Source organism: Ammospiza nelsoni, chromosome 5, assembly GCF_027579445.1.
Source record: "Ammospiza nelsoni isolate bAmmNel1 chromosome 5, bAmmNel1.pri, whole genome shotgun sequence".
In the NCBI taxonomy this organism is placed as follows: Eukaryota; Metazoa; Chordata; class Aves; order Passeriformes; family Passerellidae; genus Ammospiza; species Ammospiza nelsoni.
In genome coordinates this window covers 34,609,491-34,881,862 of record NC_080637.1, presented here as the reverse complement: position 1 = coordinate 34,881,862, position 272,372 = coordinate 34,609,491, and the positions used below count along the sequence as shown (strand labels likewise).

At 40.0% G+C, this 272,372-nt stretch overlaps 7 protein-coding genes across 17 annotated transcripts; 1 reads left to right on the top strand and 6 right to left on the bottom strand.

The window, feature by feature from the left end:
• Window positions 1-16,154: 16,154 nt before the first annotated feature.
• YEATS4 (YEATS domain containing 4) lies at window positions 16,155-21,485 on the bottom strand. 3 transcript variants are annotated; one of them, XM_059472158.1, is made up of 8 exons: window positions 21,391-21,485; window positions 21,180-21,299; window positions 20,547-20,613; window positions 20,362-20,456; window positions 18,865-18,957; window positions 18,700-18,787; window positions 17,888-17,959; window positions 16,155-16,735 (listed from the first exon to the last, which is right to left on the bottom strand). In XM_059472158.1, the coding sequence occupies exons 1-7, from the start codon at window positions 21,439-21,441 to the stop codon at window positions 17,913-17,915; spliced, it is 561 nt and encodes a 186-aa protein (XP_059328141.1). In that variant the 5' UTR covers window positions 21,442-21,485; the 3' UTR covers window positions 16,155-16,735; window positions 17,888-17,912. The 3 variants fall into 3 exon arrangements, with proteins under 3 accessions (XP_059328141.1, XP_059328139.1, XP_059328140.1); XM_059472156.1 differs by lacking the exon at window positions 17,888-17,959; XM_059472157.1 differs by lacking the exons at window positions 17,888-17,959; window positions 21,391-21,485 and having other exon boundaries at window positions 21,038-21,251.
• A 9,266-nt stretch (window positions 21,486-30,751) lies between these two features.
• CPSF6 (cleavage and polyadenylation specific factor 6) lies at window positions 30,752-62,595 on the bottom strand. Of its 4 annotated transcripts, none has more exons than XM_059471507.1 (11): window positions 62,486-62,595; window positions 51,781-51,990; window positions 50,524-50,627; window positions 49,641-49,786; window positions 48,819-48,992; window positions 47,217-47,721; window positions 45,925-46,017; window positions 44,811-44,926; window positions 44,345-44,498; window positions 43,560-43,754; window positions 30,752-36,082 (listed from the first exon to the last, which is right to left on the bottom strand). In XM_059471507.1, exons 1-10 carry the CDS (start codon window positions 62,543-62,545, stop codon window positions 43,565-43,567), a joined length of 1,752 nt encoding a protein of 583 aa, XP_059327490.1. In that variant the 5' UTR covers window positions 62,546-62,595; the 3' UTR covers window positions 30,752-36,082; window positions 43,560-43,564. The 4 variants fall into 4 exon arrangements, with proteins under 4 accessions (XP_059327490.1, XP_059327491.1, XP_059327492.1 ...); XM_059471508.1 differs by having other exon boundaries at window positions 43,560-43,751; XM_059471509.1 differs by lacking the exon at window positions 45,925-46,017.
• Window positions 62,596-98,330: 35,735 nt separating this feature from the next.
• Window positions 98,331-128,585, top strand: CPM (carboxypeptidase M). Its single transcript, XM_059473085.1, has 9 exons — window positions 98,331-98,419; window positions 98,566-98,722; window positions 113,716-113,813; window positions 121,032-121,204; window positions 122,674-122,858; window positions 123,110-123,280; window positions 124,093-124,245; window positions 125,304-125,452; window positions 126,123-128,585. Exons 1-9 carry the CDS (start codon window positions 98,402-98,404, stop codon window positions 126,360-126,362), a joined length of 1,344 nt encoding a protein of 447 aa, XP_059329068.1. The 5' UTR covers window positions 98,331-98,401; the 3' UTR covers window positions 126,363-128,585.
• Window positions 128,025-147,205, bottom strand: MDM2 (MDM2 proto-oncogene). 4 transcript variants are annotated; one of them, XM_059473082.1, is made up of 11 exons: window positions 147,188-147,205; window positions 144,457-144,526; window positions 142,090-142,164; window positions 141,597-141,730; window positions 141,386-141,435; window positions 140,076-140,143; window positions 139,832-139,925; window positions 137,114-137,274; window positions 135,975-136,130; window positions 134,593-134,670; window positions 128,025-133,181 (listed from the first exon to the last, which is right to left on the bottom strand). In XM_059473082.1, the coding sequence occupies exons 2-11, from the start codon at window positions 144,520-144,522 to the stop codon at window positions 132,612-132,614; spliced, it is 1,452 nt and encodes a 483-aa protein (XP_059329065.1). In that variant the 5' UTR covers window positions 144,523-144,526; window positions 147,188-147,205; the 3' UTR covers window positions 128,025-132,611. The 4 variants fall into 4 exon arrangements, with proteins under 4 accessions (XP_059329065.1, XP_059329064.1, XP_059329066.1 ...); XM_059473081.1 differs by lacking the exon at window positions 147,188-147,205 and adding an exon at window positions 145,055-145,177; XM_059473083.1 differs by lacking the exon at window positions 147,188-147,205 and having other exon boundaries at window positions 144,331-144,490.
• A 13,385-nt stretch (window positions 147,206-160,590) lies between these two features.
• SLC35E3 (solute carrier family 35 member E3) lies at window positions 160,591-166,838 on the bottom strand. The gene is made up of 5 exons (XM_059472750.1): window positions 166,390-166,838; window positions 166,192-166,302; window positions 164,499-164,657; window positions 163,490-163,572; window positions 160,591-163,091 (listed from the first exon to the last, which is right to left on the bottom strand). The coding sequence occupies exons 1-5, from the start codon at window positions 166,777-166,779 to the stop codon at window positions 162,905-162,907; spliced, it is 930 nt and encodes a 309-aa protein (XP_059328733.1). The 5' UTR covers window positions 166,780-166,838; the 3' UTR covers window positions 160,591-162,904.
• Window positions 166,839-167,635: 797 nt separating this feature from the next.
• On the bottom strand, window positions 167,636-189,332 carry NUP107 (nucleoporin 107). Its single transcript, XM_059472038.1, has 28 exons — window positions 189,244-189,332; window positions 188,436-188,521; window positions 187,357-187,446; window positions 186,506-186,621; window positions 185,524-185,659; window positions 184,892-184,995; window positions 184,272-184,399; window positions 183,872-183,920; window positions 182,569-182,640; window positions 182,001-182,089; window positions 181,136-181,214; window positions 180,066-180,179; window positions 179,095-179,185; window positions 177,876-177,952; window positions 177,320-177,379; window positions 176,838-176,983; window positions 176,677-176,725; window positions 175,511-175,580; window positions 174,948-175,066; window positions 173,282-173,320; window positions 172,701-172,851; window positions 171,596-171,702; window positions 170,559-170,661; window positions 170,220-170,380; window positions 169,902-170,027; window positions 169,128-169,241; window positions 168,677-168,844; window positions 167,636-167,985 (listed from the first exon to the last, which is right to left on the bottom strand). Exons 1-28 carry the CDS (start codon window positions 189,249-189,251, stop codon window positions 167,878-167,880), a joined length of 2,760 nt encoding a protein of 919 aa, XP_059328021.1. The 5' UTR covers window positions 189,252-189,332; the 3' UTR covers window positions 167,636-167,877.
• Window positions 189,333-191,817: 2,485 nt separating this feature from the next.
• On the bottom strand, window positions 191,818-226,038 carry RAP1B (RAP1B, member of RAS oncogene family). Of its 3 annotated transcripts, none has more exons than XM_059471766.1 (8): window positions 225,901-226,038; window positions 206,903-206,987; window positions 205,474-205,542; window positions 202,620-202,676; window positions 201,394-201,534; window positions 199,549-199,692; window positions 197,684-197,799; window positions 191,818-196,239 (listed from the first exon to the last, which is right to left on the bottom strand). In XM_059471766.1, the coding sequence occupies exons 2-7, from the start codon at window positions 206,957-206,959 to the stop codon at window positions 197,713-197,715; spliced, it is 555 nt and encodes a 184-aa protein (XP_059327749.1). In that variant the 5' UTR covers window positions 206,960-206,987; window positions 225,901-226,038; the 3' UTR covers window positions 191,818-196,239; window positions 197,684-197,712. The 3 variants fall into 3 exon arrangements, with proteins under 3 accessions (XP_059327749.1, XP_059327750.1, XP_059327751.1); XM_059471767.1 differs by lacking the exon at window positions 225,901-226,038 and adding an exon at window positions 216,033-216,052; XM_059471768.1 differs by lacking the exons at window positions 205,474-205,542; window positions 206,903-206,987; window positions 225,901-226,038 and adding an exon at window positions 204,045-204,104.
• Between the last annotated feature and the right edge of the window lie 46,334 nt (window positions 226,039-272,372).

Below are 272,372 nucleotides of genomic sequence, written 5' to 3'. Positions count from 1 at the left end.
CATTAAAGCTGTAATTGCACGCAGAGCTCTGGGAAGAGTCGGCTCGGTTTGCCCTGACTGTTGTAGCACTCGGTGTCACGCTGTTACTTTGGGCACTGCCGCGGTGCCTCCTCACCTGCAGCCGTCGGAGCTGGGCTGCGTTAGTAGGGTTGCACTGCATGCCACTGAACGCAAAGGCTGGCGCTGTGCACATCAAATCAAAGATACGGCACAATTGATGCGGGAAACAGGAACCAGCGGAGGTGCCACACTTGTGCAGGTTTGTGGAAACGCTTAACACTCCTATCAGCCAGTGCAGAAAAACCCACACGTTTGTTGGTGCTCTCGCTACCTCCGTGTCACCGTGTCTGTTCCCTCTTTACAGCCCGATGCGTGCGACAGGTCTTGGACCAGAAGACACCGTGACCTACAATGAATCTTGAATGTGTAGGTTTTGTCCCAACATACACAGAAACGCGCTGCTCGCAGTCAGAGCAGCCAGCAGCCTGCATGAAATTCAGCTTTGTCTCTTCTTGCTCTCCACCTCCTTTGGCCGTAATCGAACTTCTGAACTCTTCACCAAGCAATGCCTTGCTCCGAGTTGCTTCACAGAACAGTTCCATCTATGTCTCTGACTTTCTCAGGAGTTGTGCACCTTCACTTTTGACTCTGTTTCAGTCAGCTCATGATAAGGAGAGTAGAAAGTGTTGCTCTCATAGTTGCTCACTTTCTTCCCTTCCCTGGACAGTTACTGCTTTGTGGAAGACATGTTGAAAGTAAATGGATCACAGTACTCCACCATCCTAAGATTCATTTAATCTGTAGGTTGTGTGAGAGCTGAAAAAGCTGAAGTCCATGCAGAAATTTTCTTCAGATGGACATGCTAGAAAGGTGATATAGTATACATAATACCTAGAAGGAAAAGGGTGGAGAGAGCACAACTGTGGTTTAGCATTTGTACCAATGCATCTGTTGGCTCCTGTGCACGTGAGTCAGGGCCCAGAGGATGAGATGGATAAAGCAGAGAAAATAGGATTTTCCTATATCTGAGTCATATCTATAATAGGTGAAGTCATGTAGCAAACACTGTCATCTAACACACAGTATGTGCTCATATGCCATGAACATAATATACAATGGGCTGCAAAGCAATAGGCTGTTCTTAAACATCTGCAGGATTCCTTGTGACCTTCAGGTCACAGGACTTGCCTTAAGGTCTGTTCAGATGCACTTGTTGATCCCTATCTGTGAGTGCACATTCAGCTAAGTATTGTGCCTTGCATTTAATCCTTAGTCTTTTCAGCAGTGTCTGGATGAGCAAGGAACAAAGTTTTGATGTGTCTCTTCTTCTGGGTCATTTATTTATTTTCTCCTCTCTCTAGCCTTCACCACAGCTTCACCAGTTCATTTAAATTGCTGCACTTAAATTGTGTCAGGATTTGTATTAAATTAGGATAGCACAGTGTCTCTTTGACAGTCAAGTTCAACATCTTCATCAAAGGTGAAGTGCTGTGTTTGTTCATGTGTGCAATTGGTCATCCTTACTGTTTACCTGAGTGTTACTTTACCTAGCTCACTCAGATTTACTGACAGAGCAATTCAGTATTTTGATACTGGCGCTGCACTTTGTGGCTGTTCTAGATCTTTCTCCAGGGCATTTTCTTGCTTCTTGAGACCTTGCTGTGTTGCATTCTTGGTGGGAATTTTTGTTCTGTTGTTGCTCCTTCTCATTCTCACTACATAGATGTTTTGGATCCATGACATGTTTGTTGCTGCTGCTATCTAGAATCATTTCTATCATCCCAAAATGAGATTATTGCAGCTCTGTCCAGATGCTGCATCAATTACAAGTCTTTCAAAGATTAGATAGCTGCTTCCAGACTTTTGTAAATTATGAATTTTTATTGCTTTAAGTCCTTTGATAACATCTTCATTTCTATTAGATCTTGCTAATCTTTCTTTATGTCAGCTTTGAAGTCAAAAGCCCTCTGTGTTGTTTCACAATAGCTCACATTCTCTCTTTTTAAAAATTAGGTGCTTCTACCATCTTTAAAGCTTTTCCATAAATATTTCATCTGTAGATAAAATTTGTAAAATTATTATTTGGTAACTAAACCTTTCAAATTGTTTGCTTCAGCATTTCTTTATATGGTATTATACAGCTACTATAGGGTGTGCTAAATGCATGGCTTTTCTGAGGCAACAGAATTTTAAAATTAGGTTATATAAGTATTTTTGAAAGATTCTTAGTCTTTTAAGAGGAAATAAATTTGAAGTGCATCAAATATAAGATAAATTGTATATCCAGAAGTTCTTATTGCACTGTCCTAATGTATTTCAGTGTTGATTCAGTGAGACCATTCTTGTTCCAGATCCTGAATTCTTACAAGATGATACCTGACATGTTTTGGTGCCTTTTATGATGAAGTTTGGACTCTGCAGAGCAAGTGCTTTTGCCCTTGGCCTGTGTTGATTTAGGCAGTATTCAATTCTGTAGGCAGAACCACAGTCCAGTCACATACATTTTAACAACAGGCTTTTTCCCCTGCACTGGTGAGGCCTTGCCTTGAGTCCTGTGCCTGTTCTGGGCCCCTGACTGCAAGAAAGGCATTGAGGTGCTGGAGTGTGTCCAGAGAAGGGCAGCAGAGCTGGGGAATGCTCCAGAGGGTAAGTCATATGAGAGGGAGCTGAGGGTGTTTAGCCTGGAAAAAAGGGGACTCAGGAGAGACTTTATTGTTCTCCACAGCTACCTGAAAAGAGGCTGTAGTAAGGTGGGGGTCATCCTCTTTCCCCATGCAGCTGGCAGCAGGACAAGAGGAAATGGCCTCAAGCTCCACCAGGGGAGGTTCAGGTTGGACATCAGGAGGAATTTTTTCATGGAAAGTGTTGCTAACCATTGGAATGGGCCAGCCAGGGAAGGTGGTGGAGTCACCAATGCTGGAGGTGTTCAAGAAGCATCTGCTCTTTGTGCTGTTGACAAGGTGGTGATTGGCTACAGGTTGGACTCAGTGATCCTAGGGGTCTTTTCCAACCTAATTGAGTCTGTGATTTATCTGATTAAAATAGTGTTTTCCTATTTATTTTGTATTCTTTCTTAATATCTGTACCTGACAAAGAGAGGACTCTTAGGGAATGGAATGCCAGATTCTGCATACTCTTTCTGCAGTTTCCTTTCACATGCTGTTCAGAGATTCATGGCAACAAACTTCTCAAAGCCATGAAGTGGAGACTGATATCTCTTTTTTCCAAGAACTTTGGAACTTTTTGCATTTCATGTGTAGTTTGTCTTATCCTCAGGGAAGTCTTTTTCTGACCAGTATGAGACATGTCTATACCAGCACAAAGCCTGGATGTGTTTTTGGAGATGAATATGGACTCAGATCCTTAATTTTCAACTATAATTTCTACTCTTGCAGTGAACATAGGAGAGTATACAGTTTCGCTTAAAAATAAAATCATAGCAATTAGCTTGCTGGAAGGTACATGTGAAAGTGGTCAGAGATATTTTGGGAACATTACCAAAGAAAGAATTTATGGAATGCAAGCACCTTCATAGCTGGAAAACAACTGAGTGAGAATTTTTGAGACAGTCACTTCAGATTTAAGGAACATAAGTGTTCGTTTTCAGCATCTGAGCCCTCTTGTTGGAATAGTCAGCAGGAGTTGTCTCAGGTCATACAAGCTCACCACTGACAGAGAGGTGGGGTGAGGCTTTAGCATACAGACAAATACGTCAGACTGTGGAAAAGTCAACATGGGTTTTCGTAGATAGAGGAGCTTTGTCATAATTATGAAGTGCTTTGACAAAAACGACAAACTGATAAACCAGGGTGATACATTCATTGTAGTGATTTCAAAAGAGCCTCTGGCACCGTCTCTCAGCCGTGCTGCTAAGGAGTACTAGCTGTCACAGGCTAGGAAGGAAGCCTCTCCTGTGAATTAGTAACTACCTGAAAGAGAAGGGTTAACAAGGTAGCAATAAATAGTCATTTTTTACAATGTGGGAGAGTAGATTGTACTCCCACAGGGATTCATGCCGGGACCTGTGCTAGTTAGCATACTCAGAAATGGTCTTGGAAAGAGACTCGAGTAAAAGCAGCAGCACAGTTTGCCGCTGATGCAAAATGCTGTGCAGTAGTCCACTACAAAGCTGACAGCAAGGAACTTCAAAAGGATCTCCTTCTGCTGAACAGCATGGGTGTTGGACTAGAAGTGGAAATTTGGTCTCTAAATGTAAAGTAATGCAAGCAAAACAGATAAAGGAAATAAAAGCAAAGCAGTGCATTAGCAGCTAGTAAAATGAATGGAATACAGTGGCCTTTGGTTCTGGTTTTCCCTAGCCAATGATTTACAAAAAGCTGAATATGTATCAAAAATGATTGTGCTGTGCTTGACCTGTTCTCTCTACCCTTCACTGTTTAGTCCTGGTCATTAAGTCCAGAAGTGATACTTGTGTAGCCTGATGCAGTATGGCCATTTGGCAGCTAATATAGGACAGACACACTGAGATGGCCAGAGGGCTGGGGAAATGGTGTATTGCTTCAAGGAGGCAGCTGCAGGAAGAACTTACTGCTGTTGCCCTCATGGAAAAATGTGCCAGATTCTTCTCAGAGGTGCACAGTGATAAGCTTAACATCCTCCTAAGTTCTGCTGAGATTCAGAGATTTATTTATTTCTCTTTATTGTTCTCTTTCTCCCTTTCAGTCTCTCTATCTCTCTTTGTCTTTTTTTCTATCCTGAAGGTGGTCAAATATCGTAAGATGTTGCCAAGAGAGGCATGTGATCTCCTTGCAGAGAGATACCAGAGTCTGACTAGACATGTTCCTGAGCAGTCTGGGCTGGCTGGCCCCACTTTGGGCAGTAGCATGTCCTAAGTGGCCTCCAGAGGCCCATTGCAACCTCTGGCTTCTGGCTTCTTAAGGTGGGTTCTTACCACGTGCTTGTGCCCTAACTATACATTATTTCAGATGGCATATTCATGACAGAAGTGCAATGTATTTGCTCTAGGTTAACAACTACATATTAAAACTCAATTCAAGAACACTGTGGGGCTAAGACCCTTTGGATTTGGCATGAACAAAGCAAGAGTGAGCTGTGGTGCTTTCTGTCTAGTGGCTTGACAAAATATTAAAGTACTTTGTAAAATGTCAACAAGAGGAATTGATTGTCAGGGTGCAGCTATAGCAGGAGTCAATAAGTGGTACTGTTGTTTGTCCATTCTTAAGGTTTTTACTTCCAATGTCTTCTTTAAACAAATGACATAATTCATTTGTCAGACACTGAGTGATGGGGAAGAGTTAACCTGGCATAGCACGTGCTGCCATGTGACACAATGTGCTTGTATAGGTACACATTCTCTGGATCAAACCTGTCTCCAGCAAGAGAGTCAGTAAAAAGATGTTCTTTACCCTGATATGTCTAACTGGGATCAGTGCTTCTTAGTACTTGGGCTAAGATCTTTGAAAGGTGAGATAATGCTGTTTGTGGCTGACTGCTTCTGTTCAACACCTGGAACGCGTGGCATGAACAAACAATTCAGACTACAGCAACAGCCAAAACTGCCCATCACTGTTTTCTCCTGTGATAAGAACTTTTATTTCTAAGCTGAAGATCCTGCCACAGCTCAGCAACTTAACAACTGTGTATTCATCAGTAATACTTATGGAATAAGCTGAGTCCTATAGTTTTAAAGAACAAATGTACTTCAACTTAATTACAGTTAGGCTTGAATAAAAATTAAAGGGTTTGCATGTTTGTTAGTCTGTATGTGGGTAGAAAGGCAGTGAGGTTAAGATAATAGTCTCAAAAATGTATTCTCAGAAAACATTTAAAACCACAGCAGGGTGTGATTGTATGCAAATAAGTATTTTTGCAATAGCAGATTAAACACCTTATGGAATTTGTATGGAAAACTGCATGCTTGTACTTGATGTGAAGTATGATTAAGCACCAGTGTGTGGAGTTTTTGCCTTTGGTCAAAAATTAAGGCAGATTTAAATCAATCAATGTTTTTTTCAGTCTTTTCACAGTGTATAAGTAATGAATGGTGTCTACTAGAGAGAAAACACAACTTTCTCCTTGGGTCTGCATTGTTACAAGAATATATCCTGCTATGGTTTCCAATCAGTAAATGCAGGGCAGTAGCAGAAAGTCTGGTGATAACATGGCAACATGGCAACAGGATCTGAGACAGTGAGGGAAGAAAACTGGCAAATGGATGTAAACTTTTATCTTATTGTATGTTTTTTTGCATCAGCTTACAGACAGCTTTTCATGAATGGGTGAATGAAGCATTTCAGGTTCCAGGACTACATTTAAATAAACATTTTTCATGTTCAAAGATTGTTAAAATGACCCTCAGGCAACCCAGTGCCTTTAGGGACAGCAGGTAACTTCTCAAAAAGCTATCCTTAGCAGTAGTGGAAAGACCTGCATTGTCACAGGTAGATCATCCCTGCTCTACTTGGTCATTTGCATAGCTAAGGGACATTAAAATAGGCTTCAGTGTTAACTTCTAATCTACATTACATACCAGAGTTGTGTATCTGCCTTCCTGAAACTCCTTTCTCTTACACACAAATTAGCTGCAATGCAATGAGAGTGATACCATGGCTTTTCCTAGAAAATTGCCTTTTGCTATGCTCAGGAAGAAGTTTAAAGGAACATTTAAAATTGCAACCTGAATTTTGTTCTCCTAGAAGTGATAGAACTGATTTAGCAAAATCAGATACGATGGTGATTGTTTTAATCCTGTTTTTCCCATCTTAGTAGAAAAACTAAAATTCATTACTTCAAATTAACTTTTATATAAATAGTGACATAAATTGGACTCACTGCAGTTTCTCTGGGATGGATATAGTACTTCAGGAAAAACATAAAAGCTTCTCTGAAGAAGTCAAATTATCATGTTGAGAAACAGTAAAACACACTCTCTCTTTTCCACAACAATTCTGCCTACTAAGCAGTAAATCTACAGAGGGAACCCAAGCTCACACTGGCAGGATTAGCTTCTGCCTCTTAATCATAATTTGTTAGTGAAAGCAGTGGTCAAAGGAAGTGCAAGGTCAGCTGTTCTGAGCACTGGTAGAGCAGGCTTCACTCTCCCTCATGCATGTGCCGTTATCCCACAGGCTCCAAAATCACATCTGGACAGGAGTAGATGAGTAGATAACTAAGCATTGTGATTTTTACAGACAGGTGAACACTGGAGCACTGAAAGGTATCACCTACCCTCCCCTGGAAGGGTGTCTCACCCCTGCTTAGGGAAAGGCTCGGTTTTTGAAGCTGTTGCTGAAGTACTGGTCATACCCCGATGCTTTAAGAGAAGAAAAGCATAAATGGCAGGGTTTTTTTAATTTCTCCCCATCATATTAGGAGTGGGCTTCTTCAGGAAAAAAAGAAACTTATTACCATGTGGGCAGAAACCACCAAATGAAGGTAATGGGCCATCCAAAGTGATGAACCACTCCGAGCCCTTCAAAAAACAACTTGTAAGTTAGAGTTGAGACAGCCAGTGTAAAAGTCTGTGGAAATAACTTTGGGCATGTTCCCTCAGAAGAGGCATAGAAGAAAAAAAGGTGACTTGTGGCAAAGCAGAATTATTGGTAATGAAATGTAAAGCTGTTTTTACATTGCCTCATTTTGCAGCCAGCATATTATTTCTCTTTTAGGACTGCCTAAGTTCACACATAAGCCAGTGGAAGCAAACTACATAATTGCTTGAAACAAAGGAAATAAAAGCAGACTTGTTAATGTAATGATATTTTAAGCAATAATTATTTCAAGCAGAAATAATTAGATTTCCCTTCAGTAGCATATAATAGCTTACATTTTAAGGCAATTTAGGGACAAAATCAAAATATATACCAACATTATTTCCTCATGCAGAAACAAGTACGGGGAAGAGTCTGAAGGATAGAGACCGAGGAAGCCTTGCTCATAAGATTTTTCCTAAAGCAGTTTGGTTCAGGTGGGACTAACTAACTCTATTAATAGAGATTTGCCCAGTTGTGTTTGTTATTCCCCACTGCTTCACTGCTTGCAGGAGGAGGGAATAATGACAGAACAGTTTTTGCTTTAATAAAGCATTTTTTTAAAAAGTTTTGTGTTTGCATCAAAGAACCCCAAAGAAACAGGCCTTCAAGATGAAGTGAAAAGGTGAAGAACTTCCTGCCTCTTGGGGAAGTTCATTGCACTGCTAAGGGAATTTCTGCCCCTTGTGATAGAGAGCTTCATTATGTCAGGAGAGCCAAACTGGTAACTGTGGGCCATAGATGCTCTTTGAATGGGCTTTTCCTTCTCTCTCTGCCACACTCTTGGCCTTTCCTGAGATGTTCAATTAGTTGCTCTTTGTGTCAGAGCTCAGGGTAGACTGCATATCCTGGTTTTAAATGAAACCCACTCGTCAGTGCAGACCATTGTGAAGCAGCCTGAAGTATTTGGGGTTTTTGTTCTGCTTTCAAAATTGGTGGGTATGGAAATTTTGGCAAAGTATGAAGCAAGATGCTTAGAGTTTTTGTTCTTAAGGTTTTTTTTTCCTCAAGGCTACTTAGTTCTGTAGCAAACGTGCACCCACTTCAACCCTGAAACATCCTTTTTGCCACAAATTGCAAATTTTCAGAATATTTTTGTTCTTTTTCAATCTCTCCTTTTTTAAAGCCATAGCAACATTTTTCATGCAAGTGACTTCCTGGAATACTACTTCTTTTAAAATAAAAATAAGTCTGATTTGTTAAAGATGGTGAATTCATAGACAGCAGTTGCTTCTCTTACCCACTATAGTCAGACTGGGTTGTGCTGCCACAGGATGAGAACTGTACTGTACTGAATGCTTCTTCAGATCAAAGTGGATGAAGGGTATAATTTTAGAGCTGAAAGACATTGCTTACATTTTGAGTAAAGAAGTGCAATTTATCATACCACCCATCCTCTATTGCCCATTCAGATTGCAGGCCTTCAGGCCTGGAACTCTGCCTGTGCATTTTACATGTGCAGTATTCTCAGGATACAATATAAATAATAATATATCATCAGTGAAGGGAATAGCCCAGTGGAGCAATCCACAACTGAGTCAACCTTTCAGATATTGTGGAACAACGCCAGCATTACTTCAAAAACATGTCTTTTTTCACAAAGTCAGTCAAATGCCTAAATTAAAATCCCACTCAATTGCTTTGGTCTTATCAGATAAAGTATCTATGTGTTCATTTAATATGCCTCTCATGCATTTTATCTTTGTGCTTCATTTAAATATGAGAAGCAAACACATTTTATATAGTTGTTATTCTCCAATTACTACAAAAGCTTCTAGTAATCTTTGATCATGAGAATGTTATTTCAAATCCAGTTCTGCTTCACAATTACGAAGTGTCTTCACTGAAGTTAGTTTGGATGCAGTTCTAACTGCAGTAGAGTAAACCACAGTCAGTCCTCAAAAATACAGGTATGACTATGGAGCAGTAAAGAGATCAGAATGAACCCAAATAACTGAGTTGATTTATGTGGTGGTGGGGTTTTTTTAGACAGAAATTCCAACCAAAGCTGTAATGGTAACAAGAATCTGATGTGAAACACCAATGATTTAGCATTACATGGCATTTACAAAACATTATTATTAAAATACAGTAGATCAGCAAATTTTATTTTTTTGGTATCATGGATACTAGGATAGAAGTTCAGCCCCAGAGTTTTGGTTTCTTAGGGGTATTTTTACACAAGGCCAGAGACACGTGATGCAGGTATATAATGGCTGCTAACCAAATTCAACAGCCTGGAGTGTGCACATCTATTCAATGATCACAATGTGTTCAGAGCTGTCACACAAACTGTCTCTAGATTTAAGTGAGACTGAAGCTAGCACTGTACAGCATCAGTGTCAGATGAAGCTCAGGAAGCAACAGCAGCAGCAGCAGCAAAACAAATTACACTGCTTTTGTCTTACAGATTGTTTCTCAGTTTTTATTGAGTGGTGAAGTAGCTGTAGCATAGAACTGAGGATGGAACTTACAGATGGCAAATCTTTTAGCAAATGTGTAAAATACAATGCAAAAACTATTTTTACTGCAAAGTCAACAATAGGGCATGCAGTAGCAATGGCTAGGTGACAAACTGACAAGTGTTTTGTTTAAATTTGTGTTTAAATTTGTGCATAGCGCGTCTTCAGATTTCCAAAAGCCTTAGCTTAATACCTGTAAAGTCTTAATTATCATGAAATATAAAATGTTACTAAAGTGTCCTTTCTACTATTAAAATGAGGCTTTTTCATTTACTGATTTATTACCTTCATTCACCAGAGGTCCAATTGAAATTCAATCACTTCACAGGGATCGAAGGTCAGGTTTATTTAGTGAAGGACCAAGCATTTCCATCTCCAAACACAGAGGCACAGCAATTGCAAGTGTTTAGTACCATATGGAGTCAGATTAAACTGTGAACAAACTATTTTCAGACAGTGAATCCATGAAGAGTTTTACTGCTTTTCCATTTTAAAATACGCATGCTCTGTCAGCCAGTTCCAAAAAGTAATGATTTTGTTTCTCTCTTTTATTCATTCCCCTGAGGGAAAAATGAATACTAGAAAGAATTCACAGCCTTAGAAAAGTATCTTCTTTGTTCTCAGCAAAATGCACAAGGACTAGGACTAATTTCTTATTTACTAACAAAAACCAAGCAAAACTCCCAACACAGTTTAGTTTAAATTCAGCCAGACTGTGTTTGATATTTGAAGTTGTAGACTCCCGACTACTAAACAATGTCAAGCAAATCTCTCAGGATGCAGCACTAGCAGACCCATCAGTGGTGGGACACTCCAGGAGTACAAAGCACCACCCAAGAGGAGCAGCCCTGTGGCTGGTGACTTGCAGGCCTGGCAGCTGAGCACACACCAAATCAGCCGTGCCCTCTGACAGGGCCCACGATTTTCTGTCCTGGTCCCAGGCAATGCCCATCATTGATCTTCATCCAACACTGCACCTCCTGGCTGCTGCTGCTAAGGACTATGCAAAGAAGATTCAGAGCAGCCACAAAGCTTTGCAAAGCAGCAGATGCTTGGTTCATTTTAAAAAATATGCAGTGGGTGCTGGAGTTCGGTCTGTCTAGTTTAGTCCTGTGTCTTTCTTCACCATGCAAACATACTTAACCTGTAGCAAGAAGGAAAAGAAAAACCAGTTCCAGTTGTCCAATATATGTATATATACACATATTTATTCTACAATCACTAAAAGGTTCTATAACTTCCAAAGGTAACAGGAAAATAATTCCATCTAATTTAGACTTATGTATTTACTAAGGATTCTTCTCTTTCCTGAGATGATTTTTTTTTTCAGCTTGAAAAAAACCATTCCATTTGTTTCCTCTAATGCCCTAACCACTACATGAGGTTATGCTTTTTCTTGCCTGTTCCCTGCCCAGTCTCAGAGAAGTCCTGCAGGGCTGACTGTCCACAGCTCACTGAGGGAGCAGCACGGCAGAGTACTCTCATGATCTCATGGTGAAGGACTAAAACTGAGTGCTGCAGTTTTCCTCAGGAATATTTAGCCTACCAAGTAAATGCTTCACCTACTACATAATCTTCCATAAAGAAACCAGGAAATAACATCAAAAGTTAACTGCAAGCTCCTCAAACATAACTTCTCAACACTCTCCTTTTTACCTGCTCAAAGTTCAGGTGGATTGAGACCTGAACAGAGCTTTAGGTGGAACACAGTTATCACTCTACTCAGGACAGTAATTAAAACAAAAATAACCTGGATTAATTCTTATTTTAAAAACATAGAGATGCTTCTTTAACATTCTAGATCAGAGGTTAAATAAAATGTTCAATTTGAAAAATGCTGGTTTGTAGACTGAAAAAAAAGTGAGATTTGCCTGACATTGCAGAATTAAGATATTAAGAAGAAAATAAGATATTGGTCTCTTCAGATGAAAACTTTTGCCAAGTAGAAGTCAGTAGTAGATCAGATAAAATTGGTTTTCTGTCCTAAAGTACAGAATTCCCCACAAGGGTGGGGGAATGAACACCTAATATAACAACTGAACACCTTAAAAATACAGTCATTATTAGGGGCAGAGTATGTCAAATACTGTATATTGCAATATTAATGAAGTTATTTTTGTGGCCTAATCACTGACATTCAAGAGATTTTTTCCAATGAAAATCAAGATGTAAATTTTAATTCTGGATATGTATTAGCTATTTGCGTGGGCAAGACTGTTTCACTAGAAACTTACATGACTTCATGTGCTAGCTTAAAACATTTTTAAATGAAATAGTAGGAATGTATCTTAAGCAAATGTTACATAAATCCCAACTAAATATATATAACATTAATTTCTCGTTGCTGCTATTCTTTTCTGCCATCCCAATTCTCTTTTTTTCCCCCTCTTGAGTGAAACTGTTCTTCCCTGCACTATGCAGGAAAATTAAAGTTCCAACATACTTGGAAGCCAAAGGTGCATTTGTAGTATTCATTAAGCAGTAAGCAGTCAAAGAAGTGTATTAACTTTATCAACATTAACTTGATAAAACAACAAAAGTAATTACTTTTACTGGTGTAAAATCCTGCAATTGAGTGCAAGCAAAGCATGCAGTCCAGTAGAGTGCCTGAGTTGTTTCATGCACTCATATTGTCACACAATCTTGGCCTGAAAAAGAAAAAAAAAAAAAAAAAAAAAAAAAAAAAAAGAGAACAACTAAAAGCAACCCCAGAGATTTGTATTTTGAAAGCTCCTTCCCTTCCCAAATGGAGAAAAATTCTAAACACTCATGCTTTATTTTGTGCTTCCTGGCACGGCACACTTGATTTGTTGGCAAGGCTGCTGAACAGTTCTTTAACATGCAAGAGATCATTTGGTCACCTCTACAGAAACAAATACAGGCGTTCTCATCAGATAACCAAGTCTCAAAGCAAATGAGATTAACCAAAGATTTCACAGATCTACTAAAATCCCAGTAATTAAACTGTTGTAGAGACTGGATAATATTTTGGGCATACCTGCCACCTGGTGTTTGGAAAACATCATGTCTGAAAACAACCTGAAATGCTCTTAAATCTGTATTCTCATTAAGACACAAACACACATTGATGTATTTTATATGGATGAAATGCATAAGCAGCAAAAGGTTGGTGTAATTACCAGCAGAAAGAAAATGAAGACAGTGCTTTAATGTTTCTTCCAGTTCCATCTCTACAAAAATTCTTTAACTGGATCTACACATCTCCTGTCAGATAATGGCACTCTGGTGAGAAACATCCTGGGCAACAGCCTTACAGTACTTCACAGTCTGACTGTAAACTACAGCATGCCAAACCCAAAGAACTGACTTAGATGAGATGGAGCTAGGTAGGAAAAGGGCTAGTGATATATAGTACTGGGTACTGAGTAATGAATCATTGTCTGAAATTACTGTGATGAGTATTAATTTGTCTTACCTAAAACATTTAAAATGCCTAAGTCTTCATAGTGGAAGTGGCAATGACATTAATAGTTTTGTATACTTGATATTGATGCTCACTGGTAAAACTCAAAACATTAAGCATGTAAACTGAGATAAGCCATGTTTATCTTTACCCAGCAAAAGGTTACTTCAAGTGGTGGCTAAAGCTTTAGTGCAGGCAACTGAACAAATCCCTGTGCAATTCAGTGACATCAAACTGTACTTATAGCACATTGAGATTTTTGTCTCCTCCTCTGCAAAGCAAGATGTAAACACAACTGTGTTTCCCAATGGTAACTCAGGATGAAGCCACAGTCTAAGGTCAGTCTCAGCAATATAAACAGCATTTAAGTTTGCACCCTGGCAAGCACAAATTGGAACTATTTTTCTGGAATCACATCTTCGTAGGGCTGCAAAAATGAAGCCAAGTGTAGCATTTGGGTTTGTCTTTTTCTTCAAGGCAATGGAGGTCAAATGCAACTGTGTCCTGAGGCGCCCCACTCCATCTCAGTTCTAATGACTTTGAAAATGATACACACTAGAAGATCAACATTGTAAATTTACTGTGTACACACACACTCCTGGCTGTTTGCATCAATAACTTTCAGCTGCAGAGCACATGGGAACAAACATAACCTCTCAACTAGCTGGGATCCATGCAGCTCTTGAGGATGGCTGTGCATGGCCAGGAGCTGGATTCAATCCCTGTGGGTTCCATCCAACTCAGGAGAGTCTGTGACTGAGTCTATGATTAATTGTCATTAACTTCTCCCAGAATTTAGTTACTGTCTAATACAGGGCTCAGTTGCTTTCTCAGCACCTGAAAAAAGTGTTTTCTAATGAAAACATAGACCCTAACACAGAACTTTGTAAAGCAGAAGGTGCTCTTCCTGTTGTCTATTGACTGACTACTCAGCAGACAGCTGTGTTAGCAAATTAGAACTATTTTCTTATTTTTGAGAGAGGAGTCTAATGACTCTTCTAGGATCTTTGCAGAGAGTGCAAAGGAGAAGAAAAAAAAATTACAAAAAGTTGAAAGAAAAACTGAAGAAAAAAAGACCACTAACTCCAAGCAGAAATTACATCAGTGGTGTAGTATGCTGATGGCTACTAGCAGTGGAGCCAAGATCATTGCTCCTGTATCCTAGGAAACTAGGCTGTTTATTGGATGTAAACAAAAAAAAAATATTTCAGGCTCCCACAAAGAGTTGGATTCCAAAGGTACATCTCCATTATTTTTTGGTCAGTTCAAGTCTGTTTGAGCAGACCTGTTCATGTTAGTCACAGCTTCTGCAGAACCTCCTTAATATTCCATTTGAGTTGGTCATCATTACTATTATTTTAACTGACAAATATGAAAATAATAATGTTGTATACACCAAAAATTGTGCTTTCCATTCCCATTTTTATTTCAGCATGCACAACATACTGTGGCTCATGCAAGTCTTATTCTCAGTGCACAGCTCTGAACATGGCATTCTTCTTCAGTGGCTGCTTAAAAGGAAACTGGCTACTGAATAAAGAAACCAAAGCACTTAGGTAGCCAAAAATTGACAAATTTGGATATTCTACACTGCTAGGAAGGATCTGTCTGGATACCACAGTACAAGCTGCTCCTCAACCTATGTGTATGCATAATACCATAAACCAAGAATGCCAAGTAGCTGTTCTTAATGAAAACCCTAAGTCTACATACTGAGTGATGAAACTTTCACTTTACCAAGCCATGTAAAAGCCCATCAATCATCAGTTGTTTCAAATATGAAGAAAGAAGTGCTTTGTCCTTACAGGATTGATGAGATAAGGTAGATTTTTCAGGGAAACTCTTCCAAGTGACTTAAGAATTATGTGGCAAGGCTTTGGTAGCGAGGGGGCTGTAGGGGTGGCTTCTGTGAGTAGCTGCCAGGAGCTTCCCTGTGTCCACCACAGCCAATGCCAGACGGCTCCAGGATGGACCTGCCACTGGCCAAGGCTGAGCCCAAGAGGTTACTTGATTTAAAAAGGGGAAACAAAACCTGCTTGAGCAGGGGGAACAGGAACAGAGAGAGTGAGAATGTGTGAGGAACAGCCCTGCAGGCACCATGGACAGTGAGAAAGGAGATGCTCCAGGTGCTGGAGCAGAGATCCACCTGCAGCCTGCCAAGAGCTCACTACCAGAGCAAAGGGATGCCCAAAGGAGACTGTGATCCCGGGGAAAGCCTGCATTGGACCGGCTCCTGGGGCCCCTTGGAAAGGAGCCCACACTGGAACAGGTTTGCTGGCAGGACTTGTGACCCCATGAGGGGCTTGATGCTTTGTGAAGAAATGTAGCCTGTGAGCAGCTCTCCAATTGGAGGAATTAATGGCAGACTGCCTCTTGTGGGAGGGACACCAGGCTGGAACAGGGAAGAGTGAGAGGAGGAAGTGGCAGAGACAATATCTGATGAAGTGAGTGTAGTAGAGTACAAATGCAAAACAGTACTGAAATAATTTGCTGCTTCTGAGCATAGTCTGTAGCATTGGTACATTTGTATGTGTTAAAGCAGCTTTGGGGCTAGAAACTCTTACCTGTGGATATTTAAAATCCTGTTTTCAGAAAGTGTTTTCATTGTGCTGGTAACAGAGAGACATGCCAAAAATCTCTGTAACCAGACTTAAAAAACTTGCATACCTTTTTATTTCAACCTCTGCCTGAAATCAGAGTATGCTACTTACAGTAGCTTCCTTACAGATGTTGAAGCCCACAGCTGGACAAAAACCATTAAAATAAAAAACTGCATATTTTATTTTTAGCTTTAAAGATGCATGTCTAAACAATCAGTAGAAAAAAAAGTAAAAAAAGTAAACACCAGCATTTTGTAAAATCACATTGAACTAATACGAGACTTAATACAAAGTTTTCATACACGACTCAAATGCAGTTTTCAAAGAAAAAGTAGTCTGGTCTTCAAGACCACTTCCACTTGAAAAAAATTGTTAAGTACCCACAGATTTTAACTATAAAACAAGGATACATTCTTTCTTTTTTCTTCCATTTATGGAGTTGATTGCCACAAACTTCAATCATTTGTCAGTGAAATTCTCATAGTCTCAGTTACAGAACTGAAGAGAACGCATACAATTCCATGACTGAAGTCTTTCCATTTTCAGTACACACTCAAGTCAGCACCTGTCACATATCCTTAGACTGATCATCTTCTTCAAGTTTTCTGATTTCATTCTTTAAACAGTTGATGGTTTCACGACTTGCTTTTAGTCTTTCTTTAAGCTCAGCAATTTCAAAACTAGTCTTCTTTTTGGCAGCTTCAAGCTTCTCCCTGGTTTTTACTTCAAGATCTGCAACTGTGGCAGTGATAAAGAAAAAAAGTATATTTTAAGTGCCATGAAATTTGCCTTTTTTTTTTTTTTTAACTGAAACAGTAATTTGGATAGCATTTGTCCGGAAAGAAAAAAATCTGATTCTGTTAGCTTTAGAAATTCAATGCTTGTAATCAAAATGGTATCCACATAAGAATCTGGATTTAAAAAAAAAAAAAAAGTTCGTTTTGCAGCCTCATTCATCCCTCAGCCCATCAGTTTTGCAGAGAGCTATACAATTAATAAAATAATTTTCTACATTTTTTTTTAAAGATTAGGTGAAGAAAATAAAATCTGACATGATGACAGCAAATACATGGGAAATTATAGAGAACTATGAATACGTGGTGCCCAGTGACAGCACGCAAAGCCACAGGCACAAACAAACATGGGAGGTTCCCTGTGAACATCAGGAAAATTTTCCTGTGAAAGTGACCAAGTGGTGGCACAGATTGCCCAGAAAGGTTGTGGAATCCCCATCACTGGACACATTTAGAAGGCATCTGGATACAGTCCTGTAGGTGGCCCTGCTAGGGCAGGGGAGGGACACGATGCACCCAGAGGTCCTTTCAAGCCTCCACCATTATGGGTTTCCTTCTCCATGTAACTGTAATCATTTTCTATCTCTCACTGGACTTTAATTCAACAGATCTGAAAGTTTCAGTTATGCTGCCCTGCTTTAATGAATATCTGACATCAAGTACCTATTTTTTACTATTTTTACATTCACAAGTTTTAGGACAAAGATGGTAAAGCCAACAAGTCTATGAAGGCTGTGGATTTCACTCATATCCCATACACTACATAGCTGTAGGCAGTGGTAAATATTATCTGCTTCATTAGTACATCTTAAGGAAGTATTTATACAAAGAAACCACACAAAGTTTCTACCTACTGTCTGGAGAAATATAAAAAAAAATTTAAATTAAGAAAGTTTAAATTTGGATGTTTTTATCCATCATATTATTAAACATTTTCTAAACAAAAACTGTATCATGTAACAATAACAAAAAGCCACCTCAAGTCTGGCTGAACTGAAGCAGGAAATACAAGTAGCTCACATATCCACAGAGCTAAGCAGACATAAGGCAAATAGCAACCCTAACTTTGAAGAGCTTCAAATTCATAATCACTCACCATTCTTAGCTCTGCTGGCCAAAAACTACATGACATTTGTTGGTGGGTGAACAGAAGGCCAGGTGGGGTGGACTGCAATGGATTAATGTTTGTAATCAATAGGGCAGGATTTTGGCTCAATAAATACTACATCTTCTACTCTCAGAAAGCAAATAACAGATGAAATATAGAAGATCAGAACAGAAATAATCACTAAATGCATTACAACTTATGAACCAATGGATCTTTAATTTAGTTTCCTTCGTTCCCTTAATATTTTTGCTTATATTTGGAAACAAAATGGATAAAAAGGACACAAAAACCATTACGCTGTACTTAAGGAGTATGTCTGAAATTACCTACATACATAGTTAAAGAGGTAGAAGGGAAAAAAGAGCTTTCAGACACTACTCTTTATTCACAAACAGTTGCTGCTTTGACTGAAACATCACTAACTGTTCTGTACTTTAGGCCTTCAAGTGTGACCTTTGCTTGCAGTGCTGAACAGAACTGTACCATAAGGTGGCCTTCATTTATCCTCTGTTTTAATTCATTTCAAAGATGTCAGACTAGGTGTAGTTCATGTCATCACTCTTCATACCAAGTAATTCCTAATTCCATTTTTTTTAGAGCCATAGGGATAAGAAAATCTTTAAGTTTTCAGGTAGGTATTACTACCCTTGCAAAAGCTGAAGTTAAATTTAACGCAAAATCACCACCTTCTTGCAGCATCCAAATCCATCGTACTGTTACGGCCCCCACAAAAAATACATTAAAAGCGAATCAAACTATTGTTATTTCTAAAGTTTAAAATATTTTAATTTTCAACTTACACTCTGTTTCATGTTTATAAGCACCTAGTGTTAGCTGACGAGACGTTGTTAACAGCTGCTGCATCATTGCAGTAGGATCTTGAAATATCTAATGAAGGAGAAAAATACATGGTATCACTAATACTCTTCAAAATAAAGTGAGGATTACATCAGAAATGTTCATACCATTTCATCATAGAATTCAGAAACTACAGTTTTCTTCCCCAGGATGGCATTGGTATCCGACTGAAAAAGCTTCAGCAAGTGATATAAAGTTACCTATTCAAAAGACAGAATTTTATTAGCTTAAAAATTGTAGCGAAATAAAAAACTTGTTCTACATATCAACAAGTAATATTTGTTCTTACAAAATAATTGTATAAGACTTTAAAATGTTTTAGGAATGCAAATATAAATGTCATATAACTTCAGCAGAATTGCTTTGAATTTAATGTTAACTTTTAAAACATGCCAACTATCTAAAGGCCTCTTGAGACTTTAAAAATGTCTGGGAAAGTGGTTTAGGACTGGTATATAAAAAATACTAATACCACCATTTCCAAATAGGTGATTTAATTCAAACTGACTTTCTCAATTAATCAGTTAGAAAGTGCTTTCTGTGACCTTATCCTCTATTCTTGAGAAAATGAAGCACCAGGGAGGCTGTGAATCGCCTTTCACTGAAATCTCTCTTTCTGGGGTTACTCTTGCATCCTTGCCCTGCAAATGACAGGGTGGGGCGAGGACTGGAACCCTCTGTGCAGCCCTGAGGAGCCACTGACCACCTGGCCTGGGAAGGGCACACACAGCCCACGCTTGTCCCCTTCCACAAACAGGCCCAGGAGCCGTGGTGGAACAGAGCAGTACCCGACTCCCCTTGGGACCTCCGGGAAAGGAAGGACGTGACAGGCTCCCAAACAGCCTTCCAAGAACAGCAGCAAAGAAAAACACCCAACCGACCTTAGGACAGCTTGGTCACGCTGTGAATGGAATTAATAAAAGTCAGGGTGCTACCGAGCCCAACAGCACGGGAAACCCGTTGTTACCAATCACCACACATTCCAGAAAAACATGAAATTCAGTTCCACTCTCATTCAGCAAAAAATGGCCTAAAAAAAGGATTGTTCATGTGACAGAAGGAACTCAATCCTTCCCGAAATAAACATCCTTTTCCCTAAAACAGAGTAATCAACTTTCCTACTAGATCTGAATAAACAAACCTACAAGATATGACTAAAACACAGGAATGAAAGAAAGAAATTAATTCCAGCACTTTACACAACTACAGAGTTTTTTAACCTGGTCTTAGGCAGAGATTTATGCTAGCACAGTAGCCCTGCTGCTTTTTCAACTGATTTTGATCTGACAGAAAAAAAAAATTAAAATACTTTAATCCTAGAACTTGGAAGCTCTGTGGAAGAGAAATCCTCAGTGTGTGCTCAACCCAGGTAATGTGCAATAAGTGGAAACATGTTAGTAAATGTCAGAGAAGCCAAGCACAGGAAAAGCAGCCATGAATACCAGGAGTGTAGCATAGAAAGAAGAAAATGTGACCAATCCTTAAATTATCTTCTAGAAGAAGAGACTTTTATTACAATGAGACTTATTTTGTCCAGCAATTTCCTAGAGCTGTTGGCCACCATAATTAATTATTTAAGCTTTTTAAAACTTCAATGTACTTACAGGTCTTTCATTTGGATCAATGAAAAATATCTTAATGATTATTTCAAATTCACCCCAGCCTGTTTCGGTGATTTCATATGGTGGTTTGGTAACAACTGCAATAGGCAACACAGAGGTATTAACACCACGATAATGTCGGAACAAAAGCCCATATCTAGGAACAACTGCTGAAATGCAAAACCCACCTCTTAAAGGATTACCGTAGCTTTCATGCAACTTGAATTGAATTTTTTTCACATATGCAGACATGTCCTAAAACAGAAACATTGTTATTTCTGATTATTATTTCAGCACACCAAGCTACTATTCAGTCATCTATCCTATGCGCCTACATTCTTTCTGATTTTAAATAGTATTTCTTCTGACTTTAAGCACAGAAGGAAAGCAAAGCAGTAAATCTAAAAATTGGTTCTTGCACACAGTTCTCTTTTAGTGTTTCATCCCCATGAATGTTCTCCAGTCTTCCCCTACACTGGAAAGATCACTCCAAAAAACATAAGTGGAAGCACGCCTTTCCCATGGTTTTCCTTTTTGGAAACCCACCAGCCTCTGTGCTTTTTCAGCTTACAGCCAAAGACCCTCCTGCCCTCTCCTCTAATCCCGGCTTTTCAAACCCCCACGTCCCGGTGCTGCTCGGCAGGGAAAGATCTCTAACATCCCGGAGCGCAACCCTTACCCCAAGGCCATCACCACTAAGGCACGGCCCAGGTGCCACATCCACAGGCGTTTTGCACATTTCCGTGGATGGCAGCTCCCGCTTTCCCAGCCCGCCTGTTCCAAAGCCGGAGCAGGCTTTCGGGGAAGCGGCTCTGCCGTACCTCGTTCCGGTACGGCTTCACGTACACCGTCCACTGGTGAGTGTGGCCATCCTCCTCTCTCTTCTTCCCAAAATACCGCGCGACGTTGCCGTACACGATCGGCTTCACGATGGTAACGCCCTAAAGAAAGGAGCACAAGCGGACAGGGCGCGTTGAGAGGCGCTGCCGTACCGCGCCGCCCCCCGCGGCCCGAGCCCCGCCGGGGCCGCACCTTCACCCTGCCGCCGGAGTCAGGCCCGAACTCTGCCATTCTCTTGAACATATTGCCCGGGGGCGCCGCCCGCCGCCGCCGCCGCCCGCGCCCGCCCCGCCCGGCCCCGCCGCCGCTCCCGCCGCCGCCCCGCGACCGCCATCCCCCGCGGCTTCCGGGGCGGGGCCGCGCCGCTGCCGCCGCCGGCCGGGGCGGAACGGAGCGCCCAGGAGCGGCCCGGCCTGCTCCGCGGGAAAGGCACGCGTCCCTGGACGGGACCCCAAAGGCGCCCCGGTTCCACGCCCTGCACAGGGACACCTTCCGCTACACCGGGGGCTCAAAGCCTCATCCAGCCTGGCTTAGGAACGCTGCCAGTGATGGGGCATCCACGGCTACCCCAGGGATTCTTTCTCACAGGGAAGAATTTCTTCCCAGTATCAATTTAAAATCTGTCCTCTTTCAGTTTTAAAGTCATTCCCCTCGGCCTGCCACTACATGCCTTTGCAAAAAGTCCCCCTCCAGCTCTCTCACAGGCCCCCGTAGGTAGTGGAAGTTTGCTCCGAGGCCTCCTCCAGGCTGACCGCAGCTCTCTGAGGAGATGACTCTTTGTTGTTTCTTTGTGGAGCTGCTCCGTGCCTCAACTGCACCCTCTGGTCAGCACAGCTCTGTCTGTCCCCGTGATGGACTGGAGAGCTCGCTGGACTCTTCTGGGGAGCAGCAGCCAGACCCTGCCTGCAAACCATCTTCCAGAGCATCCCCCCGCCCCTCCCGTGGCCATCCAATGCCTGTGACATGCTGGGACTCCTGGTAGACAAGAACACAGTGAACATCATGCTTAGCCCTCTCCCAGAAGGTAAAATTTCCTACCCTCTTGCTTGTATGAACTAGATTGTGTGAACAGCACTGCTCAGCTCTGAAATGTTACAGCTGTTTTCATTAAAGCAAGTTGGCAAGACTGGCAGCTGGGCCAGTCTTTTACAAGTGCTCAAGCTCTGTCTTCAAAGAAAAATTTTCTGAGGTTAATCTAACTTCTAATTGGCTTCTGTGGAAGACTCTTTATTCCAATAACAAGATGAACAAGAAGGGGAATGGTGCAGTTCCTGATCTAAAGAAACCTTTTCCTCTCGACCATTTCTGCTTTAGTTTTTAAGGACAGAGGAGTAACCAACCTTTGTTAATGTGTCAGAAAGAGAATGGGATTTAAGAGCATCAAAAACTCCATCAGAAGCTATCATATAAACTCTGTTAAGTCCCCATCTGGAAAAGAGTGCACTTTTCTGTTACAAGTCTATACTAACATGGGTTGGGTTGGGAGGAGCCTTAAAGACCATGTCAGTCTTGCCCTCGCCCCTGCTGTGGGCAGGGACACCTTCCACCAGAGCAGCCTACTCAGAGTCCCACGCATCTTGGCCTTGAACACTTCCAGGGCTGGGGCATCCAGAACTTCTCTGGGTAACCCATTCCAGTACCTTACCACCCTCATAGCAGAAAATTTCTTAATACCTAGTGTTTCATCTCATCTGATAGGAAAAAAAAAAAACCTGGAAGGCTAACACACAAGAACAGGGCAAATTGGTGTCAACACCATGTGCCCTAAAGAAGGCTAGAGCCTCCTTAAACAAATTTGTCAAAATAAAGGTAGAGAAAATATTAACTAGCTGTTGCAAATGCCTTAGGGGGTTGGGGGTTAAGTAATATGGGAAGGGAAATAACAAGAGGCTGAGTAGTATCAACACAAAAATGAGATTAATATAAACTAACCAAGAAACAACTCAGGCAGCAATTTGCTTTTGTAACCCCTGGAGCATGGGAGGAGCAGGATACTCATCCTGCAAGAAGTGCAGGAGCAAACACCCCAGACAGACCCTATGAGATTTTAAGATAAAGCAAGGAAGAACTTAAATGATGCAGATGCCTGCCCCAGGACAAGACTGAGCTTCATATCTCAGGCAGCATTTTCCAGTCTTTCTTGCTATTTTGCTTTCTTGTGTGGCCTTGCAATGGAAGGCTAAAACACACCCACACCATTCCCAACCTATTTTTACTCTAAGTATGGCCAATCGTAGAGATATAGGTTGATTGAAATAATTAAATTCCTTTTTTAAACCTGATACAAAGGTTTGTTCACCAAAAGAATGGTTAATGGATTTATTATCTAAACATTCACAGGCCTGAATGTTATTACCAAGATGGAAGCACATTTAAGAAACGAAGTGGCAGAACTGGAGAAACTGGCACTGGACATGTACCCTGTGGCAACTGAAATAAAGGAAATCATCTCAAATGCAGAAAGTTTCAACACACTTACTGAATTTCAGAGTCAGATTGTGACTGTGGAGGAAAACTTTTGTTAGAACATGTGGAATGAGAAGAATCTGCATAACAAGATGACATAGGAAAGACTGGAGATGGATGGGATTGTTTGAACTAGGCCACGTTAAACAGGGTCCCGGCTGTAGCAAAGGGCTGCAGCACCCTGAAGAATCTAAGTGCTGAAATCTGCTTCTAGCAAGCTGGTTTTGGGAGCTGCTGTACATGATGTGCCTCCATGCTGTAACTGTTGAGCCCAGCCTGTGTCCAAGCGTGCGGCTTAGGTGAAGTTTGTTCATATGCTACTGGTGTGAAAGGAAAGAGCCACATACTGGGAGCTGGCTGCTCCTCAAAACTGAGCCCTTTACCTGCCAGCTGTCCTTAGATGGCACACACAACACTGTGATACTGGCATACACAACAAATAAATAAAGAACAACTTCCAACTCCAGATTCTCAGCAAAATTACCAGGTTCCTCAGCATCTTTACCCAGGTCAGGTCATTCCAAGATTTAATTCCAAAATTCTGAGGTTTAATTTTCCTCTTTTTTTTTTCTTTTTTTTTTCAAGTTCAAAAGAGTTGGTTATATTTTTATTCTTTGTAAGGGGATTACACACAATCTCATAGGAGTTGACCTTGCAGACGTGTCACGTGAGGCTTTCCTCAAACTTCTTCCAATCCTGGGAAGGACAAACTGTGTGGGCAAAGAGACCACCTGTCCCAAGGATCAAGTGCTGCTGGAGGGAGCACCTGGCTACAAACCTGGCTATAGCAAGGAATGGTATACCATCATCTCTCTCACTAACCCTGTTTTAACAGACTATTAATTTAATTTGATGGTAACGTGGTTTTGGCAAGTTGCTACTTTATCCCCTAAATAAAGTTGCATTTTTAGGAACCTTCCCTTCTTCAGTAATGTACCCAAGTGCCCCTCAATTAAAAATCTGAACTAGCTATTGCTGTAATTATAACCAAAAAAAAGGAGATTATATAGTAGGGGTTAAAATTTTATTTCTAAATTATTTTTGAGTAAAAGGCATAAAACTAATTTTAAAATATGATAAATTACATAACTAAATGGAACAGGCTGGGGATAACTAGGAATTAAGAGGAGAGGCACAGTAGGAATCTGACATGAGAAGTTTATTTTCTGAAGTATCATACTGTTAGCACTGTGAAATTAACACCAGGAAAATTTTCCTGGACTCCTGCTGAGATGGAAGCCAGCAAGCAGATAGCTTTAATCTTATAGAGAATTTACTCTTACATAGAGAGGCTCAAAATGCAGCTTTTAAGAGCTGTTGATAAAACACTGGCCTCTTTGAGTACTTTATGTACTCAAAAAAAGAACCCACCAAACACCTTAGACATTATTTTTAACAGTATCTTCTGCAGGGTTCTGTTAGCCATTCTACACTATTCACCATTTTCAATACCCTTACACTACAGGTCTTGGAGAAAGTAGGGGCTATGCTTCATCTTGCAAAGAATCCAGCCTAAATCACTTTCAGGAAAGTGAGAACTGCAGTTTTAGTTACATAAAGGCTCCAATTAACTTTTTGAGGCGGGAGACAAGTTCCTTACAACTTGACCCATGAAGAAGGATTCTGTTTGGCATGAATGGTCTCCTTTTCTATCCCCTCCCACCAGTGAGGAGCTATAACACATCCAAGCAGAGCCATATATTTTTTAAGAGAAGCACAGGCTGCAGATTGTAAAAGGTGGCAAAGGTAGCTGCCTGTCAAAAGAAGTAAATGGCTACAGGGAAATGGGACACCAGCAAGCCTCAGAAATCAGATTTAAGTATAAGGGTAACCATTCTGAAATGCAGCAGCTCCATAGAGGTCACTGCTCCTTCAGAGGCAAATGCTGCCTGCTCCACAGGGGAACCCACCCTTCTTCAGAAGGGTTTTAGAGATGCATTCCACTACAGGCAACATTTTATCTCCCTGTGTGGACAGTATCTTTTCCCAGTGTCTTAGCACCAAATAAAGGTTTCTAAACCTTAAAGTATTTCAGTAGCAGTGCATCATATAGGGAAACACACACAGGAAATTTAAAAACAGTGCACTCAAAAGGCATTCAGACAACAAACAGGGATTTGGATTTTTTTATGAGATGTCAAGGCAAGGAAAATAGAGATTGTTTATTTTGTGGAAAAGCAGAGTAAAAAGTGACTGCTATCTTCTTAATTTTAGGACAGTTGAGGATTACTACACCTCGTTCTGCTGACAATGCAGACACAATTAATGAGATTATTAATTAGGTGAATAAAGTGGGGGTTTTGTTGCCACTAGATGGCAGAAAGAGCCCTTTTACACCCTTTGATCACATCTACACCATTTTGAACATACCCTTACAGGACACCTAGGGGCCTATCTTCACCACTAAGATGCCGAATAAAAGAAAAAATCTACTCAATGATTGCCAGTGCTAAGTAGATTAAATAGTTTTGGAAAAAATGCTCAGCAATATATAATTTTAAAAACCATCTGTTTACACTGGGTCCTTTCTGTAAAGCTGAGAAGCCTTGTTTGCAAAGAAATTAATTTTACTTCCCACTTACACCAAGTGCACAGGATTTACAAGACTTCCAGCAGTACGATGGGAAGCAAAGTGCTAAAAATTTTCTGCAAATTGTTCACAAGAGATGCATAAACAGGTTCAGATTGAATTAATTGAAAAGAATAGCAATCTTCTATCTGCAGCAAAGAGCTCTGTTTCTACTGGGCTGCATTTGTTTTTCACACTCTCTCAAGGAACAGAAAGAATGGAGAAAAAAGCTAGCATATTTTTGATCAGTTCCTTGAACACCATACACTTTTATGCTTCAGCATTAAGAGCATGAGCTGATCTGCATCTGTTTTCTATAATATTACACATTATGTTACACTGTGTCACTTCTCTGATTCACTTCAGGCTCAAACTTAGTCATTAAAAATCTGTCCAGCAGAAGAGCTGAACAGAAGAGCCCTACACCCTCACTCATCCCAAGGACAGCACCGCATCTCTCAAGCTTGCAACATCCTTGACAAATGTGCTTCATTCCCCAGCTGTCACTCCACAGCACAGCTTCTGCACCTTTCACAAAACCCTCCTTTCTCCCCCAGGCTAAGAAGGAAATATATTCCCACCTTGCTCTCACTTTGGTCTCTGTTGTCTCTTTTGTACATCTCCCACCAAGTTACTTTTCCTGGATGCACAGCAGGCTTATCATCTCCCCATTCCCAGCCATTTACTTACATTTTATAGAAGCCATCACTTGTTTTTGTATCTTCCAAGAGATAAAATAGCTAAAAAATCAATGTGACAGGTAAGTTTTCCTTTTTATGCAGTTCCAGTTCATCTGTCCATCTATTGTGTAACGAAGTCTCCTGAGCAGCTGCAGCCTTACCTATACTCATAGAACATGAATGTGCATTAAGTAATAAATTCTTCACTATGTCTGGAGTAATCTCTGTTGTTAGTCAAGATACATGCAGAAAGTAGTATCATGCTTTAAGAACTTTAGGATGTGCTAAAGCCGTTCTCAGAAGTGTTGAGTGTGCAGACTATATTCCTTTAACACATGTGTGATGCTGACCAGGAGGTTATCTTTACAAAAATGCTAACTGGGCAAAACTTTCTCAATTGACTACTTTATATCGAGGACCATGATACTGCAGGCCTTCCAGGGGACTCAGCTAAATCCCAATGCAAAACAGAGGTCCTGGCCCCTAAATTATTAAACCAGTTTTTCCTCACCTTGCGTGTTGTGATTTGTTTTAGTCGTCCAGAATTTTGGGGTACAGACACTCGGGTGCCTGCACCCGAACTTCATGTAATAATGTTTGTAAAAAAGGCATCTTTGTGATCATGAACTACACACATACCTCTGTCTTCCTTTACTCAGTCTGCACTGGACAAACGTACCTTTTCTAGCTTCATAGACCGCTCTGTTTATTTGGGTGTCTGATTTGCTTTCTGCTGCTCCTCTCTTTTGCAGCTTACCATTTTCCTGGACAAGCTGCAGTATTATTAAACTGTCTGAATGATGAACCAGGAGAAAATTAACACAGAGAACAGCACTAATACTCCAAACCTGAGCATCTCTTTCCAGCCAAAACAAGGGTTAAAAAAGACACTTCCAACTCCTTGCTCAGTGCCTGTTTCCCTGAAGGTGCTCAATATGTCTCACTTCCATAGAGACAAGTTTTTAAAACTAAAGCCTCTCTCTGATCAGTAACTCCTGTACTGACAGTAAACAAAGCAAAATGCCAGCTTTGCAAGAGAAGAAACTTCAGTAGTGCTTTCAGTGAGGCTGGTGCAGAAGAGTTGCAGCAGCAAAAGGGAAGACTTCTTTCTGTAAAAACATCTGTAGAACTGCCTGGGATGCAAAACCCTTAGCAGGAATGCACAGGAACTGCAGAGCTTCCTCACAGAAAAAGTTTCTACAATCCAGTAGTCTCCCTTCGAATGCTGTTAGTGTAACAACAGAGGGCTCACAGAACTATTTTAGGCTCCCCTGCCAAACCTCACAAATGCCTTCCACCTCCCTCTCCTCCCACATAACTAACAGTCAATGTAAGGGCCACACAGTGAGGTTACTCTGCTAACTGCTGCCATGTTCAGGAACAGGTTTATCCTGGTGCGGGTGATTTTGGGTTTTTGGTATTTTTATTTTGCTTCCAACTGTCAGAGGATGTAACAGATGGGAAGAATTAACTCTCTTTGCTGAGGTGGCAAAGAGGAGGCTTCTGCACCAGATTCCACATTGCTAAGCATTGGGGACTCTCCAGTCAGAGAGAAACAAGCAAGGACAATAATCTGAAGCCTGGATTCCACCAGGATCTCTCCCACCAGCTCATCTAGGTCTCTGGGACTTTCAATCTGCAGCAGTTATTAAGAAGATCCTGAAAGAAGTTGGAGGGAAGCTTCTTACAAGCAGAATTAAGCAAGAACATTTTCCTAGTCAGCATAATCAAATTATTTCTATGTCTACAACTCAAAGGATATTTTCCCTAGAGAACTCTCATGGAAGAAAACAAACCCCATACTAGTTACATTACTTTCCCCATTCTCCAATACCATTTCAAAGCATACCTTGATGGTCCCGCGTCCTGGTTAGCTGACCTACGCTTGAACACCTCCACAGTGAACTCATCCACGTACTACTGAATCCTCACTGTGTTTATCTTAGAGTATACATCCCATGTTTTGGGGGACAGGATGCTTTACACTTGTGTCACGTTTCAGCAATAGGAACTGCTGAACACCCTAACTATGGAGAGCCTGGTTCAAACATGGCTTAAAGAAGAGGCCATGAAAGTATACAGCTGATGGAAAAGTAAAAGGCAGTTGTAAAGCAGCAGTTCCCAGGCTTGATTTTGTAAATAACTAGGTTCTCAGGCACCTTTTCTATAAACAGCAGGATTCTCAGACAGTCTTCTCATAACAGTCCTTGGCTGCTCTGGGAACAGATATGAAGGTTTTGAGAACTTTTCATATCACAGTGAGAACACTAATTTTGGTTTCAATAAACAACCACGGGTATTGTAAACAAAAGGAGGGGTTAGAGTTTTCTCTGTAACCTATCGTGAGCTCGGATTTTGCAATATGCATGAAGTTAATTAACACTATTATAAAAGGTGACTGATTTGATCAATAAATCGGAGACGATGCTGATCAACAAAGATGGGTCGTCTCCCTTCACTTCAACACCTAACCTGGAGGAAAATTGCAGGAAGATACTTTCAGAATCAAGAGTTCACAATGATTTCCCCCTCTGCTCTTAACCCAGAGGAAAGCCTGGAGTCCCCTAACCCCACCAGCCACAGCCCAACACCACTTCCATCTCTGTCCAAATTTTCACATGGTTGTCGAAACCAGGCTACAACACATAATCACATTAAGAACTCAGGTTGTTACAGTGAATTCTGACACAGTACAGTAAACTCAGTGGCCAAGCTGGCTTTGCTATCCTATGGTTTGCTATTTGGACAAATAATGTCTGAGCCCTTTAGAGCAAGTGAATGCTCTTTCCATTACTGTCAGTTTGGAGTGATGCCCCAAGAAATTCAGGTTAATTTTCTAATGAACATTTTGTTTTCTCTAAAGAGACCTGTACAGTTCCACATTGGGTTTAAACACAGTCATGAATGTTTGTTCTTCCAAGCCAATTAGATTAAATTTTTTACCTTTTTTTTTTGAAACTCTGATTTTTTTCTGACAGGAACACCAGCGTTCTCACATAATCTTACCACTGTCAAATGGCAGAGGCTCATCACATGCCAAAGGTGGAGCCAACAGCATAGAAAATGATACCAGTAATCTAAGATGGTACAATGGATCTAGCTTGTTTTGTGCCAGAGTGAATGAACTTTGACAAGTATTATGAATATGGAAGTTCACCACTAGAATGGCACAGTACAGCAATCAAGTGGCTTTGTGTTTGTAACACAGTGATGTGTTTTATGTAACACAATGTTCTGCTTTAACAGTTAAAATATTTGCCCATGTAACCCCAGTATCAAGAGTAGTTTTAAATCATCAGAGGATGGTTACTGTCACTAGTACCAAACCAGTATTTGGCACAAAATGAGCTGACAGCAATTCAACCCGCCATACAGCTGTTTTACAGCCGCTGTTTAACACTCACATGCTCTGCAATGATTAACATTTGCCAGGTAAAGTCAAAGCAAAAAGAGAAAGTCCACAGCTCCAAACATTACTATACTGATGTTGGAGTCTGAAAATGTAATTTTAAGAGACTGAAATTGCTTTATGTACATGCTTATTTTATTCCCTTTAGTTAAAAGACTTCATGTGGGGGCACTGTATTTTACAGAAAAATAAGGTTAGCTTAAAAAAAGTCTGCACTACTCACTGGTTGTAAACTCTAAAAAGTCCAGATAAGGATAAGAGCTAGTATAAACTATTTCTAGATTCAGAAGTAATTACAGCACAGAATCTAGCTGTAAGTATCTTAGAATGTCCACCCTCCAAGTTTTAATGTCTGAAAATTTGAGAAGTCTGGCAATAATGAGAATTGCGAAGAAATTAGACAAGCTGAAATGAAGACAGACAAAAGTATTTTTTAATATAAAAATGGTCTTTATTTCTTCAATACAAGGTAAACTACTATTGCAGTTTAAGACCAACACAAAAGTTGGACAGCAAATTGCTTAACAGTCTCCTAAAGGCTGAAAAAAAGAAACCTATGAAAGCTAAAAGTTGTGCAATATTTCAAGTATAACATCTAAAAAAATGTAATTATCCCTAAATTTACAGATTATTTAAGTACCTCTGCTGAAAATGTATTGAAATCCACATTTGCTAGGATACCATCTTACCTTGCAGAGAAATAGAGGTCTCCAAAAACTGCAGTATTCAACAGACTCTTTGGCCTGCCAGCATCAGGGAACTGTTTACTATATATATAAAATCCTTTGGAGTCAGGCATTCTGACAGGCATCCATTTCCTTATATTTTGCAATGCAATTCTGCATTCCACCTTGGACAACCCCCTCCTGTATTTCAAACCATTTCTTGAATATTTACTCATATATCCTTGTGCAAAGCAGGAACCAGGAAATGGAATGGTACAGGAAGACAATACAGCCTTTTGTTTAGAAAGTCAGCAGTGCTGGTAATCATCATAAAAATGTTAGAGTATACCAAATAGGAATGTATTTCACCTTCAAAACACTTGGCTTTTTTTTTTTTCCTTTCTTTATTATTTTAAAAAAGGACAACTGCAGTAGTAAGGAATATGAATTTGCAACCACTTATATTTATAAAAGCACACACATTCCTCATTTTCTTACATATGAAGATCAAAGGAATGTCTGTTTCATAATGTGATAATAATATGCACAGTTTAAAATATTTTCTATTACAAAATACTGTGTACAAGAGGGTGAGGCTGAAGTCTATTGAATATACTCTAAATTACTGAAATTATGTAAAAATCACATTACATGGTACGAATAGATAGGAATTTTTACAACTTAAATGCTCCACTCCATCAGGATCAAAAGTATATGTTTACTATTTTCAAGAGACTTCTGTAAAATTAGTGTATTTTGAAGATTTAAGCACAGGCATATGCATCATCCCAGAACCCACTGCAATCACTGGGGCTACAGAAAGGGTTCATGAATTAACAAACGTATTATATATAAATGGAATAAGGAGCTTTATTGCATTTTGTCCAACATGGGGGAAAACAAATCCCACACGAACATCAAACTGATAAGCTTCTATACCCCAAACTGCTCCTTAGTAAATTTATCCTCTATAGCTAAATGGAAATCTAAAAATACATGGGATGTCAGACCTTAATAGGGTATGGGGAAGAAAGGGGAGGAAGGCAAAACAAGTACAAAACCAAGAAAACCCCAACTCAACACCCCCATCCACCCCAAGCTAGTCCGAAGTATTAATTGCAAAGCATCATAATTGCAAGAGACAGTATTTCTGCATAAACATCATGATTCATCAGCATGCTGCAACCATTATGTTCAAGACCTGTGCAGTTAATTACCAAAATAATTTGAATCTCAACTGAATCCACATTGTTTCTTTTCTATATTACAATCCTTATTTTAGAAAGAATTCAAATTAATTCATATTTTTATATAGACACTGGCCTGCACTTTCCTTCTCTAAAATCTTGAAGAGTTTCAATGCAGAAGCAATTTAGTGTCTCAGATCTCTGAAGAGTACCAGTCCTAAATGTGCATGTTTTATATTTAAATCTACATGACTGACAGTATCTTAATGAGCATTGTATCAGGAAATTTAAGGCTGTATCTCAGTTCACACAAGAACCAAAGACAATTTTAACAGGCTATGTATAAAATTCTATAAATAAAAATGGGAGCAATGTCTGTTTAACCTGTACACAAAGAGCAAGTGGATAAGGAAAGAAAATCAGGAATTAGGTATTTCTACAAAGAATGCCATGTATTTTACTAGAAACACAGATGACAAGTATATACAACATTTAAATCTCCAATTATCCACATACAACTAGGAAAAAAAAACATTTACAAGGGTTTGTGTATGCAACTAAACAATCAGGTAAAAAAATACAGTTAAAAAAACTAAGCCTCACCAATTTCAAAGGAACAAAACAAGAAAGTACTCAGTCCATAAAGAAAAAAGCTAATGTCTAAACTTAATAAAAATATCTTGTTTAACACAAAAAACAACAGCTATCCTAGCTTATAAGCCACACTGTAAATAAAAATCTGAAGTTCTGACAAACATTTTCCAAAATGCCATCAGAACAAAAAATATTGGCACAGAAAGCAAAAAAGGAATGAGGGAAAAAAGAAAGACTGCACAGTTTCCAAAATGCTATGTTGTTCTTCTTAAGTACTTTGACCTGTCAAAATGCATAATCCTGTAAAAATTTTACTTTAAAAAAACCACCCTCTACTTCTAAAAAATAAACCATCAAAACAAAATCTGTTGGTAAAGCACCACCACCCCTAAGTCACTACTTGTTAGTTTTGTCTTTCAAGATAAAGGACATAGCCTTTAGATAATATTTTCAATGTTACTTATAAACTCAATATTTGAAAAAAATTAAGTATTTCCTCAGAGATGATTTCATCCTTTCATCAGCAAAAGGAGATGAAATACAACTGAATGAATATTAAACAGCAGTAGCCATCACGGCATCACCACCATTCAGCAACTTTCCAAACTGCCATTTCCTGCACGTGTACAGAAAATTGCAGGAACCTTTAGTAAACCAAGACTTGGTAAAAATTCTACTACAGATCCAGTTACACATGATGTACATTAGGCATATTCCTTTTTGGTGTTTATCAGGGTCTTTGGATTTTTTCTGTACACTTTTTTGTTTTATAAAAAAAAAATCTAACAAAGGAAGCTCACTACAACAAGAGAGTATTACCTAAAATGCAACACAGTACATTTATCTGTTAAAACTAAGAATCTGGAGAATAGGCAGAAATAATGGGCTTCATACAGGGATCTCATCTCTCAGGTCACAATGGTCATTCTGTTTAACTTACATTATTTACCCCCTGCTATTCTCTCCCTGCTATTTCCATTGCCAGCAATGGAAATATGTGAGTGAGAAATGACAATCTATGTAAAAAGAGCAACAGTCTCAAATCTATTTCAATGTGGACTAAAATATCAGCTCCTACATAAAATGCTTGTAAACGTTACTTTTATTTTAAAATTTCATATATCTACGCAATGGAACACTACTTACCTGCTGCTTTTCCAGTATTAGCTATTCCCCATTTAACTGCTACAGGCAGGTAATTTCTTCCTTAAAGTTATTACACACGGTAGTAAACAATGTTTTTAAGTAAAGAAAACGAAGTTACAACAGTACTGTTTGTAACCAATACCTATTCACAAAAAAAGCAAGAAGTGATTCATGACTTGCTTGATACAACTTTCAGTTTTACAAAATATTTAAAGGCAGTTTTCATTTTCAAACAGGATTAAACAAAGACGTGAAATATCTTCTCAGAAGCAAATAGTTCAATTAACACCAGTGATCCCATGCGTGAGGAACTGAGGTACACAGTTTAAGAAAAAAAGAAAAAGGGGCGAGTCTGAAGCTGTAGCCAAGTGCAACAGCATCAACCTGGCTGCAGGAAACCTGGTTCAATAGTAGGTGCCAAAAATATTAGAGCATTTCAGGCTTATGCAAAACTTTAGCAGTTGCAGAAGCTACTGGCCCCAACTCAGTAAAGCATAAAAATCACTCACATATGCAAATACAACACTTAAAGCATATGTTTACATTTCTTGAAATCTATGAAATATAAGCACATGCTTTATACGCTCTGGAAAACCAAACAGATTTAAATGCTTTCCTGAACAGGGTAACATTTTAAGTCAGCTGTAAAATCTTCAAAATTGGTAAAAAAGAAATCAAGAGGCTTCTAAGAGTTGCCTCTTAAAGCCATCTGAGGTCTTGAAACTTAACTTAAAACATTAAGTGCAGCTATTTGAACGAGTGACAACTCCAAGAGTGTGTCTGTTACATAACATTTTACAATAGACTAAACGCGAGCCTTTGTGCAAGGCTGACTGAAATGAATCTTTTGCAGCTTTTATGAAATTTGCTTGCATTTGACACTTGATGAAATTTAAAACAAATTCTTTAATTTGACGCCTACTTTCACTGAGTGCTCCATTAATTTGTTTTTAGGTAAATTTACAAAACCTCATCTGACAAATTTAATCAGTGCCATTTTTTGCTAAAGACATTTTAAATATTGCCCACTGGTGAACAAGGACATACAAATGTACCTTCTCTTTTATATGCACGTGTGAATAAACCCCAAAGTATTAAGAAAATACCAAACCCATGAAGTCATAAAAATGGTAACATCTTGTTTCTTCTGGCACATTTCTATGTATACAACTATGTACAGACTGCTACGGCCTTGGGGGTGGACAGGGAACACACACAAGCACTATTACTATAAAACTGTAAACAACTGCAGGATTTGGGGTGTTTTAAACCTAACCTTTCTACCCCTTATTATGGGCAGTTTAAGTTCATATGAACAGTTTAAGTTTATATTAACTCTAGTGTCAATCAGGATCAAGGCTGTATAAGAGATAAAAATTTCAGTGTGCTAAAAATCACAGACCTGGGACTATTTCACCTCAGAACAACCAACTACAGAGAGCTGCAGTTTTTACAGTTTTATAAGTCAATTAGCAAATTCACAAGCCACCTAGGTAAACACTGCTAAAAAGCAAAACAGAATTAAAGGTTTCACTTAACCACCTATTTTTGTATCAAAATTGAGTGGGAGAGCGCAACATTAGTATGTTTAACTCGCTGAATCCAAGATTAGGCTGAGGCATAGGCAAGAACTATTGCGATGTTTCTGAAGACAGCATCAATGTTTTCATTGTAACATTATCTTTAAATATTGCTGAACACATGACTTTCCCTGAGGTGTAAACATCAAATAACTTGAACAGCTTTACACATCAGCCCCATTAAACAGTTTATTACAACACTACATCTACTGTAATCAGTGGTGCTGTGTACAGACATTATATGAACAGTTTAACATGAACAAACTACTATAAAAACAAGCATTTACTTGACTTTTTTCAATTGCTTGCACATTATAATTGCCAAATGTATATAACCAGTAATAAAGTTGCAAAAGCTATAAGGTTTAAATCACACAGGTTTCCCTCAAATAAAACAGTTAAGCAACATAAAAAAGTAAAAGAGCTACTGGTTACCATGTATGCAGATTTGCTTTATTCAGATCTATTCCTGTTCATATTATCCATGAATCCTTACAGGCTCAGTTCAATCACATGAAGCAAACTGCTGGACAAGCATCTTTCCTTGAAGAATGTATCTTGTCTTGCATGCTGTTCCTCTTCCTTCAGCTGTAATGTGTCAAAATTTGTGATGTAGATTTTGCTACTCCCCAAAACACACAGAAAATTGTTGGCTTATCTATACATACACAACTCGTGCATCTACTTCACCGTGATGTTAACTAACATAAAACACCCAGAAGCAGTAGCTACTCATTTGAAGTTGTTTTCTAATACAGTAATTAAAAATAAGATTAATGCTGTTGAACAATGAAGTTGAAAGAATATAAACTTCACAGTTAAAGTATTGATGATAAAGAAATAACTACTGCTTCTGTGTCTGACTGCCAAATTTATATAGAACACTTGCTAAAGTATGCACTCTGCAAGAGTAACTGAACAAGAATTTAAAGTAATTTTACCACAATTAGATTTTTACATTTTTACCTGCCCACTTACATAAGTTTTAATATGGTTTGACATTTAAGTAATTAATTGATTATATAATGAAGTGGATGGCTCACAGCTCAGTAACATTTAAAAGCACACAGAATCCGACACCAGTACTTCAAAAGACTAGTGGCAAGCTGGATGGGGTTCACATCTAAAAATACACACTTGCAGTTATGCACAAGAACCCACTTCTCAATTAATACAATGTAGATTTGCAGGTTTCCTCACCTCCTTGCCCTTGAAAAAACCCCAAGCCCTACTTCCTGTTCTCATCTATTTTGGCAAATCAAGGAACCACACAATTCAAAGTTAATTACTGTAAGAGTTCACAAAATACTTGGGATAGTATAATTTCATACACTGGATTTCAGTTGAATTCCATTACAAAACAATTAGCTACCTTAATTTCATTAATAATTCACAATTTCAACACTCAATTTCAAAATAGTTTCAATCAAGGTCTTTTAAAAACCCAACACATTAAATTATTCATTTGAAAACCAAGGCATTTAGAGAAGCAATTTCATGAACATGCAACAGTACACAGCTGTCAAATATTCTTCTATTAGTACAATATTTTCAAAGCTGGGAAAACTAAGTATGCAATTTTTCTTCATTTCCTCAAAATGACTGTTAACAATAACTTTTAAAAATTCCAAAGTATAACCAAGTATATCCTATACACTATAGTATGCACATAAACTAATCCCGATCAGTAAGTGAAATGTCTTCTCTTATTCACAGATTTTGTTCCCAGGTCCTGAATGCATCAACAACTACTTCTGGGGAAGTTCCTTCCCCAGAGGCCAGTGTTTCCATGGGAGTTATGTATTTCTGAAATTAATTAGTAGCAAAGCGACAAGGTGCTACCTCCACAAGAAAAACACGTTGGGAGCTGTGAGCTAAGTTAGCACAAACAGACAGGAGAGAATCTCAGTTTTCTAGTGGAGAAAGTCAGTACTTGACAGCTGTGAGACTGCACATCAGAATTTGCTGCTCTCATCATACAATTGCTGCAGCTAGAATTATGGATCTTGATTATGTCTACGGCAACAGTTAACAGATCCAAAGTGCCCTATATAGGATTTAATACTACCATAAGAAAGCTTCAGTTCCTGGGAATAATTTGCTATATCTGTAAAGGTACTTATGGATCTACAGGAACTTTAAAGAATGCACAATAAAGTGAATTTAGGATTAATGCTTTTTGGTATAGGGCTTTTAAGATGGTCAGCGCCACACTGAGCCTTTATTTTTAAAAACATGACCAACTAAAATCCAAAGTAGTGTACATTTCAGTTCCAAGTATTCTGCCACTGTATCTTGGCAAAACTGGAAACTCCTGTGGTTCCAAAAATAAATAAATCTGTATGGATTATACCTGCATGCTCAGCCTTTTTCAGTATTCTACAAGCAAGTAGAATATTGAAGAAACAAAAAACATTTAAAAAAATTAAATCTCTAGTCAGTATTTCTTGGCATCTTTTCCATCTGCCTCAAGCTCATACATAAGCTATCTGTCCCAAGCATGTGTTAGATTTGTACAATTTAACACCAGACAGCAATCAGTTTCTCAGCATTTCTAGCAAAATTTACCAACTCTAACCAAATTTCAGACTTCAGTGTTGAATGGAAATTTTGTGGTTTAAAAGTTAGGGGTTTATGCCAGAACATTGCACAAATGAAATCCCAGAACTTGAGTGATCAAACATTTCTATATTTATGCAAGATGCAACTTGAGCACTTTTTTACCCACAAAAACACATTCTTACAACAAAACCCCAGTAATTTCTTATATATATATATATATATATATATATCAAAAGCATCTTGCAATAGCAGCTCTAATTTTTCCCTTTAATTCAAATTATCCAAACATTCACATAAAAACTTTAAACAGCCTTTAAAAGTTTGAAAATTCTACAGCAATTTTAAAGCTGTATATACATACAACCCTCAAATTTTATTATAGTAGTTTATTTTCAGAGATTGGATTTCAATCTCACATGTTCACATTTCAGTAAAATGCACAAGATACATTTGTTATTATATCCTAGACGCTCCTATGAATTACTTAATGTAATTCTCCTTTATTTTATTCTATACATGAAGAAAAAGAAATACACAAACAAAAAAATCCCAGAGAAAATACCAGCTTAAAAGCCAAAAATTTCTTTTTACTTTAACCTACATGCCAGAACATCACAAAATACCCCAGATATTCTGATGCTTTAGCTGTAACATAGCGAGCAAGAAGGAATTTCAAGCTTGACTTTCTATTTGTCTTTCAGCATGTAAGCACAGATACTCATGTGGTTCTGTTCACTGTACACATACAGACTATTTAATCAGCACTAGCATCTTCTCACATTTGTTGCCTGTTACCCCCTCTTATTTTGAGTGTACTTACCTGCTGTCTTTGCTCAGTCTTAGTGTATAATTTAAGATCAACACAACAACAATTTCATGACTGTATATCAATAATTTTACATGGGGGAAAATCCTCCTAAACTAACTTGTCAGGTATCTTTCTTCTATTATCCCAGCCTATCTATTCATCAAAACTAACTGATTAAGAGAGAGGTGCGTTCAGGAAATGCAATCTTTAGTTTACAGGTTAAAAAGATATTAATTATTAGCAAGTATTTTTCATATTCATATATGAGGGAGAGACAAAAAGGTAGATCAAGCTGCCACATGTGTCTCTTCTTTTTTTTTGGTAAAAAGAAATCTTAGTTCTCAAACCACAATGAGCAAAAGTAAAAAAGTTTTTTTTTTTCATTCTTTGAAGAACATTGGCAAACCAACATTTTCACTACTGTATTTCATATGCGTAAAAGTTTCTTGGGGAACTTTTCACACAGATCAAATTTGTCAAAACTAATGAATTCACAAATAAAGAAGCCCAGGATATGAGGAAAAAAAATATAAGTGTGTCTACAGACACCTCAGAAGTCAGTAAAATTACAGCAACATATTTATGGAAAAAAGTAATAAAAGTTATTCATTTGAAAATAAGTGGCATAAGATATTATGTTCATTTTTGAAATCCTCTTTTCACCGTCAAGAAAATCAATTCATCACTGAACATTAATAGACAAACTCTGTATTTCTGGAAAGCACCAGAGTAATAGTTAAAACAGATTTTAAGAAGCACATAAACCAGGGGCACTGCTTGCCCCTATTCATGTTATGCTGGATTGCAAATACTGAATCAGATGCACAAAGCATCATTTCTCTGGTGAATGCTAAATACAGAAGAATAGTGCCAGCCCCAAATAAAACACACAGTTAAGAAAAAAAGAAAGAAATTAGGTAAACAATATTAATAATAGTTCAACACTGAGACCTGATATAATTCTAGACAGGTATATATACCCAGGTCTTGAACAATGTTACCACATGATTCGCTTAATATTAACTAGAACCTTATTATTAAAATAGCCTATTAAAAGCAAGCATTTGCCAATTCATTCCAAGTTTTCTTAAAAGGCTAATTTCATACTTCACTTGATGTTTAAGTGGTTATTACCACAGTTACAGAACCGTTCCAACTTAGAGAAGCAAAAATATAATGAATACTATGTACTATGTAAGCCATCAGTACCACTTCCCCTCCTACTAACACAAAAACATCTAACCATGTTATTTCTTCAATCACTCTAAAGCTGAAAGTAATTTCAGAGTGATCTGAGAGCAGAAGAAGCATACAAGCCTCAAACTTCAAATTATTTTGCTTACAGTGGTTTGAGAGCAGAAAAATCAGAGAATAAACATGAAATATGGAGTACAAAGTCTACATACATATCAACTGTTACAATGCTGTGGTTTTGTCTTTGCAATTCAATCCAAATTCAGTTTAAATAGGAAATAATCAATCAACCCAGTAACAAAAACATAAAATGAAAAACTTAACATTCAGCAGTTATAGAAATCCAGACAGATTAAGATTGGGACAACGTATCAGCTAGAAATACATTATTGATTCTCAGTTAAAAAAAAATTCTGCCTAACAAGTCAGGACTCATGCTGATGAAGTTACATTACTATTCTGTTTGTACACATTAATTCTGCTAAATATCGTTCTATTGGGTTCTCAGTTTTTTTGATTTATACAGGTTAGACACTTGTCTTAAATCCATTGTTCTCTTTTATTATTTAAAACAATAATATCTTTTATAATTATATTTGCTTTCTATGAGCAAAGGCAAGATGTTCCAAAGAAGCATTCAGTTTATAGTAATTCAGGAGAATGGGTTGTCAATGTACATGAAGTTTTACTCAAGTGAAGGCACAAAAATCTTGCAACAATTTGATTTTAAATCATGAAGTGTACAAACAGAAGTGTAAATAAATACCTGATATGGTACAACTAAACTTTTAAAAGTTTTGCTGTTATAAACATATTTTGTAAGTTATTCCAATTTAAGCCATCTCTATAAATGTAATACAGAACAAACAGAATTTCACTGTTCACAAAAGTTTTCACAATGGACCCTCAGAATCCTTCTGAACTAGACGTGTAACATTTTGGAAAAAATGCCAGTACAGTATCACAGTCATGACTATAGGTACACAATAAAGGAGAAATATAAGTGCCATTCATAGGGTGCAGGCACAGAGGCAACTTCATGTTTTCTGGCAAAACACAGTAATATGGGGAAAAACTCGTTTCAGCACTGTTGATATTTATAAATGACTGAGTGTTAAATCAGTTTATGAATATTATTCAATGTAAAAAATGAAACAAAAAATGTATGGGAACATACATCTTAGTGAAAATGAAACATACAAACCAGGAGATAACTGTATTTCTTTTATATGTGCGTGCGTGTGTATAAATATATAAAAACAAAACTACAATAAAGCTCTTCTTCATTAAGACAGAAACAAGACAAACTGTTTACAATTTAACTTAAAAAAATTCCAAATGCTTTACTTTACATGTAGGATACTAAATTTGGCATTTAAATCAAGTTCTTAGGACCTATTTTCTTTGCACAAGGGAATCTTACCAAGTCCCCCTTTTGAAAGAAAAGAGAAATCCCAGCACACAACAAAGCTGAAGGATCTTGCAAATATAAAGCCCACCTGAACTGAGACTGAAATCACAGCCTCAGTGCAAATTATGCTTCAGAAATTATAAAATGCAACCTAATGCTGTTTGACATATATTCTTGGGGTAAGAGTAGGAAATCTGTACTTGGCACAGTAAATCTGGATCTATGTGCATAACACTAAATACACAAAAATCAAAGCTAGATCAGTAAATTATGCCAAGGGTTAAAAAAAAATTATCTTTCATTTTTCATTCCAGGCTATTAGCCATTTTTAGTATGCTTTACTCATCTCCACCAGAAGGAAAACACTCTGGAAACGTATCCATTACTCAGCTCAATGGTTACCTCTATTAGTAACAACTATTTGCAAATATCAAAAATATGCAGCTACTATAAAAGGCAAAAACCCAGTTCAACAAAAGAAATTACATTTACTTTTGTTATACCTGTATTTTTACATTCTCTTATTTTACAATTAAGAACCAGAGTTGATATTTTTACTAAATTCCAGAAATATTTCTACCAATCCATTTTTAATGGCAAAAAGTAGCACTAACAGAAATATACTGCCAACTTTATTTCAGCTGCCACGTTTCACCTTCCTATTTAAGCCTTTGATTCCCCTTCTTTAGGTCTGTTATTTCTTTTTGTGTCCCCTGCTCGTACATGAATCTGAGACAACATCCCACTTAATTCTCAACACACTTAGAGCATTTACTACCATAATTTGTTCTCTCCCAGAGGAGTGGCAGTGACACAAAAAGCCTGACTGAAAGACTAACATTTAACACATACAGAACTGTATTTTCACTTAGGACTATACTACATTTTATTTGACTTTTGTAAGTTTTGCTCTGTAACATCTATAAATGAACTCCCATGAATAAAAAATACATGCAAATCTGGAAACTAAATCTGAAGTTAAATGTAAGACATGGAAGCTGGGCAGACAGGCATGTCTACAAAATTCAATTTCAGTGCAGATGTAGTGGAAGTTCTTTCAAGAAGAGAAAAGGCCACTGGAGAGCCACTACTATGGTTGGTTGGTTTTTTTTCAATTGTCAAATATAAGGAATCATGGGAATTAGGAATCAACCCTAAAAATGGTACATTATATAATGTCAACATTTCTATGTATTTTAAAGCAGTGCACTGAAAAAAATCATTGTTTAGTGTGCTACTCTAGCTGTCTAGACATTTGATGCATACAAGACTTCAGATACATGAAACAAAAGAGCGTGTTAGTTTGTGAACAACCAGAAAAGAATTCCAGTGTTACATATTTGTTTACTAGTCTTCAGAAAATGACTTTACTACCAGAAGGGGGACGGACTGAAAAATCAGGGTGGTGGGCAGCAACTTGTAATAAATTTTACTGAAGGTTAATACCTGGATTTAGCTAGAAAGCAGAAGATACTGACAGGTCACATTTCATAACATAAAGAGCAAAATGTGGTTATATTTCCTGAATTTGACTAAAACTCACCAAGAAAAAAAATAAAATAAAAGCAACACAAAACAAAACAACAAAACCCACAAAATCACCACCGCACTTGTGCAAGGACAACTGTATGGACACTGAAATAATCCACACACAATCTATGAAGGGCTAAGTGCTACAGTCTTTACAGAAGTATAATTTAAAATACAAAATTAGTATTTTTAAATACAATTAAGAAATGAAACTGTAAAACTCATAGAATCTTTCAAGATTAAAAAGAGAACAGTCTGACTTATTGCCTTTTTAAGAAGTGGTTCAATCACGTTTCATAAAAACTGAGAACACTATTATCAGCCAAAATAAGAGAAATGGCATGCAGAATGTAGAAGATAATTGCAAAAATACCTGCTCCCTCTCAAGATGAGTTAATTACCTGTTATTACTTACCTATGCTCATGTCAGGTGCTGCAAGAAGAAAGTGATTCAGTACATACTGAAGGATATTTAAATCCAGACATGAATGGTATAAATAAATTTAGAGTGTTTTTTTTAGTAAGTTGGTGAAGCTCAAGAAGACAAAAGAAATGCTCACCTTCTTTAACGGTGACGATATTCTCTCTCTCTGTCCCGTTCTCTGTCACGATCTCTGTCACGATCGCGGTGCCTCTCCCTCTCCCGGCTCCTTTCCCGGTAATAGTCATCGTGACGGTCTCTACTACGTGATTTGTGCCGCCTACTTTTTTCTCGTGACCTACTGTGGTCCCTCTCTCTGGATCGCTCACGTCTTCTAAAAGAAATTACTTCATTAATTTTTTTCTTCAAAATATTTGCCATCCCCATGCCGGTTTTGTACTCTGCTTACGAGTAAGAATTTGATCAAAAATAGGTATAAGGGTAGGATCTGTTCATTGTGACGCAGGTATGTTTTTGTATATAACATTAAAGATGCCTGGTACAAACAGTGGTGGCTAAGAACTCAGTTACAGGTAGTAAGGGGCTCCCACTTTCTAATGTAGCAAGGAGAAGTCAAAGTACATACTCAGAATGGAGGATGACTGAAATCAGCTAGGGGAAATGCACCACATATCAAACAATCACTACAACATGGCTGCTAATCTGCATTTGGAAAATAGGGGCCAAAACCACTAAATAAAACTAAGAGCTAAATTGAAGCTAGTCAGATCAATTTTGAAAAGAGGGTAATGAAAAGGCAGCTTTCCTAGGTTCAGGAAATCTTTATTTGGTTCCTTCACACATTTCCTGTGCAACTCAGCAAATCACTGACTTCTTACAAGCCTTAGTTTCTTCTCTGTAAACTAGTCCTGCACCACACCTTCTCTTTTCTAAGTAAGAGCAGATGGAAGAGGAAAGTTTTACCTGGATCCAGAACCATAAGACTTGGACTCAATTCCATGAAGGCAGTCCTGAAGAGAGCTAATAAGTACTTTGCAGCGATCATCTGCAGATACTTTGGACTGTTTGATTAAGGAAATCGCAGTTACCAAGGTCTCTATAGCACTTCCATAGTCCCCTGAAAATGATGTAAGATCAAGATCAGAAAATTATGCAAATTAAAACAGATTTTTATCTGTAACAGTATTACCATTTTGCACCTAGACAATTTACTCTAACACCAAATATTAAAATACTGTCCTGATCAGTACTCAGAAGGTTTTCCTAGAAACTAACAGAAGCACAGTACAAAATCAGTCATAAGTTGTATCTACATTCAGCATTCTATCAGGAAAATGTGGCTTCAGCTCTTTCAGATTCCTAATTTTTAAAAAATCCTATAAATTCTTTTCAGTTGGGTAGAATAACAAACACATTGAGTTTTACTAACCAGCACTGGCATCTGATACAGCTCTTGAAATGGCACTGCTTGAGATTGCCCTATTTCTATTCATGATTTCTTCAAATTCTGCTTCACTTAAAGGTGTCCTCGCAGCATCCATTTCTCTGCAAGCAATAAAACTAGTATTTAAAATGTTAAGGAGAACTTCAGAAGCTATCATTGCAATTTCAACAATCCAAGTTTGCAATTTTAAGCAGTGACAAACAGAAAAGAAAGCAGGATCTGGGTTTGGTTTTTGTTAAGGACCATCGTTACAATACAAAATCCTGAAAGCTTAAAAAAAAAACAAAACCAAAAATACCCCAACAAACCAACCAAACAAAAAACCCCAAAGAAACAATTAAGACATTGCTGTATAAATAGACTTTTTTTTTTTGTTCATCCCATCTATTTCAAACATTTGGCAGCACTTAATATTGTGCTTGACAAATATTTACAATTTTCACAAAATCCTTGAAGGTACATAAATAGATATTCCCAACTGAATGGATGTGGAAATACATGTACATAGGCAATGCAGCTTTGAGCAAAATTAGAGAAAATTTTCATAACAGTACTGGAATCAGAACTATATGATCCTGTTTCCCAGATCTTAACTAAGACCAGAATGCTGTAACTTTTGAAAAACATATACAGTTAATCATCTTTAAAACACTCAATTTTCTGAATGATAGGTCAGCATTTTACAGCAATTTTTTTTCTTAAATTTCTGGTCAAGTTTAAGGTACTCCAATTTAATCTCCCTACTAGTCACAGTAAGGAGGAAGCAATAAAGCAGAATCCTTGTGCTCATTACACTTCAATTATCAGCTACCTATACAGGGTTTGCAAAGTAACAGAAGTAAACCTAAATTTTCCCAAAAGTTTTGCAGTGTCCTATTAGCCAGTCTCTGTGTCACATAGAAAATTTGGAGAAATGTGTTAAGAGATAAATGCTGAGACTGTCAAACTGGCCCACTGCTTGATATTTCTAGAACAGTGTTAGTTCTTCTGGTAGAAAGAAAATGCAGAATAATAAGCAATGCTATCCTCTTAATTGCAAGAAGTGGAACAAGATCCTATAGCCAGTTTAGCATAAGAGGAAATGTCTAAAAATTCATACCTCCCTGAGTTTTGAGTATTATTTTTCGTGTGCCTCCCATAGAATGGAATATGTAATTTTTCTCTTATGGACATGTTATTTCCAGTGAAACGCCTATGATATATAATTAATGACAATTTAAATAGTTATGGATGATAGCTTCAACATTATTAATGAAAATACTGGACAGTAAGTTATACTGTCCTATTCCCACTCCTTCCCTCCCCAGACATTCTATAAACTGCAGACAACCTTGATTTAGTCCATCAAAAAACACCCAACACCTTATATATTTTAGGCAATTAAGCCAAATGCTTGGATTTCTATAGGGTTTTTTTGTATGAACATCACATGTACACAAATGCTTGGGGGTTTTAAACTTTGTGGTAAAAAAAGAATCAAAGCACAGTATCTTTGCAGGAAACATTTTAAGCCAGAAAAGTGTCTCATGCTAGCAGTAAGATTATTACTGAAAAATTCAAATCTAACTATGTAAAATCGTCTCTTAGAATTTATGCCAAAATTTTTGACAAATACAAATATGGTGAAAATCAAGAAACAGCAGCAAGACAGAGATGCTTGAAACCACAGATGAAAAAGATGTTTCAAACAAGATGTGAAAAACTTGACAAGTCAAGTCAGGGACTTAAGAACTCTGTCACAGACAGGGTTAACCACAGGAAAAGCCACTGCTACAAACACAGCAAGATTGCACCAAATGAGCAGAAACATCTTGATAGGAAAGGAAGGTAAAAGTCTTGCAGTAAATTCACACCTGGCTTTTAAGACAAACACTAAATTTTAATTAAATTCTGAAGAAAAAAGGGACAAACAACACTGCTGAAAGATGAAAATGGTATGACCTCAACATATGCACATATTCAAAAAGGAAAACTCCAGAGCATTCTTAAAAGGCAGCCTGCAAAGCACCATGATACAGGTAAAAGTCAGAATTTCAAGTTAAGACAGAAGCACAACCAGAAGCTGCTGCATAAGAAATGATATATAAGTTTACATGTAGAACACATGGAATGATGACACTGCCAAATACAGCGAAGACAAACAGTTCAGAGCTGAAAAGGGAAGTGAGATTACTGGTGTTGCATTTCAGGATTTTCCTCCTGCTGCAAATATGTTTCTCAGATTTAATCCCTTGGAGAAGTTAAAAGGGGCAAACTACAAGATCTGTGGGATCCTTTCTGGCCCTACTTATAATTGTTCCTAACATTTGCATTAAAAGGGAAAAAAATCAAATGCTTCCAACAAGAGGAGTAAAATCTGCTACCCAAACACATTAGACAAAAAGAACTCACCTTCCAGGTGGCCCATAGTCACCTCTGTCATATGGTGGAGGTCGGCCATATGGGTCTGTCGGAGGCGGGCCCCGGCTGTCTGAAGTGGGTATGCCACTATTGGCAGGTGGGGGGAAGAAAGCTGGATTCACATGTGGTGCTGGTGGTGGAGCACCTGGCGGTGGCCCAGGGAGATGTGGAGGAGGAGCAAGAGTCAGGGGTGGCCCAAGAGGGCCAGGTGGACGAGGGGGAAATGGACCCGGAGGTGGAGGTGGACCCTGCTGAGGTGGTGGTGGACCTGGTGGTGGCCCATAGCCTGGAACTGGTGGTGGAGGGCCTGGAGGAAGTGGCCCAAGTGGAGGCTGACCAAAAGGCTGTCCTGGAAACAGAACTGGTGGTGGTGGACGATCACCACGATTAGGAGGTCCAGCTAATGGAGGTGGGAGGACCTGACCAGGTGGTGGAGGGCCTGGTGGGCCTGGTGGGCCAGGAGGACCTAAGGGTGGACGTGGGGGAGTTTGTCCAGCTAAAATAAAAACAAACAAAAAACAACAAACAAATAAAATCGAGTGAATAAATACAAAGAAATAAAATTCTTCAGTTTGTTTTTTTTTTTTTTTTTTTCCCAAAAAACAATTACAAAAAAGAAACCAACCCTTCCTCCCTGAACACTGTGCGACATGTCCAAGACATGCATACTCCTGCTTTGGGTCCAGTAGTTTAGAAAATTTTTAGCTTATTACAGATGTTCTGTATCTATTGAAACTAAACATCCAGAGATATCTAAAAAGAACAACATTAACTTGTACACTGACAACTCCCCTCCTCAAATCACTTAATCACCTGCTGCTGTTTCCAAAACCCCCAAGATGATTACGAAAGCAAGAAAACATTACATCTTACTGCAGCTAGTCATTCATGTAGGGCTTAAGATAAAATATATAGTAAAAATATGGGAGAAGCTGTATTGGAGAAAGTAATGTAATTGCAGTATCCAAACATTCCTTTAGATTCTCAGCTGTTTTTTCAATTTGACTATGTCCCTTGGACTGTTGGTAGACAATCTATTACTGAATGACATTTACTAAAAAGCATGTCAGCTGAAAAACGAACTTCATGGCAGTGCAAACCTAACTGTTGAACGTATTTCTTCTATATCAGATTCCTAACTAAACATGAAGATCTCCTCTTCAAATTTCTGATGTTTCGAGTGCCTACTAACTGACCACTCAGTGGGCATGAATCAAAGCTGAATTTCTGATCATATGCAAACTTGTACTACAATAAGGAAATCAGTTACTTTACACTCCTCAACACAGGCAATTCTGAGCACATATAGCAAATCACAAAACTCAACTACCCTACACTGAAGCCAAATCTACTTGCTACTGTATATTGACATAGTATAAATAATGTATCTAAAAAAGCTCTTGCCTTGCTACCAAATTTACTAGGTCCAACTTCCTCTTGAATATCAACAAATGAACAGTCAAGTCCCACAATCTGGCTGTAAACACTGATTATGGCTCACTAGTGAATTGCCTTGATCTTAATCATTTCCCAAATAAGTATGCCATATTGAAACACATGTAAGACTGGAACTCCATATATGCATAACTCTACCTGGGAAAGGTGGTGGTGGCCCTCCTGGCCCTGCCGGTCCAGGGAATCTGTCTCCACCTGGAATGGCACCTGGAAAGCGGCCCCGACCTCTGTTACTAGGTGGAAATGCTGCTCGTGAGCTTCCTCCCGGGGGACCAGCTTTACCTTCCCCAGACATCTGGCCAGACTGTGTGGCTGCAATGGCAAAGCAAAAGTGTCATTACATCGACCAAAATAGGGTGAAGTATTTCAACCCTTGACCTGAAGTTTTATGCAGTGCTAAAGCATGACCCCTTATGAGCACCAACTTGCTCCCTGTACCCAAACCCAATGCATTTGGGAAGGAAAACATTCTTTGCTAAAATACTAAGCCTCATACTAAAGGAAGAGGATTGGAGAGACTGCCAGTCCTTCCTTCCATGAAGCCCAACACCACACTGAGCAACACAAGACATGGTGCTAAAGTACAGCATGGAACCTCTCTTCCCCATTCTATCATAAATACAGACCGTCCACACATTAGAATTTAGTCCAGTTTGTCTACAAATGTTCAATTTCTAAATGCTCTTGAGCTTTTTTTTAAAATAATTATGTCCACAGGAAATTGAGAAAACATCCACAGCTGTTAAGACAAGAGTTGCACGAAGCTGCAACCCTCTGTCAGAATGCAGCAGCTCTTCAGTGTATGAAGTGATTTCTTTAAACAAAGATAGAAGTTCATTTACCTGGACTCTAAGTATTTTATGGCTATTTTAAACTGTGTAGAAATTACAAGATGCTGGGCTAAAAACCTGCCATTCTACTTTTTCTGCTTTTCCAAGACAGCACTTAAGAAAAGCTTACTTTTCCTTGACTGCATTTCAAATTGACTCAGAAACTGTTTATTACACGGAGTTACAACAGGATTCTGCCCATGCAATTCTCTTTTAGGCAACAAATCCATCAGCTTTTTGGAGGATGCTTCCGATCCCACACCCACAAGGGCAAACCTGAAAGGAAACAAAAACAGTTACACCACAATTTGTTCACCTTCTGACATCCTGACATCTCATGAAAAAGATTACACACAGTAAGCAAAGGAATACTTGACAACTAGACACCAACACAGGTCTTAGTCCAGTTTTCAGAACAGATAAAATAATTTATTCTAGGACATAAAAGAAGGAAACAAAACAGCAAGTACAGGATGCATCAAAGTTTATCCCAACAAAGGCAGCTTTTTGGCAGAGAATCAACAGACTACATAATGAATTCATACGATGAAGTTATTAAGCATACACTCATACACTGTGCTCATTGCTGCCAAAGATGCAGAAAGGCACATTCATGCAGTGAAATTTAGGTTGCCAGTGAAAAATGGGCTCAAGCAATTACTTTAAATAGCAAATAGAAAATAAAGATGTAAAGAAAGATTGAATAAGGAAGGCTGGGGGAACAGCATTTACACTGAGGAAAAACAAACATCACCACCACACCAAAAAAAACCATTTAGAAATAGTCTTATATGAAGATTATCAATGAGCTTCAACTCACAAAATAATGAGACACACAGTACCATCACAAAAATTTATACCTGAAACTTAAGTCATTAGTATGAAATTGCATGGCAAATCATTTCTGGATCAATAAGCTAAGATGAGCAGTTCAAAGATTGACAATTATGAAAATTGAGGACTCCTTCTTCTACCAAACTTCAGTCCACATATAGAAAAAACCAAGTTCTTACCCTTTCGATTGGCCATTAGCACGATTTTCAAAAAATTTTATCTCCAAAATGTCATTTACCCCCAGTGAATGAACTGCTTCAGTTAAGTCTTCATCTGTTGTCCACTGAAAAATATTTTTAATATTCAACTATGAGAGCTTATCTAAAACACCAGGCAAAGGGCAACTAAATTTTCCATGGATTTTTGAGTGGGTGTGGGTGTGGGTGTGTGTGTGTAATTGATCCAGAGGAATATTTTATTCATGCTGTCAATATATTCTGACTCTTGGAGCAGTCATTTTCATCTTACAATTCAACAATTAGTTCAGCTAATTCACGCACATTTTGCTGATTCCATTCATGTACTTCAAAATGGGACAACTTAAGTCAACAGTCAGGTCCTTTACTTACCTATTAGCTCCTGAAGTACTGTAATAACTAATGAAAAAAACACCCACAGTAAGAAATTATCAGAAATGAAAAATAATTAATTTTTAAATTTATCTTTTAAAATAGAATTTTGCATATGTGGGCCCTGAAGAACTTGATTTCATGTAACCAGATAAAAGCTCAACTTAATTCAGCACTGACCAGTCCTTGCACTGTTTGCTTTACTGCAATTGATTTTAAAGTACTTTCATTCTAATAAAAGTAATTTTCCTAAGGGCACCTACAGTTCAGTGAGTTATCATAAACCTGTTCTTCTTGGACAGAGAAATAAGCCTCAAGACAAATACCTGAAAACAGTTATGCTGAAAGAGTCACTGCGGATGGAAATGGCCTGGAAAAATGTGAAAAGTAATTTCAAGAAAATCCCAGAGCAACCTCCTTTTAAAATAAGACCTTCAGCAAGAGTTTAGGAAAAATTTGGCCTGTTTAGTAACCTTGAAATGTTTACAGGCATGAAGTATTTAACAGTTTAAAATAGTTTTCTTCTTTCATTTGGTTCTCTGAAAACCTTAAGAGCACGGTAGCACAAATATGCTTTCATAACACTTTAAATGTGACAGAAACTCTCAAGTTTATATTTACTGAAGACTTTCAGGATTTTTAAGACATCACAACAACTCCAGACAGGCTCTCTGAATTTCAGGTAAAAGGAAAAATGATCTCACAACCACAAATGAAAATGGAAGAAAATCAAACCAACAACAAAAACAACTGGGTTGTGATACACATAATATTTCAAATAAAACATTTTAAAGCAAAAAATTTTACAAGTAGTTACACCCATAATTAAAATCCCTGTCTACAACTACACAGCAGTAAGATACTTACCCAAGTGAGATTTCCAATGTACAAGGCAATTCTCTTTCCAGTATAGGTATAGACAACATTTGGTGCAGCTCCTTTACCTACATCATCCCCAACAGATGGCGGAAGAGAATCCATGTAATCACGATCCTCTGGAGCATCTCCATTATTTGCAGATGGAGAAATTACATCATCATATAAATCAATCTGATCATGCCCACCATATTCAGCCTCCTAAAATAAAAAAGACATCTTGATTATAACTAATATTACTTTTAAAACTTATTGAAGCAAAAGTTGTGATAACTGCCATGTTCCAGAGACACAGTAAGTCTGATCAACCACCTACAGAACATCCCTGTTGAAAAGCTAAGCACCAGTTTCCTCTACAGCAAAACATATAAAATTCTTATGACACTTACTACATTCTAAACCTATGTGGAAAAAAATTACTTCTGGCCACTGTTTTCCATGCCAATACTTTTGCCCTTGTAATATAAGCAGAAATCAAAAAATCTACAAACCCTACTACCAGAATTGTACACATTAGAATGCAGACGTTTCATGCTTTAATCCCAGATTGCAACTAAGTACCACACAATTGCTTACTCACTTCTCCCTCCCCAAACACTCCATGGGACAGATGAGAAAAATCAGAAAAAAATAAAATGCGTGGGATAAGAAAAAAGTTTCAAAACTGAAATAAACTGCCTGTCCCTGAGCAGTGATCAGCCTCTTCCACCCAACTCCCACCAGTTTATGTACTGGGCATGGTGCTCTTCCACCTGATGCACTCCTATAATATAGCAGGACCCATCAATAAACTAGGTACATTGCATCTCATTTTGTGGTAGTTTATTATATAATGGGGTCCCTCAGCACGTGTTATCTCCTCCTCTGGTGACATTCTGACATCTTTGTCTTTTAGACAGTCCATGATAATTTCCAAGATTCTTGGGCAACTGGGATATCCTATTTGAGCTCATTATATGGTCCCTGCAACCCATTTATTTCATGTAGCACCAGCTGCACGATGTGAAGACCACCTCCTTTTGAACATGCAGCCCAGCCCTGGCAGTCACTGGGGAGCTGGAGGAGCTGTGCTTCAGCACCAATCTCTTCCAAAGCAGCTCCTTGATTGGACTCCAGTATCTCTTTCAGCAGGAGTATAGGAGGCTCCAGATAGTCAGTCTCCCCAGGTCCATAACAGAGGGCTGGACATGGCCTGGAGTCTCTCCTGGTGCTTTCTGTCAGACACTGCAGGTAGGGCCATTTGCCCTGGCTGCAGTATAGAGCACTTTTTTACATCTTGCCCTGCCCAGACTGGCCTGGGGGCTGCTGCATGAACTATGTAACATTTAATTTGTTTAAAAGCTTTTGGTTGCTCAGGGCCTCATTTGAAATCATTCTTCTTCCCGATCGTTTGACAGAGAGGGCTTACTTACAATTAGACTGCAATCTGGAATATGTGCACTCTCCAAAAACCCACAACACCTAAGAAAGCTTGGATTTGATTCTTACTAGTTGGTGGAGACATTGCTGCTGTTTTGTTGATCACATCCACTGGCATCTGACAACATACATCTTGCCATTTTATTCCTAGAAACTCAATATCCCATGCAGGTCCCTCGACATTACTATGTTTTATGGTAAAAACAGCTTTTAGAATAATTTGGACTATTTTCTTCCCTTTCTCAAAAACTACCGCTGCTGTATGGGCCCACATGATGATATTATCAGTGCATTGCAGGTGTTCCAAAGCTTCACCCTGTTCTAATGCAGTCTGGATCAGTCCATAGAATTTTGCAGCGCTGTGTTTCCACCCCTGGGGCACTGGATTCCAGGTCTACTGGACATTCCCTTAAGTGTAAGTAAATTGTGGCCTCTCAAAGCTATTGAGGCACATAAGCAATGTCAGCTGTGGCAAACCACTTGGCAGCTTTTGACTGCAGCTCATATGGGAGTTCCAGCATGCCCAGTACAGCAGCACTCAGCCACAGTGTGACTTCATTCAGGCCACCATAGCTTACTGTGGTTCCCTGTTATCCAGGCCATATGGTCCTGCTGATCACTGCTTGATTCTCCAGCTGATAAATCAGCTTGTGAATGGGAATCATGGAGTCTCATTGGTGCAATGCTGCTGCTGGTGCACGCCATGGTGTAGCGACCAGCACCTGTTCTCTGACCTTCAGCAAGCCCAACAGAAGGGTCCTCTAAGAGAACAGGCAAGGCAGGCAGCTGCTTAACTTCCTCCACTTCCAAAGCAGTGGTACTGAACTGGGCCCTTTTTCTGGGTCCTTGAAATACCCTCTCCTAAGTGGAGAGGGTCCAGTCTGTGCCAGGGACGCACAGAACCTTCGGGTCAGACACAGACACTGCTTCTGCCACACGTTCCTGGTCTGGCTCACTTCAGCCTCCAGTTTAGTCAGCTCTTGGGTTCCCCTCTCTCTCCAGAAACAGAAATAGGTTCTGCCCCTGCAGAGCTGGATGGCATTGGGGTACCCTGTGCACTAGAGCCTTCCACTCTTGTGGGCCTGATGTGCCAGGCCACAGGATCCCTACACTCCTGCAAACCCAGCATGAAAACAGCATGCTCAGACAAGTTGCCACAAGGATCACAGGCACTGGAATTCTTCTGGGTCTGTGGGTGACTGCACACTGTCTGGGTCATAACAAAGGTACTGGATAACTCTGTGGTGGCCCTGGGTGACAGGGAGCATCTTCCCTGAAGGGATGTCTTTCCTTCACACTCCACAGGAGTCACCTCCTGAAGGCTGAGGCCCTTTGCCAATCACCTTGTCAATGCCCCCTTCCTTACAAGGTGATCCCAGCTGCCTGATTTCCCTACCCTGATTCCAAGCTACCAGCCCTGTTCCCCAGCATCCCAGCAGTCAGGTGATCACCTGGGTGATGGCTGAAATCTCTTTGCATATCCCACAGCTCTCTCAGGGACAGGGACTGAGTGGTTCCCTCTTGTTCCACCTCTTCCTCCTGCTCTTGTGAGGGCCCTGCTCTGTTCTCCTTTGCTAAACAAACTCTCTTGTGTCCATTTCTCCTGGTGGGAAGGGGTGACTGATACCAGCAGGGCTGGTGCTCTGGGGCAGCTGCATCACCCACTGCAAGGGTCTGAGCACCTGCAGCACCTGCCACAAAGGCCTGAGTAGCCACAGTGCCTGTCACAGGGTTTGAGTAGCTGTAAAGAGTTGTCTAACCCTAACCAAGACCTGGCACACAATCATGATTCCTGGCAATAGAGCCACGTTTCAACCTCCCAAGGATATTCAAAATTTTCAAGAGCTACTGTCATTAGTCTGGCAGAGAAGGAGAATATGTAGGATCATGACTCCCCCACAGGTTAAGTCTCAGAGGATGAAAGGTAAAAGGTGTAATCATTAATAGTTTACACACTAGATAGATCACTCACAAAGTACAAAGATGACAGCAGAGCTGAATACAAGTAACAGATTACTTTCACAACCAGCAATTCTGTAGTATCATATGCTAGTGCTCACAAGATCATCAAATGCCTTTGGTTAGAAGAAACCTTAAAAATCATCTAGTTACAAGTCTGTTGCTGGACTATCTTGGGCAGGAATATCTTCCACTAGACCAGACTGCTCATGTTAAAACACAACACAACAACATCAGACCAGTTCCCACAGGTGAAAAACAACACAACAGGGAGCACACAGTGGAAGTAAGGAGTTAAAGGATGGAGCTCTGATAATAAGCAGAATAACTGCTTGACAGTTGAGAGCATAAAATCAACATTGTGTCCAACAACTATTAAACTAATTAAGAAATGCTTAAAGCAATTTTGTTCTAGCATGTTCTGGTCAGATTTGTTGTTTTCTCAACCTGTCAAGCCCCATGATGGGTGATCAAAAAAGGGCTATTGTGCTTTAACTCCAGCTGGTAACTAAGTACCACACAGGCATTCGCTCACTCCACCCCCCAAACTCTGTGGAATAGGGGAAGAGAATCTGTGAAAAGGTAAAACCCATGGGTTGAGACTGGAACAGTTTAATAACTGAAATAAAGTGAAATGTAAAAACAGTAATGGCAATGATGAAAAAGACAACAAAAAGGGATGAAATAATGCACAAGCCAGTCAAGTGATGCATAACCACTGATGCTCACCACACGCTGACCAATGCCCAGTCCATCCACAAGCAGCAACTGCCCCTCTGAGCCAACTTCCATGAGCTCCCTGTGCTCTCATACCTTGCTGCAGAACAGAAACTGCCTCCGCCAGGTTTTGGTATCAGAGATATTTCAGCACCCACTATGAATTTGTATCCAGAAACTCACAGAAGCATCCTGGACAGAATAGTTCAAGGTACCATATATGGCAGCTAGAGATAACCAAACTGGACTCCACGAAACACAGGCCACAAAGGTGGAAATGCTTGCTATAAACCCAAGATATGCACAACCATGATGAGGATAACCACTGTCTCAAAAATATAAAAATATTATCAACTACTGCTCATACAGGGAAAGTGTAACTAAAACAAATAATATAATTGAAAACAGGTAAACTGAATTTTGGCATTGTGAATCAAGTGCATTTAATCCTCAGTAAACTGCATTGTCCCAATAAACTTCAATAGAAAAATCTCTCTCTAAAGGTAAGCTTATCACAATTAAATTAAGGGTTTCATATTTCACCTAGTCTATCCAGTTCTCAGTTTGATTCCTCCTACCATCATAGCTAATGAAATCAGGTACACAGAACTGCCTGAGACAGGCCCAAACATGACATCTTACAGCTAGATTAAGGTTGATGTCACAGAGCAATTAAGGAAATCCTCTGCTAAATGTACAGTAACTCTAGTCATCTATGTAAATGAATGATTACTTCAGGGAAGTAGAACTTAGTCTTGGTAGACAGATGCAAAAACACAATTACCAAACACAGCAGATGTATGCACACTAACCTGTCTCTCTGAGGTCAACACTGCCAAAACACCAGAGTGGGCAGCAGTCCACAGCTCTGCTGCAACAAGAAAGTCCTTTGAAACAGATCATTTGTATCACACAGGCTTTCAGGTCTCCGTCAGTGGAGAGAGAATTATTAAGGCAGCAGAGTCTGCATGTAATTGAGAGGGGGCAGGGCAGGCCCAATAGCACCAGTGTCTTAATTTAAATAAATAAGGACACAAGAGAAAACCTGATGTTGTTCACTAGAATTTCTTCTCACATCATACTGGTTTTGCATCCAGCATGGAATTCATTCACTTACCAATCTGTCAGAGAAGTGTGTGCTTTGATGATTAAGAATGATCTGAACCAGCAACTCCAAGTGTAAACAGAAGAGAGCTGCCCTAGTGGATGTTGCACAAGATGCAACAACCCTTTCTCTTTCATACCTGTTCTGTGAAACTTACCTAAACACACCCTTCCTTCCCAAATGCAAAAGAGGGAAAAAAGGCAGGAAGTGTTACTTCCCTAGTCTCAGCTATTTAAACAAATACTCTGCCTGTATCAGGAACCAGTTCTGACCTCTTCCAACTTTCTTAGTTACAAGAAGAACATCAAGCATGAAGAGAAATTATTTCTTCTTCATTACTGTAACTCACCATCTTGCAGATAAACATGCTAAGAAACAAAGTGAGCACTGCTGTTCTGGTCCCCTCTAAAACCAAATCAGACAGCAATGCATTTCCAAAGCCTATGTTTTAACTAGACCACAGTCTGAAATACTTCATCATAAAATCAGGACTGAATTCCACATTCTGTGCTAATAGGTGGTATTGGGTGAAACATTCCCATATGAAAGCCATGAACACAATGAACTTCACTGTCCAGAAGGGACAAACTTAACATGTTATTTCTTATTAGGAACTTAGTGGTCATGCTTCCCTGAGCTGCAGAGAACCACTTACTTCCTTTACAAGTGCTGTTTTGGAAATGGCTTTTGTTGTTATGTAAAATTTCTTTAAGCAGTCCATACATCTGTTAGACTTGCCTTTTCTGCAGAACTTTGTCTAATTTAAGCATTAAACACTAACTGACACCTCCAAAAACACATTTAAAAATCAGCGAGGTAAATAAAGTTTCATTAAAAATATTTACTGTTGCTTCTGGGGAAAAAAAACCCTAAACTATCCAGCTTTCCCCTTACTGTTTTTTTTCACTCAAGTTAGCATATTTGTGGTCAAAAACTCTTTAAAGTTAGTATCCTCACTTTAAAAAAATAAATTTGTAAGTCCTGAAGAATAACAAGTTAAACACATAAAAATCTTTCTGGTCTTGATTAACTGCCTGAACACAGAAACTGGAACATTAACAAAAAAGGAGGTCTTTGATACATCTAAGATAGCAAACTGCCTATGGCAGAAGTGGACAAGTTTGTTAGACCACAGGATTCACATTTACTGCACAGGCCCAAATGCTCTTGGCCCCACAAACGACACAGCACTAAAATTGAAGCAACCTGATCCCTTGTAACTAAAAATTACAGAGTAATTACAGAGTTACAAAGAATAACTAAACAGCCAAAAGTAGTCAAAAATACAAACAAAACATACGTAGTATCACTGTTCACATTAAAACAAAGTGAAGAGGTGTCAGATAAGAAGGTCTGAAGTTTTTCTGCAGTTTGATATTTACCAATATACAGAAGTTACATCTTCCCAGGGCCCCTTTCAGCAGAACTGACAAAACGCATATGCCATCACACATTGTGGACATATTTTATAAGACATGCAGATCTGCCAGCTTATGTTTTTTTCTGACCAGGACAGCCCTACTGAGCAGACATTTATTATACCACAAGGTGTCCATCCCCTCTCACGATAAGACACCTGTCTTTCTGATATAAAGGCTGTTCTTAATAACTGGCTTTAACTGGCCACTAAATGCCAGCTTTTATTAATTATCACACACAAAAATATTCCTTTGTGTTACAGATCTGAAGATGGTAACTAACACATTCCTAAGACACTGTAGTTCTCAGATAATTACCCTCTTAACCGCTATTCCATCTAAATCAGTTTTATTATCCAGTTACAAAATACAAAGGGAAGTCTTTCATCTCTAATTTGTTAGCATTTAAATATCAAAATAGAACACTAGAGGCATGTTTAGACATATCCACAATGCAACTACCCAGGTTTACTCACTAAGAGTATAAACCAAGCAAGTACCTTTTCCACAGCACTAAAATATGATATGCTTAAATTCTTTTGTATCCTCTTTCTGATCAGAAAGATTTTTACATGTGTACAATAAAAGCTTTTACTGTTTAACTACATACATGGAAAGGACAAGGACATGTGGGAAAAAGCCCTCCAAGCATGAAAATGCAAAGCTGATCAGAGCATCAGGGAACTTGCTAACACATGGTCAAATTTTCATGACCATAAAAAAGCAACTCAGTTTGTTGGGCAAACTGGCAGGCAGCCTCAAGTCAGACCCAAATTGGCCTCCTACACAGGCTCCTTATTACCTCTGCACCACACAGCAATATTCTCGGGTTTTGTGTATAAAACCACACCCTCATGTTTCCTAAAGCATCCCAAACTTACTGAGGGTGCTCTGCCCTTGAGAGAAGGCCATCCCCAGCTATTGGTGTGCAGGTAACAGCTGTAACCAGCATCACAGACCTCCCTCTCCTGCAGGGCAAGATGTGCAACATGGAGGGAGATGCTTAAGGTAAAACAGTCCATGCAATACCTATTTCTAACAGGGCACAAGCAATGCATGCACTAAGTACTGCATTTATGAGGCTGTCATCTCAAAATGAGATTTTAAATAAATAGATAAGACTGCTGGATGGAGAAGTCAGCTTAGAAGAAAAAAATGAAAAATTACCCAACCAAGTTCTCCAAGAAAAAGAGAAAAAAAAGGAAACCGCAATTTAAACAAAAAATGTATTTGGTCAGAGCCAAATTGATTAAAGCTGTTAGCCCAAGGACAAAAAATAATATATTGATGAACAGTAAGTTAATAAATGAGTAAGAGGCAACAATGACAGACAATTGAGCTTCAGCTGGAATACGAAAGATGCATTTTCACTCAAAACATCCAATACCAAGTTAGTCAGCTCACTGCAATCAACACTAAATACAACCCAAGACAATTTACAGCTGTCATGCATCTTAGCCAGCCTGCAAATCCATGGCTCTGTGGTCTTTATAACCTATGGTTCATTTAGCACTAATCAAGCAGAAACTTATCTTCCACCTGCTTGGAAAAAAGACATTTAAAAAATCCCAGAATAGCCTCAAGGATGAGCACCTTGAGGTGTAGAACAAGACAAAACAAACAAGGGAGGTTTATCCAGTCACAAGTCCTAAATGAAGGGTTAACTCCAGATGCAAACACAAGTCTTGTCCCAGCTTGGGTATAAATAGAGTTATGTACTGCATACATAAGAACAGCAAGCTTCACAGTACATTTTTCAGTCCCTGTTACTGCCAAAACCAGTGGAAAGGGTTCTATACAGCAATTTAAAAATTATTATTAAGTCGCATTAGTGTAGAGCAACAAAATCCAAAAACAAATTCATTTAAGAGATAAAGGCAGTTTATTTTACAAATATGGTGTTTGTAAAATGCTCTCTACATAACCAAATTAATAATGCAAATTACTTTCTCCCTTTTTTTATTTGTCATCTTCACACATCCACAGAATTATGTTCCATCTTATAAATTTAAGCTGTCAGCTTCAAATCAGGAACAGCATTTCATGAATAAAAGTTTCTATGCACCTTTTCTCAATTATGTCAGAACTAAGAGGCAGTAACTAATACAACTTGCCTTCTTTTATATATGGCAGAAGGAAATGGGAGAGTGCAGAGGCATCGATCTCTTACAGTAGAACTTTTATATTGTCTCAAGACTTGCTCAGTTCAACAATATTACTTTAAATAGAAAGTCACAGAAATGAAATTTGGAAAAGAACAAACAGCAGTTTTGGGGGGTGTGTGACAGAGAAAAAAACACAGAAGAAAACCCCCTAAAACAAACAAACCAACCCCTCAAATTCAAGCTGATGGAAAAAGGGCCCTAGCCTCTTCTCACCTTTCTGCCCTATATTTTGCAAGATTTATGAACTGGAACAACAGACTGCAGAAATGCAAACCCAAGAGGGAATCAAAGGGGGTGAGTACAGTGAAAAAAGCAAAAGGTTTCCCTGCCTGCTGGATTAAGCTAAACTAAATTATAACAAGACTCTCTTCACCCATACCACCATGGTTATAGAGAATACCAACAGTAATTATGACCTGAGTAGAGTAGGACCGAGTGAGTGAAACAGATCATCCCCATCACTTTTGTTCCAGCACTATCTCTTTACACTATATTTACAGCACATAACTATTCTACTCTGAGGGCTTCTGCACACACGAAATTACACAAACAATACCAGATTCAAATGAGGGGTTTTTTCCCTGAAAAATCTGCTTTGTTATCGGTTTTATCTAGAATCGACTAAAACAAATTCAAGTTATCACAGAATCTCAAAAAACGAACTCTTCTGCTGAATGATGTCTGTCCTAGAGTTCATTCCTGTTTAAACTCATACAGTGGGTCTTCAACTCTAAGGGAGAAACCTTCACATGCAGACAAGCTAAGAGCAAATCAGCACTTTCCATCATCTCCTTTTAGCATGGCATTCTTTCATAGTATACATTTATGAGATTATTAATACTTAGAATTACTGTATTAATCGATATCTGAAGAAATAATCTGCTGAGAAAGCTACAAGTTGCTAAGAAAGTTACATACTACCTGTGAATTCCAAAGCCATTATTTATTTCCCAGTTTTCTGCAGGGCATACAGCTGGGTCCCGTAGGTACGTGAAAGTGCAGTTGTTCACGGTTATTTATGTTCTGGGGCAGGAACAAAGCAATCTGGGGCAACTCAACCTGGAGAAGTGCAGCACTGGCTAACAGGACAGATGGTATGCAAAACTGATACAAACACCGCGTTTCGGTAAGACAAGTTGGCACACGGCTATTTGGTAAAGATATGGGGCAAAAAAAAAGAGAAAAAACTAGAAAAGTGGAAAAACTAGAAAACTACTTATAATCCAGTGAAGTTGTTTATTTCATCTATATTTCCTCAACAAATATGAATTCGTCCTCTAAAAAAGGCTTGCGCCACTTTTTAAAATGGACGACAATAACAAGCAAGAAGAACAAACAGACAAAAAATAAAATATAAGAAGCTGGATAGTTTCTCCAGCGATGCAGAATAAAGCCGCACGAGTTCCGCCTCCCCCGCAAGCGCGGCCGAGAAGCAGCCGCCGCTCGGCGGCTTTTGATTCATCTGCGAACAATGGCAGCGCTTCCCCTCGGCCGCCGGCGGGAAGGGGCCGCTCTCCCCGCCGCATCCGGGAGGGTCCCGTCCGCCGAGCGGGCACGGGAGAGCCCTCTGGGGCGGCCCCGAGAAGGGAAGGCCGAGAGGGAGGAAGGCTGGTAAGGACCAAAAAGCGAGGGAAGGAAGGAAGGAAGGCGCTCGGCCCCCCCGCCGGCAGCGGCCGCCTCTCAGCGCCAGGCGCGCTCTCCGCCCAGCCGGGCCCGCCGCCGGCACCCGCGGCCCGGGCGTGAGGCCGCGCCCGCCCCGGCCCCGCGCAGCCCCGCGCTCGGCGGCGGCGGGAGCGCCCGAACAATGGCGGCGGCGCGGCCGCCGCGCTGAGGGCCCTGCAGGCGGCGCGGCTGCGAAGGCGGGCGAGGGCGGGGAGCGCGGCGGAGAGGCCGCGCCCGCCGGCCGCGCGTACCTGGTTGAACTCCTCGCCCACATCGGCGTAGATGTCGATATGGTCCACGCCGTCCGCCATGGTCCCACCCGGGGCCGCCGCCAGCCGCGCCCGGCTCCCGAGCCGCCGCCGGGAGGGGGAGGGAGGGAGGGGGGAGGCGGAGCGTGGCGTCACTTCCGCGGCGGCGCAGCGCGGCTTCCGCCGCCGGCGGGCAGCGGGCCGCTCCTCCCGCCCCGCTCCGCCCGCCCCGCTCCGCCCGCCGGGGCCGCCTCACGCCTCGGCCCGGCCCGGCCCGGCCCTGCTCTACTCTACTCTACTCTGTGCCGTGCCCTGCTCTGTGCCGTGCCGTGCCGTGCCGCGCTGCGCTTTGCGGTCCGTGCCGGCGCTGCGGAGCACAGGCTCCTGTGCCGCGCACAGTCCCAGCGCGCTGGGTGCTCAGCAGCCAAGGACCGAAATTAGCGGCTGTAACATGAGCACCGCGCTGCGCCTTCAAAGAGGGCAGCGCTGGGCTCCGGAGCGCAGTAAAATGAGCGGAAAGAACACAGAACAGGCGCACGCCGAACTGCATTTAGCCAGGGCTATACTGTGCCGCTGCAGAGCTCTCTTTTTAACAACACAAAGTGAAGATAATTAGTGTTAAATCAAGCGGTGTTCTTTTTTCGGTGTTGCGTTTTTTGTTTGTTTGTTTTTGTTGTGCATTCAGAGCTGTTAGGGTTCCAAGACAGCTTCAAATTAATTTTGAATGAATGCTTTGTTACCCAGATCTATGTTCAAGCTCCAGGTGATTTTTAGAAACAACATCTCCTGGTATATGAAGCGCAGTGCACATAATGCTCTACATAATAGGTTATGTTCTGCTTTGTACATTATGTTCCACATCCAAAAATAAACCTGCTTTTTATACTTTATCACAAGCTGACTATAAGAAGCCTGTGCTTCTCAGACTGAATCAAAATAATGTTAAAACATCATTGCAATGAATAAAAGTGTTATTTTTAGCTTGACTCAAGTTTCTTGTTTCATGACTGTAAATGCTTCACAGTGTGTGGATCAGCATCCAAAGTGTACTGGCTTCGTCTTGGGTCCTGGGCCTGTGTGCAGATCATCTCTGCCTATCTTGCAATCCCATACTGCTGTGCCCATGGAAAAGAAATATGAACAGACAAAAAATAGCTCAAAAATTAGAGATCCAAAACAAAGGATGTATTGTGGAGCACACCTGCTGACAGTCTAGATATATTTCAGGTATGGAGAAGCTTGGGTTGTTCCTGGTGTTCTTATCCAACTCATGACATGATGAATTTATTAACTGCAGATCTTGTGTCATTCCTGCTGTAAATTCCATAAGACAGAAATACTATATTTAAGGGGTTATTTTATTGGATTTTCTAGGTTAAACAAACTAGCAGGTTGTGAGCTCTTTGGTGAAGTCCAGTGTCACCTGAAAAAAAATATTTTAGAGGTGGTAGTTAAGAACAAAAAAACAAGACATATTTAATTGAACTTCTACTGTTAGTTGCAGTTATGATTGATACTACTACATTTGATCACAGGTTAGAAGTACATCTTCACATGTATGAATGCACAAGTTGCTGATGAATGAAATGATTGATTGGTTTTGCAAGGAGAATCCACTCTTCTGGATTTCTCACAGTCCATGCAGATACTGTTAAAGTATTGAGATCTGATTGGGTTCACATACTTGCCTAGTGGTGAACTGATTTAGTGACTAGTCTTCTAGAGAATAAAGTGAAGCACTGTGACAGTTACCACTTCTGGACATGCTAAATAAAGTTGCTGAAATCAAGAAGTGCCTTGCTGTCCTAATGATCAGATTAAAAAATAACAGCAGATAGTAGGTCATATGCAATGGAATGTTTTGTATGCTCCTGAGAATTACCCATAGATAGTTTAAATGGGCAAGGAAATGAAATGTGAATGAAAAAGTCATCATCATCACCTCAGAACCACCTCAAGGATTACCACTGGCATTTGAATGATCCCATCTGGGGCCTTTGAAGAGGCAGAAGACATCAGAAACTGCTGTGCTCGTTGTGATAATGAAGGATGATCAGTGAAGCCCATGGACTCCCCTATGCTGTTTCATCCTCAGGGAGCTTATCCATTTTAGAGCGTTCTTAAATAGTTTGACTTGCTAGATTTATTGTCCACAGTCATTTACAGAGTATATTTTGATAATTTTTATTCTTGTATGTGTATTACTGAGCAAATCCTGTAGGCAGTGTAGGAGACTAAATATTATGCAAGCTGTTCTATTTATTTTCTGTTGTGTTTTCATTCTTTCCATGAGTAGACTTACTAAATATGTCTTCCTGTTTCTTGTGGTCATCAATAGCTTCTTTGTGAATTACTGTGCCTCAAGGGAGCAACTTCAGAGTTGATCTACTCCAGTGAAAATATTAATGCTTTATGTATTGTACACATTTAAATTATTTAGACAAAATGTTGCTGTCCTTCACCCCGTAAAATTCAGGAGGCTGAGGTGAAGCGTGGCTGGAAACAGAAATGTGATCATGAGAGAAAGAATTTTTCGCAGTGCAGCATGGTCTTGGAGAAGTGCCCTCATAAGTTTTGTTGGGGGCAGCAGGAGCCCCCATGAAATACTCATGAAGTAATTGCACACCGTCCAAAGCCTCAGCCCACCACGGGAACAAATGGCAGCAGATGAACTGGTGTCTTCCTTCAGTTCTTCTTTCACACCGTGGGATGTTCTGTCACTTGATGATGACAGCTGGAGCTCCCTTAATAGCAAAAGAAGGGGGAAAAGGGACTGTAACAGTTCTACATAAGAAAGTAGCCTACATGTCCCTCTTTCTCATGGATACACGAAGGTCTATTTATTTGTATATTGTTCCTTTGGTCTCTTGTGCTGTTAATGATGCAAATTCAGAAATAATCCTCATGTTGAACATAAAAGCAGCAGCTGGTTCTCTGAGGACCTTGTGACACGCATCTTGTTAGCTAAGAGAACTCTCCATACCTTCCTCTTCAAAGCATTTCAGACCATTTTCTATTAGGATGTTCCTGTTGCAAGACCAAGGGGAGGAGAGCTATTTTCCCAGCCTTTTTGTTGTATGTGATTGTCTCAAAACTATTTAAATGTATTACTTTAGCTAAGAGTGGCAGAACCAGTTTCAATATAACAGTGCTTTTTAAACCTTAACCTATTTTTGCCAATATCAACATGGCAAAAATATATATTTGTATTTTGAAAAATAAATTTATGTAGAATTCACCTGAGGAATCAAGACTGAGAATGGTGCAGGAACTTTCAAATGGCCTTTCATTTCAATATCAGCATAAACTGTTCCTGCAGTAATGTTATAGGCAACAAAGTGAAAATCTAAGTTATTTAAAAGGGCTGTGTTAATCAGGATAGTACTCAAAATCGGAGGAGACCTCAGCTTAGTTGAGAAATGTAATGTATGTTTTGTTATATAAACTTATGTCCTAGCTATGTCAGTCCAACTGCAATGAATATGTTTTGTTTCTTTACTTGTAGTCCTGAAAGCTTTGATCTTTCCAAATCCTCTTGGAGGCACTCTACAGGCCCTTTTATTGTTTTTCTCCCAGTAAAATATCTAAATGGTGAATGTCTGTACACTCTAAGCTATAAGAAATTGGGTTTTTTCCACTGAAATGCTTTCATATATAAAATTCCACAGACAGAAAGTGGGAAAAATTGTTATATTCTAAATGAGATGGCAAATAGGCACCAATCTGCATATTTGCTTTTAGAGGCCAAAATTTCAGGTTTTGTTAACTCTTGTGTAACTGCAGGCTGACATGAAAAGAGACAATTGTGTTCCCAACAAAGGCAGCAACAGGCTGTGCTGGGAAAGAGGGAATATTACCTCATCTTTTGGTTGCAGCTCACAGTTAGATTGGATTAAGTGTAATATAAAACTGCATCCAAAGGGCATCTACAAGAACTCCTACTGACAGAGCTATTGTAGGAAAATAGCTGGCATTATTCATTGCTTGCTCAGAGTTGTCTTTTTATAGGTATTCAATTGTTTTGGGATCATACATGTGAGCATTGTGCTCCATCTTTTTTCCCCTCTGTAAGTGTCTGTCAGCCTGCTGATTCTCTTGGTTCAACTGTTCACTCCCTGGTTCAGAGCCAGGTTGAAAATTATTGTTAATCAGGATATGATTTGCAAATGGTATGCATATTCTAACCCTCAAGGCAGAAAAGTTTATTAGAGAAGGTAAGTACAGTGCAAAAGGTGATAATAAATTCAATTGCCTCATTTGAATCCACTTTCATATGAGCTGCTAATCAGAGGGCTCAGTTACCTCCAGAAAAGGTATGAAATTGAATTTCCAGCTTAATATCACATCCTATTTTTTGAGAGCTTCACATTCCCTTGTTTAAAAACCTGTCTCTAAAATTTCATTTCTACCCTTAAGATTGTCACTAATCTATTTTTCCCTTCTGCACTTCAGCTCCTCTTCTAAATTGCTTGAAACCTCCTAAACTTGTTAATGGCATTAAACACATCTTTCTTTCTCTGAATTGGCTGTATGCATATACAAATAAAGGAACAGCGCCACGAAGACCACTTTAGGATGTTCTTTGATATTTCAAAGAATTTAAGCTCAAGGATAACTTTGTTACATAGTTTCTGTTTACTTCTGATACCAGGAGTCACTCTGAATTTGGATAAAATCTTCACTGTTCACTCATGCATTGTGCATGTCTTGGTGCTTTGAGCACAGGCTGGCACAAGTCTGTTCTCCAGGCTTCCTCTTTGTCAAGCTGAGCTATTTAGAGATAGAGTTTCAGAGAAGAGAACCCTACTCCATAATATTAGGTTTGGTCTTTTTTAAACTTGAACACTTCCAGATTTCAGGAGGGGTAGTATCTGTCATTACTGTGCTTTAAATAAGCAGAATGAGTCTGGAACTGGAATTATTCAAAGGGCAGGCCAACATTGTCACTCTGGCCCTGATCCACGTCCCTGCAGCTCTGCTGAGCCATGTTCACATGAGCACTTGGCAAGGGTGACAGAGGACATGCCCCTGCCTGTGCCCTCTGTGAGCTCCTGCTGCAGGGACAGGATAGCAGGTCCCAGCCCCTATCCCACTGCTGGATTGCACCAGAAAAGCTGAGTGTCTCATTTGTGGCACCAAGATTTTGAGAGAGGCGGTCCCATTTGTGCCACTGACATTTCCAGGAGTGGCTGTGCTGGGGTGTGGCAGGGAGGTGCCGTGGGGTGGGATGGGCTGTGCCAGGTACCTTTGCAGAAGCACTACAAGGAGCAGGGATCACTCTCATCTGCAGCTTTCATAGGGACCATCCTGCCTGCAGAGGCAGCAGAGAGGAACAGAGGGTCGGGTTTTCCTTCCAACAATCCCTAAGAGTGCCAGGAACGTGAGGCTGCACAGGTAGCAAGGGGTTTGGTCTTGAGGATACTGCAGAGTAAATAACCATTGTAAATCCCATGGCAGCTTCTTTCTGCTCTACAAATCAGGGACTCACCCCAGAGGAGGAGCCATCACCATAAAACAATTGTGTGTGTATTGATTGCAGTTGTTACAGAACAGAAGTTTAGATTTAAACACCACAAAGGGAAGCAAAAAAGCAGAATATTAATTGATGAAAGCCATGTGCACTGTTGGGCTGATACCACCAGGCTTACTGTCAGAATAATTGGGTGTCACAGCAAAGTTATGGTTTCCCAGGCCATTCTCAAGGACTGCTTCAGCATTTTTTCATGGATCTGAATAGAACATCCTTTTGCCGTTAACAGCTTAGTGGCAGAAAAGTATTCCTTATTCTCAACAAGGTTAGTTCTTTAGGAATTTTAAGAGTGTCTTAGGAATAAAAAATTTGCATATGTAATAATTAACTTCTGGCATAGAAGGTCTCATTCTGAATTAGCACAAGTTCATTTTGAGTTACAGAAAATACACAAAATACTCATAAATACTTAGCATTTTCCCAACACTTTAAATCTGAACTAATGATATAATTTACAAGTGCTATGATTTATTCATTAACTCTCTCTCTGTAAGTTAATGACACTTATTTTAATCAAAAGGAGACATTTGAGCTCAAATTTCCAAAGTACTTATTGAACTTGTGAGAATCAGACATCTAGAATGTCAGTCATTGCAGTAGCAGCAGTAGTCAGGAAACACTGGTGAAGTTTAGCATCTTTTTATACTTGAGTTGCTCAAAATCAATGGACATTTTAAAAAATATTGTTTTTCTCTTCCTGCAGGTGTGAGGTCACAAGATATCATTAATAAAGAAAAAAAAAACTAGAAAATTTCAGAATTAGTGGAAGAACACCTCAATCAATGAAAACATTCACCCAAAAAAATCTAATTTGACTAATTTAAAATGCAAGTAACTAAATATAAACTCCTGGTTTCTGCCTGGAATCCATTTGGGATAACTGAAGAGGAGCAAACTAGGAGAACAGTTGGGAATCTATTAGAAGAAAGATCTCATCCTAATATTAATTTGATACTTTATTGCAAGAGAAAAAAACAGTTACTATAATTGTGATCTTGTTTCATATGTGTCTTTATTCCTTTTCTTTATTTTCAAGTAGAAGTATATAATTTTATTATGAATTGAGCACATATATATTAGGAGAAATGGAGAAATTCACAGACAAAAATAAAAGAAATTGTATCTGTGTTTCAGGTAGGAGTTATGTCTATGTCAGACATTTTGCATTGAATTAAAAATCAGACATGAAAAGATTAAAAAAAGAGGAAAAAAAGCAAGACATATCAGAAAATATGGGATTTGTCAGCTAGATATAAAGTGGCTCTAATGCTGGTGTCTATGGCAACTAAAAATGAATGGCTCTGAAGATAAACTCAGTAATACTTTTTAGCAGAGGCAGTAACGTTGCTGTCTACTGCCACACACCCCAAATAATATTCTCTGCCCCAAGGTTGAACACGTAAAGATTCAGTATCACCAACATATAATTTCACGCAGATGAACTGCAGCAGCTTTTATTTGGCAGGATTTCATCCATGGTAGAGACTCAATTGCTCTGCCCTGAGCAATAAACAGAGCCCTGGTTTACTGAAACTAGGTGATTTATTTTCTGAACCGATGCTCACCAGTGCTCACCCATCTTTTACATTTCCCAAAGCCAGCTCAGCAGTTTTTAACTCCTTGGAATGACGTACCCTTTCTTTAATGTGAGTTTATTACACATCATTGCTGTGGGATTCACAGCACCCTTCCAAGAGTGCTCCAAGCGCTCAAGTGGAGACTGCCACTGGAGGAAGGGGAGCTGGCCTTCTGCAACCCCTCCTCCTCTGCCTGCACCTTCCCTGTGTGCAGTGGCTGGCTCATGACACAGTTTAATCCTGAGCACCCCTGACTGGGTGGGAGAGATAAAACTTTGTTAATTCTGGGTCCTTCTATCCTATTATCAAGGCCCTCCCTGGCTGTGGTATCGCAGAGTGTGCCACACATGCTCACTGTTTCATGCAATAGAAAACCTCTCCTGGGAAGCTGCAAGGTGGCCATCCCATTCTTTCAGACTCTTTGAACTGAGGAAAAGCAGACAAAAGAGCAAATATGACTTGGAGCCACAGTGGTGCTATGTGTGAACTGTTCAAGGGCCAGGGATTTGTGGGGAGGAAGGAGACGTTCTCCAGAGGGGACCAGCTGTAAAGAAAGCAGCTGCAAGTCCCCCTGCACTGCTTGGCACTCTCTTAATTAGCAGTAAAGTCCTGGCTTGTGCTGACTGTGGTGAACTGGGTCACAGCAGTGATCTGACTCAAAATGGTGAAAAGAATAAAGCTGACATGAGGCTTTGGGATCCTTTGTGTGACTAGGTGGGAGTGGTGGGGGCTGCACACACAAGGGTCTGGGAAGGGCAGGGTGACTTCTCTCAGTGGTGATTCTGGTTTATGGTTCCAAACAATAGTGAAAATAAGGCCTTGCTTAGCACCTTAGCTTGTCTGTTTTGTTGAAGTTTTGTTGGGCTTTTTTCCCTCAGAAGTTCTGGTGAACTGGCTATAGCCAGTGAAAAATTATTTTTCTTTTTCCTTTGGGTGCATGTGCTATAAACACGTTGAACAGAGGACTTTCAAACAGGAGTGCCTTCAAGCAGTAACATATTTCACACCAGCTTACTAAAAAGCCCAATGTCAAACCAGCTGATATGGAATTAAATACTCAGGGGAAGCCCCATTTGAGACACAACCAACTTGCATCAGTCTTTATATGAGATGACCTTTCTGTGAACTACAGCACCATGTGTTTTATTAAGGTCTGTTTTCCATTGCTCAGTAAAACTTCCAACATCTACGTTCACAATACAAGTGAAAAGGAGCAGGGTGCACAACGCAGTTCACTGGAAAGAGGGAATTAACCAGCTGTAAATCTCTGCAGCCTTTGCAGTGCCACTATCAGCTGCCAAAAGCTCTGAGGAATCAGCAGGAAGGGCAGGCTGGTTTGGAGAAGTAGAGAACAAAGAGAAGGGAGCCCCATCAGTCTAAGACACAAAGCAGTATAGTCTTGCATTGAATTTGATGTTTGGTGATGCAACCAGGTGCATTTTGGATGTGAATTCTCCTGACTTTATTTGGAAGCAGAGGTGTTGAGAAAATATGAAATACCATTTGGCTGCAGGTTCAGTAAATTAGTAGATGTGGTCTAGAGTATGAACAGAAATCATTAAAATTATGATTATCATACAAAACCTCACTTTTCAGGGTCATAGTTTCTTTCTTTGCATCTAGAAAACTAAAGCCTGATACAGAAATAGTGCTAGCACCTTTTATTTCATTCTAGTATTTACACATTTGCATGAGAGTCTCTGGAACATAATTACCTCTGATTTAATAAACATGTAGCAAAATTAGATGATTGCATATCATTGATTACTCTGCAGGGCTGTCCAGACTACGGCAGCACAATGAACATGGGCAGCAAAATCTGAGCCGTGTGTGTACTGCACCAGTCCTAAGGGCTGGTTATGTCCCAGTCATGATACCAACATGCCTGAAAGATCTCTGAAAGCTGCTTTCTCTCTGCCTTTATCTTGCTTGAATCAGAGGAACTGTCTCTGACTGACATCTGTCCTTTCAGTGTGTTCCAGTTATCTACAAGGTTTCCATGCCCAGTTCTGTCTTTGAGATTGCAATGTGAATGTACTGGGATATTTCATGTATGCTCATTGTATGAAGCACTGGGATTCCTGTGTATGGAAATCTACAGCTTTGTATTCCTGCTCTGGCAGATGGGGCACAAAATTCGACTTTGTGGTCTCTCTTTTGAGAGAGATTAGCAGAAAGTACATTCAGTGGAGTACAGAAAAAAGCCTTCTGTTTGGCCATCCTGAGCTCTGAAGCAAGATTTACACACCCTCAAAAATCTTCATTGTAGTTTATATGTCTGTCCTAACACTGTATTCTAACTTTTCTGTTTTAACTCTGAATGTCCTTCCATTTATATTCATATATGATATGACTTTGAGTGCTTGTAAACGCATAGATTGATTTGATTACAGTTCCAGTGGAAAAAAAATGAGAAATAAGCTCAGGAGAGGGAAAGTTTAGAATAGATCTGGACTCTCTGTGTCCATTACTACAGTAGATGGCACTGTAACTTAAGTCAAATGAGTAAGTCATGTGGACTGGGGATCTCACAAACCTCTAAATAGTATTCTTTAGGCAATTTTAAAGAGCACTCCAACATGGAGTAAGGATCAGGCTTTTGGCATGTATCTGTGTTGTGGCTGAATTCTGGTTTTAGATTTTTCAGGTCAAATTGTTTCCTTAGGAAAACTCTGAATCATGCATTTACATAACAGTTTTTTCCATCTGCTTGCATTTCTCAACTCAGACAGTTTTTTTGTTACTTTTAATATGTCACTTGAAAACACATGCATCTTGTTTTCTTTATTAACTTTTGTTACAATTTTGGGCTGTTACCAACAACATACCACATGATGATCTAAACTTGCTATCTTGTCATGTCTTGCTGGAAATTGTGAGGATAACATCCTGGAAAGATACTGCAAGCACTTGGCATTTACACATTAATAGGACTTATCTGATCTAGAATTGTATATCTGACTCTATATCCCTGATACTGGATCCCAAATTTGTTTACTGATTGGGCTCTCATAATATCCCAGGAGGTAGGAGAGCAATTTTATTTATATTTATTTATTTATATTTCTAAATAGAAAATGAAAGAAGAGACCAGGTAACTTCACCTCATTCACACAGGGACTGTGTTAGAGAGGAGACTTGCATTATACATGGAATGTATCTTAGATATACATAGAGCATATTTTGCTTCTGCATATCCTGTTTGAAGAAAACTGTGCACTTTCCTCTACACTATTATTTTGGTTATTCAGATGTTTTACAGAATGAAGGCTTGGTGTAAAGTGATTGTTGCTGTTAAGCCATATATACTTTGGAAATGCCTTAATGTTTGATATCCAAAATAAAGATTGTTAGACCAACCTAAGGCATTTGTAGCTGTTACTAAATCTCTTTCTTGTTACTGATCTTTTTTTCTGGTGTATTGAGAAAAATCATAGAGCTGTAAATAAATCAATTCTCTAGCTTGATAATATATTTAAAAGACAAGCTGAATCTCTCCAAGGGGCAGAGGAGGAATTCCACAAGAAAGCGTAAGAGATGTAAATCTTCCCGTGATGTATCATTTTATTGTCCAGTGTATACAGAAATACAGCTGTGGCAGCTACTGCATTCCATCAGGGTCATCACTTTCTTCAAGATAATTTTAGTTTTCTATGGCCCTTTGTTTCTTCACTAATACAGAGCCAAGATAAAACCAGATCTTGAGGTGTAAGTTTTTTTCCTAGTGTTCAAAACGAAATGCAGAAAGGACTCCAGTATGTTTTACCATATTTAGATGGCGTCTGTATGTCTGTGTCCATCAAACAATTATGCTGCTGATAGTATTTCCTATAATGCAAGGACATGGTTTTTTCTAGTATAACAAAACGAATTTTAAGACAACAACAGCTAAATCTGAAAGTCAGGGAGAACAAGATATTGCTGTCTTAGGAGTACTATTAATTTGGCAAAGACTCACAAAGCCTTTCCAAAAGCTGAATCTTCTGTGATTCATTTGCGCTGGGGTACACCAGATTGCCAGAAAGAAAGCGGAGAGCCCGCTTCCATGAGGAGAAGGAAAATCCTCAGAACTGTTACTCATAATGTATTTTTTGCTGAAGACTGATTTATTTTTTCCTACCTCAACACATAAACAATCACAAAGGAAACCTCAAATGAACCACTATTCATAATTGAGACATAATTTGACACAGTAAACAACAGGGGCTGGATAAGATAAATACTTGAAACAGTAAAAGAATTAATTTAGATAAGTGCAAACTGCAGGCATGGATTTTGTTCCAAAAAGAGCAGTTACCAAGGACTATTTTAAAATAAAAGATTGCAATGAAAATCCTGCAGGAAAATATGTCCACTGTAGTTTCACAGGTGTCATATACTTCATATTTAAAATCTTTGCATAATTATTGGTAGTAGGCTTCCAAGAAAGATTAAGTTAATTAACCTTCAGAGGAGCCTTACTCACTCCATTGACAGGGGGCTCCTGAAATAGATGCTTTAATTCAAACAGTGTGAATGTTCTTCTTGGGTTGCTATAATTTTTAAAATATATTTCATTTAAACATCACATATGTAACTTGTTTATCAGATGGTAGAGTTACATCACTAAACTACAAAGATTTAATAAAAGTTTAAAAATCCTTAGCTCCAGGGTACTGCTTTAACTCCAAATGTTTATAGTTTATTCTAAGCCATTAATATACATAATTGAAAGAATAATCTTGAAAATATATTTTTATAATAGTGGTTGTATTAATTTCATAGTCAGAATTATCCTTTTCATCTGACCATAACAGATTTACAAACTCAAACAAGCTTGCCATGTATGTACTGAATCTCTGTTTGATTCTACTGTGCCAGAACTTATATCAAGTTTTTTATTTCTTCCACAAGTCCTGAGAGGTTATGAAAAGACTTGTAAAAGAATTCTTCAATACCAGCTCCATATGGGTAGACAGTGTAACTCTCTGCTTTTGATCCCTTGAAGATTCTGCGGTGACTCAGACTAACAATTCTGCTTATGGAAAAATTAATTTTAAATTGAATTTTAATTGATCACATTTTAAACACATTATTTGCACGTATCTTTTCTAGCCCCTCAAAACTTGCATTACAGTTTACTTCTTAAACAAGAAATTAATGGAGAGAGTGCCTATCCCTGCTCTTAGGTCTTCAGCTTTCTCTTCATTTGATGCTGGAAAAAATGTGTCCTTTATACTTCTTTTGCAGGAATGGAACACCTATGCAAAACTGGAATATAATTGAAGCCTTATCTTTTAAAATGTTTCCTAAGAGATTTGTGTACTGAGCTGCTGTACATTCTGGCTCAGTTATAATCTGATAATTAGTGAAATTTTTTACCTATATGATCAAGGAAACATGGCCAACAGACCAAAACGATAATTCTTTGCTTTCCTATTATGGGGAACACATTTTCATATACAGTCATGTTCATATACAGTCCATATATATATTTCTTAATCTAGGATTTTTATTTTTCTTTTGTAAAGTAGGAGAAATTCTAAATGTTTTACATTGCGTTTAGTGCCCTTACCATAAATAGTAGTTTTATAATAATTCTTTGATTTCACATATTACCTGATATGTGACCACATTGACCATGACTCACAAGGGATTTACGGGTGTTTTTTATTAATTTTCCTTTAATTTTTATGGGAAATTCAACATTTACGTATTCAGTAAGTTACTGTTTTCTTGTGGGCATGTTTATATTACACCTGCTATGATGAATTTAAGAGCCATATGCCAAATTAAGCACATTCACTTAACAGAAAAGCTTAAGGAAGTAGGAGGGAAGACTTCAATGTAACACTTTCATTTGGAGATGGCAGTAATGGGTAATCACATGGGGGTTTTGCTTTTGTAATGCTTGGTGCTGTGCCAAAACTATCAGAGTTTTCAACTGGTTTTTTACCCAATTTCTCAAGCATCTTCCAAGCCCTCAGCAAACTCTTTATCCTTAATTGAAAACAACTCATTGCCTGTAATTTCTGAAAGGAGATAAAATATCAAAATATTTATCTTAGAAACAAAATATTGGATCAAACTGTGTCCTGTAGATAATTTGTTGGGACAAAAGGAAACTTGGCTGGAAAAGGGGGGTGATTATGTAAAAAAGATTTATGACTTATACAGTTCTCTGCACTGGAGTCAAATCTCCAAGTAAATGAACATTTCTTCAGGTTCTATCTTATATTGTGTCATTTTAGTGTCTGTGTGGATGAAAGTGGGAGGAACATCAGGGATGAATATCCTGAAGAAACAGCAGACCTTTCTGTTTGCTTTCAGATATTTTAGGAAATGCTTTACCAACATAAAAAATAGGTGTCAGCTTTTAATTGTTAGCTGGATCTCAGAATAGGCTAAGCATGAGATAAACAGATAGGGAGTCTAAAAAACCCCTAGAAACGAATATAATCCTTCTGGTGGTTCAGCAGCAGCTTTCGAAATTCATGCAAACCTCAGGGAACAAAAGATGATAGACACAAATGGTTGATTAAATCTAACAGGGGAGTAAAAAGGCCACTTGTGCAGAAGATAGGCAATACCTCTCCCACTTGGAACAGAGTGCTTGAGTTTCTCAAATGAGCTTGAGCTTTTGTTGTGTTCATGCTCACAAGGGAATGCTTAAAATGCTTAATGTGGATAATCTCTCTAATCACTGTGCAATCTGAAAGTTTATTTTCTCTGGAAAGGGCACTGCAAAAGCTCATGAGAGACAGGATGAAAAGGGTGTGAACTCTGAGTAAATGTAAACTGAGGGGCTAGAAATATCCTGTCCTTGTAGGGCAGTGGAAAGGAGCAGAAAAAGGGCAGACTATTAACCTGAGACCAATAGGTAACACAGCAAACATTACAGGAGGCATGGAAAGCTTTGTAAGGGAATCAGTGGGAGCTGTGGGCTCTGTGCATGGCTGGCGACAGAGACTCAGGACAGCAACAAATAGTATTGAACTGAGTGAGGGAAGATATCACCAGATGTTTTTTCTCCTCTCTTGCATTCATCATTCTTTTGTCTGTTGGGATTTCCCTTTGGCTTATGGCCTGCACTTCCACCCTTCTGTGTGTGAACAGGTACACTCTATTCTAAAAGAATTCTTATATATATAGTCCCGTATACTGGGAGCTTACAATTATGATAACTGGAGAGACTGGAAATGTTTTCCCTATGCATTCCAGGGTGGATGGGGAGGAAAGGTAACTTTAATGTGTATTTTCAAAGATACTTTGCATCTTTGCCTCTCTGCATTCTTAGTTGGAATAGTTAAAATTAATACTGTAACTTCAAGGAAAACAAGGATATTAGATGGATTTCATTGGTTTACACAACCAGGATTTATAATGTAGCAGTGTGGGGATTATTTAATATTTATCCCCAAAGCCACTGAAAAAAATATTTTATATCTCTCTAACTACCCACTACATAGTCCTAGAATCCCAGGATTACTCAATAACTGAAACTGGAAGACATGTCAGGAAGTGTGCAGCCCAGGGGCTGCTCCAAGCAACATGAGCCATGAGTTCATTAAAGGTTACTCAGGAGTTGTTCCATTGAGCTTTGAAAACTTCGAAAGATGGAGGCTGCCCAGCATCTCTGGAAAATCTGTTCTGTTGTTTGGCTTCCCTCAGTGTGAGAAATGTGTGTGCCTATACTGCTGTGTGTGGAGTTTGTGAGGCAGTGTTTGGTAGCAGGGGGGCTACAGGGGTGATTTCTTTAAGGAACTGCCAGCAGCTCCCTCTGTGTCCAACAGAGTCCATGTCAGCCCACTCCAGGATGCACTCACTGCTGGCCAAGGCTGAGCCCATCAGTGACAGCAGCTTTGCCATAATGTGTTTAAGGAGGGGAAAGGAGTAACTGCACAGAAGCAATTGCAGTCAGAGCACAAAGGAGCCTGAATGCATGGGAGAAACAGCTCTGCAGACATCGAGGTCAGAGAAGATGGAGGGGGAGGAGGTGCTCCAGGCACAGAAGCAGGTTCCCCTGCAGCCTGTGGTGTAGCCCATGGTGATGCAGCTGTGCCCCTGCAGCCCATGGAGGGCCATGGTGGAACAGAATTGCACCTGCAGCCTGTGGATGACCCCACACCAGAGCAGGTGGATGCCCAAAGCAGGGTGTGAACCCATGGGGATCATGCAGTTCACAAAGAACTGCAGCCTGTTTCTCATTATCCTACTCTGGTTTGTTTGTTAGTAAATTTAATAAATTTGGAAAAGTCAAGTGTGTTTTGCCTGTGACAGTAATGAGTGAAGGATCTCTCCCTTATCCCTACCCACGAGCCTGGGGAGGGGAGCGATGGAGCGGCTTCAGTGGGCACCTGACATCCAGCCAGGGTCAACCTACCCCATGGTGTATGCCAGTGAGCCAGTGTTGTGTTCAGGAAGACACACAGGTCTAAAGCATACAAGATTTCATGTGGATACTCCAGAATATTTATACCAGGATTCCTGATTTATGTCTTTGAGCTGTTCTGTGTGTGTATAAGTATATATACTTGTGGAAAGATGCAGAGAAGGCAGAGGACTGCTGGTTAAACAAAGTGCCTCAAAAATGTCCAGCTGGCCAACACCCAGATTAGATTAATGTCTAAAAAAGGTTATAATCTGTACATTCAGGTGAGTATTTTATGATATGTAATACAAGAAACATCTGTGGCTCCAGCCAGCTTTTTGTGAAAGGAAGTTCTGATTACAAACTGTCATAGCAGTCTAATGCTAATCTTTGTATTTAATGGAAATTTCAAAGAAAGGAGAACACTGAACAGTTTTTATCCTCTGGGGCTGGGAAGTGATGTGAATTGCAACCCTCCAAAACCCCAGAGACCCAGAACGTGATGATTCACGGGAGTAGTATAAAAATAGGGAGATTAAAATAGTAAAATTTCTTTTTGTTGGTATGTTAGTTTAGGTCTATATAGTTCACATTTTCTGGCTACACAGGCCTGAAATATTTTGAAAAATGCAACTACTTAAAAATCATATAAATAGCAACTGAGGCCATTGTATAATCCCATAAAACTATGAACTTGGTTTTATACTGATGAACAGGGTTGTGACACTGTAAAAGGGCCCTGGTAAGAGCTAGGCTCAGGAATTTTATTCCACCCAGATCAGTATCTTCTACAAGAGGATGATAATTAAACCCACAAAAGCTAGGGCATGAGTTTCTGCTTTTTATTAACAGGAATCTCAGCTGAGAATAAAGCTGGTGATTTTGTCTGAAACACTGAATTCCTGATCCTGCTGTACAGACCATCCCTCTTTCCCAATCCATGTAAAAGGGCCAGCATGAGAAGATGGATGGGTCTGACATGGACAGTCTTCTGCCTGCTACCCTGCACACCCTGAGAGCTTGCCTGACATCAGTGCTGTGTGCTGCAACTCTAGTCTGTCCTTGAAATGCCCTTTGCACTGTGGTTTCATGGGGTTACTGGAAAATGGTCCTACAGATGTTTTCCTGAGTGCCTGTCCGTGCTCCAGAAACCATCTCAGTTACAGAGTGTTAAAGACTCTTCCAAAATGCTTTTTTTTTTCAGGGTGTAAAGGCTTTAGGGTGCCAGTGAAGGTCTTGTGACAAAGCAAATCCTGACATCCTTCTTCAGATGTCATTTAGATTTGACTTAGTCGAAACTCCCACTAATTTCACTGAGCATTTGAGATTTGGCACCAGACATTAGCACATTGCAATCAGCTGTGAAAGCAGCAACAGAGCTGAATCCCATAGAGTAACATCAGAGTACCATACATTATTTCCATCCAAGTAAAAAGGTCTTCCGTGACTTCCTTTTCTGGCCAAATCTAAATCTAAACACATTATTCATCTGTGCACAAGTCTGTTTGCTTTCCAAGCCAAAAGGCACTAGAAAAACAGGAAATAAGATATAAAACTAGGTTGCTCTGCTCTGTTAATTTGTCAAAGCCACAAAATGTGTTTTTCATTAGCTTTCAAGTATGGGGTGAAATGTTTAGTGCATCTGTCTACCCATCCATCCATCCATGCATCTTATTTTTTCTGAGCAGAGGAAAAGTTCAGCACAGTTTTCAACTATATGGCTTAGCATCTTTTGTTTAGAGAAAGCAACTGACACCAAAATTTTGATTGCATTTTGATCTTACAGATTAGTTTGTCCTTGTGAAATGGGAGCAAAACAGAGTCAAGAAACTCATGTTTAAATGTTTGGATCTGTTGGTGACAGTCTCAATGGTTCAGGAGGCAAAGTCCTTCCTAAATGCCTTCCTAAGAGCAGCTGAGAGAAAAGGGGAAAAAAAAGAAAAATCTCATCAATTTCCAAGTGTACTGCTTTACTCCCTAGGAAACAGTGTTCACCCTTTCCACACCCCTTAACTTGCCAAAGCTCCATGCAGTGAGACCCTCCTATATCTCTTAATCTACTGACTGGGTTTTTTAGAACTGAATGAAATTATTTGGTGACTGATGACTTTTGGTAGACTCTTAGAGAGGTTGTAGAGATATGTGTACTGCATTTAAACCTTGGAAACTCTGGCAACTTTGGCAGCCTGTGCTGAAAATAGAACTCCAAAAATTCAACATTGCTGTTTAATTTTGTAAACTCCAAAATTGTACAGATGTGGGAAATGCTCATCACCAAGTCTCAATACACCCAAACACTCCAATTTTAAACAAATAATTTTACTAGAAATACATGGTGGTGTTTCACTTACACATCTATATTCACTGTGTTTGTAAGGACTGTATGCGAGAGATCAGAAAGTCCCATTTACTTGTAAGTATATTAATTCTAACTATAGACCTAGGCAACTCTAATTCAAGTTTTCCTCTTAATTTAGTAGTCAACTGTGTGTTGCTAAATACCATACACTCCAAAGAGTGTCCAAAAATCTTAAGCAATTCCACTATTCTTCACAGAAGCAGAGTTTCAAGATAGAACCCAGGACCAAAGCCAAAATATGTCCCAAATTTTACCTAATTTCTGCGGCAGGAACACAGTCTTTCAATTGTAATTAGAATGAGTTCAAATGTGGTGTTGTACTTTGCCCTGGATTTTTCAAATCTGAACCATCATCTATTGAAGACCACATCTGTTCCTAAGGCTGGAAGATCACCAGATCATGTGAAGAACTTTGATATTCACAGTGGACCATGAACACCCTCACCCAAAATCGTTACCCTTCAGACCAGGGCTCAGATATGACCTCAGCTGGGAGGCCTCTGAATCCTTGGCTTTTCAAAGGTTCTGAAGGTTCAGCCTCTGGACATTTGCAGAAACACTTCAATTTTGACAGGGTTCAACAATTTGTTTTCTGTCTCGTGCATGAACTGCTTGTGCCTCACCAGCCTTCAGAAACAAGAGTTTCTGTGCTGAGCTGTGTCTGGGGCTCTGCTCTCAAAGCCCCTCTCTCATGCACCAGTAGGCACAGTCTTGGCTGCTGTTTCCACTTGAATCATGGTGACACTATCACCCCTTTTCCACAGGATTGCCCCAGAGTTGCAGCTCTCTCCTTTGCCTGGGAGCGTTAACAAACTCCTATTTCACATCTCTTTTAGAGACTGCCTAACCACTAATCTGTGACTTACTCCACCTTCCAGTTGAATCTGTGTCCAGTGAATATAAGAATTAATCATTTCTGATGCCTGAGAAAATACCCAGACAGAGCCTGGCTTTGTGGGCAGGATGCAACTTGTCTGTCTCTTGGCTGTACATGAGCAACACAGGAGCCATAACAAGGCCAGTATGGGAAGGGAACCTGCCCTGGGGGCAGCTCCTGTGACACTGGACAGAGACCAGTTCTCACCAGCTGCTCTTTTCCAGACAGTGGCTGAGACATGCCACTGGCAGCAGTGGGACAGCTGGAGAAAGCTGGGAAGAAGGACACTGAGGGGGTGTGGGAGGGTGGGGGTGGGCACCAGCACCAGCTGGAGGCAGCTGGAAGGGGCTATAAGGAGAAAGCATATCAGAGGAATGAGTGTGCCCACCTTCCTCCCCATCCTCTGCAACAAACACAACAGCGTGGCTGGACCTGCTGGCTAGGGAGGAAGGATTTCAGAGTCTTGCATGTCAAAGAAGGCAGCACTGGTGAAAGCCACTTTCTGTGCACTGATTAAACCACAAACAGCTTTCTGGGAGCAGTTACTGGAGCTGAGGTGGATGCCCACCTGGGCAGCACTCCCCCTTTCCACCAGCATTTTTGCTACACTTGCATGTTTCCTGCACCACTGGGCGCTGAGCACTCAGGTGCTGAGCACACTGTGCAAACACATCCACACTTTCCAGGAGTGCTCCCTAACTGAGGATGTGTCTGCCCATTACGTTGTCTCTGTGATTTATCGTTTTCCAGACTGAATACCCTCATCAACATCCTTGTGTTCTCAGTGAGATGTTATGTGCTGGGGGAGGCTTCAGCAGAGTCCTCCTTCCACATTCCTCATTAACAGGCAGCCTCTTTCTTTCTCCCATGCAAAGCAAAAGTTCAACTATCAAGGAAAAAATCTAACTTCTAGGACAAATTGTAAACTTTTGCAGCAAAAAAGCATGGACAATTAAGTCCAGTGACTGATTCTTTATTACAGACTTTTCACTCCAGGTTCATGCATGGGAGGTCTGGATTCATGTGGTGCCTCAAAGTGAGCAAAGGAGCTTAGAGAATAAGGGATTAAATCAAAGGGAGGGCTTGGTGGTGGAAACCGTGGGAGGGAAGAGCATGTGGGAAGAAAGAAGGGAGGAAGAAAGGGGAGGTAGGGAGGTACAGGCAGTGGAAGAATAGAAATAGGTTAGTGGGTGATTGTACAGATTGTGTGAATCATCATGTGCTGATCTCTTCTTCCACTCTGTTGACTGCTGGAGCTATCATTTAACATTTTTTCATGATGTCTTACTGAAAATAGAAGTAACTCTCCTGTTTCCAGAAGGTGAACTGTTGAATGTTAAAGACTAGAAACCAGTAGGTTTTGGAAGAGATGCGGCTTCTTAGTGATCTGAAAGTAGAGCTGAACTGGAAACTTCATTAAGAAGTTTATGTCCTTGCCACCTGGCAGATTTCCTACTTTTTAAAGAGGTGATTAGAGTTCCATAATGTGTTTTGTTAAATTGCAGGAAATTATTATTTTTAATGTGGCATCCCCAAAAGAGTTCTTTTGACTGAGTTTTATTTTTTCGCTCTCATAATTTGAGATGTGCAAATATCAGTACGTGGAATTTGCAATTGGAGCCAAGTGCAGAATTTTCCTGATTTAAATGCACCATCTACTAGGCATCTGAGCACTTTAGTAAGGAACAGGAAGACAAGCTTCAAGGGTTTGTCTTTCCTTGTGGGCTGCAGGACTTGGCTAGTTCAGAGGATATATCTGTCTGAAGACTTTTCTGGATCTGGGCAGGGAACTCTCGTACTTAATTTTCCACCACAAATATCCCCCTTGAGGTTCATTCGTCTGTCCCAGTAGTGTTGCCAAGAAGAATTAATTGAAGTAACATCTAACAGCATTGTTGGACACTGTGATTTTAATTTCCAAAGTGACTACAGTAATTTTTTTCAGCTGAGCCTTGTTGGCAGACATCTTGTTAGAAATGATGACTCCTCATTCTTCTTGTTGATGGTATTTTCAAGTATTGAGGCACCAGCTGTTCTAGTTTGGAGGATTTCAATGAAATCTCTGGAGGTAAATGGGTGTCCAGAGCCATCTGACCCTGGCAGGATATGTCTCTCAAGGCCACACAGCCCACCTGGAGTCCCTCCAGCCACACATCAAACAGAAGGTGGTTTTATTTTGCTTCGGCTGCCAAGCGTAGCAGCAGCCCAAAGGCAGGTTTTACTATGTGATTGTATAATTTCCTATACATCATCATTTAGAGGAAGCTCTCTTGACCTCAGTTTTGCTGATGACCACCAGGGTCATGTCAGGCAGAGGAAAAAGCCCCATTAACTAGATTACACGGCTGTTTCCGTAACACATCCATGTGTTAGGAGGAGCTCTGTACGTACACTACAGGGAGATCACCAGGCAAAGCTCCTGTACAAACCAAAACAAGTCAAGCCCACCCAGGTACTGCTGATAAGGCAGAGCAGAAACAGCCTCCACAGTCTTTGTGTGTCAGATTTACCTCCGTGACTTTGGAATGAAGAGTTCTGGAAACCAGAGATGTGTGATCACAGAAGCACAGTTCATGGCATATTTCCAAATAAAACCAGAAGAATCATCACTTTAGAGCATTTAAATTATTTATGTCTTCTTCATCAAGCTGGTTTCTCTAAGAATGCATTTCATCTGTATCTCATTTAAAAAGGATAAATAACCTATAGTCATGACTGGATGGATAATGTTGCGTGGGCAACATTCTCATGACATCCAACATCAGCCTGTAGAACTGCTGTAATCCAGACCTGGAATGGTTCACTGAGCAACAACAGGCCCTGACTTTGTTCTTGCTTTTTAAACCTGATTGCAAATCCCTTTTTTATTTTTTCCCGAATGCTGTTCATCATACCACTAAGACTGGAAATCTTAATTAATTTATCAGTTATAATTTATCTCCAGGGAACAGTTTCATGCTGTGAAATTTATTTCCAGGGAATAGTTTCACAGTTATGCCTGCTGTCAGAACATTTCAAACTGGAGATGTATCAACTAAAATCATATCATATATTCCTCATAACTGTGTGTGTTGTGACAAAAAGATAGAAGAGAAAGATTTATTGGAAGGAGATTGCCAGATGCTGTCCAGAGAGAAGAGAAAGCCATTAGCTCTGAACTGGGTGAGTCCCTGTTCTTTACCAAGCCAGTAAATTCCAGGCATTGTATCAAATGTTGCATGTGTATTTGAAAGTTTGAGAGGGAGACAATTAATAATAAAATATCTTAACTGGATGGGGATAGAATTACCTTCAAAAGAGGGTTTGGGGGTTTTTGTCAAATTAAAGCACATCTCATTATATATATATACACACACATAAAAAGATCTTCAGCATTCTAATTATATGTTAAAAATATGTCTTTCATAATTTATGGAGACTGTGAGTTTTAGAAATCTGTTTCCCTTTTATGCCCTTGCTACTGCTGGAATAACCTAGAAACTTTGAGTTCCTAGCTAACAGCTAGGTAGCAATCAGCTAGTGGTCAGTGCAAGTAGTTCATATGAAAGATCAGGCTTGCTCCTGAGCTGACCAGGCTGCTGTGTCTTCCACTAAACACACAGACCTTTCAGGACAAGAAAATTAATTTTCTGCTCTCTGTTCTTGGAGTAAAAGGCACAAAAAAGAGAAACCACGTGAGAAACTTCCAACAGGAATATGGAAAGCTATACCAGCCTGGAGAAATATGAGCATGTAAAAGAAAACCTCCAGAGAAAGGAATTATCGAGACAGACTCATACAGAGTCTGCCTGAGGCATTCGCAGTAAAAATTTAATCATTCTTAAGTGTTCACCATTCTAGTGGAATTTTGGGGTGAAAAGTGAACAAGAAGTTCTTGGAAGCTGCTGCATATTAGGATCTTTTTTATTATTAACTGCTAGATATTGACTTATCCAACAGTATGATGAAGAAATCTGTATACAATACATCTATTCTGATCTCAAAAAAAAAAAAAAAAAAAAGAAAAAAGAGGTACATGAAAGAAAGAGAACCATTTACTTTTATTGAGGTCTCTTTTTTTAATCTTTTCATTTGCTGATTTATTTTTGCAATCATGGAACCTGTAACATGACTTCCAAAAATTTTGGAAGAGAGCAAAAAAGTTGTTAGCAACTTTAGGCAATTAAAATGAGGGATTCAAAGTAAGCAAATCTGAGAGCTATCACAAGAAAAAAAAATGTTCAGGCTTAATGACAGTAGTGCTATGAGAACCTTATATATGTTTTCAATTAAATATGTGAATACATGCATAAAAGAGATCTGAGAGAAGTGGGTACATCAGCTGCACAATAGCCAGAGGAGAGAATTTAAAATGAGAACCCAAATAAGCGCTGTTGATTCTGAAGTGGTTAAGAGCTGAGAGAACTGTGGGGATAGCACTATGAAAAAGAAAAAGTGAATCAGTTAGTTATAGAAGTGCTTATTATGGTAAAAAAGTACTTGGTGTAGCATCATGTGTAGTTTTGTAGTACTGAGGTTAGAAAAAAAAGTCACTTTGTACAGGACAATACTGGGGATATTTTAAAATGTTTGTGGGAGGAAACTGATGGAAAGGAAATATATGATTAAAGCCACAGGCTGTGTGTTTTGGACAGTTTTTTGAGATTTGGTTGTTTAGTTGGTTAGGTTTCTTGTTTTGTTTCTCCCTTTTATTTTTTGGCTAAAAGAGCCTAATGGTTATTAGAAACATACAACAATAGTAGAAGAAAAGTGTGTTGCCATTGGGGTCATACAACTGAGAACTGACTTGCTCACTCAGGGTGTGGTAACCCAAAATATGTACTGTTTTAAATTTGTTGTTTATCTGTCAAGATAAATTAGAGCGAGAGAAAACTTTCTGGATGGTTTTACTATCCAGATATTGCTGTCCTAAATTGCAAATCAGTGTAGAATATCTGTCAAGTTCCACACCTACAGCTACCAGATGATTGCTTGTAGTTTAATTCAGTCATATGTGGCCTTATAGATTGTTTAGAAGTGGATGAGTAGTGTAGGCCAACCTTGCAATGCAAAAAGTGACCAAAATGTCTGTATTTGTAGTATAATCTCCATGATGGATCATGATTACAGTTACAATAATCATGGAAATGACCACCAAACTCCATCAGCTAAAGGCAGTTGTGTGTTAACTTTAAACTAATGCCTTTAGGTACCTGCTCAGCTACTGAGGTACATGCTAAAACATCCTGCCTTTACTGGATTCATCAGCTAGGTAACTTTCCAGAAATTACAAATTACTCATATTGCAGCCATGGTGGGAATCCCTGGAATCTCTCCTAAAGGTGGCTTCCCACGTCTGCAGGCATTTTCAAATTGAGCTTTTTCTTTTATTTTAATTGTGACAATGACTTTGTTAACTGTGCAAGTTGCTTTGACGATAAAAATGAAGTGCTTGGCAAGAGGAGCAGTTGATTTTGGTACACCTTAGCTCGGGGTGACGGGCCATCCGCAGGTCAGCAGCTGTCACTGCAGCACCGGGCAGGAAACAGCAGGAAACTCTCAGGAGATCCTCGGCTCAGCCCTCATCAGAAGCTTTTATCTAAAATGATGTTTGCAAAGTCCTTTCTGAAGGGGAAGCTTTGGTTGCCCTCACTAATACTGTGTGTAATGTCAGAAATACTGCCTGCTGTCAGACAGGGGATGGGGAGCCAGATGTCTCCTTGCACTGGTTTCTCTTGGAGTCACAGACTTCCCTGATCATCCTTGTTTTTCACAGCACCACGTTTGTGATGCAACAGGACAGATCTTGTAGAAATTTCCCTTCAAAGAAAAAAAAATATTCTAAGGCCAAATTCATGTGTACCAGAATGGAAAGGCAGTGATGGTGGGAAACAGCATCACAAAGCATATAGTCAGAGAAATGGAAACAAAACTGCAGTGTCCCAGACCTCAGAGCAGTCCAGATAGCATCAGTGAAAGGACAAGATTGGCTTGGAGTGATGTGCATCCCAGAAAGACAGGACAAAAGCCCTACTGTAGCTTATTTCTGTGAGCACAGAGCACTAACACAGTAACAGCTCGTACCAGAAGGCAATGGTGCTGTGTTAGTGGCTTACAGGCAATATTAAATTGTTCAGAACATAGATAAATACCCCTGTAAAACAGAGTGATTTTGGAAAGTGAAGGGAGCCTGATGTGTCAGTCTTCTCAGGAAATTTGTTCAAAAGGCTGTCTAGAGAGTCCTTGTCATTACAAAGATGTGCAGTACCCAGGATCAGCTTGAGGCAGCCCACAAGCCACTAGAGACAGAGATGAGTATTTTTTGATGAGGGACAGCTGTCGTGTGACTCTTCACTCAATGTGTTCATTATTCAGACTCATTTGCACCATAGTTTGCAAGAGCCTGGTGTTCCCAAGTTATCTTCAGCAGTCTCAGCATGACATAAGAGTGGATTCAACAATGTTTCACAGGAAATTTGAAGGGCCACCTTAACCTTTTGTGTCAGGACCTTATCCTGTACTACTGGCAAAATATTCTTCTCAATTGTAACAACACTTTTTGGCAATTGCAACAATATTTTAAAACTAATAAATCCTCCTGAATAATATGCTCACACATTTTAAATCCCCTGTCTGCATTTTTCTTTCTTTGCCTTACCATGCCATTTGTGCAGCTACAGTAACATCAGCAGAGCTACAGCATTTATTACAGAATTAAGTTCAGAGTACCTGTAAGAAAAGACCAAATTGACTACACAGCAGTTTAGACAAAAAGCAGAATTTTCAGCACCCCACGCAGGGCTGTAGTAAACATACTCTCTTTTTCTGTGTTTGTTTGCAGGATGTAACCACAGAGTCTCTATATGCTTCTTGTGTATTAGAATTTAGTGTCTCATTTTCCTAAAGCGTTGGGAAGGTAATTTTGAAATGTTCATAAAACGTGTTTTAAGTGAACAGAGGAATTTTGATGTTTGCTTAAATCTACAGGCTGAAAGACCCAAAGGTGAAACAAGGCTAATTCGAACTCTGTTCTGTGCCCTGGAGCAGCCTTACACTAGCAAGATAAGCGGTTTATTTGATGATTCAATTTAAAGTCTTTTCTAACTGTAATGAAGTGACACTATCATTCTGTGATAGGAGAGTTTGTCATAGGAAATTTTAATGAAAGGCTCTTTTGTTCTGCCTTTACTATTTGTAACATCTGTCAATTTACATCATGCACAGCCTGAGTGTATTAAATAGAGATGAATCTAAGGTTCCATTTTTTTAGTCTAAGTAGGATTTATTGAGTTTGTCCTTTTTACAGAGAAAAGAATGAGTCAAGATAGCCAGTTCCAAGAATGCATTTAGTCTCAGGGTCTGAATTCCATGATTTACAAAAAAAATTGGTATATTTGCTTTGGGTTTTAATATTCTAATATTTTTCCTTCATTAATAATTAAGTATTTTACTTTAGTGTTCTGATATTGTCATTTCTCCACATACATCCAGCCATTCTTTATATTCTACTATTTAATATAAATACTTTTTACTCTGAGTATCTCCTTCTTTATGAAACCTATTCTCAATCTGTTTCAATTTACTTCAGGCCTTACATAAGTGCTTCTATGTCTCAGGAACTTGAGGGCTCTTGCTTTCATTTGTGGAAACTTGAATTTGACCAACTGCTTTCTTTGCAAATAAGGAATAAGTAACAACAAGGAGCTTAGGTCATTAGTCATGAGCCATGACATTAGAGGGTGACACTTCACAGGACAGAACACTTGTTCCTTGTTTTGGATTTTTTTCATGTGGAAAACTAGATTAAAAGTCCCTTCACGAAAAAAGTATCATAGAAATCTAAAGTGTCCCTGCAGCTTTTTCCTGGTTTTTCCTTCACACTCCACAGGAGTCACCTCCTGAAGGCTGAGGCCCTTTGCCAATCACCTTGTCAATGCCCCCTTCCTTACAAGGTGATCCCAGCTGCCTGATTTCCCTACCCTGATTCCAAGCTACCAGCCCTGTTCCCCAGCATCCCAGCAGTCAGGTGATCACCTGGGTGATGGCTGAAATCTCTTTGCATATCCCACAGCTCTCTCAGGGACAGGGACTGAGTGGTTCCCTCTTGTTCCACCTCTTCCTCCTGCTCTTGTGAGGGCCCTGCTCTGTTCTCCTTTGCTAAACAAACTCTCTTGTGTCCATTTCTCCTGGTGGGAAGGGGTGACTGATACCAGCAGGGCTGGTGCTCCGGGGCAGCTGCAGTGCCTGTCACTGCCATCAAATCCAGGCAGATCCTTTTCCCTTGGGGACCCTGAATTAGTGTTGAACTGGGCTCATGGGCCAGGGCCCAGCACACTGCAGTGATTTGCGTCTCTCTGGAACTGCCAGGTTGGTGGCATCCTCTTCCAAGTGTTTTCCTAGTTTTTATGGATCCTGCGCTTGTTCAGGGGGACGTTCCAAAATGCTGGAGGTACCCAGTGTCCTAGGCACACCCGCTGCCCACACTATCCCATGAACTCATCCTCTCAGAGCTGTCCAATCTCAGGGCAGATCTCTGGGTGGTTTTCTTAAGTAGGTGTTCAACAAGACCTGGAGCACAGTCAAAAGACACAGCAATGAAACTGCTGGTTTGAACATCCCAAGGATATTTGACATTTGCAAGAGCTGTAGTAACTAGCCTGGAGGAGAAGGGAGGTGAGAGGAGGTCTCCCCCATGGAGTATGTCCCTCACAGTGGGAAGAAGCGGAGAATAGGTAAAAAGGTAAGACTTGTGCATTGAGGGAGCAGTTTAGTAATTGCAATGAGGTAAAAGATTATGATGATGATGATGATGATAGTGATGGAAAGGAAGATAAGAAGTGAGAGAGGAATAAATCCCAAGAAAGACAAGTGATGCAGAGTGCAATTTCTCAGCACCCACTGAGCAGTGCCCAGCCAGTCCCCCAGCAGTGATCAGCCCTGCTTGTCCAAATTCCCCCCACCCTATATACTGAGCAAAACACTCTGTGGTGTGGAATACCCCTTTGAGCAGTTCAGGTCAGCTGTCCTGGCCATGCTCCCTCTGGCTCCTTGTGCACCTCCTCTCTGGCAGAGCATGGGAAGCTGGAAAGTCCTTGACTCAAGGCGGGCATTCAGAAACTACTAGAACATCATTGTGGAATCAACAATATTCTCATACTAAATCCAAACCACAGCACTGTGCCAGCTACTACTTGGGCATGGTCTTTGCAGAATGCCAAATGATAGTGGACATATTATCTGCATCCCAACCAATAGATCACTGCCAAATGTATGAAAAATGCTGATTTATTACTTTTGCACACTCTTCAATTACTCTATATACATAAATGACAACATAGGACAATGCAAAACTGAGTCTAGAATCTTGGATGGAGCAAAAGAAAAATCATTTCCAGTTCTTTAATTCTCAAATTCTCATGGATCATCTCTATTTTAATACAAAGCTATGCAAACTCTACAGAAGGCAGACATTTCCAGAACAGTAGATGCCCCAATATGAAAGCTCCCAAGCCTATTCCATCTCCTACGAGACAGTAGACATCATCTTAACTGTGACTGAAATCAAGACAACCTTGGTATAAGTTTAAAGTTGTTGAACATATGGTTGTGTGATTTACTGGCTCAGATTCTCTATTTACAGCTGGGTAAAGGCTGGACAACACATAGAGATCTTTTATGTAATTCTAGATCTAGACAAAAGCACCAGAATTACCAAGAGTAATTAGGACAATGCTGGTTGGAGAGGAAGAAATAAATTTTGGTTCTTTATAAGGAATCATGTCCTAGATATAAATTTACTCAAGGAATAATATATTTTGTGTTTCCACATGCAGTGAAAAGAATTCTTTGTTTAAAGACAAAGACAGAAGTTGGATAAAGTGGTCACATATTTTGGTTACATTTGGTCTACAAGGCCAAATTTAAAGGTCCAATCTCAAAAATTATGAATCTAAGGGAACCAAGAAAAAATTTAAAACTGAGTTTAAGTTAATATAACCTACATCATAGGATCAGGAAATGATGCAAGTTCTGTTGACTCAGATTCTCCTTTACATTAAGTCTAGTCTTTAAAATTATAGTTAAAAGAAGAACTCTCTTCAGTTCACATGAGAACTGGCTAACATTCCAGTCCTATAAAACATCTGTCTGTCACCATGAATCTAAGATCTGTACCATGACTCTGTAAACCAGCAATCACATTAAGCTTATACTGTAGTACATTTGTAATTGTGATAGTTACTCTGCAATAATGCCAAATCCTGAAGCACAACAGACCTACGAATATTAGGACAAGGCGAAATAATTAATGTTCAAAGATGGCAAATATGGGAAATGTAAATTTTTTAATGACCAAATGTCTATATCCATGGCAATCCATGGAAATGTTTGTAGTATACAGTGGAATTTGAAGTATCAGCCAGTAACAAGATAGTTTAAAATATCAAATACTTCTCTCAACAGTTCAATCATATCAGACTCCCAAGAATTTAGGATTGCATGGGAGCAGTCCAAAGGAGAGGCTCAAAAAAGCTACTCTCTGTATAATGAAAAGATCAGATCAAGGCTCCATAGATAAGCATTAAAACCCTGTAGGATGAACAATAATTAAAATTATATGAACAACAATCAACTACCAAAAAGGTTTTGTCAGTCTATGCAGTTCATGCAATATTCAGCCTTGCTATCTGTTATGGGGATTTGAATACATGCCTTGAAATGAGGATATCTTTCAAGTTATCTTAATTTAGAGACCTCCTTCAGGGTCTCTGGGGAATTAATGTTTTTCTTGTGTATTTTCAGGCTTCCTGTGTGTGAGACTGCCAACAAGGATTACTAATGCAAATTACATGAAACTACTTTTTCTTAAACACTTGAAATCCTCGTTCCCCTTACAGAATTTTATATTATATTTACAGAGCCATATACTAGCAAAATAAAAATTGAGATATTGAACCCCATTGAAGATTTGTCTCCTTCTGTATCTGGTACAGGAAATTGCTCCAGCCTGGGAATTGCTCAGATGTCAGTTTGGTGCCTGATGACTCTGCTCAAGCCTACTGTAATGTATGTTGTTTTGAAACATCCATACCAAAGATGTGCCAAGAACACTAAAGTGTCCCTTATCCTATATATCTTCTCTGTGTGTGGATTTGGCAGAAGAGATTGCTGAGGGGTTACTTTTAGGGAAGAGTTGTTGTAATAAAACATTTGTTTTTTCATGATCTAGTTTAAGTATAAAGCAAGCTCTCAAAAGTGTTATTTATTTGCAAATAAATAACATTGGAAGTTCAATTATATACAAATTCAGTGAACCAAGACAAAATTAAGGCTTACCTGGTCTTTCTTGCTTCATATAAAACCTTGTCTACTTTTATAGTTTTCTAATAATTCTGTAAAAGATTAACTAGCAGGGAAAAAATTCTCTGCTGTCCGCAAGACAACTTTCTTCATCCTGATTTTGGATTTTCTGAGTAAGATATTCAAGACCTCAAATAAACTACCTTCTAATACTGAGTATTGGAAGATCCTTGCTGTACAGGTTGTGTCTTGATAAGGGCTGCTCTTTAGCGAGCTTCCCTAGCCACCATGGGAGCAGCTTTTCTTTCACTTACAAGGATTTGTGAATGAAAGTTATTATTTCCAGTGCTCTTTTATGCAGGCTGTTGTGTCTGTAAATACTGTCTGGATCAAGACAACATTAATAAGGTTTATGTCTTGACAGTCATCTGGGAAGGCTCATGTGGCTGGAGGAACTATTCTTATATTATCATCATTTTCTAGATAAAACAGGCCACGGTATAAGACTATGCATAGCAGAGGCTTCCATATCTGTTAGAGGGTTCTTTTTCTCAAATTTCAGTTTAATTGGCATTACAAGACTGCTTGACAAGCACTAATTATTCTATAGTTACATTCAGCATTAATATTCCCATGCCATTAGTGGGGGAGGGGAGTGACAGCACTTCATGTATCTCTAGGGAACGAGCATTGCCAGGAGAGAGGCAGAGCACAGCAGTCTCTCTCTCTCATAAGCTCAGCTTGTTCTTCCAGAGAGACCCTCTTTCGACCTGTGGCATCCCACATGTGCCCCCCCTCAGCCAGCAGTGCAGCCACAGCTCACTCTCCCTCTCCAGGAGCCATCTGGCTCTTGTGCTCCCCCAGCAAAGGCCAGCGCCTGCACGGATTGGGCAGCTGAGCCAGGTGAAAACAGGGATTCTTTCAGTGGTCTGTGTGTTTGGGTTAGCTTCCAGATGCACCAATTCCCCAATCCCACTGACCACACAGCTGCTCCAGGGCTCACACTGGCAAAAGAGAGGCAGCAGGGCAGCCTCTCTCAGACACAGCTCCCTTTTAGGTTACTTTAAGCTGGTTACAAAACCACACCCATATCTTCAGAGAAATGGAGCCTACACAGAGCCATATGGCTCAATAAAGGACAGTCTAACCAGTGCACAGCCAGTACAGATTAACCGAAGAATTCTTGCCATCTGCTTTCGCTGCGGTCCAACAAGTGGCATGTTTGTTTATTGCACCACTAAACATTCATTTTTAAACAGCCAATCAGCAAATCTATAGCTATTGTATATCTGGAAAGCTCCCCTTTCATTTCTTTCCCAAAAGAAAAGGGTTAGTGCTGAACATCATAACATGCACTTTTCACTGAGATTTCAGTGTGCACTGTTTACTCAGTTGTCTGTGTAGAGGCCTATTATGCATAAATCAGTGCAGAGAAATAAAGGATTGGTTTATTACACAATGAAATTTTCTAAAAAGGATCCTAATTTCCTGTTGAAGAAATGGCACCATTGTTTCCTTGAAACACATATGCTAAATAGCCTGGAGGAATTTTGATTTTAGGAGACAGACTTGCCATCGTTATAAGTAAGAGTGTTGCATTGTTCGTGACAATGGCAATTAAAACATATTTTCATTTGAAGGTAATTAGCAAAAATGGCAAAACACTATTTCAAAGCTTGACAAATTTTCCAAATAGCTAAGGCTCAAATGAGTCCAGTTCTTGGGATAATTTTCAGATTGCTCAGAAGTATTGCTTAATATCAACAAGAAATCAGCTATGAAGAATCTCTGTAAATTGCATGGTATTAACCGCAATGCATTTCATATACAAATTAGCAGACCTGACAAGATGCTATGTCAACATCTTAAATCCCTCAAATTTTGTAACCCTGAGGTCAGATTAGCAAGATGTTAGTGAGCAGAAAGACTACTCTTAGCCCTTTTCCTTATGAACTCACCTGCAAAATCTTCTCAATTGCTCTTTCTCAACCACACTATCTGCAATTCTTCCACTTCCAGGCCACTCTCACCTCTATGGACATTCCTCATCTTCCTTCTTTTTACTTCCCTGAGATGCATCTGTGCCACTCAACCCTTCTGGCTTTCCTATTCTTAGTACCATGCCCTTGCCTACCGAGGGACATGTGATTCCTCAGGTGTTCTGCTGTTCCAAGGATAATTTATTATCAAATTACATCTAATTCTGTGTGGACTGTTGAAAGGACAAGTATAAACCAATTTAAGAGGAGGAAGATAAAGCTGAAAAATGCTACAATTGCATTATAATACCCAAGACACAGCACTCAAGACCTTTGTCTTGAATGAGATCATGTTTCCACTTTCAAGCCCCTGTGGAGCAGAACGGACCTGTTCTACCATAGCACATGACAGCACATTGTCATACAGTAGCTCAAAATCTCTGCTGTGTGCAGATCCTGCTGTTTGCAAGATGGGATGAGTGAGAGGACTGCCAGGCAGCTGGTTGTGGTTCCAGATTCTCCAAGGCTTGTCTGGACAGCTCTAAACAGTACCAGCTGCTAATAGTTCCCCCTGGGATCATTTTCTAATTGCAGATTACGAGACACAGCAGGGCATCCCTTTCTTCTCCAGGGGTAATTCTTATGCTGGGATGGAGGGGGAGGAGATTTTTGAACCAAATATGCTGAGAACTGTCAGCATGGTAGAGACAACTAATTAGTTGGTGAATATTTGAGAGATTTCTGATATTTTAGTGCTCTTTCTTACAAGGAATCTATCTAATCTATCTATATTAATAATATCAGCCTGTTAATTCACCAGTGCAGATATTATACATCAGAATGGTTTCATTGATGTTTATTCAGGTGATTTGTATCTGGGTTTATGCTAATCCAGGGCTGTGCTGTCTTATCAAGTTGATATGTCTGTGTCATCACTTGTCTGAACTCACTTGAGAATTGTGATTTTCCCTCAGAGAAATCTGATTGTCAGGTCCTTAATGTTACATTAATGTAGAGAACATGTGGCTGTAGTCTGTATTCCTAGGACATGATTTCAGATGAGAATTTCAACAGCAGTGGTGATTCTTAAAAACTTAATCTTTGTTAGTGACGTCTTTTTGAATTTCTAGCCAAAAATATTTTGACACTCAGTTATAATGCGATGCACCTATTTTTTCTTACTGATCTTTGGAAAGTGCAGGAATCCTGCACGAAAGATGTCAAAACACTGATTACGATTTCAAATTCCAAGGCCTCCTGTGTGAATGGCTCTCCAAAGCCGCATATTTTTCCAGAAGATTCTTTTTCTGCCGTTACCCATCTCATCCGCGCCGATGAAGCGTCGGTGCTGGGTGGAGCCCAACCCTCTGCGAGAGGAGCTGCTGGTAGCTGTCTGTTGCTGGGGCAGGAATTTCTGTGCCTGTCGCTAGAGGGCAACGCAGCCGCTCCCAGCACCGCGCCGGGGGCCCGGCCCTGCGGACACCGTACATAAAAAAGATTTGCGGGTTTTTCTCCGCAAATCCCACGCTCAGGCGCTAGCCTAAATAATACCGGTTGAATACTTCTGGATGGACGGTCTGGAATGCCGCTGAGAGGAGAATGATGCTTCCTAAAGCAGGAGGAGTTGGCTTCTGTGTGTGTCACCTCCTCAGGAGGGTCACTGCCCGCTGCTGACAACAGCTGCGGTCACCTTCGGACACGTAGTCCCTGACTTTGGGCCACTGGTGCTACGGGAGATTTACTGCTGGTTCAGTTTCACTAAAAGCAGGATTTGATCTTTGATCTTTGACTTTTACCCACAACTGTGTCTACCAGAACATTACTAGCCCAGGCTGGCTAAAACTGACCTTGTGAAAAGCGATTCAAGTTTATCTTTGAATTTTGTGCAGGCTGGGGGGAAAAAAAAGTTTTAGATTCTGCCACATGTAACTCAAATATTGCCAAAGAGCCTGGCTTGTCTTAACTCGCAAGCACCTGGCACAGAAACAATCTATCATTTTGAACACTCCTATATGCAGTAATGCTCTCATTTAACCATGACTGTGCTGGCTACGTGTGAGGGTGGTGTAATTTCCAAATGAGATAACGCTGCGCAATTACCCAGCATCAAAGGTGACTTCAGTTATTTCACTGAGGTTTTTACACCCCTTGTGATTTTTACTGCCTTGCCAACACCCTACTCTGTCTCAAAGTTAGAGTTCTCTGATTTCATGTGATTATCTTGGGAAGGTTTCCAGGTAGGTTTATGTGGGATTACCACCTGAGTGTATTTTCTTCCCCGCTTACTCAAGTGGTGTGACCAGATCATCACTGAAGGAGCCTATAAATATGTATATTGTAGCCAAATAAAATATGAAGCTCACATACTCGACTTCTTCCTCCTGCTTCTCTGGAGACATGTTTGCAGCGTAACCCCACAGTTTCTCTCCCATTTCACATAGTAGGTAACTATAACCAAAGTCAACTATTAACTTTATATTTTTTACAGAATGTAAAAGACATCCATATTTAAGTCTCACAAGAATTTTGTTTTGTGAATAAGAGAGAGAGGGTCTTGTCAAGTTATAAAAGTTAAAATGAGGTGGAGTCAGTGTATGGGAGAAAGGCCCTGGGTCTGTCCCCTCCCTCAGAATACCATACTACAAGGAACCCAATCCAGCAGAAATATAATATTACACATTTCTTTTAATCAAGTAGCCTTATAATTTGCATACATCCCTTGTTGTATGTCATATATGATTTGGAAGTCCTTCCCATGAACTAAGTGAGGTCTGGATGTGGACATCTTGCATCTTCAGATATATGTTCCTCTGGTACACTGGGATACTACAGATAGTTGCATAAAAATATAATTTCAAGCTTTATTTCTTAAAACTTCATGGTAAAAGAAAAAAGGTACTTATAAATTTAACAGTAACATTTTGTTTAACAAGGACTTCTGTTAAATATAGTGTCTTCTATTTGGAATACAGGACTTGTTATTTGAGGTTGGCTCTTAGGTTCATTTCCTTTATTATCCTTTTCTGACATTAACCGGCATAGTAAATTTCAGAAGAAAGCAGATGAAATCCCACTGGTGTTATAACTTTTTTTCTCAGTAAAATTGTACAGAATTTACAAGTAGCTGCATTCTAATACTCAGCTATATCCACATTCATATTTTAAAATAAATGCAGACACTATCCTAATTTTTGTTGCTGGAAGCCAGCTTAACTTTCTTTCTCTTAGTTCTTTTCAATCTTCAAGACAACAAAAGGTGCTGAAAGAGCCTTTGTGGTGAATTCCAAGACCAAGATATCCCCAAGGCAATGTGGTTAGCGCAGAACCAAGAAAAGCACTTAATTCTGTAGATAGAATCCAGTCCTTTTAGTAAGCAAATACAAGCCTATTAAAAACCCATCTTTAAACAAAAAAGCCAAAGTAAAAATAGCGCAAGGTGGAAATTTAGTTGGATTTATAGGCAAATTCTCTCATGGCTTATGCAGCAGGCTTTGTCTCTGGGTCCCCCAGGCGCTGCCGTTCTGATCACACGCCACGACCACACAGGTGCTGAGGAGGAGCTTGGATTTTATTGTGAGTCGGAACAACACCAAAAGTCAGAACGTGAACGTTCGCACCCCTCCCCAGGTCGTTGTTTGGGGTTTTTTAATCCCTACAGACACCGCTCACCCCCCGCGGTGATAAACGAGGGAAAAGCAGCAGGGGCAGTTGCGGGGAGGGCAGCGCCTGACGGCAGCCGAGCCCCGCGCAGGTGGGAGCTCCGGCGAGGCGGGAGCGAGGGAGGGGACGAGCGACAAGGGGCGGGAGGGAGGGCGGGAGGGACGTCTGTAGTGCCCGGGCCGGGCCCCGACCCCTGGGCGGGCCGGGGCAGCTGAGTGGGTGGAGGGCGCGTCACTCAGGGCAGGGCCAGCGGGGATGGCGGCCCCCGCCCGGCGCGGCGCGGCACAGCCCCGGCGGCAGCGGCGGCAGCATGCGGGCGGCGGCCGCGGTACGGGGGGCACCACCTGCTCCGGCGGGGCAGAGACGGGGACGGGGACAGGGAGGGAGGGAAGGAAGGAAGGCTGGCTGGCTCTCCGCGGGCTGGCCGCTGCCCCGGCGGTGCCCGCGGAGAAAGCTTCATCTGTCTGTCCCTAGGACGCGGTGGGCATCCTCATCCTCTGCCTGGCTTCTGCGGCGGCCGCGCTGGACTTCAAGTACCACCACACCGAGGAGCTGGAGGAGTTCCTGAGGGGGGTGCACGCCGCGCACCCCTCCCTCACCCACCTGCACAGCATCGGCCGCTCGGTGCAAGGTAAGCGCGCTGGGACGAGAGGAGAGACGCTTTTTGTTCTAACTAATTCGGGGCAGGTGTGGGTGAAGGTGGTGTTTCGTGGCTGCTTGCTGGCGGCGGGGCTGCTTTAACCAACCTATGAGAAGTTTCGTGTTCCTCTTGCTTAAGCGTGAATAACACACTCTGGCTGAAGCATCGTACGTGTCATCAGGGTAAAAGTTCTGCCAACACTTATGTTTCTGAGAATTGGAAACGTCCTGAGTGGCAATTTCAGAAAGAGGGCCGTCTTTATGGAGCGTAGAATGTGTGGGACCCCTTTGCCAAGTGCCCGTTCTGGGAAGGACTATAATTAAAGAAGTGTGTTTCCTAACTTGTAGTTGTGTTAAAAATACCTTTTGATACAAGCTCCTGTGGTGTAGATGAAGAATAGGATTTCAGTCTCAAATGTTACAGCAAAATGTACTGAAATCAGTAATTACTTTTCTGACCTTATATTGATATTTTAATTTTTGCCCCTGTGATTTCTTACCATAAATTTGGGGAGAAGTGGCTAATTTTTCAAAAGAGATTTAAAATATTAAAATCCATATGCAAATAAACACTAATGTACATTTTTTTTAATTCTAAGAAAACAAACAAAAAAACCCCAAACTGCTTTACTAGATTTCAGTTCAAGAAACTAAATCACTCTGAGAAGAGCTATAAAACTAGATAGAAAATCCATTCTTTAGAAACATCATCTGTTCCTCTAATCCCATTTTGTACCACTGGAAGGAGACATTTGTAGCATCTATTATCAAATCCATGCTTGTGATTAAAAAATAAAAATCTGTATTCTTCTTTCTAGATGATCATGAACACATTGTCATGCCTTCTCACTTGTTTTACCATGTATCTGAAAGTAGAAGAGGAATCTTAGTTATTTCAACTGTGTTGGTTTTGGTTTCATCAAAGGCAGAATTAGATTGGATTATGTTATTCATCCATGCAAGAGGTTAATTCCTGTAAGTACAGTTCCCTCCAGTGCAAACTAGCAATTATCCACATCCTTATTTTCATACCTTTAGAGAACTTAGCTAACATTCTGATGATAGGAATAGATTATGACTTTTCTGCCAGAAACTCAGCTGGCTTATCTTTGTGCAGGTAGGCAGAAACCTTTCATCCAACCTGAGAGATTGGAACTTTGGCTTTTACATATCTAGATGCCTGAAAGCTGATAACATGAGGTGTTCAACTTGTCTGAGTTCCACCAGCATGAAAACTGGAAAATCATCATCTCTTGGTTGTGATTGAGCAATGCACTGAAACATCATTCAGATTTTGATATATTGCCTTCTGCTTTGCCAAACTCTGAGAATTGTGTGGGCTCTCCTCGTTGTTATTCTCAGTGCCACGTAAAGCAGAATGGCAGTGAAAAATGTGTAGTGCTCCTCTAGTCTTTCAGTTTTTTCTAAAAGTTAAGAGATTTCTACCTTTGTTGAGAAATGAGCCTTCAGAGTCATCTGCAATATGGCATGGGACAGTACTGAATTAGGGTCTAATTTGGCGGGTTTTTTTGCTCATGGTAAAAGAAAGTTTTATGATAACAGTGGTTATAGAATTCTGGTGAAAATGAAGTTTCAGTTTTGGTCCATGGGTTGAAGTTCTGTTCCTCTATTCTCAGTTAAGCTGCTGCAAGCAAGGCTGTCTGTGCGTGCACACGCCTGTGTGGGTTTACTAGTGTTGTCCTCCTGCCAGTTAGCTAAACCATGGTAGCTAAATGTACTTCTTGATGATGAGAAACAAAAATTAATTTAAGTACTATAAAACTGAGATCAGTGTGATGTAGTAAGTTGATAGTCCTGATATGAAAATTCTTGGTGATGAATACAATATCCCATGGATCAAAGAAACACCTATAAAGTCAACAGACATTATTTTACTATTAGCATGAATGGCTATTGTTGCCATGTTATTTGTTAATCTATGTTCAATTTTATCTAATAATCTAGTATTTTATACTGCCATCTAGACTTGGATTATGAAGAATGTGAAGTAAAGGCTTCACTTTTGGTCGGTGTGTGTAGATTCAGAGCTCTGCAAGGATATAAAAAACCAGCTCTTAGAAGTTGTGGAGGGTGATAGGGACCTGTGTATTACCACTTCAGAAAGTGATTGTGTGTAGTTCTTTAAGAGAAGTATCTAAACACTCTTCATGTCAGAAGCCTCACCTGCTTGAGGCAGATCATTAAGTAATTTAGGTCTAGAGGCTATCTAGTCTGAGCTCCTGTTCAAAGCCAGGCTCACTTGAAAGTTAATTATGGTGCTCAGGGCCCTCTCCACTCTACTTCTGAATATCTGCAAGGGTGGAGATTCCACAGAGTCTCTAGGTACCTGAGCCACCTTGCAGCCCTTCAGCTGCACAGCTGCAACCCAGCCAGTCTGCAGTCTGTACCTGCCTGGGATTGTTTTCTTGAGTTGATAATCCATACATGGGGTTCTTTTGTTCCAGGTGTAGGATTTTGCATTTATCTTGGTCAAATTCCATGAGTTTGCTGTCAAGAAATTCCTTCAGTTTACCAGGGGCCCTCTGAATGGCAGCCCTGGCCCTGATGAAGATATTAAACAGCATCAGCCCCAGTACTGGCCCTTGAGGAATGCTGCTAATAATCTGCTGCCTCTTGAACCAACAGTTGTTCAATCCAGTCAGCTTCTAGCCTACTTTACTGTAGTCTAATCAATAATCCCATATCCATAATCCCAGCTTGTTTACAAAGACACCATGAGGGTGACTGGACACTGGAACAGGCTGCTCAGGGAGCATCCTTAGAGATATTCAACATCTGTCTGAACTCAGTCCTGGGCAGCTGGCTGTAGGTGGCCCTGCTTAAGGAGAGGAGTGGGACCAGGTGACCTCCAGAGGTCCCATGCAATTCCTGAATCTGTGATTCTGTTGAAAGCCTAGCTAAGGTCAAGACTGAATGAATAGGGTGCTTTGCTGCCTTTCACTAAGTCAGTCATTTCTGCATAAAACTTTAACAGTCAAGTGTGATTTGTTAGGGATAAATCTTGAGGTGAGATTTACATAATGTGTTTATTTGATGCATGTAGACTGTAATAGCGGTGTGCACAGCAGAATCTGTACCAAGATCCTCAATGGAAAACAAATGGAAAGATGCCAAATTTGTTTTGTAGTGGTTTACATCACCATATAGAAAATCCCCCCTGCCAGATTACTCGGAGCACCTCTGCCAAGTTACTGAAAACAATGTGTTTTAGACTGGCAAAGGCCTGTTCAGTCTCCAGATCTGATTTGGAAGCTATGATATTTAGTTATTGTATCTCATCTGCTAAGCTCTTATCCTTAAATGAGGGGTGAAAGGAGGTTAAAAGATGCAGCTTATTGGCTGACAAAACAGAGTGTTATCTTTTGGTCTAATTTAGTAGGTATCATCACATCCCTCAAGATTTGTAGGTAATTTGGTCTGTGAGAAACTGATAGAGTCTTAGCAGCAGGTAGGCAGAGATGTGTGATGGCCCAGAAAACACCTTAATTCTTTTACATTGTTTCAGGTGTGTTGTTGAATAAAGTTATAAAAGCTTTTTGTCAGGAGTTCAGTTTTCTGATATATCCAATATCCAACGTCAGAACAGAGTGTGCACTCTATAATAATAGAGGAACCTGCAGGGCTGCATCAGTCTGGGATGGGAGAATGGGACCTGGTGTAATCATATTAACCCATCCTGCCTAATGCCACCTCAGTGAGAAACAGACTGACTCTTAGCAAGCAAATCTTAGAGTGCATTACCAAAAGGAAAATAGTCAATGTACGTGTAGGATCTGTGGCTTTTCATTGTTCAAGATACAGTGCTGTTGTTATTCTTTGAAAAGAAAATGAGGGTGGTGGGAAGCTGACTTCAGGATTCTAACTGAACTGATGATCTCCTTAGGAGGACAAAAACAGCCAGGTATTGGAAGAATGGAGGAACTTCTGTAGTAGATCCACATTCTAAAAAGCCTTTTCAGATACACTCTGGATTGAGATAAAGTGATAGCATGCTAATTACAGCTTGGTTTAGATCTAGGTTTTCTGGAGGCCAGTCTGCATTTTTAGAATTCCAGTCGACTTTGGGACAGTTGTAAACATCCTCAGGCCAGATTCTGCTCACTGAGGGAAAGGTTGTGTATGGTTAAAGTACCCCTGTCTTTACTTAAAGAAGTTTCAAAGTTGACTTTGTATATTAGTGTCCCTCTGGCAGCTTTCATCACTGGAGAGACAAAAACTAAAAGAAACTGACCAGATTTTGTTCTGGTTCCACTAGAAATTCTCAGAAATACCTTGCAAAAGAGCTGTCCTGAAAGCTTCTTTGGTTGAGAGCTCTGTGGCTTAGTCATCCAAATCTGATGCTTTGTGAACACCAATACTCAGTTGCTCTCTCTGTTGCCCTTGGACAGACACATTCTGTCCATTAATCTTAAACACTTGGCTAACTTTGGGGGGAATTTTTTTGTTTTGTTTTTAAGTAGTGAGTCTTGCTTATTAGCATTTTGCTGTCCCTGCTGTGTGAACAGGAGAGGCTGAAATGTGCAGGGTGTGTGTGTGTTTGCTGTGGGGTTTATAGCTCAGGAGTGCAGGACTGGCCCGTGGCTGTGCGCATGGGTGGTGCTGTGGGCTGCAGGGAAGGTGTGCTCAGCAGGCCAGGTTTCCCAGTGATAAGGTGCCTGTTGGAGCACTTTGTCCCCTTCCTGCCTGCATTCATGTGTTTTTCTCCTTGGGAAACAGGAGGGAATGAGCATGCCCAGGTTTCCATCTGATAAGCAGCTGTGGCTTTGGCAGTAGGGCGTGCTAGGGATTGGGACTCAGGTAGCGCTGTGTGCAACATGTGCCTGATAATAGAGTCGGTAGAAAACCTGGGCACTTAACCTGTCCATCATTGCTCACCAGCATCAGTGGAATGTGTGCCCAAGGTGTGCCAGAGGTCAGCTCAGACCTCCTGACCCCTCTGACTCTGTGCTGTTGATACCCTCAGGCATTTATGGGTGCCTGATACCTTTAGGCATTTATGGTGAACAGGGGAGTGCTGATTTAAGGTTCACTGCACTTCAGTGAAAATATTTAATAATAAAAGGCCAGGTGTTATATTTGTCTCATCTACACATAAATAGTGTATGTATGTAGCTGGGAACTCATTTTAAGTTATTTATTGTGATGCAGTATGGAAGAAGCCTGAGTTACTGCCATCAATAGTAAAGTGCATTGTAAATTCTATTGAATTTACATTACAGACTTTTATGTTCTGGAGGTTTTTACTTTTTTTTTTATACTAGAAGACAAGTTTTACTGCTGGGGAAAACAAAGCTGAAATATGTTACCCATAAAATGTTTGTTTTATTGTTTCATTGGGAATTATTTTTGGTTTGGCTCAAGGGTTCTGGCAGTGCATAAAAATAGAATGGGAAGGTTTTATACAGCCCACTGTACTTCGAGGTGAATTTCTTGGTGTTACCCATTATTAAATGCTAGTGCCAGTGTTTTTAAAAGTAGGAAGAAAAATGAAAGGTAACAGAGAGAATTCTTTTTGTCTTAAAAGTAAACAAGTTACCTAGATGAAAAATCCATAGCAAGTGTGTTGTCTTTAAAGACTACATTGTAGTTTTTTTTTTTTGTGGTTACTTTATGTGAGGTATATTTGTGTAGAGGATTGTTACCTTAGGTTTGTTCCATTTGACTGCTGCAGATGACTTTCCTCCTGTCTTCAGTCCTTGATAATGTCTCTTTTTCCTTTCCCTCCTCCTTATCCCCACCCCACAAATTTCCTTACAGGCTTGTCATGCAAGCATGGTGTGTACAGATGATATAAACATCGAGGCTTTTCAAAGTTTGTTTTTAGAAACAAGAATGAATGAGGCATTTTCCACTCTGGGGGCCCCATGATGCAAATAATACTAAAGTTGCTTAGCTCCAGTCCAGAATTCCATGTAAAAATGGGCATTCTAAAACTTACTGTGATAGTTAAATTCTTATCCATGCTTGCTCACCTCTGAATTTTTTTGCCTGTTATGGGTCACGTGTTCTTTCATGTCTCTCCTCATAACCATCTTGTTCTTGTCTTTGACAGTATGTGTGCCATATAAATGCATGTTAATAAGATTTTAAGTAGGTTTACATGTTCATTTTAGTATTGCAAAGGTCTTTGGGTTCACAGATGGGCTTGATATTAATAGCCTTGTAATCTTTATTTGCAGCACATAATGTCCTTCACTGTGATGGGAAGAGGAAATAAAACAGAGGAGGAGTACTGGCTCCTTCACGGTTTATCTAGTGAAAACTAAATCATGACTTTAAAAACAAGAAATATTAACTTGTATTCTTAAGTCTTCACCTCCAAACTGAGCTTTGCTCTAAATCATGTGTTTAAATAGAAGTCACCATTACTATATTAGCTTTAGATCTTATTTGTCCTAATTGAAGCTAAAAATTCTTTAAATGCTGAAATATAGATTCATATACATTATCTGACTGCATCCTCTAGCAGTTTGACTGCTGTGGTGAGACTCAAGTAGTTTGTGTGCAATCAGTCCTCCAACAGCCTCCAAGACTAAGATTTTATCTGATGATAACAAGACCTAACTTTTCTTTCCTGTCAATACAACTATGCTTTTTATATGGGTCATTTATAAAAAGCATATAGTTTGGTCAGCATCAGATGTTTAAAAGATTGATAAGCTCAGACATTCCTCTTGGAGATGCAGTCACTGACTCTGCGTTCCTATTCTCTTGCAGTGAAAGTAAAATTATTTGCTTAAGTTTTCTCTTCTTTACACTTGCTGTGAATTGGTCAATCATTTTTGTCCTGCCTTCTATGATGTCTCCTACTTAAATACACTTCTTTCAGAAAATTTTGCAGGAAAGTTTGTTCATTTGTTTTTTTCCTGTGGAACATGCTGCATCAGAGATTTCTGTCCCAGCTTAAATAAATAAATAAAGTGTGAGGGGAATCTATCCTAGCAACATAGATCAAACATTTCTCATATATAAACTGTTATCTAGTATTGAAGTTTTAATGTTGTAACTTCAAAATGGAAAGATCTGATCTGTTTAGAAAAAGTACATTGTTCACATGAGTAGCATTTATTTAGATTCAGCCTTTTGAGAAAAATCTCTGTTTTCCTGCTTCCTCTCTACCTTTTGCTTTGCAGTTGTCTGGTTGCAGCATATATGTGTCAGCCTTTTTTTCAGAGCAGTAAAAGTCTTAGGGCTGCAGCCATCCTGTTTCCCATCAGCAAGACTTTGCAGCTTTCTGTGTTTGTTTAGAGACAGGCAGAATTGACTACTGGATATTGTAACTCACACCAGTGAAGTTAGCAATGCTCTGGAGCTTGTGTAACACAAAATCAGGAATTACAGCTGGTGGATGCAGTATTCATATCCCTTTCTGGTGTTGAGGAAGTAAATATGTAAGATATTTTTCATGTTTGAGGGTTTTGTTTGTTTTAAAACTTAAGTAAAATATAGAACTCAAGGTATTAACAATGGTGCACAATGGACATAAATTAATGGTTTTTCCCCCTCACTTGTTATAGAATTCTGCATTCTGGATCATTGTGCATACATTTTTAGTCCTGTAAATGACATATGATCCTAATCACAAGCTTACTTAAAGAAATAAAACTCTCAGCTTGTATCTGAGTTTTACCCAGATGGTCAATTTGTCTGCATTCTCCTTTTAGCTTGAGAAGAACTTAGTAACACATCCCTCCTACCCCACTTCAGACAATGACACTTTTTAGTAGCAAAGTGTTTCTGGTGCCTTTCCATTCACTTCCCACAAAAGAAGAAGAGCAGTGTGCCCTGCATCCCTTCTGCCCAGCCTTTCTGCCTTGGACCTCTGGCTGTGGATCCTTGAAGGAACCAGTCTTGCTTATTTTCAGGGCTACCTAATTAAAGGTTTGCTGTGTATAGCTATGGCATATTGTGTTCACATAAGTACATGGAGACCTACTTATGATACATTAATTAATTGTTTGCAAGACTTCTTACAGTGAAACATTTAGTTCATTAGACAGTCTGCACATGTTTTTGTGTAGAAGAGAGATCTAGATAGTTTTTAGGGCTGGGATTTTTTTAAAATGAAATCTGAATGTGCATGTGATTTCTAAACTTTCTGGAAGTTCTGCTTTTGGATCTTTTTATTAATGAGAAAATTAATTTTAAGAAGTGGACATGGAAAAACATAATGCATTGGACTGGCTGTAGATCTCTTCCCCTCACAGCTGAGAGAACACTCTCCTTGTAAAACTGTTCACTCTTATAAGCTGTGCAGTGGCTCAAATGTGAGAAAGAGGGTAGAGGATGTTTCTAAGCAGATGATTCTGCAGTTTGATATCTAGGACTTACTTGTTGTTATGGAAAAGGTCAGACCATGGCAGTCAGAGGCACTTAATTAAATTACTGTAGCTGCTACGTAAGGTGCTGAGCTCACAGTGGATCTAGGACAGTTGAGTTACATTTCCTGTTTGTGCCTGGCCAGTGTGTTCTGCATCCATGGCCTTGCAGTTACCTGGGGCGTTTAAACAGAGCTTGAGCACATCTGAAAAAGTAACATTTATCCTAAATCTAAAATAAAAGCAAATTTCATTCTCAATAAAAAATGTACTCCTACTGTGTCCATTATTACGTTTTCCAAAGAGCAGCTAGAGAAAATTAGGGGAATAAGGGTGGCACAGATGCCTTCCCTGCTCTGCACTTCAGCAGTGTGCAGCCAGGATGGTTCTGATGAAGCATTTTTCCTGATCGTGGTGTGCCGAGAGTACAGAGCTTGCTTTGATACACAATTGCATTAGGCTGATCTCAAAATCCCAAGAATAAACAAAGACCATCATAATGTGTTTGTTCAAGAGGCTAAGGACCAAATTACTTTACTTTTTGGGGGTAAGACAGCCTGATCCTTGGTTGCTGCCTTGTGTCTTTGTTTCCTTTCCTGAAAGCTGCTTGCTAGTGTTTCTAGAGACATGTGTTACCTGGCTTAGGAGAGAATCTGGAAATGCTGGTCGGACTAATGTAGCTTGTTAACTAAACCAGAAACAGATGATCATGGCACAGACTGGATTAGTTTTTAAAAATTTATCTAGTCTCCATTTTTCCGCCTTTATTGAGTTAAAAGGGTGGGGGGAGCTACTCAGTGTCTGGATTTGTAGGAGTCTGGTTGTCAGTGTTGAGATGTGTATGGTTTTGAGCTTCCTGTTCTTGAGGCAAACACAATGTCTGAGATCTGACAAGGATTTTTAGGGGTGTAGCAAGTCTCTTGGTGACGTACTTCAGTGAACTCAAATCCTCAAAGTGCACCAGTAACTTCTCAGCCACGTATAAGCCACGGCCTGTAGAGTGCTCCTTCTGTTACCTTCAAGTGGCAGAAATAGTTCTACATCCTCTGTCTCTGGTGGTCAAAGTGTATGCTAAACAAAACTATTGAATCTGGATAAATTGCACTTTAAAAGAAACAACCCCCTGTCCCTTATGACCAGCTTGTGTTACAAAAATCACTTTATTCATGATGATCCAATGGTACTATTGGTAATATTTATTACTTTCAAATATACAATAGCTTTTCTGAAAATTACTAGATGCATACCAGTTTCATAGCTTTATCAGAATATAACATACACCTTTTTAGAACTAGGTTTAAAAACCCTGTGGTGATAGAAACAACAGTTGGTGAAAAGGGAAAAATAATCTATTTGGTTTCTGGGTGTAAATACGAACCCGGTTAGTGTTAATAGTAAAAAATAGCCTGCTCAGACTTCTCATCTTCTTAGTGAGCAATACAGAGTAAGGTTAGTATATCTTAATTTAAAACCAGTATTCCCTCTGTGTTTTCTTTGTCTTTTACAAATTTATTTTTATTTATTGATTTTTTTTTCAAATAACCTGTAAGCTACTATTGTAGAGACTATGTTCTGCATTGGCAATTTTTCATTTTTGTATAAAGATTGTGTTCAACTTGATTATGAGAACTGGAAATGGTACAGTGATGACTCACATGTACATAGGAAAGAAAGGGTTGCTGTTCTCATAAGATCCAAGTCTTGTGAAAGTGTCCAAAGCAGCTATGGATCCCAATCAACCAAAGATTTAGTTAAACGTTTAGGAAGATAAGCAAGCATGTGAACCATGAATTGTTTTGACTCCCTTCTCGTCTCACGTGCTTTGGATACAAATAAACAGTATCTAGTGTTTTTTAGAGTAATTTTTATTCCTTGTCATGTTTATTCCTTCAGTGCTGTTTATATGGTGCTGACTCTAAATTAGAGTGACTGGTGTTATCTCTTGGAGTAGATAGGAGCTGATTAAAGAGTGAGAAATTGATATTTCTGTTTACTTTTGCCAAGAGAGAGCGCCGTAAGTCTGTAACAAGGGGTCTGTGGAAGAGCCAGAAGTGTTAAGTTTAGCAGTGGCCCCCACATAGTGATTCAATTGCTGTCAGTGGCTGTAGACAGTGACAAATAATAAACCTGTAGCCAAATGTTACCTTGGGTGCTTTTGGCTTTTTTTCTGCTTACTGAGCAACATGCTGAATATCACCAGACATACCTGGTTGCTGTATGTGATTGATCTCTATCTCCTTATTCTTTAAAATAACTTGAAGACTTTCTTATATTTGAAGTGTTCTAGCTCTTCTTGGCATATTAACTTTGTTCATTACTAATGCCAGTGCTACTACAGGCCAAGTCTTTAGCTAATCCATTCTGTCTCAGTATACCTCACAAAAGAATTTGATGTTCAGTTGTTCTTACAGATGTTTATCTGATTTTAGCTTCAGGTATGTAGCTTATTTTGGCAGTGTTTTACTCGGTCTGGCTAGATTAAAATCACATATTTGTTCATATTTTTAAGGCAATACTGCTACATCAGTCATTCTGATTAACCATTTCTGGTTATACAAGTAACGTACTGGTACTTCAAATTCTCTTAGAATCTAAATCAAGCCATGTGTGGTTTTTGGCAGTCCCCTTGCAGAAGAAAAGTTCCCAAATGGCATTAGACTTTCCAGCTTGAATTCGTAATGACAAATCAGAGTGCCTGAGGGCAAGGGTGCTGCTGATGGTAGTTTAGCAAAAGGAATTACTCCTGAAGTCCTTCATTAGCTGTGGCAGTGTTTTGCTGGAAGACAATGTTGCCCTGAGGAGGCTCATCTGCCTGGAGAAGAAAATGCTTAGGGTGGAATCTTGTCACAGAATTCTAGCACTTGAAGGGTGGCTATAAAGAGGACGGATCCTCTATCTTCTCAAGAAGCCGTGTGCAAAGAAGCAAAGGGCAATGGGGGTACAAGTTGCACTATGGGAGGTTTCATCTCAATAGAAGAAAATTTTATACAGTGAGAAGTTGAGATTTTATACAGTGAGAATGACTTCCCCAGAAATAAGGTAGAGTCCTCCCCACTGGAGGTTTTAAAGATGCAATTGAACAAAGTGCTAAATAATCTTATCTAGGTTTCCTTTCCCATGTAGGGTTGGCCCAGATGATCTCATCCTTCTAACCTGGGCTGTTCAATGATTCTGAGATTTGTTCTATGATTTAATTGCTCTGGGACCTTGCATTCTAATGAGAGTTAATCTTTCTTCCCCTCCTCTCTGTCCTGCACCTTTCTAGGTGGGGGCTGCCTCAACACAGAGCAGCATTACAGCAATTCCTGCCCATGAAGCCAATGTGCCAACCCAGCAGGACTGTAGTCAGTCTATTGCTTTTTCTTGGTCAAAGTGGTCCTCCCTGCAAACTCTTGAATCAGTACTCTAGCCTGACTGCTACTGACAGCGGGTCTGAGCCATTCCCCAGTCTTTTCACTTCATTTCCTAGCCATAACTTTCTTTGAAATTAGGAGTTTTTCATAAATGAAACTGTAAAGAACAAAGTGAAGAAAAGCAGAAATAAAATTCAGAACAAAAACAGGGAGCACAATCCAGATTCTAACGTCTACACATTGATTTGATTTCTTTCCCAGTAGATCTGGAGATCAGTTTCAATTCTTCATTTTAATTACCAGGTTTTTTACATCTGCAGGATATGACACTACGTTGTGAACTAGTGGCAATGCTAGAAAAGTTTTTAAAAAATTAAAAAGGCTTCTCAGTCTACTAGAAGCTGTGTGGTCTGGCTCTGCTCCAATACAAGTCTTGTTACTTGTCCTGAGACACAGAGTTAGAAATACACGTTTGTCTTCATCACTTGAAATATAGTTCACTAATTAGCTGACGTCAGCTTTGCTTTGGCAATTTGGCAGTGAGAAATGGCTTTTCAAAGCACGAGAGGAAGCTTAGCTGTTCCCTTCAGGTACCAAACCAGAGTTATCTAGGCTTTGCTGATTAAAGGAAACCATCCATATGCTGAATCTTTTTACATGCAGTTAATTACAGCCGTATGGAAAGAAATCTTACATCATCCCTCCCAGATACACTATCCAGTACTGCAGGCTGAGCAGACCCAGGAATGTATTTTAATTGTTAATGGAAGGTTTAGTACTTCTTACAAGCTGGAAATGCCAGGAAATAATTGGTATCTCAGTTCATGGAAGTGTTTATTGTGCGGATGGCCCTCACACAAACTCTAAACAGTCTGAACACTAATGCAGGAACAACCAATTTACATCAGTACTTAATGTTAGTCTATACTTAGCTCTTCCTTGTGTTTCCCATGAGTGCAATCCACAGTGAGAGCAGCAGGAACAAGTACTGCTGATGGCAAGACACTGGAGGTATTATTTTTTAGTTTGATATCAGAATACGCTATTATTTGTAGAAAATCTTAAATGATGGAAACATCTAGAGCACTTTATCTCTGTGTGGACTCTTTGCTTGAGTGTGTGTGATGAGCTGCATGTTGTAGGGTTGCAGCAGCCGCCTTTGGGCTGGGCTGTGGCAGAAAGGCTGCAGTCACTGCTGTGAGCAGGTGTGCTCCTCCTGGTGCAGAAGCCCACGTGGCAGCTGGCACCAAGGAGGGATGTCTGAACTTGCCTTCCAAAAGAGGGAATGGGAGCTGGGAAGCAGGTCTTAGAGGGCATAAGGGCGAAGAATCATAGGAGCATTCTGGAAGGACTCCTTGGTAATTCATTGCAAGTTGCCCCAGGATACAGCTATAGAGAGAATGACACATTGCAGAATTGGAAAATTGAGGTTGTTGTCCACACTTGATTATGAATAACAGTTTTTTCACTACCAGGATTGTTTTCAGTTCCAAACATATGCTACTGCAGCAAGATTTGTCATCTGTTTTCGCAGAGCTGCAGGACGGTTGAGATTAGAGGGGCTCTGGAGGTTTTGGAAGGGAGAAGGGCTAGGGTGAGAGGATTTGTGTGTTCTCTTTCTTTCCTTTTTGAACAATAATGTGATTAAAAGTTAGTGTCTTTGGGTTCTCCACTCTGCAACTTGTCAAGGCTTACAGAAATCAAACTTCTTCTTTTTTTATGAGACAGTGGTTCTACATACAGCAAGGCCAAATAACTAGCTTTCTTTCTTACCAAATCAGTTGCCACAAAATTATTTTTAAAAGTATGGATTGCTTGCTCACATTGTCCTTTAATGAAAGAGTAAGTAGTATCATCTCACAGCTTCGTGCATGGCGTGGTTACAGGGGTTGAACAACAATGTCTTCAAGAGCAGCTGTGAAACCAGGGGATACTGAGATCGCTCTTGGTTGAATCTCTCAGCACTGTCTTGCTGCTTCTTGGTCCCAAGACTCTGATTCTGTTAACTGAGAAGTTAGTTTGGCAACCACTGTCTTCAGTTTTGCCTCTCTTACATGTTTCAGTGCATCATCCAGTGTTGCTTTGTCCACTCCAAGTTTTTCTCCCATTCCCAAAGCCATGACCCTTGTGGTAGAGCTGCTGTGAGCCAGTTGCACAGCTGGAAAAGAAAACAAAAATACTGTGGCATGTGCATGACTACAGTGGTCGTGCCTTTGGGAATGGGAAGCTGGTACGCTCCAGAGTTTGTTTTCAGTGCAGATTTGATGACCCACAAAGCCTTAGGAAATAGGGCTTTTTATAGCACTGCATGTAGCAGTTCCTGTGTTCTGTCTGTCCTGCCAGCAGCAGTGGTGGCTGGGCTCCTCTCAGGCAGGCTGTGGGTCCCAGCAGGACCTGTGTGGAGCTGGGGGCAGCTGCCACCCTGCAGGGCCTGGGCATTGGCAATCTTTAGCCTGTCACTGCTTTTATCAAGTCACTGGTCCAGTTTCATTGCTGCCATCTGCTGAAACTTGAGTTTTCCACCTCACTGAGCAGACTAGTGGGAAGCACAGATTTGCAGATGAGGTCTGAAATGCCACAGTATCACTAAAAATAATAACAAAAAATTTCCTCTCCTCACCCTTTCCCCCTGCTTAAATGTGGACTTCCAAAACGTATGTATGTATGTTTATTTTGGTGCTTAAAGTTCAGCTTCTTGTGCAGCTTTAGTGGTCCTAACTAATACTCTTGCTGTAGCTTTTAATTCTTTCCCTGCTGATGTATTTGAAATATGTCTCTGATACTGCTCTTTCTGGTACCTCCTGTTTTCTGAGTAGTAATGCATGAATATGTTTAACCTTTTTGTGTTGTCTTTAGTACAAAACCAGATGTTCTTTCTTTGCGATAATGAAAATTTCTGTATATATTTCAAAAAAGCCTTATGATTTAAAATTTGGGGGGGGGGGGGAAAGAGTGGTGTTATTTGCTAAATTTAATTTGAAAATTGTTTTTTACAAAAAAAAAGAAGAGCCTTCTTTTCTAGTCCTGGTTAAATGCTTTAGAAATTGCAGGGTTTATTAGGTACTTGGGCAGAAGGCAAAACATATTTATTCCTATAACTAATATTGCAAATATTCATAGAATAAAAGAACCCCACAGTCTACTTTGATATGCTATATATAGGACTGAGTGGGCACCAATGAAATACGAGGATTTGTACAATGGTCTTAATGACCAACTCTTTTTATTCTTCTAAGGCTTGTATAATTTTACACATGTTTTGAAAAATGTCTTTTCCCCTTCCCCTCCTAAAGGTAGAGACCTGTGGGTTCTTGTTCTGGGAAGGTTTCCAACCCATCATAAGATTGGCATTCCAGAGTTCAAGTATGTTGCTAATATGCATGGGGATGAGGTACGTTTCAATTTTTGCAATGTCATTTATACCAAATACACTGTACCAGAGGTTCAGAGTGAGCTTCTCTCAGGCATGTTCTTTTTATTATTGAGATATTTCATAACTCAAGGAAGACAAAATATGTGTGTATTTATTGAGGAATTTTCAGATAAATAAAGTTCCCTTGTTTTGGTGGAAGGGCCTTAGGAGACCTTACATCATGGTGCAGAGTCCAACAATCCTACACTCAAGACCTCTCTTAAGGAGAGAGCTTTGTCTTCTCCACCTGAGCAAACCCAGAGGCTTTACATTTCCCAGCAACGAGTCAGATGCAGTAGTTTGCTTGTACATTGTTATTGCCTAGGCATGAAATATGACTGATAGAACTCTTTAAATACATCCTAAGATTAAACAATAATTGCTGTGAAGCATCAAATTATTTATTGTAGGAAGAAAATTTATCTTGGAAACCTTAAGCTAGGAACAGCTAGATTCACCTGAGATAACACAGAGTACAAAAGAAAAAGCAATGCCAGAACAATAGACTTGCTCTGGGAAGAATGCCCACTTATTAATGATCAAGGAGGAATTGTGATTATGAGCCTACCTGGTGCACTACCTGAATCTGAATCAGAAAGAATCAAAGCTTTACTGTTCTCTATAATACTTTTTTGCTTTATATTTCTTTTATTCTTTGCCTTTACCTGATTGTATTAGTCATCTGCAGGATAAGTTTAAACTGCACAATATGTTTTTATGCAGCCTTTCATGTGAAGGTTAAATAATTTAACAGGAGTAGCAAGGTATATATATATATATACATATGTGCTAGACTGTGAATTGCCAAATTAAGAAAGGTGGATGTAGTAGAAGGTGTATCCTGTGCAAAGGGTAACGTGTCAGGAGTTATTGCTGTGTGTGAGCACTTGCACGCCTACGGGCACTTGTGACATTATGTGCCAAGAATTTTCCCCAAGTTAGACTAGTTTCACCTTGTTCAACACTGGCCTTGCTCAAAGTGCTGCTGGGAGTTTGACTGCTTGGGAATTTAACTCTGTGTGGGAGGAGGCTGGTTCGTGGTGTCAGGTGGGTACCTGTGTTACCGGTGCCCAAGGTAGGGTTTGCAGCTCCCGGAGCACACCTGGTGTGCTCACCAAGGTATCCAGAGGCTGAGGCTCCATCCCACGGTCCCTGCAGGCTGCTGGAGGGCATGGCACACCTCTGACTGTAATCAGCCAGCTTTGGTGGGGAGGAGGTGGAGGGCAGGATATGATCTCATCCAGGATGGGCTGGCTTGCAAATCCAATATTGCTGGACTGCAAAAGGCCACACGTACTGAAGTCTCCACAAGGAAGCACCCCTGTCATTATCACTGCTGGATGTGCATGAGGAGCTTTGGCCATAGGAACACACATTGTTTGCACACCCACAGGGCTGGGAATTGCTGGGGTTTGGCAACTCAGATCACTGCCTAGGATCTGAGTTTTTTATTGACTTCATGAGGAAATTAGGCTAGATTTTCTTTTAAAGTCAGACACAGTGCCAGATGGTGTGAGCAGGGTTGATCCTTGAGCTGCCTGGCTAAGGTGTCCAACATTCCAGTTGTTTGTCTGACCAAGCTCACACCTAGGGAACATTCCAGAAATAGAGCTATTCCTCCTTTTCAGACCCTCATCATGATTTTTGCTATATGTGGTTTTTGGGTACATACAGGTGAAACAAATAAACATACAAACACAGTTGGTGTTTGGGGCTTTTTTAAATCTCATCATAAATGTGTTTCAGATGGCAGGAAATTAATTCCTCATATAGAGAAGCATTGGAGAACTTGAATATTTTTTCCCCATAATCTAAGATTTTGCTGGACTAGTCTCTGGGGATAGATTCAACTACCCCTACAATATATTAGGCAGATAAACTTTGCACTAATTATACAACAAGCTTCAATTTGTGTGCCAGAGTCTTTCATAAATTGAAATTGTGGGATTATGGCTTTATTGATCCAGTCAGGCCTTTTGTGCTTCAGTGACGTTTTCCACAAAAGATAAAAAATTAGAAGTTCTGTTCTCAAGTGTTGTTTGGTGAAGCTGCCCTTCCAGCCTGTTATGATCATGCATATGACACTTAACTTTGACTCAGCTGGCCCACTGCTCCAAACACATAAAAGTTGGGGTGGAACCTGAATTACATGTGTGTGGGCTGTTCACACGTGCTGCTGGAAGAAAATCTAGGTTATTTGGAAAGCTGCCCAATAGGGAAGTTCTAATAAAGTAATCTGAGTATGCAGTACCATGAGAGGAGTATTTTTTTTCAGAACTGAAAAGATTTATTTTTCTAAGCAAGTTTATTTTTCTTGATACTGTAAGACATAACCAGCCAAGATCTAAAAGACTGTAGTTTTGTGTTCACTGTTGCCAGATAGAGTGAACTTTTGCCCCAGATCCACTGAGAGGCAACAAAAAACTTCTCCTATTCTTTATGTTGCCTGCATGAAGCTGGACACCATTTTTAGCAGTACTTTTTGTTTAACCTGAGCCAAATGAAAACTGATTTAAGCTAACTTTAATCAAGATGGTGGTAACTGACTGCACAAAACGCATAAGCCTGTGAAATGTTGTTGAAGTCTGCAGGGGGAAGGTGAGGGAGAGGTTGCCTGATCTTCTGGGGCAGCTCCCATTCTGAATTAGACAGGAGCCTCTCTTGTCCCAGTCTTGTGCTCTTACTTGAAAGGCCTTCTCTTTCCAAGTCACACACCCCTCCCTGGGGAGAAACTCCTTCTGCTCAACACCAACCACAACCAAACCCCCAGATGCTCCTAAGTCACGAATGGAGCAAAACCATTTGGGCCCTCTGTGCCAGTGACTGGAGTGCTTTCTATACAAACAGGATCTAGCTGGAGGGCTCTTCCTGAGCCATGGATATCACTGCAGGGAAACCCCTTAAGGAAAAGCACATCTGAACAAGCTGTAAACTTCCTGTGTGCTTCTGCTCTCCCCCTTTCATGTGCTGATATATGGCTTTAGCTTTCTGCAGCTGTAGTGTAACTGTGTCATCACAAGATAAACTCTTTCTCAGGATGGCAGTGCTGATATCAGTCCTTTTCTTTTAAAGTGTCCACTTCTCATCACTTTATTTTCTCAGTATATGAAATAGCAACAGTGCAAATAATATTAAATAATATCATCACTTACTTATAATAAACAATAGTTTATTTATAATAATATAAATAAAACACTAATATAAATAATATAATAATATCGTAGTATAAAATATTATTAAAAATAGTAGTGTTTTTCCTTTTTCACTGTGTGAAACTGAGCCTATACTGATAGGTCTGGACTAGCCTATGTGAAAGGATATGTTTATCTGCTGCCTTATCTTGTGAAATAAGTTAAAGCAACTCTACCCTATTTTCCATGTCATCATAGGCACAGTCATATCCACAGTAGGGTTTCCTGAAATATTAGAGCTTAAGTGATTAAGGGCTGGAGTAGATTTATTTGTGATTAATATAAAATATAATGGAGTCTTAAAAAATCATCAAACGATAAGCTAATGAGGCTTGTGCAGAATTTCTTACACTTATTTCTAAAAAATTAATGGAAGCTGCATTTACACTATCAAAATACCACTGTTGAAAAAAAGGATGTTTTTATCATCTGATAAGAAAAAATCATTGCACAAAAAGAATACTGCATGTACTGCACAACTTATAGAATACTTGCATATACTGCTATAAGGAATCCTAAGTCCATATTCCCGTGTCCCAGTCCTGTGTGATATGTTATTGAAGTGATATGCAGGGAAACAGCATTTGCTCTAGGAAAACCCCCACTGTTTATAAAAACATTTATTGTATAGTAAACTGTTTTCCACCTAGCTTCAGTATTAGCTGATGTGATGTGAAAAAGGTCAGAAGCACCAGAAATTTAAAAATTCAAATCAATCAAATCTCATTGCTAACAACAGACTTTGAAAAAAGCTGGATGTTGCTGAGGTCTATTTCAGCACATTTTAACTCTGCCTCGCTGCAGTTACTTTTTCCTTATCTTTCTTCACACTCTTCTGAGTGGGAAAAGAAAAAGCTGCCCATGTCTCACCCAGGTAAATCCTGAAGCTGGTGGAGTTTGTCCAGGTGGTAACAACTTGTGCCAGTTACTGGTTCAGAAGCATTTCCTTCAGTGATAAACCAGAGAGCTGCAGTTCCTGGTCACACATGTGGTGTTTCTCAGATGGCCATAGAGATTGCTGCTGCAGCAATGAAGGGATGTGTGCCAAACTTGGCACAAGCCAATGGTGCGTTTTAGCCAAGAAGGGCAGCCCCAGTGGGGTGTGTCCCAGCAGTGCATGATAATTAGAGCAGCACAAGTGTTAAAAATAAATAACGTTCTGCAAGTGTAGCGTTTCAGTGGGAAGCCAGGCTGGCCTGCTGCTCACACTGAGCTTCCTTAGGTGGGGTTGTTGTGCCTGGTACGCTGAGCCTGGCCTGTGGAGCAGCCAGGGCTGGAGCAGGGAGCCAGGCAAGGCTGTGCTGCCCTGGAACAGGTCCTTCCTGACTGTTTGCATCTTTCTTTCAACATCGTTCAGCTTAAAAACCAGGCCATGTTTAAGGAAACAATTTTAATAATAAAAATGGGCAGAGTCCATCCACCCATAGTCCCCTGGTATTAGGTCTCTGTCATGTGGTAAGAGCACTGCTCTAAACCCAGGGCTGCTGCAGTAAAGTGTTACAGCACAGGTGCAATTGCTCCTCACCCTAATCTCCTGACTGGCTGCTGCTCAGGCCTCTTGGGTAATCCTGTGGCGCTGAGCAGGGTGCTGACACAGCCCTGCCAGCAGGCAGAGTCAGGATAAAGGATTTGTGTACAGAAGCAGCAGTTGCACCCTTTTCTGCAGCATTGATCCATGTCCTGACACACGCACGCTTCTTCATTCGAGGCTTCCCCGAGGATCACTGGAAGCCTTTCCTGCTGACTTTCTCCCTTTGGGGCACAGGAGGAAGCTGACAGCTGAAAGTGCACAGAGAAACTCAATGTCTAATTGTATCCCTGAGGTGGGAGAAAGGGATTTCCTTTGCTTTTCTGTCACCCTTCCTGTGAAACACAGTAGCACAATCTTCTTTGGCATCTCATCTCCCCTGGGATACTGCAATCAAAGCTGAATGTCCATGTCCTCTCAAAGCCCAGAACACATTCATGCTGTCCCCTGCTCTTCTCTCTTTCTTCGTATTAAACCTGAGGCTGGTAAAGGTGTCTGTCCAGTAAGGTTACTGTCAGCAGCCTACCTTCAGTGTTTCTAGATCCTTTATTTGAAGCTCTAAAATAAAAGTGACTCATAATTCTTATCCAGAGACACTCCTGACCTCTGTAGCAAAAGGGTAAAGCTGGACTGAGCAGCAGATGCTTTCCAAGGGCTGATCAGAACTTGACCTTGAACTTGAACTTTTCCAGAAACAAAAATTTCCCCTCAGATACTTCCAGATGTGCTTTCCCAAGCAATGCAGGGTGCTCTGGACCAAAACAAAACCACCCCTCTGTTACCACACCAAAACAGTGGTAATAAGTATATTCTTCTCTCACGGTGTAATCACTCAAGTGCTAGCACTTCTATGATAATCTGAACTGCCTAATGTCCTGAGTACAACTACAGCTATACCAAGAATCCTATAAAATAGTTTGTAAAACACTGTACATGTAACTAAATCTGGGATTAACTTTTAATTGCAAATAATATAATCTGTGAAAATCTGGTTATCTTTCATTCTTTGTAAATATTGTTCTTTTCAACCACATTCTTTTGTTCCTTTTCTTTTCTCCCCCTTCTGCTCCTGCTTCTCTACCCTTTCTTTTTGGGACTTATTTTGGTCAGGCACTGAAGAGCAGTACAGCAGGAGAAGAGCACTCTGCCAGGTTCCCAGGCAGCAGTCCAGTCTTGTCTCTGTGGTAGAGCTGTTCTTGCTGATTCTGAGTCTGGTAACTTCATCTCTCATGCCCAGGGCCATGAGTTGGCTGATTTCTCTCCTCTCCTGTCCTCTCCTCTCCTTTCTTCCCCCACCCTTATAAAGTTCCCAAGATGTCTATCACCCTTTTCAAGAGCTTCCTGTACAAGACAGGTTCTGTTGCATCCCTTCTTGGATTTCACAGAGTGTACTTATCAAACCTGCAGAGCAGTCTGTTTTCACATACTCAGGTGCTGGTTTAGATCCTGTTGTGATATACCAGGCTTTGTTCTCTGAGATAAAGTAGAGATAAGTTATCTCTAGAACTCATCTGCTTGCAAGTCTTGGTTTGTTCCCTTTCCAGACAGGGTTTAGGAACCTAAAGCATCCTTGAGGAATGGGTCACAGTGCTGTGGAAAGTGCCCCTGGAAAGCAAGGCTCAATGAACACTAGCACTGCTTTCTGGGGTAGAATAGAATTGTCCTTAACTCTTGACACTATTTTGCCTAAAATCTGATAGACTAAAGGGAGATGTCAGGTTTCATGACTTACACAAACTTACATGAACAAAAATGTTTAGCTTTTTCTCTGCAACTACCTCTCCTTGATCCAAAGTCTGTATCCAAATGTCTTTCCATGTCCTTTTCTAAGGATTTTTTTGATTTCCCCAATGCACATGCTCGTGGCATTAAAATAAAGCAATGTAACAGAAGTATCTAGTGGCCTCTTTGATCTTGTATTAATATTGACTTCCATAAAAGAGGATCAACAAGAAAAAATCCTGCTCTGTGGCATTCTGGAAGACGTGGCAGACTTGTCCTCCCTTCCTTCTGAAGCTCCACTGCCAGGTGGTGCCACACAGTGCTGGCACTCGTGTGTGGGGTCCCAGTGCAGAGCTGGGACCCTGCAGTGGGACTGAGAAATTGCAGAGGAGTGTTCCCAAGCCCACATGATGTTTATCAGGCAGCTTCAGTTTTTGTTATAGCTGTTCCTTATCCATGCAAGATTTAAGCAGTGCATCTGACACAGTCAGCTTCCCATTATACAAAAAGGTCTGGTTGATCTGGGTTTAAAACCCTTGTGAAAACCCTCTAGTGATTCCTTTAATCTACTCAGTGGCTTTAAATATATTTAGGGGAGAGCATAAAACAAAGTAATGTGGATCAGTGTGCTCTCATATGCCTTGTATGTCTGTGTAGTCCATAAGAAAAACCTGGAAGTTAAGGCAGTGGGTATTTATTTATTTATTTTCTTCTTCCATATCAGACTTAAAGTAAATTTTGTGCTTCTTTACACAGACTGTTGGGAGAGAAATCCTGCTCCATTTGATAGATTTCCTGGTGACCAGCTATGGACGTGACCCAGTTATTACCCGCTTGCTCAATAATACCCGGATCCATATCATGCCAACCATGAATCCTGATGGATTTGAAGCTACAGAAGTGCCTGATTGTTATTACACACCAGGAAGGTAAGGGTGGCTTAGGAGGGTGGGAGAGGTAAAATAAATGGGTGGGGAGTAATAATTGCAGCTAGCCAGAAGACTGAATCACACTTGGTGGAGAGCAGAGTCTACAGGATGTGCTAGGGCTAATTTTTGCCTTCTGAAGACACATTGTTATGGCATAGAGTTTCTGGAAGTTTGAGTCAGACTGGTGTTTATATGTGGTGGAGCCAGAAAAAGATTGGTCAGAATTGGTGTAATGACCTCACCTTTTAGGCAGGAGACCCAGATTGCGAATACAAGCACAATTCCCCATTCTGTAGCTCCTTTAGAGTGCTACAAGAAAAGAAGGAAAATTCCACCCACAGGGATCTGTTTCAATTGGAGAATTCTGTAACCCTTCTTAATGTGAAAAGGTGTGTCTAAGCTTGTTGAATGGACTTTAGCCATGTGTTTAAAAATAATGTTGGATGTGGATTTAGTAAGAAGGAGGAGTTACACAAGCAGAGCTGGCTATAAATAGGTTCTTTGCTAATAGTGATGGTAGGGAAGAAAACCTACACAGAGGAAAATATAACTTGACATTGCATCCTGTGCTGCTTTTGCATTCTTTATTGTGACTATTGCAGAGACCAAAAAGGGGATGAGAAGCTTAACAAGCTAGAAGAGGGAAAGAGACAGTGAGAGAATGGGAATAAAAGCCCAAAGGACAGATTTGGGATGTGCAGAAAAAGCAAACCCATGAGCTGGAAGTTCTCTTGGATCACTGGCCTTGGCAACACCAGAAACAAGTGAAAAGAAAGTTTAGGTAGTTTAGTTCTTCTTTAGGTGACCAGTGTAGGCCCTCCTTTTTATTAAGAAAAAATGTATTCCTCGGCAAATAGATGGGACTTGTATGGAGGCGGGTATTTTTTATCCCCTCACTGTCAAATAGACAGAGTTTAACAGACTGAGCTCAAAAATTATCACAGTCAACAGTGAATACCCTCTTCATTCCTGTGCTGACCTAACTGAGAGAAAAAGCAAGAGAGTATTTGAACAGGCTGGGCATTAAGGGTCAGGGAGAATAAATGCATCCTGTGTTTGACTCCATTTTTTTCTGTCTGTTGAGAGTGAGAACAGCCCAAGGGATACGGCCATTCAATAGTTACCTTGGGCCTCTATACAAGCAGGAAAAACACATACAGGAAGAGGACAAAGTCCTTCTGATCTGGCTCTGGTTTTACTGATTCAGTTATGAGTAGGTGTGCATTCTGTGTGCAAGTTAAATATTCTCTGTTTCCATTTAGAAATGTTTTATTGTGGCCTATGAAAATTCCAGTGCTGCCAGAAAGCAAACTGGACTCCACCACTGTAACGCTTGAGAAATAAAAACTGGTCATCTTCCCTGTTCCCTGAAAATACTAGCACACCACAGACCTGGAGAAGTGGGAGGCTGGTGATGTGGGAGTATCCACAGGCAAAACAGAAATGGGAATGTCTTCTCTCTTTCTAAGGTACAATGGGAATAGAGAAGATCTGAACAGAAATTTTCCCGATGCCTTTGAGGACAACAGGGCCAGCATTCAGCCAGAGACTCAAGCAGTAATGGACTGGATCAAAAATGAAACGTTTGTTCTCTCAGCTAACCTGCATGGGGGTGCCCTGGTTGCCAGTTACACCTTTGATAATGGTAACCCAGGTAAGCTGCTGGCAAACTCTGTTCTCCCACAGCTGACTGGGTTTAGGAATATTGGCTGTACCAAAGGGAAATTTATAAGGATTCCTGCAAAGTTCCTCTAGCTTTTGAGCTGGGATGGGCAGAATTTTATAAACCCCATCAAAACTCACTGCCTAATATGGCCTTTTGGGAGATGTTTACCCTGCATGTAAGCCAACACTGTGTGTTTCACCAGTAATGAGAGTTGCACAATGGCTATCTTCACTCTGCAGTTACTGGCTCTTTGAAAGGCTATAGCAGATCTCCAGATGATGATGTCTTCATTCACCTGGCAAAAACCTATTCTTCCAACCATGCCAGCATGTACAAAGGGACGGGCTGTGACAGCAGGCAAACCTTCCCAGAAGGCATTACCAACGGGTACTCTTGGTACCAGCTGGAAGGTAAGAATGGCATTGATATTTCATTCAGCTGCTCCTGGTAAGGTGTTTTCTCACTTTCTCCTGCCATCTCTGATGATGAAAGGGCAGTGATGTTAGTCAGAGTAGAGGGCTGATGAGGGAAGCAAGTCAACTCATTCATGCAGATTCTGTGAGCAGGACCTGGATGTTTTCAGACTCCTCCAGCCAGCAATTCCACAAGTGAATGAGGCAGGCACTGCTGTTTGCCTGCTTCTGTGCCCTTGCTTAAGGCCTGCAGTAGCTGTATACATTACATACATGCGCACACTCTGCTTGGCATCAAGATCTTTCAGAAAGAAAGCCAATCTTCTATTCATATGTCGTACATTTTTAAATGTTTAATTACAAAAATAAAAGTTTTCTTTATTGTTTATGTGTAGCCAGATAGAATATGGGGCTTGTGCACTGTCTATGTCGTTTTCATTGTATTAAAAGACCTAAAAGGGTCTTGGAATGGCTTTGGCAGTGGCAAATCCTATGCCAGCCTATCTGTCCCTTTTTAGATGGAAAAGCTTGAATGAAGTCAAAGACCCATCCTTTCTCAGCCACAATCATCATCATTTCCAAAATGAAATATGTTTTAGAAAACAACACTCTATGAGTAACTAGAGTTAGTAATTAAGTTGGTTTTTCACAGGAGGCAGTAAATACAAGTGTGGCATTGAGGCATAATTTATGTGAATTACTTTTCTTACAGGTATGATGCAAGTACCAACATTTTAACTCTCCTATTTGTCTTTTATTTGACCTTAGTGTTTCTTTGCAGCTGAAAACACTTTTATTTCACTTTTAAGGTGGAATGCAAGATTACAACTATGTCTGGGGACAGTGTTTTGAAATTACACTGGAGCTGTCATGCTGTAAATATCCTCCAGAAGACCAGCTGGGAAAGTTCTGGAGAGACAACAAAGTTGCTCTGATCGAATATATCAAACAAGTACACCTAGGTGAGTATGGGAGTGGGGGCAGAGAGAAAACTGGGGCCAGCTTAGAGGGAGCTCTTCAGCAGCTGGGGCAGTGTCACAGCTCACAGGGGACAGATCTGGTGGTAACTTGGGAACTTCTGAACAGGAACTGCTACAAAGCCAGGGTGGGTGAGGCAGGAGAACTTACAAGTGTGTCAGGTGAGGGGATACTACAGTGTGCAAGGGGTTAAAATGTGCTGGGGCAGGAGCAAGGGGCTTGCCCTGGGAGCTGTCTGACCATGCACTCCCCTCCTCCCCTCTATTCCTGAGCAGCCTTGGGACAATAATAATTTCAGTGGTCTCTAAGTGTATGTGTGCCTCAGCACTCATGCCATGGGTCTTTGCTGTTTGGATTTTGTAAACTTGAAAGGCTTCTCTAGGCGTGATCCAACTTCACATTTGGAAGAGAACTGCTTAGTGAAGCTGTGGTGCTTTACAGTGAGTTGAAGGGTTTGCACAAACCTGTTGCTTATCTTGCATTTTTTTACCCTAAATATATGACTGCTGTTTTATCTCTCCCTGTGTTGCCTTGAAGATGGTGTGTGGGAATTAAGGGAAACTACTTCATAAGCAGACATTGTTGGTATTCTGCCTTTGGGAAATACTAGACAAGAGGCTGACTTATTTTAAATCACAGAAAAGAAGGGGGGGATGGGTGTGTGTGTAGGGGGGAGAGTGTGTGTGTGTGTGTGTGTGTGCGCAAAAATTGCCAAACCTGTAGCAAAGATTGAAGCCCTTCAGTAAAGGACATACAGTAAGTGTGTATGAATGATACCTTCAGCAAATGAGATTTGGAATATTAGAAGATTACAATGCTGCTTTCTAACTTAACATGGGGGTAAACTATTAACAACAGCCAAAGATTTTCTGGTTTAATTCCCTTGAGCAAGGCCGAAGTGACTAGGTGCTAATACTAGATGTGCTGAAAAGTGGTGAAATAGCCTTTGAGGGCATCCAGCAACAGAACAGTCTGCCTTTCTCAGAGAAGGAGGCTTACCAGTTACACTTCATGATCTTTCCCTCCTCTCCCTTTTTCATAGGTGTCAAAGGCCAAGTTACTGATAAGAATGGGAATCCTATTCCCAACGCCATCGTGGAAGCCAAAGGAAGGCCACATGTCTGCCCCTACAGAACAAATCAACACGGGGAGTACTTCCTTCTCCTTTTGCCTGGGACATATGTGATCAATGTGAGTACATATGTGATCAATGTGACTATGCAGCCTTACTGAAGTATTGTTTCCAATTGCATTGAGGTCCTGAGCACAGTGAGATTGCAGCCTTAGAGGTGGGTGAGCTGAGCTGCTCAAGTCATAGATAGGAGATGTAAAGACTCTTTAGCAGACTTTAAAAAAAAATGTATTTAAATATTAGTCAGCTGAAGGGGAGTTGTTTGATACAGTCCTCAGTGTCCAGAGCTAAGCACTCCTTGGACCTTGGTGGTGGAACCAGCTGGGATGAGTCTGGAGCAAGGCAACAGGAGCTTGAGGTGTTTGAAACAAACCAGGAGCTCTTGCAGGGTGAGAGGGTGGAGCCTGGGATCTGCAGCAGGGGCTGACACCACCATGGGTGACTGTCACTTCCTTGTGCCAAAATGGTTTCCCTGTGGAAGTCCAAACATCCATGCCCTGTAGGCTCTGCCTGCTGCCAAAGGCTTATGCTTAAGCATCGCTGCAGGATTCTGGCTCTTGTACAGCAATAGTCTTACTGCTATAACATGAAAACTTTACTTTTCCCAGTCCACATTCTCAATGTATCTTTAGAATATTTTGCCCTGTACATTTAAAGTGTAAATATTAATTGTTTCACACTTGAATTCAGTGTTTCAAACCAAGGAAGAACTCTTGTGTTTGCTCCTAGGCTACTGTACCAGGATTTAAATCCATGCTGAAGACAGTGGAAATACCTGACAACACTGGAAACTTCAGTGCTGTGAAACAGGATTTCTCTTTCCCAGAGGTCTCAGATAAGATCAGCTCAAAAGTTGCTTCATGTCCCAAAACTCCCCTCTACCAAGAGCTCTCACGGGCTTCGGCTGCAGTAAAACCAACTGTACATCTCTTGGTTTTAATGACCGTTGTGCTTGCAATTTTCAAATAAAGTCAGGAATGACAAAGGCAAAGGCAAAATCTTCCTGCACAAATGTGGCTTTTCAGAGAAGGAATTGTATATGCAAAAGAAAGTATGTTTTTATAAACCAGATTCTCAGATTCACAATCGTGTTTACTGTATTTTGTAAAATACTGGTTTGACAAATGAATGTTTTACTTTACTTATAGTAGACATATTTTTAATTGTAACAGACTATCATATTTTTCTATGTAAATATTTTACTCCAAAGAAATTTCCTACACTCTATGCTGATAACTGTAGAATTTTGATGCAGAAAATACAAATACATTTTGAAGATTTTTCCCAAATTCCAAAACATTGTGAATTGTACTGCAATGTTTCATGCAAGCTCAGGTACCACACGACTAAGTCATCAGCTCAATACTAATTTCTCATAATAAAGCCACTGCTATAAATGAAGAATGGCATTTCTATATATGCTCTTTCTTACCTGGGCAGATGAGATGGCTCAGGGCTCAAATGAGGTAAAGGCCAGTGACACAGACATGTTTTAAGACAAGAAGATGAAAATGAAATTTGAGTATATAGCAAAGGGCTGTGCTGTGGAAGGTAGATAATAATCCACACCAACAGGGAAAAGGGAGGAATTTGTGGCTCTGAAAACCATGTTCTCCTATGGCAGAGCTGCTGAAAGCAATGTGGAAAGAGTCACTGACAGCTTTATACTGTGTCCATTTTTAACTGAATTTGTTGTGGCAGAGAACCACATACAATTCAGAATTCTTTGAATAATTTTAGCAATGGCTTTATACTGCTTCAACAGCCTCACAGCCCTGCTGCTGCACTGTTGGGACTGTTTAACAGCCTTGCCAGGAGCTGACAGGCACGTCAGCAAGGCACCAGCCAGCTCCAGTCACAGAGGGTGCTTTCAGTGCCCCCCTGGCTAGGCTGTACTGCAGGCAGGATTAGCAGATTCCTTTTGCCTGGCCAGTTGTGAGTCATTTTCAGAGCCCTTTGAAGCTGCCCAATTAACAGAAAATTTTTCAAGAAAAGCCAGTTAGTACCATCTCCTGTGTTTATTTTAAAGCTTTATCTGCCAGTAATTTTCTTGAGCAATTTCAAAAGTAAAGCAGCAAAGATTATCTTTGGAAACATCAATCTTTTCCTGTATACAGTAAATAAAAAATGCAGGAATTCAGTTAATCCTTTAATGCCTTTTAAAATCTCTCCTGAGGCATTGCTGCCTGTCACACCAAGCCCTTCCAGCTGGGCTGTGGCACTTGGGCACCAGACATTGCAGTGTGCAAATCCACTTCAGAACTTGAAACAGCAATGCCAATAGCAATGAGGGCTCTGTGCAAGAGACTGGTGTTTGAGTATTTCCCTCATATCCATTTGCATTTTCTACCTTTCCTCACCCTCTGATCCGCTGTGGGTTGTTTACCACACAGAGAAGTAATTATCCACTAAATCCCATCACTGCTCCTGCCACTTGTAGCAGGAAGAACGAGATTCCTTGAGTTAAAATCTCCCAAACCAAAGAAATCTGACAGAAGTCAGCAGTCCAGCAGCTGAGTGGGGGCAGAAAGAGCCTGTGTGGTGGTTCACAAAAGTAAGAATCTGTGTGAAAACAAAGTACCAGAACTTCTAACAATCAAGTAACTGACATGAAAAAAAAAGAGCACCATGGAGTATATAAACAAATCTTTATTTAAAGCTTTTAAATGGAACACAGTATTCAATTTTCATCAGAAAAGGAAAAACTTAAAACTGAAAGATAAATGCAAGACACGTGGAACTTCTTGCAAATAGGTCTATACTGTGTGCAATTGGAGTGGATACTTGCATTTTAATGGTTACTGACTGTGGTCATACGTGCACTGGGTAGCTGGAAAGTAATGCACCAGGTCAAGCTCTTGAAAGCATGTTGCATAGTTATTTAAATTCACTATGAGCTACTCTATTCAACAGTCATCCCAGCTATGTGTAGTCAGACAACAAAGACTCTGGTTTTAGAAAAGCTATTGGTATTTTAGGTATAAATTAATCATCATCCTGACAGCCACTACTGTGGCTCAAGACCAAGAACCATCCTTTAAAAGCAGGCTGTTAAGCTAAAACATCTACTCAAAAGGGGAGCCACCACCTTTTTAAGTATCACTGAAAAATTTCACATGTATAATATAGCTCTAGATACACCAAAGAACCATTCACTTGAAGCTTTCAGTGCATCTATGCTAAAAACAAAAACCCTAAGTAAACCCCCACACTGTAGTTAAAAGCAACAATTTTTCATGTTCTGTAAGTGCAATCCACTATTAAAACCTCAAGCTGGGTTTTGTGCTTTGCTTGTGCAACCTTTAAAGCACAAGATGTGCCTTGGACTCCGGTGTGGAGGAGCTGGAAAGGCAGGGCAGGGGAGGTAATCCCCTGGAAAGGAGAGGGCTGATGCTCCAGCAAGGACCAAGGCTGCCCTACCAGCCCCTCCGTGACAACACTGCCTCTCCTCAGGTCCCATCAACTGTCCAATATAATCCTCCCCACAGGGAAACCTCACAACAGCAAATGCCCCTTTTCAGGCCAAATGTTGCACAACAAAATGCTGTACCTTCCTGGGATAACTCCTGCCCCACCATGTGTGTGGTAAGTTAATGTGCTGAATAAATTACCTGCTTTAAAATTATAAACTCTACCTAACGTTACACCCCAACACAACAGCAGCCTTAGATTAAGATGGAGAAGAAAAAAATCTTCACCCTTATTTCCATCCTATTTATTCAGTTTCATTAGGGTCTTAATAATTTTCTAATCTTTCTTTTCTAAGATACATTTTTCTGAAACAATTCTTCTTATTGCCACTCTGTAAGAACGAGGAATTTTCCTCATATTAGTCATAAGAGAAAAAAATCTGAAAAAAATCTTCATGCCCACAGACACTTCAGAGACAGCGACATTTGAACAAATGTACAGCAAACAGACCTCTGATAAAATCGTACCACACTCTTAAAAGGAATGTAAGCTTTTCATCAGTGAGCATTTTGAAGCACCTTTACCCTTTCTAAATCATCTGCTAAGGGGAGAGGCACAGGATGACACTGCTGGTGTGAGGTGGATTTCAATACTAATATAATGGCAATACTAACAAATAGGTAAATAGTTAAAGACTTGTATTTAAACAAAAAGGTTTATTGTACTTTCTAAAAAAAAAAATTGCAAGTTCTTGCACCATTTGTAGATAACTATTGTCTACCTGATGTGCAAGAAGGAAGAGACTAAGAAAATTACTGAAAATCACATACAGATGCATCCTCACAGTCATGTGTCCAAAGGCAAAAGCCATTTGCACCTTTGCAAATTAACCTGAAAGCCTCTCATCATCATCCTGCATCTCCTGGACCATCACCCCAACATTACCAGCACCCAGAAGCAGTCAGTCAGCTCCTTGCCTGTACTGAGGGATGCAAAAGCATTCCAAAGGAAAGCAAAACACCACCAAAATATTTTCACTAAGCTGAGGTTGGACCAGCACCTTCTCTATTCAATAAATCTTGTTCAGGTTCAATGCAGAAATTGTTTTAAGGAAGGAAAAAAACCCCATAGACATAAATCTCCCTTCTCAATATAATACGAGTATTTCTCTGAATTTTAATGCTACATTTCTTAAAATAATCCTCTTGTGCCTGTGATTTACTAAATAAGCATATTTATATAACTACACATGTAGCAGTAGACTAATTCAATAAATTAGAGCTCAAAACATCAACTGTGAGCACAAGTATATTTACAAACAGCAATAAATTATTGATTAAAGTGTGTACGATATTGCATAAGGATCTCTGACGTTTTGTACCAGTGTTTAAGGGCCAGAACAAGCAGGGTGCTCACTGCTCGTGCCCACACAGGAGACAGGGTGGAGGCAGAGCCAAAGGAGTCCCCACAGGAGCCACTGTGCCACAGCCCCGGGCACCAGCCCTGCACTGCACTGGCCTGCCAGTGTCCCCTGCAGGAACAGGCATCAATTCCCATCACTTCCACTTGGAAGGCATGCACCCACACCAAACAATTCAAAGTTGCACTAGAAGTCATTAAGAAAAATATTAGGCCATAGAATGTAACTCAAACCAAAATACTGACACAGTGATTTGCAGATGCAGAAATGAAAATGGCCCATTTCCTCCCCATTGTAGGGAGTGGAAGGTATTTCCAGGGCTATTCTCTGCAACAGAAGGCATGTGACTGGAAAGGATTGCCGAGAGGGATGGCACAATTTGTCCCAACAGGAAGAAGATAAGGACAGCTGATCCCCCAGCATGCAGTTACACAGCCAGGGCAGCCACTGCAGAGAAGGCATCGTGCTGAGACAGGGGAAGACACGGGAGACAATGCAGGGGACAAAGCTTCATAAGAACAAGATGAAACTTTTTAGGTACAATTCCCATGTTATTGATGCTTCTGCATATACACATATATAATTATCTCTCACCTGTAGGTGCAATGAAGAGCCTCTGCAAGCCTCACAGCACCTAAGTTTATCAAATCAAAAATTAAAAAAAAATTACCAGGAAGTGCAAAGTAAGGCAAGTAGCTCTGTAATAGTATCTCTCTTTGAAAAAACTAGCTATCTGCCCAAAGGCCTTCTCTATCTGAGGCTGAAGGATTATCAAATCCTACAAAACCCATGAAAGGTTTCTGCTGATCAAAAAGCTTCCAAAAACTTCAAGCTACCTGATGTCCCTTTACAAATTGCAGGAGGCAAGAAACTTGCAAGTAAGAACGTGAATGAATACAACTGGAGTTTATATTTTGTTTGCTTAAAATGAACTATGTTAGAACTTTGGTACACCACTTTCTTTCACTAGCAACAAAATAACTCAAAAAAAAAAGTATGAACAAAATGTGAATGATCCAAATAATTCAGTCTTTACCTATAAAGTTACTACTTTTCAACCAAGTCACAATCAAAGATTTACTAAGTCTTTCCTGTATCCCCTTACGTCCTTTTCCTGAGTACTTCCACGCATTTGCAGCCCTGCAGTTAAGGAGGGCAGGAGGAGTCTCTGTGCCAGCTCACAGGCATCAGCAATTTCATACTGCTGGTGTTAGGGAAGCAGTTGAGCCTTAGCCTGTAAGATGGTAACACTGCACAATTCCTGCACTTGGACTACATCTCCACTCTGGGCACTCCCCTGTTTATCTGCCATTCCCTATTGGTCACACAATCAGCAACCACATGTAAAAATAAAAGGTACTAAAAATATACAAGTCCTCTTGTAGCATAGTTTTCCAAAGGAGTAAGAATCACTCGCAGGGTACAGAAACTCCTTGTGAAAGGCAGCCGAGTGATCTTCACTGCATCCTGGCTCCCACACTGTACCTTGCCTTAAGGCCCCCAGAACTGAGGCAGGCAGCAAACTCCCTGGGCACAGAACTGGTAAGTTTCACCAAGTTTTTGACAAAGTACAGTGAGGAGGCAAGAGCTAAAAGCAGTAAAGGACAGGTCTAACAAGACCAACTTTGAATGGCCAAGCACCTTGCAAAATATTTCCAGAATTCTCAAGATACAGATAAGAACAGTGAGTTGGAAAGACTACTGCACTTAAAGAATGTGAACTGGAACTGCACAGCTTAAGTGTTTCTACAGGTGAAGGGGAATTTCTTTTCTATTTTTATTACAGTGAATGTAGTAAGGCAGCTGAATATATTCTGCTAAGTCAGAAACAAGTGCAGAAACAGAAAACAACTGTTCCCTACTACTACCTGACATGAGAGCTCATAGCATATCCTTCATTTATCTTGTCTGTTGAGACTTGTTTCACGTGCACATAGGCAGAGGAGTCTGACTGAGCCTTATGTTTTCACCAAGCAACAAAAACTGGAACCTGGATAATCATATATTTTCTTAAATGAGGAATTTGCAGAAATACATACTTCAACATGTCTCTCCTCCAACAATTATTGAATTTGGGGTTTTAATGCACGTATTTAATTCAATAAAACAAATTTCACTAACTTGCATGGAACATTAAAACAATTGGAGAGGAGGTGGTTTAGAGGATCTGGTTACTTCTACTGAGAGGGATTTAAAATCTCCGAGTTGACTTCTGAGCATTAGGCAAACCTCTTAATAACTGCAGTGCAGTTATGTCAGCAATTATTTTTCACACAGAACGCAAAGAGACACAAAATATTAATTTTCCAATAAGCATACAAAAATAATTTCTTACTCTCTTAACCAGTTTCTGAAGTTTCTTTTGCTGCTTTCCAGTCAACACATGTCTAACTAAAATAAGTTAGCACAATCATTTGTATGGGCTGCCTGCACACTGGGCAGGGTTTGTTCCTCTTCTTGAGCTTTTTTGCACAGGTAAAACATGACATGAGGTGTCCCGTTTTGCCATGTACTATGCAGCCATTTTTAGGTCTGCTCTGACATATGACACACGGCTCTATGCTGGTAACAGGCAGACTGGATTCCATGCTTTCCTCTTTGTCTTGCATTTCTCTCTTCTCAGGCTCCTTGAAGTCCTCCTGACTGCTACAGAACATGCTGCTTGATGTTGATGGCTGGGAATAACCTTCACTTTCCTGGGACTCAGAAAGCTGTACTGATTTATCCTCATTCTCATCCACAGCTGGTTCTTTATCTTCAGTCATTTTTGTTTTCTTGCAATCAGGAACATCAAAACCTTCTCCAGACTCTGCAGGAAAGGAGGTTTCTAATTTGCTGTTTTCCAGTTTCTCACTCTTTTGATCTGGAAGCCAATCCTCACGAAGGGCCCAGCATCTGTGGCAATGTCGTGGAAGTGGAGGATTCATTTCATTGCATTCGGGACACTTCCAATAATCCTTTAGAGAATCAAAGGTTGGAACAGCTTAAGCTACTTGGAACACTTACAACTGAAGTATTCAGACATTATAAACAATTTATTACTGCCAAAATAATTATGTTGAGCTATCAACTTGTTTACAATTTTAAAATTCCATTGAGTGGTTTTGGCCCCATTTTACAATTCTATATTAAAATGGTTCTTCTTTTAAAAGGACTCTGGCTTTCCTTTGTTTTGCAATAGGTTTATGAATAGAACAATTCATTATTTCCTACGCAAAACTGCAGAAACCAGACCACAAAATTCTTCAGAGGCCCTCATGAAAAACTCGTTAAAAAGGTCATAATTTCCCTTTTTTTTGGCTACGGACTCCTGCGACGGGAGCTATTCCAGGCGGAGGGACGGGACCCTTGCCCGGCGGCCGGCTGCGCTGCTGGTGCACAGCGCGGCCGGGAGAGGGCGCTCCGACACAGCGGCAGCACGGAAACGGCGGCCAAGGCAAACAGAAGGGGGAAAGGGAAAAAATAAAATGGCAAAACCAAGCGATGCATCAGCCTCTCACAGGTTACTCCACGGAGTACAATGAAAATAAACCACTGTTTCGTTAAAAATAAATTTTGCTTTTAAGTACAGAGACCCTTCTTAGAAACAATGCAAGCTGTATAGAAAATCAAAACAAAAAAAACCCAACCCAAAACTTACTTAGGCAAGTCCTGAAAAAAAAAATCAGTAACATCAAAAGCTTATAAAACAAATTTTAAATCCTAAAAGTAATGTACAGGTCTCTTTTCCTACACATAAGCACCACTATCTTTTCAGAAGGTGGCCAGCCCTGTCTTTAACACACCAAGTCCCTAAGTCCTACAGACTATCATGGGACTGGAACACTTCACAGTTCCACAAAACAGCTTTAATTCAAGTATCAAATGTGAAAAATATAAATAAGGTGATAGGACACACTAGAATTAAAATGCAGTGTTTTTTCACAAAAACATCTCCATATTTTGCCTCAAGACTGTCAATTTCTTCCCACACCTCAAGAAGGGTCTCACAGAATGTAGTGAAGGCATGTACATTTTTAAATGTACATGACCAAGATTAATTTTTTTTCCATTTTGTTCAGAAAGTCAGATTTAGGCTCCAAATAATTTTCTTCCATTAAGTCAATGAAATGGTAAATTAGTGTGGGATTGGGGTTTTTTTAATAGATTAGGAAATTTATTACCCATTTAAAAAAAACCCCAAGATTCCTTAATAATCACATGTTCCTTAATAGACACAGTAATTAAAATATTGTATTGGAACCTTCACACAGACAAAGTCAATTTAATTATTAAAAAATCACTGGTAGCAATAGAACTCATCTATACTTCTTCATCTATGTCAGTTTACCCAATTTACGATGCTTCACCAGACAAGTTTTTACTCACAGCTAGAGAAATCTCTGGATCTTCATCAAATGAATCAGCATCACTATCTTCATCCTGGTAAATAGTCAGCTGATAAACCTGGTTTAAATTAAAAAAAAAAAATATATATATAGAACTGGCTTTTGGCATTTAATTAAAAATGCAAATATTTTTAACCTGCTAAGATTTTCAGATAGCGAGCTACTGGAGAGTCTCCAGGGATGGACTATTAAGATTATTAATGGATTAGAGGAGCTCTCATGTGAGGAAAGCTGAAAGAGCTGGGAATGTTCAGCCTGGAGAAGGCTCAGGGCAGGAGGTAAAGGATGGCATCAAGAACACACAGCCACGCTGTTTTCACTGGTGTCCAGCGGCAGGACAATGGCAACTAGCACAAGTTAAACACAGGAGGTTCCCCCTGAGTATCACCTTTCACTGTGAGGATGAAGGAGCACTGGCATGGCTTGCCCTGAGCACCTAAGAAGCCTCCATCCCTGGAGATATTCAAGACACCTGGACATGGACCTGGGCAATCAGCTCTGTCTGAGCCAGGGCAGGTGGGTAAGACAACCTCCAGAGGCCCCTTGGAACACCAGCCATCCTGCAATTCCCAAAACTACTGCCTGGAGCAGGGGCTTTCCTCCTCCAAGACACCATCCTCTCTCAGGGTGCAGCTCTGCTCTACACTACAGTTTGGTGTACATCAGTACAGTCAGTCCCATTCTCCTCTCAGCTACCACAATCATGTATGTCCCTGGGGAATTCTGCCTCTGGTACTCAACTAATCTTGCTATGAGCTGATTAACCTCTTTAAAGTAACAGAAAACTAACCCAGGAAGAAAACCCTACATACATTCTCACTTCATTCCCGTCATTCTAGAAATCTCTTGAAAATTGCAGTAATCACAATTTTTCTGTCTTTCTGCCTACTAACAAAGATTCCTAAAACTTTGGTTCAACATCTCTATGAAACATTTGGACATATCCCTTTGGAAAGAGTTACTCAGAAAGGTTTCCTTTGGTCTCAAGGGTTGTCAAATCTCAACATGTACTTCTAGAATTAAAAATGCAGTAAGGCTATAGTACACATGCGGCCACTGACTTCAACAGCTGGTAAGAGCAGTTAAACACCCAGACTTTTCTATCCAGCCCCTTTCAGAGCCTGCAGAAAGCCTCAGCACCATTTCAGTAGCTGGCTGGTGAGTTGTAAAAAGGTGACCCAATTGCACCAACATGTATTTTGATTTAATGAACAACTGGCTGCAGACTGTGACACCAGCACATGCAGTTTGCAAATATACCTGAAGAGTTCTCCTTGGAAACTTGCAGGAATTTTTCATGTTGAAATTCCTTTTCCTTCTCATCCCCTCCCCCCAGGGTCAAACAAGGAAAGCAGATAGTACCTCATCATCTTCATCAGTGAGCTCCTGCCCTTCTTCATTATGGCTGTAATCTTCTGAATAAACAGACTCAACTTCAAACTCCACACTGAACTGGTCTGATACAGAACCATGGTCAAACCAATCTGAGTTTTCACTTAATGAACTAGCATCAAGATCCTGAGGAAAACAAAAAAAGAAAGCACACATTCAACCTCACCAGTCCATATACACAAGACTACTGATAAAACAACTCTCAGGATAAAACTGTACTACTCAGTATAATTAGCTATGGAAGAAAAAGGACCAGCTGCTGTGAGACACAGTACTTTTTATGAGATAAACAAATTATAGGGGGGTAAAAAGAAAGCTAGGCCTGGAAGCCTTTTGCTGGCTCTAGTAAGAAACTGCACTCAGCCTACAGGCAGCTGAAAGGCTGCAGTCATTATTTCAGAAAGTCCCTCCTAAAAAGTGAAAGAACAGATGAAAGAAGATGGTATCTTTTGGCTGCATGTCATTCAATTCCCTATTCTCATAAACTTTGTTTAATCTGAAATAATTTTTTAACATCTACAAAACATGGAGATTGAAAATACAGTATTAGTGCTGTCAATTGAGAACACAGTAAGTGACCAGGAATACTGTTAGTTCAACTCTTCATGACTTAATCGAACCACAAATTTGCCCTGGTATTGGCTAGAAACAATACAAAACTTCTGAATAATGGCATGGCAAATTAATACAATGCACCATCAGCACCCATTCCACTGGGTAGTTACCAAAGCTACCAGAACTAACACCCAACTCTGAATTATGGAGTATCTATGACTCTTTTTGCTTAGCATTCTAAGAAATATTTATTTTAAAACACAAAATATGTCTGACTTTTTTCCATACTGTGCCAAATAGCGAGAATCTTGGTTTTTAAAGAATATTCAACATTAATATTTTTTAAAATTTCACTTCAGCTTTGCCAGAAGACCTATGAAAAACCCCACTCCACCCACACGTCTACTTTTCTTTCAACCTCTTTTCTTTCCTCACACACCACTGAAGGCACTGCCGCTTTTAATTAAGAACACTGTTTTCAGATGCATGTTTGCACTTGTGGCATCTGCAAAATTTGTACCACAAAAATACTTGACTTTTCTATTTTGACTTACAGGAATGGAAAGAGAATCTGTTGAATCACTGCTATTGCTTCTTTCACGGCACAGACCACTGACTACACACCATGAGAGACTTTCATCAAATGTCACCGAAATGTTCTCTGACTTGTGTCGCTTTCTTCTGTCACTGTGCAGGTCATCTGAAGAACTTTTTTCTGAGCATAGTCAAGAATTTTTTTTATTACTCAAAAACATCTATGCAATGTGCAGTTTTGAATTTTCTAAACAGAAGCTTAAAACACAATTTACTACAAAGAAATCTAGTAAAGTACAATATTACAATTTTTTTTTTTTTTATGGGGCAAAAAGGCACTAAGACTTATTTTAAAAGACACAACAACTCTTACATCCACACAGTGTGAAACATTTCTGAAACCAGTATTTCAGGGGCTGGCTTTCCCCACTTGTCTCATCAGTACACTTATAAATGGCAGTCTCCACATGGAAGACAACAGCAAATTTGAAAGAATTTTTACTCCACACACAACATGTTAAACCCTTCCTAATTTTTAAGAAATACAATTAAAATCTTACTTGTCCTCACTCCCTCTATAGGCAACAGACAGAAAGGCACTTTAAGAGGGCTTTTGTCCACCCCAGAATTTGTGGGGAGATAGCGCAATTAGCTCCCAGTTCACAGGCATCCAGAACACCTTGTGCTAAGCAAGGTAAGTTCAGGTTCAAGTTTCAGACAACTCAACATATTTATCAGTGCACTATATGTAATTGTATTTACCCAACAAGATTTTTGTAACAAACTCTTAGAACTTTCATAGCACCCTAGCAGGAAAACCTTCAAGACATACTATGCAAAAGCTGAACTCTGAAAGCATTGCTTTAACTCTGCTTACTAAGCATGCTTAGTTTGAGGGCAAAAAGGCAATGCTTTGTAAACACATCGTGTTTTGGAACAATCACCTACAGCAGCATGAGGACTAAGGGCACACCATTTTAGGGGTAGGCAAATCAAAATTTAGCTCCATTGACTTCTAGAGCATTTGGTAAAAAACAATTTTATATAAAAATGTGTTGCAAATTCAGCATGTCAGCACAGGGGAGTGAAAACCTCCCAAGACGTCAACAACTTTTGGTTCAACAGGCCTTGGTACAAGCCTGCTGGCTCCCCTGCAGGTGCCTTTTGCACCCACCCTCTGTTGTCCACCTTCTCCCTCGCCTTGTAAATCACACTGTGACAATCCAAAAGTCTTCAAGTCTTGAATCTTTCATTATTAAAAAACAAAAAGGAAAAAAAAAAGGAGAACAAAACACTTGTACATACTTTGAGACTTCTCTTACTCTCCCTTGGTGCTTCTTGGCTCAGCCCCTTTCTTTTCTTTTCTTTTTTCCGCCCTGAGAGAGCCCCACCAAACTTGGTGCCCCAAGGCCCAAAGGTTGCTCCTGTCCATCGTTGTCCTCATTTAGTTGTCATGGCTCCATGCCGTACTGATACTGTATCACCACAAGGTCTCTATACTCTATTTAAGGGGCTCCAAAAGAGCCACTACTATCCCAATTTAACAAGAATAGTGGTTTAAAAGGAAGATTTCCTATAAATTAGAAAAAAAGTGTATATAAAAACACTATATTAAAAGAACTCTTAAGGTTGTAACAAACTAATAAATGGATGCAAGGCAAGAGTTAATAATCAAACCTATAATAAGTAAGCACAACCCAGGACCTTATGTGCTCTGTGCCATGCCTAAATATTACAGGTTGTGATGTTTAACCAAGACTTTCCATCCTTTCATCAGTTTTAGTTACAACATTAAAATGTTCTTTTAATTTAGTGCAAACCGCTCAGCAACGCAGCACTGGTTTGGGACTGACTTAACATAACAGTGGCCTATGAGGGACACAAAAAATACTACTTGAAAGCTGAGGAACAGAAAAATGCTCCTGAGCAAGTGAAGAAAAGGAAGTTCTATGCAGTGACAGAAGGTTATCACTGCCCAGGTAAGTGAAATCACCTAGTCATGAGGCAAGACAGTAAGTGATGGAACAAACTAATGTAAGAAATTCCACTGAAGAATATTTACATAGAACTGTAGAGAACACTTCCATTGAGAAACTAAACCAGGTTTACAATGACCAGATTGTTATTGCTACTAGAAGAAACATTCTGTGTTTTGAAAATGTATTTGCCAGTGATTATTGAATAACCACAGTAAAGACAAACGGGAGGCCAATATGACACTTAGGTCACCAGATGTTTTAACAAGTGCTTAATGAATGGGGAGGTACCTGAATATATCCAAAATCATCCTGTGTTATTACCACACCTTTGATGCCTCCCACCAGTTGAAATCCAAAGAAAACTGGCATTAGTGAACAAACAAATTTTCAAATTTTGTGGCTGTCTACAGAGGGAATTGAAATTAATTTGATGGTATCAGTAGATTACAAACAAAAGTGTTCTCATAATGAAGATAACACAACTGATATAAGTTCTGCTGATGTGAAAAAGTTTAACAGAGCCATGGAGTAAGTTATTCCATCATCTTACTAACAATTCTAGACATCCAAACTGTAAAATGACATTGGAGCAATGCAAGAAATTGTGTTTTTCTTTCAGACTGAAATTTTGGTTTAGGTAAGCAGAGAAACATGAGTAGTATTTGCAGCATCTTCCAAGTCAGCAAGGCAAGAGAATGTAGCTTTTCCCTCTAAGTGGCCATGCTACTGGAAAGCCCTGCACCATAAATCTGCAGATACCAGATTCACTGTGTGTCCTCCTCCTAGAAGATGTAGTTGGTTGGGAAGTCAGGCTTGATGAAGTCTGGTTCTCTTCTAACTCTTGCCTAGATTCCTGAAAACAGAAATACTGAGTAAGCCTGAGCATAAATATGAGGTAAAATTCAAGAATCAACTTACTAAATTAAACCATTGCTACGATCATGCAAAACTGAATAGAATGTACAACTCAGAATAATTTATTCAAATAAAATAAAAATGGCACCTTAACAACATTTTCTTCTTCAAGCTGAGATGTGGCATCATCCTCAGGTGTGTCACCAAGAGTAGAGTCTGAAACCAAACCAAAATAATACTTATAATACAATATAGCAGAAAAACTCAATTTCAGGCTGAAAAAGTAAATTCTAAGTAAAACTTAAAATCCAGACATTTTGCAACAATGGAAAAAACACACTGCTCCTTTGTTTTCCAGGTGTGTGCAGCACCTTCCCTGCAACATTACTGAAGTGGAAATGTGGGAAGAAAGAAGAAATGTCAACTGAAAGCAGCTCAGAATTCTGTTACAAATGGCTTCAAATGAAGTCTGTGCATAAACTGTGATTCTGCAGATATGAAAGAATATAAGCAGGAAATGTAATTACTTGCTCCTCTCCAAAGTGCTTTTTACTACTTATGGGAACCCTGAGTTAGAAAGACATACAATAGAAGAAAAATTAGCTATTGTTAAAGATATATGCTTAGTAACTGACAGATCCTGAATTAATAAAGAGTCTTTCCTGAAAAAATAACTGGAAGATAAATTTAAGTTTGCAAGCTTAACAATGGGGATGACAAAGAGAGCAAGTTTCCCATCTTCAGCAGTTGAACACTTGCCTTTAGGAAAAACCAGAAACAAAGGGTGTCTTTAAAGAGATTTAGAGGCCAATTTACAAAATGGTTTCCATTGTTTAACTTCTGTTTCAAACCCCATATTAGGCAAAAATTACAGCTATACTGAGCATTTTTATACTGCAGGACTGTGTGTAACAACTCTGCATTCAAGGAGTGGCTATCTGCAACATCACCACAAAGATACTTTTTAAAAGTATACAGCCCATTTAAAACAGGGCTGAGTATAGCTCAGAATGACCAGTCCAAATGTACTTCACATTCAGTTGTGAAAATTAAAACAGAACTTTACCACAAGAAAAAAAGCCTTTGCCCTAATTTCATTGCTGGCATAAGTTTAAGAAGTTTATTTTTCATATTCAAACCTTGTACGTTGTTGAGGGCTTTATCAATAACAAATACAAGCAAATTACTTAAGTTTGTAATTTAGTAGCCTTTTTGTTCAGCTCTGTGTTTTTTCTGGTTCTAGTCCAATAAAATTACCCAATTTTTTTGTTCTACTGAGGAAACAAGTGTTTGCTTTGGTTCACCATTTGTGATTGCTCTGGACTATAGTGAGCAAAGCCAAACAGCTAATAATGGAGAGCTCACTGTTGTCAGATCACTGTCTGCAAGATTCATCATGAAAATTCTATTTTCCCTACTGCTGCTTCCCAAACAAATCACCCTCCTAAGCTAGCTTACCTTGTTGATTGATTGCTATCAGATTTCTGGAAATCATTGAATATAGCCTCCTTAAATAGGGATAAAGAAAGAGATGATACAAGTTAGCTACACGTAACCATAAAAGAGAGCTTACCATCTTTGAAGATGCGGAGAGTTAAAAAAGGGACATATGCATGATGGTCTTCATTATTTCCCAACCAGACTCTCAGAAAAGAATCCCATTTTTTACCTGTGTTCTTTTACTGAAAAGCTTGTTACTCCAAATAACTCCCCCAGGAGATCATTTGCACAGTGTACAATATGCTGCTGTTTTTCATCATATAATTGCTTAGACATAATATATTGTCCAATATAGAATATTACCTGTGAAATAAATTAAACACAGATGTTAAATATCCAGGTTGTTTCTTAAAGTGTAAGAGACAAAGCATATTAAATACATTCAAATTTACTCTTCAAACTCTGCCTAAAACTCTCTTTGAGCTGACAGATTTTCATCCATCATTCCAGAAGAACACTACTATTCTACTGACCACCAGAAACTTTTGTTCAGATTTTTGAGAAACTTGCTAAATACCCAACTACAAGTCAGCAGGAGAATAAACACTGTCTTATATCAATTTCTAGACAAGCTATGAAAAACACTGCCCCCCCATTTACCCAACCCAAAACAATCTATCTATACTCACTGTAGTCTACCTTTAGTGGTTAAAAGTTCTCACCTCCTTCATAGTAAAAGTGTCCTTTTCAGCACCAGCTAACTTTAACAATTTTAACAACAGTGGCTTTGGCTTAACCTGTGTATGAAAGGAGAAAAAATACACTAATTATTCACAAAAAACCCCCATTTATTTATACCAGCTGTCTTCCTCCTTCTGTATTAATCTGATATGCAAGCATAAAACTGCATTAAAACCTATCTTCATTCAAGTTTTTCACCTTGCAAAGTTCAAACTTAAAAGCAAATAATATGAACCAAATCATACTAAACTTCTCATACACTGTTCATCTTAGCTCAAACCCCAGTTCTGCACTGTCCCCTGGTTTCAGCTGGGGTAGTTAATTTTCTTCCTAGTAGCTGCTACAGGGCTGTGTTTTTGATTTAGAGGGACAATAATGTTCCCAGCACACTGAAGTTTTTGTTGTTGCTAAGTAGCTACACTAAATCAAGGACTTTTCAGTGTCCCATGCTCTGCCAGTGAGGACATGCACAAGCCCTGAGGGAACATGGCCAGCACAGCTGACCTGAACTGGCCAAGGGGATATTCCATACCACAGAATGCCAGGCCTAGTGCTATGAACATGGGAGTTGGCCAGGGGGTTAAACCTCAACACAATGGTAAATACAAATTCCTTAACTGGAGCTACAAAATTTGTTTATTAGTTCCAAGTCCAGGGCTAGGTCCTGGGGAACTCAGCTTCACTCCTTTAACCATTACCACAACTCCCAAAGGGGAGGGAGGATGGAAACAGACCTCTGTGACAGCTAGGTCCACAGTGCAAGTCATAAAACACTGGTCCATCTCTTTCTTAGTCTGTTTCTGTGACAGTTTCTGAGGTTTTGGTTTTGCATTTGCCAGCTGGGCTGCTTTACCTCTCTTAGCTGGGACCAGCACACCCTGTCCCTTCTGTCATACCTCACTCACACCCACCTCCCACCCAATGTCCTCCCACCCAGTCACCGTGCCAGCAGTTTAATCTGCAGTCACTCTATGACAATTTCCAAGGCAGAGGAAGGAAAAGTTAAACAAAATCACTTCTCCCATACATACATACATACATACACACAAACTGCACTGTCCCACACAGCTGAGCCAGCACCAGTGCAGCAGATGAGAACAAGCTGCAGCAAAGCCTGTGGAGCCACTGATGCTCCCAGAGCAGTATATTCCAGTCACCTTTTTAACAATAGTGCAACCATTCTAAAACCGGGCTAATATTTAGCTATCCTGATATATTACATAAAATAAAATGTAAAAAATAAACACACAGAAAGTAAAAAAAAAAACCATACCAAAATAGGGAAGTGTGAACAAAATATCATGGGACAAGGAATTAATGTTTGAGGAAGGGTGGAGGAGGGGAACCACCCTTCATTCCATTCCAAAGATCGACTAAAACCAACATAAGTCTCAGTGAGTTAACAAGATATTAGCTGCAAGAATTACACATTACAAAAAAAAAACCGCTAAGCTGCTGGGCAACATTAGCTGTCCATTCACCCCCTCCTAAGAACTGAATTATTTAGAACATGTGTCACATATACTAGTTTCATAAAAGAAGCAAACAAAACCTTATTCAAGCACTACTGACAGTTAAGCATAGCAAGGCACAGTTTCAAAACTGAATCCACACCTAAGCCCACTTTTAATCCCCAGCCCTCTCCTCCTGTCTCCTCCAAGTTCTGCAGCCTTGCAGCTCTGACAGCAGACAGTACTATCACAATATGATGGTATAAAAAAAAAGGAAGACACAAATTAAAAAAATCAATTTTGAACAGTACTGTTCTGCAATTTCACTTTTTTGAAGTTCTACTGTCAAATCCACACTTTTAAGCTTAACCCTTCTACACAAGATAATTCAGTTCAACCATCATTGTACATATGCATTTCAGGTGTAAAAGGCTTCAATCCTCAGGAAAACTAAGGACAAAACAGCAGAACTATCACTGTATTATGGAAAGTCTAGAAATGCAAAGCCATAACACAAGTCGAAAATCTTCCCATTATTTCACCAAGAGTATGTTTTGTACGATGGAGATTTTCTAAAGCTCTTCAGCTACAGGATCTTTAACAATTACCACCCGAAATACTTACAACTATCAAATCTGATCATAGGATCCTTTTTATTAAAAGAAATCAAAAACCATCAAACGTCTCCAGGAAACATTCTAGACCTATACCATTACCCTGTACTCTCAATAACGCTGAAGGTTTGCTTCCTACAGAAACAAAGAGAACCACCTTCTCTGGCTGGACTTCCTGGCTTTTCTCCAGCCATCGCTCGGTAAGCACAGGATTCTTCTGAATTAGCCGCTAAAAACTCTGCAAAAAGCACGCAAAACAACCACGCGCCCAGCAGCTACTGACCAGCGCCTCTTGCTCCGAAGCGGCGGCAGAGGGATCCGTAAGGGAGGACATCTTGGTATTGCACATTTGCCTGCAGTGAAAGGAGAGTAAGCTCAGATCGCGGCACACAGCGACACAGCCCGGGCGGGCGGCAGCCGCCAGGCCGGCGGGGCCCACTCACCCCGGCGCCTGCTCCAGCCCGCACGCTGGGCTCCGGCGGCGGTGTCTGTGCCGGGCCGGACCGGGCCGGGCCGGGCCTTATATAGCGCTGCCCAGAGGAGGCAAGTCAGGGCTTAGCTCCGCCGCGGCCCGGCCCGGCCCGACATGCCTGAGCATGACCCGCAGCGCCGCCGCCGACTCACCGAGGGGGGCGGGCGGGCGCCACTGGCCCGCGCTGACTCACCGCGGCCGGCGGCGTGGGGAGACGGCGCCGTAGAGGAACAGCGGCGATCCCGCGCCCCGCACCCACCCGCCCGCCCGGCGCGGCCTGCCTGGCCTGGCCTGGCCCCGTTCCTCCGGCGGGAGCCCCTCCCCCCAGCACCGAGGGCCGCACGAGCCACCGGCGAGACCCCCGGCGCCCCCTCAGCCCCCGAGCGCGCCGCGATCGATCCCCACGCACCGCCAGCCACGCCCGCTCCGCTGCCCGGCCCGCGGCGGGTGGAGCGCCGGGCCCCGGCCGGACCCTCTAGCGCGGCCCCGGCGCGCCGCGCACGCCGCCCGCCGCCATGTTGGTGCCCGCAGCGCCCCCTGCGCCCGCTGGCCGCGGGAAGCGGCCCCGGGGAGGGAAAGGCGGCCCCCTCCCGCCGCGCACCGGCAGCGACGCAGCCCGGGCCGGCCGCCTCAGGCCCAGCAGCGTCTCTGGGCACCAGCTCCGCTTCAGCGGCCGCCCATGCCTTCTAAGTTGGTTTCATTTCCAGAGGTAGTTAAGAAATGAAACTAAGAGAAAACTCTGCATCCAGAGATAGTTGGACGTTGTCGTTCTATGCTCTTGTCATCTCCCATTCTACAATTTTCTGAATCTTTCAAATGTAAGGCGTTTGGAAGTATGTTACTTTCACAGGTACTTATTAGTTGTTACACTTCAACTCGAACTGGTTAGTTTTTAGTCCGTCTTTTCTAATTCTCAGGTTTTTTCTTTGCCCATGACGTTTTGAAATTATTTTTGAATAATGAAAAGCTTTTTTCAGAGAACATGAGTGGTGCAGACAGTGTTTAAAGATAGGCTAGAGCAGAGGGAGTGTAATGCTACTTTTCCATGACAACTAACTTGTCCAAACAAGCAGTGGATAATTGCCTGGACTTGTCTGAGCTTCTCGGCAACCATGGCACCTTGTAAAAATTCCACAACGGTTTAAATCCAGATATTTGTGTGACGACGGATTTTCAAGATGACCTTGTTATCTCTCTAGAGCATAAAGCTCAAGGTCTAGTGAGGGACAGCCGAGAAGCTGCCAGAATTTTGCAAAGCCTGGTCACCTCTTTTTAGTGCTGGGATTTGAGGGCAAACAGAAATCTATTTCTAGTAGAGTCAAGAATGTCCTGCAGCAGGCAAAGTCTGATATCTGCTCTTTTCCACCCAGTACCCCAGTTCCTCAGACCCTTAGCTAGCTAATTTCATTCTTAGGAGAAAACTCCATCTACACAAAAATGCAAGAGGAAGGAAGTGAATGGCTACTAAATACCTCAACTACTGATGCTCAATCTTGTCCTCATGCAGACTTCACAAAAACTATAATTCCAATGCAAAATGTATTTTACTGAACAGAAACCGAACCAAACAAAACTGTTTATGTAGTTCTCCCCAAGTTATCACATTATTGATCCTCATCTTAAGCACAGTATCATTTTGCTATGGCTGTGTGGCAATTAAAAGAGCTTTTTAAAATTAGCAATAAATTTTCTGTAGTCCAAGACTTGCCAAACTCATAACTGACTTTCTTTTTCCACTTCTCTACCAGTAAGCATCTTCTGACCAATGGCTTTGAGTCTGAGATTATTTAAATAACAACTTCCCTTACTGATTCATTAACTGCTAAGGATAAAAAAAACCCAACAGTTTCTGTCTAGATTTTTTATCAGCCTTCAAGGACAATCTTATCTCTTTTCTCCAACAGACTAAACTTGAGTTAAGGGAGATTGCAAGTAGGCAAAATATGCTGTCTGTGGTAGGATAGGGAAAGGGGGATATTTACTGATATGCAGTGCTGCAACACTTGTTTGTCACTAATACAGTTAGTGCTGCTATGTGATCAACAAACATACATAATTATTTTCTTGTGCTTGATTATTCAGGACAAGTATAATTTAAAAGTTTTACTTAAAGGGTGAGTAATAAGCTTCTATAGTTACAAGAGCTGACTTCTCCACTATTTGAGGGTTGTAAAAAGAAAAGGAGATACCACTACACCTGTGTACTTTACTTACAGTGCTACAGAAATTTTCTGGAGTAGTTAAGGCCCAGCTGCCTTAACTGGAGATACTCACTTTACACTGTGGTTAGCTAACATTGTATGAAACCCTTTTTAATATAAACTCATATTCTAATTGTAGACATTTTACTGTTTAATGCTTACAAGCTAAATTATTTCCTGAGATGGATCTGGTCTACTTATAGGCACATGTGCCAGAGGAAAGGCAGGCCCCAGTGCTGCAGGAGTGTCCAACTCAAGTGAATGGACAGACTATTAAAACACTTCAATTTCTGATTTTTGTTCCTCACTGTATTTTTTTCTCCCCAATATGTCCTACTTACCCTTTCCTGGCAGCTGCCTGTTCAACATCCAGCACATGCACAGTATGGTCCTTGCCAGATGCTGATTGGTGGCCAGGGTTTGTCAGGACTCATCTCCAAGCCATTTGCTCCTAATCAGATAGAATAATCTCATACTGTCTGTGAACTGCTCCCAGACAAAAAAGAAATAAATTCAGAGCAACCCTCCAGGGCTTTGCATCGTGCTGATGTATCCTTTCTGAAGCCTTAGGCTGCATCTCTATTACTGTGGCATAAAGCTGGGATCCATTGTGTGCTGCAGATTGCCAGGCACCTCAAGGTGAAAAGACAAAGGAAGGAAGATGCTGAAATGCAGCTGGAGCATGTGTTGCTTGATGTGGCTTTCTGCCAGCTGCAGCTGTGACCCCTCGTGCCAGACAGTGGGTCAGTACAATTCTGTACAAATACAAAAGAAAGAACTTTGTTGCTTTCTTGAAACGGCTGTTGTGTAAGAAAAAGCACAATAAGAGATCCTCATGCCAGTAATAGCATATTTGATTCAGGGAAATTATATTTCACAATCTAACACCTATCCCAATGGAGAGATCTGTCAGCACCTCCACCAGAAATTCATACTAGAAATGACACTCAGGTTCTACTAAGTGAAAAGCAGATGCAGCCTTCCTGGGAGCAGGTTTGGACAGACAGGTAGGAATCAAGAGCATGGCTCAGCAGCAGTGGGAACCCAAAAACCAGATGCAGTGCTGTTGCAGTGGTTTAACAAGGAACACTAAACTCTCCTTGCTGTCCAGCTTGTGTTTTCCTGGTGTGCAGGAGCCATGTTTGAGTTTCCCTGGGCTGCACTGCCCTTCCCAACAACCCCAGTTACTCTGCAGGCTGGGTGGCATGGCAGGCATTCTACACCTTCACCTGGGTGCACACCCTGGGCTGTGGTGTCTTATCACAGAATCACAGAATATTCTAACTTGGAAGGGAACCCAAAAGGATCATCAAAGTCCAGCTCCTGGCCCTGCATAGGACACCTCTGAGAATCACACCATGTGCCATGTGGGTGCTTTGGGTACATGATCATCAGTTTCCTACATTTCCATAACTTCAGATGTTTATTTTGAAAAATGTAAAATTACTTCAGGTGTACTGGAAAAGAGGGTCTCAAAAATTATTTTTTTTTTTCTGGCAGCTGTTCATGAGCTCTTACCTCCCTCCCACACACACTCAGTTCAGGTGTGTCTGCTCTCCAGCACATTAACTACAGCTGCTTCAAAACCACCTGGACGTGGAATAATCCCACATCAGAAAACAGCAGCTCTTCTACTTTTGTTTAATTGGTGTATTTATTCCTTCATCCATCTGGGAGAGCTTGGTAATCTGTCTGCCCAAATCTGATTCCTATTTAGCAGAGCACAATCAGCCACAAGCACAGTTACATGAAACAATAGTGTATGCCTTTTGAAGGGAAGCCAACTGGTAAAAATACAAACCAATTATTTTGAACTTCTGCTCAATATCTAACACAGAATGAAAGGGTTGGGTATTTTTTCACACTCTAGTTTTCTGTTTAGTCCTCGCTTTTGAAAGAAGCTCATGGAACAGTTCTAAAGAACTAAAAGGGAGAAATTTCAGGAAAAGACTCCTCTTACTATCAAACAGTTTTTGTTAAGCACATCACTGAGTGAAGAAACAGGCTTTTCTTCTTAAGCAGGGGTGAAGTATGTGACTAGGTTGTGACCAAATCCTGCTTTACTAAACTGTGAAAATTAAACAATCCAATGATCTCTCCTTTCCTACAAATACTTGATTGTATGTAATTAGATCAGAAAACCCCCAGTATAATCATGCTCATCTGCCTTATGTAATCAAACTAGGATGATGCCAATTCAGTTTAGAATTTTTCTTTTAATTCAGTGCTCATTTGTCATTCAAATGTGCTGTTCAGTTCAGCACAAAAAAACATTTCTGTTCAAGGGAGTGGCACAGAAGGGTGTGTGGGGTGTGCACAGGCTAATAGGACTCATGTGAAACACTGAGGTTTCTTTCACTCTGAAACTGAAATGTATTCAGGGACAATCTAGATCCAGAGAAGCTGAGAGCAAACACAGCATGCAATCTAAATCCAGTCTGTTTGGAATGCTATGCCTGGAGAGAACTACAGCTGATGATCAGGTCAAGCCTGAAGTACTATTCAGGTCAGGCTGCAGGTTAGAGGAAGAAAAGACAAAAAACTAAATGTCTGGCTGTTAGTTGAACTGTTTGTTTCTAACAACAAAACCCAGAAGGGATTTTATTACACAACCAGCTTCTAACTGAGACCCATTCTATGTACCTGATTATTTATCTCCCAGAATTGTCCCAGTCTTGCTGACCCAGCTGCCCACATCTCCTCTGCATGCTCCATTCTTGCTTTCTAGCTGCCTGTTATACAAATAATATATGCTTTGCTTTGAGTTACAGCATCTATAACAACCTTCCTTGCAGACCTTCTTCTGGTCCGCTCCACAATTTAATGTTTGGTTGATGCAGTCTTACTGACTGGTGTATGATTTTACTTGACACAGGATGAACCATCCATTCCTGACAAAACCTCAGCCCTTTTCCTTTCCTAATACAATTGATTTACTGATGAATTACAAACTCACCTTTCTGCTGGCTCTCTATGTTTGAGAGCACAACTTCTTCAGTAGCATTTTTAGCATACACTTGTAGCACATGCAGGTAAAAAACAGTGCAAGTAGCTAGGCAGGTAAAGAACAGTGCAAGTAGCTAGACAAGTAGTTTGGAACATTTACTAGAGGCATTAGTATCATAGCCTGGCCTGAAACCCTCAATGCTGATTTGAGTAGTTTCCCTCCACTAGTTCCTTGCCATCACAAACAGGGCTAAGTTATCAACCTTGGATGTATATTCTGAAGCCTGCTTTGAAAGTAGATTTGCTGTGAAGAGTTTCCTTGAGATTAAATATCCCCCTCATTCTTGCTAAGTCATCCTTCTGAGAAACCACATTGTTTACCCAGTCTTTTTTTTTTTTTGCCCATATGCCCTCTCTTGATTCAGGTGGATCCTGATCACAAGTCACCTCAGCACCCAGGAGCTGGCATGCAATAACTTGTTGCCAAGTGAGAGAAGTGGTTTACAGTTGCCTGCCTGTGAGTTAGTACCTGTTTAAACACAAATATGAAACAACAGCATGTAAGCAAGGAGCACATCATGACACCAAAACAGAAACAGAAACAGTTGTCTCTCTAGAGCAGGAGAATAAATAGTAACCTCAGCACAGCACTCAGAACTGGTGTAGAACTGGGCATTCCTGGGAGGAGTTTTGTGACCCACAGAGATGCAGCACAGTTCCACTGCAACAGCAATAATGGTTTACCTGCTTGTTCTGAGCTGGATTCCAAGGCCCTGGAACATGACAGTCACAGAAATCAAGGGAAAATGTCATGTTTTCCTCCTGGCTCAAAGAAAAAGCTCTAACACATGTTTTACATTCTCATATCTGCAGTAAGAAACACTAAGGAAGGGGAATTTGGCATCTTGCAGTTCAGGTGCCAGACACTGGTTGGGATGACCAGCACTCTCTTGAGCTTTTTTTTCATGTTCACTTCTGATTTTCTGTTTTACTTCCATTAGAGTTTTCTTCCCAGTACTTGTGTATTCCTGTATCCTTCTCTCCTCCATGTCAGTTCTGCTTCTCAGATTTTGTTAATATTTCCACAGTATATTTTATATATATAATATACACTCTAGAGATATAAAAAGTAGTTTCATACAAAGAGCTCACAAACTATTCTGCAATAGTTTGTTGCTCTTATTGTGTCCTGATTTTTGGTAGTTATATGTGAAAATGTTTGTAGAATTGGATCAATAAAGAAGCATATAGCAAGAGGGTTTGCTCCTTTTTTAAAGTATATCCATATCCATATATTTCACACTCTATTTTTCTTTTTTCATTGTAGATTTTTAATTTTTCATAACTTCCACCTGAAAGCCAGCTGGTGGCACTTTCCAGTCTGTGGCATACATTAGCCTGAGAAGGACTGTGATGGGGCCATCTGCACTAAAGACATTTGAATAAGTAGCAGATAGTTCTTGTCCAAATCCATGACTTGGGTTTTTTACCAGAATTTTTTAAAAATAAATATGAAATAGCAAAGTTAAGGGAAAGCCCCCACCCCAGCTGCCTTTCCAATTAAAATCTAAGTATCAGGGGGAAGTACAGATCAGGATAACATCTAGAGTCTTTATCAGGAAGGCAATATTCGAAGAAAGGAAGTATTGAGGCAAATGGTACATGAATTTTTGAAGGTTGTGTGTGCCACTAAACTCTTTTTCCTGCTACCTGCCCTGATTCCATTAGCCGGTCTGACAGCCACCACCGCAGTTCGGAGCCTTGGGACTCGGAGCCCCCGCCCCGCTGGGCTCGGCAGGAGCTTTGTTAGGGGAGTTTCCCTGGTGGCTGCGCCACCTGGTGCAGAAAAGTTTTATTTCCATCTACAGCACCCAAAAAAGGCTCTTGGAATTAATGCATAGAAGTTGCACAAACCCATTGATGCCACTGGAAAAGCAGGACACAAACTAAGCTCCGACTGCACGTGATGAAGCCGTGCAAAATACTATTCTGTGCTTTGTTTGGTTCCATTGAAGCATTAATACCTTGGTTATCTCTTGTCTCCACAAAAAGCAAGTGCATGGACTTTTTGGTATGCCTTCATTCAGCTGGTTTTGCAATATCCACCCTAACATCTTAGTTTAAATCACCTTTGTACTTTAAAAATAATTTGGAAATTTCTTCTGCATTTGTTTGTGTCCTGGGAGAGATATGCAGGCACTGAGCTTTGACTTCTGACGGACCTTATTTATCTTAACCACATGTTGCTCACCTGTGAGCCAAGGCCAAAGGGTAGGACACCTAGAGAGAAACATACCATGTAGTGCTACTGACAAGGGAAAATCCCAAATCCACTGTTGTGGGACTGAAAGGTATTACTGCCTCATGCCTTTGCTGCCAGAGGACAGGCTACAGTTTGCTCACACAAGCAAAACAAACCTCACACAAACACACGCTGAAATGCACTGCAGGGAGACATCTGAGAGCACAGATCTGGTTTTCATGCCAAAATACAGTTTCAAAAAGACTCTCAACTTTTCAAAATAGTTTTTCTCAATTTTCAAAATATTTCAAAAACACTTTCCCCCATATCTTTTGAAGAGAGTCTGTTGGAATACAGATTATCCTTTTTGGCAGGTAATTGCCAATCCTGATCTTTAACTCATTCAATTCAGAGGATATCACAATAGCTAATTTCCTCTTTCTTATTGGATGGTGTATATGTAGAGGTGCAGGGAGTCTTTGACTTGGGCCTGCCTTACCATCTCTCTGATCCTTAATCAGCCACATAATCTGCTCGGCTCAAGAAATAGAGCAGTTGTGGGGCTTACTCAGCTGTACAGCCACAGTAAAATGGTTGTGTTTAACGGCAAGATGATGAAGACAGCATGCATCCCTTTGTAAAGGTGTTGGTGGCATGCTACTTCAGAGACATCTGTTCCCAACCATTTCTTCCATCCTCTTGCTGCCCCTTGTTATTTGTGCACCTATGGTATAAAGTGGATAAAGTGACCTAGCACACCTGAGAAATAATGCATTTTTTTTTTCTGTGGATAAGTTCCCTGAGGCAGTCCCAGGCAGCTACATAGCAGCTGGCCCAGGATATCACTGGAATGGCAGCAGGCAGGTAGGCAGGGAAAAGGTGGGATCTGCTTCAGCTATTTTATCAGCATTACTAGGAGGAGGAAGATGCTTGGCTGATTTCAGGGCACACCACTGCCAGAGATGCTCCATTCTCCTCCTTGTCTCCTCACTTAAGGCTGCAAACTGATGGGGAGAACTGATGGAAGAAGTGTGGTGTTGGATTGCCTCAGCCTCCTTGTAGTGTTTGGTGATGCAGCTGGGCCCATCAAATACCTCACCGAAAGAATGCCCCAAGCTCATCTAATGCCCTGTTGAAACAATGGCCTTGCCAGGAGCTGTGCATTCCTAGCCAAGTATTTCTTTGAACTGGCTTTGGCTCCTTTGACCACAGATTTATCTGATTCAACAGCAGGATATTTACTTGTATTTGCTGCTAGTATGTCAGCTTGCTTTATCAAGAACACATAAGACATCATAAAGAAAGCAGCAGGGACACACAGCTGGAAGCAGAGAAATGGAGATGGAAATGGGAAATAACTCCTTCTGAAGGCAGAGAGCCTCACTGGTCTTTTCCTTATCATCTAACTATACCTTGAATGTTATCTCCTGTATCAGTCACCTGGGTTGATAAACCAGTTAGAACTGTGACCATATTCCCAGAAGTTTCCCTCAGGTGTTACTCAGGGAGAAGCAAAGAGTACATGTTGTATCACTGGTAATTACTTTAGCTCCCCAAACCCAGCTTTTCCTGTGCTGCAAAGGAGCCAAAACGTTTGCAAGATGAGATGTGTTGATACTACCAAAGAAGGCACTTCTGATGGTAATTTGCAGGCCGTTGTGTTTTATAACTCATTTTCTCCGTACTTCAAACTGAAATTGTTCTTTCTGTGAAAGCTGATGTAAAAATACAAGACATCACCCCCTTCTGCTGTTGTTGGGACTTTGTGACAAAAGTTACTGCCTTAGCAATGCAATTTATGTTGGAGGGATTTTTGGAAATGATACAACTTTAACATTTTTAATGTAACTTCAGTCTGTTCGCCTTTGCCCAGGGGGAGGGGAGTTGAAGTTTCTCTTCAAAAGATGCTGTTCACCGGGTAGGTCTGATGAACTCAACATCTACAGACTGGGAGTGGCCACAAGATGCACAGGAGAGAAGCGAACATTAACGAACATGACCCGCCCCGGTGCGGGAGATAGGAGACACCTGGTCAGGGAAAAGATCGCCAAGAGAACTGAAGAATGAGGACCAAATTAGCATCGAAGGCAAAGGGATAAATAAGTAACAGGAAACAGAATACTAAGACTTGTGTAATTTAAGCCCAATGAATGTGAATTTCTTTGGGATTAGTCTGTATAAATATGTGAAATGTGTGGTGAAAAACCATTTGTGATGGAATGATTTTCACTGCACAACCCAAGTATGTGGGATGAAATAATTTCTATTGCACATCCTGGCCGAAATGACATCCTGGCCAGAATAAAGTACTGCCTTGATTCCCTAACAGTGCAGAGATGTTGGAGAGTTTCTGTTTTTCCCTGCAGTCTCAGTGACAGGATCACTACCCATATCTCAGTTCTCACTCTGGCATGTTAAACTGATACCCCAAGGATTGTATCCAAGGGAGACCACGGCATGGGCACACATTCCTCTTTGCTGACACAGACAGGAAAAGGACAATCAGCTCTGGAAAAACAGAAGCCTGAAGTAGCTGGGGAGCAGTACTGGTACACACCACTGGCAACCTTCGCACACACACTGAGTCCTTTCGGTTCATGCAACCATAAAATTATTTTATTCAACACTAAAACGATGACTGGGCTAAAACTAAGACAACTGTATGGTTTTATCTATGTTTTATATATGCATATCAGCTCTCCATTTTTACTAGATTCTGGTTCCAGTTTCCAATGCAAACAACCCTCTTCAGATCTCAGTGTCTCTGGCTTCTACTACAATCCAATCCTGCCAAACCACTTTTGCAGCAAAGTAAGTTTTTCTTCATCTCAGTTATTCCTACCATTCCAAATTTAAATCTCATTAGACAATTAGGACATCACATCATAAAATAATTTCCTCAGACATCTTTACATACCCTGATTTACATTAATTTTTAAAAGGAAGTTCCTAAGATGAGGGGATTTGCTTATTGTACTTTTACACTCAATGAAAATGCTGAGAATACTTAACTTGAAGGCATTTAAGTGCTGGCTTGCTTAGGGACAAGTAACTGATCAGAAAATTAACTAGTCTTTATAAGTAATATCCCAGTGATTTGTGAAACACCCAGTGAATTACTATAAGCTATCCAAGCAGCACAAACAGATGATGTAGCACAGACTGGTTCAGCTAAATAAAGCACACTGAAAAACAGGATCAACATCCAATTTACATTCCAAAGATCCTCCCTTTATACGGGGGACAAGGGGAATAGAGAACTGCCAGTTCACAGGAGGCTGCAGAGCCTGGAAGCAAACTACTGAGGCTCGGAGCAGAGCCTGTCTCCCAGACTTCAAGGCCACTTAAAGGCTCATAAATATGTTGAGTGCTTAAGAACCTCTTTGAGGGCTTCCGTCTGAGAAGCTGGTAGCTGTACATGCAAAAGAGTATTTTCTCACCATTCCGTTTGTGTGTGACACTTCCTCCTTCAAAACCTGTCTTGTGAGGCCGGACGTCCCGTCCGGACTGCGGAACGAGGCGCCTCCCGCCCCGCTTCCCTCGATCCTGTTTCCAGCCGTGTGGGGTCACCCTTCCCCCTTCTCCCTGCACGGAAACTCGCCTGCCCGCACAGGAAGGCTCTCAGAATAGCCAGTCGTGGCCATTCTGCCTAGCAGAGGGCCATATAATCCTCCCAATTCAGACAGAACAAGGGGCAGAAGCAAAAGCCCAAGCTGGGTCCAGGGGAGACACGTGCCCTTAAGCAGGAACACGGTGTTCCACTGATGCTGCCATCTCATATAATGTGCGCTAGGAGCGTGTCTTCAACTACATCTGCTAATTTCTCTAAGTTTCTGAATTTACATTCCTGTCTTCAGCATCCAAAATGAGGTTTGAATGACATCCAAGTACTGGATGGTATGGTTCTGTAAACTTGCATCTGTTTCTGTAAAACTAACTTGGTGCAGGTGCTCAGCAACCCCAGCTCAGTGCCAACCTCCCACGTGTCCATTCACACTGCTGTCAGCTGGAACTCTTTGAGACTGGAGGTTCAGGGGTATAGAATGAAGGTTTACATGTCTATCCCAATAGAGAAAAAGTTATTAATGAACTGGAAAATGCTTTGTGGGAAAGTTTTGTTTAGGCTTTGAGAAAAAAAATCTACTGCATCTCTGGGGAATGATACTAGCTGAAAAACATTGGTACATTGTTAATCCTGATCAGAAAGACCACCTTAACAGTCAGAAAAGCAAGACTGTGTTTTCAGAAATGTATCATAATTTCCTGGAGGGCGTATGATCACCACTGTCAGTTTCTGCTCTCAACTGGATTAACAAATAGGAAATGAATTTCTGACTAACCACCACAAGAGATGCACTTAACAAGTAAACCCCTTTGGATGCCAGACCTTAATATTGCTTTGGACTCTCTAGAGAGAAGCATGTTATTTCACAACAGTTGATGCTGCATAATAGGAGCTGGAGAGGCTTTTTCCATTCAGCTTAAAGACAGAAGCTTGATTAAGAAAATCTTAATCCAAGTTTTAATACACATCTTGGTGTATTGCAAAACAAAACCCATTCAGTCACTCTAGTTAGAAAATAAAGTGCACAAACGGTTTCTTTTCCCCAGAGAGTAAGGAGGATTAAAAACATTGTGGGCAGAGTAAGGAAACAGAACAAGGACTTAGTTTCTTGGTTGAGTAGGATACCAAATTTAGTTGGAGACAAAAAAAATGTCAAACTTGACAACTATGCAGCTTTCTTTCTGGAAGTGCTGAGCGAATGCCATTCTCTATCAAGCTCTCTTGAAAGGGAAGAAGTTCACACTGACAACTCTGGCCCTGTTATTGAGCTGCCTAATTGTGGAGTTAAGCATCTAAACTTAGACCTTATATTTAAAAACCTGCCTGGATGTGTATTTGCTGTTTACTCAGTTGTTTCTTAATCCATTGTCTCACTTTTTTTTCCTTTAATCACAACCACCTCTATTCTATGATCTCAGTATCTATGATTTTTCCATGTTCTTCAGAACACAGCTCCTTTAAATGAGTTTGCTTCTCAGTCTTTGCTTAATAAGAAAATTAAACACAACATTTTTTTGTGCCAAGGTAATTAAAAATTACATTCTTATGCTCTGCTTCAACCAGAGATCTCCTCCCTGCACTTCCTGGATGAGACACAGCCATCTATGGTTCTAAAAATAATCCTGCTCTTTTCTACAGACACACTGCTTAGCCTGCATGTGCATCCTGCATGTGCGCGTTACCCGCACAACCGTGCTGGACTTCTTGGAACTCCTTGAATATAACCACATACCTTCAGATGAATGGCTTGTATTCATGTTCCAGTGAAGCCAGAGATCAGAAAACATCTTTGCAATGCCAATCCTCCAAGCAGCCTTTGGATTGTTCCCCCTACTTGCTTCTAAATATGTAATTTACTTTAATTACATTTTGTTTAATCTGCCCATGTCTGTTCCTGCCTATCCATTATAAAGGCATCACATTGTGCCCATTTGATACTGAGCAAGTGCAGCTGGGAAGGCATGTGAAACTCCTGAGCTGACTAATTACCTCTTAATTCAGGTTAACCTGACTGCTTCTGTATTTTAGGCAAATAAGCTTTTCTGGATTGGAAGGCAGACAAGGGCCCCGATGTAAAAAATCAGCAATAGTGGGGGAGGTCAATGTATTTATGTGAGCAATGATACAGTTTCTGTCACAATTACAGAATTCCATAAGCTGTATCATAACTATATAGAAAGGATAGATTGGAGTAAAGGGAGTTTACTTATGCACCTACTAAAGGGAAATTACAAATATTAAAACTGGAAAATATTAGAAACTGCGTGGCAACTAAAACAATGAGAAGGGATCAATTTCTTCCTTCTTTAGTCCTTGCACTGTAGATTGTAACTATAACCCCTCGGGCTGGATTCCCTGCTGCTGACTGGACACTGCAGCTACACAAGGCAATGGAGTATGTTCCACTCCCCAGGGCCACAGAATCACAGAGCAGAATCGCTAGGTCCATTAGACCTTTCAGGTCGTTTTACACGCAGAAGGAAGACAGGAGAACGATCCACGTCAGCTGGATGTAAGCAGAAACAGCAGCTTCAATGAGACAAGCCCTACAGGGAGAGGTGATATGTTTTCATTGGACCAGCTGACAGAATGAAAAAAAGCAGAGCAGCTTTCAGGAACACAAACCCTCCTTCAGCAAGCCCAGCAGCATTGGAGCAGGGAAGAAACAACAATAGCTCCCTTCTCTCAAGGAAGGTTAATCACTGCTGTGGAACAAGCTTGGCAAAGATCTTATACTCTCTGAATCTACCTTTTTTTTTAATGGCACTGATATTTTAAATTTTATATTATTAAAAACTACTTTATACTAAATTTGTCAACTACTACAGCACAGTAAGAATGCAAGAAATTTACCTCTTGCATTCTCTGCAATACCTGCTTGGAGATGAACCCACACCTCTCCCTGCTGCTTAGCACAGGCCTGTTTGGTGAGATGTCTCTATGTCTTACAGCAGAATTTCTCATCACCCAAGATTATATCAGCTTCTGCTGATAGTTTTTTCCTTTGTATTCTTAACGCTCTGCAGCTGACATCCCAATCATCTTTGCAACAACTGAGCTGTCAATCAGAAGGCTGACACTGTGATCAGAGGGAGAGCACCTGCAGAAGAAAATGAATTTGTATGAAGCAGAAAAGCCAATGTTTCTTTTTGGCTGCTTGATTGTAACAATAGAAAAACAAAGAACTGCATCTTCAAAATTAGAAGAGTGAAATTCTTTTGCAAAACATATTTCCATTGTATATACACAATAGACTTTAATTTACTAACATAATTTTCCTTTTTGTTTTCTCATTAAACAGGGAATTTGAGTTTTGAAAGCCTAAAATAAAATTTGAAGAGGGAAAACCTCACAACACAAACACCTGCAAGTCTTTAATCCAAACTCTGATTCTTTCATAATCTAGGTAAGACATAACTATTTAACTGGACTCAAAACTGACATCTTGTAAGAAAAATCTTAGTATGAACGGTGATAGGAGGAACTAAGTCCTGCTCCCCAAATTACCTTCACCTGCAAGCCTATTGTTGAAAGCAGGAACATAAAAAGCAGATGTTAAAAAGCTCTCACCAATCAGTGAGTTCTCTTCCTTTCCCAGGCACACTGGCAAATTTCAGGCCAGATGTTCTTAGTCCCTGCCCAACACCTGAACAGTGTGGCAGTACTGCTCAAGTCCAGTACTGCTCAAGGGCAAGCCTCTCCTCAGCAGCCCAACTGTACCAAGGTGTACAGCCAGCTATCAAATCCAGCATTTTGGACACATTTTGCAAATCTGACAAACTAGATATGGGTTAGACATTAGCTCAACTCCAAAACGTTAAAAACCACTCTTTTGAAACTCATTATATAAGAAAACATTATAAAAATGAGATTTTACCTTAATATTTATCGTAATATTTTTTTAAAGTTTAATAAAATACTGTCTTTTTTTAGGGTAACCTATACAAAGTTTTAATGTTGCTTTAGTCCCAGGCCATTGCTGGGCATTCATTTCATGAAATGAGACAGAGAGAGGATACAGTCCTGCTGAATTGCAGTTCTGTCCTGAGCGCTGTGGACTTCCTGCAAGACAAACCTCCTTTTCATACATGTAACAGCAGCAAACCACACTCCTTCAACCTTAAGCCTGAGAGAGTAGCTATTCACCCATCTAGAGGAAAACTCCTCTGGCACTCTGCCCCAGAGCCTGAGAGAACTTTGCCAGTTGTACAAAACCCCATGCAAAAGCTGTCAAACAAGAGCCAAGTTACCAAAGTTAAAGGCAACACAAAGCTTTACACTGAGTATCTCTTAAATGAAGACATACTTCCTACTGCTTTGGGGGAAATGGGGAAACCTTGTGGATGTTGGCTTAAAGTGTTTTTGGAGACAAGTCTAGATAACTTGCCACCAGTCACCCACATTTTAACCAGAATCATTGCTCTCATTTTTAAATGCCATCTTGGTATCTTCAGTTCCATTTGAACTACATCAATGGTAGCTTTATAAAGTAAAGAATGCTAGTATAGCAGCAAAGCATGGCATTGCAGAAAAGGACCAAAGCCTACCCTGTTACCACAGTTTAGTCATATAAAGTATGACTACAAAGTAAAATGAAAAGCAGAAAGCAAACACTAGGGCATGTATGGTACAGCCTGAATTGCAACAACTCACACAGGGAGATGACTACACATTGCTGAAGATGGCAAGTCTCTGATTTCTCTTTTAGAAAAGCCAAAACTGATTGAAACACACATAGTTAGCAGGAAAACACATTCAAGGGATGTAGTGAAAATCAGAGTAAACAAGTAAGTATCAGTAATTTTTGTAAGACTCCAGTTTTGCCTCAGGACTTAGTTTTCCTCATTTGTGCCATGAGTCTAAAAAGTTCAAACTCCCTGCTGTATTCATGTGGACAGAAATCCATGTGGTACCATTTTGTCTTATACACACCTAGACCCCCAAAGTTATGTAATTCCAACAGAAGATGAAAAAAGACAAGAACTCCTCTCTTCTGCAATAAGCAGGAATCAGACAAATGATTAAAAATTTATTCCCACCCTACACATGGTATCCAAAGAAACAATACATACAAAGATCTATTTATCCCACAATTACACAAGCATCCTGGATTTAATATTTTGAAACAAATGACAAAGTTCAAGATACTTTATTTATTAGATACAAGAAGTAAATCTCAAAAGAGAGTTCTTGAATGCATGAAAAAAATACCACATCACTTAAGTGACTCATACACACACACACCTTTCAGCACCAGATTATATTTATAATGTACTTTTTAAATGATGCTCTTAACTTTCTCTTGCAGATCTGCTCCTCTCCTTACGGAGTCTTTTGTATTTCCAGGCATGGTTGTTTAGTTCAGTCTACTACTTCATATATATATATTTACATCCATCTCATCTCAAATATTTTTGTCACACAGGCATGTCATTCAGTTGTTTCCTAGCTGTTTCTCTGCAGTCTATCTACATCTCAAAAGAACTTGTGCACAGCACAAATTAATGGAAATGGCTTTCTCAGTGTACATACTGAAGGATATGCATCCAGCGCTTGACCATCTGAACACATCTTTCAGTAGCCCAGGCTGTATTTTTAAACTAATTATACAGATCTACAAAACTGTACTTAATTATTCTTGGACCAGTACAATGTCCAAGAAACAGTTGATAAAGATGTAAAATTTTTCAGGTATTTGTAGCTCTGAAATGATATAGAGTGTTACTGTATAAACTTAGGTTACACAGAGGAATAACTTTTTCTTAAATCAAGAACTCTGTAACAGAATAAATAAACAAGCTTGAGAAAGGTTGCATTGTTTCCAACACAAAGACTTCTTGCCTCTATTGTAAAAAACTTAGAGGAACTAAATATTATTTCTGTCAGTGGCTGCACAATTTAAATACTTGGTTTTGTCCACACAATTGCCCTCTTTAAATCTAACAGAGGTAGATGAAGACTAAACAAACCCCAACATGTAAGGATTAAGATACTGCAATTAAATTCTAACCCTGCAAATCTAGTGAGCATATGTTCTCACCGGATTTACAGAAAGCAGTTATTTTTTCTTTCCTTTTTTTAACTAGAACAGCACTGAACTTCTTCCATCCACGTTGTCAAAACAAGTGCCTGATACTGTCATGAAAAAAATTTCAAAGCATTTTTTAATTAGAGCAGCAGGTCCCACCTTGCACTCTTCAGTCATTCGGATACATTTCCCAGGACTGTCTGTTGAGGAAATGCTGCCTCACACCCAGCATTGTCCAGCCAGCCCCTGGGCCTCTCCCCAGACGATGACAAACCTGCAGATCCCACCCAAGGTAACTCTTGGGGAAAGGCGTGGGAGCAAGGGAGGTGATGCTGAAGGCAAGACAGAGAACTGGGCAACCTTCACACCCATTAAAGACCTTTCCAAAGCCTTCTCAAAAATATTTTTTAGCATGGGTGTCTGTGTGCAAGGGCTGCAAAACATTTGGTTACTACCACAAAACCAGAGATTTTATTAGGCTCACAGGTAGTATTTACAAGATCTTGTGTAAAGTCTTGGTTTTGGCACAGAGAAAATGATAAAGCAGTAACAACATTTTCAAAACGTCAATTACTTCATGAATGTCCTGACAAATTAGAAGAAAAAATTAAGATGAACTGTTTAGATCCAATTTCCTACTTTCCCACACCTTGGCCTGTGGCTTCAAGTTTTCTGTTTTTCTCTTCACCTGTAATTTTATCTACTTTCTTCAACTAAAAATCTACCCCTGTGTTGAAGCCATACATAAGAAAGCAAATACAAGAAACAGGAATGAGTCTGGCAGCCTTTTTTTTAAAATGATTGGACAAAGTATGTCTCCCTCTTCATTGTTCATTGGACAAAAATGAGGAAGCATCACGACACACCAGAACATCTGCATAAAAGTGTCTCCAAATTTCTTCACAATGGCATTACTAGCTTGATCACAGAGAAAGGATTATTTTTCTTTCTCTCTGTACTATAACTGTAGCCATCATGATCTCATTTGGTATGCAAAAAATATAATTACTTCAATACAATTTCCACAGCAATTTGAAGTGTGCCTTTTTCTCTTTCAAGTTAGTGTTTTAATTTAATGAAAATGATAGGACAGACTGAGATGGCAAAACCCCAGAATTTTACATCCTTCAGTTTGTTTGGTTTAGTTACAGAATAAGAATCCTGGCACTTAAACTAAAACCATAGATCTAAGTGGATGAGGCAATTTTGTGCATTCTAAAATCAATGCATATTTAAATACTTGTTTTCCTTCACAACAGTCTTCAGAAACTCTTGCTCTATGGACGCTGGGCCAATTTACTCTTATTGCTTTCCTGCTCACTAAGCTTGAAGTGGGTGTAGGCTAAAATGCCAAACAGTGTGCACAGAATCCCAAGGCCCTGGTTAACAGACAATGGATCCTTAAATAACAGGCACCCTCCCAGGAGGGTGATGCAGAACTTGAAATGTCCAAACATGTTATACCTAGACACCTGTTAAGGAAAATAGCCAATAGCAGTATTATTTTTTGTAAAAAGAAACCCTTGGAATTTTCATTAGTTCCACTCAAAGCATGCAATGGTACTGTGTTGACTCAACTCAATACAGTTTTCTCATACAGATCTCTGTGGCTGTATTTACCCCCACCTAAAGCCTTTCACCCCTTTTCACTGCAGTCTGATGGACATGCCAACACTTCCCCAAGGCAGCCAAAGCATGAGTTAATATTCCTTGCAGGTATGAAGGTCAGCGAATGAACCATTACCTATACAAATCCCAAACCAGGAAGGTTATCAAGCAATTTTCCCACATTAATCAGCCCAAATGAATTCCAACATAATTAATCTGGAAACAGGAGAAACCACCAGTGTTACAAAGGATACGTGACAGGTGACGTATTTCCAATGATCCAGTAAATTGACAAGTTTACCATAAAGGCTATTATTCCAGACAGCAGTACCATTATCTGTGGATTAATGGACACAGTCAGTAATCTGACTTGCTTTTGGCAGTTTGTAGATACATTCCAGGTTATTTATTTAGTTTCATTTACTTTCAAATGCAAAATATCAGGCAAGAAAAACATATGGAGAACAAAAATAGAAACAGTTTCAAACCAGTACAGACACTGGTGAGGTGTATAAGCAGCTCAGTAACATGTATATTTATGACATCCATAAATATACACTGACAGAGTCACAGGCCTTTTCTCCTTTACTCTTGGTGAACATTTAAGAGTGATTTGGAAAATCTGGATACTCATTCACATAGAGGTTGTATACTTTAACTTTGAGATAAAGTCTAATTTATGGTCACAACAAAAACTATTTTAGTAAAATATCTGATTTTATTACTGTGAATACTTGCTATCCCATTCATAAAATACAATGCTACAAGAGATGACCCATCACTGAGGGGCACAATCAGCAGTAGTAAGAATATGTCACTGGCTCTTTTTTGGACAGAAGGATATTGAGAGAAACTATAGTCTCCTTGGTGAAAATAAACTACTAATTCTAGAGAACAATCAATGTTGGCATCCTTCCACAGAAGAGAAGTTGAGAGTGTCCTTCTCTGAGTGGACAGTGAGAGCTAGAAATAGAGCACTTCATACACTAGGGGAAGCTTCTGGATTTTGATAGATTTTCCTGTTGTTCAGATGCCCTCTAAATAGAAACAAGAATAAGGAGATAAATCAATTGACAGACTCGCTCCTCTCAGAGGAAGCAGGGCAGACTCAGCAAGGGGCTTTTTGTCCTGCACATGTCCCTCTCATCTCACCATGGACAACAGCTGGACAAAAATCTTTCTGTTCCACAAAGAAACAGATCTTACTATCAAATTTAACTATATCAGTGATAATTATTTAAATAAAGTCAACAAAAGCCTTACCACAGCAGAAAGTGTCCAGGGCCCAAATATTCCCCCCTCTCCAAAGACTGGCTCGAAGAAGGGTATGATGAACAACAACATGGCTGAGGACATCGGTGCCTGATAGTACAGCAGCTGCATAGAGTTTACCTGCAACTCGTGCTGCTTAGCACCTACCCACTAAAACCAAAAGAGAAAGCTGTTAAATATGAGAAAAAAACCCCATAAACTGAAAAACCTGAGCAAAAGCAAACTGGCCACTAACACAGAGGGAGTCTCACGTGGACAATACTACTTAAACAGGCTGTTGAGCCTCACCTTTGCCTCAGTGGAGGCCCCATGTGTTTGTCTCTTTCAAGTGAAAAGGCCATGAGAAAACTGTATGCAGGGGCAGTGAAAAGAGTGCCTCAACTTTCCTTTTCACATAGCCTGGGGGTAAATTATCATACTTGACAAAAAACAAGTAGATTGAAGAGCTGGGAAGAAAATAGCAGCTCCCCTTTATTTTATAAATTCCAGATCCTGCCTGTGTTGGACCTGAGTATCCTTTCCTAAGCAGGCACTGGATTCTGCTCCTTTCTTCCTCATTTTCCTGTATATACAAGCTAACAAAACCAGTACACATTTGTCTCTTGTCAGTTTATCCAGATTTAACGGATTTCATTTCAATATTGATTATACTTGACTCGAACTTCAATTTTTAAGGTTGCATGCTTACAGAAATATTACTTATCTATGGCCATGAAGACAGATGTTACAGCCAAAAAGACACATCTTTCTCTTGTGCTGAAAACTGACATTTAATACTTAAATCACATTTACTGGTAACATGGATTCTGGCATATAAACTTGCTCACAGTTTTTAATCTAGATAATTTTACCCAAGTACCATTACTTCTCCAGTACACAAATCATCACTTAATATCATTATGCAGCACCTCTTTCCTCCTCCTGCCCCAAAACAGGCCAAGAGACCATTATTTATCATCTTACATACACACAAAGAGTCAAAGAGCCTCACTTTTTTTTTTGAGGCACAGTATGCCTCCTAAAAGAAATTCACGTTTAAATCTATCACATTGACATGACAAGAGTTTCTAATCTAGGAGGCTCTTACAGTCATGGTTAATAGCAAATCGGGTGAGCTATTAGCACAATGTTACAGCAGAAAGGGCTGAGGCAGTCCTTGGACATATCAATTTTTAAAATCATGATTATCCAGGAAGGTTGTATTGTGCGTTTATGTGTTAATTCATCCTCTACAAAAACACTTTAGAATGTATATAGTTGAAACTGAAGAAGGATACTGATAAAATGCAAATAGCTCACGGATAAACCATGGGATTGAAGGACTGGAAAACATCCTTTCTAGGGAAAAAGCTCAAACGCAAGGCACTTGCTTCAGCAAGGAGAGCATCTGTTCCCTCTAGAAAAAAAGGAGTTTTACCGCTAAAGCAATCTTCGCCCCTTGAAAATAACGCTCACGTTAAAGATGACACCCCAATTTTTAGCAGCAAGGACGATCAGGAGTTTGTCTCCTAATTTATCAGGAGTTATGGTGCACTATCATAATTTGGTGGGGGTTATAAAAAAGAAATAACGGAGCAGGGAAGGTTTCCTGCGGGGCTGGGTGCTACTTAAAAGCTACCGAAGCGAGGGGCAGCATCCCAAGGGAGCCCAGCCCCCGCGGGCTCCCGCGGCCGCCGTTACCCACCACTTGGTACAGCGAGGTCACCAGCACGCCCAGGGTGGCGAACGCCATCCCCAGAACATTGAACTTCACGTCGTAGTAGGAGTTGAGGAAAACACCCAGCGTGATGGGGACCTGTGGAGGGGACACGGCGGTTTTAGGCGGGGTCGTCGCCCTCAGCGCTGCCCCTCCCCACTCCCCTGGGCCCCTCCGCCTCCTCACCAGGGTCAGCTTGATCCGCAGAGGGAAAGTCTTGCCGTAAGCCACGCTCTGGATGACCACGATGACCGGCGTGGTCATGGCCTTGGCCAACTGGTAGGTACCGATGGTGTTGCTCTGCAGGGAGAGGTTGGTGAAGACGACGAAGCCGCAGAAGCTGAGGGCCAGCGGCAGCACCTGCGCGGGCTGGAGGCTCTTGGGGGAGAAGGCGCCGAGCGCCTGGCACAGGTAGAGGCCGAGCCAGGTGATGGCGAAGTGCACCAGGGTGAGGCTGAGGTTCGGGAAGCCCAGCCGCACGTACAGCCATTTGTTCAGGAAAACGATGCAGATGGAGGCGGCCAGATTGACCAGCAGCCCCGCCGCCAGCCGGCCCTGCGCCGGCAGCCAGCCCATGGCTGAGGCAGCCCGGCGGCCGCCCGCGCACCGGCCGGGCCCGCCGCCGCCTGCCCGCCCGCTCCGCTCCGCCCCGCCCCGCCCGCCCGCCGGGACACGTGGGCTCGCGCCTTCCGGTGGCCCCGCCCGCTGCGAACGGCTCCGCCCGCCCGGCCCGGTTTGCAGGGGCGGCCCTGCGCGCGTGTGTGTGTGTGTGAGTGTGTGTGTGTGCGCCCCCACAGCCGGCCCAACAGCCCCGAGGCGCAGACACGCACCCCGGCTCCAAGCCACGAGTACCGCTCCACAACGGGACTGGGCATTTCCACAAACACGGCACTGTACGCACGGATGTACAGCACGAAGTACGTTCCTTGCCAGGTGTCAAGAGACACCGACTCGCGTGAAGGAGCCAAAGTCCTTGCCTAACTGCACTACGTGTCCGCTGCACTCTGTCTTGTTAAGGGAAAGGCAGCTAAAAGTGTGTGTGCACAGATAAACGGGGGCAGAACAAGCTTTCAAAATAAACTACGAAATCTCAAATGGGGGGGTTTCAACCTATTATCATCTTTCCTCTGGTTCAGGATTTCATCAGCATTTTAGCAATTCCTTCATGTACAGCAGAACAGGACAAGGCTGCCTTCTCTTCTGAAGGGCTGGAAGTAACCCCTCACTTTTGCTTTTTGGTTTTCCTTTCCTCCAGTGTGTCCCTTTTCCTTCTCCCCTACTTTCTCCATACACCTTCTGGCAGTCTCACTTTCCTTCCCCCTGTATCCATGCAGTCTATGGGCAGCCTTTGTGGCATGTAGCAAATAAATTAAGGAGGTTCATACAATCACCAAATTTATATAATGCTATTTTAGATTAGAATGAACAAACATTTTCTCTTTTTCAAGCACTTTTATTAGGAAAAAAAATATGAAAAAGGTTGTGTAACAAATAACATTCTGAAGTTGGTCATACTTTTTCAAGTTTAAATTGAAATCTGAAAGTTGGGGTTTTTCACCCTACGCGAAGACAACACTTTGTCCAAGTAATGATTCTGTTGGGGTCTTTTGTTTGTTTTTGTTAATAACCAGAATGTCCATGCTCAGAAGTTTTTGAAAGTATCTGCATGAAAACTTATGACTGAATTTCATATCCCAAAGGATCAAGATCCTGGTCCAGAAGTATCAGAGAAGATTCCCTCAGCTTCTGTAGAAGCTTTCGGAGTTCTTCTTTTGAAAACACCTGAGAATAAATAATTAAAAAAACAAACATCATAAAGTTATATTTATTTGCAATGAATAGCACTGATAAAAAAAGTGGTGGTTAATTAAGTTGCTATTTTTCTATTTGATTATTTATTTCTATTTAAGATCATGTGATCATCAGGCATTTCAGAAGGACATTAAGTAAGGCATGGGAGGTTAGACACAGCATCCAAAACCTGAACAAAGGCTCAAGATAGCTCTGTCTCATTCTGGGGGTGTTTTTAGGCATTTGGAGGCAAAGATGGTCATGACTAAACCAAATGCTCTAAAGCAAAACCTGCATATATAGTGTTTGAAATGTAATGGAAATAAAGAAATCAATTACAATACTACAGCTAAATTTAGAATCACAGAATCATTTGACTGGTAAAGACCTTTAAGATCATGAAGTTAAAATTCAATAGCCCCCATCCAAAAACTAGTAATTGCAGTACTCAGAACTGGTTGTAAGAACACTGGTCATTACCCCCTATATTTCAAAGTTAACTCAGATTCCTTAAGTCATAACACAAGGAAACCTTTTACTACTGCAGTGAATGGGAAGCGATCAAGAAACTTATGATGCTAAGGAACATATGGTGTCTTCCTCCCTATATAGAAGCTTTTTCCACAGGCAGCCCACAGAGCTTTCAGTGTAGGCCAGGCTGCTGCAGCCCTGCCCAGCTCACCGTGTAGAGCTTGTGGCGCTCGGAGGCGACCATGTCGGCGAGGCGCAGGCACTCCTGGTGCTGGCCCGTGCTGTGCAGCACCGTGTGCAGCAGGAAGCACATCATGGGCAGGCACAGCTTCCGCAGCAGGCTCATCTGGTGCGCGCGCTCCGGGTCCTCCTCGGCGTCCTTACCAGGGCAAAGTGACATGTCAGTGGTAGGAAAACGGACCTTTCACAGGCAGCTCAGCATAACCACGCAGTTGGTGCTGTCAGAGGCAGACAATGGCCTCGGCAGCCTGGAGGGGACTGTCAAGTGTGATCTGCATGGTTACTCAGGGAGCAAGCTCTAAATGCTCACAGCAAGGCCAGAGCCAATTGAACAGGAGCACATGAAACTAAATGTCACAAAGGTACAACTACATGTGATCTGTGCTTTGTGGTCTGCGTCATGACATAAAAATTCATTTTACCTCTCTGACATCAACCATCCATCCTCCATCAACAAACAGCAACACATTGTACATTTTCTCCTTAACATCAGCTGTAAGAGCATCCAACAGGCCTTTCCAAATGCCATAATCCATCTGGCAAAGAAACAAAAAATAAACTACTGCAGAACAGGATAATTTCCAAGGCTATTTTAAAACAGACTGCAACAGGCAGTGCAGCTCCAATTCAAATTAGAATCTTCAGTCAGTGGCTAAAACTTAAAGCCTGCTGCTCGCAACTATTTCCATCCTTTCTTAATGCCCTGTCCACAGTTAGACAGGTTGTTCAGAAACAAAGTCACGAGAGGAAGATAATTTTAAACAACCTATTCTGCCATGCTTATAAAACAAATGTTTATGTTAACTGAATAGGGTATATTTTTACTGACCAGACCTGCAAAAAAAACTTTAATCAAAACATAACTGCAGCATCTTTTAGAAAACAGAAGGTGATAATACTTAATAGAGTTAATAGCAAAATCAAGTGCTCACATTCATTAATAACACTGACAATCAACACACAATAATATTTACTATTACAATATTTTATGTAAAGCTGAGTTATTAAAAAAACAGAATTTATTGTGCAGTTGCCTTATAATTCTGTTGTCTCATACTCTCTCAACATAAAAATAGTTTATAATAGAGTCCTTAAATAATATGAAATAGCAGTCTTCTACTTTCTTTCATTGAACTAGACTGCCTCTAAAGCAAGAACATAAAAGTTTACAGTAAATAAGATGGACTTCCACCTACCTCATACTTCTTTTCTTTATGTTCATGGGCCACTTTTTCAGTGAAACTTGCTTGTGGTAACAAAGACGGCTTCTGTGGAGCTGAGTTCATGTGTTTAAACCATTCATTAAAGGTTTCATGGGCTTCCTGGATTGCAGTGGAAACAGTGTTTGGGTATTTTTGACTCATCTAATAACCAGAATGTCATTGCATGCAGAGGTTTAATGAATCAAAGAATCAGAAGTTAAATCAAATGGACAAAGCTAAAGTTTCATTACCAAGGCAAAGCCACCAGTACTTCTAAACAATAACTTGGAATATTGCATATTTGAAACTCACCAAATATGCACGAATACATAAGTGTTCCCGGATAGCATTGTCATCTTCAGCTGGAAGCGGAGTATCCATTCCCTGTTCCTCCCACTGGTTATATATTTCTGCTATGGAGTCTTGGGGAATCTTCACAAACACATCTTTTGCAGCTTCATGTTTCTTGGATGCTATGAGAATGTGAACTGGGTATCAGAGCTTTGCAATTTCCATACCTTATCTTCTTAAGCTGGCAAACCCATGCTTTTTAATAGACTAGATCCAGTTATATCAAATGTACTGCCAAGAGCCAATGAGAACAAAACCAACATTTAAAAATAAGTCTACAATATTTGTGAAGCTTAGTACCCAAGAACTTCCTCATGATTGCATTGCTTTGTTTAAGTGCTTCTGCCCTCTGTGCAGGATCGAATACGAGCCAGTCAATTACATCTATTTTCAGCTGATCTGCCTGTAAAAAACAACACAGAGATTCATCACCATTTCAAGCACACAGCTGATGCAACACACATTACATCTGGTCAGGGAAATACACAAGTTTGGAAAGCATTGCAACACAGTAACAAGGATCACTTTATTCAAAAGGCTAGAAAACCTCTGCCATCTGGAATAATTTAAAAAAATTAATTTCTAAGTGTTCTCAAGATATTCAGAGCATCATCTCTCAACATTTTTTATGGATTATGATGCGTTTTTCTCAATTTTTAATACAAATACACTGTACCAATATGGTACATTTATGGAGCTCTTGCTATAATCTTCAGGGGCGCCATCAGCCTGCAACCACAGTTTTCCAACTCCTGTTAGATAAACTACCTTTTTGTCTTAGGGAGCTTAAACTTTGTACTGAACAGCAAAAACATTACCACAGTTTTGCAAACCATCAGTTCCTTTCTAAGCAGTACTTTGAATAGAGCCTATTAACATTACCTTGCTGTCCCTAAAGCTCTGAGTTGGATCCAACCAATGCTCAAGAGCAGTGACAAGGAAACTGTCAGCAAAAGCAGTGTTTGCTGTAGCTAGAAATGCCACTTTGGCATTTTAAAAGGTACATCTCAGATTCAAAGTACTAATCTTCATAAACTGCAGAGGCTACAACAACACCCTACTCCCAGCTACAGCATAGGGTGCTGCAGTCGTTTCAAGGGTCTTATCTTCACCTAATGTTTGTATACAGGTAAGCACACACCCAAAGAGCAAGGAAAAGCAGAAACAGAGTTACATATTTGTGCACTGCCCTCACTTGGTCACATGGAAAGTGCATTTCCCTCACAGGCTATTTCAAGGCAATTTTCACCATTGTTGAAAGAAAAAGATGGCTCATAGATGGTCAGAGACTCCACAGCTGATTGCAAACTGGACTATGTGCTCTGTAAAGCACTCACCTCTGTTGTGCCTGTGTCCAGCACGTGGTCGTGGTGGCTGAACTCCCCGGCATCCTTCTTGCGGATGTTTTCAACAACGGTTTTTGTTATGGTTGCAACGTCCAGACCTGAGTTAAAAGTGAACTGTGTAAGAACTATCATGAATTCAAACTTAACACAAATTGAATTTCAGATTCCAGTTGTTCATCTTATTCCTTACTACTGGTAATTCTTATCAGTCTGTTCAAACACATACTGTCAGAATAAATTACAAGCTTTTGCGGTATCTCATTTATTGCAGATATTTTACAAGAATGAGATTTGATATAATACAGAATACCAAATATAAGACAACCAATAAGTTCTTCAATCTGTGCTGAAGACAGCATATAGATATATCTGCAAAGATCACTGATTCCTACAATTCTGACAGCAAGACTATGATTTGACAAGATTGTACCAGGAAAAGCTCAGAATAGTTCTTTTACAGATGCTTAAGCAGGATATGTTATTTTTGAAACCTTAGCTGAGTTTAAAAGAAAATGATTGAAAAATGACTGAAGAGAAGTTAAGACATGAAATCTGCAGGAAATCTGCTTCTTTGTACATTCTGAGTTAGCACAGAGGCATTATCAAGCAATGGACAGTGTGCTGCTTCATTGTAATCCCCTTCTAGTTTCATGTACAGGCCCTGAAGGAAGTTTACAATTAATGCAAGAAAGTTACCATGGCTAAGAACAAGCACTATAAATTGGACAAAAAATTTAAGATACTCATAACCTTCCTAAAGCCACAAATAAAGTGTGCATTTTTATAATTAGTTCTCTGAAATAATATGAACATGTCAAGTTTCAGAGCATACATTTGAGATAGACAGCTGACTTTTACTTCCTGGTGTATTTGGACATAACCAGAAGCAGTGATATTTAGTTTAATTCCAGGTTAATGAAAACACACCTATACACCTACTTGAAGAAGTGATCAGAAATTAATTTTATTTATCTGAAAAAAAAAAATAGGGGACGGAAAGAGTGTCATATTCATAGATAGGTTTTAGAGCAAAAACTACTGAAAGACAAAATAACTCAGGATATAAAATGATAATTGGATTATCAGAGTCTCTCACCTGCTTGTTTTGCTAACTCCAGGCAGTGGTGGCGTTGATCGCTCTCAGTAACATCTTCAAGGAATAAAGCGTACTGAGCCACAGCGAGCTCTGGGGGCAGGTGGCTGACATAAAAGGCTATTAAATCTGTGTGCTTCTCAGACACCAACCTCTGCACAGTATGAACCAAACACACAGAATGAGAAGCACATATGTAAGAAGCAAATATACAGAAGATATCCACTGATATATAAATATATTTACAGATATGCATACTATATTCCTTGGTGTAAACACCAAAGTGCTTACACTTAAGCAAAAACATGTACTGGGTACACCCAAAAACGTGTAACCAATTTCTGATTAATTTATTCTGACACAGGAAGATTCCTCTCAACTTCTAAACAAGGATCAATACAATTGTCTCATTTAAGAACTGCAGACAGAGAATTTGTGTATTAGGCAAGCTTCCATGTATCTCCTGAGAAAAGAGCATTAGCTGCATCATAGCTCTTATCATCCTGTAACCTTAAGTCTGCTTTTCTTCCTCCTTTACATCTAAATCACATCAGAGAAAACAAACAATATTTCTGAAAGCTTACCTGAATGTACGTCTTCAGGACTTCAACAGAAACTTCCTCCTTATTGCAAACAAATACAAATTCAATTTTAAATCAGATAATGTGGAAAATAAAATAAAAGATACTTGACAGGCTATCACTATTAGAACAGACACAAGGTTATTTGCCTATTCCTGCTTCAGTAATCTACACAAACAGGCTCAACTGGAAGAACTGTTTCTCTTGGAGCATGATTAAAAAAGCATGTCTTCTGATTCAAAGATTTAGTGTTCCAAAGATTTTCTTTTTCGGCAACTGGATAATACAGCCTTTGATCTAAGTGGAATGTTACTTTTTACAGGATTTTAAAAACTTTCTATTTTACTGTGTATTTTAAATTAATAACCAAAATGTCAGGTACACAGATTACTACCACAGTGTAATACATGCTCTGTTTTATTATGGAAAATGATAATGTAACAGGGTATAAATATCACCTGATTCATCTGGCATAGCCTATACTAAACAACCACTATAGGCTGAGCACCTGAAACTGCTTTAGCCAAGACTCAAGTGTTTGTTGCTGTCATGAATTATAATTTTAATTTTATATGTGTAAATTGAAGACCTTCATGTAAGAATTTACCTATATGAGCTGTATACAATCAATATATAATAAACATCATAAAAGCTTGCATTTCTGCCTCTTCCCCATGAAGTCTACTGAGGGTTGACTGAGTAATCATACAATAAATTCATCTACTCTAAAACTGTAAAGGCAGAATCAATTGTTACAAATTCCCACAATGGAATTAATGTTGGAAATTACATGATTTTTGTCCCCTCTGTCAAGCATATGCTAATGGCTAGTTCTACTGCACTTCAGCTTAAACACCTACTCCATAAAATTTTGAGTCTGGCTAAAAAATTAATATGTATACATGTACACACATACACACACACACATTCCTCTTATTTAGTTAAATGTTAACTGACCTCAAAACAGATTTCCACAAGGGATTCAAGCAATGATTGCAAGTATGAATAAACAGTAACTCAGAGCTGTATTTAAATCATCTAATGAAAACACATATTTGTGTTTTCCCAGAAGAGGTTACATTCAGAAACTTACTTGACACATAACATCTTCTAAATTTTAAAATAGAAAAGGAGAGCCCCAAATTATTTGTGACATTGTCCAAAATGAGTAACTACAGCTATGTGACCCCTCTGTGTATTTAGCATAAATAGGCCAAATAGGTAGTAGGCTATGCCTTCTTTATACTTGGAGATAATAAGAAAGTTGCAGCTGGTACTAATTACCTCAAGCAGAAGCATTTATGAGCTTACAGCAGCAATAGGTACTGTTTCAGCAACTGACTATAAGAACAGGTTATATTTAAGACATCTTGGCTACTATGAATAAGCCTAACATGAAGTTTGACCAAGGACCTTCTCAACAAAGGGTTTCTGAGTAAAATCTACCATCCTCAAAACCCAGTTTTTAAGCTCAGCTGGAAGGGAGGAGGATGCTCTTTTCTCCTTTAGGCTCCAAGATCAACAAATACACTATTGAAGCATGCAGCTCCTCCTCAGCCCGGCAGTAATTTACCATCATTCTATGTTGTCCTTGTACTTGCACAAAAGAATTTCTACTTCCAAGACTGGCCACTGCTTGTGACAACAAATCAAGTACAAGTGAACTGACCTTGGTCTGCATACCCAAAGTGCGGAAAAACAGAATAAGATGTGTCATGAAACGAAGGAGGTGTCCTGGGAGCACACTTCTGTCCTTGGAAAGCCACCTGCTGACTTCCTCCATCAAACCTATAACCACCAAGGAAATGTCTGCATTAGCCATATCATGGAGAAAAGGAAAAAAACACCCAAGAAATATTTCCAAATTATGCATTTATTCAACAAATGTAATTTAGTCTCAGAAGTCCAACAAAACAGAACAGCAACAATTGTGGAAAGATGTAGCTGTTTGGCTTAAAAATGTACTGCATGTATCCCATCATTTCTCAGAAGTTATAGCTACAGTCTGGCATGTATCCTGACACATCTACACGATTTCATTACTTCTTTGAAAACTACCTTGCAGGTCAAACTGCTCCTACAGTTCTTGATTAGAGTACAGCTTTAAGGCAGAGCTTGCCTACTGTGTGCTTCTAAAAATCCATTCATATAGAAGTTTCTGGAAAGGTTCCTCAAAATAATGTAGTCAGTTAACAATAAAAAAAAAAAAAACCACTTAAGAGAAATGCTTACCATCCACATCTCCAAGTATAATGAATTTCTGAATCACATGATAGTGTTCTTGATTCTCCTCTATAACCCTCTGGAGACAAAAAAAAAGAAAATTCAAACTTTGAATAAATCTTCTAGCATAATGTATGAAGAAAACAAACTTATAAATAAAGCAAAGGTTCCTCAGGGGAAAAAAGCTATCTTATTTCAAAGGGTATCCTTCATAAAGAGCAAGAGAAAAGGCACTTGCTGTCTCTGCATCAAATTACAAGAACACTGACAAACTAAAAGAAAGAACTGGAATATAGATCTGTGCAGTTAATACTTTCATGGAAAACTGCCAACTCCAAGGGCTTTTTGCTCTGAAGAGGAGAACAAACAATGATGTTACAGATCAGATCCACAAAAAGCACAGAAGAAACAACAATGTGTATAAATCCTTAAAGAAAAGGCCTGTGAAAGTTACTTCAGGAAGAAATTCCACCCTCTCCCCAGAGGAATCAACACATTAATGCATGAAATGCAATCCAAATCTAAATTTGCTTTATGGTGAGGATTGCACTATGTTGCAAAGGCAAATACAGCTGGGTGTATCTGTAGCTGACTGCATGTCTTTGTCTTGGCAATATGATAAATGCTATGTGTCCATTCCATCATATAAATGTAACTGTAGTTTCAATTTAATCACTGCAAAATAACCTTTAAGTTTTGTATCCCCATCTTACACGAACTGAGTATTTTGGGTGCTAAAAATAACAAAGAATCACAGTCTAAGCAAATATGCTTTTAAATTTTGAAAGGCCTGTTCTAAAATATGCACACAAATCTCCTATGAAGAAAATAGAATGAAATCGATTTGGAACATTTTACTGAAGTGTTGATTTGTCTGTCTGCTTTGTATGTCTGACAACATTTGACAGCCATCTATTTCTTTAGCACACCCAGCTAGTTTGGCAGATACAGGGCAGGGCAACATAATACCTGCATCACTTTCACTCTTAAGGGTGTAGCATGAAGAAAAATCTATTTGAATTTGGAAATCACACTATTTTGGGGATAGAAAACATGAAACAAATTAGTCATTGTGCATATTTGAGCATTTCACTAAAGAGTGAAGTAAAAAGTAGAACCCAGTGAATAACTAAAAATGGTAAGCAGTGAGGAGAAACATGGCAATTACTACATACCCTTTTGTCTGTTGCCTGAAGTTCTTCAAAAACTTTTTCTGAAGTCCAGCTTCAAAGCAAGGGAGAAAAGACAAAAAATGTTACCTTGAATAATTCCACAGAGATTCCATACAGGATACTTTGTTGAGTGTAGCAGCAGCATCATTTCACTTGAAACTTACTTTGTTTCTAAGTAATCTCTAGGGAGCTCTTCCATCTCCTCTGCAGTTACTACTGAGGTTCGTATTTCCTGCTCAACAAGAGTGTCCACCATGACCCTGAAGTATGCCCAAACAGTATCTTCCCAGGTATCACAAACTGGAAGAAGCTACATAAAAAAGAGTAAAAATTATCAAGAGATGGAGAAACACCAGAACCCAAACAGAGCAACTATAATTTAGGATCAGATTTTCAGGCATCATAGCAGTGTAGTAACCACCTTAAACAGCAGCCTTTCCTTGACTGAGAAGTCTGTAATATATTTAAGACATGTCAGTACTACAAAGAGCATGTCTACTAAAGCAATGTTTGTTATTGTTCTGTTTCCTAGATCTTTAAAAGTACAGAAACCAGTAACTGCAATATTTCTGATGATATCACTGTCACATATGAGAATAGAAATGCACAACTACCAAACACTGTTTATTTAGGATGCTTGACATACCTGTTTGAGGTTTCCACTCAGGGCTGCATAGATTGCTCTTTCATATCTATTAAACTGCTCCTAAGAGAAACAGTAAAAACACCCAAACTTTAAATTACAAAGCAATTAAGTTTTCTAGTCACTTTACATTTTATTAGAGATTAATTCATTGCAAAATGTTCCATCTAACAGATTCCAAGTAAAGTTGGAAAATCCAAAATAAGAAAAGCAAGTGACACTCCCTTCACTAGCATCCTCTTGTAACTTAACTGAAAAATTTACATTGACCTGGAAAGAAAGCAACATTTTCTTTCCCATTCAATTAAGTCAAGATGAAAGTCAGTGTCAGTGGTTTTACTTTCAACCAGAAAAAAGGCAGACGCTTCCTGCAAAAGTGATGTTGATTATGTAGACTTCTCATAATGCATAAATATGGTATTTCGGAAATCCTCTTAGAAGCATTAATTGTGAATCCTCTGAGCAGCACAGAGCGGCTGTGTTTACTTAAAATCCCATTTCAGAGTTCAGAAAAGTTCAAATTTATGTATTAACAGAAAACATAGCAGCATTGTCTTACCTCTTCAGCCATGCGCCAACAACTAATTTTCCAAATGCACCTGTATGGATTGCCTTCAACAGGCTCCAGCTCTTTTCCTACATGCAAAGAGTAATTAAAACAAAAAGGAAAAAAAGATAGGGAAAGGAAAAAGAGAGAAAATGTTATTAAAAAAGGAAAATCCAGTAACGTCTAAAAGCCGATAAAGTCTATTTTCGTTTCATAGCTCAACTTCAATCCCTTTAGAACTCTTCCTAAAGCATTTTGATGCTTTTGACTGGACTGCAAGATGGCTTTTCTGGCTAGTTGGGTGAATTGCATCTATAAGTTACAGTAATTTAAATACTTGGCTGCTATCTAGCTTTTTAAAAAAAATGGTTTTGGCTGTAACATAGCTACAGTGTCTACATATGAAAAACAGCAAAGTTAAGGGGAAAAAATTATATCTTAATCAAAGCTTCTTAAAAATGTCACTGCTTCAGTGCTGCTATTTTGCATGTATCGCCATGGACATTTATACTCATGTAACAACAGCTTAGGTAGGCAGACTTAAAAAAAAGCTAGGACAGTGGTGTGGCATGCAGATAAAAGCTACAGGCTATCAGGATTTGAAAAGAAAGAAATCATTAAGCCTTCCACACCCAGCTATAAACAACATTTAGACTAATTCTTGAATTCCTTGCTAAATCCTGCAATGTACTGAACACAAGAGAAGCAAGGTACTGTGTTATAAATGGGGAACCATGTGCAAGGAACCAAGGAGAAAGGTACTTTACAATTTACAATTTTAAAAGCATCTCTTTCTCCTGCATTTACATTTGCTGAACTCTAGTCCTACTACACCTTTCTGAAGCTGGGTATATCATCCAATTTGAGTCTGTAAGCAACAAAATGTCTGCTAGGTGGCATAAGCCAGATGTTAAGAAAATACAAGACCCAATTTATTGTATGGAGGTGGAGAAGATCTGTACAGACCTCTGAGACATCTACTTCCTAACAATTATGTCTGACTTTAAGAAAGGAAGTGGCTTTAACATGTGTAGATGGATACAATGAATTCACTTTCAACTAAAATAATTTCATGTTAGTTTTTACATGTTCAACAGATATGGTAAAAAATTCCAGACATCAAGAAAGGCTCATCTGGTGAAAATAAAGAGCTATTTCTCTTTGCCACAAATAGATACTATGAGATCTTAGTATTTTTATATCTGTCTCAAATGCACTTTGGAGCAGATACCTCCATTTATGTTAGGATCATGATACAATTTCCAGCCTTCCAAAGTTGCAGCTCTCCAGGCCTGACCACATCGTTTGCATAAGCGCTGTGCCTGAAAAATAACACATTTTCTCAGCAACACACTTCAAGGTAAGAAAACCTCCAGCTGCTTCTTTAAAAATGAGAATATTATTAAAACAGTTAATTTTATAGAGATACTTCTACGTGAAAAATAAGCACAGAGGATCTTAAACTCAAAACAACTGAAAGATTTCAAAGCAAATGTCATCCTTTATTCACCTTCCGTCAGTATTTACAGCAATGTAAGAAATGTGCTGTAGCCTCGTCTTTGTTAGCTAAACAGCTGTTATGCATCATTTTGGTAAGTCTAGTGTAAAGCACAGCCCTTTTGCTTATATGCTTAATTGTTGTCTTCATGTTGTCTACTTTCCTAGTTCACTCAGCCTTTCCAATCCCAACTGGAGCTGCAAATCTGTACTCACAATGCCCTGCTGCAGCAGTATGCTCATGTTCCATACCATCAGAAAATGAATATATGTGCACCATATTGGAACAGAATATGAGCAAATACCCATAGTTCTCACTTAAGGTCTTTGGCACGAGAATCTCAAATCCCCTTTCCTCCCCATTACTCAAATGTCATTATGTATACACACCTGATAATCCATTGATGATTAGGGACACAATTAGGAAGCCCTTTAAAGCATTCTGTCTGTTTGTCTTGGCAGTATTTAGTATCAAAACACAACAGTGAAAAAACATCATCAAACAACCCAAACACCCAAAACTACATTTTTTCCATAACACCTATGCTACACCCAAAATTATTTAACTAGAGCAAGTTTAATTACAATGCTAATTTGGCAGTCAGTATTGACAACAAATTGAAAACTGAATCACTACAAGCCAAATTTAAACAGACATTTTAGTACACAGCTTATTTGCTTTTACTTCATTAAAGCTTACACTACCTCATCTGTCATTCCTGCTCTGATGAGAGTGAAGAGATACTTCAACAACCTTGCATCATCTTCTTGGTCCAAATCATCAAGTGGCAGTTTCTGTCGAATAGGAGCATCTGGATCCTGCAAGGAAAAAAGGCATCACTCAACCTACACAACAGATGTCATCACATCTATACAATACCTATATGTCTCTTCCATTAACATCCTGCCCTGTTTTATAATTTGGAGTCACTTTTTCATGTTGGCACAATAATCTGTACAACTCATGTAATATTGAGCATGATACTTCTGTTTTTCCTCTAATTTCTCTTATTCCTCTTCTGTCACTGTTCCTATCAAGAGTCAATGCAAATAATTTACTCCACTGCCTTGTTTTTTGCCCCAAATTTCTTATCTTCCAGCTCTTTGCACCTTCAAACATCCTTTGTTCTTCTATCTGCCTACCAGACTGTTTCTCCTTCTTCACCTTCTATCTGAGAAGGATTTTCACAACAGTTGCACTTGCTTCTATGTAATCCAAAGAGATTTTCCAAAGCCAATCAATACCTCAGATCACTCCCCAATTGAATTAACCTTCTATGGCTGCTTTACTGTCATTGAGGCAGCTTATCACCTTGCTCTAATGGACAGCCCTTTCTTTCCTTGACTTCTCTCCTACTAGCTTTTATTACAGAGCTCTCCAAGTACTGCACTAGGACTTGGTTTTATTGTACTTGTTACTGCATAAAGACAACACTCCCTTATCTGCAAGGGCTCCCCAAAGAGTTTTATAAGCTTTTCTGCTTAGGAACACAGGTTTGTTGTAGTCATAATAAAGCCATTACTTTGCCAAACAGATCACAAGTACTTGTGTGGGTGGTGGGGTTATGGAAGTGACTGCTGAAAGAAAACACAAGTCCACAGTGATCCATAAAAGAATTTTTGAGGTGCCCTGCCTCACAATTTCTGCAGCCATTTTTAGATACTACAATTACTTTTAGAAAGCACAACTATCTAAGAATTGGTGGCAATCTGTGAAGATAGCATATTTCTCTAGCCCATTTTGAAGCCAAGCTTTATTTTCATATAATACTTACCAACTCTGTCACCAGAGGACGAGAACTTCCCATGTATGTACTTGACTGTCGCTGCTTCAGGGCGTGTAGTGTGTTATCCCTGAAAGCAGCGAAATGTTTTACAGAAAAATTACTTTTATAGCCAGCATCTTTGAGTAACACAAATATTGAAAGACATATTTTGTTACATAGAGTATGTTTACAGAACAGACACTTGGTTTAGCTGATATATCCATGGACTCTGCTAGTGTTGTGAAAACATACATTTCACAAGTACAATATTAGAATTAATGCACATATATTTGATTTCTTTCAAAAGCATCCATTATTTCAATCATTCATAAATTCCACTAGTAACTGACTTCTGCAGAAGCAGATTTTCCCATTATCATTACTATAAAGTCAGTCTAGGGCAGAAATTTAACTGAGGATAAACACATAATTCCACAAGCCTGTATTCACCAGCCATTAAAAGCAGGTTAACTCTAGGCATCTAGCATGGAAGGTAATCTTTGGTCCATTCTGCCATAAAACCCATCAGTGATAATACAGGTGACAATAATGGCTTCTGGTGAAGGGTAAATGACACCAAGTGATTAAGAACTTGGGCAAAAACTAAAGCCAAACAAAGATTAAATTACAATGGTTTGATGGTTTTTCCTTTAATTTTTGCCACCCAAAAGGCATTAACTGACTTGTGAGATTTACTTCAGTGGATGGGTAAGAAGTCTCAATGTAAGAATTAAAAGAAACATGTAAGAATTAAAAGAAAAGAAGTGAGTGAAATGAACAACCTAAAAGACCACTTCTTTTCAAGAGTGATTCTGTGACTGTGAATTTTATGCTTGATGGGAAATGTATATAATCAAAGAAGGTCTGAACTCACCAATATACTGTTTTTGCATAAAACTCAATATTATCGGAGAAGTCCCCAATTTCATCCTTAGCAATGCTCTCTAGCCAATCCACCACCAGCTGGAATAAAATTAAATTGCATTTTTAAAACAAACATGTAACAAATAATACATTTACTACTTTCCTCTCCTCTCTGGATCCACTTGTTTTCTAAGCAGCAACCAAAAGGCTGACAGATCCAGAAGACTATTCCACTTGCATTCTAAGTATCCAAAATGAAGGTGGTTGGCACTTTATGACTGTTTCTCAGTGGATACTGCAGTTTAATACAGTGCTACTTAACAGCTTATCAATCACCATCAACAGTAACAGATGCTGCAAATGGGAACAGCTCCCAGCCTTTCATCCTCTGCAGAACAGCCAGAAAAATCCTTCTCATTTCAGCAACTAAGGAGCACCATTTTTAGGCATACAATTCACACACACTTGAGTGAATGTTAAAAAAAAGTATCAGAAACAATCCCCAAAAGTGCACAGAGCATTAGTATTATGAACATTTAATCTATTTTCATTCCCATATTAAAAACTTTCCATCATACCTGACTTTGTCGAACAAGAGAATCTTTCTGAAACAAGTTGTCTACAGTAGTTTTTTCACTAGCAGTTAAAGCCTATGTAAGAAAAAGCTGATTATTACTTCATGGAAAATAAAATTTCCGCAGAAGCAGAAATACCAACTCGAACACATACTAATTCAGAAATTTGCTACAAGTTCAGTATGCTGTATTTCCCCTCCCCTCCCAATGTATAAATGCCTTATACATTATTTTATTTGATCATTTACATCCAGTTACACTGAAACCATAAAAATGCGACTTAGAATATAATTCACAAATTATATTCTAAGACCACAAGTAGAAAGATTCCACACAGTAGATTGATTCCTTGACTGCCAGCATATTATCTTAAATCCCATTTGCTACCTCAAATTAAAAGAAAAAATAACTTTTCAATGTCATATACACATTTAACAACAAAAAGTGTGAAAAACAAAAAAATACCAACCCCAGAGCCCTGATCCTTCTATTTGATCTCCTGCATTAATTTAGCTTTCATTAGACTTTCAATAAAAAGAGAACAGAAGATGTGCCTTCCTAAAAAACAGAGGTAGGAGGAAACTGGGTATTTTTGGCACAACAGTGATTAACACTGACAACTTAGCAGTGGGAATTGTAGAGGAAGCTATTTTGTGACTGAGAAGAAAGATCTGCAATCATAAATTTTACAAAGGCAGAGTCACTTTACTTATTGTTTTGTTTTCCTAAGCATATTCTGGCAGCAAAGGCTGGAAGCACTGTATTGACATAGACAAGATGACTACAGCTCTAACATGAATGCTAAAAAATTTGGATTTCTCTTCAGGTAAATTGGAATCAGGACTGCAAAGGCTAGACAGCTAGAGACCACATTCTTCTTTTAAGCAAAGCAAAACTATCTCTGATCTATGGGAATGTCACAGCTACTGATGCAGCTTTTAAAAATAAATAAATAGTTATTTCTAGTAAGTTTAGGGTTGCCTTGTGTAGAGCCAGGAGCAAGACTCAATGATCCTTGTGCATCCCTTCCAACTCAGGATATTTAAGGAAACAAAACAAAGAATAGTTTGCAATAATTTTTACACTAGCAATCTCTCTTTAGAATGAAACATTTAGATGTACTTTTCACAATAGATGAAATAATTTAGTAATTGTCTTGATAAAAATCAGTCTCATTTTTCACTTTTGAATTTTAAGTGACTGCCACTTTGAGATTTTAAAAGTAAAATACAAGCATGGAGCCTATATTTTGCTTATTTAGCTTCTTATATCACTTTAAAAAAATGCCAAAAGAGTCCATGCTTACAGTGATATCAAATGCAGTTTCATCTTCCAGTGCAGACTGTATTCTGTCTCTAGAAATAAAAATGCAAACCACTAAAGATTAAAACAAAAGCTGAGAAAATTTAGCAAAATGTCTACGCATAAGTGCTTAAAAAACTTTACAAAAATGTTCTTAAAAATGCTAAAAGTTGCAAAGGTAATAAGAACACTCCTATTTATAACTTTAATTTCTGTAAACAGATAATGAATAGACATATATATCAGAGCCTACTTCAATAAACAGCTCTTAAACTTAATAACAACTTAATAAACAGCTAATTAAGCTTAATTGCTTGACTCCATATTTATAAACTCCTAAAAAATTTGTCCAAGACAGTTATCTCAGTACAAAAATGCAGTAGTGTGCTTTTCTAAGGAATTACCTATAAAGTGAGGACAGCAGTCTCCATGTTACCATCTCCTGCTTGAGAAGCCACAAGACACTGGCAGTTTTGGAAAACTTCTGCTGTCCAGGAGTTGCCCGATAAACTATTTTCCCTAATATATTCACCTGAAAGAAATACATTTATACAGAGTTAATATTGCCAGAGTTAATTTTTTTGAATTTTTCTATTTTTTTCCCAAGCCATTACAGCAATCTTTTTACTATCCTGAATGTTTTCCAACAAATGGGTTTGATTACCCATTCAAATGATGATTTTATTTATAAAATAATATGATTATTTAATTTATTTACATATGAGAGAAATAAGTACATTTTAATCCATCTTATTAATAAAAACATTTATACATCTGCTAATGTTTATTGCCACTTGACACTTTCAGTGGAACAGCAACCAGATGACAATTTTAGTATTCAGCAAGCCACACCATGGGTACTCCCATGCCAAAGCAGTGTTTGAGGAAAGTGAGATGCCACTCCATGCTAGTGTTCAGCAACTCATAAGCTGGAGTATATATGTTAAGCACTGTGACTTCCCAGCAACACTGCCTGGGGAAGGGAATGTAAAATAAAGTAAATAAAAACTAAGTAGCTACTTACCTGACTGTTACAAATATTTTCATACTCATCCACAAGATCAAAAATGGTAGTTGATGTATGCTTCAGAAAGGAATGCAGAAAGTCAGAGTACATGCTCATAGTAGCTAGGACAAATATAAGAAGAAAGAGCCATATTAGTGAGCCACAACTTGGTAAAAAAGCCCCCACTGAAGTACAAAAACATCCTTCTGATGACATCTCAGTTTTGCAAATTTAAATGAGTACAATGATGATAGAACTATCTCATGAAGTCAGAAGCATTTTTCAGCTAAGACAGTAAGATCTACAGAAGCTATGGGCTTTCTCAGTTATAAAACTTTAGTTGTAAATATGCCACCTGCAAGAATTTCAACAGTAAACTCATTTGTGTATCTCCACAAAACTAATCTAGTTTGCTTCCCACATCACTAGAGCATCACCTTTATTCCATCAGAACAGGCTCCATAGAAAGCACAAACTCACAAAACTCCAATAAATTGGAACAGAGTAATTTTCTGAACTTTTAAAAACAGACTGTTTTTGACTAAGAAATACCAGCAAAATAATACCGAATTTTTTTAAAAGGACACATATATTTATACCCACAAATCAGAACTGGGATCAATTAATAATAAAACTCCAGATTGTCTCACCAGCTTCGCCAGGATCATCCTCACGTAACAAGACAGCACTCATAGTGACATCTTCTGTCAGATTGGACATGTCTGCATTTACAAACATCCCTCTCTGCTGAGGCGAGAGTGCCATTGTCCAGTTACTTTCATCCAACTGAAAGCACAAGAACATACTGAAAATAAATTTTTGCCTTCTATATGAATGGTATATAAACAGAGAATCATAAAAAACTAATATTGAAATAGCTGCCTTTAGATAATGTACAACTATGCCATAAAAGTTACCAGTGTGTCTGGTTTAGGGCAAATTTAGTCACCCCAGGATACAGTGAGAGCTCTGTATACACACTGATCAACACAGAAGCTGAAAACTTATGAAGAAACAAATGGCCCGTATCAAACCACGGAAACTAAAAAGGAGAATGAATTAAAATGTAGACAGAGAAAAACACCTTAACTTCTTTAGAGTTAATTTAAAAATAAATGGAGATAAGATACTTCAGAGGTCCCTACTGATAACTTTTCCAATCAGTATTTTTCCAAAGACATTGAAGTAGAAGATAGTCAATGTCCTCTAAGAAGTCATCAGAAGGGCTTGTTCTTTGAAGTCTAAACTTCAACACTCTAGTGAAGCCTAATACTGGAGAATGCTAAAATAAGAAAAATCCCAAAGTTTTAACTTGCTAACATAAAACAATTATCTTTGAAGAATTTGTAAACAAGCACAGTCAGGATTTTTGTAGTCACAAACCGATGTTGTGAGGACTAGCTTAACACACATGGTGTATTTGGAAAGTCCTTGAAAACCTCTATTACTCCTCACTGCATCATCTCAAAGAACACAGTAATAATTAACACCAGCAGTAAACAGCAACAGCAGTACTAGCAAGATTGTACCACTCACAGTTTGTCTTTGGAGCAAACAACACAGAAACTCTGAACTTGGAGTTTCCTATGTTTCACAGAAATAAAAGAGAAAAAGATGCTCTAACCATCTTACCATTGACAGACTGCCAAAAAGTCCAGAATTTGGTAGAATAAGAGGAGATTTCCCTCCTGTTCCCAGCATGGCAGACATATCTGATGGCTTCATGGAGCTGCGATGCAATGCAGTACCTGAAAGAGAAAGAGGCTTTTCTGAAAAGTATTTAAAGCTACTCTGCTCTACCCAGAAATTCCAAAAGAAATTTTTAACAGGGACTGAAGTACTTATGCAGTGCAGATAGAAGCCTGAAAACAGATTATATATATGCACCAAACAGACAACATCCCTTCAGCAACTAGAGTTCATTATAAACACATAGGAGCATAAAGAGCAGCATATCACCACTCATTCTTTCTTGGAAATTGGTCTCAAAACCCTTAAAGCAAAAGGCAGCCCAAAGATATGTCAACTAGAAAAGATTGCTCAGGATCTTGTCCAGCTTTATTTATCTCCAAGGACAGAGACTCCATAAACTGTCTGGGCAACCAGTTCTAGCATTCAACTACCATTACAGTAAAAAATAATGTGTGTTTTTTAATGTTCAAACAGAATTCCGTGTATATGCTGTTGTGCCTATTGCCTCTTGACTTTTCAGGGCACCAAGAAAAACTTGGCTCTTTTTTTACTCCCTCCCATCAAATATTTATATATATTTACAAGATCCCCCAACCTCTCTCTCAGGATAAACAATCCCAGTTCTTTTCAGTCTCTCCTCATATGTCAGATACTTAACCTACTAACCAACTTTGTGGGCCTTCACTGGATCACATCACATCCACGTCATTCTTATGGATTGTAATTAATTATTAAGTACAACCACATAAAACCTTTAACTAAATAGTAAGCAAACAAGCAAGCAGTCTTACCTGGCTGGTGAAGTAATGAATTAGGAGTTCGGGAAAGAAACTGGCTTTTGGGTGTCATGTTCCCAATGGTGTCATCCAGGGATGTAAGAACTGATTAATAAACTAGTTAAGAAACACTCTCCTAAACACACATTTGGATTTATTCTAAATGAATGGGACTACTTGGAAAGGAAAAAAATTGTAACTCAAACGTTATGAAAATTACACATCTTGTCTTTCAAAATAAAACAGTTTCATAAAATGCTTCATCACAACCTTAAAAGCTGGAGGGTTAAAAGGGACACCACAAAGTGAAGTGCAGAAATATGAACACAACAGGTCTGGGACTCCTCACAGTGGCACAGGTCAAAGAGAATCTGCCCCATGAGGAGCTGCTTCACCCTACATCAACCATAACAAGAAAGACTGAGCCTGAATATATTTTTTAAAATGTTCCCTCTCTCGGTTCCAGGTGCTCCATTGCTCTACTTTTCTTCTTCCCATCAGTAACCAGGTTAGGTGCTCTAGGAATGATTTACTGAGAAGCAGTTGTATAAAAGTTTCAGTAGCTTGTGCTATTAGCATTCAGAAACATTCTGATTCGTAGCCACAATATAATCAGGGCAAATATCTCACTAGCTTTATTTTAGATGCAAAATCCCTGAGAACAAGCAAATGTACTGGATTCCTTTGCTATCACAACCACGAAAATACCACTATCTTAGCTGTTAAACTACATGATAGGGGAGTTCCTTATTGTAAAAAAGCAGGGGGGGGAAATTTCTATGGAATTTAAATCTATGTGTGCACACTACTCGTGCTATGCCAGTGGATGGAAAGTTAAGATACACTAGATCATCATAATACTCTGGTACTACAATACCTGCAAATAAGCTTACAACCATAAAATTAAGATGTAATGAAGGAAACCTATTTTTCTTTTCCAAAAGCTCAGAAATGGAGGCACAGAGCTCTCAGATAGTTCTGGGTGGAAACCCACTTGAGTTCATCGACACATGAAAATCTAAGCAGTATTAAAAATATACACACCTGGTGAACACAACAGTAAAAGATAAAAATTCTTTACAGAAAAAGGATACTAGAAACTCTTTTCTGAGAGCCTTGCTTTCGTCCAGGTCTGACCATCTCAGGATCATGGGGGGATGACATGTCTTCAAAACCATTTCTACAAAACAGCAGCACAGACCAAAAAAAAGCAAGTGAATTCAAGCAGGACATCCAAGATCTTACTGTCATTCCAAAGTAACTCCACAAGCAGGAAACTTAAAGCGTTAAGTCATCTCCAATCTTAGTTGTTATGCCCAGCTTCCTCTGCAGAAATCCAGCACTGCTTATTAGCTCAGGGAAACGAGCTTGTATGAAAACCCAGATTTTGTTCCTCCTACACCATAATTAACATTTTACTGTTAAAAAGAAAGAAAAAAAAAAAGGCTAGAAAAAGGTGCAACAGTGGGAAATTCCAATTTCGAACTGAAAAATTAATTTGAAAGAATGGCATGATATCACTACACGATTTTTTGCCCCGGATAACGCGATCAGCACAGAGCAGCAAAGCTCACGTGTTTGCGGAAGGGAAAACACCCACTCGCTCCCAGTTACTGGGAGCAGAGCAGCCGCTCCCGGTGGGCTGTGGGGACAGCGCGGCCTGGCAAAGGCCCGGCGCCGCGACCCCTCAGCAGCTCTCGGCTCCCGGTGAATCCAAAGACAAACCCAAGAAGCAACAGCCAGACTCGAAGCTCCCGGCTGACAAAACCCCTCCGGTACGCTCAGAAGCCGCTGCAGGCTCGCTGCGTTCCGCAGCCCGCACTGTGCGCACCCACTCCCGCCGCCGGGGCGCGTCTCACGGCCGGCGCGGCCCAGGCCGGGGCTCCGGCCGCCGCCCCTCACCTGTCCATGGCAGCGGCCCCGGCGCGGCTCGGCCCGGGCTCAGCCTTCCCGCCGCCGCCAGCGCCGGCCCGCGGCCCGGAAGGACACGGGCGCCTTCCGCCCGCGCCGCCCATGCGCCCCGCCCGCCCGGGCCCGGCGGCGCTGCTGGGGCCCGGCAGGCCCGTGGGGAGCGAGCGGGAGCGGCGCGGGCGGCCGCAGGGTACTCTCCGCTGTCAACCCGCGTGGAGGCTCAGAGCTTAAAAAAGCCCCGTAGTGTAAAAGTGTCAGGTGCTGTTGGGTTATCTCGCCGCACAGAAAAGGGCTCATGAGGCGCGCCAAGGGTCTCATACACTGGGCTGGAGCAGCCGCCGTCCCGGCCTTGGCAATGACGGGTTTTTCACCAGGCTGCAATCGCGCGTCTGTTTCTTTCCCCTTTCTGCCAGTGTAACTCAGTCTACAGGCACCAACATAAAGGGTAAAGCAAGCACCACACAGCATCACTCAACTTTTCAAGGCTGGACAAACTTAACAGAATTATGAAATAACCTCTCCCTTTCCTTCCCTAAATTTACTTCTTACCTAATACTTTTTACCTAGAAAAAAACATTGTTACTACTTTATAAGCACAAACGACTGTGCAACTGACCGTGGATCGTTTAGTTGCACTCTAGGACAAGGGAAAGTGTCCAAACCGAATCTTTTCACGTAGACAGGCAGGTTCTGAAAAACACTTGCAACTACTTGAGTATTTTTAGGGCTACAGCTACAGTGGGATACTTCAGACAGAAGGATACACCTGACAACAGCTGCAAAAGGCAGCAGAAGTGCAGCCCTGAAGTCCTCCAGCTTGCTTGCGATACTGATAAAATACCATGATGCCCAAGCATAGGGGTTCACTGAAGCTGCCAGAGTCTAACTTCAGACGGCTTCACAAGAAGAAAGCTGATGAAGACTGGGTGTGCAGAAACACAAGCAAGCAGACCTATGGAGAGTAGATTGTCACTCAGGAAATGTACTGTTGGATTAAAAACACCCCAAAAAACCAACGACCAAAAAACAGAAAAAGGTTGCTCTTCTATCTTGAAGGCTATCAAGAAAGCACAAGCAAAGGCAACAACCTTCATGATGACAGAAAACTAAAAGAGTGTTTAAGGAATTATTACATCCTACTACTATATATTTCATAGAATTTACCTCTCAACATATCCTTCTGAAACAGCGTAGCGTTATCGTCTCCAGGGCAATGGGAAATTCAGAGTAATGCACAAATCTGTCTGGTTCAATCATTTGCTAACAGCTCACACCCTCAGGCTAGCCCTGCCTCAGGGCACAGGGTAAATAAGTGAGAAATGTAATGATGACAGAGCAGATGCTTCCTTTGTGTGCCGTCTCAAGTTTATTCAAAGCACTGACAAATGAGAACAAAGCAAAGGAAATAAGTCTGAAATTAAGAGGGCAGGATGCATACCTTAAGAAAAAAAATCCCCAACCCGACAAACCTGTAAAAGTATATGAACGACTGGGGCCTTTGAGAGAACTTGTCTTAGCCTCTTCTAAGTGCAGACTGGAGAAACACCTTAGAGGCTCCAGGGGGAACTCGATAAAATCCTAGAGGTGTGTTTCAGTACTTTTTGACTGGGATCCCATTTTATATTTAGCTACTAAGATGGAAATAGGGGGTAAAAATGAAGAAAAAAATAACTGAAAATCTCATTAAAGCATCTTATGCTTCCAAGAAGCAGAAGAGAATGCATTTTTTTATTCAGTGATATAAAGGACTGTAAATTCAAATTTATAATTAAAATTCTTAAATCTGTCCTAAAGTTTCACATATTTGGATCAGATACACTAATCTTAACTCCAGTTGTTATCAAAAATCAAGGGAGGTAGCAATGCTCCTTACTTAGAGGCAGGACAACCAAAGATGACCCAGCAGCCAGCACAACTAACACTAAAACCTGGCATATTTATTGCCAATGCCTAAGGTTCCTCTGCTTCCTTGTACCTTCTGCAAAGTTAACAGAGCCTACAGGATGTAGTACACTAGGCTAATTCTGATCTAGTATATCCTGAACTTTAAACAAGTAAATTAACTCAAAACTCCAATTACCCTTTACAAAACACGTTTTAAGACAGTTCATAAATTAATTTTCTTAATGCCCTGCTAAGCTGCATACATGTCATCTGCATTTACAAAATTGTTAATTCAGAATTGCCAAAAGCAAGAGCTCAACAAAGTTCAAGTGCAATGTGTGACAGCAGCACAACTGCACTCAGTACAAAGAAAACTGGAAACTATACCTTGCCTTTACATTACAGAAGCAAAAAAGGTCATGTTTTAACCCATCTTTTCTTAGCTGAAACACATTTCTGGAAGTATGTAAACTTTAATTTTTTTATTTAAGTGCATAGAAACTTTTAAAAAACCAATCTCAAGAATTTAAGTAACGTGTTCATGTGATTGCTTAGTATTTAAATACATGTTGACCTTCAAAATGTTTGCCCAGGTTCTTACCAAAACAAACTGATTCTCATGCTCTATTGAGGCAACTCAGCTAAAACCATTTTTTAATTAAACAGGAGAAAGAAAGAGACAAATTTGTAGCTCATTTTATTTGTGTCTGAAAATCATGACAGTACTGCCAATGGTCTTTGTTGCTTTTGGGTGCATTACAAGCAGTAAACCCAGTTGATAAGAGCTGGAATTCCACATGTAGAGATTTTTTTGTACTTAGTATGGGAGTGAAGCTATGGAGCCCTCCCTGCTAGATTTGGAAGGTTAAAATGTCACATGGTATGAAAAGGTAAAGTATACTGACAAAAGAAGGAACTGTAACGTCCACTAGGATTTCACTCAGTATTCAGGACTGCAGAAATGGCCCACACCTCCAAGTTCACAGTAAACAAAAGACATTACATGAATTAATTAGAAATGACAATGATTCTCAAATGAAGTTCACCTCAGTCCCAACTTCAAAGAAAAAAAAATCCTGGTGGTAGTAAACTTTCTTAAAACAATGAAGTTGTAGCGCTCGTTGTTTGGCAGAACTAGGATCTCTTAAGACTGAAGTGAGTACAGTGGAAGTGCAAAGACATTCTTTTATCCATTCACAAATCTCTCCCTAAAGAACAACTCTTTGAAAACAGGAAGTCACTCTCTGCTTGATAACTCAAACTTCTGAAAATAAATGGTTTTGGAGGTTATTTAAAGCAAACAAACAAACAACCATCCAAACCCCCAAAGACACAAACCACAGCAAAATCCACATTTATATGTTGTTTGAAGCCCAGATATTGAAATATTGTGAACAAAATCAAGACTACAAAACAACTTTGCTTGTCTTTTAGTTCAAGACTCAGAAAGTAAAGTTTTCCACAAATATAAGCATCATTCCAGAGTTTACTTTATAAAATGGAAAATATATATAGATGAAGTTTTAGAAATCTTCAAGTTGCGCATAAGCTTTTGAAAGAAAAGCATAACATGCTTGAGATTCAGAAATATAAACCTAATTTAATAACTCTGGTACTCTAGTGCTACCTTAGAGAACAACTTACAACTGCATTTTGTTATATACCTAATCAACTTTTTATTTGTCTTTATTCTCCTCCCCACACGTAGGCAAAATAAAAGCAATAAATTGAAATATAGCCTAATGCTGTTGGGACAGCAGTATAAAACTGAACAAAAAGCTTTTTGTCTACACTTGGCCACATCATCAGATTACAATTTAAAAAGTGCTACATAGGTGTACATAGACTATTTTTGACCATTCACATCTAGTATAAAACTTTCTACTGCTGATATATCTAAACTGAAGTCTAGAACTAGTGCAGTATTGTGGACAAACTTCTTTCCAACTAAGCTCTTTTCAAAACTGGCAAAAATGAGAAAACTTGGGGAAAAAAATAATTATGTTTGATTCATCCAGTTTGTTGACACCATTGTAAAAGAAGAAAATTTCTCATCTTTACTGTTGACCTGTAAGAAAATGGTAATTTTACTTAAAACATTTAATCCCAATTTCAAACTCCTGCCACCTTTAATTTCTAGCATGACAGAATCAGTACGTCTTATGAAAGAACTGTAATATCTAATTCCACAATACCTTTCCAGAATTTAAGTCTCTTATGCAGGAGAGCAGAAGTAGCTTGAGCTTACACTTAATTCATTTGGACATCTGAAAACATCTTGCAATGTCTCAAATCGTCTTCTAAATTTCTTCTAAATTAGGCAACTAACATTCATTTCATTTCAGAATAATTTGAGAATGAAAAGGGCACTAGGATAAGGTAAGATATAAGAGAAATTTATATTGCAAGGAAAGAGTCCTAATATGAAGAGTGCAATTCCATTAAATAATACTTAAAATGTGCTGGCTTTACACATCTGAAATTAGTTCTAAATACAGGGGATGGGGGCACATATTTCCCTTCTTTAGCACAACATTTAGATATTAAAGCCTAGAGATTGTGAAAATTTGACTTCCTTAAGGGTTTGATCCAACTGAATACCTCTAATGCTGAAGAACAGAACCACCAAGAATGCTTCAGTACAGAGCTTTTCAGGACAAAGCCTGATCTTCCCTGTCAACAGTATTCTTTGGCTGGACACCAAGACCAGACCAAGGCCCCTTCTATGATGTTCTCAAAAGAATTTTCTCTTACTCCCATCCAATGCTATCTGTACAGCTGCCTGGAAAAGAAACACATTAAAAGGACCAATAAAAGGACAGCCAGGACATAAAAGTGTTACAAGCCCTGAATAAGCAGAGGTTGGAAATGAAGGGAAGAAAAATTCTGATTAGCTCACCAAAGAAGGTAAGCACCTAGTGAAAAAAGAACTAGGGCATCTAGTGCTCCAGTCTCCTTACTCTGGGGACCAAGCAGGATGGGGATTATCACATCTTAAGATTTCTAAAGATTAATGAAAAAGAATTTCCCTGCACAGTAGAAGTATATTGCCTACATTAAACATCAGTGATGACTGATGAAACTAGCAGCAGGAAGGATCAGCTGGGCTTCTTAATTCACTTTGGGCAACATAAACTATCTCAAAGCTTACCAGTATTAGCTAACCCAATCTGATTGAATTTGCAGGAATGAATTAGAACAAGCTCTCTGATAATTCTGTGCCAGAGAAACAGGAGGTACCAAGGATTTGGGTGTGACATTAATACATTAATTTCCAGCTGCACGGCCAAGATCAGGAAATCATCTACAGTCCATGCATTTCACTCCTCAGTCCAACACTATTAACAGGGATTTCAAGTTGGCAAAATTCTACAGTCCACACTGCAAGAACACTCTTCTGCAGATTTCTTTAAAACCAAACAAATAAGGTTTTGTTCATGCAGGTATCATGCAGAAAAATCATTCTGTCTCCCAAGATGATTTTTTTTTTGCTGGACTCAGAAAATTTAAACAATTAATTCTCCCTGGAAAGGAGGAAAATAACAGGCAACATATTTTCAAGTATCCAAAACAGCCACCGATGGTGTAACCTTTGAAGACAGGTATTTTTTTTGTTAGACATTTCCTTTTGTTAGAGCTTGGCATATTCCAAGTCCAGAAATAAATGGAATTTCATTCAGTCAGAAATTAATTTACAGTAACACATGGGATACTATTAGAAGAAATATCTATGGCATGTATTTGTCAGAAAACAAAGACATAGGGGCTCCTCTTCATCCTAAGACGTATGAATCTGCACTGTGCAAGAGATTTAAAAATCAATATTTACTAGCACTACTAAAACACAAAACATTCAAGTAGTATAACTGTAATGCAAGCCCTTGCATGGCAATCCAAATTTATTGAACTACTGATGCTAAGTCATACAAAATTGCACCACTTTAATTAAGGCTTTTAGTTTACATTTGGCCACCTCCAAGCAGTTGTAACATTAGGTTGGTCAATTTAAATACTGTGGCTCCCTGTTGGATATACACACAATCTTTACACCCAAACGTTAATGCATACAAAGCAACAAGGCATTGTTAAATAAATCAGCAAAAGTTAATTACTGCAACTTAGGCCCTGTGACCAATTACACATGATTAAAATTACTTCCCACATTCACATCCACAGTACTCTTCCACCATTTAACATCTCAACCAAAACGTTACACATGTAAAACAATCACTAACAGGCAAAAGTACTAAACCTGTATATTTGGTATTGCAAATACACTTATGCATGAGCAAGCAAGGGAATTCACAGTGAGAATCTACAGCTGCAGAAGCCCAAAAATGATTTACAAAAAATTGTTAAATCATTAAAAAATTGTTTTAAAATATACACTTCTTGTTGTAGACCCCCACTGTACACACAACTATAAACATTGTTCCCTATGTAAACAAGGAAAAGGAAACATACAATAAAAGGTTGAAAAGTCTGGACATTTCCTTCCCAACAGATATTAAAGGCCATGTCTTTAGTCAGACGTTATACTGAAAGGACTCTTAAAGACTAGGTCACTGTCTCCACAGGTTTTTCCTAAAATTAAAAAACTATATAGCCGTTGTGTTAATCAAAGCGCTTTTGTACAATACGATGATGATGATGATCCTGTATTTCTTTAAAAAAGTTACAATAAGCTACAAATACCGATGAAGCAAAGTTATCTGGAGTAGTCTATATAGGAGCTCTTTGGACTTTCTTTTATTATGCTAAAATAGTGGTGCTTTTAGGATTTACATTATTGTACTCTCCAATAGAAAGTGGGGATTGTTGAAGTATACAGTACACAGTTTTCATACATGTACAACATTGGTGGATGAACAATGTCTCTTATCAGTAATACTGGATGTAGGCTCTGGTTTTACCAGTTGCATACACAGAATATTTAGAAGTAAAAATCTCTCATGACACTGGAAAGTGATAGAATGTGCAAACTGATGTAGCTTTCATCCATTTCTTAAAGGGTACCACCACAGGAAAGTCCATTTAAGATGTTGGTAGGTTTAATAAAGTTGGAATGCTGGCACTGTTGAATTGGGCAACAGTTCTTCAGACCTGTAACAACAAAACAAGGCATTAGCATTAGCAACAACTATTTGTCCTTGTTCTTTAGTTAAAACAGCAACAGCAGGAACTAGCAACATTCTTGACAAGCAGAAACCAACTTTAACACTTCTCTAATCATACACTTCCTACTGTACACATACAAATAACACACTATCTCAATTACTATCCTAACTGGATTAGGATACATAGAGGAATCCAAGCTGCACTGTGGAAGTAATATTTGCTTGATGGGACAAGTTTTGCTTACAGCATGACAGTTCCCATGGCTTTGAAAACAAACACGATTGAAAGATCAAAGCTCTTGAATCAAAAGTCCTGTTAAAGAAATGGAGCAACCATTTCTGCCACTCTCAGCTAATGCTTTTGGAACCATCTTAGTTTTACTTTTAACTGATCAAAGTTGTTCAAACTGAGGAGGTTTTAATATACCAAGAAAGAGTTACATATGGCACTACCTGATTATGAATAAAAAGCCTACGATTTCTGACAGTGAGCTGTCCTACTAGGATCCTTCAGTACATCCAATAGGTCACCTGGATGACAAAATAATGGATCACAGCACTGAAGTAACTGCACCACTCTACGCTCAGTAACACTGAAAGAAAGGGAGGTAATAGCCAACTTTGATGATGTCAGGTAAATCAAGACAGACCTCTGCTCATACTAAGGCTTGGAGACAGAAAGAGGAAAATAATCTGCCCAGAAACCCCCCAAAAATTTTGTAGAAAAAAAATCCATGCCTCCTGACTAACTTGTGGAAAAGCTTGCTTAAAGAGCAGGCTGGAGCTCGCTTTATCCTTCAGCACCATTCTTTGTGCACATATTAAGTCATGTAGAAATTTAGCCAACTGCAAACAAGTAAGAAATTGGTCGAGTAACCAATAGCTTCAGGTAAAATATTTGGAGTGTTACAATGATTGCTTAACCTTTCTGATCCAAATATACTAATTACCATTTGGCCTCCAAAATATCCACAGTCTCAAGAAAGGAAGCTAAATTCCTATGACATCACACAAGCATATGCAGGAGTTCAAAGCGGAAAGAGACACCAGCATGCAAACTACAATATTGTAGTGTGTGCATTCCAGATAACTGAGCTCTTGCAGTAGATTTCATCAGGCTTAAAAGAGAAAATCATGTTTCCAAAAGCTTTGAAATATCAGAGGAAACACTGTTAATTTGAGCTCTACCAAAACATTAAAGCTTGAGAAAAAGCCCCCCCCAGACTAGTGTGAACAGGTGTGTCTTGCACATATTTGTAGTTCTGACTTTGAAATGGCAAAAGGAAGACCATTAAACATTTCTATGATAATGTAAATGAATAATTTTCAATCCTGTTCTGCATGAGCTACCAGGGCTGTTTAAGGTTTTTTAGTTGTTGCTTGGCTTGTTTTGAATAGCCATAATGCACAGAAAATTTTAAAATGTTTACCTGGCTCAGAGCTACAGTACAGCTATGCATTAAAGTAGCTGACATGATGACTTTTTGCGTGCTTTTCCAGGCACTGGAGTTTTTCTGTTAATTTGTCGCACAAGGTCATAAAAGATCTGAAAAGACAGAAATCAGATGATTATGGATATTAGGAAGCTTCTCTTAAAACTTTAAGCCTTGAATTTTCACACATAATGCACTCACATACTCAAGGACCCCTGAAAATATTTAGTCACCACAAAGCTATAAATTGTATACTTAGTTACTAACTGGTTGGGTTTTTTTTTCTTGCTTAAGATAATTGTCTGCCAAGGGTTCTACAGTTTTAATGAAGCAAACTGAAAAGGCATCTATAACCCACAGCTATTTAATCTCTGGGTCAAACTCATCTGAACTCACATGAAAAATGCCACAGTGATCAACTACTGTATAGTATTACTTTGCAGTTTAGCAGTAAGGTCAAGAAACAGGTCACAGCTTTCTTCTAACTCAAATCACTCTTAGGATATTCTTTTAAAGAAAATTCTAGCAAGTTTTAACTACACATTTTTCATGGTAACTCACATACACTACATATTCAGTAATAGTCTCTTGTATTTGAAGGAGATCATGGTTTTCCAGAAACTTAAAAAATACTGAAGTCTAAAGAACTAATTCCACCTGTCTAGACCTACGGCATGACGGAAGCATAAAATTTCCTAGAAAAGTAACTCATTTATGGGACTGTCATACTTTAAGTCTCCTAGAATTCTAATAAGAACACGATTTTTTTGAAAGGCTAATTTAAAACAAATCAACATACAACGTTTCAACAGCATCTGTTTCATTCATAACTGACATTGCTCTAATTACTTCTACATCTCATAAACTAAGGAAGCCCTCATGCTAAAGCCATCCTGGCACTTTCTTAAGCACTGGCTGCAAAGCAGCAAATGTTCTAACAAGGATTTGCTGGAAGTTCTAGTTTATTGAGTGTATGAATTTTATACAGCTATGGTGATTAATTCAAATTTTTTAAAAAGTCAGTGGCTTCCAGAAATTCCCACCTAATTAAACACACATTACTTATTTTAAAAATCAGCTGTGTTAAAACCACCATACTGTTTTGACTACTTGCAAGTCTGGTACAGAGGCCCTTTCAACTTCACTGATGCTGCCAACAATGTTTTCCAGATGACCTAATGAACTGTAGGATTTATCATAAAATTCAAGCTGTTCCAGAAATGTAAATACTAACACAGATTAGTTTTCTAAATTTTTTGTATCCCTTTCCTCATGCTGGCACCCCCCACTGGATAAAAAGGCATGCATTATGGCAAATCCCCAAAATTCATGCATTTGATTAATTGTCTAGCTCCTGTTAAATAAACAAGTAGATACATAGTAGAAAGGCTTTTGCATCCCTTTTACTTTAGAGAGAAGCTAATTTTAACAAAACATTCAATAGTTTTTCTGTTTACCATCTCAAATACTATTAACACCAAGTAACTTAAATCAAGTAGTTTTAGTGACTTAACTCTCTTAAAAGTCTTTAAAAAAAGAAGTCTAGCAGTACAATATCAATTGATAAGAGACTGTAGCAACTAAGGAATGGAACATGAGGGAAATATTTATCCTAAATTATTACAAAAATAATTTGAAAATTACACTAAAATCAATATAATTTGAAAAAATTCCCTGTCAAAGCTAAATATATCCCTTAACATAAACATCTCGTAACAGTAGGGTACAGTTTTGTCCATTTGTAGGGAATATTATTTCATGATTTTGTTAGTTTTTTCCTTGACAAACAGTAAGCAGTTATCAGGACAGTGTCCCATTCTTCTATCCCGACACCTCTCCCCACCCCAGGTAAAATGCCTTACCTCGTTAACATTTATCTTTGATTTTGCAGAAGACTCTAAGAATGCACAGTTATTCCATTGCCTTGCTAGGTTTTGACCTTGCTCCTTTCCCACAACTCTTTCATCTTCCAAGTCACACTTATTGCCAACCAGAATCATAGGCACCTAAAAAGCAGTTCAAAGCCAGTAAAGAAACAACTACAATTTTATAGCAGCACAGTGTAAAATGCACACCTAAAAGCCATCTGATTCCTTAGAGGATCCTGATTTTCAGAATAATCAAGCTCTGGTATAATGACTCTTACCAATGCCAAAATCCTGGAAACAGTGTCCTGTCCTGGGTAGCATGATGAAGGACGCTAAAGCTCCTTTCACCATTCCCCTACTCTCAGCATATCACACAGTTCTTATGAGCAAGCTACAGCACACAGAGAAAAGGAACATGGTACCTTACCAGGATTCCCAATCACAGAAAATGCTGAATTGACCTTTGTAGCAAGAAAACATCACCATCTATTTTTCCCCCCTTTGTTTCTTTTACTAATTTAGGAACATAGCTAAAGTCCTCACAGATTCAAGTGTTGAAAAAAAAAGTTTACAATATTTTGACCATTTAATTTCCCCCCACTGAGAAAGCAAGTCATGCCTAAGCTTGGGCATAAGAAAAACTTTTTCTGTGAATTCTGATGGAAACTGAAGTTGCAACTTGAAGCTTACTGTCTTTCTCCTGATACTATGGAATGCCTTTCAGGACTGAGCAGTACCTTCTAAAAAAATACAATTCTAAGGAAATACCTCCAAAAATGCTACTAACCAGTGTAAATATAACACACAAAGTAAAAATATCATGATATTTACCTTGATTTTATTGTACAAAACTAATTTCATGGTAAAGAAGGCTGTAACTTGGTAGGTTGTGGATGTGAAACTTAAATATTAACCTTCTGAGATACATTTGTGGTAATGGGTAATAAATTGCTACAAGAAGAAATCTGCTAAACATAGGCAAGACCTGCAAGTGTTTATGGTCAAGGAAGTGCAAAGTGGTTTGTATTAAAAAAGTCTTAATGCACTTCCCTGAAACTGAAATGATTAATATATTCTGTGTCTGCTGACAGCAGAAGCCTATGCAGTAAGGAATATTTCAAAGTTATCAAAGTTTGCATAAACACAGTTTAAATTATATGATCATGCTTATAAACTGTTTATTGCTTATTTTTGTCTTCAAGAAGGTAGTTTTTCAGCCTGAAGGCTGAAAGCTAAAAGGTGTTTCTGTTAAAAACACACTCTTACTGCTGTTTTCACCTTTGAAATACTTCTTTTTCTTTATTAGGGGACCAAGCATTAACTTCCTCCAACTGCTGTAAGGTTCTTTTAATAATTGATAAAATATAATGTTTTAACCTCACTTTATATCTTTAATAATGCTAAGAGATGCATAATAGAAATTGTGTGGGAATAGCTTGACCGAACTTAATTGCGAGCAGACAGACAAAATATAAAAGCTACATAACATGCAAGTTTTAAGGTTACAACTTAAAATTTTACGCTTTTAAAATATCATAAACAGGAGGGATATTGAGCAGAAAACTTCACTCATAGTAATTAAGGCAACAATAGTTGTTTTAGAAATGTTTGCTGCAGTCTAATGAATAAAGTTATACCCAGCTTCAATTAAGTTATTTTAAATAAAGACTAAACAATTGTCCATATAACACGTGACAAGTTACATTTCTCCAGTTGCATTCCTGTACTATGCATCTACTGGTTCATACATCTTAAAACTTGGAGACCACCTGACCACAGTGTGTACACTGCAACACACTAAGGAAAACTTTAAATATTAAAAATTTTTAGAGATCTTACATCATCAGTGTCTTTGACTCGAAGAATCTGTTCTCTTAGATCCTGTAAATCATTAAATGTAGATTGAGCTGTGATGGAATATACTAATGCAAAACCTTGTCCGTTTTTCATGTATAGATCTCTCATCGCTGTAAACTGTTCCTGTAATTACAAAAAAGACAGAGATGTTGCATTCAATTTGCATTTTACTTGCACAAACTGCTATAAACTTTAGGTCTAGTTTATAAAAACGACAGTAATTTCACTGGAGAGAAGTACAGTAGAAGGTACACTGTAATCTGTAGATTACAGAAGCTAAACTGCTCCTGAACCTCTCCTAACACCAACATTTTCTCCATATCCTGATAGTTCCTTAAAATGGATCATAAAGTGAATGCATCCCTTTTCACACCCAATTTTGTAGTCTAGGAAATTTCCCATTAAATTCTACATTAATTTTCAAGGAGATGGACTAGAGGATGGAGACACTCAATAGACTTGTCACATTTCCATGACTTCAGGGCCACCTATGATATTGCATATAAAGACCTGCTGGTGCACTCTTACCAGCACAACTGTAGAATGGCACATGCCTCTTTCGCATTGGTGATTGGCTATGTGGTGCCTGATCAACCACTCCCTGTCCCTTGCTGTATGTCAGATGAAAAGTGCCATTTATTGCTAGAAAACACCCACTCCATCTTACTGTATATTTACAGAGTATTAATCTAATAGAGAATTTAAATAAGTTATTATTGTACCAGATTGCTGCCACACTTCTGAGAACACACGTTAAACTCCAAGAATCTTGAGCTTAAACTCACTGGAATCAATAAAGGAAATTACTGGTTTCGGTAATATTGGAACTAGTCAGAGCAAAACCTGACCAGTATGCAAAGGGTCAGCATAACCCCTGTGCTTTGAGCTCCTATAAGCTGACAGAAGCAATACTATTTTTATCCCAATGTCACAGTACATCTCACACACAAAAGAAAAAGGACATCAGAAGAAAGCACGTATTCTCTACAGCAACAGAAATCAAATCGAAGTGGCCAGTGCGTCCTAATTTTTTTCTGGGCAACAAACTTAAAACAAGAGCAAAATCTCTTTTAAAATGCTCTATTTCTTTCCCCTGTTACAGAATATGAGCTCATGGGAAGCTTGCAAATAATTTTGTGCTGCGAGACTCATGTTTACTTTAGAACACACTGTATTATCAGTATTTAGGAAAGTTGTTCTTTACATACCGTTCCTGCAGTATCTAAGATTTCAAGCATACACTGTTGTGCATCTACTTCAACTTGCTGTCAAGAGAGAAAGATATGGTTATAATTTTTCCCCTTGCAACTCTCCCCCTCCAAAGACATCAGAAATTGTGTGATTTTTTTATAAGTAAATTCATAATGCATAAAGCAACATAATGGCTTAAGAAGATTGTTTGGATATACACTTTGAAAACAGCAGGAAGAAGCCTTTCAAAGAGCCCTAGTGACATTTTCAAATGCAGTGTCAGCAGCCAACTACCACTTTGCAAAGTGATTAGGGATTTTTGATTATTTAAAAGGAGGCTGCTAAATTTGTAATGATGGTTATCAGCAACTAGCAGATCTAATTTCCACTTGTTTCAGGGATCATCACAGATTGAAAGAAAAGTACAAGTGAAAGCCAGAAAACTAGACTGGCATACTAAGGCTCATTTAATAGTAATTTACATTTACAAGAGAGTAAGTAGTACACAGCAAACAATTAAACAGCCACCACTAAAAGTGGTGTCCCCAAAACAAGCCTTTAGGAACACTAATTAGAAAAGTGACCCAGCTTGGAAAAGTTTGCAAAGAATGGAAGGTTTAAGAAGACAGAAGAATTTCTGTATTCCTTCCAGAGTTCCTCTATCTACTGGACATAATCTCAAAGAAATGGCCCTGAGGGCAGCAAAGGACATGGAAGTGGCCTCAAGCTGTTTCAAGCAGACTAACCACATTTTAATTTTTTTTTTCTTTCAAGCTATTGGTAAACTTCTCTTGTTTCCATTTGCATGTAAAATTCCTAATTAACAGATTACATCTTCTCCTTTTATGCACTGTCACTAGTTTAATCTGCAGCTGTTCTTCTATAACTAGATTTGAGCTGGGGACGGGGAAGAGGAGTATTTCCCCTTTACTCACACCTCTCCCCTGTCCACTATGGATTGTGATTCCTTAAAAAAAAAAAATCACTATTTTAACAGGTATTGCTGCTGAAATTATTCAGCTAATTAAGTAACATTTATTAACTTTATGAAGAAATATTTGGGAAGTAAACCAAGGCATAACGTTTCAAGACTTCAAGCTCAATTATTTAGATGAACAAGTCACATCTCTCTACTTTAAATATTATAAAATTACATTTAACATAAGTGACATAGAATTTCAACTGCCAAAATAATACATTTTGAAGGCAAGAGGCAAGTCAGAATTGTAATCAACAGTGAGAAGGTGAAAATGACTACATAAAATGTTGTCCAGGCTTTAACAAGACTTCAACAATCTGGCTGATTTGAAAAGAAGAATACTCAGAGTTATTACTAGTTATTTCAGGAACAAACCTGAAAGGAATAGTATAAATCTTTAATAGCAGCAAAACCAAAAAGAAATGTAGTTAGCAAATGGCAAAATTTCTTAAGATGGCATTACTTTTTTAGGCTCCATGGAAACGGTCTTTGGAAAAATTCACCCAGCAAACATCATGATTCTACTATGACCTAAAGAATGTAAATATATAACAAAGGAAACACTTTACTTTAGATCAGCCTGTGAATGTTTTTTGGAGTAATTTACTGGGCCTGACCCATCAAAGTCCTGCACTAAACACTAAGACATGGTCAAGAATTCCTGCTTCTCTAATACAGAAGAAGTGTCAACATAGAATTTGGAACTACTCAGAGCAACATTATTATTATTATTATTATTATTATTATTATTATTATTATTATTATTATTATTATTATTATTATTATTATTATGTCTTTAACAACAGTTCTGGCTTTGGCTGGAAGCCCCCATACTTCAGATGGACCTGGGTTTTTCCAACATACAGTTTATATAAGGTCAAAGAAAAGAGGTTTGAAATGATTATTTTGTTCTCACTAATTCCTGTTCTGTTCAAAAAAGATTCTGGTGACTGTAGGCTGCAACAGTTGTTAATGCACCACCTTTGTTCCAATACAAATGCTGCTCAGTGCTGAAGGAGGAGGTCTTGCAGTTTGCCCATTCTCAGCTAGGGCTTGTCCATCTTGCCTCCCTTGTATAGACACCAATATTTTTGTGGCCACACGATGAGCAACATCAGAGTATTAATGTACATGAAAAGAAATTCAGCTAAAAAAGACAGATAGATTAAGAAACTGACACAGCCAAAAATTCATCTCTTGCACTAAATGGTTAATGGTAGCAGGATATAAATTATCTTAGTCTGGAATCTTAATCGTGGTCTCAGGTGAAACTGAAGAGCGAACAATATGGAGATTCAAGATGATGCAAGCAGAATCAGACCTTTCAGCCTGTCATGCTGAAGACAGGAAGAGGGAAACTAACAGGCCACTTGCTGTAAATGCTTGTTCATTTATGACAGGCTTGTGTTAACTTATTAATAAAACAACAACCCATCTAATGGAAGCATATCTAGCTATCATTTAAATTCTTATGTGTACAGAATGATAGATGCCAGTGTTCTAAGGGTGTAAAGTTGTTTTTAGCTATTTTTCTAGTAGCAAAGCAGCATAGTACCTCCAAGACCAAATCTACCTGGAAATACTAACACACAAACAAACTAATAATAAAGATTATAAAATTGAAAAGTGGTAATTTTTAAATTTTTTTTTGCAATCCCTGTTCCCAACTCTCACAATGAACTAACCATTTTTTACTGACTAGCCAGAAAGATACTATGCTTAAACGTTAAAATGTTAGTCTTGAATTATTTCTTTTAAGCAAACTTTAGGAGAACATTTATATTTCAAACTTGTTATCTGGTTTAATATGGCATACCCATTTTCAAGCAGTGAGTCAAATATTTGACAATATGTATTACAGCTCTAACACTAGAGACATCTTTTGTATATACCTTTCTGTAGGAGTCTTCTATCGTAGGATCGTATTTTTCAACAAATATTCCTTGAACAAACTGTACAGTCTGCAACACAAAAGTTCTTGTAAGATTCTCTTACATAGCGACATTTTGTAAACACTGTACACAAATCACTGTTCTAGGTATATACTCTGTTATCCATAACATTTTTAAAGCAAATCAAACAATTGTCATAACTACAATTGTAAGAAACAACAGAAAGCTAGATCTGTATGCCTATTTAACTGTTAGATGAAGCAATGCTACACTTGCCTTTATCTAACACCACCACATGGAGGGTAAGAATTAAAGCATGCATCAATTTAAGGTTTGCCTAACTCTTGAAATTAGTATTAGTTTCTAGTTGACCAGGATACAATACATTTGAACAGCTTTTACATTTTTATTTAGAACTACTTCATCTTCTGCTACTTATTTGCCAGCACAGGAATTAGTCAAAAAACAATTGCCAGCTTTTACTAGTTTTAACTACACTCAGTAGGCTGTTCCTGTGTACCTAGCACGAAGGATGTTTTTAGCACAAGTCAAAGGGAACTTAAGACTCAATGGCCAAGTCAGAGCAGGCACATTCAAATCCAGAAATGCTGCAGTGAGATAAAGAATTCAAAGGTGAACAAAAATGTTATTTCACAATCTAACATGATTTAAGCTTTTCTTTATGAACTGCTGCACAAGAGAATACTTCTTACTTAAGGGAGTGGGTGAGCTCTGGAGCTTACTTTATGGTAAGATGCACAATTAAACAGAAAGATGCAAAGTTCTCAGGTGGGCTGAAAGCATCGTATTTTGTGAACTTTTTCAATTCTAGGCTAGGTCAGACTAAAACCTTCTGTAATCATTAAACTGTAAATAGAAGAGCTCATGCATTTTAATAATCTACCTGCCACAGGTATATACCTACTCTCACAGAAAGGATACAGCAAACACATTAAGCTTCCCACCAACACACAAATCTGTATTTCTATCTGCATAAAAACATTAGTGCTAAAAACACTATGCAAACAGCACCCTGAAGACCTTTCTAGAGACAGGACTTAGAGGGGCAAGCTAGTTCATATCCTTTGAGAGATTCACAAAGGAGCTTGATTTCCCACAGACTGACAGCTAGTTTATCTGTCAAAACCAGACACCCCCATAATGCTGCAGCTCTGCACCTCAGTGCACGAGATGATCAAGCACCATCAACCAAAGCCATACAACAGCAGCCTGGGAGAATGCACCAATGGATGCAGATGCACCCAGTAAAGGATCTACCTACTGGCCATGATGCCTCACTGGGCATTACTAACACTTATATTTATTTGTGCACACTTACATAAAGAAATATACATTAGTAGAGAGTGAATTAGAGAAAAAAAAATACAATAAGCCTAAAAAAACCTTACTTGAACTGCCTCATACTTACCAGAGCAGACTTTCCAACACCTCCAGAACCAAGAACCACTAGCTTGTATTCACGCATGATGCAAGAGATAAATCACCCTCAATACCTAAAACACACAAAACATCAGTCTGATTAAAACTTGACCTATATGCAGGAGGTACAATAATGACACCACAATCCAGTTCACTAAGCAGGGTTTGATAAAAGTTCCTTAGTTAACTTCTTTAATACAGCAGGTTGTTTTCTAACTGTCAACTCTTAATGCAGCCACAGTAAAATATGCAAACCATCAGATAAAGTATTTTCTCTACCTCATTACTGGTTCTCCCATAAATATCAAATAAACCCTACTATACTAAAGCTAACAGTTACTATTCATAAGAAATAATTATCCAAGAGGAGATAGCATGAATTTTAAGCATGAATTTTATCATTCTGAAACACTTAAGCATTAAACAAAGAAGCACAGAGACTTTTACAAGAAAATTAAAACCTCTCCTTTCCAGCAAACAAACACTTCTTAAGAGGACCAGCAGGATCCCAGAAATCACTTTCCAAAAAAATCCCTTCCCTAGTCTGAAAACTGTTAAATGTTCCACTAGATCTATTATGACTTATTTAATGAGTAAGTGGAAGCAATTAAAATAGTATTTTGAGACTACATCTCTTCTACAAGCTAGATCTGCTTCACTAGCTGGTGTGGCTACCAACAGCAAACTATGGGATCTGTTTGCTCATCTTTATTGGAAACAGAGCCAACAAACCAAAACAAGGCCACAGATTTTGGGACATGTCTTTGGGTCATACCGCTCAAAATCCCTCACCACCTCTTGCAGTCGGGCTGGCAATGAGCCAGCAGGACTGTTACTGCTTTCCTGAGCAAGATCTCAGCTCCTTTCCTGCAGGGACTCTAGCCCTTATGAGATTGAGTTACCCGTTTTCTCCCCTCTCCACCCCTAAAGAAAGATGAAACCCTCCCTAACTAATGAATAATCTACAGGCCAGGGAAAAGGGAAAGTGCAAGGATCCAACTCAGGTGCTTGTAAAAGGTAAGCAATGGGAAAGTAAGGTAAGAAACACCCATCTCAACAGCAGTAATTTGACAGCATCTCTGAAATTTCTGAAACACCGTCTGTTAGGTGTTGAGCACAAAATGCTAAGATGATTTACACAGAAATTAAACCACCATGGTAGAATCCTGCCTTTACCATCACAGATTAAATCTACTGATTGTCAGAACACAGAGAAATCAAGAGTCGGGGTCTTATATCTTCATGCAAATGCATAATCTTTCAATTATCTAAACTGTCCCTCACAAAAGGAACAGGAGAAGAAAGCCTTAAGGAAATTATTGACCTGATGTCCAGAAAAAGAGTTGTCTCCACAGGCTTCCATTACCAATACATTTTGAGACTCTTTGGTGATTTTCACACCTAATAGGACATCTTTTCACTCCGGACTTAAAAAACCTCTTTCCCTTCCTACAGAATTTTTTGCAAACACAGATCATGAGAACCACTCACACCACAAGTTTTATCTATTTTGCACCACTGTAAATGCTGTTAGATCCAAAAATCCGTAAATTGTCCAGTCTTTCCATAAACAGGATTGTTTCCAGCTGTCCTGAAAGGCACCTCTCAAACTCATTACAAGTTAAGCCTGTAACTACATTATTGTCATCTATTTAAAACAAACACTCAGTTATTCTTTTATTTTTATAAGGGTATCACTAGAATGACAAAAACATAGTGGAAATCCCAGTAATCTGGGTGAACTGCAGAAATTTCATTGTCTTTAAAAGAAAAGTTTAAGCTGAATTTTTCAGTCCTCAGACTGAAGTTAGCAACTAAATATGGAGATATCAATAATGAAGGCTGACAGTAGCTTAAAAGTAACAGAACTTCAGCAGCAGGTACCACATATCTGTTTTAAGTTATTTCTGACTTTTTCTTACTCAATTATCTATACTTCCAAATCCTGAAATAAACTAACTTGGTTTTAGTGAGAGACTGCCAATTTCATTTTTGGCTCTGAAACAGCAATTCAGGAATTTAATGCAAGCTGAAGTTTCTTTCAGCATCCAGATTGAAAGTTCAACCCTAAATATCCAATCATTGTACAACATTCTGGAGCTGATTTTCCTGCTTTAAGTGGTGGCACACAAAGCATATATAGACAGTATTACAGTGTGGTTAGGCAATCTTCTTAATCAATGAATGCCTAAGTAAAAAGCTTTTTAGATCTTTGAGGACAAAGCCACACTGCAGTAGAGTTCAACATTTCTCTGACCTTCCCTCCAAACTCAGGTAAGGGACAATACAAATACTAACTTCTTTCCCCATGACAATTTTTTGTCATTTGTACAGTTACTCTTTAACTCACCAAGAGCACAGTAATGTTTAATATACGCACACACCCATATAGCATAGAGGTAGCTTGGCATCCCTGCACTGATATCATCTGCCATTACATCTTGGAACGGACACGAATGTATTCTCTAAAACAGTTTAAGAAAGCTAACCTGCACATCCCTAACACGGCAGGCAGCAGAGCACCTGCTCCCTGCTTATAGCCTGCTGCCACTTACATCTACCACCCACTGCCTTTGAGCAACAGTACTGATGTTACTCCACCTTTCTTACTGCTTTCTAACAGAAAAGAAAACTTCAACTCCTATCTAAAAGAGCTTTCCTGAGAAAATTTTCCTGCTTGCAGGTCTTTGCCTCCTCATCCAAGAAACCAGTGGATCATGCAGGACACAGCAGTCTGCCACACTACTTGTTGTTAAAGCCTAGCACATACCTTTTCATGGCCCAGTATGCCTGATGGCCGCAAGCATGCCCCAGACTCAGCTCTGGCTCTGACCCTTCCCGAACTTGACTTTCCAGCGATTCCCAGCTAACCTGACCTGGCTCTGCTCTTGATCAAACCTATTTTTCCATATCAGATCTTGTAGAAACTGCTGGCATCCTAAATCTCAATCACGCTCTTACTTTATTTTTCAGTTGATACAATGCTTGACTCTGGAACTAATAATGTATCCAGATTCATCTGGATGCCAGCAAGATTTCCTTCTGACTCATTAATGACAAATGAGTGAGGGAAAAAGCAGAAGACAAAGTCTAAAAGAGGAGGTTTAAGCCATAAAACACCGTGTCTGGCTGGCATTTGTAGAGTAAGTTAGGGTCAAGTACAACAACAGTATCTGTCTGTAGTCCCCAGACCACTTTGGGGATATAAAATGATTATACTTGAACAGGCATAACAGAAATAAAGATACTAGAATAAGTGAACAACAGACAGGCAGGATGTCCCCAGATTTATTGAACACTTGAGATGTATCTACACAACCATCCAACAGTTAAATCAAAGTAAGTTTAAACTTATTCCTAGCAAATATAACGAGTAACTTGTCTGAATCCCCCTCTTCATTTAATGGAGTTCATTTTAAGGGAGAAATTTTGCTTTAAAGGCTGTCTACCTATAAGGTGACTGATCTGCAAGAAGGGAGAGCAATGCCAACTTTCCTTTGCTTTTTCATTTTTCCATTCCCCTGTCTGTAGACAGGAAAATACTGTCAACTATAGCCCCTATGCAGACGCTAAAGTGCAAGAAGATAGGAAGCACGCAAAAATTAAAACCTCTCTTTTCATTTAGTTTGAGCAGGTACTGCCTTTTAACAGCTGAGTTGAGTATTTATATGCACAGATATATCTGACATAACTGAACTGTGGAGATGCTTAACGTAAGATTTAGCTAGAAAAAATGAGGGAAGCTACTCTTTAAAAAACAGCACTATCACAAAATTGATTCTAATGCTGTCTTAAGTATACAATCTCTCAAAAGTATTGAGCTCAATTCTAGACTGCCTCCATTAACTGCCAGTGAAACCTCAGGAACTGCCTTCCGTACTTCCCGAGATGTAACTCCATAAAATCACTGTATCTGTGCCTCTCTCACTAGTCTGTTCATATTACCTTTTGCACTTAGTGCATTAGTGCAGAATGTACTAATGAAAGTATTAAGGTAACTGATTAATTCTACTTCTTCATGGCATACTTAAAGTACTTGATAAACTACTAGAGCACATGCACACACTTGATATGCACATGGACACTTTTCCCAATAAATATTCTCTCTGAAGGACGAGCAGCATATCTTTGAATAAACCTATTAGAACAGAAGAAAGAAAGGTTAACCAGGACAAGACACTGAAAATGCAGCATTTCAAAAGTTTCACATCTGACAAGGACTGTAAACATAGAACTTGCTTTCTGCTTCTGTCCTTCTCAGATAAACCAGGAAAAAAGTGCCTCCTGGACATTTTCTTCAATAGTTTCTTGAAGCATGTCTCCAGAAAAATGCAAACCAAAGATGATGCTAAGGAAGTTGACGAATAAATAACCTTACTATAGAGGTGAATGGAAAAAAACCTGCAAACTTACTGCTTGTAAAGCTTTTCTAAAAAGCAACCACTCAATGAAGAATTCAAGGAAATTCATACACCATTGGTAATGGGGCTTGATGTGATAATTGTGAAAGTGGGGTGGGTTTTTTATTTTTTATTTAGCGGTCTTTCAATTCCTTCAGTTTCAAATTTTGGGTTCTGACTGAACTTTGTTATTTAAGGGATGGGAAAGATAATAATCCTATTTTTTCAAGTGATAGTAAGCCTTATGAAGCTGTAAGTAGACCTCAGCCCCAGGCTGAAGACATGAACTAAGTACAGTCACTTACTTGGAGATATCCCCAAGACTTGCTTATATGAACTAGTTGTTCAGGTGTGGAATTAAATAAACTGGCCCTCCCAGAAGCCTTATCATTTTCAGAAAGGATCATGATAATTCAGTGCTTCATGGACACCATGATTCTTGTTCAGACCCTGACATTTTGGTTGCACTGTATTCACTAAAATTTTCCTAATTCTTTTGCCTTAGAGTATTTACCTCTGTGGAAAAGAGACTTTGTTAGAACCACCTTGAGAACAGCACTCCCAAATTAATCCCAAATATTTGCATGAGAAAAAAAAAAAAAAAAAAAAGAGTCATACACTAGATTGACAGATGAAACAAATTAACTCACTGGTTTTTTGGCGGGAAAAAAAGCCAAGGGAAAAAAATCCAATATTTTTCTCAGAAAGGGGATACTAGCTGTGTGACAAAACAAGATAACAATGCTCAGATATTTGAAAAAATAGCACTAGTTCAGTCACAGGACCAGCCAAACTCAGAGGATTATGTCTTTTCAGAGATGTTTCTCATTTCTGATACTGGAATAGACTCAGAGGTCCAAACCATCCCAGGATCCACTATGTTTTCAATCTCCTGTCTTAGAACCTTCTTTTCAGGTAAACAACTAATTAAGAAATGATGTGTGCTGTTCTTAGTATTCCCCAAACACTTGCATTTGAGATGTCCTAAATTCTTATCTCTTATCCCAGAGGGTTCCCCCCCTCTGGAAGAATTTCAGGGCATAAGCAGAACTTTGACAACATAGCCCCAAGTGGAAGCCTGTTCATTTTCACCAACTTTTAGAGGCTTTAGAAATTAAAGCAATTCAGATAGCCCTTACTCAACAGGGTAAGTGTACCTCTAATAAAAGAAATTAAACTACTCCAGAGCTGACTTTGACACATTTATAAACATTCATAAAAACCATTATTCAGAAATCAGTTCTGAAAAGCTGATCGGGATCTAATAAAGACTTTCATACTCAAGATTCCTGTAAGTACAGCTACCAACTGTTCAGTAAACAAAGCTAGAAGCAATTTTTATTTCTAGTTTTTACTTATTTTTGATAGTTTCTGGTCTTGACAATGTATTTCATCAGTTGAACAGCTAGTATCTTTTGGGCACTAATACTGTAATTTTTCTTGGACAAAAATAGCTCTTCAATTATGTTCAAATATTTTAACTGATGTCAGACAACCTTCAGAGGATTTTCAAAAAGCTGGCTGGGTGGTTAAGCTTATTCAGTGACACGAAATCATACTGACCACCTGAGAAACAGCCAGAGACCTGAGAACAAGCTACTGTAGCACAAACATGGCACTAAGGTTTAACCTGCTCCTTGAACAGCCCACAGGGACACTGACACAGAGAAAGCTTAACCAAGTTTTCCTTCCACTGAAGGGAGTTACCTTGATTAATACTGCACACAGGGACCATTTCTGCAAAAGCAGCTAACAGCATCTGACCTTGTGAGACTAGCTCCACTGTCTATAATTAGTATAGCTGAATAAAACCAGATTTTTTTTTTCTTAAGTCAAAGTTAACTCCCAGCTAGATCTTAAATTTGAACATAAATTTATTGGATGTTGTAAAGGTAAAAGCAGCCCGCTTAAAGTCCCTGATATCTCATGATGAAAGTTTCCTGATGTGAGAGACTAGCAACCATGTGCAACTTGCAGTAGATTCACACAAAATATAAAAAGCATTTTCAATGCAAGTGATGTAATGAACATTCTCATGCTACTAAGGATATGCTATGCTTCAACACTTACTGAGTTAAAGTTTCAACTTTGTGCAAAAATTCTAACCTGCCAATTCAAATGTGGAGTACTTTATTAAGTCTATGCTGTAGAATCTATTAAGTTTCAAATGCAATTTGTAGCATTTATCAGGCATATTCTTCGTTTTTGTGACTGTTTGCCACGATCTTGCATTTTCTCCCTATTCCTGTCAAACAGTCACCATCCCCCAGGAAAACTGTTTGTGAATGTCCCACCAGTCAGACTTACAGTTAAAATTATAACCTTGTAATTCCTGAACAAACTGAATTGCAAGTAATTTTTATGCTTGCAAAGAAAATCCAGGCAGGCAATAAACAGAAACAACATAGAGATTTTAAAAAATACTACAGGTATAATAAATTCAGAGAATGCATAATTACTACGTTACAATATCTGGCTGTGCATAAGCTAGATATTCAACCATAAAGCCAGTCCTGAGAACTGAGCCAGCAATTTTATGCTGTGAATTTGGCTCTGCAGTCATTACAGAGAAGGATCAGTATTTAGCTCTACAATTTTTCCAAGTTAATGGATTGCCACATCATAGTACACACAACATTACCTGATATGCATGCTCCTGATTAAAAGCAGATGTAACTATTTGTTTGTCCCCATAATTGTTACACTAAATTTTATCTTTCAAGCTTCAAAACAATACCCAGCAGGACTACATGTAAGGCATGGAAGTTTTCAGAGTTAAGGTATTTCTTTTCTAAGTGCAGTTTGAAAGTTACTTTAAGCTTGCCAGCTGGCTTAAGGTACTCTTCTTTGGAAAAAGGCATCTTAATTTCTCTTTCAGAAGCAAGACCTAGTCTCAAATTCCATCCGGTATCTGCTTAATATCTGGCAATCCTAGCTCTACTTTGATTGTGCCACTGGCTGCTGAACTAGTAAAGCCTGGTATCGGGTTTCCTTCTATAGCTGTAAGCCAATGCTGGGTTTAACTGCAATTCCAGGATCACCTTTTGCCTCTCCTCTATTTTTCTCCATAACATACAATTACATATACACCCCTGGCAACACCAGAGCTTGCAGGCCAACATATCATTACTTGTACTATCTTCACTATAAGAAATGTGGGTTTTATTCAGGTTTGTTTAGATTATGAACACATCATCAAGGCACAGATATAAAAAGATTTCCTTCATCATTATATGAAGTTTTGTTACTGGCCATTTAAATCCAGCTAGTGTAGGCCCTTTATGTACAAAGTATCCTTCTGCGGTACAATTTACAGTAATTCTATTACTAATCAGGTTGGTAGCCAGAGAGAAGTTTTACAAATTCCCATATGTCATTTTAATTAAGATTAGAAGTTTTATCTGTTGGAAAGACACTGATTCTATGCAAATTGAGACTACTCACTACTAGCATTCATTAACAGGAATAAAATTATCTCTTTCATGGTAACTGAACCATACCAGTTCAAGTTCCAAGTAATTGTAACTCATGTCTGTTTTAACTCTCAATACTTCCTAATACTTCCCTAAGAGAAACATGGTATTTGAACATGAGCAACAAGCCTCACTGAAAGTCACCCAGATGACACCTATTTTTACCAATGGTTCTTTTGTTACAGCTTCAGACATCTTCCTGAGGGTAAACCGAAAAAGGCATACACTGACACCCAGCAACAACCACTATTTTCTGCCACATGGTTTTGCTACTTGTGCAATGACAGAGGTTCAACCTTAACTCCTCCTTTTCACAATTAGCTTCATTAGCTCAATCCACTGATGAACATGAGTTTCTAAAAGGTCTGACATGCTTAATGGAAGGGGGTGAAACCTGAACAAAAAAAAAAATAATCCTGTTCTCTTTCTGGCAGCAAGGCAGTATCACTTTGAACCTAGGGATGGTTGCCCTGCAGATAATGTCCAACCCACAAGCAAACCTTAACCTGAAGGTGACAACGGCAGACACTGATCTTCTCACCTCTGCCTATATGGAGATGCACAGACAACTTGGTTGTTCTTTAGGCAACTGTTAAGTTGCTACAAGCTCCAGAAGAGGGTATTGAAGAAAAACCCCAAACACAAAAATCGCTCAACCAATTAAAACTAAACTCCACAGAAAAAATCCCACCCACGAAAACAATTCCTCATCCCCTTGTCCCCTGCCAAAAAAACACCAACCAACAAAACAAATCCAACCCAAAAAACAAACCAACAGCCTACATAAAATCAACTCTAGCTAATGTCTGCATGCAAAGCTGTGAACTGCTATAGCTCTACACCTGCTCTGTGAGCAGCTGATGCACCTTAGCACCCCTAGAACTCTCATTTAATGGGCCACAAATTTTCAAGAGGTGAAAGATCTGAGTTAGGAGCATAACACCAAAGGTAATTCACACTTGCAAGCCTGAGCTCATGTTGTCTCCCATGAGGACACCTACACAAAAAACTGAATAATTTTAACCAAATTAATTTGAATTACACTCATCCCCACACCACTTTCAATTACATGAACTAGATCTTTAGTACCAAGTTACCAAATTAATGAGGATTAAACTTGTTTAATCAAGTCTCCACAAGATTGTATTTGAATCTTCTTAAGATCACTCTCGTTCATATTTAGACCATAATTCTTGGTTCCTCTGCATCTTAAAAGCTTGCCATTTTCTGGAGAAACCTGTCATACCTCAAAACTCACTTTGCTAGAAGCCAAATTTTATTTGGTTTGCATGGCAATGTTTTGTTAGCTAGGTGGCTTCTGGTGAGGAGCTGCCAGAAGCTTCCCCCATCTCCAGTGCCAGATGAGCTCCAGGACACACCCACTGCAGGCCAAAGCTGAGTCCATTAGTAACAGCAGCACCTATGGAACAACATATTTAAGAAGAGGGTTGGAGGGGTCAACTGCGAGGGGAACAACAGCAGCAGAGAAAGGAGTGAGAATATGCAAGAGCAACAATTCTGCAGACACCAAACTGAAGTGAAGAAGGAGGGGGAGGAGGTGCTGCAGGTGCCTGTGCAGAGATTCCCCTGTAGCCATGGTGAGACAGGCTGTCCCACTGCAGCCCATGGAAGTGCACAGTGGAGCAGAGATCCACTGGCAGCCCATAGAAGACCCCAGGCCAGAGCAGCTAAATGCCTGAAGGAGACTGTAACACTATGGGAATAATATGCTGGAATAGTTTGTTCCTGAAGGACTGCACCCCCAGAAGGGACTGCCACTGGAGAAGTTTGTGAAGGACTATCTCTCATGGGAGACCCCACACGAGCAGGGGAAGAGTGTGTGGAGTCCTACTGAGGAAGGAGCAGCAGAGACAACACATACATGGTACTGACTGTAGCCCCCATTCCCTACCCCACTGTGCCTCTAAGGGAGGGGTGGTGGAAAATTTAGGAGCTAAGTTCAGCCAGGGAAGAAGGTGTTACTAAGATTTGGGTTTATTACTCATTATCTTATCGTATATGATTTGCAATAAATTAAACTGATTTCCCCAAGCTGAGTCTATTTTATCCCCATGACAACAACTGGCAAGAGGTCTTCCCTGTCCTTATCTTGATTCACAAGCCTTGTGCTGTATTTTTTCTATCTGCAGTGAGTTGACCCTGGCTGGATGCCAAGCACCCACCAAAGACTCTTACCATAAGCTTCTGCCCTGGACAAGGGAGAGAAAATATAATGAAAGGTTCATGAGTTGAGGTAAGGACCAGAAGAGATCACTCAACAAATCCAATCAGAAGCAAAAAAGGCTGAAATTAGAGATATTAACTGAATTTATTACTAACAAAATCAGAGCAGGATAATGTGGTTTTAAGAAGACCGTAAAACACCTTCCCCTCACCCCTCCCTCCTTCCTAAATTTTACCTTCTTGCCCAGAAGCACAGGGAGAAGAGAATGGGGGTTATGGTCAGTTCATCACAGGTTCTTTCTCCCATTGCTCAGGGAGAGGAGGCCTTCCCCAGCTCCCACACAGGGTCCCTCCCACAGGAAATAGTTCACCACTAATTACTCCAATGTGAGTCCATCTCACTAACAACAGTTCTCTGCAAATGGCTGCAATGAGTCCATTCCATGGGCAACAGAACCCCTCAAACTGCTGCAGCATGGATCACTCTTCCATAGGGTGCAGTCCTTCAAGGACAGGCTGCTCCAGCATTCGTCCCCCATAGGATCACAAGCTCTACCAGGGCACTTGTCCAGTGTGGGGCTCTTCTCTCCATCAGTCTGCAAGTCCCTGCCAGGAGCCTGCTCCAGCACAGGCCTCCCATGGGTTCACAGTCTCCTCTCAGGAATCCACCTGCAGTGGTGTGGGCATCCTCCACAGGCTGCAGGTGGATCTCTGCATCCTCATGGTCCTCCATGGGCTGCAGGGGCACAGCTGCATCACCATGGGCTGCACCACAGGCTGCAGAGGAATCCCAGCTTTGGTGCCTGGAGCACCTCCTGCCTCTCTTTCTTTACTGACTTTGGTGTTCGTGGAGTTGCTCCTCTCATATGTGCTCACCCTGCTTTTCTCTGGCTGCAATTACAAATGTGCAGTGACTTCTTTTTTCTTCTTCCAAAATCTGTTATCACAGAGACATTACCACCATTTCTAATTGATCAAGCTTTGACTAGTGGCACGTTCATCTTTGGAACTACCAGGGACTGGATCTGCCAGGCACAGAAGAAGCTTCTAGCAGCTTCTCACAGAAGATAGTCCTATAGCCTACATGCTACCAAACTTTGCCTACGCAAACCCCATATAGTTGAGAAGGGGAGTGATACAGCAGCTTTGGTGGGCACCTGATGTCCACCCAGGGTCAATCAACAACAAATCAAACACATTGATAAGGTAACAGAAGATGTCCAAAGGTTACTGAAATGTAAAATTGACTTTAGAGTTTTGGATGGGCAGACCTTTCTAAACAAAATCTGCACGTCTGTCTTCTAAGAGTCATCTATTATTTACGCTATGACAATCACAATCACCACAGCACTTGAATGAGCATCACCACTACATCCTTAACCCTTCACTGAGGAGTTTTACTGTTAGCAAGTTAAATACAAGCATCTCAAAGCAACCTGTATTTGGGGCAAAGCCCAAGCAGAAGAATGACTTTTCAGTCTGCCCTGACTGTCCCAGTGAAGCAGGTTTATCCTTCAGGGAACCAGTCTTTCATCCCCACATTGCTTAAGGTGCCTGCAGTTTACCAAATGATTGCTCTCTTTAGGTTCCTGTGATCTGTGACTTCAGCCTTCTGTAGGCAAGCCTGTGAATGATTCCTTATTTTCACTTCCACCACAGCAGATTCAGCATTCAGCTCAGAAAAGAGGCTTCAGGTTTCCTCTGTGAAACTTACAGCTTATTTTAAAAGTAGTCTCACAATAAGATTAAGTAACAGAATTGCATTACCTGTAAGTACAAATATTTTCAAATTAACATATTTGTCTTTGAAAAACGTTTTTGCAAACTGGATCTTAAGATCCTGCCTCTGGCTAGAAGCAGAACTAGTTAGCAAGATTGCACATTGTTCAAAATATTGGTTACTGCAGCTTAATTATGTCCAAACTAACGTGCACTTAATGGTGCTTCTCCACCTGTTTCCTGGCAAATCAGGACCCAGATTTCCAGCAGAAAAGGAGGACTTCAGGACTTTTTTGCTCTTCAAGCATAAAACTGGACAACCTACTAGATCTTTCTGTTCCAGGCTCCACATGAAATAGTCTTACTTTGTCACTCTAATTTGTACTTACATTAACACAGCACTCTTCTTCTGAGATTACTCTTAAGAGTTGATGTAAAGCAATACACAGATCAAAAGGATGCCAAACATAAGCATACACAGCAGCCTAAATCCCTTAATTGTAAAACCTCATTTTCAACTCCTCAGTCTTCGCAGAATTTCAGCTACCACACTTGAGTTTTCTATGCAAGATCTCTGGCTGAACCTCAGTTTAGCTTTGGGCAATTCCTGAAATAAAAGGTTTAAGGTGATCAAGACAAAAACCAGAGGATCATTAAAAATATAAGCAAACAAAAATTGCAGCTCAAATATAAAGAAAGGTGAAAAAGTAACAATAAAATAAGGACATAAAGTACAGGTATACATAGCTGTAATTTAGAAATGCTTGCTTCCCTCTCTAGTATTCAGATTTAAAAGCAAGTAGAAAATTGTACACCAAAAGTAAGAACATTTGAAGACCAAGCATCCAGAAAAAACTAGCTACAAGTGCTTGCTTATCATAGTATTACAGCTTCTCTCTATTTGTCTCCAAACCTACCCAATGTCCACAGAGATTAAGTGCCAGGGGGTCTCTTCTTTGGTGAAATCCCATCTAATCTGCTACTGAGTCAAAAAAGATATATCAGAAAAATGGAGGAGTGATATTCTCCAGCATGACAGCCAGCTAGCTATTCTTGCCTCTTCAGTGCTCCTTGATGCCACAGGACTACTACAGTCTCTTTGATTCTACCAAGTGACAATTTGATGACAATTTGGCATCACTTTCTAGAAGCATGGCACATTCTGAAATAACTTATCTTGGTAGAGGTTTAGATTTTTGAACATAACAGAAAACACAAGTCCAAGGCATCTTGAACGTGTTGCTATAAAACCGCCTTGGAAATTCATCCATAGATTGGTAGTATATTTGTAAGAATTCTGAAGGAGAGTTCACATTTGCCACAAACTCATTTTTGACACTCCTCATCATAAGACCCATGAAGACAACATTGCATTTTCTGTATGCTTCTACCAATACAAACAACAGACACTAAATAACAAATAATCCTGAATAGGAATAAAATCACCAGACTCATAGAATGTCTACTGCCCATCAAATCTCCATTTTAAACAAGTCAGAAGAGTCACAAAAAGACAGTATGATACATCCTTGTTCATACTAACAACATAAATATAACTCCAGAAGTGCAAGAGTCAATATTTTGCCAAGCTGTACTTATACATTCTCCCAACCAAAAGAAAATCCTTCAGCAATATTTTATCCAAAACACAATCATATGAAGCCAAGTAGGCTACATTTATGGGTCAATTAGTACATCAGAATGTTACCTTGTAGGTAGCTTCACAGTGAAAGATCACAGGAGAGTTACTGACAGCATCTTACAAATTCTAACAACCCCCCTAACTGCTTCATGTGTACAAGATTAGTGACAGATTCCTGTACGCTGTTGGGCTGTCCCCGCACGCACCCGGACACAGGCAGGCACACAGAATGGCCTGAGTAGAAAGGGACCTATGAGATTGTGCAGTTCTGCCAGGCACACACAGGGATTCCACCCCCTAGATCAGGCAGCTCAGGGCCCCACCCAGTCTGGCTTTGATCATTTCCACAACTCAGTAGCAACAGTAATTGTCACCTGATAAATAAATCAATCGGGTCCTAAACACTCTATTGCAGAAAGTAAGATTTTTAGGTAACTTCCACGTCAATGGAGATTACTTCTGCTCCACATTCCAATTTACCCTTCTGCAACAGTTTGCAACTTTCCACTAGTCTTCTAACAAATCACTTCTAGGGGAGGTATTAGACCAAGTGTTATAGAAATTTGATTAACTTGCAAACAGGGATTGTACAGTTTCACAACTTAACAATCACTGTTATCTGGGTTGTGATGTAGTCCAATGTTCATCTCAAATAAAAAATACTGACCATACATGAAACTGCTAAAAATAAAAAAAAAAATCAAAGTAGCTGGTCTGACTCTGCAATTACCAAAACCACTTTCACTTGTGTAGTGCTGAAGTGCCACTCCTAGTGACAGGTTCTCCTTCTATCTCCTGTATGTGCCCTCTGAACTCCACACAGATAACTCACAAGTGTCTGCAGCTCATCCTTAACAGAGACGTGGTGGCACTGATTTTTTTGCTTCCTCCTGATATACGAAGCATGCTTTAAAGAAACTTTTCTTCACTGCAGACATAAAAAAAGTGAAGGCACAATTGGTTAGCTTTCAGAAACAGAGACTGTGAGTGGGAAAAAATAGGACAAGACTTCAAAAGCTAAGACAACTAATGCAGAAAAACAAAAAGAAAGAAAGTTGCAGGGACTATCTGCGTTGACAAATTATTTCAGTTTAACTGAAGACAATGTCACAGAAAGTTATAGAGTAAGCTATAGTAATAGAAATGCTGAAGTACATATTTTCTTTTAATCCAGATTACCTACTGAAATTAGGTAATAACTGCTATAATTAAAGCTTGTAAGAGTCACTTCAATGTCAACAAATCTTGATACAAAGAACACATTCTCCTGAGTTTCTATGAAAAAAAAAATTAATGACAGAGTCTTGCTTTGTTTTCAGTTATAAAAATGAACTGTTCTCCAGTTCCAGGTCCTCAATACTGCCCAAAAATTTAATCATGTAAGGTTTCTCACAGCTCTACAATGTATCTTCCAATTAGAGATACATTGGAAATTATTTCACGAACGAGTAACAGTGGCACACAATATCCATTTTGCTGAAGACCTGGTCAAGTCATTCAGATTTAGGCCAGCTTCCTGTGTTGCAACAGCTGCAGGAATGATACCAAGTGATCTAAGAAAGTACAGATTTCCTGAAGAGAATTTCAAGCTGGGGAGAAACATGAGATGTTGCTTGTCTAGCACAGGATGCAAACACCAATCCATGAGAAGGGCTAGGCTGTCCTACCCCTGCACTACAGTCTAGCCTTTCTCCCTTGGTCAGGAATGAACTGACCATGTGGACTTACTCGGCAGTCTCTTTTTGTAGTTGCATAGCCAGGACTTACTTCAAATAACATCAAGTCCTTAGATTAATAACTAAAGAGTGCTGACTGGAACAGTGTACAAAATAACGTCAAATGCCTCCTCTTCCTCCTGGTTCACCTCTAAAAAGTTTCTGTAATTCTATAACACACATTTCTCTAGGGTCTGACAGTGACTTTCACTCTACTGCTTCAGTAGTAAAAATCACAATTAAAACACTGCTCTTGAAAAAGAAGCATCCTGAATAGCTAGAGGGCCCCCAAATAATTAATTTTATATTTCAAAAACTGCCTAATAGGCAGATTTCCAACCTGGTGTTTACAGCCTTCCTCCCTTTCCTTGCTCTTGGAAGGGAGAACATGCAGTATGAGTACGTCAGGAGCTCACAACAGCATGCATGAGCAGGCACACATAAAAATAAAAAACTTTTTCACTTTAGTTGCTACAATGTTTCTTTACACATTCTAAAGCTTGAGAAATGAGAGTTTCCAGTAGCCATAACCTACTGCTGCTTTTGAAGGTAACCTCATTCAACTCCTTCATGAAGAAACAATCTGTACCAGCAGACAAGGTCTTTGACTTTCTCAAAATAGCATTTGCCTACCACAAGCAAACTGCCATAACTTCACTAAAATATTACCTCTACTATGCCTGTCTCACCCAGTTGCCTCATGCATGACAGGCCTTAAGGAAAAAGCCATATATTAGATGCTCTAAGATACTACAGATCTACTACACTCAACTGTTAAACAACTTTGAAAACTCAGCTCGAAAACAGGTGTATTAACTGCATTAAAGTACAAAAGCACTTTTTTCCCCCTGCTTTATGCAAGAAAAATAGAAACACAGCATCTTAACCACATCTGAGCAGGAAAACAAAGTTTGCCTTGAAATATGAAGGTGTAGTTACTGTAGATACTCCTTTCATCTCCCTGAACAAGGAGGCTGTCTAAAATATCCCTGTACCTGACCTAGATGCAACAGAACACAGCAGAGGCCTGCCCCAGCTCAGCAGGGACCCAGCACACTGACACCACACAGAGCACTCGGTCTGCTCTTGGATCAGTTCTGAGCTAAAGGAGCGGCAGCACGCACAACCAACCACAAGCTAAACACGGACTGGTGCCGCACAGCTCGTGCTGAGCGATCTGTTCTGCTAAGGGAGCAATTCTGATTAAAACTCCCAACTGGAGCCCAACCTGACGAACACTCTCAAATGTCAGTGAGGTATCTGAAAGCCATCTAAGCATTCCTTAGAAAGGCCAATTCACACAGGAGCTGCCCACCCTCTCAGCATACACCCAAGGACAAGAGTGCCTGTTCTTATCAGTAAGATATTCTTATCCTCAAGAGCACCTCTCTGTACCTAACCCCGAGCAGCTCAGAGCTCTGTGCATGACAGCATTGGCACGGTAGCAGTAAGCATCAACTACTCAAGTACTTCTGTGACTCTTGCACTTCCCACACCCCAGATGATAGGTGGACAACTGTTTATTTTAGTTCCCTGTCACATTTACTGTGAGATCACAAGCTACAGTGTAGCCTTCAGCACACTTCCTTCCTCAGCCATGGAAGCAATTTCTTTCTCCTTTTGTAGGCCCTCACCTAGATTCCCATCTGTTTGCCTCTGCTCCAGAAAGGCTCTCAATTAAAAAGACAGTCAGTTTTACTCTGCAAAAACTGGCACAGCACAAAAAGAACTGTCATGGCTCACTTCAGATTTATTTTTGATGAACTGTCCTACAGGAGAGCTTTGGAACAAAATAGCACAATTTTAATTCACTCAGAAAACTTATCTGGTGCACATATACAGTAATAGAAACACAAGTATAGACAGTAAAAAGTCTATTGGGTTTTTTCCCCCCATATAAAAGTTCTGGTTTTACTTCTTTTTTGGTCTTTGAACTCTGTTTTGCAGATGATTTCACCCCTAGGCAGACAGGTGCTCCAAGTATGATCATCTTCATTGCAAAAAAAAGTACATGGCACTTACACTGCACAGTGTAACTCCAAACTCAGTTACTTGGGTACAGAAAATAATAGGTTTTACACTACAGCTCTAAGTTAAACCTGAAGTAGCTCATAACACTACAAGAAGCATCCCTGAAACATAAATGTACCAAAGGAATAAAATATCTCATCTCATTAGTCAGTTTATTTTTGCAAAGCCTTTAATGTGAATAGTACAAGTTTACCCCACTATTCACTCAGTTTGTTTTTATCTAAAACGAAGTTTACAGGATAGATTTTGAGGAAGAGTAAAAAAAAGATGCAATGAATAATAAAAATTTAAATACTCAACTCTACCAAGTTTGGTTAGTTTTTTCCCCTCCCAAAAGCTTGTGATTTTAATATAAAGGCAAGCCATCGAAAAGGCAATAACTTAAATAATGTTACAAGTTTTTCACAGAGATAAGAGACTCTTTCCAAAGGGAAATACTCTTGTTTTCGAATGGTTATTCTTAAATGTAATGTGATTGCTTCCCTGCCCTTTAATTATAATTCACGGAAAGGAAGAGTGTTTCTTGACTCCGTTTCTTATAAGAGTAATTTCATCATATACTTCACAGTGAAAGACTACTGAAAAGTCTTTGTCATACACTATCTACACATCTCATGCTGGGGTAAGATGTAGCTGTTATATGTGAAAAATTACAATTACATTAATCAAAACATCTAAATGCAAGAACACATAGACAACCTGTATAATTTTCAACTTGGGCATCTCTGACATACCCTCTGTCTTGGAACTCTACTACCTTACTATCATATCCCAAAGCAGTACAGAGAAAGACTTTCCTTTATTTGTTTCATTTACCCTGAGCAGCATAATCCATGCCTTCAAGATGGAAACAGGAGTAAAAGCATGCTATTCTTTTTTGCAAAAACCTTGGTTTCTCATCCTCCTCTGTAATCTAGGGCCAATGCAAGAACAGATTTGGTTTTATTCTCCCCTCTGCAAACTTTGTTTTCCTTCCACCACCTCTTCACTAACGCACGCAGAAGGGTACCAGGACCTCAGGCTCAGTAAACGGGTTTGGCGCAGGAAGTGTCAGTCAAATTCTTCCATTTGCTTTGACACGGGTGATGGTGGGGCGCTTAGACGAGGCGAACATCCCTGTCATTTCCTTTTCATTTTGCGATAAGCAGGAAGGGAACTCGCAGGCCCCGCGCTGGCCGCCTGTCCCGCTCGTGGCCCCCCAGCAGGCACAGCCCGGCGGGCTGCCCCGGCCGGCCGCGCCCGGCCTGACCCCCCCGCCTCGCCCCCACGCACGGCCGGAAAGAGCGAGCGGCTTCTCTCCCGCGGCCGGACTAGGTGGGGCTCGCCTCGGACTTCCCGCTGACAACGCCGGCGGCCGCCGGGCACCGTCCCCTTCTCCGCCCGCGCCGGGCGTCACCCGCCCCTCCCCGCGGCCGTGCGGGCCCCACGTCGCGGCCCCGACCCGCGGGGTTACAACTTTCCGCTTCCGCTCCAACTTCTGCTCCGGGGACCGGCGGCCGGGGGGCGGCGGCGAACGGCAGGGCCGGGCCCTGGGCCCGACCGCGACGGCTGCCCCCCGGCGCCCCGCTCCCCCCACCCCCTCGGGGTCCCACCACGCCTGAGGCCGGACGAGGCGGCGGCTCCCGGTTCCACTTCCGCCATGTTCCGGGCTGGTGCCCCTTTCCTCAGAGCGCGCCGCTCCCCGCCGTCGCCGCCGCCACCCCCCTCTCGCCGCCGCCCCCACCCCACCCCACCCCGCCCCGCCCCGCCACCTGTACCAGAGACGCCGCGCCGCTCCCCGCCACAGCGGCTCGGCCCGGCCCGCGCTGCCCTCCGCAACCCACCGGACAGCGCCTCCGCTCCCCGCCGACCGCGCGCCGCCGCCGCCGCCTCGCCGGCCGATCCCGCTGCGCCGCGCCCGCTGCGCTCCGCTCGGCTCCGCTGCGCTCCGCTCGCCGCCTGTGCCGGGGCGCGGCTCGGGGCCGTCGCCGTGACGCCGCACGCCCAGCCTCGCTCTGGCGCGGCGGGGGCGGAGGGAGGGGCGGGCGCGGGGAGGGCTGACCTCGCGCACCGCCCCCCGCGCACGCGCACGCCCGCGGCCGCCCCGCCCCACCGCGGGCTGGGGGCGACGGGGCCGGGGCTGAGGGGCCGGGGTGGCCGGGGTGGCCGGGGTCTCCTGGGGGAACGCCGCCCCTCGAGTGCGCTCCAGCTGGGAGCCGTGGCTCAGTCACAGCTCAAAGGTGCGCCGAAAGCACATCATGGTTGCTTAAAGTTAATTAAGAACGTAAAGAGATGGAAAAGCAAATGCCAGCGCACTATTTCCTGCGTTTCTAAAAAGGTGTTGAGATCCACTAGTGAAGGGTGTTTCAGAGATGCCGCATACTGCTGGTTTACGTGGACCATTATGCCTCTGGATGTGAAAAGTCTTATCATTATTCTTGCCTGTACAAAGCAGGATTCCCAGTGCCTGCAAATAATTACCGTATTAGCTTTTCTGTTAATTTAGTCCTAAGATATGCAAATCACGTTTCTCCGCCGTCCCCCCGATGTCACCTATATTTTCCAGTTACAAAGGGTTTAGCTGATAAAGATTAAATGAGCATTTCTGTTTCTAGGAAACACTGAGTAAGCAAAGAGTTAACGTGGTGCTTTCACACAAAACTTGCGCTCTGAGGAAGTCCACGGCACTTCCACACTTGCACAAGGGTGTATAAAACTGACAGGAAGTTGCACTGAGGCTTCTGGCAAGGAGAGTGGGTGTGGAGGAAGCAGCGGCTTTCTGTTTGTAGGACAGAGATAGAAAAGGGAGCCCTTCTGAGTTCAAGCGAATCTGTGGGAGATGCTAAAGCTCAGAGCAGGGTCAAAGGATGAGCAGGGAAATGAGCTGCCCTCGGTAGGGAAGACTTCATCGAAATACAGGGCATCCAGAAAGCAACACACTTCAAAAAATATTTTTCTTTTACAGTGTTGCTGCCAAATCCTGAATGTCATAAAATCTCTTCCAAAGTCCAGACACATCTCTTGGTGTTATACAGCTTAAACTCGTGTGCAGTCCTTTGATAATGAATCCCTGTAAATGATGGATGATGCAAGAGAGCTCTGGTTGTGGGAAATCAAGTCCACAGAAACCAGTCCTTTCTCAGCAAAACAAACATCCTATGCAGGATAAAAATCATTAATGAGATGAATAGGTGAAATACAGCCTTTCAAGTGAAAATAAGAAGAGCATTTCATGCAATTATTGCTACTGTGTAGCATATTAGCTCACCAGACAGAAAAATACTTGTGTTCTTATTTTTTCTGTCACTAGATACTGTTATCAGCGCCAGAAATATTCAGAGGAAAAGAACAAAGATAAATATCCTCAGCCCTCACAACTTTCTTCAGTGAACTAGGTTAATCACAAATAACTTGCAGTGTTCCAGGAACAGATATGTATCATTAATGTAATAGAACAATATGTATAGAACAATATGTTCTATAAAAATATATGTTTTATATCTGGGGCAAATCCTCCTCTTTGCAATACAATAAGAAAAGAGGAAGGTGGCCTTTGGGGGTCTTGAGTAAATCTCTGTGAGCAGATCCTGGTGTTCTGAGTTTCACATAGGGGTAACTGAAACTTAGTATTTTACAAGAAGTGTATATACACATATATAACATATGGTTTGCTTAATATAGACGTGTTTGGAGATTGATTACTGTAGCCAGAAGAAATAGGCAATTAGGATTCATTCTAAGCAAGAGACCAAGTGTTCCCTCTCCCCAACTCTCTCAGCCACATAGTTTGAATGTAAATTGGACCCTTAATTTTGGATTTTCCTATGAATCATCTAGCTAATCCTCAGCTCAATTCTTAAACCAGCTTTACTCATATCAGTGTGACTGGCAAAGAGCAATTGGTGTGCTAACAAGGCATACTCACCCAGTACTTCCCAGGGCTTGTTCTGCTCAGCTTGCTCAGAGTTTCTACCTCAGGCAGCTGAGCAAGTGCTGAGGTTTCCCTGTGATAGAGCAACTCCCCAGAGATCCAGGAGTTTGGGTGAAATGAGGAGGATGTGGCTGCAGTGATGTTGTGTTTAATAGGAACAGCACAGACACATCAGCTTGCTTCAGTGGGCCTGCCCGTGCCCAGCACTGATCTGGAATTTTAAAAGAAGAAGGTCAAATACTCAGCTGCCTGTTTACTGAACAAAAAGCAGTAGAGACCTGCTTATGCACATGAATCTTAACATTAAGTAGACCTTTCTAAAGCACTGTAACACTTGTCCTTTGTGCTGTAACCTCTGTCTCCCAATTTGCCAGTTGCCTGCATGTATTTCAAAACCCTTTTATTTCAATGACCAGTGCTTAGCTGGAGGTAGTTCAGTCTGCTCATCACTAACACAGTGAACCATCTGATAATGTCATGGCTCTTGAGAGGAACAAGAGAATGTAGAAGATCCCCTCATGAAGATCTTCCTCATGCAAGATGAGGAGGAAAATACTGACAAATCTTGTTTAAAAGTTCAGTGGAACTAGTGGGGGAGTAAGGTGGGGGTCGATGGATTATTTGGGGAAAACAAAGTAATATATTTTAAATGATTCTTTAATAAAAGCTTGGCAGGGCAGCCTTTGGTCACCTCCATGCAATTTTCCTAACTTTGCCTGCATTGTTTTCACTGGGACTGCATGGGTGTTGGAGTGAAGAATGTGGCACTGTGTGTATTGCAGTTTCATTGCTGCTGAAACACAGCCATCTCTGGGACAGAATGCAGAGCTGGCTTGTGCCAGCAAACTCTAAAGTTAAAAGGGTATGTGGTGCCAGGGAATACAGTGCTGGCTGCATGCCAGCTAGCTGTGAGCTTTTCTAGAAATTTGTCATGAAGGAAAAAGAAACACCATTTGGTAAATCCTAATAGGATGCTTTGCTTTCAGAGGGAAAGTAAATTTCTCATCTTTTAAGGGGAATGGACTAAAAGGGATCAATTCTTAGCTCTACACCTCAACTATTCCAGCAAAGAATGGTTACTAGATTCGAATGTGCTTTGGATCATGGGAGCAATAAAGACAAAGCTTCTTCAACAGTAAAGAAAAATGACATATTTTTGTGACATAGATATGTGAGGTTTTTTTTCATTCTGTATCCTTCAACATGATTTTCATTTGTTATTTCTCCTTACTCAGAAGATTTAGTCACACAGAGTGGGAATACCTGTCTGTCTGGATAGAACCTTGAGATGTTTCAGGGATGTGTCTTCCCCTCCAGACTCAATGCAATTTCTCTGTGTCTTTGTATCTGTTGATACAGCTTCAGCCTGAGGTTTTTCACCTGGTAATTATGGGTTCTACTTGTTCATCATCTTCCCTTCAGACATAGCTTCCATTATGCAGTTCTGCTTCTTAATGTCTCTTCATTGCATCTTCTTGATGTATTGCTGTTTGCTAATTCAAAGGTGTTTAAACATTGGTTTAATCACAAGCTTGACTGAAACATAATATGGAGACCTTTTTCTCAACTTTTTTTTTCACTTTCCATGTGTTTACCTCATTGCTGAGGAAAATTCTGTCACTTTGCTCCTCTTTCTCCCCCAAACTATCTTGAGTTAATGCTTTTTCTTATCTCTAAGTGATGCTCTATGACTCTTCAATTTATCTGCCAAAATCTCTTACTGAACTGGCCCTTTTCCTTATCCTTGGCCAAAATCCTATTATTTGTTCATACAATATAGTCCTCCCTTTATCTTGTGATTTGTCTCCTTCCCTACCCAGTGATAACTGCTTTGAGGTGCAAAATTTGCCATTGTTTTTTTAATCTGGGGAAGAACAGGCAATGGGCACTACTGCAATTTAAACTGTAAATGTCAGCACTTATTTACAGGGATCTAATTTTTTAATCTATTTTCTTCTGTCTTTGGGAGACTACTTTTATATCACTGCAGTTACTTCAGATAAAGCAAGGAATAGCTGTTTCACAACATAGCTGTTGTGAAAGCACAGTACTCTGAATTGCAGAGGAATTCAAGAAAATGTCCTGAACTCTGGAATTTAAACTCTTAAAAATTGGGATTCATTTGGTAAAAGGAAAAGCCTACTTTATTTTATCCTCTGTGGAAAATCCTTTTAAAAATTGCTTTGGACAACCAGCTCATCAGATAAAGAACAAGATTGTCAAAGCAACATAAGTGCTTTAAAAGTGTAAATTAAGAATAATGTATCTGCTTGAAACTAGAGAATTAATGTAATTACCTGGAGGAGAATCTGACCAGGATATGGGTGACTGTTTTTCTCAAGAAAAGCTGAAAGTCACACACAAATTTTCACAGTTTCAAAGCTTCAGAAGTTTCACTTCCCTGCTTTTCCAGGAGAACACTTCTAGCAGTGCATGATGCAGAAAGGAGGTTGCTACTTTCTGAATCACCAGCTGCTGTGATACCTGGATAGTTCTTCAAAGCCTTCCATAAAAGGGCTGGGTGCAATGGCATTGTGATGACTGATCACAATGTGTCAGTATAAAGTTGTAAACCAACAGTTTCCTCATTTATAATTCAGCACTATTCCCAACAATGTCCTTCTTCACACCATTACCAGGTATTTTAGAATAATGCATTGAGCAAAATAGAACAGCCTGATCAAAGATAGCACTGGGTCCATGGTGGTAGTGCTATCAAGTATGGGGAAAGTGGGAACTTTTCATTCTGCTTTATGGGAACATGAAAGTACAGAATTTTTACTTGGTAAAAATGTGTTTATAATTATAACTGAATGTCAGTAAGAACATTTTAACTATTGTATCCTTCTTTTGTTCTTTGATTTTTTCCCATTGGTACTTGTTTCTAGCATACTCATTTATATCCAGATTCTGACTGCTGGAGACAGAAGAAAGGTTCCTGTTGATTTTAATGAGCTTTAAACCAGGACCTAAATTCAGCCCTTGAGGGATGTGCAACATTTAAAATATATATTCACTTCTGGTTCATGTCAATATTAAGACGGGAACAAATATATTTAACAGTGACAGGCCTAAAAATACTCAGTGTTTTTGTCCTGCTTTCCCTAGCAGCCAAATTATATCCCAATGAATGCAGGAATTTACACTGACATAGATATGGAAGTGACTTTTCATTGCTTTGTTTTTTGTTTCTGTCCGCTTCAGAATCAAGCCTTAATTAACACAATGGGCCAAAAGCATTCATGGGAAAATAATTATTTACAATAGTAGTTCATTACTTTTGGTACTCAGTTTGGTTAGAAAAATGAAATGTACAGCACAGAAAGGAGAATTTATTTCATAACTTTGCTAGATCATTTTCTTCTTAGCTTTCTTTGTACATGTGGCCTTGTTCTTCCATATCTTTCCTCTGGCCGTGAAAACTGTTACTGAAACATGTTACAATCATGACAGAGGTCTTAATGATTGTAGTTAAAGTCTACACCAAGGAATAAGCATATTCCTTGCCTCTTAAAACTAGCCAAAAAGCAGATTATCTTTTTCCTGTTATTATTTTTTGTTTTTTCCAGAATGAATGAATTGCAGGTTCTTTAGCTGGTTTACTTCTTCTTTTAAAATTTCTGGTTTACTTCTTTCTTAAAAAGTTCATAAATTGCAAACCTCGGAAATAGTCATTTTATTAAAGTGTTTACTACTAATCCAATGGTATATATTATAGTTAGAAGAAAATATTTTTGTGAAATCCTCTAAATAACCAGTGTAAAACCAGGAAAATATTGATTTTGAGTAAGTGCATATATTCAAACCATCTCCAGATAAAACAATACATCTGGCACAGGCTGCTATATCTGTTCACAGTCTGATCTGGAAAAGTTCAGATGTTTATTTGGGTGGTATGGGTGCAGTGATAATCGATGACATCAGATCTGTGCAGTGATGCCCCACTCTGCCTCCTCTTGCTCACTCTCATCACACTCTGCAGCTTGTTTGCCTCCCTTTAGCCCGACTTTCAGGGTAGTTTATCAGCTAGTAGGCCTATCACCTATTTGCCCCTTTCTGCTGTCACCTTTAGAAGGGCTCAGGGGTCAAATTGCTTCTTGTTCCTTAACTGTCCTGGAAGTCTGAATAGAAGATCTGTGCTATAGATTTATTTTATGAATACTTTCATTTTACTTCTGCTGTACTAAGCAGTTCTGTTAAGCTTCAAATTGAAGATTTCACAGTATCCTATTCACATGAGTTATCTTTGTTGTTATATTCACTTTTTATCAATAATAACATGTATTTGAAATTAAAATGCCGTCCTCTCCCTTTCCTAGAAATCCAGAAGTCCCCAGACTTTTAATTGCCTCTGCACTACACAGAATCTTCTGTTACAACCTCAAGCAGCATAAAATTTGAACTCCAGACAGGATTTTAACATTCAGAGAAGGCTGGTGTAGAGGAGGCCTGTGAATCACTACCAAAGAAAGGGACAGAATGGGAGCTGTTGCCCTGGTGTTGCATTTCCTTCTGTGCAAATGATACTCCTGTTGCCCTGGTGCTGTGCTTCACATGCTAAGGTGATACTCCACGGGCTATGCTAGTTGTGCAGCCTGTTTGTGGCATTTCCAAATTCAATTCAAATTAAAGAAGACACAGGGCCATGATTGTATTTAATGTGACATTAAATAAAAATTCTAATTTGTTTTAATGGTGTTGACACCTGAATTGTTCATTTTCTTCCCTGCTTTTTCTAATTTTTGTTGTTTTGTACATTTTCCCTTTTCCATTCTTCCCTTAAAAATCATCAAATTATATGAGTTTCAGATCCCAATGAGGCCACAATGAATTCAAGTAATGGGTTTTATGCTGTCTTTCTCTAATTCCTATAATTGTGTCTATCCTTTATTCTACATAATCCCATTATTTTATAAAATGGCAAGTTTTCCTTTCCCCCTTCTTCTCTTTATCTTTTATCTTGTCTGCCTTTTTGCTTTAAGATGGTATTTTAAAGACTTCAAGTTAGTTCTAGGGTGGAGTTGTGTGATATAATCAACTTCAAAATTATATTTAAATTTCCCTTCATCCACTACAATACTGAAATTTATGCTCAGAGATCAGCATTTGCTCTTACTGCATGTTTTAATGCTCCTTCAGTGTTATAAAGAGAGGACTGTAGCTTTTTTTGCCTGAAATCTCTCTTAGATTAGTACCTTGTTATTAACAATTCTGGTACATAACAGTAGATTCAGGGAAAGGGCAGTGCCTTGTAGATAACCAGTTCTTGCGAATAGCTTTTTATCAATTAAGTGATTTTTTTTCTGTCTCTGGTATTCAGTAATGGAGGAAAAGTCCTCAGGGGGTCATCCTTCCTTTTAAAGAAGAAATTCTGAGGTGCTTCAGGCTTTCCCAAGTTAGCCCATTTCCTACTCTCCCCATATCTGTCCTGTTCTAGGCATAACACAGTATTTTAGTTCTCAGAAATATTCTGTGCATGGCTGAGGCTGTTCATGATGGCACATGGACCCCAGAAAGTGAACACAACTGCCCACAGTATTTAATGTACAGAAAACACCGAGTGTCAACAACTCACAGGGCCAGTAATTCTCAGAATTTTGCCTACACAGGATTTTTGCTCATCCAGCCCAAGTGTGATTAGATGGCTTTCTCAGATGCCAGTGTAGGGAGGGCAGTCAGTCAGATGCCACATACACCATACCCATGATGAAAAGCTGAGCCTGTCCAAGTTGCACTCTGGGGATATATTTTTTAATGCTCTATAATAAGCTACCTGTGCACGCCAGAGTCATGAACCATTCTGTCATATAGATTCCTGTCAGCTTGTTACAGCTTGTTCCAGGTTTGCTAGTATATGTCCAAGGCAACTTGGTTCATAATTAGGAATCCTAAACACAGCTAATAAATCTCAGCCCCATTTTCTTTCAGAGTGTATCAGTGGCAAAAAGCTTGCCAGCTGAACCTATATAGAAACTACAATTTCCCTAAAAGACAATTAAAAACATATTTTATACTCAGTGTCCTGTAGTTTGGTGCCAGTATCACATAAAACAGGTTCCATGTAGTTGCATGGAATTTGCAAGATGGACAGATGAACCTCAGTTCTGCCCTCCCATATAAGCAATAGCATAATATGTAATTGAATTACAAAATTTTTAAATACATCTCCAAAGGGAAATTGATTTGGTTATTTGCTTACCCACACACTTCATGAACATATACATGTAGGCAAAAAAACAAATGCACAATTTTGGGACAGCATTTTCCTAACGATTTGTCTGCAGTCTAATGGGTTTTCAGTGACAACATAATAATATTTGGGATAATGCACTGTACCTATATACATGTAAACATTTAGTTAGAATTACTCTGGGAATCCTATTTTTGAATTTCCGCCCTTCTTTGCAATGCAATGTTTGACCTTCATGATGTATTAACATAGAGGGGTTTTTTAAATTTAATATACCGATGAAATTGGGGCAGAGAACACAGATGACTGCCTCTGAGCCCTCAGGCTCCTGATTATCTCAGGATAACTGTGCCTTCCTGGAGTTGCTCAACTGCTGCATTAACAGTCTTTGCTGTGAAGAAAGCAGTGTTAGATAAACATCATTCAGAAGGATATCTCTAATTGTTTGAGCCTATGGAAATAATGTGCCCCAAGCATCAGCAGTAGATAGGTGTGGTTTTGAAATCATCAAGAAATATCTTTGGCTAGTATCAGCTCAGTGCTGTGTCATCCTCTTGTTTTAATTGACAGTGAGTGTATCACTTGCTCATTTTAATGTATTTACAAATCTTGATTAAGTCACAGTAGTTAAATGTCAATATATTCACAGCAGCTTTATAGGCTAGGGAGTTACGTACCTTTTTTTGTGTTTGAATACCTCATGCAGAGATAGTAAAAGACATTTATTTATGCCTGAGTATTGGCTAGTGCCAGCAACAGCTGCCAGCAGCTGAGGGTGGCACTGGGATGTTGCAACACTCAGCAGAGGCATCCCGGTAGGTATCAGCCCTCCCCAGCTGAGCAGCTCTTCAAAGCCACCATGCCTGTGCCTGCAGTCATCACAGCCAACAAATCCAGGGAGTCAGGAACTTGTGAGCCATTCATGGATTCGAAACTGGTCAATAACTCCACTGGAGCTGGGACCTTGTGCTTGCCCTCTCTGCATGTTGTTGACTAGGAGTGTTTTGAAGATGACCTTCTTTGCCTCTCATATCTTCAGTGTGTTTGTTCCTTTTTACACATTCACCATCTTGTCCTCCTGCATATGTCACCCCAAGCTTCTCATAGATGTCCTGATACTCTCCTTCCTCAAGTGCAGAGGCTGTGCACGCTGTGTCACTACAGCTGCAGTTCACAGCTCATATAAGTCCAGCACAGAAAATAGATATGTATATACCTTGTAGGAAGCTTGGTGAAATGGAAGTGTTGGGGTGCTTGGAAACTCCAACTGGAAGGTCTGTCCCACATAAATGAGGTCACTATTCCAGTAAATTGCATCTATTTCTGCTATGTGAAACTAGGGAAATTTGGTTTCTTGGGACCTTTCTGTCCTTCCAGATTAATTGCATCTAAATTAAATAGAAGGTGCTGATATTATACTAGCAATATCTGATGGTCCTGTTTCATTTACTAATATACAAGTTCTGTTATATTTCCCCATGAATGACAAGTGGTCTGGTGACAGTTCCTGAATATGTTGGAATCTATCTGAATAGAGTAAAAAATCAAAGTCATTCTAGAGGGGAAAAAAAAGAAAACATACCTTGATTGTTGATTACTATTTTCTTTTTTGGGGTAGTTTTATCCTAACTTGTCATCAAAAATACTTTATCATTAACAACTTTGATATTGATAGAATATCTCTACCACAAGTCCTTTTTCTTATTCCTCAAATTTTTATTAATATGTGCCTCAAACTGTGATACTCTGTGTCAAAGTACCCATCACTGACTTGTGTATATACGTATCAAATAATATATATACACTAATATTTACCCTTTATTTATACAACTGTTTATATAAATTAATATATTATTACACAATACATTATTGTAATGACATCATACATATACTAACACATATCTATACCATATGCAATTATTATATGGGGCTATGTAATAATAATAATTACAATTGTGTATAAATTGTATGTGATGAGGAGGTCATAAAAGGATTGCATCAACATCCTAGCCATTGCTAGTGGTACTAATTTACCAGGAGAAAATTAACTAAAATAGCTGAAGTGGATTATGTGTGCCTGAAAAAGTAGTTGTCCTGGAATTGGCATACCTTGCTTTAATCCAGGGAAATGTTATGAGGTACAGAAACCTCCTTGTTATTGCTCATAGCTTTCCCACAAAGTGTGAGATGTATGTAGTGAACATTTATCTGCAGACAGAAGTTACTTTTTACAAAGACAACGCAGAACCACAGAAAGGCGTTAACACTTCAGCTCTAACACTGTGGTTTGTGAACACTGATGGCTTCTGAAGCCTCTCCTCTTTCCAGGGCAGGCACTCACAAATCTGCTGTAAGAAGAGATAAATACTAGACTTCAATCCTAGCCTGCTTCTACTCCTCATTCAGTAGCACTTGGCTTTACAGACATTTTATCCTGAGGCTTTTATCGCTGAAAGGAAGTGGGGACTTGATTTCCCTTTTCCCACTGCCAGCTCTCTCCCCGGTTGCACACAACAGATCTGCTGCTACAGTAGGCTGTAGTCATGTTACAGCAGCAAACATGAAACAGGCCATAGCTACAGCAAACTGAGAAATAATAATAATAATAATAATAATAATAATAATAATAACCACCATTACCATAACCATAACCACCTCATCTGTTCTCAAGCTGACATTGATCCATGAAGTGCCGCTGGTATTTTGGTTGCAAGATGATGATACATGAACTTGTTAAAATGATACAAAGCAATCCCCTATAATTATACTGATTAAAATGGGAAGGATACAGACCATGCACTCTTGCATCATAAATATTGTCTGTGAAGTTTTAAGGTTTGAAAATCACTTGTTCTATCTTAAAAAAAGTTTCTATCAGTGCAAAGTTTAGCAGTTTAATGATACCTTCATTCTACGCAACACATAGTCCTCTCTTTAAACAAGTCAAGGGTCTGATCACATATTTACGACCAAACTATAACTTTCAGAAATCAGAGTGCACAAACAATTTATAATCACATTTTGGGAGACTCAGCTGTACAGCTCACAGCTGCCTTGAGTATCCCTTAACAACATATCCTAAGGCTTCCTCCCAGCTCAGATGGAGAGAAAAAGATATTAATTAAGGGTGCTATGCCAGTTCATACCAGACTGAGATCCAACCTAATAGTTATAGCCCACAATAGAAATAAGAGTCTTGATGGAGGTCTCTAAGATACAGTTGCTAATTATCCTGAACATAATTACTAGGTGCAATGGTAGAAGATGATGAGTACCCTTTACTCACAGGAACCTGTGGGCCCAGTGTAAAATGGCGCTGGCTCCATCCTACTGGCTGGTAAAGTATGAGAATCACAGATACTCAGCAATGCTAGGGAAAAAGCCCCATATGAAGAATGCATGGACATTAACCAGTAACTCTTTGGAGCACAGCAGGAATGTTCATATTCATATTGATAGTAAAAATGAGTGCAAGAAACTGGCTGTTGGATTTTAAGTACTGAGAACTTTATCCCTTTCCTGCCATGTTAGGGTAATACAGTAGTTTTTCTGTGTTTATTCAGTCTATGTATTCTATATTGTGCTCAGAAGGTTTTGTCTTGCAATCAGAGATGTCGATCTGCTGAGAAGATGCCTCTGGACCAGAAGATATCTTGGCACTATGGCCCATTATGGTCATCTTGACAATCATTTGCCTAAGTGTGACAGAAGCTTTCCTGAATGCCCTCAGTACATTTATAGCATTAGTGCCATGTGTTCATCCCTCACTTGTAGAAAAGTCATGCTCACTGTGAGATCAGGCTGTTGGGAGCCTTGCACCTGCTGTCCTGATAGAGATCAGAGCAGGAGCTCTGCAGGGAGGGTCAGGGAAATGTGTGAGGTGTGTGTCCAGAGGCATTGCTGTGCAGTCCATCTGGCTGCCTTGCTTCGTGCCCATGGAAATAAAAAGCACAGCAGATTTCCCAGGGTGGGACCCCAAAGCCAGGCACCAGGGTGTGAGGCAGCTCACAAGGCTAGCTTGGGCAGATCAGATCTAACAGCTGCAGTGTCACTCCCTTCTGCCTCGCCCTGTGGTTGTGCTGCTCTGCAGCTGGGGTAGAGTCAGTAGTGTAAAAACTGCTTTAAAGCTGGCTGGTAGTGATCAGCAGCAGGGGAGCCATGGACTTCAGTCTCTGTCAGATTTGCCACTGACTAGAGTTTGGCCCTATCTACAGGTTAACAGTCCTTCATAATCAATGTTCATAGAAATTGGAACCTTAATTCATTTACTCAGCTGCTGAAAACTTATCTCCTTCTCTACCATGCACATTTAAAGGGTTCTGTCAAGAAATAAAAAATCCCATCTAAAATACTTTCTGTTCCCCAGGGATCATAGAGCACCTCCAAAGTCTGTTTTGCTGTCATTCTCCCAATCTGTTTTCCACTTCGGTTGAACAGAGCTTGTACCTAGGAGCAGTTCTTACAGAATGCTACATGACACCCATAGGTTCTCCTGTTGTTTTGGTTGTCTTGAACTTAATGCTCCAAGGACATAAACAGATTTGGCATTTAGAGTTAACGCAGTAGAAGGTGATATCAGTACAACTGCAGGAAAAATTAAAAATAAATCTGCATTGTAAGAGAAATTGTTAATTATTTAGAGAAGCTGTTAATTATTTAGAATTCATCACCTGCGTGGGACAGTAGAGCTTTGTGATTTATTAAAAGGTTAATTTTATTTTGAATTTTGCTTCCAAGTTCAACAATTATATCAACCACCCCCGTAGGCCTTTCAGCCCCACACTCTGCATGCAGCTCTGCCCTGCAGGCACAGTTTCAGGGAAAGCCACAATCCTTTTATAAGCTGTATGTTATTGAAAGAGATAAGCCTATACCTTGGGCAGTATTCTTCCTAGTTTTGCTGTGTGGGGGAAAATGCCAATGGTCTCAACTTTTCAGTATCTCCTCCATTGCAGAGGGAAGTTCGACCTGAGTCCTTGTTTCCTCCCCAGTGAGGGAGCATACCTGCTGCTTCATGCAGTAAAAAGAAACACTCCCTGTGCAAGACCTTCCTTTAATTTTTTACTAGGGTGTCACGGGAAGGTCAGATGAAATCTGGCCCTACAGCATTTAATCTGACTCATTTTTTTGTACAGCTTCTTTCATGTAAACAGTGCAGTAGAACATTTAGCCAGAACAAAGGAGTATTTGAGAGGCCTGCTAAAGATGTTGGGTTCATTAGATTCACATAAGGCCAAATTCTGTTCTTCAGGACACACCTTTAATTAGGAGTTAGATCATGCATCTGGGGAATGGAAATTATCTTTTAATGCAGTCGTATCAAAGAGATTCCATTTGACAGTTTTCTCATTTCTTTCCACAGTTAGAAATGCTAGCAAAAGCCCTAAAACAACTTCATTTTTCCTTTGATTTATTCCATGTCTTGAGCTTGTTGTTTAAATTTTAAATAATTCTGTATGACCATAGGAGAACCACGTTTCTGTTGGCAACTTGCAAATGGCTAATTTTCCTCTCCTGCCTTTACTCTTCCACAGAAACCAGTTCTTCAGTTTCAAACTATTTCTTGAAAGAAGAAATGTTGCAGAACAAGAAGGAAGACATTGTTCTGGGAAGGGACCCACATGCTGTCATTCATGGCCCAAGGTCAGTCTCTGAGTCAGCTGAGCCTTCCTTGCAAAGATGATGGAGAGTGGGAAGGCTTTGTTGTGTTACACAAGGCATATGAGAGGTTGGGAAGGTGGAATATATCAGCAGGACAAAAAGAGATGAGGCAGTTTTGCAGATAAAATGTCAGTAAACATGCTAACAGCACCAGGCGATGCACCATCAGACATGCTACAACAGTAATTCTCTTGCTGGGAGATGTAAAAGAATGGAATGCAGAAAGTGTCTACACTCACATGCTCGCCATGAGAAGCATCTTCCACTGAAGACATCTTCCACTGGAGACAAAATACTGAATAGGATGCATCATTAGTTTGACTTGGTGGGACATTTCTGGTGCTTTTAATTAGGACCAGATATTTGAAATAATTATTGTTTTTCAGTGAAATTTTCATAGCGCTTCAATTGTAATATCCATAAGGAATCTAATCAAATAACCAAAAGTCACATTTGTCCTAGTTTTTATTGCCACAGGATGTGTTAGTGTCTTGTGTTTTTTACTCTTCATTTACAGCACATCATAAAACAACTATAGAAGCCTCTGTCTGTATTTCAGGGACAGGGGAGCAGTGCATCTAAATGCCATGGCTCGATGGAGAAGAAGGGAGAGTGAGAGAGCAGGAGGAAGATAATGTACCAGATGTGGACTCTTTCTTGTAAAATCTGAAATTTCTATTCCAATTTTTATAAAAACCCTATGTTTTATTCCAGGTGGAGGGTGATATAGTCTGACACACTGAGTTTTTTCAGACTCATATTCTGTTATCAATTTGATTTACCTCACTTAATCCCTTTGGAAACTGTATCTGACCTAATTTTTTCTGCAGTGACTCTTACGGCAAGAACAAATAATAGGGGTGACCCTGTGCATTACTGCCATATCTCTTTTTCTGTAATGTGGATCACTCCGGTTTCAATTCACATTTTTCTATGAAGAGACAAAGTCAAAGATCAGTTCAAAGCAGCTGATACATTCTTGCAAATTCACATTTGGCAGCACTCTAAGTGGGTAAATATTGCCAACATGTATTGATAGCTTTTCCTGCCTCAGCCAACAGACCCGATATTATCTGCCAAACAGATATTTTTTTTGGTAAATGATACCTCATATTGCCTGATGTTGCATGAGCCATATCAATTTACTGTGCACCTCACCTTCTCTGAGAGGGTTGGCTCTGTAGGGGATTCTTCTTTCTCGACAACAGATTTTGTGATTTCCTCTTTAATACAAATTTAACAGAGAAACAGTCTGCTAGTAGTGAGACTTCAAATTATGGCCATTTGCCACATTTAGGCAGCTGTCTGTCCTTGAATTTGCTGTGACACTGCAAAGTGGAAGCATTATAAATTACTTTTATCTCTCTTGGGCCACTGTTCCTTTTCCTATGTGCGTGTGTGCAATTGTGTGTGAGTGTCAGTGTGTGCACTTGGGTGTGTGTGTAACTGATAGGGCACCTGAAAGTCTGTTCTGCTAATGGCCTTCTGTGTTGCTCCTGCTGCAGCCAGCAGCCAAGCTGCTCTCACTGCTGGTGGTGGGTGATGGAGAATGCTCAGAATGCAACAAGTGTCTGCTGGCTCAGCTGCCTTTTTATCCATGGCAAAAGCAGGCTGGCAGTGCAGAGGAAAGTGTGCTGAGCTCCAAGGAGCAATAGTCCAGGCTGCTGGTGGTGGTGAGGGAGAGATTCTTTTGGATTCAATGACAGATAAAAACCCCAAATGTTCTCCAAAGAAGTTCCTTCTCTTTGCCAGAAACAGATCTATTTAATTAAAGAACTGGGGAGCTGGATGCTGTTCCATCACCAGATATGGAAGCTGAGATAAGAAAATAATTTTTATACAGCTGAATTGTACTTATAAGGATTATAAAATAATAATGCCTTCTACTATGATGAGGTCTAATAGGTCCAATATCAATGTCCTAGGCATTACAGAAACATGGCAGGGACATACCCATATTTTAAGAAAGACACAGGCAGTTTCAAGAAGATGTGGAAATCCATTATTGCTGCTTTTGACACGACATTAGTGGTTATAGTGAAGAACTGTAAGAATAAGCAGTCAATAATGCAATGTGAGTGCCTCCCTTTAAAAGCAACCACTGCAATGAAGTTTATTTTAGAATCCTTTGCTGGACTGGAAGGTATACAGTGAGTTAAAATTGCTTTCACTCCTAGTTCTTTTTCTGCCATGATCATTAATCAACTCATACTCTCATTTAGCTTACTGTTATGAGGAGAATTATGCCTCTTGTATTACAACAGCTGCAGCTTGATGGGGAACTTCAGGCCCTTCCTCCTCTCAGCAAACTCTTCCTCAGTGCCTCTGTGCAGTGACTTAATAGCTCCTGGCCAAGAGAGTATTACCTCCTTTAGCTGGTGGTGCTGAGAATTGCCCATCTGGGAGATCAACTGGAAAAGGCTTGAACAACACCCCTTCACCTCAACCCACACTGTTTCTGTTCCCCATTCCTAAAATATGGGCCTGAACTAGGAGCAGTGTAATTCTATAATGAGATTCCTATTGATTGAATCAGTCTCTCAAATAGAAGAAATATCATCCTCAAATTTAAAATATTCCTGGGTTTTATTTTTTTATTTTATTTTATTTTATTTTATTTTATTTTATTTTATTTTATTTTATTTTATTTTATTTTATTTTATTTTATTTTATTTCCCTAAATGAAGGGAAACGGAGGCAGAAAGGAACAGTAGCATGAGGGACAGAAGTTCAAGGCTTCAGTAGAGTGGTCTTCCCTGCATTTTTATGCAGTGGGATATGGAGGCCTTCATGTGGGGTCCTTGTGGTAGGATGGGTAGTGCAAGCTGCTGACAGACTGTTTTGAGCAGGCTTACGTGCCTGCAGTTGGAGGGCTAATGGTAAGAAATTATTACCTGCTCTTGGACCTCAATCATGCAATCTTTTTCTCTGGTCTTCTGTGAAGCAAGGAAATTGAAAGAGAAATGAATTTTATTAGCTGCTTTGTGAATGTGGTAAATGCTGATGTCTTATTGCAAATGAAGCATTTGCTAAATAGAAATGCTTTTAAAAGAGTATAATCCTTCACTGTCCCTCCAGGACAAACAACTGGAGAGCAGTGATTGCAGAAATCATTTAGGTCATGCAAATCAAACTCCAGCAGCAGTGTTTCATGCAGTGAGAGGGGAAAGCTAGACCATCTTATTAAGAATGCTTGTAATAATAAACATTATTCAAATAACTTAGGAGAAATTGCCAAGTGAGGGTCGACAAGGGCTAAAAAGGGCAAGATGATCATGGCAATGCATTTTTAAGTGGACTAATTTCAAAGAAGTGTGTTTATCACAGTCGCACATAAATGGCTGAACAATAATCACACCAAAAAAATGAGAAAATCATGGCTCTTACAAGGTCTGACGGTAGTTTAGAAGCTTTTTATGGACAGAGCTGATTTACATCAAGTGACATAGGGGCCTAAAATTCTCACGTAATGTTTTCATAAAAGATGACAATCAAAGCTTTCTTCTGGGCTTAAATCTAAATGTCACTTGGAGGAATATCAAGTTACCCAATATTGTACGGTGTAAGCAGAATATAATGAAAGGTACTGCAGGTAATGCTGTTGTAGTAAGCTGCATTGTACAGGATTCATCTCTGTCATTTAGACATCCTGGAGATGAATTTCCTTTACAGTGGTTCTGGCCTGCCAGTGCAGCTGAATGAAGACACTAATTGCTTTATTTAATGGCGCTAAATAATCTGGGATATTTTTTATGTGTGGTAGTACATGGAGGAAACATATCATCAACCAAACACACTGTTTGGTTACAACAGGCTGTGCACAGACCCTTTGCAACTTGGAGAGCACTGAATCCTCAGTGCTATGGCACAGCTGAGCTGGGATGTACCCCTTTGTAGGCTAATGGGTACAAACCAGATTGAACAGCAAGCTGTCTCTTGGCAAACACTGAGAAGCATGTCTATTTCTCCCCCTGCCTCCTTTCCAGCCACCCCTTATTTCACTTCTCAGAATTACTTCTATTTCCATCTTCCAGAGGTTTTGGTGCTGTGGGCCCAAGGGTGGTTCTGGTGTGGGCAGCTCCCTGAAGCCAGAAGCACCAGCCTGAGCTCACACACACACACAACTGCAGAAGCTGCCCTTCAGACCTGCCAGCTCCAAATTAGGTTTTGAGGAATGCAAATTTCTGATGAGTTACCAAAGCAGGAAGCTGGCTGGCTCTGAGGCTACATCAGCTGCTTTCCAGCCTTCCTCACTGAAGACATGTGGATGTAAGGGAGAAGAAAGATTTAGGAGGACAATGGTGACAGCTAGCACGAAGGGGAAGGGACAGCCAAGGCATTGTCTTTGGTCTGGCCATGGAGCAGTAGCAGGGAAATTGAGAGGCCAATTAGATCTCTACCCCACAGGAAGATGAGGACTACACCAGCTAATTACAAGGTGTTACTGTGACAACCCACGAGGCAGCAGCAGCAGGCTGAAAACAAAGTACGGAAATGTAAAAGCTGAAACTAGGGGAGGGAAGAAAGAGAAGACAAGAAACATGAAAGAAAGGAGAAAACAAGTACAGTAGAAGCAAGAGCAAATTAAAAGGTCAAAATACATTTTGAAAGGATGAGGGAAAAAAAAAGTAGGTAGTGAGGGGGCACCAAGAGAGATGCATGATCAGAAATGAAGCATCTGATAACCTGGTTAACAAACAAGATGCCAGGATGTGGTATCTTCACAGAAAAGTCTCAGAGATGTTTTGGACTGGGTTTTTTAATCTGACTTTAACCATCTCAAAAGTTAGATGTTCAGCCTGAGGAGGTTTACTAGGCTCTGTCAAGTAGTTTGCAGAGAGAAACAAGTACCAGGGGAGGTTCAGTTCTGCAGTCAGTGTGGATGTGGTGGCTCCACAGATGTTTTCTTTGCTGTCAGCTATGGCTTTAATTAAATTGCAGCTCTTTTGACTTCCTGCCTTCTCCCTCCTCTGCACTGCTGCATGACTGGTGCTGGTGAAGCTGTTGTTGAGGGACACAGTGAATTATGTTGGGAAATCAAGGGGAACTCCTATTGGTCCATGTTGTTGTTCAATCTGGTGGTCACAGAGCAGCCGCACGGAGTTTCACTGAACAGCTGGGAGAGTCTTGTGGAGCCACAAATGAGTGCCTAAAAGAGAGGGTGAGATCTGGTTAAGGTGTCACTGCCAGTGGAAAAGCTGGCTGCTTGCTGACAATGGTGACTTGTCCACTGGAAATGTGTCAACAGGAAGAGAGCTCTACTGGCTAGTCTGGCCCGCCAGCCTCACTTCTCTGTGGCCTTACTCTGCAACTGGCACTTTAGGTCAATTACTCATTAAAAATTATGTATCTGGACTGCTATGTGTATGGCAGCAAAGTTAGCCTTGTGACAGAGGGGGCCAGGAGAGAGTGAGGGAGCTGCTCCTGAGGAGTGTTGGTTGCTTGTGGTGAACCACAGTGTAATTCACCTGGGAGGTGTTGCACACCACGAGATTGCTGTGTGGCTCTGATCAAAATCATCACAAGGCATTTCACATTGCAGGGGTTCACTTCTGTGAGTCTTCCACATTCCTCCCTGCTCATTTTCCTACTGGGCAGGGAAATGAGCAGGGGGAACAGTGTACTAGCACTACATTTTGGCAGTGCTAGTACAAGACCGCCAGTGTCAGCTACCTTTCATATTTAAACACTGCTCATATATACAAATTTGCAGTAACTAATTACAGAAAGGAAACTGTGATGCAGCAGCTGTCAGAGAGCAGTGAAAATTAATGGAAACTACTTCAGTAAAACAGCCTTCATTTGAAACAGCTGAAATGCCCAGTTGATTTAAGTACCTGGCCATGCTGGAGTAAGTAATCTACGCTAGGCACAGACCTTCAGCAGTCACTGGACCGCTAATGAGAAACAATTCTCTTATTATAAAATCATTATCAGTCAATAAAATGAGCTCAAACCACAAAATAGGAGCAAAGTTCAGGGATCTAAGAATTCATAGTTTAGCCCCATCAGTGAAAATGTCAGGAAATTAAAAGAAGCTCTATGTAAGTCGCCACACAGTGGAACCCAACACAGAAACAATCCCTGAGCGCCATGGCAACTCTTATGGGCTCTTCTGAAACAAATTGCAGTTTCCAAGGTGAAAGAATGAGGCCTTAATCTTTGCTCCCCGTTCTCCATGTCCACCTTCATCCCATCAGCATGGTTCATGCAGCTGCTAATTATCTAGCAAAATGCAGGCAGGGAAGACAGAGGTCAATGCTTGGCTTGAGGAAAAAAGAGAAGAGCAATATGGTATCTAAATTATGGTTTAAAGACACACAATAAGAGAAAACTGAGCTAGCATTATGCCTACAGGTGATCACAGTTCCCTCTGAAGGGCACATACTGCCTCTAGACCTGACCTGGGCTTGTGCAGAGCTGTCTCAGGAATTCCTAAGAGCAGGATGAGTAATAATAATTAGTGATGGCCAGTTGACATCTGACTCTTGCTGAAGTTTACAGTGAAAGTAACTGGTGATTTTTCTCAACAAAGGTTATATTAGAGGAAGAGTTTATTACATTACACCTCTCATTTGGTTGGGATCTGCTCCTCAGGACTTGGTTTGGTTTATTCAGACCTTCTTTCCCTTCAATTTTTGGAGGGAAAGAGAGGACATTTAGGCTGCGTGCTGGGACTGATCTGGTCCCAGCTTCCCACATGGGCCTTGGTCTGCCTGGCTCTGCCTCCTGCAGTTGTGGCTTTCTGGCCAGATCAGGTAGAATCAGGGAGGCCTTTGTGCTAGACACAGACTATTTGCAGCCACAGAAGGCAGTACTGCACCAGTTGATGATGCTGTCAGCTTCAAGGTTACCTTTGTGACCTTCAGGAGAGGAGCAGGTATCAGGGCAATTCAGACACTACAACAGAGTCCCGAAAAGGGAATCATTGCAAATTCGGGTGCATGTCAGCAGAAAATACTGAAAATGTTTTCAAAAAGTACAAACCCATATAAAATAGCAGTAAAAAGAGAGGAAATCTATGAATCATAGCTAGCTAGCTAGATAGATAGATCTGAGATACAGCAATTGAGTTACTTAGGATAATAGTACTTAACTCTGCTGTGCCACTCTTTTATTTGTAGATTTTAAAATTCCTTATAGAAATGAGGGACATGTACTTTTGTTTTGCATATTAAGGGGATTGAATCACAAAGAGGCTTAATGACTAACTCATGGAGAAACACTGGGTCTTTGTCTGTCTGGGCCTAGACTGGACCTTTTTGTATGCCAAAAATTATCTTAATCTGTAGGGGTTTTTGGAACCTGATGCATATCAGAGACTACTGTGAGAAACTTTTGGGTCTCTGGTTTGTTGCAAAAGCTATAGTTTCAGATGTAACATATTTAGGATGCCTCACAAATGGGCTAACCTTGTAATAGATACTTATAAACTCTGTAACTAGGCAACTAAAAAAAGAAAAAATCCTCTCAGGTGGTTATCAAATTTGTCTTAGGAAACCCTTGTCCTGCTGTGCAACTTAAACCAAGAGAGGGTCTTGCAATGTAATTACATTTTATCTTAAATTAAATTGTCTCATAATTTATGCAGCTGTATTATCTGAGTTTTACTCAGAATCATCAGTCTGTATCAGAGAGGCAAAATACTAATTTCTATAGGATTTTACCTCTTTTTATTAAATAACTCTGTTATCTAAATAGTAAAGCAATCTGGTCTAAGTACACACATTTTATTTCATTGCGTCTGCCTTCTCTATTGTTAATGAATGAAAACTAAGGGAGGAAGCATAGCTCTGGGCTTTTTCTGTTCCTCTTTATGTATTCCAGTTTGTAGGTCCCAAGAGTAATTTGGATTTACTGTTTTGAATATCCATGGTAATACACAGATCACATGCAGTGACTGCAGTCCTTGTCAGGAAGGTCCTGCAGAGGAACACACTCACTTCCACTGGCCAAGCTAACCCCCAGTTACTCCTTGCTATGCTGAGTCCTGGTGACCTTCAAGAAGTTTACATGAAGCAGATGTTGTGATGCAATGCAGGGGATGAGCTCTCACAGAAAACTCAAGAAATGCAAAGCCAGATTTCATACAGATCTTTATAAACAAGCTACAGCAAGACACATGAAGTCAAAAGGTATCCTAATTAAATGTATATATCCCAATATTAAGAAATAATAACTATTTGGCTGTTGTACGGATGACTTTGAAGGTTGTACAGAAAAGTCATATTCAAAATATAATTAAATGCTCTGAACTGAACTGGAGACAATAAAGGCCATAAATAACATAATTATCTGACCTAGTAGATTATCAATTTTGATGATACGTATATAGCATTAAAAAGGAAAAAAGATCACAATATATTGTAAGAAACCCCTTCAAGAATATTGTAAAGAAATGCAGCAGTGTTTAGATAGACTCATCTGTTTCTGCAGAGGGTTGAAATACCTCCTCAGGGAACAGCAATTCCCAGGCAGAAGTGCCAGTGTGAAATGCTCAGAGCGATTGGAGCCATGATGAAAAATCAGGCCTTTCTTTCTGGATATATCTGAAGTAATCTGTGAACAGTTCAGGAATCTGTCTTTCCAGAAAGAGATTAATGATTGCCTGTTTTCCAATAATTTGTTTGTAAAACCAGGCTGTGGCTGTTATGTGTTACATCCTGAAAAGTTTGCTGTTTGCAAAACATTTTACCATTTTCCACTTCAGAAGCGTCTAAATTTAGTAATGGTGCATAGCTCTGTGTCCCCAGGGGCCTGCAGTTCAAAAGTCCATCTCTGTTTTGAATGTAAGTTCAGAGCAAACAGCACAGCATGATGTAGTGGCTGAAGAACAACCTGTGTCTGTTCCTCAGTGCAAAATCTTTAACCACTCAACCCTAGGGTGCAGAACCCATGTGGGATACTTGGGGGTGCAACAACTGAAGGCATTGTCTCTTCTTCACAGACACATGGGATGTTCTGGTTCTCTCTGGACAGCTGTGGCCCTGTGCCTGCTTGCAGCTCCCACCTCTCTTGCCGAGAAGCAGTCAGCCATGGGAACAACAGCGCTATGGTCTCGTCACCCACCCTTCCCCTGTGAAATCCTGCTTGCTGGGCTGCCAATGTATGGAGCCATTCTGTCCCCTCTCCTGCTTGTACCCGTGCTGTTCACCGTCCCACTGCTGTCCAAGCTTTCACGTCCTTGGAAAGAAAGAGAAAGCAAATCTTGCCCTCCTTGAACTGCGAAAGCAGAATCTATTAACCACTGTGGCAAACAGCAATACACTGGGGAGGTGGACTTTTGCAAAGGGGAAGATGCTTGGATGTACTGGTGCAAAGTCAAAAGTATGAGTCTTTGACCCTTTCATTTATTATTATATTTCTTGACCCAGATATTCAGAGAAACCATTTTGGAATTTATAAAGGATTTTGGATTGCTTCCAGCCACTTTCTGTTCCTAGTTAGTACCATGCAGGGTCATATCATATTGAATGTCTGCCATCTTACTAATTTCTGTTTCTGCCTCCTTCCTGCTCCTTTTCCCCTTAAAGGTTACTGTGAAGAGTCCATGGTAAAATTCTCCCTGGTCTCCCCTTCTCCCTGTCTACATTTGACCCAACATAATCCCATCTACCTACACAAAATCAGGTGACAACCCTTGGATGGGCATCTTGGATTCCCATCTCTGCCAGAGCTTTCTGTCCAAATCTCAGCACCTCATTCTGCAGCAATTCCCAGACAATGTCAGGTAAAACTGAGTGTGCCAGCAGAGTGTAGTGGCTATTGCTAGCTAGGCTGTGCAAAGCCAGCTCAGTGCTTTAGTTGTTCCCCTGGTTCAGTCTGTAATAATAGAAATACAGAATCCTAAATGCTTTAGAAAACTATTTTTCCTTTTGGTCTTCTCAGCAGCATTAGAAACACCAATAGAACAATTTCCCTAGGAAAAATTTTAAAGTTGTGAACTCTGGATTTAAACAAGGAGCATTTATATTAAGTAGGAAAGAGAAGGCCTTTGTTTGAACACAACAATCAGGCCTAAAGAAAATACAGAAGTATGCTTGGCCAAAATTTTCAGCTTCATTTTCTGTCAGTAAGCTAGTTGTAAAAGAATTTTTCTTGCTGAGCTTAAAGCTTGTGCTGTATTATTTTAGATATGCTCCATTACCTAATGGCAAAAAGCATTTGTGTTTCTCAGTATACAATAGAATTCATGCTTCTGTTGCGAATTCCTTTGAACATTATGAGGAATGGCACAGGGAACTGTGTCCTTTGGAAAGAAGGAATGGTGGAAAACAGGAAATGCTGATTATCAAAATCCATGGGAGTCTGTCTAGCCATACTGCAGTATAAATTCAGTTCAATACTTATCAAAAAGCAATATATCTGCACAGCCCCACTATGCAGCCAAGTTTAGATTACTTCTTGATAACTTTTCTAATGGATTCAACTCTGCATGATAAAAACCTTCCACCTGAAACCAGATTCAAATACTTTCACTGTTAAAAAACATGCTACTGTTGGGTTTAGTTATGGTCGTTTTATGTTGTTTCTGTAAAGGCAGAGGTACATTTGTCTGATCTTCTGAAGGGGAATCATATCTGTCTCCACTTCAAGGTAAAAGATTTATTTGTCAATTCTTGAAATATTTCCTGAAATATCTTCTTCCTATATTAAAGCCAAGAACCTTAAGTAAAAACATGGAGGAGAGAATGTTGATGTGACCCCCCCCCCCCACCCCAAAATACTGTAGATGAGCAAAATTAGTGTGGGTTCCAGAGTGACTAGACAACTTAATGAAAGGTGAATCCATTGGTGGTTATTAAATGCAAAATCACCATATCTGGTTCAGGAGCCCTCTGAACCACAAATCCACAAATTGCTGTATACTTGGTAGATATTCTGAGAACAACATGATGCACTTGCTCCATTCCTAATCCTTCTCTAGGCATTTACTGATGCTCACTGCTAGAGCCTGGGCTGTGCTGATGTTGCTTGAATTGGTGTCGCTGTTTCTATGTTTTGAAATATTTCTGTGGATTATTGCACATTTCTTCACAGGAAAGGTGGGAAGAAGAGAGGAATCAAATGATAACTCAGAAAGGAAGGTGAATAGAGGTCACAAAATTTTAAGAGAAGAAAGTTGTAAATATTGTCATACTTTTCCACTCTCCTTCTGTAACATAGTTATGATGTGGGGAGAGGCTATAAGCCACTTTTGGATACACTGTGTGTAACCTGATGAATCTTAAAAAAGTGAAGAGTTTGTTGCAAATTCTGATCTTCTTTCAGTCCAAACAGTCTGCCTTAGAGTCAAAAGAAAACAATGTGGTCAGTCTTGCTTGCTCTCTTCACATTCCCTAGGGCTGCTAAATGGGTTATTTAAAAAGGCACATGTTATTCTAGGCAGTCATGCTTTAGTTAATCCATTTAGGAATAGGGTACCTGTCCCCTGCCTTCCAACTTTCAAATAACTCTCTTTTCTTGATCATTTTTGTGGTATCCCTGTATGGTCATGAAAGCTCAGTCCTTGTAAACTCAGACCTGTTGTTTATGCCCTTTGTCTGCTAAACCATCATTTTTCGGTTCTCTTTCATGAGTTATGAGTTCCTCACCCTGTTGTTCCCTCAACTGGTAAAAGCAAGGACAGAAACTCTAGCCTTGTTTTCACAGAGTAGTGTGGACTAAGAGCTAAAGTTTGGGAAAAAGTTGAGTTAGTTGGCAGCCATTGACTGCTTACTGACATGCAGGATAAATCATATTCTGATTACAGAGGCAGTTTGGATCTGACCAGGCTCAGTAGTTTGGTTAGTGTTAGTAGTAGTTCTGTCAGTTAGATAGCTATACTATACCTAAAGTAAGTTTGCCACTGAAGAAGTTCAGCCAATTTTGTACGTTCTGCACACTGAACTACTTAATCCCATCAGAATGAAGCTTGCTCTGAACAGAGACAACTTGGGTGTCCCAGCACCCCATGGCCCAACGTGGCTTTGCACAAAGCCAGCTTCATTTTAGCAAGTCTGGCACTAAGTTTGAGGTACTAAGTCCAGCTGGAGCTGAGCTAACTCCTGCAGAGCCCTGCCTACAACTGCACAGTGCTTCTCAGCCAGCTCTGAGCATCCCTGCAATGTGGAACATGGAAAAAAGGCCCCAGCTGTGTGGTCCTGAAGGAATCAACATGCTCCAGAAGGGCATATTAGCACTAATGTGGCACCAGCCATCCTGGCTGACTTCACAGCAAACCATTCAAATGCCTTGGCACCAAGTTGCTCTGTACCATATTGCCTGCAATTTTCATTACCTAGGTTATTTCAGGCCTTTGTTCCTGTTCTTCTCTCCCACAGCTCTGGATACCAGCTAGTTGGCCACAGCATGAAAGCAATGATTTTGCCATAACTGTATGGATTATCAGACCCTGTAACTTTTATGGCCATTTAATGTACTCTTTCAATTTTCGTCCACCCTTTTTGGCTAGGCAGGCTGCATTTTGGGATCCTAGCCATGGAGCACAATGAAATTACTGGTTAACTCATCCCTGTAATAAGCTGTACTTACAAGTCCTGTCTGTGGAATATGCGGAAGGGATGGGCTGGAGAGCTGGAAATAGGACTTCACTGCATACAGAGAGCCACAGCAACGAGCACAATGTTGCTGCTTAGGCATTTAAGCTCTGTAGCATGCACACAAAATGAAAAACAGAAGTCACCAGTTTTGATAAAGATGGTTCCCACCAAAACATGCAGTGAATTATCTGTGGGGATTTTTTCCAAAAAGGAATATCGAGGTGTTTTCAGATGAAAGATGTAATTGTAAAGCATTACCTCAAAAATAAAATCAGTGAAATGAGTAAAGAGGACTTCAAAATTTGTCTTCCTTTATCTATCCTCAATCAGATTTGAAAAGTTTCCAGCACTGTTTTCTTCCTTTTAGATGGTACAGTACCTTGGCAGCATTTCCTGAAGGCTTTTCATGACCTCCTACCATAATTGCTTTGAAACCTACAGCAATGTCTGTAGAGTCTTCTTAAAAGAATATTACAAAAGTTGTAATGAAACTATTTTTTCATAGATTTAAATATGGAAGGATCACATTTGCTGATGTTTATGAGAGTCAGGTATCTGCTTTTTAGATCTATCATAATTTTCCTCTTTTGTCTTTTTTTTTTTTTTAATTCTTTCTTAAAAACATAATAGGTACACCAAATTGCACAAATATATCAATATTTCAAAAGCTACCAAATCTTGCACATGCAAAAAAGGAAGCTTAACAATCTTTGCTAATCTCTAATGCAAGATGCATCCATTATTTATGAAGGCAGCAGACAAAGGGGAACTGCTCTTGAATGGAATCCTAAATGCTAGACAAGAGAAGCCCACAGCACAAGATCCCTGTTGTAAAGCTACTGACCAGTCTCTCTGGAGGTTAAATCTGAAAGTTAGTCTCCAGAAAATTTTATGCTAATTGTCTGTGATCTGAATTGGTATTTGTAAAAGATGGAAAGAATGAAGGTGGAATCCTGCTATCCAATCATCATTTTGTACCAGCACCAACTGAGTTTCAGCAGGTCAGCACTTTGTCCCTCTCATCTCAGATTTTCTGCAATGCAAACATCCCTCAGTGGTGGGACACTACGGTGGAGGCCCCTGCATGGCATGTAAGGGGGAGAACACGTCTGGATCCAACAGCACCTATAACTTTTCTTCCCTCTGGGTGGGTATTCACTTGTAGTAGTGTATCTGGTACTAGCCTTAATGCCTATTAATGCTTGCAAATGGCACAACGAGGCCAAACTGCAATTTCCTGAAAGCTGAACTTAATAGATCTTTAAATACTATTTGTTTCTGCCTTGACTGATGAAGATTTTCCATATTGATATTCCATACTGAGTTGGAGAGGAAGCGTTTGACAAGGGTGGGATCTTTTTCTCATCCACACAGAATCCATTTTAGGGTATCCCACTTCAGAAAAGGCAGAATTTATGGCAGATTTTCATGAGATGAGCAACAAGAATGCTCAAGAAATAATGAGGGAACAGACTCTGAGGAAAGGCAGGTTATTTTCTGTGGAGAAATGAAGAGGGAGGAGTGACGTGATGTCAGCCTTCAAATGTGGGTTTTTTTCAGACACATTGAGGCCTGCCAGGGAGAGGGCAGGAAATTGTCTGACCTCTGTGTACATGTTGGATAAGACCAGAAAAAATGTGCTAAGGGGGATAATGCCCATGCATTGCATAGTCTGGACATTAGTGCAGGTTTTTAATGGTAAGGATAATGAAGTGTTGGAGTATATGTCCTAGGAAGCAGAGGAGCATCTGTGGGAAATGGCATAGGTATGGTCTATCCTGCTGTAGCTAACAGGATGGATTAGAAGACCTCCCAAGCTCCCTTCCTGCCTGCTGTGTGTGAGTCTATTCCTATATATAAACATTTCCAGGATATTTCAGATGGAAACATATTTTAAAAAAATCTGGAACATAACTGAAACTACTCTTCTTAGCTCTTTTTTGTGTTGAGTTTTCTTCCACCTGTACAACAGGTACAAAACACCTACAAAGCCCTGAAACACCTGAATGGGGGCCCAATGTGAGGACAGCAAGAAGTATGACGCCACACCACTGAAAATGGTGGGTAACCTTTCAAAACATTTTGAGAGGAGACTGGTGTCAGCCAGCTCAGCAGCTCAGTTATGGATCTGAATTAGCTCTTACTTTCCTTCTTGCTGTATTACATTCAGTAAAAATAATAAAAAATTAAAAATACCAGGAAGAAAAGCACAAATGTAATAGAAAATGCTTTCATCTGCCTAAGATTTCGAAATGTTCAAACTTTTTAAGAACTGGGGAATAGTTCTCCTCAGGGAAACTGTTTTCACCATTTCCCCCTTGTCTCATTTACTAAAAAACTCAGTGCTTTGAACTTAAAAGGAATCACATAGAAATGAAGGGTTTATGAACATGACAAGGAGGACAGTGTCCGACATGTTTTTCCCCTTAGAAGTATGTTCTGGTTTTCTCTTTGTGAATTTAGGCATGCTAAACTCTCCATTCTTTGTTTTAACCACACACTAAAAACACTGCCTTTATAGTTTACATCAACATTAAGTATAAGCCTGATCCTTGTGCTCTGAGCAGAACAATTCTGTATGTCAGAGCCCTACAAGGAGTTTAACGTCAGGGGAACAAGCTCGTAAAGGAAAAGTACAAAGCACAAAGTGCTTTTGTGAAATTTTGTGAGCTAAAGGGGAAAGGCTGGATGTACACTACATGGGATAATTCTATAAGTCATCTTTCCTCCCTTCCTCACATTCTACTCATTTCTCCTCCTTCCCTGCTATGCTTTCTCCCCATTTTGTGATCCCCCACAGTTGTGCAAGTGCTGTATTGTTGGACTGGGGCTCACCTTCAAGCAATTCTTGAAAGTGAGTTTCAAATGGCCTTCAGCATTTTGGCTTGAAATTTAAAATCTATTTTGAAAAATATGAGTATATTAGCTTTACTGCTAAACCAACCCATGTGTTCAAATACACTGGACTTTCCTTCAGTGTTATTGTTGTTGTTGTTTCTAATTTGCATATCTTTGTCCTTACCTTTAGATTAGAAGACCAAAAATGGCACAAAGACATACAATTATAAAACAACTGAAGATGTTGGTTTGCATCCTCCCTTTTCCCCGCCCTTTGTTTTTTTCACCTTAGGTTGATAGCACTACATCGACTTTGTGTCTTACTTATTATTGCGTGAAAAATTCAAATTAAGTAAATCAGACAGTTGTAAATTGCTGGCATGTGTAGTAGTAAATTAAAGAGCAGTCATCAACAGAAATAAAAGCCTGAAATGAATTGGAGTTCTGAGGATGCACTGAGAAACTGAAGAAAGACATCAAAGCCATCAGGAAAAAAAATTAACAACTTAGCAAGGAAAACTGGCTTTTAAGAAAAGACATTGGATTCAGCAAAGTGGTGTATGGCCTAGAGAGGGTAAAAAAAATGAAGAAGAACAGCAGGGACTGCAATAAAAACGGTTAGAAATGAATACACCCTGGAAAGTAGTTTGTACAGTCTTTGCTAACAAAACTCATAGCAATGAAGCAATTATAAATGTTCAGGAATTGTCTGAAAATGAGATGATTTGCTATTCAATATTGTTATAATGTTGCTTACATGTCAGGGAACAACTGGCCTTTTAAGCCAGTCAAATTACGAGATTCATGAATCAGCTTCAGAGAGAAATCACAAGGAATCCCCCAGTATTTTTAAATAGTTGTATGGCAGCCTAGAGGGTCAGAATAAAAAGAGTGTAGGGCATTAGTAAAACTATTTCAGGGATTATCTTGTAACCCTTTCTTGAGCTTTTAGTCTCATTGTCATTATGGGTTGCACATATCAATTGTGTGTTTGAGAGACTCTCATACATCCTATATTAAAGCAAAACCAGTTTCCCAGGCCATAGATAACTTTGTTGTATACTCTTCCCGGTGGATTTGGCTCCTCTTCAATTCTGGGAACTATTATTGCCACCCTGATGGTGAAGAAGTAGATGGGGATTGACTCCAAAATACATGGATCACCAGCAGCACCTATAACACCCTTGCACAATTTTATGAGCCTAATTCTGATCCCACTTAGCCTAGTTTTATGCCAGGGAACTTCAACAGAGTGATTCCTATTTTGCTGCCATATAAGGGAGATCAGACCCAATATGACTCAGCCCATCACTTGCCAGTCTATTCTAAGCAAGACTATAATAAGAATTTCCACAAAGGAAGCTTAGTTTGCTAATATGTAAAAGAGAAAAAAGAGTAGCAAAAGAGTGCCTTTATAGACATTTGTTCCACTTTTTTTTTGGCTTTTGAACTGGATATGTCTACACAGACTATAAATATTTGTTCAAGGCAGATATGGCATATTTATGAGCTACCTGTATTAATTTTAATATGCTTCATGCCGTGGTAAAGATATGACAGCACAGGCTGGCACCTGGAGTACAAGTATCCTGAGCACACATAGTAGTCTTTTGTCCATGCCACCACTTTTTGCTTCACATGCTAACTATGTTAACACTAGTCTGGATGCTGTAAAATCACTTTGCCTGAAAAGGAAAGGGGCACATGGAAGCCCTCCTGAAGATAACGATTTGGTAGAAGGGGTGCAATTGCCACCTTCTTGGAGTCACTGAAATCCAGTTGTTTCCTAATGGGCCCGTAATCAGGACAAAGAATGAGTTTGTGCTTGAGGAAAGCACTACCAGTGCACAGCTAACCTCACATTGTGCCTCTGAGAAACATTATTTTCTTACCTCACATTTTATAGCAAAGGCAAAAGTGTTCATACTATCTTACTAATGGAAAAGCTTATTAACTCAGTTGGAAAGACAGGTTATAAACCAACTTCCACGCTGGCTGCAGCCATGGGTCTCTACTCAGCAAATGCCTTAGGCATGCAGCCTTTCCCACATGGGGCTGGTTGGCTCTGGTGACTGTTGGTATTCCATGCGTTCCACAGCAGTAGCCCTGTCACCTCTGCAAGGGCATGCTATTTGCCTTGAATGCTGCTTTTAACACAAAACCACAAAACCACCAAAATGTTAGAGGATGCTCAGCTGCTCATGTAAGAGGTCATTCTTAAAGCAGTGTGTTATCCTGTAGAATATAAATCAAGTTATATGCAGGTATATTTTGCTCATCTGAGAAGATTATTGCAGCTATTGCCTTAAGATGTCACTAAGGTCACTGTTCCCTTTGCTCAAATTCCTTGTTGAAATGTACATCTTTTAGAAGGCCAGTAAGAAGCCGGACTGTGCATAATAGGCAAGTAAAAGAGATTTGGAGAATGCATGGAAGACCAGCAATCTACGTAAATCATAAGTTTATACTTCTCTTCCTCTATTGCTTCCCTTTCTTGAGCTGCTGGACCACATGCAAACACTGGCTTCAGTGAATAACAAATTAAAAAAATTAAAATATATGGGCAGTTTTTACTGGATCCTTTTGAGCAGCCATAGAAAAATGGCAAATACACCATGATGATTTGTTAAAACTCAGAGAAGAACAGAATGCACTTCTAGCCTCAGGCTTCCTATCTGAGCCGTGGGTCAGAAAAAGGGCAGTTTTCTAGTGTTGCCTTTAGAGGCCTTATTTTGTCTATGCTTCTGTGGCTTTTTAATATGATTTGTGGACAAGCAAAAGATTTCAGAATTATTTCCATCTCATTCAGCATTTGCAGTCTCAGCTCTTTATTTTGGTTAAGTTCTTCTTTTGGGCCTCTTACCATAGTACCCCAGAGTCAGATTCCTGGGATGAAGGTGTAAAAGTTTGTAATTTCTCCTCCAGCTGTAATTTCTCCTCCAGGGCTTTAAGATTTGTTCCTAGAAAAAAATGTAGGAGTGAGAGTTTGCCCCATCTCCCTACACCCAGTGCTGTAGGATCCTCTGTGTGTGCTGGTAGCTGCTCCTCAGAGCAGCACTGGCAATAACTGTCCTCCTGTTGTTGCGGTGCCTCCAAGAGGGATGGGATGGATGGGAGGATGTGTAGAAAGTGTGAGGCATTTGTGAAGAAGCAGTGACTCTGGAGGCTGCCCGTGAGTCTTTACTTGAAGTCACCTCCCCAGGCTGATGGTGAAGCTCTTGGTGACCTTGAATGTGATATATGGCATGATTAGCCAAGTTCATTGTTTACCATGTGCAGAAAGGGGTAATTGATAGTTCACCAACAGACTGCCCTGGCTCCTGGCAGACCTTAGGGGAAAAGGCATTGCATTTATTTCTGGCTATTTCTGAGCTAAATAAAAATAGATTTGTGTCATATAACATCCTGCTATTTATATTTCAGGAGGCAGAACTTAATTTCTTAATTAACCTGAGTAAATAATTAAAATTGTCTCAAACACTTAAAGAGAAAAAGCATTAAAAAATATTTTAGTGTATAGGAATAAGATTACATATAAAAAAAAAAAGCAGCTACTCATGCATTGCCATTTTTTGCTGTTGCTGCCTTGTCTCCCTTGTTAAGTGAAAGGAAAATTTCCCCTTCTTCTAAGTCTGTTTTGTTTTATGTTTATTACATCTTGTCACCTTGTGGCACATCCAGCTAGACTTGCTAGAATTGGATGTTGATATTAATAATTACTTGTCTGAACTAAATGAAAGTGCTAATGAAGTCAAGGCCCCTCTGGGGGTAAGGTCTGGGCTTCCATTGCTGTGAAGGTGTAGCTGGATTTTTATGAAGAAAGCTTACATTATCTCCCCCAAAACACTCCTCTCAAGTGATAATACACCATATAATCTCCCTTAGCAAATAGTAACAAGTGCTGCAGAGCAGCAAGAGATTTGTGAACGTCGAGGAGGAAAAATCAAATTGCCTCAAACTACCCAAAGGCTATGGAGCTTAACTCAGCATGTGGCTGAACTGAAGGCAGCGCTGTTTTAAATAATTGATAGTGTTGTAAACGTACATGATGTGGTACAGGGAGAGGTCACTGCCTAGCACGTAGTGAGCCCTTGCCCTGAAAGGTTTGTAGGCTGATAGTGCGAGAGCAGGAGAGCCCTGGTGCCTCACCAGAGGAAGGGGCACGGCCTCTGGAACCCCAGTGTCTGAAGGGGTGTGGGGGTGCCCAGTCACAGGTGAGGCCAGCAGCTAGAAGCAAGCAAAGAGGACCAGCCAGTAGCTAGAAACAAGTGAGGGGTGCCAGCACCAAGTCAGATGCAGCTTGGAGGAGGCAGCCAGACAATTCAGAGCTGTGCCATTTTAAGCAGGCTGACTAAGACACATTGGTGATTCAGCAGTGATGCTGGCATGCCAGCAGGGCTCCGGGAGCTTGTGAGAAATGAGATCGGATGCTCTGAACCCAAGGTCTGGTGTGATCGGTGCAGATGGAGAATCCTGCAGCTGAGACGACCTCAGCCCAGACACAGGGTGGCTAAGGCAGTGGGTGGAGGGCTCTGAAGATGACACTAATTATCTGAAGTATTATCATGTAGGGAGCATTATGCCAGAGGATGGAGAAAATGTGTTGATATTTCTCACCACAATGCCCCTGGACGTGGTATGGTTTGACCTGTGTTACTCGGTCCAGGGAGAAACAGTGACACCCAGAAAGCTTTTATAAGATAATCTGAACCTTTTGGAGCTGTGCAAATTTGCCCTCCCCAGCTCTCTTCTGCTGGCTCTCTCAGTGTGGGACACCCAGTGACTGTATGGAAGCCTCAGGGGGCAGGGAGAGCACTGCCAGTGAGACAGCTGGTTGCCATTACATTATTTACTCCTTACCCTGGAACATAAAAATAATAATGAAGTGAATGTTACTTGAAAGGTGGAGAAAACAGCAAGCAAACAAGATTTTTTTTTTTAGATCTGACAGGTTCAGCTCTAACACATTTGCATCTTAAACATCTGTCTATGTGTAAAGAATTTTCAAGCATTTGGATGCACAGAATCAAATCCACTTCAGTGCCATACTCAACAGCTGCTATAAGCATTTTCTGATACAAATAACTCATAGTAGTTAAGTAATTTGCCAATATTTTAAGAGAGGTGCTTTTGATAAAAAACCCTTCTTCTTTTCCCCATTTAGCTGAGATTTTTTGAGGACAGCTTTTAACACCAGCTTTTAAACAGAATTCCCCATTCCTCTCCATAGAATCCCAGTTCTGAAGAGTGGTGTGGTACTACCATATGTCAGTTTCTCAAAAATGTTGTATTTAACCAAGCAACAAGAAGTCAATTTTGTGATACAGAACAAATGTAAAGACATATGGTGAGTAGACCTGCTGGGGGAATACCAAACTTTCTGCTTTAAGGAACAAAAATGTCTCAGTATTTTTACTGTCTACTGCCTAGTCTGCTTCCAAGAGAGCCTGTAGAATCAAAAAGACATATGGGGCAGAATATATCTCACCAACCCAGCTTCAGTCATCTACAATACAAAGATCTATGACTGCACTATGGACCTTGGGCTATCTGTAATATCAACAGACAGACAGGTTCTTTAAAAGGGCTTGATGTATGACTGTTTTAGACATCTGGGTAGGGATAAAATTACAATTTTTTTTTTTGAAGAAAAATTTTTTAGAATTGTTTTTTTCTTCTTCCATTGGGATTGGCTATGCAGAAATCTTAGGACACTAATTCAGATGAAAACATCCCCAAAGTTGACACAAGTGTTCAGAAGAATCCCACCTATGCATGAGACTGTTGGATTAGAGGATGTTGAAAATGTCCAGAAGTCCAGATGCATGGTATGATTTACACAGAATTTGGAAGATTCATTCTTGTAGGAAAAAACATGCCCTGATAATTGAAAATATTTCCTGAAAATTCTGATTGCAGTATTTTATTAAATGTTTGTTTTATCATAATTCTTTCTCTTTTAAAAAAAACCCAACAACCAAGAAATAGGTGAAGTCTATGCAGCTTTAGTGTTTGGTAGAATTTGGTGCTCTGATGGAATATAGGCCCCTATGTGCTTCTCTAACACTGTGCTTTGCAATGTGAGGCCTCACTGTTTCAGAAACATTCATATTACTTCTTGAACTTTGCAAGATATCCTAATGACAAGATGAAATATACGTACCATGAGCTGACTTTGGGAAAGCTTGGGAAATGTATTTGCAAAGAATGTTTTTGCCAGTATAACATTTTATGACATAAACTCAGTTGCTCAACTGGAAACTTTTGAATTCTGTTAAAACAATGTAACAATTTCTATCTTTGAGGTTCATTCTTCAGAGCACTCCCAGACATGCACATTGCTTTGCTGCCATTGTTCTTGTGATGGTGATGGCAATCTAGCATTCTGGGTAAAGAGGAATGAAGAACTAGTTTGGAGCCAAAAATAACTAATGAGGAAGCAAGGAGGAGGTTGATAATAAACCCTCCCCAGCACAGAAGTAGTACAGGCACTACTGTGGCTTAAGCTGATAGATATCCTTTGCTTTATAAAACTGCTTAACTCCACCAGCAGCCCTCAGCCTCTCTTTTAAGGCCCACCAACTTAGATGTTACTTTTTCCAGAGTGAGGGAACATTAGGAACTCTGTGCCTCCCTCCCCACGAGCAGCCATGTGTTCTGCATTTCTGAAATTGTGTTTCAGCAGATCAGGGAGGAAGAGGCCACAATATTGATTTGGAAAACTGCGTTACATTAATGGCAGCTATTCTTGTTTTGGTTTAATTATCAAAAGCAGTCATGAATACAGATCTGTTCTTGTATCTGTGGAAAACTGAAACTTCACTGAAAGCAAAATTAAAGCTCTGATTGCTTAGGCAGTTAATGGAATATCCATTTACAAATGCATTTCTTGTAGCAAGAGTAAGGAATTCTATAAATAAATGAAACTACAAAGTGTTACACTTTCAAATGGAGCATGTATCAACAAATATTAATAGCTCCGTATAAAAGCATCAAGGAGGCAAAAGCATCTGCAGCTGGGAAAACTGAGGTGATGAGCAGAAGGCACAAAGGTAAGGCTCACACCTGCTAGACTCCTTTGCACAGGACTTTCCTGCTGCCCCAGAAGGATTTTGTCATGAGCTTTGTGCTTGAGGAGCCTAAAACTGCACTTTCTTGTTGGTAACTTTATATAAATGGATTATGCACTTTGGTTTTCTGCCTTCATGGGATCCCTGTGAGCATCAATAAACTCACAACTTCAAGAGTATCTGGTCTAATCATCTTACTTGGGATCAAAAGTGTGAAAGACTCTACTGTTCACAACCACAAGAATAGTCCATTTACAGTAACTTTAATATTCCCTTTTTAAATTCTAGGTGAAACTTCAGAGTTTTGAAGTTAGATAAACAGCCCACAGTCTATCTACCCCTTGCATATACTACCATATAAACTAAACAAACATAAGGAAATGACAAAGCAGCAGCTCTTCAACATATGGGTAGAATGATTAGCTAGGGGGTTATTTTTAAATATAACCCCCTTTTATTTGTCCCTAAAGTTCCCAGTTGTTTAGAGGAACGTTTTCTGATGCTGCTGGCTTTCTTCTGAAGCTCTCTGTTCACACTTCTGGACCATCCATGTGACATTCAGAAATGTATGTCCTGCCTAATTAAGTTGCTTACTGACTCTTTCTGTCTGACACGCACGTTTCTTCAACATAGCAAATTCAGCAATAAAAATATAGCAAAGCAAGTAAAAATCACAGAATGAACTCTTAACCTCAAATATGAATCATTCAGATTTAATTGGGAAAAGAACACATTTAATTTTTTCCCATGGGATCAACCACAAATAAAACACAAATGTAAATATTTGTTTGAAAAATGGTGCCTCTACTAGCAGCTAAGTCAAGGCCTTTCTAAATGCAGGGCAAATTTTGATTTTAGTTTGCTAAAAATTAGTGCTGAAGTCAGAAGGAATACTGCAGGTGGTAAAAACGACCTTTCACTCTATTAAACAAATGTTGTGTGTAAGGCTGCACCCCACTGGAGGGTATGAAAGAGAACTTTAAAAATAAGAGCTTCTACAAAAAATTCAGGAGATCATCATCTGTAAGAAAGGCCCAGATAAAGTCTCTAAAAGCCTGACGGATAACACTTCTGGAAGTGAAGTATGTTTTAGAGATGGAAGTAATGATGATTCTCTCCCGGCCTGCCAACGGAGGGACAGAGATGGTGAGAACACAACTGAAAGGACAATGCTTGAACAAGCTCTGAGTAGAGCCTGGAAAAAGATCTGTTCTCTGACTCACAGGCAGCAGCACGGTGACTTGTTTGGTAAATCTCTAAGTATGAACATCTGTCTTTTAAAGATGTTTGGAAGTAAAGAAAGATCTAGGACCTTGTCCAAGGCTTCTTATCGAATCAGCAGACATCTTACTTTGGGTAATGGCTCAGTTCAAGAAGTCATAAGCAGAATCAATCAGATTATTTCTTAATATTTCAGTGAAGATTTCCTCAGACCACATAAGCCAGCAATAATGCAATGCATGCTCAGAGCTCCTGTCATCCAGGTATCAAAATTACTTTCTTAGAAATTATATAAGCTTCATCAGCAGAGCACTATAATTTAAAAGATAGACATAACAATGTGCATGTATGCTAAGAGAATTATACAATTAAACAGCCATTTAAAGACAAAACCAGGACATAGCCCAGCCTTCCTGACTCTCAGTCTTCTTTCAATACCATCTGGATAATTTTCTTCTTTATTCTTTGAAATAAATAATTCAGCTGTTTGTCAATATTGTATGGCAGTTGTTTCCAAAATTTGTGGATAAAATACTGTGCTGGATGTCCAGGAAATGTGATATAAAAGCCATAGGCCGGGGGGCACTCACCTTTTTGGAAACCTTCAGTGGCATGTGCTGGATTTGCAAAGGTACTGCAGTTTAAACACAACTGAGAGCCACGCTTGCTTTTCATCTCCCCACCAGAGCCCTCCCTTGCATTCTTCTAGGACAGCATTGACACAAGTGTCCAGGTTTTACTACTGCCTCCAGCAGTGCTTTACCCAAAGGAGTATTTTCTACTGCCAGATCTGTGGATTTTTTTTTTCTGTGTTGTCAACACTTCATAAAGGGACTGAAACATGGTGAAGGATCTTGCCACCACTTACTTTTGCCTCATGTGTTCCCTCCTCTTGCATATTTGTAGGTTATACATTAAAGCATTGTCAATAGGTCAGAAAACCATGAAGTGGCTAAGCCATTTTTAAATACTATCCTTTGAAATGTCTCCTGTAGTTGAAGCAATGTTAGTTAAATATCAGTACTTATACACAGAATGATGAGAGTGGGCTTCCTTTTTGAGCCTTTGTATGTGCACTTCCCAGAGAGTTCATACAAGCCACTACCGGTGACCTAAAGGGACAGAGCTTGTGGCAGCCAGCCTCCTGACCTACCACACTGCCCTTGCCTCCTGATGGCCGTGTCACCACAATTATGGGTCAGGAAGTTTTTTAAAACAGGAGCTGTGGTACTTTACTCTACATAATGTGATTTTTAGCAGAGGACAAACACATTGTTGATGTAGGTGACATTACAAATTCTCACATTGCATGTGGTTGACCCAAATAGCACACACTCAGATTCTGACTGAAGTGTACTACACTGCATGTTTCTGGCCCATCACTACAGTTTACAATTGCTAAAAATATCCCTGCACTGCACAGATGGTGGAGATCATTTAGTCCAAAAGAGTCATGAAGAAACAAGTTTTAAGGATAATATGGGATTATTTTTTTTGCTTGTATGTTCCAATAGTCTTGTAAGGTGACTATAACAAAGAGAATTAAGAGAAAAAAAGTGCTGACAATCTTTGTGTGGATGATAGTGGTGTAGTCAGGATAGCTGTCAATTTTTTTAATCTGTGTCTGAACTTTAGGAGAACATTTTTCAGGACAGCATCCTGCCAACACATCAGCCCTGCACAGCAGCTCCTCAGAGCAAACACAGACTTTTTGGTGTCAGGGAGAAGATTGCCTCTGTTTCTGCAAGAGGGTTGAAAACACGTGCTGAATGTGGTGTCCCGAGGGTGACACGGTGAGCATGTCTCTTCCTTGCTACTCTAGTTCCCTCCTACTTGCACTTTCAATGATCTGGGCTGTGCTTTAACCTGGACATCTGGCAGACACATGGATCATCAGACTAACAGGGTCAAATCCAGGCGTCTCTCTGGCCTGACTTCAGGGTTGTTTCTGGAGCTAGAAGAATGTGGAATACCATGACTCTGACACAAGTTTTCCCTTATAAAGGACAATAGAGATAATAATCAGAACAATTATGCAAAATTCACTAAAACTTTCAGGAATTTACAAGTAGGTACTGGTAAATATTCAAGTAGCAATTGGTAGGATTGCAAGAGCAAGTCCTTCTTTTTTAATCCAAACAAAGCAGAGAACAAACACCAGGAGACCACGCAAAGGTGGCTACACTGATATAAAAGAAGTACAGCTGAAGCAAGAAGTGGTTGTTGAATGTTAGAAAATCCAGTAAGGAAGTAAGTAAGGAAGGTAGGTAAGGAAGATCTGTGAAAATAAGTACCAACAAACAACAAAAGGATAAATGGGGGAATAAAATTCTCATGTTGCAGTTAAATCTTTACAAACATCTGAGAGTACACACAGTACCTTCTTATTGAATTGCAGGCAGAGAAAAAGCTGGTTTAGAAACACTGGAAGACACTGTGTTTATACTGCTTTTATGGAGTCCTCTTCCTCAGCAGTTATTTGTCCATCTGTTTCCATTTCAGTTTTACAGCTATTTTTGACTCACAGCAGGTCAAAACGAAGGGGGGGTTTTGGTTGTGAACAGACAGTGTTTGCAATGCTCTAAGGGAGTGTCTCTGTTGGTACCTTCCCTCTGTGCCTGGCTGGGGGTCAGGGAGAAGCACAGTTTATCCTCACCCCACCCACCACCTCCGTCAGGGCTGAGGAGCCCATTTTTGCCTTTGGCTGTACCAATACCCATGGCCTCCTGCTGGCTCTTTAACTCATGCCTGCAGGCTCTGTCTGTGCTGTCCCAAACACTCAAGAGAAGCTCTCCCTGAAACATCTGCATAGCTGCCTCACAATGTCTCTTCAGTTCTCCTTTAAAACTCTCCTTTTCCCATATTATCTCCATAAGTTTGCATGAGACCTACTAGACTGACAAATATTTGGCTTTTCATTTCCTTAAATTTGTTCTCCTGTCTTCTCTTCTGCCTATCTGCTGCGTCTTTTCCTACCTTTAAACTGTAGGGTTTTGAGAGACAGAGCTGCTTTCTCATGTGCTACTTAAAGAAGGTCTGGTACAAAGACCATCATTCCTGGTATGAGCACCTCTTGTCTCTCTGGCACACTACAGATCAGCTGTGGTAGTGGTCAACATATTAAATTTTTTTTTCTGGATTTAGATGTCTCCATAGACACATCCTTATGACCAGTACCAGAATTTTAATAAGGGCTACTGAGCTCCTGAGAGATGAACCATGGTTTGATGTACTTGTAACACCTGGATGATGCAGGAGGTTTGTCTGTCCTGCACAGAATCCTCCCCATCACTTTCATACCTAGTTTCAGGATCAATGAATCTAGTGTCAAACCCATGTCATTCATCCCTGTGGGCAGGCCATTATCTGACAAGAAGCATCCAAGCACTAGACCCTAAAGGGCATTTAGGTTCCTAAAGCCTGATTAAGTGACCAGTATACCCCAATTCCAATAGGAAGGGAGGTTTCCAAATATGAGTTGTGTTTTAAAAAATGGTACTCTCTTGTCACTCAGACATTGTAAATCAGACAGTAAATTGATGACTTGTGAAACTTTCATTTTCCTAGAAGATCACAAAAGTTTCTAGTTACATTACAGCTTGTGCTAGAAGGGCACACTTCCCCTTGCTCCCAGGGGTGCATCAGAAGATATCTGTGCAGGAATCCAAAGCAGTGACTGCCATTGCCTCAGCAGTTCTTTTGCAATCCGGTTTTGCATTCAGAAATGCATTTGTGCCACAAAAATCAATTTTTACAGAAACTGTGGTGCCTTGTGGGAAGGACACAACAGTGAAGCAGTATTGCGGGTGAGGGTGGGTGGCAGATTAGAAGCAGAATATGGTCAGTGGGGCATGGCCTCTGGGTGCTCACTAAGCACTGTGCAGGTTTTTGTGGATGGACCATGTTGCTGTTAACACCACAGGCTCTGATCTTATTGTGCACCCTTGTTTATCAGATCCTGTGTGCTGGTGCCAGATAACTGTCCTTAGATCAAACAGACACAGGTGAGCAGCTTTGCTAAAAAGAAATAGCTCTGTCTGGAGCAGTTTGCTTCTGAATTATGGCAAAGTGGTGGCAAACGGCTTCAAACATTTTTAATAAGAAAAGTTGTGAATCTCTTCCCTAGTGATCCATCTATGAACACGGACATAATGGGTCTGTGAAATGAGTCAATTAAAATCTATCAGCCATATTTATTGACCTGCCTGATGAGAACTCAGATTCTCTGGAGAGGCACAGCACACACTGCTACAACTGTCAGCAGCACCTGCAGCTCAGCCCTGCTGAGGACAAACCTGGGTCTCAGATTTCCCAGGTGAAAACAAAGATATTCTGGATTACCAGACCTCTTGCAGAGCTGATACACTTTCTTTTTATGTGCACAAATTCACTACTGAAACCTGACCCTTGAAATGTTACTATTTGTTAGAACCTGAAGGGCTTGCTGTTAGGTAAATACAGCTAAGACATATGTACCTGAGATTGCTTGACCCCTGCTAATATTTTTCTGAATTGGGTTAAACATTGTGAGCATAATCAGCTGCTTTTCCTCCAAGATAAACCTAAAAAAAAGCCACCAGCTCATGCAGAAAAGAAGGGACCGCCACCCCTACTGAAGTCACAGTGGGGCTGGAGTGAGAATGCCCAAGGGTGTGCTGGTGCAAGAGGACAGTGCAGGAGATAACCTCTGTTGTGCATCTGTGTGCCTACAAGGACTTCAGCAAGAAAGATGACAGAAATCCTGGGAAGACAGGAAAGGCATGAAGACCACAGGAAAAGCCCCAGATCCTTAAGGAGAGCAGAGTAAGCGAGGAGACTGATAAGCACTGTGGGTGCACTAACAGCCTCACTGTCCCTGCCCTGCCTCCCCAGGGACCAGACCTCTGCCCATGGGCCCCATTTTAGCCTGTGATTTTACACTTCCATCTGAGCTGTGATGCTGGCCTACAGCTATGCCCAGTCATGGACCCTCTTGACCCTCAAGGACCTTCAGACTGGCTGGCCCTTGGGCCTGCCTCTCCACCTCCGCAGAGGCACCAGTGACCTGGGTTCTTGGGGGAGCCCAGCTGCCCCTGGCAGCCCCGCTCCCTCCTGGGGTGAAGTCCTGCCCTGCCTGTCCCCCTGGTGAGACCCTGCAGAGCAGGTGGCTGTGGGTGCCACTGTGGTGCTGTATGTGCATGCTGACAAGAATGTGGGAGGTGCATGTTTCAGTGGGAGTCCTTATTCTTTGTCTCACAATGTTCTTGCTTTGGTCTGTCCTTGCCGAAGAAATGTAGACCCCAGTTCTTCAGACTAACATGGCCAATAACTGGTTAACAACTCCTGTGAAAGAAGTGGCACCTGTTGCTCAGTGAGGTCTTAAACAGTATGAAACACAGGCAGAGACTAATCTTTAGGCTGGCCCCTCACCATTTCCTTTCACAGTTTGGTTAAATTAGCAAACCAGCAGAAGCCTTACCTCCTTTTGTTCACATACTATTCTTTCAAAGTCCATGGTGTTTTGCAAACCACTGGTAAGTTTTTGCATGACATTGTAGAAAAAGGTGGGGGGTTTTCCTTTTTTTTGACAAATTGGCTTCAGTTTTTCTTTTTTTCTAGTTGGAAGAGATCTTTAGATTTTCATGTTCATTACAAACTCCCACAGCTCTGAGGGTCTTCACAGAGGGATTTGATGGTGCTGATACTTATTGGTGCAAACTGCATTGGTTTGTTGCTGTCTTCTTGTTACTGCTCTACGTTTAGTAAATGAACATTTTAAAAATCATGTTAGGAGTGTTTTTAAAAGCTGCTTGGAGCTGGGAAAAAAGAGTGGGTCAGCAGTAAGGGGAAGAGGTAGAAATGACAATGCTTGTGCCTTGCATTGCCAGGCAATTCTCAGATACAAACAAGATGGTAACAGCAGTGCCCTGAATACTTGGAGCCACAGAAGTTGAGAGAAGGGGGGAGAGACAGCAGAAGGTGAAAGAGATGGTCAGAGCTGTTCAGCCAATTCATAACAGAGCAGCAGAATGAGGATGTTGCCACTTCACTCTGGTGTCTAGAGCATTTCATGTCCCCTGACATGGTGGGTAGAACCTGCTGGAGTCTCAGGTACTGCTGGGCAATTCGTGAAAACTCTTTCATGTGCACTGTGCTGCTTTTAGCTGGATTAAGGCATTTAGACAGAGATCAGTATGGTGCATTTTGTCAGAAGGCCTCTAAATAAAAGGGTTGAAATATGTGAATACCAACTCTAGAGGAACTGGTTTCTGCAATTTCTGTCAGGGCAAATGGCCATGATTCTAAGAGAGAATTTTTTCTTATTGCCTTAGGCTGTGTTTTGAAAGGTATTTAGGTGCTGAAAGATAGATTTAAACTTCTACTAAGGCTTTGAGAAATATTGCCTGCTTCATAAAATCTTACTCAGCACTCATCTGATCTGGTTTGTTTGTTACTTAAATATCTTGGAAATCTGGCAATGTGCAGGTAATAAATGACAAAAGATAACGGGAGTTCAGATTAAAAAATAGCAATTTTTTTACAGTATTATTTTTACAGATTAGATGAGTTGCCTCCTATGTTTAACTGTTAATACAAATAAGTCAGTATCTCTTATGAGGTGCATGGAACTAAAAGGTAAAAATAAAAAAATGGACACCTAAAAAAAAAGATAATGAAGATAATGGAGAAAATGCAAAAAGTCTACTTTATAAAAAGACCCTATCATGCAGATTCAGATGATTTACTTTTGCCTTTTTTCTAACCTTTTCACTTGGGAATTATGAGAACAACGTAGAATTGTAAATTGAGTGTACAGATCTTTCTACATTTGCAGAATGAAAGATCTGAAATCACTTAACCAACATTCTTCAAACTCATAAGGACAGTTACTTGTTCAAGAAAGTTAAATATATCCTGTAATAGTGAGCAAATCAAACTGATGTGTTCTAATCATGAGTATAACTCTCCAGTTTGGTTGGCTTTCTGTTTTTTCTTTCAAGGGTAAGAAATAGAATGGTTCTTGAATATGTAGATCAGTATAATTTAATTAGCTTTTACGACCAGGAATCCTCAGAGATAACCATAAAAGTCAATTAGACTGTATTAAAATGCAGCCATTTTCCTGAAGCTTCTGTGAAACAGCCCTTACTTATTCAAGAAAATGATAAAAGTCTAGATATCTAAATATAATATAAAGAATAGCCACATAGAAAGACATGGCTGTAGTTGTTTTTAATATAATTGCCTTCTTTCTTCACTATGCCAGTGAAATGCATTGCAAGGCACACATCATACTTGAGTTATAGGCTGTCCTGGCCAGCCAGTGTTGCAGTATGATCTTACAGTCTGTTTAAAATTGGATTTGAGGAAGATTTTCACGAAGTGTAGTGCCTCAGGGCAAAAGCTGATTATCTGCAGGAATCAGGAAAGGAACATGTCCCAGCTGTACTCCGCCTCCCAACTCCAGATGTTTTACACACACAGCTGGCTGAGCACACAGGAAGATGTGCAAATACCTAACCACACAGTCAGATGATCACATCTTAATTGGTGCCTTCTTTCCTCACCCTTGTCCCTCTGTATGGTAATCAGATCTTCACCTCTGCTGAGTTCAAACGCAGTGCTGAGGTGGCACTTGGTGACCATCAGCTTGGTCTGTGTCCACCCCTCCTCCCACATGGCCACAGCTGCTCTTTGCATGGTGGCTCTGCCTTGAGATGGGGCTGCCTCCTATGAGTGTCCAGTGCACCCCAAACTTCAGGTTTCTGCTGCAGTGGAAGCTTTGGAGGGCAGGAATCACAATTGCGTTTTTGTGTCTCTAATGAGCGTTACAGACATATGTGAGTGACTGCATTACAGAATGGTCAATATTTTATTTTGAAATCTGCACTTTTTCTTCTGAACAACATATTCCAGCCGTCCCAAAGAGCATGATTCTACTTTTAATTGTCGTGATGAAGTACACACTCTCTTAAATATTAATAAACCTATAAATACCAGGAATGGCTTCTATTATTCCAGCAGGTATGGATTACCCAAAGCAGAGGTGGGGAGGGGTCAGCAGACCAAAGCTACAGTATCTTGCCAACCAGAGGTTTGGTCTTTGGAGAAGAAGTGGCAAAGCAGCTGGGCAGCTTCCCTATCACTGCCACACACCACACACATCTGGTCCTGAATTCCAGCTCAGCCTTATTTATTTCAATTAGCTCATAAGACATTTCAAGCCTCCATGCTTATCTCAAAAACAAATATTTGCTGTACAGTACGTCACACTACCCAGTATTATGTCCCATGCATAAAGTCCTTGCAAAACACAGCACAAAGATCTTGTTTTAAATCCACTGTGAAACTCTTCAGTCTGTCTTTGCCTGATTTTAAAGGATTAAAGTCTCAGAACTGATGTTGCGTTAGTGTGGTGTTTCTGTGGAAATGATTGCATTGAACACGTAATTATGTGTTCAAGTTCTAAAGGAGAGAGACAAGTATGAAGTAAACAGAACTCTTATAAATTTGCAGTGCACAAGAACAAGCATTGTCTCAAAATCTCAAGTTCTTTTCTTTTTTAAGGCATAAGGAAAAATATTTGAGAGTTAGCAACCATGACACTGAGCTGATGTTCCCTTGCATCGATGTAGTTAATCTGTCAGCAATTCCATCAGCAAACCTATTTTTCAGACCTGTTAACTGTGGTCTGAAAATCAATTCCAGACTTAATCATGGACAAAGGGGTGCATTCCATGTTCTGCATGCCAGTGATACACATATATCACTTGGAGAATAGATTCCAAGGTCTCTGACCATAAGAAATTTAATGCTTACAATATTTATGATGGAATAGCACCATTGTGCTAAAGAGTGGGGAAAAGTAGACGGAATAGGTGAT

Coding starts and splice junctions, on each gene's coding strand:
- YEATS4 (XM_059472156.1), bottom strand. CDS start 21,441: ATGTTCAAGAGAATGGCAGAGTTCGGGCCTGACTCCGGCGGCAGGGTG. Junction 20,614..21,179: donor TGAAGCCGTACCGGAACGAG/GTACGGCAGAGC, acceptor TTTCTGTTTTAG/GACATGTCTGCATATGTGAA. Junction 18,958..20,361: donor TTGATCCAAATGAAAGACCT/GTAAGTACATTG, acceptor TCTTTTGAATAG/GTAACTTTATATCACTTGCT.
- CPSF6 (XM_059471507.1), bottom strand. CDS start 62,545: ATGGCGGACGGCGTGGACCATATCGACATCTACGCCGATGTGGGCGAG. Junction 44,499..44,810: donor TGTATCAGATGCCAGTGCTG/GTTAGTAAAACT, acceptor CATCATTTTCAG/GGGACTATGGAAGTGCTATA. Junction 43,755..44,344: donor TCTTATGGTTCTGGATCCAG/GTAAAACTTTCC, acceptor AATTTCTTTTAG/AAGACGTGAGCGATCCAGAG.
- CPM (XM_059473085.1), top strand. Junction 123,281..124,092: donor CTCTTGGTACCAGCTGGAAG/GTAAGAATGGCA, acceptor TTCACTTTTAAG/GTGGAATGCAAGATTACAAC. Junction 125,453..126,122: donor CTGGGACATATGTGATCAAT/GTGAGTACATAT, acceptor GTTTGCTCCTAG/GCTACTGTACCAGGATTTAA.
- MDM2 (XM_059473082.1), bottom strand. CDS start 144,522: ATGTGCAATACCAAGATGTCCTCCCTTACGGATCCCTCTGCCGCCGCT. Junction 139,926..140,075: donor AAGAAGAAAATGTTGTTAAG/GTGCCATTTTTA, acceptor TTCTGTTTTCAG/GAATCTAGGCAAGAGTTAGA. Junction 136,131..137,113: donor CAGATTCTCTTTCCATTCCT/GTAAGTCAAAAT, acceptor TGTTTTCCTCAG/GATCTTGATGCTAGTTCATT.
- SLC35E3 (XM_059472750.1), bottom strand. CDS start 166,779: ATGGGCTGGCTGCCGGCGCAGGGCCGGCTGGCGGCGGGGCTGCTGGTC. Junction 166,303..166,389: donor TGCGGATCAAGCTGACCCTG/GTGAGGAGGCGG, acceptor TCCCCTCCACAG/GTCCCCATCACGCTGGGTGT. Junction 163,092..163,489: donor GGAAATACGTCACCTGTCAC/GTATCCTTTGTA, acceptor ACAGGTGTCTAG/GTATAACATGTTTGGACATT.
- NUP107 (XM_059472038.1), bottom strand. Junction 172,852..173,281: donor TCCTGAAGACGTACATTCAG/GTAAGCTTTCAG, acceptor CATACTGTGCAG/AGGTTGGTGTCTGAGAAGCA. Junction 169,242..169,901: donor ATAAAGAAAAGAAGTATGAG/GTAGGTGGAAGT, acceptor TTTCTTTGCCAG/ATGGATTATGGCATTTGGAA.
- RAP1B (XM_059471766.1), bottom strand. CDS start 206,959: ATGCGTGAATACAAGCTAGTGGTTCTTGGTTCTGGAGGTGTTGGAAAG. Junction 199,693..201,393: donor GAGTCAAAGACACTGATGAT/GTAAGATCTCTA, acceptor ACTGCTTTTTAG/GTGCCTATGATTCTGGTTGG. Junction 197,800..199,548: donor CAAAGATAAATGTTAACGAG/GTAAGGCATTTT, acceptor CTGTCTTTTCAG/ATCTTTTATGACCTTGTGCG.